Source organism: Pleurodeles waltl, chromosome 1_2, assembly GCF_031143425.1.
Source record: "Pleurodeles waltl isolate 20211129_DDA chromosome 1_2, aPleWal1.hap1.20221129, whole genome shotgun sequence".
NCBI classification, from domain to species: Eukaryota; Metazoa; Chordata; class Amphibia; order Caudata; family Salamandridae; genus Pleurodeles; species Pleurodeles waltl.
The window spans coordinates 1,220,332,186-1,220,620,543 of NC_090437.1; the positions used below are offsets into that span (position 1 = coordinate 1,220,332,186).

The 288,358-nt window shown below is 46.4% G+C and overlaps 1 protein-coding gene across 2 annotated transcripts; it reads right to left on the reverse strand.

The window, feature by feature from the left end:
* Positions 1-2,801: 2,801 nt before the first annotated feature.
* MAEA (macrophage erythroblast attacher, E3 ubiquitin ligase) lies at positions 2,802-230,883 on the reverse strand. 2 transcript variants are annotated; one of them, XM_069204052.1, is made up of 9 exons: positions 230,689-230,883; positions 147,857-148,039; positions 129,686-129,889; positions 86,652-86,774; positions 71,464-71,540; positions 40,736-40,844; positions 13,944-14,077; positions 8,294-8,489; positions 2,802-3,544 (listed from the first exon to the last, which is right to left on the reverse strand). In XM_069204052.1, the coding sequence occupies exons 1-9, from the start codon at positions 230,755-230,757 to the stop codon at positions 3,449-3,451; spliced, it is 1,191 nt and encodes a 396-aa protein (XP_069060153.1). In that variant the 5' UTR covers positions 230,758-230,883; the 3' UTR covers positions 2,802-3,448. The 2 variants fall into 2 exon arrangements, with proteins under 2 accessions (XP_069060153.1, XP_069060144.1); XM_069204043.1 differs by lacking the exon at positions 230,689-230,883 and adding an exon at positions 230,544-230,633.
* Between the last annotated feature and the right edge of the window lie 57,475 nt (positions 230,884-288,358).

Below are 288,358 nucleotides of genomic sequence, written 5' to 3' on the forward strand. Positions count from 1 at the left end.
TCATATTGCAGATATCAGTCATTCTGTGATGCACCATTATCAGGAGAGTATGAGTTATCCCCCAAAGACTGACTATTATTAATATGTGGGAAACTGTGTTAATGAACTGATTTCCAGATAATATTTCAGATTTTTGAGGAGAAAAATTCCATCATGTTGGAAGTCACTTGCAGTAAAACCAGGTGCAGTAATATCACAGGGCTAATACAGATTTAGGTGAAAACTACAATTTCCACCAAAACGATTAAAAGAACCCTCTTTGTAGCGTAGACCTAGGTCTGTAATGTAAATATGATTTACTTTAATTCAGATCAACATTTACAAGTGGCTCTATTCCTACCAATCTGCTGAACTGCAAATTAACTGCTTTTATTTGATCCCATAGATGACTCCAATTTTCAACTCTTGATGGACATAATATTGCAAACCTGCAACGCAGGGATTGATGAGCAAAAAACACATCTCATTTGCAGTGCATCACTTTATCTTCGATATTCTCATTTTTGTTCCTTCCCCTCGGGGACCACAAACAAGAGGTGAAAGAAGTGTTGAAACACCTGTCAAGAGAAACTGCACCCTGAATGGTACAACAACCTGGTTTACATGCTCACCTTCACTTGGACTAAGACGGACCTCAGAAGATCTAGATTGAACCTAAATTGGCCTGCTCCCTGGAATCTCAAGGACTACTGTGACTGTCGGGCGTAGCTTGGTCAGTATAATTGGGGGCGGCCGGCAGGGGGCGTTAGCTTCAGATTTCCAGACAATCACACTGGCACATGATGTTAAAATACATTATACGACAAGCAAGGTGCACAACAGGGGCTTAAGAGGAAGTGTGAAGGGACAGGAATGCGGAATGGTAGGTTTCGCGCATCATTTTGTGAAATAACCAACATTTTTTAAGTCTTTCCAAAGACAGAGGGAGAGAGTGTGTGTGCGTTTTTGTCTGTATGTAACTCAATTCCTGGTGATATCTAACAGACACCTCGCCATACCCGACTGGAAACACCTGCACCCAGCTATTTATCACAAAATACATTTATTAGGGGGGGTGTAACACCCTACACACACACCCTGAAGCTATGCCCCTGGTGATTCTTGCGGTTTCTCAAATACTCATTAGTCATAATGCCATTGGCAGAGCTGCTGATAAATGGACAGCCTTGCTCATGAAACAAGTCCACACAGAGATCTTTCTATGTTTAGTAGATACTGTGTTACTATGGCTTCTCTTCTCCTGTACTGACGTCCAGGCACTCTCAAAACAAGTCACACTTCACCCAAAAGAGAGACAATTATTTTGCCGCAGTGTGAAAAGGGGAGGCGGTTTGGGGCACCTGCTGTTTTGTCGTGTGCTGGGGAACTATGCAAGGTGTTGGTGACATACAGGGGATGACAAAGGCAAGAGAGTTATGTTTTTCGCACTTTAACATAAGAAAGAGATACATTAAAAAGAGGAAACCTCCTTACCATACAATGTATAAATCCATTATTTGTGTGCCACTTAATGCTCCTACTTCTGCAGCACTTATCTGACTTGTCATGGTAATAAAGTATTTTGCACTGTGCTTTGCTGTACTGCAAGGCTAGTCTTTCTATATATTGTGCCAGCAGTTACAAGCCCTAAAGCCCAGGTCCTTCAAATCAGTCTACTTACTAGTTTCATAGAAATGCTGGAGTGAAACAAGAATGGTTTTACACCATGGCCTTCCATGTATCCCAAATGTGAGTTTAAGCCTTAGCAGAGGCCTGACTGGAACAGCCAGTGAGACAGCACAGGGGAGGTCTACAGGTCAGATCACACACGACACCCTGGTGCTTCTCCTTGCCACCACTCACTCACACGATCTCCCCCTGAGTTCCACCACTTTATTTTGGTTTCCTGCTATCACATGCACCTCCACCCTTCTATAGTACGTCTTGTGCTAGCTTCCTCTCTATCAGTCACATGACTGGAAGTGGCTACTTGCAATGCACTACTACTCTTCCTGGTTTAATACTAGCATTCTGGGCATGAGGAAGAATTCTCCAGCCATAAGATATCTTCACCTCTCCTTCACTCTCTCCTGTTTTTCCACCCTTCATGACTCAATCGTAGTGCCTTAAGAATGACTTACAGTGGTTTGAAGCACTACACAAATAAGCTAGTATGACCTATTCAAACACCTAGTCATACTTAAATGTCTTCTTTTCCACGCTATGATGTTTGACTCTCCTGGAGCCCTATCAGCTTTCAGAGGCCCCAAATCTCCATTTGCCTAGTCTGCACAAGTCATTTTCTGATCTGTTGGAAGCCCAATGAGGCACAAATACACCCATTTCCCTGTAGGCCTCGTCTGTTGGTACCTGACTGCCCAGTTCTCCTTGCCGCAGGAACTCTCTCCATACATGCATAGACAGAAGAAGCTGGATGTTCCCGCTGATAGCCTTTTACTATTCTGCGGGCTCTCTTTTAGTGATGACTTAGTTCTTACATGTGCCTGCACCCTCAGGCAGCATGACCAGTGTACAGCTCTATTTAAGGGTCGCCCTCACACCTGCCCCAAACAGCCCATTCAGCATGACTTGAAACAGAAACTCCCCACCCAGCTGGAAATCCTGCCCTGCCCCATAGCACCGGTAGAAAGATGCCCTCTCTGTCATCAGTTTGTGTTGCTGGTAGTTTGTGCTCCTATTTCTCTTTGTATACGATGTATTTTCAATAACCCCGTTCCATTAATTGTTTTCAAGAAGGGAGCGCTCTGAAATGAGGAAGGGTACAACAAAGAACTGATTTGTAGACAAAGACGAAAGCAACCTTTAACCACAGATTTTACATTGATAATCCTTTATTTGCTAATCAATACCAACATGCAAAAATAATTGCTAAATACAAACCTCTACAATTTTTTTAACCTACTGCGTTTGTTGTGTAAAGATTTAAGAATGATTAAAACTGAAATATTAGTTTCATATTTTGTATAATATGTAATCTTTAAAATTTATGGCAGCTTCTTGCAAGAATGTTCCAATATTTAGGATCTTACAAAAAAAAAAAAAAGGAGAACAGCTCTTTTCATGGGAATACATTCTCAAAGCTAGAAGTAAGGCAGCGGCTCTAATGGTATATTGAGCCCTACACACATATCTAATACAACTTTAAAGAAAATGCATGTTTTTAGCATTAAACCATATTTTAGAAGCATACTTGTAAATGTTACAAAACAATTACAATCAAAATATGTTTTTCTCAAGTACAAACTTTATAGTTCATATTTCGTCTAGCGAGATTTAATTGTTGCTTGTTGATCTTTGGTCGCAAGAAACATGCTACCACCAGGAAAGGGTAACCTCTAGATAGCCAGTTATGCTTCTTTGCCACGTTACAGACCCCTCAAGCAGGGCACGGCCACTTTTACGGCGCCAGCACCCTATGGTCACTCCGTCACGCACCAGATCTATCCATCTACATGATGTACACTTTCTCAGCTTGGGAGAAGTTGAAAACTTCTTTGGTTCTTGGGCAAATAACCTTGTCATCATGGCGGATGGAGAGGAGGGACTGAAATAGAAGAAAGAATATTAGTGCTCCTCTTAGATGGCAGTATTACAGGGCTCATGAGCTTTAGTCAAATATCTGTTCCCTGCTTATATGTCAAAGATTTTAATAACGTTAGGACTTCTAAAATTACCTCTGCATTGTTATAATGTAGTTTGAAGGCGTGTAATTTAAATTTAGGTCAATCCCCATACAAATACACACTTAACACTCAAATAAGAAGTTACTTACCTAAAATTTTAAATGTCCAATCGGGTGTGTGCTTCAAAATCATATGGTGAAAAATACAACCTAAACATGGTGCTCACATAGTGGGGTATGAATTATTTTGAGGCTTCACATTTGAATGTGAGCCAAGATAAAAAGATATTTTGACATCTGCCTGGATCCAGTCATTAAATGGGAGAATAATGCACTGCAAGTGCCCCTAAAATAGGTTCACAAATAAAAATTGGACCAAAGCACAGAAACTATGGGTGGTAAGCCTCTAAAGTCTCTTCCACTCTAAGCTGACTTAAACATCGAAAACAGGCTTAAATATACACTGAACCCAACTATTTTTTTTTTAGCAGGATCACCACTTAGCATTTCTCTACACATACCGGAGTCCACTTTAAAGTATTATCTAACTGCCCTTTACACTGAGCTAACCATCAGCTCTGAATCATGAAAACCAGTTTATGTAGAGATAAGCCATCGGAACGGTGCATCAAAACTGGATTTCTACATTCCAATGGACTGTAGCACCAGGTGGCCAAAGTGATCCCAACACTGTCCTGAAATATTTGCACACTATTCCAAATTGGAGAAATACTTCTCCAGTGTTACATTATCCAACTGCAGCAAGTGACAGTTGGTCAGCAATCACAATATTTAAAAAAGGGAAGCTTTAACAAATTAAAGAAAGATCTGATCCCCTTGACAGTATGTTACTTAAGACTTCTTAAAAAGCCAATTTCTGCAAAGCAGTTTCATGACAGTGGATCCTGCCACTAAGCAGCGCTGCTAAGCACCTGGGGGATGGGGGGCAAGAGTCCAACCCTGCCCTCAGCAGTCTTTACTATGAGACAGCATACTGCAACCCTTCTTCCACTTTTCAGCACATTCCTGGTTTTCACTCTACGTAATGATGCACTCTTTTTCATGTAGTGAAAGCCTGGAGATGGAGCACTGTTTTCCTTGGTTACCCGATTTCCACAAATAACCCAAGACATACAAGTCATTCAATAACAGTCCTCTTTCTGTGTTCCGTTTCTTATGCCTTTTGGTCTCTTTAGTCTGTCCATATCCCAGACCCTGTGCAGCAGTCGCTGCTGAAGCCGGCCGATGATTTGCTGCTCCTGGCTACCGGCTCAAAACTGCCTGCACTGCGCTCCTACTCTGAGGTGCCTGATTTCTACGACTCTGCTTTAAACCCAGCTTTTGCTACTGTGCTGCCTGCACATTTCAGATTCCTTGATTCTCAGCTCTTGTCCTGGTTCTATTTGGCTTTTCCTGACTAGTTGTCATGAAATCCTATCAAGCGCGCTTTTTCCAAATTCTGTTCTGGTGCCACTGCTCCTGTTTCTGATTCTTGTCCTGGTGCTATAGTGCATGTTATGCTGATAAAGTTCAAGCTGTTTCAGTAGTCCTGCCCTGATGCTATACACAGAACTTCTGTTTTTGAATTGCTTTGCAAATTTCTACTTTGTGATTCTTTGTACTTGTGGTTGTCTAATTTCCTGTGTCTATCCTGCTTTCCCATTTATTTGATTTAGGTGTGATCTGTCTACTATTCCATTAGTCTACTGTTCTTGCTATGTTCTTGATTTCCTAAAAACCTGAACCCGTTGCTCCCCCAAGTGCAGTTCCTTTGTTTTATTCCCTGTGCTCTGGTTCCTTTGTCATTTCTGGTGCCTGTGCTAAAAGCACTTTTTCAGTGATAAGCACTTGTCAGTGAGTTCTGAGGCTAAATGTCCCAGACACAGAAAATCACATTAGCCCTCTTCTGTCACAGGGATGCTGGGGATTTTTCCAAGATCCTATAAAAAACTGTTACATACAGTGCCTTGATCTATTTTAGTTACAAAAATCATTTTCACATAACACACACGCTACAATTTATGGCATGCAGTCTGTTATGATGCTGCTTTGTAGCTATTGCTTCTTATTTTACTTTTTCATGGTTGGTTATGAGCCGCATTATTTGGTTCCAGTAATACCTTTCTTATCTAGGCTTTTTTCTCCTGCATATCCTGTCAAATTTACTCCAGCTTTCTTCTCCAATTCAGTCTTTACAGGAACTCGTTGGTACATGCTTCTCTACCCTACCAAATTCCCTTTTCTTTGTTAGCTATTTCTGTCCCAGTCTCAACAGCAGTCTTTACAAACGAGTGATAACATGGTTGAAAAAGGCCATCCGCCCAAGGTCCTCCCCAAACCTACCATGTGAAAACAAATGAATGTTTTAATAGTCAACAAGCTTTCCTGAAGAATAAATGAATGAATGTTAGTTACAAGGCTTGCGCTTGGATACTCATCAATAGCAGTTCATTACAACGAAGGGCCAAATTGTGCTGGGATCAATCATTTCCAAAAGCCAAGATGATTACTGATTAGCCACAAATGCAAAGGAGAAGACATCAAATTTGTAGGTCCAAGGACCCGAAGAGGATACCCACCACTGTTTGCTCACATAAAACGAGGTGCATGCCCGAGAAAGTATGTAGATGCTTGTATTTCCTCACCTTTCACACCAGGTAGATGGTGGAATTCTGGAAAAGCTAAAGTGTTTCAATTCCTACAAATGTAGGCTGGGATAGAAGGCATTCCTGTAGTCTAGTCAAGAGGATACACGCCGCTCTGCCATGATCGAGTGTAGAGAGGATGAGATGAGAAGCAAGTGTCCAACTGATGGAACTGACCACTCAGAAAATCGGTCCCAGGTGGACATTTGGAACATCAATTTCCTATTAGCATAGGAACAGGCACTTTAACAGCCAGTTGACCATTAGGAACACCGCATTCTAGGATTAATCTGGCGGATATTAGGTAAACTAGCCCTTTATCACCAAAAGCACAGGCACTTTATTAACTACTCAACTGTACTGAACATCGTAGCTCAGGAAAAACCCTAAAAAGAAAAAACAGGCAGGTATTCGGCATAAAAGCACTTTACTTTTGGATGTCTTATTTACTGCACAACCCTTGTTGCTAACTGGTACTTCAAACTTAGCGTAAATGTCTGTTCAGATCGGAAGGCATCACAGTGCGACCTCCTACTGAATAATTTCTAAAAGGAATAGCCAGTATGGGAGACTCCAAGACACTCTTACACTTTACAATTACTGGGCACGTTCTTGTTTCAGCTCTGCTCACAGGGGCACACAGGCCTTGCTTATTTTGATCGTATTCTGATATTATTTTTATCTGCTTTTTCTTTAAAATATTATTGTATTGTCCTAATAGCGAAATAGTTGGCTGATCTTAGTTTTAATATAAGTATCCAATTTGTACAGGTTTCTTTTTTTACACAAGTGTTGTGTGGTGACCTGAACCCGTTTGGTTAGCTCTTTGGACGGTCTATACCAATTTGTCAATTAAGCAGCAGTGGCATGAAGAGCTAATTGCTCCTCTTTGCCAGTTACCCAGGTACGGGTGTACAGATGGGCATCAGCCACTGCCAGCACTTTAGCAACATTCACTGGAAAAGCATTCTGGTCAAAAGTTAATCTGTAGATCTTTTCAACACACTCTCCGCTCTTGAATCAGAAAATGCGAGTATGCTTCGACGTCCTAAATACATCAGGGAAGAGGAAACATGCAAGTACTCATCTTCCATGGGACGAGAACTAATGTGCTGATTGAGAGAAAGCAATAGGATTGTATGTGTGGTGTTATGTGTGTACTTGTGAGAGACAAAAAGAAGAAAAATATTTAAAATGTGTTTTTGACATCGCAATCATGTGAAAGGGATTTATATGGATTTTACTTTTTCATTTTCTACTATTCCTGTTCATGGCTTATAACTTTGCAAGCAGGTCCAAAGAAGCTTCGAAAAAAGAACTGGGATAAAGCAGTGGTTCCCAACCTTTTGACTTCTGTGGACCCCTGCTTTATCATGACTGGAACCCGGAGACCCCCACTAAATCATTATTGAAATCCAGGGACACCACCCCCACTGAGCCATTACTGAAAGCTGAAGACCTAATCTGTTAATATGATTTAATATTTTAAGCTGTCGCGGACCCCCTGAGGAGGCTTCGCGGACCCCCAGTGGTCCCCGGACCACAGATTGGGAACCACTGGGATAAAGCATAGAAGGGATTGAAGGAAGTAGTTAACCTGGCCTAAATGTAAAGCTCTCTAAAATAAGCTTCCACTGCGGGAGTGTCACTGTTCCCATAACCCGGGAATAAGATAAGAATGAGAGTTAAGAAAAATACATTATAGCAGCACAGAGTGGTCTTCTCATTTCACTTCATCTGCTAGGAGCAAACCCCAACAACGTGAAGGTCTTGTGCTGCAAGATCTGAGACTACAATGGCAGAACAATGGTTTTAGAGTACAGTGAGGCACTAGAGTTTAAGAGTGTCTAAATGTATGCAGAATTTTTATAGGTAAAATCCATAACACAACTGAAACATGTTAACTATTCAAATAGAATACAATGACCAACCCACATTCAGATGTCAGTTTTTCATTTAAAAAATGTGCAATTCTTTTATTTTGGCTGAAGTTCATGTAAAGTATTTCTATTGTAGTTACACTTACATTGTAACCGTACACATATCCATTGGGTAACATCATAGGTGGATTATTCTCATTCATTACGTCTCCGGAAATCTTGCAGACTAGCCGCGAGTTGGCACAGTGTGCCATTGGCAAGGGTTGAGCCAGCTTGTTCAAGGACTTGCTGCACACAGGGCAGTCAGGGTTTTTGGAAGTCCCATCCTCTTTGTAGCATTGTCTAACAGGCAGTCAAGGAGTAAACCCGGCTCCAGTAAGAAATGTCAAATATACATCATAATAGACAAAATGTTAAGAGTGGCAATTTTCCCTTTTAAAGCTTGCACAGAAGGAATAATTTCCATAATTCATGTCACACGTAGATCTTCAGTGTCTATGATCTCACTGTGCTGATCCACCTCCCTTGGTCTAACTCAACCTTTGGTTTCATTTATTCTGCCCATAAACCTTGGCTCGGTAGATCACACCTGTCGCTGCCTAAGGATAATGCTCTGCTTCACAATTTTTCACTTATCTTTATTACTGTCTTCTTGTTTGACTTAACCTCACTGAGGGCATGATGTCTCCTTAAAATGATAATATTCCCTACTGAATGCGGATTCTGATTGTGTGTATTACGAGGTCTCCTGTGTCATGTGTAGCAAATGCCAAAAATGATCAAGATTGGTGCCAGTGTTCACCCACTGCAAAGTTTTAACTGGATTTATTTATTCCATTTAGATGCGTAATTTTTTATTCAACTAGACCAGCCAAGGGAGGATTTGTGGACAGACCTTCAGAATGCCAATCTAGCGAGTTCAGGATATGACATTACACACAGTGTGATAACCTGCCGTTCTACACCAATATAAGAGCCGGTCATCTTTATTGGTGTCCTTTCCCTGAGAGCCTCTGTTGTTCCTTGTGATGTATGAACCATTGCTTGAGTTGCCCACGTTTAGAAAATATTTCCTGTGAGACACTTTTCTTCTCTACTTATCCACTGCAGCCCATCAAGATTCAATGTTGTCTAGTGCCCACTAACCTGATAAAGTTATTCTGGAGCAAACATTCATCAGGTACTTCTAATGATTTTACTGGAAAAGGCCTACCAAGAAAAAGCACTTGCTTATCAAAAGACACAGTTGGCAACCAGGAGTTGTACTTGTATGTGTTACATGTATAGTCTGCTACCCAGTACAGGTGTTAGGTAGCGTACTATGCAATTTATCGGTCTAAGCACTTTTTGGGACAGGAATGTCCCTTGTCCAATCATGTTCCCCTGCCTTGAGTTCCCATCTGAGAGTATTTGGAATCCTGTTTTTTGATGTTCTAATCTATAGTTTGCAGAGGTGAATAAGACCATGTTGGCCTTCAGGTTCCATTTTTGAAAGTCCTGGCCTGTTCCTGGGCCCAGGATGGGGGTAAGGTTGTTTCCTGTGTCAATGGAAGTGTATTGCTGACATTTCTGAAGCTGAAAGGAGAACCTTTCTCTCTACCTGAAGTAGGGAGAGAGAAGACAAGGCTTGTTTAGAAATTCAGTTTGACCCTTTTGCTCAGAGGGGCTGCTTCCTGTACCAAAGACATCTGGTAGTTGGTGTGGGTGAAGGGTGGGGCTGCAGTCAGTTGTTCAGAATTGAGAGAGATCCTAGAGGTGAAGTCTGCCTTTTGTTTCTTACCTGCCACTGTCCAGTGACACGGTTGATAGGCTTGGTGAAGAAACCTCACATCTCTGTGTCTCTTTTGTGGAAACTGCTGTAAGAGCATTATTCTACACAAAGATGTGTCTGGAGAAATGCCAGAGCATGTACGTGAAAGAAGATCCTCTCAAAACAGTTCTGAAAGTGCAGGCAGAAAATCCACATCCTCGATCTGCTTTAACTATATAAAAGTGGAAGCCAGTGACCCACTTATTGCTCCAGTTCCTAGGTTTTTTTGACAGCAGAGTACTTTTGGGTCTGTCGTGCAACCAGTCTGCCTGACAGCCAGCTTCCCAGACATCACCTGGCATCTTGCCTAGCTCTACAGCTCACCTTATACACCTGGAAGCCAACTTGTTTGCTGGAACAGAAAAGGAGCATGCCAACCCTGCGAGAGGTGTGTCTGTACAGACAGTGCCAGAAAGAATCCACCAGACCCGGTACTGATGGCCTATCAGGCCAGGTGAGACTGCAGAGAGGGACCGATGAGCCCCAGACGTTTGGAAGCAGCCTCTCCAGTAGTGCAGTTCCAAGAGGGAATCCTGGATTGGCAGCAGCACTGTGGCTGGTCCCTCACCTTAAATCAATAACTGTGGCTGCTTTGGCTGTCATAGTCACCAAAACCCACAGCTGTGTTGTGGTGGACATCACCACCAGAAGCAAAACCTGTGCCCATGCTGGTGGTTGCACCTGAAACCAAGAGTGTGCCCATGGTGGTCAACAGTGTAACATTGCCAAAGACCACCTTGCAGCTGCCATCATACCATTCTGAGCCCCCACATCTACATAACAGCCCATCTTCTGTTTATTACTAAGTGATCCAGAAGGAGGTCCAACACCTGCTGAAGGCATCCACAGACACCAAGTGCATGCATCAGTTGAAGGACTGCAGTTGGGAATTCTTGCTATCCAAGTCTGCTGCCCTATCCTGCTGTGGCCAGCTCAGCTCAAGGGTCATGTCGGCAGCAAGCACATCTCCTCCCAGAAGCAGGGGAGACTGGAGACATGTATTGCAAGTTTCCGCCCACCCATAGTTTTCTCATGTAAGTAAAGCACTAAGTTGGACAATCAATTACTAAACTGCTGTATGGTTGTCGTTTCCTGAGTTGAAGCACCCACTCCCTGAGAAGCCCACAATTGCTTGACATCGCTACCACTGGGAGTCAAGTGCTAAGAGGGATGTACTTGGCCCAGACTGCACAACCATGGTAGGACAGATCCTGGGACATCAGATCAAATGTCCAGTCAGCCCCCCACGGCTGAAGCCCAATAGCCCCTGCTTGCCCATGGCTCTCAGGTCTGACAGCGCTATAATGATTTCAACCAGTACTGGAGGACAAAGGGGTTACAATCTGTAAAGGTAACCACTTGAACAGCAGGTTACTTGGGGTCTAGCACCTAAAACGTTGCCACCGGGAGTTACTGCTCGCTGGTGTGATATTTTCTTAACTGCTGAAGGGATTGTTTGTGACGAAAACCACACTCCTTAAAGCTGTTTTGAAAGCCTTGCAGAAAATTAGTATTGGGGACATTAAGATAGATGTGGAGATCATTAGAAAGATAACGTTGAGAAGGGAGAAGTGACTATCATATCTGGGAAAGCATTTAACTACAAAATACAGTGATCCGTTGAAACCACACTTTGTGGAGACAGGGAGTCAATTAAGTGCCTCCCTCAGTAAGGGAATGACTATAGAATGTCAGGTCCTCACGATGCATCCAGCTAGACTCCAACTAGCTTGTAGCATTTTGCAACACTCCTAAATACACATGAGCACCAGCTAAGACTTTTAAATCCAAAGTGGGACCAGACTGGCCACTAATATTAATAGCTTGTCCACATTTATATAGCACACGTTTAAGAATTGAATTACTTATGGCATCTGACAGCCAGTAAACAAATTCAAGAATTTTTAATGTGCAACTGGTTTCCTGTGAAATGATAGCAATGATTGAAACATCACTGAATGACCAGATTTGTGAGATTAGGAAATCAACTGTGTTCTAATCCTCTTAGAAAGAAGGTCAGCTACTTAAAACTAAATATACGTGGTCCAATGGAGCGTTATCAAGCTCCCAAGGCAAAAGAATAAATAGCATAAGGGATGTGCAAATCAGTCTTCAACTATAGCTTGACTGCAGAAAGGATGTTTTGCTACCTCCTCATCATTCTGCCTTCTAGGGACCCACACCGGTTTCAAGGCATATAATTAAAACTTCACTAGATGGGTTGTCTGTTGCAACAAGGACTGGCTGGTGCTTCGTAATGTGCCTAATTTTGGCCATGTTATGCTCTGCAGATTTTACCTTTATCTCTGAGCAATGCTGATACAGCCCACAATATGCCTCTAGAAAAAAAAATGGAATCTACACGACCAGAAGTAAGAGTAAGGGCATTTATTTCTATGGTACAAAGGTGTTTTTTTTATGTTAAAATGTGTTTATGTCACCTGCACAGTTTTCCTCAACTTTCCTTCCCGCCAGGACTAAGGCTGTAAATCAAATACATCATATATGTTGGTGGATTTCAATCTGATTTTTGGTGGGTCCTGAAATTCTAAGCAATTAAAAAGATGTCTTTAAATTCTGTATTTAACTTGTTGCATTTGATATGCGTCAAGAGAGAGGTCAAAAGTCAGGCTACGTCTTCTGACAAATTGCTGCCTTTTTTTTTTTTTTTAAACATGTGGATTAGTGTCAACAAACTCCTCATACATTGCAGTAAGACGAAGAAATGTAAAGTGAATTATGTGGCAATCTTGCTAGGGTACAGAGAGTGTAAGAGGAAAGGCAGTAAGCCTCAATTTTGTAGCACACAACAAAATGTAAATACCTGTTAAACTGTACACATTCAGCAGGAAGGCAAAAATTAAGCACATTTTTTGTATTGCTAAAGTGCGATGGAAGCAAAGAGTTGAATCGGATCTACGCATTGAAGACTCACTGAAACCTGATTTCCACACATTTTCATCTGTGTGCAATATAGTTTAATCAGTACAACTGTATGTATGTGCAAATGTAGTGGCCACTTCAATGGAAAATGTACAATCTCTAAATGACAAGGCGCTGCCACACGATGCTTTAGTTGCATTAAAAAACACCTGCCTCATACCTATTAAAGCTACGTGGGTCGTGAAAGTCTGTTATAGAAAGTGGTTCTTGGGTCTAAAACGTTTGGGAAGCACTGCCAAAGATATAACTATGGGAAATGAGTTGTCAGTAGGGAGCGTGTAGTTCAGTGACTGTGTGGGACACACACGTGGAGTGCCTGCCATGCTCACTATTCTTTATTCAAGAAGCAGTTTATTTCTCTCCAACTATGAGGCAGGGATCTCCAAGCAGAGTGTGGAATATGGCAACGCAACCGAGATACCTTAAAGGATAACTGTCCTTGTCTTCAAACACATAAGCAAGTTTGCTAAATACATTGTGGAAACCAGTACTCCTGCTTCCTTGAGTAACCCAACATGACCTTGACTTAGTAGCAGACCTGAAGTTTATTTACTTTCAGAAAAGGTGAAAAGAACCAAGAAAAACATAAAAAAATGCAAATAATCAGAAAAATTGAAAAAGGGAAAAGGAGAAACACTTTACAGTGGAGCATCAAAAACGCAGACAATGACATAAATATAGGCATACCAAAAATTGCAGCCTGTTGAAGTAAACAGGATCTTACAGCCACAATAGCAATGGAACACACCTTAGCAAACAATACCAAACATCTAAACTAAGACAAGTGAGCCCTAGGAGATCATTCTAAAAAATGGAAACGAAGTAATAAGCCACCCTGCAAGGCTTTTAAGTCAATTTACATAGTTTAGGTCAAAACAAAACTTAGAGATACATAATGACATGCGCAGCCACTTTCCAAACTTATTCATCTACCTTTGAGGAAAAATGAAACAAGTGTCTCTCTGGAGCTTTGCATGATTGAGAAGTAACTAATTACAATGTCTATCACTGTGTGAAAACACAAGCCGGATTCAAAAGGATACGGAGTTTTAATAGCGGAGAGGCCAGCTTGAAGCGTTATGGTGAAGACAGAGTTATTCCCCAACTGGTGTAGTCTATAGTTATCATATCGAAACTGCTGAATCAGCATTCTCCACCGCGCGGGGTCCAGAAGATCCTGTATCAGTTAGAAAAAAATCATGTCACGAAACTGAGACAAACAAAATGACCAATATGTCCATTAGGCGAAAGAGAAGGATTATATAGTATTTTGAACTTGAAGAAACAATGTGTACATTAGAGAAGATACATAGCAATTAATGAGAAACAACAAATTACAGCTTATTTCTTGTGCCGTAAATCTGCAGCACCTTGCTAAGTTGTTTTAATTATGGCAGTAAGTAAAATAAAGGAAATATTACTTACCTACAACCATAGACTTGCAATGGAGTGCTGGACTGGGAAAATTGAAGGGAGTTTTTCTCCAAGTTTTATTTTCAGGTTTCGTCTTCACCACGACTAGAATTACTCAGCCACACATCCTTGGGAAGCCTACAGTTATTGGGGTGAGCACTTCACTGCCAGTGCTTAAGTTGAGCCATGACATGTTTTCAGGGACCGGCATTTATATTTTTGCATCAGACGTTTACCAAGAGGAAATAAAAGAAAAAGCCAGAAAGACGGAGGAAGAGAAAGACTAAAACGCCACCACAGAAGAGGATGGAAGGAACCAGCAAGAGTGAGATAAAGGGGCAAAGATTGTCTGGTAGTGGATGAAAGAGGCACAGGGTGGAAAACAGACTACGCACGCGAACGTTCAATTGCATGGCCTGCAACCTACTGAGCAGAGCACCAGTACTCACTCCTTTACAAATTAATAATTGCCTAGTGCTAAGTTACTTTAAGTCCATAGTGTGTGGTGTAGTGTGTGGTGTGGTGTAGTGTGTGGTGTGGTGTGTGTGTGTGCGTGTCATATGTGCCTCTACGGAAGAAACAAGCAGCATTTTCTATTGGTGGCAGTGTTTGTTGTAGAATCACATAATACAGGCCGTTTATGAAGCAGATCCTCCCCTGTGGAACTGCACGTGGCCCAGGTGAAATGCAACAACAGGTCTCAATACCTGTTTGATTCACAAGTTTCTCTTCTCTAGCGGTAATCACCTACAAAGCAATGCTGAGGGAAATGTGACTGGAAACCATGTATCTACTGTATAAATGACAGCTCGTTCTGAGCAGCCTTAAAAACCCCACAGTGCACTCTTTCTCAAGGGGTTGAATCGGGCACATGTGTGTGATGTCCTAGGACCTAGGCCCACATATTATGTAAATGACTCACACGGATACCAGAGGGATGGTTACTAGAACTGGCCTCGGGCACGTGCGCCCAGCCTTTATTGGCAGGGTCACCTGACTGGTGACACCTCTGGTGGATGGATGTAGGGGTGAGTGTAGAAGCCAGCCCTCGCAGAGTGGTTTGTGAAAACACTAGAATGCGTCCAGCAGGACACTACAATGTGTGCCAGGAAGCTTTTGCAAAAAGGGCCTGAATTCCTGTTTTCTCGGGCAGCACTAAAGAATTCTTATCCGTCATCTGGTGTGTTGCAGCAACAGAATGCACAAGGCCATGAGATCACACAAATGTAGGATGTGCAGAACCAGGATCTGTATTAGTCTTAACAATCTGAATAATTTCCTGAATATCCATGATCCTACGAGGAGAAAAATATCCTTCATGCGGCTTGCATCTGGCACTGGTCCTGTGAAGTTTAGCATTTGCCTTGAAATTTTTGAAAAAAGTGGTGGGGAGAGTCACTGTGCACTGAAGGTGCTCATTGACCAATGCCAGGGATTCTGCATTCACCAGCTAGTAGTCCACGCATGGAAATACATGGATTTTTGACAGTGAAGCTACCACAACTGCCCATCACTTTTGTAAACATGTGGTGCAGTTGTCAGAGTGACCAGAGAATGATAGTACTGAGAACTAACTAACAGTGAATTTCCATTAAGACCTTTGGGTGAGGACGATTGGTGGATGAAAGTAGGCATCCTGGAGGTCCAAAGATACCAATCACCCACATAGAGAGCTAGCAGAACCTGGCTCAGGGACATTATCTTGAACGGGTCTTCTACAGTAATAGATTGCAGAAAGGAAGCTCATATGTGGGCCTCAGAACCTTCTTCCTTGGGACCTGGAAGTAAAAGGGGCAGGAGTGAGAGAATCTCATGCTTCTTTCTTCCAGAGGAAGAGATTTGCCTCTAAAATGGAGATGTGCTGGACAGCATGTCCTGGAGGAGGGAGGGCATCCAGGAGAGAGTAGAAAGGGCATAGAATGTAGCCATTACAGATCAGTTGGGTGACCCAATGATGCAGTGTAACAATCCGCAAAATGAGGCTAAAGTGAGACCCCCATGGCCACTGGAAGATAGTGTGCTAAAGTGGTCTGGAGAGTCAGATGGGTTTTAAGGCAGCAGAGCCAGAAGATGAGGGGGTAGTGCTGCTGTTGGTGATAGCGTTCTCCAAACCCACTGCCCAAACGAATGGTAGATTTGTTTGGTGGTCTGAACCAGATGCAAAGACTGGCATCACCAGGAGAGCTGTGTCCTGGAGTACCCTTGAAATGTTGTATACTGTATGATTGGCTTGCTAGGGAGGCCCACCTAGTGAGCAACGGCTCTACTGTTTTTGAAACATTTCAAGAAAGAATTCTCCTTCCGTCCAAATAGACTCTTGGCGTTGAAAGACATCTCCATGAGGGTTATCTGAACATCACGTGAGTGGTCAGTGGAATGCAGCCAAGTGTCGTGATTCAGATTGACGGCCATGTCCATTGACCGAAACACTGGCTGAGAAATCCAGGCTGCACTACAGGATCCTACAGGCTGCACTACAGGATCCTTTGTTGACCAGATCAGACAATGGCTTTTTTATGGGGTGTTATAGGATAATGATTTAAATTGTGCCACTTCCCACAGGGCATGGATAGAGCAGCTCAGGAGGTAGGTGGCATTCAGCAGGAAGATGCTGTCAGAGGTGAAGAATATATGAACAACAGAGTCCAGTTTTTTCAACTCTATCTGGAGGTGCTGTGGGAAAGGCAAATGGTTTCAGAACTCAGGAAGAAGCTTGAACCACCAGCTTTTCTGTTGAAGGGTACGACAACAAACTGGGGATTACCAGGCTGGTCTGTGTTGTCTGTTTATTTGTCTGTGGATTGCTGGATGCAAAAAGAGATTCTCCCATGCAGCCACAACAGGTTCCAGAAGATCCTTGCTAAATGGGAAAAATGGTTCTGTAACTGAAGAAGATGGTTGAAAAATGTTAAGATTTTGTCTCCGAAGTGTACAGGCTCAAATCTAAAGCTTCTGCTGATTTTCATCCCACCACAGTAAATGAAAAGAGTCCTCTTAAGGAGAACAGGAGGGGTAAGAGATGTCCCCTTCTGGTGCAGCAGTCAGGCTACTTGCATTTTGTGTATCAATATAAAAGTCAGGGGCAACAGTGTTATCAGCCTTCGAGTCTTTTTTATTTTTTAGTTCGAACAAAATCTTCATCAGGCATGGCAAGGGCCTAGGTTTAGGACACAAATAGAGACATGGGACAGGAAGGGGTGAACTCTTCAGGGGTGAGCTGTGAAAAGGGGCTCGACGTCGGTCACTATTTGTATTATATCTTAGAAACTTGTAAATTCGGGGTTGTGATATAGAGTAAAGCATAATTTGGGAACTGAAGGTATTTTATTCCCCATTTCCTTTTTCACAACTAGCCTGTGTGGCTACAAGTCCCGTCTATGTTACGGTGCTACTAATGGAATACTCACTACAAACTATTTATGTATTTATTTATTTTTGCCAAATTGAAAAAGCAGCGGGCAACTTTAAGTTGTCCTGTTAGCTGTGGCAAGCATATGCCGGCCATAAATCCCAGCGGGAGCGACAAATCAGCGGCCAGGATCACGGGGCCAGCATTCCATTAGGTTTATAATTAAGATACTGTTAAAGGATTGGACGGAGCACGCAGAGTAATGACCAGCAGCAGCATTATAAATAGCCCAGACAAAGTTAGAACATTCGTAGATATAAAAGGTGAAAACACAAAGTCCATTTGTAAAGGACGGCCTCGTTATCCTGCCACCGTCCGCTCCTCTCGAAACAAAGCTAACAAGATTCAGAGCTGCAGGCGACGTGGCCATGACTTATCTTTTACCGCCACCTAGTGGAGAATGGGAACATCTGTTCCACCGCAGTACATCTTGAGAAGACAAAAGACGTAGAGACACGGTAAAACAAAAAAACAAGCATTGGAAAAGCCAATGGGTTTTGCCTCTGCAAATCTTTTGGCTTTGTCAATGTGCTCAGAGTTCATAAACATCACTGCCTAAGTAGACACTCTTTCACCAGAGGAAACGACCATGCATCAAATCAAGGAGGCACGTTATGCATGTCAAGTCATGAAGCACCAACTACTATTTTGCAGGAAATGGAAGCTGCATATCTAAAAAATACCATTATGCTTTATAGTAAGGGGAGGGACCTTTTTACTTTTATTTTACCTCTCCTTTAGAAGTCTGTACCCACATAACTGCCCCCACCGCAACACCCCTCTTCCCCCGTTTAAAAGGTTCTGCCAGCCTCTCATTAAAAGGGTCTTTCACGTCCTTTTCTGCGAGAGGTGATTGTGCACTGTGTGGGCAGCTGTGTAGTAATAAAAATATTAATCATGGAAGTTTAAACAGCTCACTTAAAGCAGGATTTACATTTGCCGCTTTAAAAAGCTACGTTGTGCTGGTGTCCAGCACATTGAAATGAGAGGATTTGTGTTGTCTGGTCCCAATTTTACTTTTAAGCCTACAGTTTTTTGGGGATATTGTATGTGCCAGATTGCGTATGTTGTCTAGAACCCCTTGTACCAGCAGTGCTGGACAATATATATGACAGACATATGACCGACAGATGGGAAGCATACACCTCACCTGGGGAAACTCGCGGTCTGAGAGAATGGGACACTGAAACACACATTACAACGCGGACACTGATACCAGTTACATTATGTGACGGGGCGTCCCAGGATTTGTTGTATGTAAAAACTTTTCTATCTATTAACAAGACGATGGGTCGGAAATATGACACAGATTAGTTGTTCATACAGTGACGGGGTGAGTGACCTGTGTGCATGTGCATTTGTAAGTGTGCACTTGTGGCTGTGTGTATGTGTGCTTGCCATTGTGCGTGTGTGTGTGTGTTGTGTCCTAGTGCGTGGTCAGATTTTACATGCATTTTTTCCTGCATTGGTCTGTGTGTCTCTGTAAGAAAATGCTTGAATGGGCATCGGATTGTAGAGGAGTTTGTGTGGGTGCTTGTGGGGCCTTTGGGTGTTTACCACTTTATGCGAATGCATTAGTATATCTAGGTGTGTGTGCGCGCGCGCGCGCGCACAGGCACTCCATAGTATTCATGCACGTTTTTGTGTCTGTGTTCTATTGTGTGTGTCTGCGGTTTCCCACGTCTGTGCTTCCGTCTGTGCGTGCGTGTTTGCGCCAATGCGTGTGTTTTGAGCTATAAAACGGTTTCCTATCTCAAAGTGTGATTTTGATATTCGACTGATTACAGTGAACCCCAAGGCTGTGCCATTTAAAGCAGAAAGACTGTTGGGTGCATATTTTAACAAAGTGTTCAAAGTCCAGCTCAGTTTACAAAAAGGCAGCGTGTTATTCAGTGCTTGAAATAGAAACACAGAAGTGCAGCTACTCTGTATCAGAGTACCTGCTTGTTTCTGAGAAGTGCCGGTACTCTCCGATTAAAAATATTACGTTTATCTCGTGAAGTGCAGGTACTCTACCTTACAAAATAAACATGTGCAGGTAGTCAGTACAGGGCAGTGGAAATGTGAGATAGTGTCAAGATGGAAACAACGTTAAAATACGAAACTCAATGTGTTTTCAAAGGTGAAGCTAAGTAGGAACAAATCATAAAATGTTTAGGCCATAAAGAGAAAAATTAGAAGATTGCTGATGGGAAAAATTTATGAATTTGCAATAGAACTAAACAGGGAAGATGGCGCTGCAAAAGTGTCACAGGCACTACCACAAGCAGGAAACAAATGACTCCGACAATCTGGTTTAGTATTTAACAAACAGCTATAATTGGGGTGCATCTGTTTATGAGGTGTTTGTATGAGGTGTTTGTGTGAGTGTGTGTATGCGTGCTTGAGTGTGTGTATTTGCGACAGTTTTTCTGTGAATGGGTGGGTGCTTGTGGGTGTTTATCATCTTATGCAAGAGTGTATATGTAAATCTAGGTGTGTTTGCGTGTGTATGCGCGCGACTTTTAGTATTCACGTGCATTTGTGTGCTATTGTGTGTCTGTGTCCACGTCTGTGTTCGTGTGTTTGAACTAATGCGTGTTGAGCTATAAAATGGTTTCCTATCTCAAAGTGTTATCTCGATATTCGATTGATTATAGTGAGCCCCAAAGCTTTCCCATTTAAAGCAGAAAGACTGTTGGGTGCATATTTTAAGTATTCAAAGTCCAGCTCAGTTTACAAAAAGGCAGCTTGTTACTTAATTTTATCACCGAATTCCAGATATCTGCCAGATGAAAGACACAAACCAGACCTTGCATTATGCATTTTGTGTAACTGTATTCCTGACAATTCACAGTGCTAAATACCACCTTTTTTTTCCTTGAAAATGCTACCTTAAAAATAAAAAACCTTGCTTCTATTTCATTGGAGTCTCAGCGTCGGCTCAACATCCTGTTATTCTGGGTAAATCAATTAATCTTGCAGTGCCTTCTTAAAAACAAGCAGCAACTACGTGCTATGTGCAAGGAATGTCATGAAGGAGGGGAGACCGTTTGTAAACACAGGCACACTTATGGAGCACTAAAAGTAATAAAAAATAAATAAAAAAAGAGTACTCTGCAAAGAATGCGGCAGTGGAAGAAGACTGGCTGCCAACCACTGGCTAGCAGCAGGACACTGTACTTCGTCCAGGCTCCAAGAACAGCAGCGAAAGCGGAAGTGAACCCTAAGGGCATGACCCTGAGACTGCTGACCAATCAGAAGCCAGAAAATGTGAGTGACCAGGAAACCTAAGAATGGTAAGTATGGGGGTGGGTTCTAAGCTCCTTTCGAGATTTGTTGATTAAAAAAAAAAAAAAAGACTTCGCAAGCGTAGCGGGCAAGCATGCCCCGTGTAGATGAAATTAAAAAAATTAGCATTCATAAAACGGAGGTGAGGGAAGTTCTCTGGTTCAATAATTTTATTGAGATTTTACAACAGTTACATAAAGATAATACAAAGTATTTAAGGTTCACAAATGTCTAAGCCATGTATGCAAAGGGTAGCACTACAGAGCGTCTTCCTAATGCAACCCAGCGCATTTCACAGCAAAGTAACTAATCCTGCCACGATGCTATGCATAATAGTAGCTCAAATTCTCAGTATCACTAACGGAGAGGGATGCAATGGTGATTCAGGAAAATCCAGAGAAAAGCCCTTTTTGTTCATAAACAGAGACCGTCTTCTGACATAGAGAAGTATACAGAGGTGGCCTTCACCCGGAACAAGGCCGCAACCAGCCCTCCCTCAAATGCTCTCTTCTCACCTAGACCTTGAATGCCTGTGCTTTTTCTTTTTGACCCAAAGGTACCAAAGCGCTTTACGTGAGCACCAGTTACAGTGCACAAGGACATATTCATTCATTTTTTAAGGCACGGGGAGATAAACTGATTTGCCACAAGATGTTGAGCCAATGCTGAGACTCGAGCCTGGTTCCCCAGTTCCAAAGTCTGTAATTGTGGTCTTAAAGCCACATTCTCTCCCCACATTGTTGCCTCGTTTGTGAAGAAAAAACAGCAACCCCTCTCCTAAGAGCTCAGAGCCTCATGACATAACGCACAGGGCATGAAGATACATATCCAACACATTTTTTCTGCCTGCCTGTAGGAGGCTGGACTGGCTTGTAGTGAGTACCAAGGGGTACTTGCACCTTGCACCAGGCCCAGTTATCCCTTATTAGTGTATAGGGTGTCTAGCAGCTTAGGCTGATAGATAATGGTAGCTTAGCAGAGCAGCTTAGGCTGAACTAGGAGACGTGTGAAGCTACTACAGTACCACTTAGTGTCATATGCACAATATCATAAGAAAACACAATACACAGTTATACTAAAAATAAAGGTACTTTATTTTTATGACAATATGCCAAAGTATCTTAGAGTGTACCCTCAGTGAGAGGATAGGAAATATACCCAAGATATATATACACAATAGCAAAAATATGCAGTATAGTCTTAGAAAACAGTGCAAACAATGTATAGTTACAATAGGATGCAATGGGGAAACATAGGGATAGGGGCAACACAAACCATATACTCCAAAAGTGGAATGCGAACCACGAATGGACCCCAAACCTATGTGACCTTGTAGAGGGTCGCTGGGACTATTAGAAAATAGTGAGAGTTAGAAAAATAACCCTCCCCAAGACCCTGAAAAGTGAGTGCAAAGTGCACTAAAGTTCCCCTAAGGACACAGAAGTCGTGTTAGAGGAATAATGCAGGAAAGACACAAACCAGCAATGCAACAACCGTGGATTTCCAATCTAGGGTACCTGTGGAACAAGGGGACCAAGTCCAAAAGTCACAAGCAAGTCGGAGATGGGCAGATGCCCAGGAAATGCCAGCTGCGGGTGCAAAGAAGCTTCTACTGGACAGAAGAAGCTGAGGTTTCTGCAGGAACGAAAAGGGCTAGAGACTTCCCCTTTGGTGGACGGATCCCTCTCGCCGTGGAGAGTCATGCAGAAGTGTTTTCCCGCCGAAAGAACACCAACAAGCCTTGCTAGCTGCAAATCGTGCGGTTAGCGTTTTTGGACGCTGCTGAGGCCCAGGAGGGACCAGGAGGTCGCAAATTGGACCAGCAGAGAGGGGGGACGTCGAGCAAGACAAGGAGCCCTCTCTGAAGCCGGTAGCACCCGGAGAAGTGCCAGAAACAGGCACTACGAGGATGCGTGAAACGGTGCTCGCCGAAGTTGCACAAAGGAGTCCCACGTCGCCGGAGACAAACTTAGAAAGTCGTGCAATGCAGGTTAGAGTGCCGTGGACCCAGGCTTGGCTGTGCACAAAGGATTTCCGCCGGAAGTGCACAAGGGCCGGAGTAGCTGCAAAGTCGCGGTTCCCAGCAATGCAGCTCAGCGAGGTGAGGCAAGGACTTACCTCCACCAAACTTGGACTGAAGAGTCACTGGACTGTGGGGGTCACTTGGACAGAGTTGCTGGATTCGAGGGACCTCGCTCGTCGTGCTGAGAGGAGACCCAAGGGACCGGTAATGCAGCTTTTTGGTGCCTGCGGTTGCAGGGGGAAGATTCCGTCGACCCACGGGAGATTTCTTCGGAGCTTCTGGTGCGGAGAGGAGGCAGACTACCCCCACAGCATGCACAAGCAGGAAAACAGTCGAGAAGGCGGCAGGATCAGCGTTACAGAGTTGCAGTAGTCGTCTTTGCTACTATGTTGCAGGTTTGCAGGCTTCCAGCGCGGTCAGCAGTCGATTCCTTACCAGAAGGTGAAGAGAGAGATGCAGAGGAACTCGGATGAGCTTTTGCATTCGTTATCTGCCGTTTCCCCACAGACAGAGACCCTAAATAGCCAGAAAAGAGGGTTTGGCTACCTAGGAGAGAGGATAGGCTAGCAACACCTGAAGGAGCCTATCACAAGGAGTCTCTGACGTCACCTGGTGGCACTGGCCACTCAGAGCAGTCCAGTGTGCCAGCAGCACCTCTGTTTCAAAGATGGCAGAGGTCTGGAGCACACTGGAGGAGCTCTGGACACCTCCCAGGGGAGGTGCAGGTCAGGGGAGTGGTCACACCCCTTTCCTTTGTCCAGTTTCGCGCCAGAGCAGGGCTAAGGGGTCCCCTGAACCGGTGTAGACTGGCTTATGCAGAATTGGGCACCTCTGTGCCCAACAAAGCATTTCCAGAGGCTGGGGGAGGCTACTCCTCCCCTGCCTTCACACCATTTTCCAAAGGGAGAGGGTGTCACACCCTCTCTCAGAGGAAGTTCTTTGTTCTGCCATCCTGGGCCAGGCCTGGCTGGACCCCAGGAGGGCAGCTGCCTGTCTGAGGGGTTGGCAGCAGCAGCAGCTGCAGTGAAACCCCAGGAAGGGCAGTTTGGCAGTACCAGGGTCTGTGCTACAGACCACTGGGATCATGGGATTGTGCCAACTATGCCAGGATGGCATAGAAGGGGCAATTCCATGATCATAGACATGTTACATGGCCATATTCGGAGTTACCATTGTGAAGCTACATATAGGTAGTGACCTATATGTAGTGCACGCGTGTAATGGTGTCCCGGCACTCACAAAGTTCAGGGAATTGGCTCTGAACAATGTGGGGGCACCTTGGCTAGTGCCAGGGTGCCCTCACACTAAGTAACTTTGCACCTAACCTTTACCAGGTAATGGTTAGACATATAGGTGACTTATAAGTTACTTAAGTGCAGTGTAAAATGGCTGTGAAATAACGTGGACGTTATTTCACTCAGGCTGCAGTGGCAGGCCTGTGTAAGAATTGTCAGAGCTCCCTATGGGTGGCAAAAGAAATGCTGCAGCCCATAGGGATCTCCTGGAACCCCAATACCCTGGGTACCTCAGTACCATATACTAGGGAATTATAAGGGTGTTCCAGTAAGCCAATGTAAATTGGTAAAAATGGTCACTAGCCTGTCAGTGACAATTTGGAAAGAAATGAGAGAGCATAACCACTGAGGTTCTGATTAGCAGAGCCTCAGTGAGACAGGTAGTCACTACACAGGTAACACATTCAGGCACACTTATGAGCACTGGGGCCCTGGGTTACCAGGGTCCCAGTGACACATACAACTAAAACAACATATATACAGTAAAAAATGGGGGTAACATGCCAGGCAAGATGGTACTTTCCTACACTGCCCCAAAGGTTTAAAATGCTAACCTGGTTTTGGCGCTTGCAAGTAAGGTGCCAATACAAATATATGGACAGTAGTCCTGCCCAAATTCCATGAGGGGAATGTACTTTAGGGCAGCTGCTGATGAGAGAAGGTACGAACTGGCCATATCCCAGGGGGCTCCCTTTCTTAATTCTGTTTTCAAGATGATATGCTGTTGGCATAGTGTGATCCTGAAAAAGGACGCCCTTCCACTGAGGGGCTGACGTGCGGCCCATATTAGTTTACTCAGTCTAAAAATGCCCATGGCAGTCCTCAAGGCCTCTATTTTGTTCTTGCCTTCTGTTTCTGCCGTGAATGACTTAATCACTCCAGATTTCTCATGAAACCTCTCCAATGAGTCCCTTCAAGCCTATTCTCCTTTGGTTTGCGCCTTAATCTCAGTGGCAGAGAATGAGTAGAGAGACTTCTAGTATCATTTTCATCTAGTCCCAGCGACAGAGGCTCTGGAGTGGCATTTGCTCGCTGCTGATGTTGTTATATAATGCAGATCCCTGTCACACGAGGGCAATCTCTTGCATATGATGGCAAAGCCCAGCATACGACCCCTGATCATATCTCACCATGGCTGGATCAGCTCCACTGACGAAGCACATCAAATTAAAAACATTAACATTTGCCTTTACAGCACCTGAAGAAGAAATGTCCTCTTCAACTCGTGCTCTGCTAACAATTTCGCGCTTTCGCTGTACCTATTGGTGCGATCGTGCATTGAGATCTTGTTTCTTCTTCTCAAGTTGTGGACCATATTGAATCTCCTGTCTATCTACTTTGGTAACCTATCTGATTATCTGCTCCTCCTCTGCAAGGGTGTTATGGCCTAGCTCCACAAACAACGTCTTGACTCTGTGTACAAGAATCCAGCTTTAACACCATTTCATCACTAGCTGATGTACTTGCGGGATACAGTTACCTGATAACAACGTAAGGGTGATCCTAGTACATCATATGATATGATCACTGCATATGATGGGAAAACTTGGGATATAATGACAAAGCACGCCATAAAATGACAATACCCAATGGCACTATATAGAAAAAGTCCGCAGTGCCTATGCTATACTGTACCTTCCTCTGGGAAATGTATGAAGTAACACTGCAACATATACTGAACTAGAGCAATGTGCAAACTTGCATGGCACATATTTGAGAATAAAGGGAAACTGGCCTGGGTAACCACTGAGCGCGTGCAGAAATAGCATCGCAGTTCTTTAAGAGAAATGTGCTAAACAGGAACCACATGTCTGTTTTAGGGACTGTTTACATGTTTTATTTAATGCTTTTAGAAGTACACCAAACGTTAGTTCCAGCTTACACAAGAAAGGTCTGCAAGGGTGACAGAGGACATAGATTGGTTAAAAAAAACAAAAACCAAAAAAACCGTCAAAGACGCAAATACAGATGCAGGATATATATCAGCAGACCTCATTCTGCCAAGGAAAGTGCAAAGGTCAGGAGGTAAGTTTAAGGAATGGGGTTTATTAGAACTGAAGGGGAAGCTGAAGTCCATTGTCATCCAAAGGGCTTGTACCATCACTGACGGGACAGATCCTGGATGCTCTGGATGACGCGGTGTTAAAGGTTAAATGAGCACAAAGGTGGTTGGGGAGAAGGAATGAAAAGGAGGATCCCAGGAATCTGTTGGTTAACCGGCACTCAGGCCAAAAGAAGCAGAACTTGAAGAGCAAGAGAGAGCGAGAGAGAGGGGAAAAAGAAATGCAGATTTGTATTTCCTCTGAAAGGGCATAACTTGCCAGTACGGGCCATTTGACATGACCAAATCAGGAGTCCGAGATCAAGCCAAAAGCGTACCACGTCTTTGGAGTTACGACCGTGTGCGGTCAGGAATCCATAACCGTACCTAATGGACTACTATTTACACATTGGAGGTAGCGAGTATTGGCAAACCTGTTAGAGCAGAGTACTCCCCATACATGTGTATAGGATTACAAGCTGTCACTACTTACGCATTTGACACTCTGTGGATAAGGACGTGACCATAGGACATCTTGAATATTATTGAAATATGACCTTGATAAAGTCCCTTTGTGACGAAACACGTGTTGGCTGCCAAGTATGAACCATCTTAATTTAAGAAATGCACAGAAGGCATGAATGGAATTGGGAAGATACCATTATTAATTCAAGCAACCAACTCCACTTGTCAAGCCCTGCCCAGGACACAATCGTAGCTCCAGGTCCTCAATACTCTCGTCAAGCACGGGGATGCACAATAACTTCTGGGTCTCTCACAGCACTGTTGAGTCACTCAGGAAAACATCTTCCTTTAGAAAGTGACAGATGAGAACCTGTGGATGGTCATTCTCTAACAGCGGTGGGAATCTGAGCAATTATATTTGGGAGGTAAGACATTTATGTTCTATTCCAGGATCTGCATTTTCTTTCCCCTGCCTATTGTGACCGCCATTGCCACCTTCTTGAAGGCCTTGTTTTTAGGATGAGCCTAGGCAGTGCGCAAGGGCCTTCTCTCAACATGCTATAATCCACATCTGTGGGCTGGCACTACGCCCATCCTACGCCCATCACTTTAATTCGTTCCTTGGCCTGCATTTCATAATTTCCTTGATTTCATAGGTAAATGTGTCACGTTTGTCCCGCCTTGAGGCTGCTTTGTTTCCGCCTTGGAGACTGAACCCCGTTACATGGATTATTGCATGATTGGTCATTTACCTTAGTGTGGCGCACTACTTTTTACTTTTGCCTCGCAGCTTCGTGCTGCATGGCCATATATTGTTTCTTCCTTTTCCTTGTTTTGGGCATGCCACTGTTTCTTTATGGTGTCTGCGCACAAAGGCTGCAAAGCAGGGGAAGGGGGTTCTTTTTAATTTATTTAATCTTTTTTTTTTTCAAAAAAACAAAAGGTTTATATAGTGCAAACTCAACTGAAGGAACGCTTTACATGAGAATGTGAAGTTTCATATAGCCCAAACTCGATCGAAGGGGCGCTGTACATGACTACATGAAGTTTCATGTAGCGCTATCCACATCTGAGGAGCGCTTTACATGAGTACCACTTAACAAGATTAGCAGTTGATAAATATACAAACTGGAGCATTTAAACCAGAAACAGCCACAGCAGGAGAGCCGATACTACAACATTAACTGCACTCAGGAAACTCACCCCATAATACTTTGTGGGGCATTTCTTTTTCAAAACATTTTTGCCCATAACTTAGCCTGTTGTGGTCCTACAACGATGGGACCACCACCAAACCGTTCAACATGACACAGTCTTTCTGTCTATGTCATCCCTGGGTCCCCACACTAATATGGGGGACCCCCAAAATAGTAACCTCCCCCACCATTCAATGTCTTTTTAAGCTCTATCATTGTTGGGACTTTTGTTTTACAACTAAGAGTAGTGTTTGTAATAGTATTGCAGTAGGCCTGCTAGGACTGAAAATGTGTAAGTCACTACGCCCTCTAGGGGTTACATGTATGGTTACACTGCATTACTTTCTGCTGTTCTGTTTTCAGGTTATGCCTTCTAGGAGTTGACTATATGGTTACAAGACCAAGCTTCTTACAAATGCTTTTTTTTATGATGGTGACCTCTAGGGGATGTTCTGGGTATTTCAATCAAGATACTACAATATTCGCTGCACTCGGAAACTAGCCTGATAATGCTTTGTGGGACATTCCTTTTACAAAACATTTTTGCTCATAACTCACCTTGTGGTGGTCCTAGGACAATGGAACCACCATCAGAACATTCAGCACAACACACTCTTTCTGTCTAGATCATCTCTGGGTACTCCACTAGGATAGTGGGACCCCAAAATAGTAACCTCTCCCACCATTCAATGTCTTTTTAAGCTCTCTCATGGATGGGGGGTTTATTTTACAGCTGGGAGTAGTTTGTGCTTTAAGGGCCTTGTTGGAATAGGTCTGCTAGGCCTGAAAATGTGTAATGCAATGCGCCCTCAAGGGCTAAATATATGGTTACACTGCATTACGTTCTACCATTCTGTTTTTATGTGGTCTCTAGGGGCTGACTATATGGTTACATGACCATGTTTCTTACAAATGTTGTTTTTATAGTGGAGCCGTTTAGGAGCTGTTCTGAGTATTACAGCCAAGATAGTACAATGTTCGCTGCACTTGGGAAACTCACCCCATAATATTTTGCGGGGTATTCCTTTTACAAAACATTTTTGCCCTTAACTCACCAGGGACCCCAAAATAATAATATAATAAAATATAATAAATAATGGCAATATTTTAATTTTTTGCTATAGATAGAGGAAGAAGAAAAATTGAAGTGCTTTAGTTATATGCATGGCCATTGGAATGAATTATGTGGCAGACGACCAAATTATGTGGCAGGGTTGACCAAGTTATGTGGCAAGAAAAGTCCAGACATGCATTTACAATGCCGATAGCTCTAACTAAAGCAAATGTGAGATCTATTGCATTGCAAATGCTTGTTTTCTTTAGGAAATATGTTTCAAGTTCAGACACTCTTTTCTCAAGTCCAGTGACCCACGTTTCAGTTCCTGTCACTCTTGTGAACAAATATTACAGAAGGCCCTCCATCAAAAAATATCCAAGGACTATATTTCCTGTAGTCACATTCAGGCCTTTCAGTAAGTACATAAATAGGTTATCGCCATGGTTAAAATGACTCTATAGTGGCCATCTCTTTTTCAGGTTTTTCCGTCCAATGTCCAGAAGATGTTTTTCTCTGGTTGAATAACTGGCATTTCTTCTTTGGAGTATTTATGACTGTTACTACAACAGCACTTTGAAACTATGACCCATGACATGACCCCATCTCAATAGGAACTCAGACCTACAATATCCCTTTACATGGCAGTAGGACCAACATAAGCTACCTCTGTTCAATTACCATGATCATTCAGCAGAGGCTGCCAAGAAGGCACTGGACCCATCCTGTGTCCTCAGCCCAGGCAAAAGAAAAAACAGGCCATCCAAACCATTCACTGGAATGATCAGGGAGCAGCTTCACAGTACCCAAAAACCATGTGGATCTCCTGGTATTTTAGTCGCTGCTCTGTAGTTTCTGCCTCTAGATACTCTGTGGGACAGTTATTATCCTGCAGGCTTCACTCGTACTACAGGTAGTTCACTTCCAGCATTTTACTCTTACTTCTTGTACCCCAGCCAACATCTTAGAACATGCTGCCGATACCAGCAGTACTTAATTTGAGCCTGCAGTTTCTTGTGGGGGCCAACAGCACTCATGTCTAGGGTCTGGCACTCATTTTTCCACCTCATACATTTACCAAGAGAGGATAAACACATGATGCAGAAAGAGGGAGGAAGTGGAATACAAACAAAAGTCACAAAGGAAGAAAGTAGGAACCTGCAAGAGTAATATAAAGGGGTACAGAGTGTCTGGTGGTAAATTAAAAGGCATGGAGTGGATTTAAGACTACCAGCCTTGGTATTCAGCATGGCAACACCTACGGCGGGCTTCTAAGCAGAGTTTCTGAGCACCAATACTCATTCTTGTACAAACTAAAGCACTGGATACCGGCTACCCAGAATAATTTTCCGTTGGCCCTTGGAGGTGCAATCACACTTTTTGGCTCTCCAACTACACCCCCCTGTCTGCCAACATTAAAAGACCTTCCTTTCCCAAGTGGCTCAATCAGTTATTCCTCAATCACATCCAGCCTCTGAATGGAAGCCCAGCATCAGCCCCTGAAAGCCTCTGTCAGCTAGCTCTGCCCCTCGTACACGAAGGACACCAAAGTTAACCTATTAAATCTAAAAACCTCTGGGAAGGCCCAGTTAATGTCCACTAACAAAATGCTGGGTCTCAGACCAGATAACAGCTGGAAGAACATAAATTCTCCCTTCTCAGCACATTACATTAGTGAGTTCCTAGAACTGAGAGATGAAGCTATTGAAATTTAGACTTCATGCGATAGCTATGAAAGCTGAAATGGTTAAAACTACTGTACAGATTTACATCTAATCACAAATGGATCTCCAGATGGACCAAGTCCTTCCTTCCTATCACGATTCGTATAAATCTACTGATTTGAATGACGCCCGATTTGTCACCTGCACCCTTTTTTAGTTTTCCTCCCGGAACAATACGTTGAAGAACTTGGCAAAGGAACTCAGTGGAAACCAAACACTTGTGTTTAACTTTTCAAGCACATTTAGGGGATTCGAAGTTATTATGCAGCAGAAAATACTTTTGGTAAGGGCTAAGGAAATATTACTCCTCTGTCTCATTACATCTCTATTAATCCTGTTTTTGAGAAAGCAAACAAGATAAAGTGTGCATTTACAAGTTAAACAGGGCAGGAGAGGTCCATCCTGCTTCACCCTGTAACCAGACTGCCAAAGAATGGGCATTTTTGGGGGGTACAAAGGGGAACAAGAGCTGGACGTTGGACTTGGCCATGATTGCTCCACCGCATCAAAATGGCAGCCTCACACGCCTAATGATTTACTCACTGGAGGAAAGGAAGAGGTGGAAATGTATTGTAGGAAGCTGGCTCTGTATATACTATATCAAAATGAGTTATAGTGTGCACAGAGTCCAAGGGTTCCCCTTAGGACTATCTGAGCCTAAAGTAGATAATACTAATGTTCTCTTTTTGTGGTAGTGTGGTCTAGCAGTTAGGCTTATCAGAGGGTACTGCAAAGCATTTGTTGTACACTGACAACAAGAGAAGCACACACTCATTGACTAACTCCAGACCAATGGTTTTTATACAGCAAAAATATATTTTGTTACTTTATTTCTAAAACTGGTGACGGTGTCCAGCGGAGTCGGTGGGACCAGGGCTGCAGTGTGAAGCAGGGCGGTGCTACGTGCGGTGTCCACAGGTCACGGTTCAGGCAGCGCCGTCATTGGTGCCGAAGCGCTGTCAGCGGTAGGCCCAAGCTAGCAGTGCGGGACGGTGCTTCGTGCTCCTCATGAGCGGTGTCCACAGGGCACGGTGCAGGCAGCGGTGCCAGTGTCATCAGGAGCAGCATCGTCAGGGAGGCCCAGGCTACGGTGTGAGCAGGCGATGCCGGAGTGCAGGGCCCACAGGTCGCGGTGCGAGCAGTGGCTCAGCGAAGTTGTCTGAGGACGGCTTCGGTGAGACCAGGGTTGCGGTGCGAAGCAGGGCTATGTGGCGTTGGCAGGTCACGGTGCGGCCAGCGGCTTCGTTGGCAGCGGCGCAGTGGTTTTATCCTCTTGAACAGCACAAAACACACAGTTTCAAGTGCTGCAGGTCGAGGAAACTGAAGTCTTTGGTGTCCCTGAGACCTCCAACAGGAGGCAAGCTCTACTCCAAGCCTGTGGAGAACTTCCTCAAGCAGGTCACACAGCAAAGTTCACCCTTTGCACTCTTTTCAGGCAGAAGCAGCAACTGCAGGCCAGTCCAGCAAAGCAACACAGCAAAGGGACAGTACTCCTCCTTCAGTTGTTCAGCTCTTCTCCTGGGCAGAGGTTCCTCTTGATTCCAGAAAGATTCTAAAAGTCTGGGGATTTGGGTCTTCTTCTTATACCCCTTTCTGCCTTTGAAGTTGGCAAACTTCAAAGGAAAGTCTCAAGTGTTCGTCAGATCCTTCCTTGTCCAGGTCAGTCCCCAGACACACACCAGGGGGTCGGAGACTGCATTGTGTGAGGGCAGGCACAGTCCTTTCAGGTGTGAACGACCACTCCTCCATCCCCTCTAGCTCAGATGGCTCATCAGGATATGCAGGATACACCCCTACCCCCTTTTGTGTCACTGTCTAGAGAGGTGCAAACCAGCCCAACTGTCAAACTGACCCAGACATACAATCCACAAACAGTCACAGAATGGTTTAAGCAAGAAAATGCCTACTTTCTAAAAGTGGCATTTTCAAACAGACAATTTAAAAACCAACTTCACTAAAAATTTATTTTTAAATTGTGAGTTTAGAGACCCTAAACTCCACATTTTTATCTTCTCTCAAAGGGAATGTGCGCTTTTAGGACATTTAAAGGCATCCCCCATGTTAACCTATGAGGGAGAAAGGCATTGCACAGTGAACACCGAATTTGGCAGTATTTCACTGTTAGGACATATAAAACACACTAGTATATGTCCTACCTTAAACATACACTGCACCCTGCCCCTGGGGCTACCTAGGGCCCACCTTAGGGGTGCCTGACATAAAGCAAAAGGGAAGGTTTAGGCCTGGCAAGTGGGTATACTTGCCAAGTCGAATTGGCAGTTTAAAACTGAACACACAGACACTGCAGTGGCAGGTCTGAGCCATGGTTACAGGGCTACTTATGTGGGTGGCACAATCAGTGCTGCAGGCCCTTTAGTAACATTTGATTTACAGGCCCTGGGCACCTCTGGTGCATTTTACTAGGGGCTTACCAGTAAATCAAATATGCCAATCATGGATAAACCAATCAACAGTACAATTTACCTAGGAATCACTTGCACTTTAGTACTGATTAGCAGTGGTAAAGTGCGCAGAGACAACAAACCAGCAAAAACAGACCTGAAAAAATAGGGGGAAGAAGGCAAAAAGTTTGGGGACAACCATGCAAAAAGGGCCATTTCCAACAACAGTTGCGTGAGGACTGCCTATAAGCTATTCCGAAGTGCATTGCTGGTGTGAAGGGTTCTGAGATAAGAATAAACTCTTGATCACAAACAATGTGTTCTGCGGTGGTTGAACACAAGACTATTGGCCATGAGTTCTCTGAACCCATTTTCAGACCCACCCATTTGGAACCACCTTCAATCAAGCAAACAACCATTCAGTAAGACTATTACTATTCTTAGAGCTTCACTAGGATCTAAAGAAATTACTTGTTAAACCTTGGCGCATCCACTTTAAGAGTCGCACTGGTAACGGGAAGACCGGGTATTAAAAAAAAATAATAATAAATCTTACTGTACAGTCTTGGTCCTTTAGTGACCCTTGTAACAGTTCAGCGCAAGCCTTTGTTCAGACACATTCAAGCATATCGCACGCAAAGCACCTATGCAGCTGTTTTGGTCTCCCCACGCACTCATGTATTGCGTGCGTCATTGTACCAGCGTTGATTGCTCGAGGTTCCTCTAACACTTACTGCACGCTCAGCTTATTACATGAGCACTGTCACTCACGTACCAGTGGCCATTTTGGATCTGGAATCAAGGTCGTTCGAGAGCTAGTTACAAAGAGTGGTCACTCGCACTACTAAAGCCACTGCACCTTGCACATCCTCATGGTGATGTGCATACCATGCACTCGAATTATCCTCATTGGGTCACCACCCTGCATCTGGTTACTTGGTCATCAAGAGTCCATGTAAGCGTGTTATCTGAAATTTTACTTTCGGTGAAACGCATACCTCTTTTTTTTGGTGGCAAGTTTCTATGGAGTATTTTTTCATTATACACATAGTGCTATTTGTTTTTAAGTACGTGTTGTGTAGGAACTTAAAGTTAGAGTATGGCCAATATGAATTTATCTTCACCACAAAGCTTTATGGTAAGGGAGGATGAAGTTAACAATTTCAAATGGGAGGAGTGGAAGGAATATTTCATCAAATATATTGAAACTTTTGAAGACATGTCAACTGAAAAGAAAAAAAAATATTGTTACGTTGCTTTGGACACAGAGGGTTAAAAGTAAACAACCGTATGGAGAAGAAGCCCCGTTCGGGGGATGAAGGAAATGTTTTTACAATGGCAATAGCAGATCTGGATGTATCTTTGGCACCTACCGTTTGTAAGCAATTGACCGTTACAACTTTTACCACAGGAAACAAGGTCCCAATGAGAATATCAAGGACTATGAGGAGCATTAAGGAAACTGGCTTTATCCTGCAAATTTGAGAGTCTGGAGAGTGAATTATCACAAGATCAAGTAATTATGCACTGCAATAATCCTAACTTGCAGGACAGGTTATGGGTGCATTGGAAATACAGTTTGCAAGAGGTCACGGCCATTATTAGCAAATCTGATCTCACGTCTAGATGTGCTAAAGCAGTTGTGTCCTCTGGAAAAAAAAAAAAAAGAAGGGGTGATGGGGTTTTAAAAATTATAAAAGAAGGCTTATACAAAGGATGTTCAGAAGAACTTAAAAAAAAAACAAGAGCGAAGGAAAACAAAGGTCAAACTCAAAAATGGGGAATTTGAGGGGTAAGTGTTACAGATGTGGTAGTTCCTCACACATGGCTTACAGTAAGAAATGCCCGGCTCTGGGAGAAAAGTGTGCCAAGTGTGGCATCAAAGGCCATTATGCACGTGTGTGTCACAAATTTAAGTTAGTGAAATGTGTAGTGGAAGAATGTGTAGAAGAGGACAAATCTAGGTCAGAAGTAGACAGCCCACAGGTGTTGTGTGTAGATGGAGTAAGTAGGAAGACGTCCCTGCGTGAGTTGGTAGCTGGAGGAGTTCAATTAGCACTAATGGCAGACTCTAGTTCCCCATACGCTTTCCTCAACAAAGAAACTGAAATCAGATTGTTCTGAGACAAAATTGGTGCAGAATTAAGTGAACCGACATCCATCCAGAGAGCTTTACCAGTGAATCTATCGATCTTTTAGGATTTCGCAATCATGAGAAAAGATAAGAGGGAGCATGATGCAGAACTACAGGAAGGCCTAAGAATACTAGAAAAGTATGGCTTGACAGCCGAAGAAACTAAGTGTAAATCTGCAGTAAACACGTATGTATTTGGGACATGAGATCAACTCAAGTGGTATTAGACCCATGACGAAATTGGAGGATGCCATAAGGAAGGCTCCCGTTCCCCAGCACAAAGATGAAGAACGACCTATTTTAGCATTAGCTGAGTTTTACTCCAAAGTTGTGCACAATTTTCAGGGAAAATGTACTGTATTAGACAGTTGTTGAAAAAAGGTAGGACATTTTTTATGGACCACAGAAAGCAGAATAGCTTGAAGGCATTAAAGAAGACATTTGTACAGCTCCAGCACTCCAGGGATTTGATCCTAAGTGTAAAAACTTCATCACCACTGATGCAAGTGGTAAAGGATTAGGGGTAGTCTTATCCCAGTTACACAAGAATGGAAATAAGTGTGTAGTAACTTATGCATCTTGAGCACTAACACCTGCAGAGGAAAAATATTCAGTCATAGAGCGGGAGACCCCAGACATTTTAGACAGTATGATTGAGGCACTGAAGTGGCGGTAAGAAGTGATCACAAACCCCTTACCAAAGTGCTTACTTCACAAGGTTTTAGTAATGTTTCTTCAAGGATAAACAGGATGTCTATGCAGTTACTTGATTTGGTATATAAAGTACAGTATGTTCCAGGGGCATGCAAAAGGATAGCGTATTTTCTTAGTAGGTTACCCTTACCCATCAGAGATGTACCTAAAAACGAGTCGGATGACTACCAAGCTATGGTGTTCGCAGAGGAGTTGCAAGAGTATTGGATAGGAAGACTGGTCTAATTCACTGGCACAAGATATTATTTTGAGTGATGTTATGGCATTCGTTAAGGATGGTTGGCCACAAAAGAACCTCTTGCAAACTAAGTTAGTTACTTTTTGGGTGGTAAGAATGGAACTGTCAGTAGAAGAGGACTTTTTGTTCAGAGGAGACAGGATGTGAAGGGTTCCAAGAAAAGAAACTCTTGATCACAAACAACGTGCTCTGCGGTGACTGAACACAAGAAGTAGCAACTGGGAGACGTCCTGGCAACTCCCACTCAGTCTAGGAGAGCTTCACAATGAAAAGACAGCCAATGCCATAGGTCTAATAGACACTGGTAAGAATACCAAGCTGCCGGGGGGAGGTGGGGGAAGGGGGGTATGCAAACATTAAAGTCCAGAAAGAATAAAAGACTGCACATCCAAAGTACTACAAAACCTTCAGAGTCAAGGGCACCAGGGCCAAGCATTTACAGACTACCAAACAACGATGAAGCACACACTCAATTCACGAAGTGCAGCCCCCGCCTCCAAATGCCACTGTGAGGGAAAGGGAGTAGGTCAAGCGGGTGAACCAACCATTAATACATTCCATGGTAGAAGAAACACCCCGGTATGTGCAACGCTCAGTAAACCAACTCTGTAAAGAAGGGTCCCTCCCAGACAGATCCACCATTACCGTTCACTACACATGAACAGTTCCAAGATGGAGACAGCCCCAGCTCGTACGTCACGAAACATGCACAGCACAGAGGAGACCAGGGAAGTCTAACTGCCAAAGCAGGCAGAAATAGCAGAAAAAGGGACAATGAAGCTTGTTTCACAGAAAAGGGGAAATAAATCACAGCATTGATATAGCGACCAAGGACATAGGTCGTCATCGATGAGACCCCTGCTAAAAAAGGGAACCAACAACCCTGGTCACACCACTGTCCAAGATGAGACGGAAAGCGGTCCACAAAGCAAGGGCTGGTCCTGTGGCAATCCCACTCAACTGCCCCACACAGCAACACACCGCAACTGGCAGCGGCGATGCACAAGCAATGTTAACAGCAATGAAGCTTTACCAGCAGTATATCGAAGTGGCGTAACAAAGGCAAACCAGAAGAAGGAATGCCAACATGGCATGCAGGACTAGCAAGAAAAATACCCAAGGAAGGGTTGTTGTCCACTCTCCCAACACGGAAGGGGACTCGAACCGGGCATTCCCTGGGCACCTGTTGTACCTGATAAATTCCTTGCGGTATATTACGTGGAGAAATTATGTCGGCAAAAACCTCAAGTGCAAGTACAATTACCTTGCACCCCGTGATTTGAAACTTCTACCAACAACTTTTGAGACAGATTTAAAAGGTACCACTGCACATGTAACAAGACTTTAATAGAAGACTAGCTACAACAAAGCTGTATTTTTCTGCGTCTTTAGAAATGTGAATGGTGGAAGATAAGTTTTCTAGTTTTACAAAGATGAGTGCCAATATTGAACTTAGATTAAATTAAATCGCTCCAATTGTGAGACCCAAATCTAAGTGATGAGCTGGATAAGATCATAAGACCTCTATGGCATGCGGTTCTTAGTATTAGAAAGGTTACGTCTGTGTGTGTTATTAGGCTGGATCTCGGCATCACTTCTTGCTTAACCAATAGATGCACAGCTCCTGCTTCTTACTTAACTAAACCCTGTTAGATGCTATAAGAGCAGCGATTCTGATGGTTGATAAATTGTCACCAAATACAGTAACTTCTGAGGAAGGGCACACACATTTGGGGGACTGGCTCCAGGATTATAATGCAATCCTTAAGGAAGAAGGAGTGCTGTCCGAAAACAATGCCTTTGCAGTTCTGTGCAATAATAAAACATGCTTGGACTTCCTATTAGTCTAACTTTAGGCAACAGCAGATGTCTTCTGACAGAGGTCCCTTTGTCCAAGAAAAAGAAATGCATTTCAGAGGTTCTGATTGGCCATAATTATGACGCGGTCCGGAATGCCATGAAAGTAACAAGTGTTGACACGACGTGTGAGTTGGAAAATAGGTAGCATATCATTTTTGTTGTAGGCATCTAGGAGATGCCAGTCCAGGCTAGTAAAGCCACTATGGCTGCCTTGTAACTTATCATGCAAGGGCAATTGTTGTGAACTGCTAATGAAATGAAGGCTGTAAGTTGTGGACTGGTTCAATGTTTCACAAAGCACTGCAGCAAGTAATCTTCTGGTCACTTCGGAGCAGTTGTCTGTACATAGCCGACTGTAGGTTGGGACTGAGTATCATGATCCGGTTGCAACCTTACTTCTGTGTGAAAATCAACAAAAAGTAGATTTAAAATGTTTATGTTCCTGGTCCGCCTGTAATCTGGTTCGGCTCTAAAATCAGCGTTCGTGCATTCCACATATTTCAGCCCAGGACGTTTAGGGGCCAAGCTCCATGTTTTAGAAGATTGCAGGTAGATCTCAGAATCTTGATTGGCATATCATGAGATTTTAGTTTCTTTAGAGATCCTGACCCTTTGCACACAATTGTGAGGACTTTACACTTAATCATGGTGCCTGCCATAAGCAAATGGACTGATTATATGGCATGCTTTTTGTGGCAATGATTTTTGACTTTTAGGCACAGTCTACCAGTATTAGAGAAGTCTGCACTTGCTACTCATTTACACACTTTCTTTTCCTCAGTATCTCCTTGGATGCACCGGATCTCAATAAAACTATATGGAGGCTAATAAGAATTACTCATTTTTGGCTCGCTTTTCATCATGTGGGCTCCTTATTGGTGGGTACTAGAGCTCTGTACTTATGTTCCATCAGCCTCTGTTAAAGATCTGGGCCTCTACCTAAACCCAGGGATTCACCTCTGAGAAACAAGTGATTGCTGTTACATCGTCCTGCTTGTACTCTGAATGGTGCATAGAGTTCTCCCTCTTTTGACCAGGGAGGTCTGTCGCACAGTGATTCAGGCAACCATTTTAACCCCTTTGGATTATTGTAATGTTCTTTATTCGGGCCTGCCTTTAAAATCAAAGTCTCACCTACAGCTGATTCAAAACCTGCCAGTCAGAGTTCTTCTAGGTTTGTCTATCTTTTAATCAGTAACAGTCTCAGAGAGTCCTACATGTATTACTGGTGAGACACCATTCTACATGTTTAAGGCTACATGAATTACTCAAATAGCATTTTACAAGCAAGGCCGAGTGATGCTGCATCTGAAAATTAAGAGGTATGTACGTCAATGACTACTAGGGTTAAAGGATGCCTTTCTGCGAGACATCAGTTGTATCAACCATGATGGCAAAATCTTTTCCTATCTCACCATCAAACTGTGGGATTCCTTTCCCCTGGCTCTGAGTTTTGAAGCCTACCATGACAATTTTTATAAAAGCCTAAAAACCTGGCTATTCCAGTAAGGTCACTTTTCCATACCAGCGCCAGGACACCCTTCTCGGGGTAATAATAGCACTTTACAAATGTACATCATAGATGTCCCATAACAAGGGTGCTGGTCAAGTCCACCCAATGGTCTGGAAGGTGTTGCAAGGTTTTCCAAAGTATGCTGAGTTCCTTGTTTACACCTGACCACTGTATTAACTCAGTAAGCGAGTAAGAGCTCAGTGTCAGAGAATGGCCAGACTGAAGGCAACAAAACTACCACTAAGCCCAGTTTTAGCTGTGACCATGTAGATGGACAAGACAAGAGTTGAAACTCACTTGTCTCCCTATATTAGGAAATTCACCTGGAGGAGTGCTTAATTTGAGCCGGTGACACGTCGCTTATCTTTTTTTTTTGGGGCCCCGGCACTTATATGTCTGCATTAGATGGTTTCCGAGTGCAATAGAGGTAAAACACACAGATCGGAAGACGCAAAGACGGCAAAACCATCACGAAGGGAGAAAGCAGGGACCTGCAAGAACGAGAGAAAGGGGCAGGGAGTGATGGAGAGTAGTTTGAAGTCTACCATCCTTGGTATCTGGCACACCGACGTTTAATTACACAGGCCGCCGGAACCTTTACTTTCACAAATTAAGCACTGACCTGGAAGAATACAGAAAAGGGATGAACTATGAAGTATGGCGCAAGTTAGGGGGTGTGGACATAACTTCACTAAGTCAAACCACACCAGTAAGCGTCGACTAAACAAGAACAATAAAATCCAATTTAAGGGGAATCCTCGAGCACGAGTCCAATAACTGACCCTTCTGGGTCGTATCCTCGGTCCCCTGCATCGGAAGTGGCTGAGAGGTCGAGAAAAATCAGGGTTTAACTTCTTCATTCGGCAATTAAACTGATGAAAATATGCCATTAAAACAGTGAAAGAAAACAAATTAATTCAAAATGTTCTGACTTGCTGCATTTCAAAACGTTGTTTGAAATTCACGTGCCCAAGCCATCTTGGGGACGTCATGTACCAAAACCTTAACATAATAAAAATCAAGTCTTTAAAAAAAAGCAGCTCATGTGTATCCTAAAATATACGTATTAAAATTCACGCCAGACCTTGTATGGAGAAATGTGTGTGTCCGAAGGAAAGGCCAGCATTCCCATCACCTGCCGCACTTCTTCTAGTTGGCTTCCCTCTGCCTGACTGAAGTGCTTTCTTGCATGTCTGAAAAAACATAGTAACAGAAAACAATATATGTAATGAACGTGTAACATGTAACATTGCAAGTACTGGGAATGTACACATGGCTAATTAGTTTAGAGTAATTGTTGATACTATAAACACTTTCACTTGAGGATACGCTATTGCCCTTAGTTTAAACTCATTTACTTTAATTAAAACAGAATGTCATATGACAGAAAAGAAATGAAAACGCTCTCGCAAGAGTCTACTGCCTTGCGGCACTAGCTCCTTGGAGCACAGCGCCACCAAGTGGAAACACTATAAACTGCAGTTTAAAAAACCCATATAAAAGACGCGACACTAAAGTCTCTCTCGGGCAACTCGTCTTCTGAAAAACCGGGTTTGGAAAAGCAAGAAAGTACTTCTGGACCTTCGCTGAACCTGACATGGTGAGTGATGCTGAAAGTATCCATACGCATGTCTTTCTATAGATTCCTATATATTCTCAACTTGTGGTAACAGACACGTAAGGACGTGGAGGAGAAATGGGAGGTAAAACCAGGCTAAACAAAAGACACACAGATTACAAGGGAATGTTCTGATAATTTAAGCATCTGCGTTCAAGCTTTCATTAAGGAAAACATGATTATTTGCTTAATAAATGGGGGAATGGCCCTACACATCTTATAAGTGTACAAATGTTTCTAGGTAAGGACTTGAAGGGAGCACGAGGAGCTTAAATGCAGCTAACAGGAAAGATTATCTCCTTCCCACCACACCCTTGACTGTAATGACTCCACCTGGTTTCTGACAGTTTAGGGCATTGGTACTTTCAAACATTTTCCCAGGGGTCACAAAGTATGGTCTATGGTGTGCTAGAGGGTTGCACTGATGCCAGGATGGTGAGATTGGGGCTTGGTGTGGGGCAGGGGGCTGGGGGGCAATATGTGGGCGTCGGGAAGCAATTCATGGTGTGATCAGGAATTCATGGAGTTATTTTGAGGGTTTCAGTCATTCTGCCCTCTAAATACCGCCACTAGTCTCTAGAAGAGTCACAAGTTTGACAGTACTGTGTTATCCTGTGTAGGAAGTTGGCTCTGTATATACTATTTCAAAGTAAGAAATAGTGTGCACAGAGTCCAAGGGTTCCCCTTAGAGGTAAGATAGTGGCAAAAAGAGATAATTCTAATGCTCTATTTTGTGGTAGTGTGGTCGAGCAGTAGGCTTATCAAAGGGTAGCATTAAGCATTTGTTGTACACACACAGGCAATAAATGAGGAACACACACTCAAAGACAAATCCAGGCCAATAGGTTTTTATATAGAAAAATATATTTTCTTTGTTTATTTTAAGAACCACAGGTTCAAGATTTACAAACAATACTTTAAATGTAAGATATTTCACTCAGGTATTCTAGGAACTTTGAATTATCACAACAGCATGTACAGTTTTGGCAACAATGGCAATAAGCTATTTTAAAAGTGGACACAGTGCAAAAATCAACAGTTCCCGGCGGAGGTAAGTAAATGTTAAGTTCACAGGTAAGTAAAACACTTACAGGGTTCAAAGTTGGGTTCAAGGTAGCCCACCGTTGGGGGTTCAAGGCAACCCCAAATTTACCACACCAGCAACTCAGGGCCGGTCAGGTGCAGAGGTCAAAGTGGTGCCCAACACATAGGCTTCAATGGAAATAGGGTTGCCCCGGTTCCAGTCTGCCAGCAGGTAAGTACACGCGACTTCGGAGGGCAGACCTGGGGGGGGGGGGGGGGGGGTTTGTAGGGCCACCAGGGGGGACACAAGCAGGCACAGAAAGTACACCCTCAGCGGCACAGGTGCAGAGTGCAAACAGGCGTTGGGTTTTCTATAGGAATCAACGGGGAGAACTGGGGGTCTCTTCAACGATGCAGGCAGGCAGGCACGGGGGGGGGGCTCCTCAGGGTAGCCACCACCTGGGCGAGGCAGAGGGTCGCCTGGGGGTCGCTCCTGCACTGGAGTTCGGTTCCTTCAGGTCCTGGGGGCTGCAGGTGCAGTGTGGTTTCCAGGCGTCGGGTTCCTTGAAGCAGGCAGTCGCGGTCAGGGGGAGCCTCTGGATTTCCTCTGCAGGCGTCGATGTGGAGGTTCAGGGGGGGTCAACTCTGGCTACTCACGGGCTCGCAGTCGCCGGGGAGTCCTCCCTGTAGTGTTAGTTTTTCTGCAGGTCAAGCCGGGGGCGTCGGATGCAGAGTGGAAAGTCTCACGCTTCCAGCGGGAAACGTGTGGTCTTTAAAAGTTGCTTCTTTGTTTCCAAAAGTTGCAGTTTCTTGAACAGGGCCGCTGTTCTCGGGAGCTTCTTGGTCCTTTAGATGCAGGGTAGTCCTCTGAGGCTTCAGAGGTCGCTGGACCCTGTTGGATGTGTCGCTGTTGCAGTTTTCTTCGAAGTAGGGAGACAGGCCGGTGGGGGTGGGGCTGGGGCCAAATCAGTTGTCGTCTCCGTCTTCACTGCAGGGCTTCAGGTCAGCAGTCCTTCTTCTTTAGGTTGCAGGAATTGGGAGCCCCTAAATACTCAATTTAGGGGTGTGTTTAGGTCTGGGAGGGAGGTAGCCAATGGCTACTGGCCCTGAGGGTGGCTACACCCTCTTTGTGCCTCCTCCCTGTGGGGAGGGAGGCACATCACTAATCCTATTGGGGGAATCCTCCTTCTACGAGATGGAGGATTTCTAAAAGTAAGAGTCACCTCAGCTCAGGACACCTTAGGGGCTGTCCTGACTGGGGGGTGACTCCTCCTTGTTTTTTTCATTATCTCCTCCAGCCTTGCCGCCAAAAGTGGGGGCAGTGGCCGGAGGGGCGGGCATCTCCACTAGCTGGGATGCCCTGTGGCGCTGTAACAAAGGGGGTGAGCCTTTGAGGCTCACCGCCAGGTGTTACAGTTCCTGCAGGGGGAGGTGAGAAGCACCTCCACCCAGTACAGGCTTTGTTCCTGGCCACAGAGTGACAAAGGCACTCTCCCCATGTGGCCAGCAACATGTCTGGTGTGTGGCAGGCTGGCAAAACTAGTAAGCCCACACTGGAAGTCGGGTATGTTTTTCAGGGGGCATCTCTAAGATGCCCTCTGGGTGTATTTTTGCAATAAAGTGCACACTGGCATCAGTGTGCATTTATTGTGCTGAGAAGTTTGATACCAAACTTCACAGTTTTCAGTGTAGCCATTATGGTGCTGTGGAGTTTGTGTTTGACAGACTCCCAGACCATATACTCTTATGGCTACCCAGCACTTACAATGTCTAAGGTTTTGCTTAGACACTGTAGGGGCATAGTGCTCATGCACCTATGCCCTCACCTGTGGTATAGTTCACCCTGCCTTAGGGCTGTAAGGCCTGCTAGAGGAGTGACTTATCTATGCCATAGGCAGTGTGAGGTTGGCATGGCACTCTGAGGGGAGTGCCATGTCGACTTAGTCATTTTCTCCCCACCAGCACACACAAGCTGGCAAGCAGTGTGTATGTGCTGAGTGAGGGGTCCCCAGGGTGGCATAAGCCATGCTGCAGCCCTTAGAGACCTTCCCTGGCATCAGGGCCCTTGGTACCAGGGGTACCAGTTACAAGGGACTTACCTGGGTGCCAGGGTTATGCCAATTGTGGAGACAAAGGTACAGTTTAGGGAAAGAACACTGGTCCTGGGGCCTGGTTACCTGGGTCCCAGCACACTTTCAAATCATAACTTGGCATCAGCAAAGGCAAAAAGTCAGGAGGTAACCATGCCAAGGAGGCATTTCCTTACATGCTGCATCTGAATCTCTATTGTTCTACCCTGCTTTGTGGTAAGACTTCTCTGCTTGCTATCATTACCTTGGCAGAGTCAAGTGTAAAAACGAAGTAACTTACTGAATTGGAATTAAATAAAATTGCACAATGTGAAACCAGAAACCTGGCATCAATCCCGGCTTCCCCACTTGACTAAATTGTGTGATGCTGGGAAATTGTCTAATTTCACATTGCCGCCTTTTTCTTCATTATGACATATAAGAGTACCTTGAAATACAAGAGTTCAGGTTACACGAAAATGCTGTCTTGTGTTTGATTTAATAAACTATAAAATTGTCCCTGTGTGATATCCACCCAGAGGGTTCCACGTGACAACTGTGGTGCCTCTTAGCTCATTATTGGCATGGTTGTAAGGATGGGAGGGGGCATTAATGTTTCTACATTCATTTAACACTATGAGTTTTAAAAAATACTTCTGAGTGCGCTAATGTATTCTGATGTACTAAGCTGAAACACGTCTGCATGTTAATAGAATACATTTTTCAGAATTTTGAAGAGAGTGCATCATATTTTTACAAATTGTTGGTAGATGTCTCAAAATTAAAGTGTACCTAGAGTTAAATGGTGCAGAACACCTTCTTCTCTTTTCTTTTACTCCACTTAGGGTGTAAATAAACGCTTGCCCGTTTATTTAACTACTTTCTGAATGTTAGTGCTTTCTCAAGGAAACAGCAACCTGGTGCTGTCACTCAGCAGGGGGTGCATGTGAAGGTCAGGAGGGCTGCATGCGGCCCCCGGGCCGCACTTTGGGTATCACTGGTCTAGGTACTGCCGACCTTACTCTCCAAATGACTCGAGAGTGCAAAGCTTCCTTATTTAGGGCACGAAGGAATCCATAGACAGGTCGGAGGCAGAAATTCAGAATGTGAGGCCGGCACCTGCATTACTCCATTCAGTAAAAAATTAAAGCCATCCCTAAAACAAAAGTCTTTCGAGCACGGGTACAAGCATCAGTGTAATCAGACATTCACAGTCCCACCCTGATTGGTCTTCTAAACACGTGAAAGCAGGTCTGCGACTGACCCCCAAGGTCGCTCACATCCCCCTGCCCAGAAGGATTTTCCATCGGCTCCCGATTAAAGCAGTACTTTAAATGAACAGGTGCTGTCAGGTACTCTGTACCTGTATTTCTTTCATTTGGAAGGGATAGTACATGCACTTCATTTGGAAGGGATAGTACATGCACTTTATTTGGAAGGGACAGTACATGCACTTTATTTGGAAGGGACAGTACATGCACTTCATTTGGAAGGGACAGTACATGCACTTCATTTGGAAGGGACAGTACATGCACTTCATTTGGAAGGGACAGTACATGCACTTCATTTGGAAGGGACAGTACATGCACTTCATTTGGAAGGGACAGTACATGCACTTCTCAGCACTGTTCCAATGATTTTGAATGGGATAATACTGGCACTTAGCAGCAAACAGGTACCCTGGGACAGGACACATGCACTTCTATATTTCCACTGCAGGCGCTCGGTTGGAGTGAGAATCAGATTCACGCCGGCCTGCATCATTTTCAGAGGGCTTTACGATCAACATCCCTCCCTCCCTCCTACCTCTCACTGTCTTAGCTGGGGAGCTCAGGAGCATTAACAATCTGGGCCTGCAAACCAGGGCGTTTGATTCACAGCTCGCTTAATCACATTATTCTTAGGGGTGGCCACTCCTTATTGAAGGCTCTTCTCGAGGACCTACGAGGCCAGGAAGATGATCTACATTCAGGGTACACGGAAGGTGCCTGTTTAACTGCTATCTTTGCAGCTATCTGCTTTTTTACCCAGGCACCCAGACCTTTGTAATTACGCTCCACCCCTTAGCATCTCATCGTGGACTGTATCTATTCCCACCACCACTAACCTCAGGTTACCGTCCTATTGACTTTTCTGGCACAGCCCCAGCACCCTCCCCGTCTCTCTGCTTGGTCTTGATGATGATCATCATGTTTGTACACTGATGGTAAGTTCTTCACCGTTGTTTAACTGTAAGGTGCACCAACACCGATTATGGGTACAGCAGCTAACATAAAATGCACAATAAACAACATGAAATAAAATTAGGAAAAATGTCTATTTTAGATTATCTCCTCGTCGTGGATCAGAGTCCAGGAATGGAGAGGAATCCATGGAAGGGGGTGGTGGACCCAAACCTGGCACAGTCCAAGTGGTGACCACTGCAGAGGATAGCTTGGCGGCAGCTATTACCAGAGCAGTGGGAACAGGAGGATGAATCGGTAGACTTTGATCCTTAAGTAGCTCCTGGCATCAGTGATCGTATTATGACAAAGACGCCTCTTGGCATCCCCTAGAATGCTTAGGTCACCATAATATAATCAGGAGTATGCAGTCAAACAGGCCGAGCTAGTGATCTTCAGTGCCAAGCCAAAGAGGTCCAAGTTATCTGTGTTAAAGTCAACAAGGGAGACTGAAGCGAGTTACTGAAAGGAACCAGAAGGCTGACTTGAAACTCAAACCGGGTACAGAAGTCTCAGGAGCGTCCAAATTATAGAAATCACATGGCAAAGGCTTATAAAGAGGCTCTGGAGGTAAGCTATCCGGGCCCCTGGGAGGGGGGGGTGTCCTTGATCTGGGACTGATACTGAAATACACCCCTTTCCCTTTCACAGCTCAACAGGGTGGAAAAATGCAACAAAGAGTAAAAATATGCTCAGTCTCAAGGATGCACCTTAAAGGTATAATCTGTTTAGGGGGGTTGAGGGGGGAGGAGGGAGCCAACTCAGCCCTTCCAGCCCTTTTTGGGACACTCTGTTCAGGAGGAACAAATCCCCATGTCTCGGCCGGTGAGACCAAGATGTCACTCACTACGGCTCTTGAAGGCTTCTGCTGTTTAATGCTAGTTTTACTTCCTTGGGCCGGCAAATTATAAGGTTAAGACAAAAAAAGAGAGAAGGTGTGAGAAGACAGAAAACAGAAGATGGGAGAAGAGAGTTGATGGAAGAGGTGAGAAGAGTGAAGACGTGAGAAGACAGAAGTACGCAAGCCGTAAAGAAGACAGTGAAGACATAAGACTTTATGCAGAAAGAAACAAGCATTTGCAATGCATTAGGTCTCGCATTCGTGAAAGTTATAGGTACTGCCATTGAAAATGGCATTTTTTTAATTTTTATTATTTTTATTTTATGCAGTGAGTGGTGAAAGCTGCATAGCGCTATTGCCATTCGTATGACCATATCCACAGTAACAAGCACGGCCATCAGGATTACAATCAATCGCTCTTTACTCTTAGATGACTCAATAGTAGAAATGTTAAAGAAAGATACAAGAGATTTTTTTTTATTTAAATCGAGGAACAGCAAGTTTATGGTGTGTCTGGGATGCCTATAAGGCCTATATTAGAGGGAGGCTTGTGAGCCTGTCAATATACAAGCGTTGCGAAGAAAGGGAAGTTGGGGGGTATGGAATCATCTTTAAATACTTTTCAAGTTTTAATTCATAATGCACGAAGAGAAGGGAAGGAAGAGCTAATAGAGGAGCTGGTACGTCAAGAGGAAAAGGTTCTGACCGACTTAGATTTCTTTTTGGAGAATCGCAATAGGTTAAAGTGGGAAAGTAGTCGATATGCACATTATGAATACGGAGAAGGTTGTAGCAAACTGCTAGCTTGGAAGGTTAAGTCCGATTTTTCTAAAAGGCATATTTTATCGGTTAAATCAGATCTTACGAACCAGATTTGTGTTGAGCAAGCTGAGATTGAGGGGGCATTTGTATCTTTTTTTCAAGAAATGTATTCAGAGAGTCTGGTAAATTCAGAGGAGTCGATTAGGGCATTTTTGGAAAAAGTGCATCTCCCAGTTTTGGATGAATCAGCAAAGCAGTCAATGGGTTATGAGATAAGTGGGGCAGAGCTTGCTGAAGTTATAAAAGCTTCGAAAAAAGGGAAGGCAGTTGGGCCAGATAATTTACCAAATGAGTTATATAAGGTACTGGGGAGGAACTTACTCCGATTTTATTGGAATTATTCAACTCTATGCTTTTAGAAGGGGCACAGGTACCTAAATCCTGGAGAGAAGCTATCATTTGTTAGCTGTTAAAACCAGGCAAGGATTCAATGTTTTGTTCATCGTATAGACCCATTTCTTTGTTGAATTCGGATTATAAACTGTATACAGGAATTTTATCTAGGAGATTGGGGAAAGTTATAGGCAATTTGGTGCATTTAGATCAAAAGGGCTTTATGAAGGGTAGACAACTTCATGAGTTAACTCACGAGTTATTTGCTGCAGTAGATTTGGCGGAACAAGAAAAGGCTCCATTAGCGGTTCTGACTTTCGATGCAGCAAAAGCTTTTGATCGTGTCAATTGGTCCTTCTTGGGGGTTGCGATGGAAATAGGTGGCTTGGGAACTCCTTTTATCAGGGCTGTTAGGGAACTGTATAGATGCCCTTCTGCGAAAATTTTGGTTAATGGTCAGCTATCGCAGGAATTCAGGATTAGTCGGGGTACTCAACAGGGTTGTTCTTTGTCTCCCTTGCTCTTTAATTTATATATTGAACCTTTGGCAATTTCACTACGGGTTTGCAAGGACATTCCCCCGTTTCGGAATGGGGGTTGGGAAAAGAAAGTAGCGTTATATGCGTACGACCTTATGCTATACACTAGTGATGTGATGACTACTTTACCTATTATCAACACATTGATGGAGCAATTTGGTAGATTCTCAGGTAATAGTATAAATACAGAAAAGACGGAAATCATGTGTTGGAATATGGCTTATGTTTCTCCCTTAGTTAAACAGGAGATTAAATACTTGGGAATTCGGTTTACAACTGATCTTAATGATGTAGCTAAGTTAAATTTTGATACAGCTTACAGGGAAACTAAAAAATTGTTAAAGGCGTGGGCTGCTCTCCCACTCTCTATAATTGGAAGATCCAATATATTGAAGATGTGTATCCTTCCAAAGTTCACTTTTTTATTTAATACTATTCCTTTAGAGTTTAAGGCGAGCTGGTTAAAAAAATTACAGGGTGAATTATCCTCATTTGTTTGGGCCTCCAAGGGAGTAAGGATATCATGGAAAAAGTTGAGTAGAAAGAAGGAGTGGGGGGGCATTGCATCTCCAGATTTCTTTAGGTACTATCAGGCTTTTCAACTAAAAAATATTAGAATGTTATTGAATAAGAAGTCAGAGTACTCACTGTTCTGGAGGGCTTTGACGGCGCATCTTGAGGAAGGAGCGGATAATTTCATATATAAATTTGGTCATCCAAAGTACTTTAAGAAGGTGCGCTTGAAGTTTCCCAGACATGCTTGTAAGGTTTGGATACATTTTCGGAAGGTGCTAGGGATAGCTTATTATTGCAGTTCTGCTCCCATCTGGGACTCACCTGGTATGCCTGATTGTCTTTTGGATAAATTATCAACTCCTTTGAGAAACAGCGGGATGGTAAGATGGGGGCAGATCATGGAAGGTTCTGAATTATTATCTTGGTTTGCATTACAGGATTGTACTAGAGGGACAATTTCTAAGTTTAAGTATCTTCAGATATCTAGTTGGGTTAAGTCTCGACGAGCAGGAGAAATAGGGAGGAGCTCATGGGAGGGGAAACTAGACCAGACATGTATTAGAAAAGAAATTGCTTGTTGGTATCATGCACAGTTGGAAACAACAGAAGATGCTTTTACCCTCCCTCTGTTGAAGTGGGGGAGGATTTTTCCAACCCTAGAAGTCATATCTTTGTGGCAAAAGTCATGTTTAGAGTTATGGTTTACTATTAAATCTGCAGGTTTGAAGAAAAATAATTTGTTTACATTACACAGGGTATATTGGTCACCAGCTAGATTAACGGCTATCGGGAAATCCAATAAAAGCTGTCCACGGTGTGGGGAAACCAATGCAGATGATGTTCATATGTTTTGGCAATGCTCAATTTTGAATAAGTATTGGGAAGATATAGGAAGCATTCTTAGGGTAATTTTTGATGGAAATTTAAGAATAAATCTTCTTATGGTGGTGTTTGGGGTTTATGAACCGGGCATAAAGTATCAGAAAATGTCGGTGCAACAAGAGCATTTGTTGTTTGTACTAATGCTTTTGGCCAGACGGGAAATATGTTGTAAATGGGTGGATCCATCCCCCCCGTGTTCAGGATTGGCAACTATCAGTAAATCGGCTGTGTAAAATGGAACAATGTGGTCCTCATACTAGAAGAGATAATTTTTGGGTGGATTGGGAAAATGCATACCAGTAGTTTATAAGTTTGGAATATGTTTAGATGCGTAAATTTTGTCTTGTTTTTCTGGTTCCTCCTCCTGGTAGTTAAGTCCAATGATTAAAACCCCCTTCACCTAATTGGGTACCGCTTTGGTTATGATCATGTTTTGAAGAATATAGTAAGACATGGTTGATGGCAGTCGAGGGGAAAAAATTGCAGTAGGTAGAACAGGTGGGGTGGCCCAGTAGTGTTGTGGACCGCACACTTGGAAACATACTTTAAGGGCCTCGGCCTTTACCTGTTTTCTCTTAGCCAAAGCGAGGGTGGCGAAATGAGGACAATAAAAAAAAAAAAAAAAAAAAAAAAAAAAACAAGCACGCCCGATAAGTCTGCAAAAAAATTCAAAAGTGATTACCTTTAACATAAGGAGAACGCCTATTTTGTGAGACCAACAAAGCTGTTTTCTATGTCTATTCTTCGCCGGTCATCTTCTATTGGGAAGCTACCCTGTTCATTGCATCAGAAGCCTAATAAAACTGTGATTTCTCATAGAGTGGCCTTTTTCCTCCTGTATTTAATGTTATTTTTCAGTGTTTCCAAGCAGTACACTTTCTATACAGTTCCGTTTAAATATTTGTCGGCTTTCCACACGGAAATTACTGTCGGACCGGCTATTTTACGAAATGCAAGGGAAAACAATTTTTGATGGACGCCACACCAGCGTATTGGACCTCTGACAGATTGTCCTCTGTTTATGCCCATTGTCTGTGCCCTGTTGGAATTACCGGTGGAAGACACTATTCATAGCTCCTTTCTCTATCCCTGGACCTGGCTCTGGTGACGATCAACAAAAATGGTGGCAGGAAGCAGCAACTTTTGGGAAGGTGAGGTGGCAATGTCCGAAAAGGAGTTCAGACATTAAATAGACGAGGTATAAAGATGGGATACCAGGATGGAAATGGTTTGCTGAGTAGGAGTTAGTGGAGACAACAGATAAAAAAAGACCACAGGCATAAGGAGGAGTGATAAGATGTTGGGAAAGATGTCTGGAGGAAACACAAATTCCAAACTGTCGAAGCAGAGCTGCCGGCGAAGTCAGATGTTTACAAGGGTAATCCGATGACGATGAATGCCAAATTAAAGCTTTTTGTAGGAAAGAACCTGCGGCCATGCGCATGATGACAACACGCCCCAAACAACAAAGAAACAATATATATCCATGCAGCACGTAGCGGACATTCAAAAGTAAAAAAAACTAAACTTTTTTTTAAAAAGTGCGCCAGACGAAGATATGTGGCCGATCGTGCAATCATCCAGCTCAGCCTCCAGGGCAATAACAAAGCAGCCTGAAGGCGGGACAAATGTCAAGCATTTACCAATGAAAGCGTGTGCATTTTGAAAGGCAGGCCAAGGAACAAATTAAAGTGATCGGTGTGAGATGTGAGTGGTTGAAGCCCACATACACTTTACAACACATCAGAAAAGCAGTGCTTGCGCGCTACTATGCTCGACCTAGAAAGAAGGCGGACAGCAACGAGGAAAGAAGACAGAGAAGGCGAGATCGGAGAAAGAAGATGACAGCGAAGTAAGAAGATGGCATGCAGGAAAAGAGAAGACAACAGCAACGAAGAAAGAAAACAGATGACAGTAGCGAAGCAGGAAGACATCAGCAAAGAAAGAAGACGGCACGCAAGAAGAAACAAGCATTTGCAATGCAACTGGTCTCGCATTTCTCCGAGTTAGAGCTATTAGCAGTTGTAAACTCCCAACCAGACTTTTCTTGCCACATTAAATGGAAAAAAAGAGCGCAATCGCACTGCTACAGTTCACTCGTAGTGAAACCTATTTGCAAAAGTGCAATTATCTATGTAACCGGCAAAAGTGCAAATAACCCCTTCTGTGCCCAGGACGTAATGGTTATGTCCTGAGGCACAGTGCTCGTGTGCCCAGGACGTAACCATTACATCCTGGGGACAGAGCCCAGAGGGAGCGCTAGTGCTCCCTCTGTGGGGTTCCCGCCCACCCCCCCCAAGGCAGGGATGGAAGGGGAAGCCCTTCCACCCCCAACTCCGTGACATCAGCGCACGAGTGTGCGCTGATTGTCACAAGGCCTCCTCCCATTGCGCTGGTAGCTCAGCTTCCAGCACGATCGGAAGAGAAATGCAAAAGCATTTCTCTTCCGATCACGTGGAGGAGGCAGAGAGACTTCAAAGGGAAGGAAAGTTATTTCCTTCCCTTTGAAGTCTCTCTCAGCGTTTTCGCAGCCGGATTGCTAGACACCAGTGATGTTTGTTTTAAAATGAAACTGGCATGAGGGGAGCGACCCCTTGGGCAAGGGTCGCTCCCAGTGGGGGCATTTTTTTTTAAAGGCCTTTTCTGTCTATAATTAGGCCGATCTGCCCCCAGGGGGGGCAGAAACCTCTAGGCACCAGGGATCATTTTTTGTTTTTTTTTTGTTTTGTTTTGTATTTATGAGGTGGGGAGCGACCCCTTAGGCAAGGGTCGCTCCCCTAGGGGGCAAATTATATTTAGGCCATTTCTGCCCCCTTGGGGGAAGATTGGCCTATTTTTATGAGGCCAGTCTGCCCCCAAGGGGGACAGAAACCACTAGACACCAGGGAGTTTTTATTTTTTTCGCGAATTTCACGCAAGGGGAGCGACCCCTTAGGCAAGGGTCACTGCCCTGGAGGGCAAATTGTATTTAGACCATTTCTGCCCCCCTTTGGGCAGATCGGCGGATTTTAGGTCAATCTGCTCCCTACTGGGACCCTGGCAGACAGGATTGAACTGAAAGGGGACCTGGTGCACTTCTAAGCCACTCTTTGAAGTCTCCCCCACTTCAAAGGCACATTTGGATATAAAACAGGGCCTCTGCCCTACCACCTCAGACACTTGCTGGAGAAGAAACCTGAACCAAAACCTGCATCCGGCCAAGAAGAACTGCCTGGCTGCTCAAAGGACTCACTTGTCTGCTTTCTACAAAGGACTGCTGCCTTGCTGTTGGCCTGCTCCCTTGATGAACTCTTGTCTGGCTGTCAAAGTGCTCTCCAAGGGCTTGGATAGAGCTTGCCTCCTGTTCTCTGAAGTCTCAGGACCAAAAAGACTTCTCTTTTTCATTTTGACTCCTCGTGCGCCGAAAAATTAGACGCACAGCTTGCTCCACGGTGAGAAAATCGCTGCACGCCGACACTGCCCAACGCAACGCCTACGGGGCGACCGGAACTTCAACGCACGGCCTCGCATGGACAACGCCGCCCGGCTTCCAGAGAGGAAATCGACGTGACGCCTGCCGTGAGAAAGAAAATTCCACGCACAGCCTCCCGGAACTACGCGCAGCCGGATAGCAAGCCGAGGAATCCACGCACAGACCCTGGGACATCTGGTAATCCCGCGAACCACAGAAGGAGTCGGCCCGCGTGCCGGAAAACGACGCACGTCTTCCCTGAGTGAAAAATAACGACGCAAGTCTGTGTGTGAAGGGGCGAAACCGACGCACACACCATTTTTCTACCCGCAGAACGACGCACGTCTTCCCGCGTGAAAAATAACGACACAAGTCTGTGTGTGAAGGGGCGAAACCAATGCACACACCATTTTTCCACGCATCTCCTCCTCTGTGGCCCTCTGCAGAGATTTTCCACTCCAAACCAGGTACTTTGTGCTTGAAAGAGACTTTGTTTGCTTTTTAAAGACTTAAGACACTTTATATCACTTTTCAGTGATATTCCTACAAATTCTTATTGCATCTTTTATTGTGTTGATCTACAAATATCCAGATAAATATTCTATATTTTTCTAAACACTGTGTGGTGCATTTTTGTGGTGCTATATGGTGTTATTGTATGATTTATTGCACAAATACTTTACACATTGCCTTCTAAGTTAAGCCTGACTGCTCATGCCAAGCTACAAGAGGGTGGGCACAGGATAATTTGGATTGTGTGTGACTTACCCTGACTAGAGTGAGTGTTCTTGCTTGGACAGAGGGCAACATGACTGCCATCCAAAAACCCCATTTCTAACACATCTGAATTAGGGGTAGGGGCAGTCTTATCACAACTGAATTCTGAGGGCCAGGATCAACTAGTTGCTTTTATCAGCAGAAGGTTGACCCCTAGAGAAAAGCGTTGGTCAGCCATTGAGAGGGAGGCCTTTGCTGTGGTCTGGACACTGAAAAAGTTGAGGCCATACCTGTTTGGTACTCACTTTATTGTTCAGACAGACCGCAAACCTCTACTTTGGCTAAAACAAATGAAAGGTGAAAACCCTAAATTGTTGAGGTGGTCCATATCTCTACAGGGAATGGACTATACAGTGGAACATAGACCTGGGAGTACCTACTCCAATTCAGATGGACTCTCCATATATTTCGACTTAGACAATGAAGACTCATCAGGTCATGGCTAGTCTTATTGTCCTTCGTTTGGGGGAAGGGGTTGTGAAGGAAAGTACCATCTTGCCTGGCATGTTACCCCCATATTTCACTGTATATATGTTGTTTTAGTCTATGTGTCACTGGGACCCTCATAGGCAGGGCCCCAGTGCTCATAAGTATGTGCCCTGTATATGTTCCCTGTGTGATGCATAACTGTCTCACTGAGGCTCTGCTAACCAGAACCTTAGTGGTTATGCTCTCTCTGCTTTCCAAATTTGTCACTAAGAGGCTAGTGACTAAATTAACCAATTCACACTGGCATACTGGTACACCCATATAATTCCTTAGTATATGGTACTGAGGTACCCAGGGTATTGGGGTTCCAGGAGATCCCTATGGGCTGCAGCATTTCTTTTGCCACCCATAGGGAGCTCTGACAATTCTTACACAGGCCTGCCCCTGCAGGCTGCGTGAAATAACGTCCACGTTATTTCACACCCATTTACCACTGCACTTAAGTAACTTATAAGTCACCTATATGTCTAACCTTCACCTGGTGAAGGTTGGGTGCAAAGTTACTTATTGTGTGGGCACCCTGGCACTAGCCAAGGTGCCCCCACATCGTTCAGGGCAAATTCCCCGGACTTTGTGAGTGCGGGGACACCATTACACGCGTGCACTATACATAGGTCACTACCTATGTACAGCGTCACAATGGTAACTCCGAACATGGCCATGTAACATGTCTAAGATCATGGAACTGTCACCCCAATGCCTTTCTGCCAGTCTCTAGCACAGAACCCGGGTACTGCCAAACTGCCTTTCCGGGGTCTCCACTGCAGCTGCTGCCAACCCCTCAGACAGGTTTCTGCCCTCCTGGGGTCCAGGCAGCACTGTCCCAGGAAGGCAGAACAAAGGACTTCCTCTGAGAGAGGGTGTAACACCCTCTCCCTTTGGAAATAGGTGTGAGGGCTGGGGAGGAGTAGCCTCCCCCAGCCGCTGGAAATGCTTTGATGGGCACAGATGGTGCCCATCTCTGCATAAGCCAGTCTACACAGGTTCAGGGATCCCCCAGCCCTGCTCTGACACGAAACTGGACAAAGGAAAGGGGAGTGACCACTCCCCTGACCTGCACCACCCAGGAGAGGTGCCCAGAGCTCCTCCAGTGTGTCCCAGACCTCTGCCATCTTGGAAACAGAGGTGTTTGTGGCACACTGGACTGCTCTGAGTGGCCAGTGCCAGCAGGTGACGTCAGAGGCTCCTTCTGATAGGCTCTTACCTCTCTTGGTAGCCAATCCTCCTTCCTTGGTAGCCAAACCTCCTTTTCTGGCTATTTAGGGTCTCTGCTTTGGGGAATTCTTCAGATAACGAATGCAAGAGCTCACCAGAGTTCCTCTACATCTCCCTCTTCACCTTCTGCCAAAGGATCTACAGCTGACTGCTCAGGACGCCTGCAAAACCGGAACAAAGTAGCAAGACAACTGCTAACAACATTGTATCCCTTCATCCTGCCGGTTTTCTCGACTGTTTCCAGGTGGTGCATGCTCTGGGGGTAGCCTGCCTCCTTTCTGCACCAGGAGCTCTGAAGAAATCTCCTGTGGGTCGACGGAATCTTCCCCCTGCAACCGCAGGCACCAAAAGACTGCATCACTGGTCCTCTGGGTCCCCTTCTCAGCACGACGAGCGTGGTCCCTGGAACTCAGCAACTCTGTCCAAGTGACTCCAACAGTCCAGTGACTCTTCAGTCCAAGTTTGGTGGAGGTAAGTCCTTGCCTCCCCACGCTAGACTGCATTGCTGGGTACTGCGTGATTTGCAGCTACTCCGGCTTCTGTGCACTCTTCCAGGATTTCCTTCGTGCACAGCCAAGCCTGGGTCCCTGGCACTCCTTCCTGCAGTGCACAACCTTCTGATTTGTCCTCCGGCGTCGTGGGACTCCCTTTTGTGACTTCGCGTGGACTCCGGTTCACTTTACTTCCAAGTGCCTGTTCAGGTACTTCTGCGGGTGCTGCCTGCTTCTGTGAGGGCTCCCTGAGTTGCTGGGCGCCTCCTCTGTCTCCTCCTCCAAGTGGCGACATCCTGGTCGCTCCTGGGCCACAGCAGCACCCAAAAACCTCTACTGTGACCCTTGCAGCTAGCAAGGCTTGTTTGCGGTCTTTCTGCATGGGAACACCTCTGCAAGCTTCATCGCGATGTGGGACATCCGCCTTCCAAAGGAGAAGTCCCTAGCTCTCTTCTTTCTTGCAGAACTCCAAGCTTCTTCCACCCGGTGGCAGCTTCCTTGCACCCTCAGCTTGCATTTCCTGGGCTCCTGCCCACTCTAGGCACTGTCTCGACTATTGGACTTGGTCCCCTTGTCTTACAGGTACTCAGGTCCGGAAATCCACTGTAGTTGCATTGCTGGTGTTTGTTCTTCCTGCAGAATCCCCCATCACGACTTCTGTGCTCTCTGGGGGTAGTAGGTGTACTTTATTCCTACTTTTCAGGGTCTTGGGGTGGGCTATTTTTCTAACCCGCACTGTTTTCTTACAGTCTCAGCGACCCTCTACAAGCTCACTTAGGTTTGGGGTCCATTCGTGGTTCGCATTCCACTTTTGGAGTATATGGTTTGTGTTGCCCCTATACCTATGTGCTCCTATTGCAATCTACTGTAATTTTACACTGCTTGCATTCCTTTTCTTGCTATTACCTGCATAATTTTGGTTTGTGTATATATATCTTGTGTATATATCTTATCCTCATACTGAGGGTGCTCAATGAGATACTTTTGGCATATTGTCATAAAAATAAAGTACCTTTATTTTTAGTACTTCTCCGTACTGTGTTCTCTTATGATATTGTGCATATGACACCAGTGGTATAGTAGGAGCTTTACATGTCTCCTAGTTCAGCCTAAGCTGCTTTGCCATAGCTACCTTCTATCAGCCTAAGCTGCTAAAAACACCTCTTCTACACTAATAAGGGATAACTGGACCTGGCACAAAGTGTAAGTACCTCTGATACCCACTACAAGCCAGCCTCCTATATGTACTGACTAGTGTCAACAGACTCCTAGGCCAGAATACAGGCCTACACACAAGAGCAGATCAGCAAATTACAAATGCTGATAGCTCTGCAACTGCTGTGCAGACTAATGCCCTTGCAAGGTTCTTGTCATATAATCATCACCTATGCACGAGAGCGGACAACTAGTAGCACACTGGGATGGAGGCAAAAGGGGTCCGCCACAACCAAGCACTGATCTTCCCACTGAGCCATACACAGAGCAGATGATGAGTCGAGTTTTGGGTGGCTCGTGGACAAATGAATCCTTCAACTGGAGTCCCCAAAGCAGAGGCATACCCCAGCACCTCTTTATCCCAGTAGATTACTTTTCTCATTTCAGGGCAGAAAAAAACAGCCTTCCTTGCGGGATAGTACTCTTGCAGAACTATGGTGGCCCCCTGTTCCGGGGCAATGCAGAGTCCACAGCAGAACCCTTAAGCAGAAGATTCTGAGCCACTGGCCATACAGCATGGACACTCATGCCACCCCCTTCCTTCAGGCAGAAAACAATTGTCTCCCGAATGTGAGCCTATTGTATAGAGGGCCTTTGTTCTGTGAGCAGGGAGGACATCAATTACCTTCAATCGGGCACATCAGACAAAAGTGAATCGCATCAGGCCAGGGAGTAGGAAAATCACAATTAATGTGCAGCTATCACAGTCACTAAATGTCTCCATGGCCGTAACAGATCTGTAGTCTTGCTTGCCTCGAGTGATAACTCCACATATCTACAGAAAGAGTCCGGAGCCTCAGCACTGGCACTGTAAAATCTAATAGGTATCATGTTTGCCAAAAGGGGCACTGTCTTCTATTCCTGTGAAAGGTACACAAATCAAGGACCTTCACTAGGGCTTCCATGCATCGTCTGGGAGAGCAAGAGGACACGTATGGATTCACTCCACAGTCAGACCCTGTAGGTACATCCAGCACTGAAGAATCACTAGGCCCAGTAAATTCTGATTCCCCACAGGAGCAGGCACAAAGCCTCCATCCTTTTTTACTTTGTGCAGACACCATTAAGGGATCAAGTGGAAAATGTTCACACATGCTATCACAGCCCATCCAAGTGAGATGGAAACCACCTTGCTCAGAGAGTCATTATATCCAAAAGGTACAGTCACAGGACCCTAGTGTCCCTAAGCCTTGGACACTAACTCTTAGTACATAAGCTGGAGTCATTTGCAGCCACCACTCTTACGGTAACACTAGTTTTGCCACAATTGAAGAGCCTATTTACTGTCCTTGGTACACTCTCAACAGAGGGTTACTCCTGGGATACTGGTCTAATGCTCTGAGACATCAGGGCTCATCACTTCCACTGTCAGGTAAGGTCAACCAAAACACTTGTGGTATTATGAGGGCTGACATCTCATACCTGGAAGTAGACAGCACACTCTTCTCTGTGCCTATCTTGCACAGGGGCTAAACATTTATATTTGTGGGCAGACTGGTAGGACAATTCAGTGATATCAGTGTTGTCTCTTGATTAATTTGTCCTTTGTTTCAGAATGTTGAGGCAATTTCTAATTGAGAACTCTGTTCACGGAGTTTTCTTTGTGGAACTCCTTCTTGGGCCATCTGACAATTGTCTTTGGTTGGTGGAATGTGCTGCGTGGACTAATCAAATGATTGTATTAGAGATCCACAGTGAAGGAAATTGAGGCACATGGATAGGGAGGGAACTGGAAGCAGTAGATTTTATGATGGTTTCTGGTTTCGTTATTTAGATGACTTACATTTTAAAGGTCTGAGGTGAGTGCTAGGAGAGGCCACCATGAACGGCTGAGGTGGGAAATAAGATGGCACTTAGTGTGTATGTGGATCGCTGAAAAAGTGGGTGTATTCACCTTCAGATGTAAGCGCAGGTTTGAGGTGTTCTGTCAGACTGGAATTGCATATTTGGTAGTATCTAGAACCATGCACCTAAAACACTGCGGATGATCATACAGGAGTGGCTAAGAAGTATGGACAAGGCGACATCCATCAAGATGTCAGCGACGTGCAGTATGATGTAGGTGGTCACGGGCTGCGGAGGGCGTGAATCAAGGTAGCGTGTTGCACGACCATGTTTTCTATAAAAAAGCGATTTTTGTAGGCATCAAAAGCAATGATAACTCTACAAATACGTATAAGGTGATGCTTTGTCACTTTTTCGAGTTATACCCTTTTGATTATCTTCACATCTACAGTCACTAACGTCCTCAATTGCGCGTTCGTACACAAGTATGCTCTGCGCGTCTGTTTTCTGCCAGTTATTTGACAAAAACCTAAGAGCAGGGCTCTTCAAAATCCACAAGTGATATTTTCGAGGGCCTGAAGTTCTAATCTTGGCATTCAACAGCTGCACTTCCCTTTCTGTGAGGGGGCGGCGAGGGGAACGGAGCTGCTCACATAAAAGCAGACATTTCGCTTCAGAACTTTCTCGGCAGGCAGCGGGCAGAGCTTTCAAAATTATTTAAACACCAGCTGTGTTTCAACAAAATGTCAGCTCTCGCAGTTGCACTCGCACAGGAAGCTGCTTGGTAAACAGGCGCTTTCGGTGCTTTCTAATGGATTCCTGACCTATTTATTGCACCATGGACACGACACTGAAAGAATCCTGCCGCAGGCACTTGCCACAGCGCGCTAATCATAAAAGCGGAATATGAGGCGCCCTGCCAAGAGCTGTGAGAAATACGCCGCCACTTTATTCACAAACAGCGACTGCACCCTCCCTTTATCCCCAAAAAAACACGTCAAAGCATCTCACAAAGAGCAGGTTAACCAATGTAGTCGGATGAAAATAAATTAGGCAGCAGTTTGGAGAAAAGCGAGGCCCTGCTGCAAGGGACAGCCCAGGATAATGGCGCAGGAGAATGACAGATGCTCTACAGTGAAAGGAGCTCGGTATGTAATTTGGCAACAAAGAGGGGGTTGTCGTGCTTTCGGACCCGTGCAGAATGAGGGAACGGCTGGGGCTTGAGCGAGCGCAGAGTCAACCATCACTTGCCTAAACCCCGAGATGAACTAAAGGCGCGCTTCCTGCAGAAAACAGCTCACAGCTCCATGTGTTGTCAAACGTGGTTAGGTATCTGCCAGTATAATTATTACCTCTAGCTGTGCGGTTCTGTAGCTCTATATGGATGTTATGTTCCCATATTTAGTAAAATCAGACGCATTTCCTATATAGTTTGATCCCAAAATGCCTCACTCTTGTTTTCAGCAGCAAATCAAATCCAGTACACCCCCTGCTACTGTCCCACAGCAGCTAAATATGCATAACTCGGAAGAACAATTTTCATGAACGTTTTGTGCACTGCCTTCGCATCTATCTGTCGCTAATATGATTTGACCATCCTCATTTAATACCCGTCTTAATTAGGGGGATCTCTGTCCAAATCCATGCTAGCCTCTAAATCTGCACAAATTTAGCTACGTGACTTCATATAAGGTTTGTGATTCAAGAGTAATCATGGACATCTTCTACTTACTTAGGCTTGATACGCAGCAGGTGCAGCTTTGCACAGCAATCTAATTTGTAAATAAACACGTGCCGGTGCCCAAAGCCCTCCTCTTAAACACTCGGCTGCTGCAATTAAATGTGCGAACACGGAATACTGAGGCGGCGTATTCCTGAAGCCATCTCGGGCCTCGTCAAGCCATTTACAGCCACTCCCTGCCACTTCGGCTCACTCCTTCAGCGTTCTGCTTTCTCCCATTGTGAAGCTTTCTCATTTTTCTGTTGTTCCGTCTTTCCAATATGTGCCTTTTTCCTCGCAGTAAATGCTTTAGGCAGAAAAATAAGTGTCGGCCCTTCAAAAACAAGTGCCGGTACTCTGCACCGGAAACAACAACTATGAATTAAGCACTGAATCTAGGACCACCAAACGACCTTCTGCTTCTCTGCTGTCCAACGCGAAGGAATTCAACATTGCCTCAATAGCCAAGCACAAAATATCTCAAGAAATGAGAACCACATTCCCGGGGCTACCTTTCCTGGCATCAAAAAACCTCATAAGCGTGACCACATCGCCTCCAGGAAACCCCAATGCATGGTGTTGGGACTCCGGCATGGATGTGGAATGTATGCCCCCTGCCCTAGCTGTAGGTTTGAGTTCCACCCCCAGTGGCCCACCAATCTTGCAAGTTTACTGGGGCAGCCTCCCTTAGAATGGCAGCAGTGCTCTGAGGTCGAAGTGAGCATCCCAACTGCACCCCTCTTTAACTGAGTGGCTACTGACTTCCCCACCGGGATTTGTAGCTGACCCCGTTGCACGCAGGGCGACAATAGGGGGGACAGCTCCCTAGCGTTGTTCCCCTGTTAGGGAGGCTAATGACAGGAGGGGCCTCCGTACGTAGGGAGGGTGGTCCACCTCTCTTTTTGGCCTCCAAGGTGTGACGAGGGAGGCCAAGAGGTCTTTTTAAGGTGTGATCTCGCAGGGCTGGGCCTCTTTAAGCGAACGGCGAGCCTTTTACCTGCCTCTTTCATGGACAGGCGCCCACTGCCTTCCACGGTCTTAAAAGGGTCTGTTATTCTCTATCAACAAAGGTTTATTAGACCCATATGCAAGACTGAGGAATGGACGCTGCATGTACACTGTATGTGGTACAGGGTGGGTGTGTAGCCTGTGTGCAAGTGACAGAGTGCAGAAAGGAATCCATGTTGGCTTTCTGTGTGCACATGGCGACTGTGATAGTGGAGGACTCTGTGTATGGCTGTCCAGGGCTCTGAAGACTTCAGAGGCTGCACCTTTTTTTGTGGAAAATCTGTTTATTAACGTTTTCAGCATATTATAACATTCATTTGTACAACAAACGCAGGACATTTATTATGTGCAATTATTAGTAGACTAGATGAGCATAACTGTCCAAAAAAGACAGTGGAACAATTGGCTGCGAAGACATATTGCAGATGATTCCACCGCTCACCATAAAGCCCGTGTATAACAGGGCACGAGCGCTATCAGAGAAGACCATACACTGGAATCATGAGTCACACAGATAATTGAGGTTGCTAAAGGCACCACAGTGGCCCCTTAACCCTTTCTGGCAGGTCACTGTGTACGTACAGCAGTGTGCATTCAGGCGCAGATCTTCAGGTAGGACACAACTTAACGATAAGAACATGAACAAACTTTGGAGGACTGTCTCTACAAGCAGCAGGCCCAGGCCGGAGCATAGTCATTGGGGCACAGAGACCCCATGTTTTGCCCGTGCGCATCATCAAAGGGCAGATATGTGCACACACCACACTCCCCCGCCTCCCACATAGGTCGCACACTCAACTCAAAGGCCAAGGTCAGGTCCACTGCTCAAAATTCAACACCCAACCCATCACACTCCCGCACCATGAGGAGATACATACTCTCAGTGGCCATCAGACCGCCACCTCCACATCTGAGGTCTGCCCCAAACCCCGCAAGCATGCCAGCATCGCCTCCCAACTGATTGATAGTGGGTACTTACGCAGCCCCAGGGCATCTTCCCTCGCCAACGCCACTCCCTCCGCACCAGCTCACACCTCAAACGAGGACTTCCAGGCCCTCTCAACGGGTGGGTCAGACGACTTCCACCGGCGGGTTATCAACCTCTTGGCCATTATCAGGCCTAGGTCCAGAAATCATGCTGCAGCTCGATTCTTCGCGTCCCTAGGAAGAAGGCCCAGTATACAGGACTCCCAAGTAAACGGTACCGGTTGCGGCACGCACTCCGATAAGCAACCCACCACCGCCCCCCAGAAGCAACTCAAAGATGGAAAGGACCAGAGCATATGGATCATGTCCGCGTCATTGCAGGTGCAACGGGGATACGCCGCATCACTGCGAGCAAAGTATCTGTTTATGCGGGCTGGAGTGAGGTATGCCCTGTGTATGATGTAGAATTGAATCAAGCGGAATCTGGAGTTGCGCAGTATGTTAACATGGCCGGAAAGAGCTGACCTCCAACGCGCATCCGTGAATGAAGTAGTCGCATCCCCATCCCAGGCCGCACGCAGCGAATCACATTCAAGGGCTGTGTGTAGGCGCAACGCCTCAGTGAACCAACAAATTAGGTGCCGCCCCTGTCCCATCACCTGTATATACTGTATCAATAAATGTGTAGGAGGAGCAGCAGACAAGTCACCCCATTTAGATGCAAGCGACCTTAGCAGCAAGTTATACAGCAGAAACTGCCCCGCAGGAAGGCCTGACTCCTGTACCAGCGCAGGGAACTTTATCAGCTTACCGTCGTCATACAGATCACCAAACGTATGCAGCTCCACTGCGTGCCACGCCCGCAGCTCGGACCCAGACATAACTATAGAGCCACGGGGAGTGCCCAACAACGCCAGCGCCGGCGCAAATGGGATAGTCCCCCCAGCAAGTTGCAGGGAACTAAGATAACAGCTGAAGGCAACCCTGAGGAACAACTGATCTGGTAATGTCACTCGCGTTATTGGGTGAAACAAATGCAAGACTTGCATGAGGGACCAAGGGCCTTCCAGGGTTGCCGTACTGGAGAGATTCAGGCCCGCCAACCACTTAGACACCCATTGGAGCTGGGACACCAAATAGTAGTGCTCAGGTTAGGGACCGACAGGCCACCCCTCTCCAGCGGCAAGTACAATTTCCTGAGCGCGACTCTACACCTTCCCCCATTCCAAATAAAGTCTCTCAGTGTAGATTCCAGGCTCCTGAAAAAGCTCGGAGGGATATAATGCAGGATGTTAGTGAAGTAGTATAAAAGGTGTGGCAGAACTATCATTTTTAAGAGCGCTATCCTACCTGCCACCGACAGTGGCAGCGTCTGCCAAAAAGTAATCTGGGACTTGATTGAGGACACCGCTCTCTTGAGGTTTCTGTCTATTAGGTCATCTTCATGGTGATAGACGCGGATGCCCAGATAACGGAATGTACAAGGCTGCCAAGGAACCGCACTCCCAAAGAAGCAAAGCTCTGGATCAGGGAGCCCAGGGTCAAAGGGGAAAAGGCAGGACTTAGCCCAGTTAACCCTGAGGCCAGACAACAAGGCAAACTGCTGCAGTAAGGACCCAACACCTGGAGGGATTAGTGAAATATCCCAGAAGTATAACAAGAGGTCGTCGGCGTAGAGCGATACCTCGTGCACGCCATCCCCAAGAGGGATGCCCCAGCTCGTACCACTGTCACGCAAGGCCGCCGCCAGCGGCTCCATAGCAAGGGAGAAGAGTAGTGGGGAAAGGGGGCAACCCTGCCTCGTACCTCTGCACACATGGACTAGTTTTGATATAATACGCCCCACCTTAACCCAAGCTTGCTGCTTAGTGTATAGCAGTTTAACCATATGGACAAAAAGGGGCCCCACGCCGAACCGCTGCAAGACCCCGAAAAGATGAGGCCATTCCAAGAAATCAAAGGTTTTCTCCTGGTCAAGGACAAGGCAGCCCGCCCGCGGCCAGACTCGCCTCGCATAGCACATAACTCAGAACAGCCGAACGATGTTGTAAGACGTGTCCCTCGCCGCAAAAAACCCATTTTGGTCTGGGTGCACCAGATCCGGCGCGATTGGTGCCAAACGCATCGCTAAAATTTTGGCTAATATTTTGGAGTCCGTATTGAGCATGGCCAAAGGGCGGCATGAGCCCAACTCAACCGGATCCCTGTCGGGCTTGGGAAGAGACACTAGCATCGCCTCCCTTTGAGATGCCGACAAGTGTCCCCTCTGCACCGCCTCCTCAAAGACACGGAGAAGCCTAGGTGCAAGAAGTGGGGTAAACGCCTTATAAAAGTCGGTCGGCAGGCCATCCGGACCCGGCGTCCTACCCGACGCCAGCTCCCGAATACCAGTCTGCACCTCAGTAGGATCAAGAGGCTCCTCCAGCGCATTCCTCTGGTCCGCCATTAGACATGGGAGCTCCACCCCAGAGAGGAAGTCCTCACACAACCGCTCGGGGCCATCACAACAGAGGTATACAATGTCTCATAGTGTTGTGTTAACGCCGAATGTATTTCCTCAGGTGTATGCAGCAAACAGCCGGTCTCCGTGCGAATCTCCATGACCGGACCATGGTCACGATCACCTCTGATCAGCCAGGCCAGAAGTCTACCCGACTTATCTGCGGAGGCGTGTGTTCTCACCGAGTGAGAGGCGAAGTTCAAGCGACATAACCGTTCAGAGTTAGACGCTCAGCACGGGCCTGAGACAACAACTCCATTGTTGCGGAATCCCGAGCTACCTCCCGGTCTGGGCACAACGTTTCCCTTTCTATATGAGCAAGGTCCCGCTCAACTGAACGTCTCAAGTTCCACTGGGTCCCCATGCAATGGCCGCGGATGAAAACCTTAAAGGCATCCCACTCCAACAGGCCCGTAGAGGCCGTGCCCTCATTATGCTCAAAGAACTCCGGGATGGCTGTTTCCAGTGATGTCTTAAAGGCAGCGTCCTCCATAAGCTCAGGACTGAGCCTCCAGGTAGGGACCGCTGAAGGCAAGACATCCCAACATAAGCCCGCCATCCGCAGGTTATGATCCGAGTGCGTACGCCCCAGATAATCCACTTCCACAATCACGGAGGCCAGATTCTGCGTGCAGAATATTCGATCAAGGTGCACATGCAGGGAGTGTGGGGCAGAGTAATAGGAATAAACTCTATCATCAGGATTACGCTGCCGCCATATATCAATCAAGTGCCAGTGATGGGCCCAATGGACCAATCCGGGCGCAGCCGCCAAAGTTGGCGAAGTGGTCAGCGGGGGGAAGGAACGATCTAAATCTATATCCAACACACTATTGAAGTCTCCACCCAGCAACCAGGGGTAATCGCTCCAACCCGATAAGTGATGGGACAGAGTGTGCAGGAAAGAAGCCTGATCTACATTTGGGGCGTAGATAGAGCCCAGCACTAAGGCCCTGCCTGCTAGCCGCCCACACACCAGGGCAAACCTCCCCTGCGGGTCTATGATCTGATCTTCTGCAACAAAGGGGACACCCGGTTTAATCCAGATCAGGGCCCCTCGTGCATAGGAAGACTATCCCGTTGCATATAATTGCCCTCTCCAGCACCGCTGCAAACGAGGGAGCTCTGCCAACACTAAATGGGTCTCCTGCAAGAAGGCGCGATGGATCGAGTGCCGTCTAAGATACAAATATATGGAATACCTGCGCCTGGGCATGTGTATACCGCGCACATTCCAGGTGAGTACAGTGCACAAAGTCATGGTGGTTTTAGCTTAGCATGCGCGCATTCCACATACCCCGCCCCTAAGCACAGCGCAGCACACATCATGTCAATGACCTCACACCCAGACCAATCGCTCGCGCAGTGCCTCCAATATAAACAAAGCAAAACAAATACCATCAGAGCAGATGAACAACTGATTCCCGCCCAAACCCAACAACTTGAACTTTTGACAACACAATCACACATATTAATCCTCTGGCAGTAGGAGACTGGGGTAAGCCAGAACACACAGAGAGTCAGGAAGGCTCTAACCCAACCCGCTGGCTATACTGGATAACGGTAGGGGGAAAGGGAGGACCAACGGCAGGCCAGGCTTTCGTGCCACAATCCGAGACAACCACAGCACCAGCGGAGGCCATACAGTTTCAGTACATCAACAGGTTTGCTGACATTCAGACTAGCAGGCTGCCTGTACAGAGCTGTATGCCATCTCCGTGAACCAGGCCCACCATTTACATCATGCAGAGGGCCACAGTACGCCCCCAGCCACCCAGATGTGTCAAAGCAGGGCCTAGAAGAGGTCATCCGCAGTAACAGGAGTCATCGCCGGACAATCTGGGAAACCCAACTCCGAGAGCCGGTCCGGCGTGGCAGGACGGTCACTGGGGGGCTGCGAGATTTCAGTATCCGACTCGGACACCCTCGGGGAAGTGCGATCGCTGCTGCCGATTGCAGCGCCTCACGCCTCTCCAGTATTAACTGCTCTAGATCAGGGGCATGCGCCACGGCCTCAGCAGTACCAGCACCCCTACTTCGGCCGCGCCGCCCCCGACTGCGCTTGTTCTGCGACAGAGGCGGTCGCCTCTCCGCCTCACGGCCCGAGACGCAGCCCGTTGACTCCAGCCAGTCCCATGCAGCTTCTGGCATGGTGAAGAAGTGAGTTCTGTTGTCAGCTATGATACAGAGTTTGGCTGGAAACAATAGAGAGTACTCCAGGCGCAACTCTCTAAGCTTGCGCTTCAAAGGCATATAGGAGGCCCTGTCTCGCTGCACCGCCAGAGTATAGTCCGGGAACAACATTATTTGCGCGTCATCCACTCGGGGCGGCGGAGCGGAGCGGACCTCACCGATTTGAGGATGATGTCACGAGCCACATAATGAAACAAACGTATTATAAACGGGCGAGGGCCGCTTCCCGGAGGCCGGGACCACGTGGGGATTCGATGAGCCGGTTCCACCGAGAAAAAGGGGGTCAAGGCACCCTCCGCCACCAGCCCCCTAAGCCAGTTCTCCGAGTAAGTCACCGCGTTCCGGCTCTCTGCACCCTCCGGCAAGCCCACGACTCCTATGTTATTCCGCCGGGTGCGGCCCTCCGCGTTCTCCATGCGGCGCTCCAGCTCCGCCACTCGCGCCAGGGCATCCCCCATATTGGCCTCCAAGCGAGACGTCACCGGTGCTAGCTCATCCACTCTCACCTCCAACATACCTGTCTTGCCCGCCAGGTTGCGATGGTCAGCGTGCAGCAGAACAAGGTCACTGGCTACCTTGTCGATCTTGGCTTCCATTGAAGTGCGGGCACGTTCCAGCGAATCGCCAATGCGTTCTACCGCGGCCAACACAGCGTCCAGCTTCTGACTGTCCTGCGCCGCAGCATCCTGCGCTCTCCCGGCACCAGTGCCAGAGCGAAGACATCCCGCTTCCGCCATGGCTAAAGTCCATCCGCACTCCAAGTCAGCACCACCGCACACTCCGGGCAACTCACCACAAACGGTGCAGGTGACGCTCCCCAGCGCAGACAAACAAATCCACGGGACTGGGCCAGGGAAGCAATAGTGTAAGTGCGACAGCCCCGCGTCAGTTTAGGTCTTCTGAGCCAGCTCCTACACTCTCCTGGTAAGCCACCACAATGGCGCCATTTGCCCACCACCACGAGGCTGGAAGGATCCTCTCACCACCACCAGCTCCGCACCCAGCTTCGAAGTCCGTCGCCTCCTCGCCTCTAGCTCTCACAGGGCAGGCGCCTCACCAAACCATCCAAAGGCCGGGCCCGCTTGCCTGCGCCCCCAGTATGGCGCCGCGCAGCAGCACGTGCAGCCCGGCCTGTAAGGTACCTGCAGCCAACCTCCGTCCACTGCTCACGGGACTCCAGCCGCAAGCTCCAGCCCACAGGTAGTCCAAAGAAGTGGTCTCGCCAGGAACAGACTGCTCAATGCGAGCCACGTGGTCAGGAGGCCTGGAGCCCCCCTCCAAAGTTGGGGCTCTCCGCCCAGGAGGCCGGGGCTCGGCAACACTTGCCCCCCAGGAACACAGATTCCTCTTTTGGCTCTGTGGGGGGCGCCGGTCCTCCGGGCACCCCCCACACTCAGGCCTCGATTGGCCGACCTCGCGGCACCCAGTGCACGCGGCACCCAGTGCACGCGTCACCACCAGGCCGCGGCCGACGGTCTCCAGCACTCGGCCGGCCGCAGAACCACGTGGGCTTGGCTCCTTTCTGCCTCCCGCTCCCTCCAGAGGTCGGCGCTCGGGAGTGCCACATCCCGGGGCGCCGTGGCAGCGTCACGCCCTCACCAGCTGACTGCCGCCGGCCCTCGAGCCCCTGTTAACGGCCAGATAAGCCGGGCGGTGCGCAGAGCTCTTCTAGCTCGCATCCGCCAGCTTCAACGGCTTGGCCACGCCACCTTCAGAGGCTGCACCTTCAACGTTAAATCCCCTAAGACCTGCCCTTCCCTGCCCTACTGTGGATGGTTAGTGTCTTGATGGTGTCAATGCCAGATTACCCCTTTGCAGCTGGCCTTTCGTTACCCTGCCTGATGTCAATTAATAAAGAAAGTAGCCAGATTTGTGGGCTGATTTCCTATATATATATATATATATATATATATATATATATACACAGACACACACACAATCATGCAGACTTTTGCACAGTAGAAATATTGGCCACAGATTAACAGTGGCTGTACATCTCTGTTCTAATTACATATATAGCACCTTCTCCTAAATGCTGTAGTAGCCTAAAGACGCAATTCTCAGGCCGGGAAGATCTTAGAACAGTGGTTCTTAACCTGTGGCCCAGGGATCCCTGAGGTATGCAAAGCCTACTCAGGGGGTCTGCAACTGCTTAGAATATGAAATACTATTAGCTGATGAGTAAAGTGTATATAAATAAAGAAGCAAATTGCACAGCTGGAACACTTAAAACATTCTGTAAATGTGAAGGAATTTGAAATGGAAGGATAACAATTAAGTTAGTATCCTCAGATTGATTCGAGGAAGCAGTGCAAAAGCATCAAACAGAATTCAGTATGGACGATGGGTGAACTCAATTAAATTTAGAAATTCTCCAACCTCCCCAATACAAACACAATTTTGATTTTTTTGTTAATATATTGATTTGTGAATTAAATACAATATTGACTCATTTGTGTACTTGTTCAATGAATGCTTGTTTTTGTATTATTTTATGCTTCAAATTATCGAAAATGCTTAGGCCAGGGTTCCCAGCTTCCATTAATGACACAGTGGGGGCCCCTAGATTCCAATAGTGGCTCAGTGAGGGTCCCTTGGTTGCAGAAATTATTACGTGTGAGTCGACAGAGGTCACAAGGTTAAGGATCACTGGGCTAGAGAGACTGATTCTCGCTGTTGACCTTAATTTTAAGTGCAGTATTTCGTTTGGCACTTATTATGATACTTTTCCTTTTAGAAAGTGAAGCACTGACTGAACATTCAGTTATTAGAGGGCTAAGTGTTATTTCTGCTTGCATTAACTACTGGCTGTCTACCCCTTTCCAACAATTCTGGCCTACTCTGCCCCTTGGGTCATTAGAACTTTTTTTTGCAAGTGATTGCCAACCAGACCATGGACTGAGGGGATCAGTGGTCCCAAAGGTGGCTCCGTGCACCCACTGGAGTCATTCTTACTGGGCAGGAGGAGCTGTGGATGACAGATTGCTACTGGGCGTATGTAATCAGGCTGAAAAAAAGTTCTGGTATTTATTCTGCTAAACAGAACGCGTAGAAGCAAAGAATGTCGAGAGAAAGCTCGTAGAAACTGAATATTGAGGCAACAAGAGTATGGATTTCATAAGCTATACACTTAGCATATATTAAATATAGATAATAATTAATCGTATCACGCATACCTCACGGCATCCAGTCTCTTGTTTTGCCGAATTAGTTCGATAAACTCCTGGATTCTAAGACTGAACTCCAGACAGCTCTGAAAGATATAAAGACAAAAAGTTGCCAGTTAAAGTCGCTTGTTTTTTTTTCATTAATCGAATGCAAAGCTTAACAATTACAATGTAATTCTTTAGACATTAAGGTAAGAAAATAGTGTGAAAAATAAAGAATCCAAACAGAGCTATTATTACAATCCTATAGAGGCATGAACCCTTTTTAGGGTCGAGACTGCGAAGCATGCGCTTGCGACTGCGTTTCACTTTCGAGACGCTGTAGTAGTTAGAAAAGGGCTCGGAGCCCCGCCCATGTCACGTCAGTGCCATTCATTGGTTCGTGGCCTTGCCTTTTAAAATCTGCTTGCTTTTATTAGTGGAGGGCATGCCTACGTCATACTTTTCCGGTGGCTAGCCCTCCTCGAGCGCAGCGACCAAGTACTGAAAACATACGAGGCTTGCTGTTTTCCGTCCGGTTTGTGGACTACTTTTTCTCTTTTTTTGCAGCACTGTCTCGCTTGCACGTTTTTTTTTCCTTCCATTTAATGAGACAATAAAAGTCCGGTTGGGAGTTTACAACTGCAAATTGCTCTAACTCGGAGAAATGCAAGACTCGTTGCATTGCAAATGCTTGTTTGAACAGCTGCCCTTAAATCGAAATGCTCAAAGCACTAAACACCTGTTCCTTCTTGGCTTGGCATGAGTCTTGTGGTGCACAGAAAGAGAGCTGATGTGTGAAGTCTGTGCGACCTTTTGCCCTGGGAGTGCTGCGGCTTTGTAAAATAAACCTAGACGGACAAGTAGGAGCGGCTAAATAGAGAACTCTTGGTGGGTCATGAGGTGCACCTGCATGTAACCCAAAACATCAGATTATAAAAAAAAAAAAAATACATTTAATAAATCTACCTTCAGCAGTCAGTAGTGTAGTGAAGGAGTTTGCCTTTTATAGTTCTATGTTAACAGACAGGCTGGCACTAAATCACCACACAACGAACTGAGTTTCTTAAGCCACAACTTGAAACTTGAAACTGTCCCAGCTGCACGGCAACAGATATTCCCTCACAACACAGCCTGCTGGGGTTGAAGACAGCTCTCAAGAAGGCACTTAGCAGGTGAAACAAATCCCTTGTAATCAAATAGCGAGGATAAAGAGTCAATCTTCAATTCAAATGTGTTTTTTTTTCCATTATAAAGTTTGTAAGGCAAAAGTAAGACATTCATTAAGGTGCAAAAACATTACAGAGAGATTACACTTCACAAGTGGAGAGGTACTGGGAGAATACCGAGGAATGAAGAGAAAGATTAGGATTCTATCAGAATAAGCATTATAGATAGTAAATTACTAAGGGCCTGATTTAGAGTTTGGCGAAAGGTTTACTCCATCACATGACGGATATTCCATCCACCGTATTACAATTCTCCATAGGCTATAATAGGATTGTAATACGGCGTACAGGATATCTGCCATGTTTGTGACAGAGTAACCCCCTTCACCAAACTCTAAATCAGTCCCTAACTTTTACTGGATACTTCTTCCAATAGATTCTTCACCTTGAAAGACTCCAACAGCAATGCCCAGAACAGGACTGAAGCAGTAGAGGTTTAAATTCACACAAAAATATTGTGGTGCCACTGACCCAAAGAGAGCCTTGCCCCTTATATAAGTCAAAGAAATAATGCTTGGAGTGCCAGCAAGTTGTTTTCTACCAGATGCAAAGACAGGCATTGATTTCGGTAGTTCAGACCTAGCTGTCCTGCTTTCATCAGAGTGGGTCTTAATGTCTTAAGGAAGGTCGGTGTTAACCAGTTAAAAAAATACCGTATTGTAAAAAATGACCCCTTTTTATATTGTGTTTCACCACTGCTCTGCCTTTCCAGAAACCAAAGAATCCCATGTTCATCAATCATATTCTGTCAATCACTCCACATCAAAACCCAATGTAATTTTACGGTCAAAATAATGTGGATGCTCCTGTGCTTTGAAGGTGGAGAAGGTGAGTGAGAAGCAGTCAGACAGTGAACACAGGCTCACAACTCAACAAACTTCCAAAAGCAGCAATAAATGATTCTCCATACAAATGCTTTCTTTTATGACGAAAGTAGTATTTATATTAGAACATAAACTGAAATACAGCTACGCAAATAATAGCTAGTCTCCCTGAGGTAAGAGCTCTAGTGTTTAATGCAGGCCCTCTCGTTAGCAGCAGTGGATATTTCTCATTCACTATATGCAAAATTCAAATTAAGCCCCACTAGCAGCCTGAGCCTCGAGAGTCCCACTCCAACTCGGTTAGAAAAGTCAAAAAATGTTCCAGGGCTGAAACGCTATCTGGCAGACAAGTTCTTCCAGCCTGTAGCTCAGTCCACCTGCACCAGGAAAGATCATCCAACCAAAGTCTCTGAGAGTGTCTTTCTCGTGGCCGCAGTGGCTGCATCGGCTACCTTGTGTTAGTATCACACACGCAGTTTTGTAGGGGCCGTGGCTGGGTGTCCTCGGTTCTCCGTTGATGTCATGGTAGGTCTCCATCGGTCTTTCGCTAAAGGGGAGGAGGGTGGACAGCGGGTTCTGGTATTGATCCACAGTCGGGGCTCAGGCCCCCACTGTTCACCACGGCGGCCACGCCTCACGACAATGGCATCCACCCAGCTGCACTTCTCGTCTTCCTTGGTGGCCCTCTCTGGTATACAGAGTCACCACACCTGCTCTTCACTTGGCCAACGGTCCATTTAACACAGCAGCATGCTCCTCTTCATAGTGGCCCCTTGCGGCACTGAGGGCAGCCAATTTAACCCTGCACATCGGCAAGGACCTGATCGGTGCAACTAAGTTCATGGCAGCCTTTCTATGGCACATGGGGGTTGCCAACTAAACCCTGCACACAAGAAACTATCAAGTTGTGTAGCAGCCATCTCTTACCACCTCGCTACAGGGATGCACTCACCAGGATCTTCCCCTGGACCTCACTTCTCCAGCTCTTCTCTTTCTCACAGGGATCACTGGTCTTGACAAGCACCACCAGGGCTAGGTAGTCTTGGATGAACCTGGGCGATGTCCCCTCACCAAGCTGAGACTGGCAGGCCTTAGCATCCAGCCCTGGTCACAGCCAGAAGTCTTACAGAGCCTCCTCTCCTCACACAGCCCATCTGGTTGCTTGACAGCTGACAATGTTTGGGTCCTGGAGCTCCCCTTCTTCTAATCCATTTCCAGACACCAAATGCATCTGGAAATGGATTAGTAGGTCGTTGGGAGAAGAAAGAGGGGGGGGTTCGGATTCTTTAAAGTTTGTGTTGTGGGGCCTGCTTCCCCTTGAAGTGCCCTCTCCTCTGTCTTGCTCTTCCTGCAGAAAGCACCCTGGCACAGGAGGAGGGACTTCAAATCGGATAGCCCCACACCACAGGCTCTGGGAGTAACTAGATATTCACGGCTGGGTGTCAGCCATAGTGATATGTGCAGCCTCAGCCCCACTCTCTATGATTCTGGTATTAGTCCCATTTCCTTCCCAAGAGAGTGCTCTCTCTCTAAATCAAAGAGAACCTGTAAGGAAATGCCTCCTTGGCATGGTTACCCCCTGACGTTTTGCCTTTTGTTGATGCCAGTTATGACTGATAGTGTGCTGGGACCCTGCTAACCAGGCCCCAGCACCAGTGTTCTTTCCCTAAACTGTACCTTTGTTCCCACAACTGGCACAGCCCTGGCACCCAGATAAGTCTCTTGTAAATGGTACCAAGGGCCCTGATGCCACGGAAGGTCTGTAAGGGCTGCAGCATGTTTTATGCCACCCTGGGGACCCCTCACTCAGCACATGCACACTGCCTCACAGCTTGTGTGTGTTGGTGGGGAGAAAAAGGCAAAGTCGACATGGCATCCCCCTCAGGATGGCATGCCCACCTCACACTGCCTGTGGCATAGGTAAGTCACCCCTCTAGCAGGCCTTACAGCCCTAAGGCAGGGTGCACTATACAACAGGTGAGGGCATATGTGCAGGAACACTATGCCCCTACAGTGTCTAAGCAAAACCTTAGACACTGCAAGTGCAGGGTAGCCATGAAGAGTATATGGTCTGGGAGTTTGTCAAACTCGAACTCTACAGTTCCATAATGGCAACACTGAAATCTGAGAAGTTTGGTATCAAACTTCTCAGCACAATAAATGCACACTGATGCCAGTGTGGGATTTATTGTAAAATGCACCTAGATGGCCTCTTAGAGATGCCCCCTGAATACCAGTCTGAGTCCTAGTGCTAGGCCGACCAGTTTCTGCCAGCCTGCCACAACCAGACGAGTTTCTGGCCACAGGGGGAGAGTGCCTTTGTCACTCTGTGGCCAGGAACAAAGCCTGTACTGGGTGGAGGTGCTTCTCACCTCCCCCTGCAGGAAACTGTAACACCTGGCGGTGAGCCTCAAAGGCTCACGCCTTTTGTTACAGCACCCCAGGGCATCCAAGCTAGTGGAGATGCCCGCCCCTCCTGCTCCTGCCCCCACTTTTGGCGGCAAGGTTGGAGGAGATAATGAGAAAAACTAGGAGGAGTCACCCACCAGTCAGGACTACCTCTAATGTGCCCTGAGCTGAGGTGACCCCTGCCTTTAGAAATCCTCCATCTTCAGATTGGAGGCTTCCCCCAATAAGATTAGGGATGTGCCCCCCCACTCAGGGAGGAGGCACAAAGAGGGTGTAGCCAACCTCCAGGACAGTAGCCATTGGCTACTGCCCTCCTGACCTAAACACACCCCTAAATCTAGAAATTTAGGGGCGACCCAGAACCCAAGAAATAACATTCCTGCAACCTACAACAAGAAGGACTGCTGACCTGAAAGCCCTGCAGAGACGACGGAGACGACAACTGACTTTGCCCCAGCCCTACCGGCCTGTCTCCAGACTCAAAGAACCTGCACAGCGACGCAGCCGACAGGGACCAGCAACCTCTGAAGTCTCAGAGGACTGCCCTGAACCCAGAGGACCAAGAAACTCCAGAGAACAGCGGCACTGTTCAAAAATAGAAACAACTTTGCAACTTTTGATCAACTTCTAAAGAACTCACTCTTCTTGCCGGAAGCGTGAGACTTCACACTCTGCACCCGACGCCCCCGGCTCAAGCTTCAGAGAACCAAACACCGCAGGGAGGACTCCCAGGCGACTGCAACTACGTGAGTAACCTGAGACGATCCCCCTGCACCCCCACAGCGACGCATGCAGAGAGGATCCACAGGCTTCCCCTGACCGCAACTGCCTGGAACAAAGAACCCGATGCCTGGACCAAGCACTGCACCCGCAGCCCCCAGGACCAAAAGGAACCGAACTTCAGTGCAGGAGTAACCATCAGGCGACCCTCTGGCTAGCCCAGTCGGTGGCTTGCCTGAGAAGCTCCCCTGTGCCCTGCCTGCACCGCTAGAGTGACCCCAGGTCCCTCCATTGACTTCTATTGAAAACCCAACGCCTGCTAAGCACACTGCACCCGGCCGCCCCTGTGCCGCTGAGGGTGTGTTTTGTGTGCCTACCAGTATCCCCCCCCCACCCCCCCCCCTCCCCAGTGCTCTAAAAAAAAAAAAAAAAAAGACAGAGGTACTTACCTGTTGGCAGACTGGAACCGGAGCACCCCTGTTCTCCATAGGCACTTTTGTGTTTTGGGCCCTCCTTTGACCTCTGCACCTGACCAGCCCTGTGTTGCTGGTGCGGTGACTTTGGGGTAGCCTTGAACCCCCAACGGTGGGCTGCCTATGCCCAGGAAACTTAACTTGTAAGTGCTTTAATTACCTGAGAAACATAACAATACTTACCTCCCCAGGAACTGTTGATTTTTGCACTGTGTCCACTTTTAAAATAGCTAATTGTCATTTTAGCCAATACTGTGTATGTTACTGCTCTAATTCAAAGTTCCTTACTTATATGTGTGGAGCACCTTGCATTTTATGTATTTACTTCAAATCTTTAATCTTGTGTTTCAAAAATAAATTAAGAATACATATTTTTCTATATAAAACCTATTGGCCTGGAGTTGAGTCTTTGAGTGTGTTCCTCATTTATTGCCTCTGTGTGTACAACAAATGCTTAACACCACCCTCTGATAAGCCTACTGCTCGACCACACTACCACAAAATAGAGCATTAGAATTATCTAATTTTGCCACTATCAACATCTAGGGGGAACCCTTGGACTCTCTGAACACTATATCTCACTTTGAGATAGTATAAAAAGAGCCAACTTCCTACAGAACCCTTTCAAGTATGATGGAGGGCCTGGTTCTCCTTCCTCCAGTGTGTGCCACCCAGCTCAGAGAAATACAGCAATTCACAAATCTATCTGGGGGACGCCTCCTCATTCTTTTTCAGTCAAAATAGAACCCAGTTTCTTCCTTGTACTGTACCATTCAGAGCGCTGCATACACTCAGCACATACACTACCTACTAATTTGATGTGTGGTGAATAAAGAATGAAGCAGTGGAACTTTACATAAGTGAGCTTGTAGGCCTCACTCCAGTGAAGCAGGTATAAAGACCGGTTCGCTCTTACTGATCACTAAACAGTACGCTGTCACCATGGCGCTCATGCAACTTAACTCCTGGCAAACGCAGTCGCCTTTTACCAATCTCAGGACAATGCACTGGTCACTCCTCATGGTCCAACAATACTGCAATCCGTGAGAGGGCCCTATGTCAAGGCACACACACATGATCCGTATTCAACCATGCAACAAAAATCAGCATCAGGGATCCAGAGATCTTTGCAGCTGGGTCACTCAGGGCATGGAACATGCCCATCACCAAGCAATGGAATTTTCCATCCCAACAGGGGCATAAGGATTACTGCTATACTGTGAAATTTGATCTCCCGGATCATAGTGGATCATCATGGATCAATTAAACAAGCATTGGCAAAGTCAACAGATTGTGCCTATGAATGGGTTATTGGCTTTGACAATCGTGTGGAGGTGAAGAATGGGAGAGCGGGAAAATGTGGAGAATGGGACGGTTGGAAAAAGTGCTATTATATTGTCAGCACTTTTTATTCCCTTTTCTGTTGGGAGGGAGGGGGAAATGAAAGACGGATGGGGTGGGTGGGAGTGGGAGAGGAAAGATGGACGGAGTGGGCGGGAGTGGGAGAGGAAAGACTGAGGGTGCGGGCAGGAGGGGGAGATGAAAAAGGGATGGGGCGGGAGGGGCAGATGAAAAAGGGACCGGGCGGGAGGGGGAGATGAAAAAGGGACGGGGCGGGAGGGGGAAGATGAAAAAGGGACGGGGCGGGCGGGAGGGGAAGATGAAAAAGGGACCGGGCGGGAGGGGGAGATGAAAAAGGGACAGGGCAGGCGGGAGGGGGAGATGAAAAAGGGACGGGGCGGGCGGGAGGGGGAGATGAAAAGGGGACGGGGCGGGCGGGAGGGGGAGATGAAAAAGGGACGGGGCGGGCGAGATGAAAAAGGGACGGGGCGGGCGAGATGAAAAAGGGACGGGGCGGGCGAGATGAAAAAGGGACGGGGCGGGCGAGATGAAAAAGGGACGGGGCGGGCGAGATGAAAAAGGGACGGGGCGGGCGAGATGAAATAGGGACGGGGCGGGCGAGATGAAATAGGGACGGGGCGGGCGAGATGAAATAGGGACGGGGTGGGCGAGATGAAAAAGGGACGGGGCGGGCGAGATGAAAAAGGGACGGGGCGGGCGAGATGAAAAAGGGACGGGGCGGGCGAGATGAAAAAGGGACGGGGCGGGCGAGATGAAAAAGGGACGGGGCGGGCGAGATGAAAAAGGGACGGGGCGGGCGAGATGAAAAAGGGACGGGGCGGGCGAGATGAAAAAGGGACGGGGCGGGCGAGATGAAAAAGGGACGGGGCGGGCGAGATGAAAAAGGGACGGGGCGGGCGAGATGAAAAAGGGATGGGGCGGGAGGGCGGGCGAGATGAAAAAGGGACGGGCGGGAGGGCGGGCGAGATGAAAAAGGGACGGGCGGGAGGGTGGGCGAGATGAAAAAGGGACGGGGCGGGAGGGTGGGCGAGATGAAAAAGGGACGGGTGGGAGGGTGGGCGAGATGAAAAAGGGACGGGGCGAGATGAAAATGGGACAGGGCGGGCGGTCGGGGAGATGAAAAGGGGACAGGGCGGGCGGTCGGGGAGATGAAAAGGGGACGGGGCGGGTGGTCGGGGGAGATGAAAAGGGGACGGGGCAGCGGGCGGGGGAGATGAAAAGGGGACGGGCGGGAGGGAGGGGGAGATGAAAAAGGGACAGGGCGGGTGGGAGGGGGGGAGATGAAAAAGGGACAGGGCAGGCGGGAAGAAAGGGGAAAAGGGCGGGAGGGGGGAGAAGAAAGGGGAAAAGGGAGGGCGGGAGAGGGGAGAAGAAAGGGGAAAAGGGCGGGCGGGAGGGGGGAGAAGAAAAGGGAAAAGGGCGGGCGAGAGGGGGGAGAAGAAAAGGGAAAAGGGCGGGCGGGAGGGGGGAGAAGAAAGGAGAAAAGGGCGGGCGGGAGGGGGGAGAAGAAAGGAGAAAAGGGCGGGCGGGAGGGGGGAGAAGAAAGGAGAAAAGGGCGGGCGGGAGGGGGGAGAAGAAAGGGGAAAAGGGCGGGCGGGAGGGGGGAGAAGAAAGGGGAAAAGGGCGGGCGGGAGGGGGGAGAAGAAAGGGGAAAAGGGCGGGCGGGAGGGGGGAGAAGAAAGGGGAAAAGGGCGGGCGGGAGGGGGGAGAAGAAAGGGGAAAAGGGCGGGCGGGAGGGGGGAGAAGAAAGGGGAAAAGGGCGGGCGGGAGGGGGGAGAAGAAAGGGGAAAAGGGCGGGCGGGAGGGGGGAGAAGAAAGGGGAAAAGGGCGGGCGGGAGGGGGGAGAAGAAAGGAGAAAAGGGCGGGCGGGAGGGGGGAGAAGAAAGGGGAAAAGGGCGGGCGGGAGGGGGGAGAAGAAAGGGGAAAAGGGCGGGCGGGAGGGGGGAGAAGAAAGGGGAAAAGGGCGGGCGGGAGGGGGGAGAAGAAAGGGGAAAAGGGCGGGCGGGAGGGGGGAGAAGAAAGGGGAAAAGGGCGGGCGGGAGGGGGGAGAAGAAAGGGGAAAAGGGCGGGCGGGAGGGGGGAGAAGAAAGGGGAAAAGGGCGGGCGGGATAGGGGAGAAGAAAGGGGAAAAGGGCGGGAGGGAGAGGGGAGAAGAAAGGGGAAAAGGGCAGGAGGGAGGGGGCAAAAGAAGAAATGGGCCGGGAGGGAGGGGACAAAAGAAGGAAAGGGGCGGGAGGGAGGGGACAAAAGAAGGAAAGGGGCGGGAGGGAGGGGACAAAAGAAGGAAAGGGGCGGGAGGGAGGGGACAAAAGAAGGAAAAGGGCGGGAGGGAGGGGACAAAAGAAGGAAAAGGGCGGGAGGGAGGGGACAAAAGAAGGAAAAGGGCGGGAGGGAGGGGACAAAAGAAGGAAAGGGGTGGGCGGGAGGGAGGGGACTAAAGAAGGAAAGGGGTGGGCGGGAGGGAGGGGACTAAAGAAGGAAAGGGGTGGGCGGGAGGGAGGGGACTAAAGAAGGAAAGGGGTGGGCGGGAGGGAGGGGACAAAAGAAGGAAAGGGGTGGGCAGGAGGGAGGGGACAAAAGAAGGAAAGGGGCGGGCGGGAGGGGGTGACAAAAGAAGGAAAGGGGCGGGCGGGAGGGGGTGACAAAAGAAGGAAAGGGGCGGGCGGGAGGGGGTGACAAAAGAAGGAAAGGGGCGGGCGGGAGGGGGTGACAAAAGAAGGAAAGGGGTGGGCGGGAGGGGGTGACAAAAGAAGGAAAGGGGTGGGCGGGAGGGGGTGACAAAAGAAGGAAAGGGGTGGGCGGGAGGGGGTGACAAAAGAAGGAAAGGGGTGGGCGGGAGGGGGTGACAAAAGAAGGAAAGGTGTGGGCGGGAGGGGGTGACAAAAGAAGGAAAGGGGTGGGCGGATGGTAAAGATGAAGGAAGGGAAGGGGCAGGGAGGGGAGATGTAAGAAGGGAAGAGGCAAGCGGAAGGGGAGGTGAAAAGGGAGGTGAAAGAAGGGGTGGGCGGGAGGGGAGGTGAAAGAAGGGAAGGGGTGGGCGGGAGGGGAGGTGAAAGAAGGGAAGGGGTGGGCGGGAGGGGATAGACTAAAAAAGGAAAGGGGCAGGAAGGGGAAATGAAAGCAGGGAAAAGGCGGTGGAAAGGATTAGCAGCAATATCGCTGAAAATGAGTAAAAGAAAAAAAAATTGCTAGGACGTATCTGCATCAGTGCTTTTTTTGTTGTTGTGTTATTCAACTTGGAAAACAGCGGCAAGGTGGGTGGGGGCAGCCATGGGGTGGGGCAACACCAACGATGAAACAGAGGGCGGACAGGGTGAGGCTGAATAAAGTGCTATGACATGGTCAGTGGTGTCCGCATCATAATACTTTTTTGTTATGGTGGGTGGCGGGGAAAGGCAACACCATAACGAAATGGAGGGGCGACACTGAAAACAAGTGGGAGAAAACATGCAAGATAGGACAAAGAGAGGGCGGGAGGAAGCAGATAGTCAGGGGGGATATACAGGACAGAGTGAGGTACAAAAGAGGCACTTTGTAGAGCGCTTCAACATAAAGAAAAAATATAGCTCCCAAAACCACGAGCAGACGAAGGACACAAATACTTGAGCTGTGGCCACACACTAGAAGAGGAAGTGGTGATCACAGCATTGAGCAGAGACGTTTAAGTCAATCAATGGAAAGTAATGAGCAGCCTCCAAGCCTACTGGTAGTAGACAAAATATCTCGAAGAGACAGTGTATGCTCTGTTTAGACGAGACCTTAACATTTTGGAGAGACACAATTGTATTCTTTATTTATGTACATATTTATACAATGCAAGCCTTAGTAACAGCGCAGAACAAGTAAAAATAAATTGTTTTATATCAGCAACAGACAGCACAAATATAAACGAAAATCTGTGGCATCATAAATGCAAGACATGATTGTCAGCCAAATTAAGGCCCATACATTTCAAACAGGAGTGTTTAGAGATCCTTTTAGAAAGCGAGACATGTCAGAGCATGTCCAAGGGAAGAGTATTCTAAAGAGCGGGAGAGGCAATGGAGAAAGCTTGACTGGATGTGAAACAAATAATGTATAGGCCACTGGTAGTCGTACGATGAAGGCCTTATGAGTGGATAGGACCTCTTAAAATGAAGAGAAACTATAATGTGCAGCCAATGTAGGATCTGAGTGGCGGTACTGCATCATCAAAGGTCCTGGTGCCCGCATATGCCCGACGGTAAGGGCAGCACTGAATATGAGCACATTCTAAGAGCCCTAGGAGTAGCAGATGGCCACAGTCAATGTGAGATACCACTAAAGGCTGGCCAGCAGTCAAGAAAGCAGATGCAGGTAGAACATGTTTACAAGCCAGACAAAAAGCAGCTGGAATTAAGCAGCCTAGACTTTTTTGCAATATGTGCTTGCATTGCTAATTTATAATCAGGGCCAATGGAATTATGTGGCAAGGGAGGGCCAAATTACGTAGCAGGGTTGATTAAATTATGCGGCAAGAAAAGACAAATTATGCAGCGTAATGCGGCACATTTTCTGTTATTATTTCTTAATTATTTTCTCACTTTTACACTTGTTAACACTGTCTGGGGATACACTGCACCGCATTAGTACCAGTTTAACAGCCACAGATGGCAAAAAACAACAGAAAGGTGACCAGTCAGCCTTTGCAATGGTCCTTCCACTGCGCTGCAACGTGTGGCTGCGTTTTTAGTAACTTTTGAACCATCTGAGCTAGAAACATTTTTTTTTTTTCAAAATATGCAGACTATGCAGCAGATAATGGATTATGTGGCAAATCCATAATTATGCGGAAGAAAGTTGCAGGCGTACAATAGCATAATTTCATCAGCCCTGCTTATTATGAAACACAAACCCCAATGGCATATCAGAGTCAACCAATACACGAAGAACTGAATCAGAAAGTTGGTGTTACTAGAAGAATAAAACAAACTCTGTGTTATTACTTGGACACAGCGGTTTCAGGCTTAAATTCACCATCCAGGTATCGACTGCAAAGAGACAGGTCTGCAAACATAAGATGTTACCTTGTGACAACACCATTAGATAGATGTAGGTGTGGTCATCACCCTGATGGGTTGATATGACCTAGCCACAAAACTCCCAGGAGATCCATAAAAAGGTTAAACAGCCAGCGAAAGGATCAAGCTATGAGGCACTTCGCAATGATACTGTCAATGTCAACTTAACTGGGCATATTGGAAGTGAACAACAGGTAATGACAAACTTCTCCAGGCCCTTCTTCCCACCTTCCCCTGTATAAGGTGAAAGAATAAAAGAACAGAAGACAGTGCCCTATTTTCTATTGCATGAAAAGCACTTGAGAGATCCAGCAGCATGAGCAGGACAATATGCACAGCCTTCATCAGACGGCTTAACATTTCGTCAAGCACTTGCAGAGTGACTGTCTCAAAGCTCTGGCAAAGGGAAGAAAGCAGGACTAGCAGGATGTGAAGAGGTTAGAGCTTTTGATGTGGTTTGCACCTTGTTGAAATGAGCCATCTCGATGATTTTTCCAAAAGGAAGAAAGATGATAGGGCAAGCATCACTAGGCAGTGCTGTCCAGGATAGGATGGGAGAAGTAGTTTTAAAAGCAGTGTGGAAACGGTCTTGTTTTAAGGAGGTCTTCACTAGTGAAGTGAGCAGCATAGTGGCTTCAGTTGAAACACTGGAGAAACATCGGCTTAGAAAGCGGGCTTGCATGATCACAGTAGTGGGAAATGGTGTGATTTCAGAGAATTTGGCCAAGCTGAAACAGTATGGGTGGTGGATACATATTTTAGGAGAGATGAGTTTTGAGAGTTTATGTTGTCCTGAAATGCTAACATCTAATTAATTAAATATTGTCAAAACCTGGGATCCACTGGGCATCTATGGTCCGGGATATCTCCTACTATGGCTCCATCTGCTGAGCCAAGTACAGCACTTTCAGTACTTCACTTTATGTGGTAGCAATGGTGAGCAGTCAACGGCTTGCCAGGGGGGTCGTGTGGTGGTGCTAGAGCTCTGCACTCAAACCATACACACACATTAGTGTAATAAACGACTGGCAACTTCAGTGTTTTACTTTCAAGAAGAAAAGTACTAGAATGCACACTGGAATTAAATGCTACACATGACATGAGCAAATGCAACTTCGTGTCCTAGGTGCTTGAGGTTATCTGAGCCATTTCCTGCTGTTGGCCACTGTGTCCCTTTTAAAGCTCAGGCAATTCCCTTCCAAGTCAAATGTCAAAAATGATTAGCCTCAGGTGCAGATTACAGTCATACTCTCTCAATGGGTGTGTCAATCTGTGTTCGGGTTGGCGCACTCAGGTGGCCACCCAGATCCTCCTCCACTCATCCACTCTCGAGCTTCTGGGAGATTGTCAGCCGGAGTTATTTTCCAAGAAGTTAGCTGCTTCAGTCCTCCGATGACTATGGCAGCTTCTCTCCAGCAAGGAAGGCTGTCTGTTCTGCAGGCCCTGGATCACATATGTGCTGGATAAGCAAGTGCTCGAAAATTGAGCCAGTCTCAGTTAGGCCCATCAGGTCTGGGACAGAACAGCCATGCACAGACTAGTCTCAGGATAATGTGGCCTCTCAATGGTTTGTCTCGGTTGCATGGTAAGTCTCAGCACAGGATTCACTCTCTGGCAAATGCGGCTCAGGCCAGGCTGTGATTTTGTTTTTGGGCCAGCAGCTCAGATCATGCTGCCGAGGATCATAGCCTCTAACTGGGCTCTGTGACCTTCAGATATTCTGCATGGTTGATGCCAGGAATCTTAAGTGGAGAGAGAGCTGCTTGCCAGCACTGGGGTAGGAAATGGCTCTCCACAGACTTCCTCTTCTGGGAGGCCCCACCACGGCAGGGTTTTGCTGTAGCTTGATTCTCCTGGATAGTCACACTTCATGCAGAGTTGGCATGCTTCTTCCCTTTCTCAGCAGGCAAGCTAGCTTCTAGGTGCTTCAAGACATGTGAACAGTCATTACAACAAGAGACAGACTCCAGTGATCTCTCCTTGCCTCTGGGAAGCTGGCTGCAACTCTTGTTCCATAGCAGTAAACTGCAGAGCACTGCTTTGCTGGGCAGTGGAGAACTTGGAACAACTGGGGACTACTTTTTAATAGTCAAAACAAAGAGGAAATGTGGCTCCACTACCTGCACTTTTAGAACTGATTTGAGGTGGTTCTCTTTTCAAGTGTCCTTTTCAAACTGCTCGCCCAGACATAGCCTTTGTGTGAAGTGATGATTTGTCATCAGTGGAGAATGTTTTCAGACCAGAAGGACAACCTTCAATGTAAACTATAAAGCCTACATGTCTGTATATCACAGAATAATTTCTAGAACCAAATAGAATAGACACAGGTCGCATCTTGGCTGTTCTTAATCAAACCAACACACTCTTAAAAATCTTCCTTCAGATCATAAATCAAGATTCCAACAAAAGTGCTACAATTGCCACTCCTGGCCACTGTGATGAGATCCAATTTTTTTTTATATCAAGTTTCACAAAATTTGGGATATCGGAGCCACACGCCCATTCATGCCAGAAGGATACTCCTCTTGTTTAACTGAACCAGCAACAAGCCTACAAGTATTTAAGAAAAATACCTAACTTGCCAGCAGTGCTCCTCAAGCCTTGACAGGGACCCCTACCTGTACTGATATACTAAATGCTTCAATCAGGAAGAGTATATTGCCAACGGCTTTACATCAATTCATCCTTACCAGCTCTACTAAAAAAGCTGATGGCTAACCCCAAATCTCCAGCATCAAAACGCTCACTTCCCCATAAAAATCCAAGAAAATGAAATTACATACCAACTCAGCAACTTAATGAAAATAAACAACATTGTTTATGACCAACAATGTGGTTTCAGATCAGGTAGGGGCACACTATATGTTGTGGTCCGTAAGGCTTTGTTTTCCCTGTTGCCACTATCAATGTTTACATGCAGACGTAAACAAACAAAGTTACGCAGATATCATCTATAATTCCCAACGTATGTTGACAACATATTAATTCCCATCCAATTAATAAATAATCAAACGCAACATGGCGGAATCCGGAAATGCCTAGGACACATCAAATTAACAATAAAAATAAATAAATAAAATTAACAAATAATTAGGGCAGTGATCATTCTAAAAATTATCACTGATTAATTTCATGAAAAAAAATGTAAAGCTGAGAATATACCTTCATTTTCCTGAGCCTTGACTTGTTATCATGACACCATGCCAAGCAAGTCATAGTTTCTTGTCTTTCCAATGATTCTTCCACTTCTTTAGCTGTTAGGAACATCTCTATGTTGACCAAGTCCTTACAAAAGAAAAGAAAGCAAAACCTGTCAAAATACATACATTTGCATAATCTCTAAAAACATGTATTAATTAGCATTACAATCAGTGGCATTGGCAGGCGGAAAAAAAAGCATCTGCCTCTGATCACAGGTCAGCACAAAAGACGAAGTAACAAAATGTTGCGTTGCAATATCTCAAGATTTAGCCAGTTCCATTTACTTAAAGGTGACTGTTGTTTCTAGATCACATTACCCTTTAGAGATAATAATTGTCTATTAAACTTATTTTCAATTACCTGCCATAACTGTGAATACCAGACTAGGTGTGGATTAATCTGCTTTATCTTTTTAATGATAACACATTAAAAATATTATACTTTTACTTGTGCATCTTACCCTCTGCTATTTGAAGGCGTTTGCAGGATAATTCAGAACCTAATTTACATATGTTTAAAAATGTTAAATGGACCCAAGGGTAAAGCATGCAAACGGATACGGGTACCCACTAATGGAAATTATTCCAGCTTTGTACCACCAGAAGCAGCCAGGAAAACAATATCTGGAAAAGTGAAGCCATACCAAAATGACATGTAAAATCATATACACATGAGCTGAAAGCAGAAGATCATACAACTATAATTAACGTAATCGAATTAACCTAGCAGCAACACACATCATTATGGCAGTATTCACTTCTATTACTTAATATGCAAGATCACCAAGTAATATTTATTATATTTATTTTTATAAGGCTTATTGTGCACCAAAACACAACAAAATTGATTGATTCAAGAGACAGAGCGACGAGTGTAGTACGACAACAGTCACTTTTTCTAAATTACCAGAGACAAGGGATTTGAAATGCTAGCTAAGACGCTATCTGGTGGTACGGTTAAGAAGGTATAAAGTTGCCAAATGATCTTAAACTCTACTTTAAATGGTGGCTGAGATTAGACTGCATGTATTTCTAGTTTAGGTAGTAGCTTTAGTAAACCAGGCAGTTTTATGTAGATGGGGTTAAGGGTAACATTCAACTTGGATATTACATGTGGGGGAGAAAAGGACATATCAGTCTGGGTGGTGGATGGGTGGTAAGGAATCACACCTTTACTATGCAGTAAAATATGTCCCGATTAGAATAAGTGCTGTCAGAGCAGCACATGGTAATAATAATCATAATGTCAGTTGCAAACAATCTATGATACAAATCTTACAAATAAAAATGACAGGCAAAGTTAATTGCTCCATATTTTTGTTACCTGGAATGTGATAGGTCACAAAACTTCTTGTAAAGTCCAACAAGCTACCTCCTACCTGGACGGACATGATAGAATTCTGGCCTTTTTGCGAGGAACACATCAGTCATCTATGCAGAATGCAAATGGTGTGTGTACAGATGCAGGATTACGTCCTCCATATGTTCTCAAGAAGTGGCCATATCAGTCAAAAAAGGTACATCATTTCGGTATCTATATTGACCTAGAAAGATATGTGGCTGTACACAGCGCATTCAACATATTACTCGAATTAACTCTCATACTCCTACCTTTGATGATTCGTAGTTCTTCCTAAACCTAATGGCGGCCCAATAGTGCCTTTTTTACGCAAACAGTTGTATGGGGAGGAGATTTTAACACTATTTTGGAACCATCCTATCTCACAGATGACCAAGCAAAACTTTGAACACAAGATGCTTTACACTGTGCTAACAAAGATCCCTTGACCCAAGTACTCAGCTCTTAACAACATAACCTCCAGATTTCAAACTTGTCACTGGAGACCTCCTTAATGGTCGGGTTGGTTAAATAAATGACTAGCGAATACACTGCCTGTTTATTCCAGCACTTGCCCTACTTAAACCGAATGACTCACCACAGGTCCCATTGCTGCCCCTAATGAGGGCGGTGGAGTCTAAAACTCCACCACATGTTTTAGAAGTAGCTGGGATAAATCTATCATTTTGTAAAATTTTCTACACAAACGCTCACATGGGATCTACGCAGAGAGCTGTCTTACCAGAGAAACATTTTTGAAATTCTGGAAAACAAAACAATTACATTTCAACCACTATGGCCCTCATTATGAGTTTGGCAGGCGACGGAGGCCGCCTGCCCAACTTAAACCACTGAGAGACCGCCCGTGCGTCCAAACACCGATGGTCATATTTGGAGTGGACCGCAGGGCCGGCCGGTAGAGACAGCATTTCCACCAACCGGTCCTCCTGTGAACAGGGCCTTAACACTGCAGACAGCTCGTAATCAAGCCTGTGGCAATGTGGCGGTGTGGCGGTGCAGCGGTTGAAGCAGAACCTGTCGCTCATTCCACTGCCCGTAATTCAGGCAGTGGAATGCACGATGGGCCTGTGCATGGGGGCCCCTGCACTACCCATGCCAAGAGCCTGGGCAGTGAAGGGCCCCCCCGACACACTTATTCCGCCAGCTTTTCCATGGCGGTTGAACCTTCAAGAAAACGCTCACTGTAACCTAGCGGTGTCAGCAGTCCAACCGCGGAGGCTCTGCCACGGTCATAATGTGGTGGTCGAACCGCGGCAGTCCGACCGCCACGGTGAGTCTGGCGGTCTCAAGACCGCCAGACTCATAATGCAGGCCTAAGTGACTGGGCCTCATCCGTAAACTGTAACCACAGCATAGGTCCAATACAGCATTGCTGCCATACACCTGGTGCACCACCGCAGTACATCATAACACTGCACACACAATATACATAACCAGGGCAGATCATTTAAAAAGAAAAAACTATTTAAAAAAAAAAAAAAAGACACCTTAAACATAGTAAATAATGAAATAGACAAAGAAAATGAAAATCTAATTCAACCTTTTGTTTTAGTTCTCTTTTCCAGATAGAAAAAAACTTTACAGTTCCCTCTAGAAGTTAAAACATTCGAACAGCCAACCTGGCTCAACTTTTAAGGACTTACTTTCTCAACGACAAACTCTTGAAGAAGACTTGTGATGAAAAGGGGTGTTGGTAAACTAATAATGAACTGGATGCATTCCGATTTGGAATCCGCAGAGAGTGTTCAAGGGCGTATACATATTTTGCATCATGATATCTCATGTTACAGTGTGGGGAACTGTACAATTCAATACACCACAACCACAGTAACAGAGACCAGGAACTCTTCTAACAAAATAAGAATTAACCAGCACATTTGAAATGCATGTATTTTCTAAGGCAAACCACACGACTGAGCCAAGCTGCAGAGAAGAAAAAACTCAAACAGCAACAGAGGCTATTGTGTACCTTTGACAGGTCCTTTTTAACAGCCCAAACAATAGCAGTTCACATTTAGGGTAGCATTTCAATGAGGCAGTTCTGGAAATGTTCTCAAAATAGCAAGAGAGAAACTGCTTTTGACTGAGAAATCTTCGAATTCATGTACTGCTGTATATTCTAAACGTCAATAAGTGTGAGAATTTACACTGTGACCACATATGACAACTGCTGCCAGGATGGGGTTTGGGTCTAAACATAGGTTTACTCCATCGGCATTATGGGGAACTCAATAAAAGAGTTTATGTGGGATCTCAGCAGGTCAGCGCCTAGAGTTCAGCTACTGACAGCCGGCCAGTCACCTGTCTACTACGTTATATTTTATATAGTGGTGTGTCAGTAGTGGTGTGTCACTATTATGGTCTCATGACACTGAAATAACTTCACCAGATGAGATCGTACATTTTATCAACTAACATAATTTCACATTTTTTAATGGTTGTGTAACATTTGCCGAGTAAATTGAAAGTTGTTCAACAATAAAGGCAGAGCATCTAGTCTGTGGCCATCAGTTTCAGTTTTCTTCAACCAACTTTGCTGAATCTAATGTGTCTGATTAGATGGTGTGTCCTAGGGGTTGGTATGATTGTGACCTGCCATAAAGAGGGAGAGATCCTTACTCTGAGGAGCACAGGGACAACTCTGACCCTAGCCATGTGCTTCTTGACAACCCTGGATGAACCTTTGAGTGGTGATTGGTCTAGTTTCAGCAATGACATGCAGTATACACAGTGGGAGCCTTCACTGGGACTTCTTCGGCCCATTTCCTGGGGTTATAAAACAAATGATAAATATTCCACATTGGTGGTTTGTTTGATGTACTTGCCAAAAGTGTTCTACTTTATGCTTTTGAACCCTGTTTGGATCAAGTGTTTCTATGGGATTTGTCCATCACTTTGGTTGTTGAGGGAAAGTGCCCTGGTTGTCTTTTTTCTTACCGGTTTCAGTCTTCTTCCTCTAATAGCTCTGGGGGTTGTTCAGTGAAAGATGAGAGATGTTTATTGGGTCATATGTGTTTTACTTTTACTTATACAATGTAAGGTTTTGTCTTTGGCATACTGACTGCAACTCACTGATTTTATGGGCAAACGTTAAACCAAATAATCTGTACTGCCCCGCTAGTTACAGGAACACCCAGTGGTCATCCTGGTCAATACTGCCTGATAGTTGGAACAGAAATACTAACTTGTTGTCCTCCAGAAAATGAATTTTGGGCCTTTTTATGAAATAGTTGAGACTCCTACACAAAAAACAATTGGCCACAATGAGGGTCAACAGAGTGCTATCTAAGCAGTTTTCTACTAGGCAGGGGTGTCACATACCCATGCCCTCCCTGTTCTTTTTTTTTTTTTGTTTTACAATTGATTGAGACATTTATAGTGTGCACAAATATCCAGGGAGAGTATGCCCCAAGACTGAGTAGGGAGGAGGGGGTTGGGTAAGTGAAGAAGAAATCATGTTAAGAAGAAAATAGATGTGTTTTCAACATTTTACAAAACTTGACAAGAAAACCTCTAGATTGAAGATTGAGAGGGAGTCTGTTCCAGGCTTTGGCAGCAGTGAGCAAGAATGAGCAGCCACCCAAAAGAAAGCTCCTAAGCCTAGGGACTTTCAGGAGACAGGCAGAACTTGAATGAAGGGTCCTAGTAACTTATACCAAGTAAAATTTAAGCTCATGTGGGTAGGACCATCATATGCAGTTTAATGGCACAGAGGCAGAGCCTTAACAAGCATTTGCAATGCAAAAGGTATCGCATTTTGTTGAGTTAGAGCTATTGGCATTGTAAATTCAAAACTGGACTTTTCTTGCCACACAAACTGGTCAGCCTTGTTGCATAATTTTTATCTTTTCCTGCCATGTTTTGGTAACCACTGGCAGCTACTGGCCACCGAAATCACAAGCCCTTGAGGAGAGAAGATGACTGCACTACCTCACGTTGTGTAAATGTCTGAACAGAAATTGGAAAATAAGGCTGAAAAAGCATTTTCTTTTTATTTTAAAAGAATAAAGAGTCTTGCAAGCATTCTTGACTCATATTTCAACTAGTAGAACAGCCTGAGAAAATGTATTGCCCCAATAAAGGAGATAAGCAATGTTCCTGAGTGTGTGAGGTTGTGACTGCTGGAACGGGGTCCCTGGAGAGACAGATTCAAAGATGCCATGCGAGGATAAGCAAGTGTCACATCATTGTTTCTAGGTTTAGCTACATTCTACCAGAAAGTACATATTGTGGCTTTGTAACCAGTAAGCTAAACAACCAGGTGTTTCTTTTGTAAAATAAGATTATTTTAGGAGCCAGAGGTAAACTAGGACAGCAGTGGAATAAAGTCAGAACAAATGTCAGCTATATGGGAGGAACGGAATGCTACAATAAAACACAGGCAGCTACAAGCCTAAAACAGCCACAGTGAAAAGGCAGCAACAAAGAAATGCAAAAGTAGTCCGTCCCAGCAACAGATAAAGAAACCAAAGTGGAATAATACAGTAGTTGGTCAGTGCTCCGAAACAGGAAAAGGTATACAAGAGGTTGAACGCTTACGCTCAACCTAAAAATGACAACAACTTGGCACTGGTAGGCAATCTTAGATCCAGGAGAGAGGCATTCAGATCACTTGTGGGTACATTGTAGTTTAGTCACAGTATAGTGGCAGTTGGTGTTGGACCTGGCCCTTTTTGCAGGGTCATTCCCAAATCTATTGCCTTTCTCCTTTTAGTTTTCTGACCCTTGTTTTATTGGCTTTAGGACTCTGAGCACTTTATCACTGCTGATCGGTGCTAAAGTGCATGTAATCTCCCTTCTAAACTAAGTATGATTGGTTTACACCTGTTTGGCTTATTTCATTTACCTGTAAGTCCCTTGTAAAGTGTGATACCATATACCCAGGGCCTGTAAATGAAGTGCTACTAGTGGGACTGCAGGGCAGATTGCGCCACCCACCGAAGTAGCATTTCAAACATGTCCCAGGCCTGTCACTGCAGGGCCCGAGTATGCAGTTTACTACCACACTGACTACTTGCTAAGGCCTAAACTCCTTCTTTGCTACACCTAAGTCACCCCTAAGGTAGGCCCTAGCTAGCCCTAAGGGCAGGGTGCTGTGTATGTTAAACGTAGGACATATGTCTTTATGGACTACATGTCCTACTAGTGACAAACAGCCAATTTAGTTTCTCACTACTGTGAGTGCTGCTCCTCTCACAGGACTGCATAGGAAATGCCCTGACATCTGTCTAAGTGGTATCCTCTGATCAATAAGGAATAGCGTGGACATGTTTAATATGTTTGGAACGGTAGTGGGAAATTCTGCTTATTGGTGTAGGTGGATTTTTTATTACCATTGTAGAAATGTCACTTTTAGAAAGAGGGCATTTCTCTGTGTCTATAACTCTAGTGCTTTTGCAGCCTGACTCCAATTCAGGTCTGGGGCAGTGTGACAGCTTCACTTGGTGCATACTTTCCAGACAGCCATCACATAGGAAGGTCTGGGTGTGACAGAAGAGGCATCTGCATACTGACAATCTCCCTAGGCTGGATAGAGGGAGGGTTTGATTAGAAGTAGAAGGGTCTTGCCCCCTGATTCTTAGAGCACTTTTAGAACAGGGACTGAACCTTTGCCAGAGGAACTGCTGAGCAGCATAAGGACCCATCTGGACTGCTCTTCTGTTTGTTGCCCTGCTGTCTACTGGGTGGCATAAAGGACTCATCTGTATTCCTTTTCTGCATGTGGCCCTGCTGCCAGCTGCTCCCTACTTATGTTCTGCCAAGACCCTGGGGTACCGCCAGAAGTAACCAGTAGTGGGATTATCGGTTTGCTCTGTTGGCCTGCTGTCCACTGACTACTGAGGGGGCTGGAAGGGCCAACACCTTGCACTGCTCTGTCTGCTGTTTGCCTGCCCTATTCGTGCCCCCTAGAGCTGTCCAGAGGTGTGGGAGCTCACTCCCCCCCTGCAGCTTACTGAAATAACCACAAAAGGAACTCTCCGGTCTTCTTGCTAAAGCGCTTTAGTAGCACTGAAAGGGCGCTCCCGCTTGTCCTGCAGGGTTCCCAGCACATGAGGAAAGCTGCCCTCTGGGTTGCCCGAGAACACGTGGAGCGTGCGCTATCCCCTATAGCCTCAGGAACAGGGCAGCGATGGTCCCAACCCTCTGAGGAGGGGATGAGGGAGAAGGAGGAACCGCGCAGCGGCTCCAGGGGGGCTTCCGCTGAGCGCAGATGAAGCGCCTTCCATCATTGTCCATGGGGCACAAACAGGCACTGCTCTTCAAAGTCGGGGCTAGAGAGACTGCTGCGCTCTGCTCCGCTGACCCCTTTCACTGTGAGAGCCCGGTGAGTAGCATGCATTCTTCCCCTCTGTCGGGGATTCCTCTGAGTGGGGAGGACAGCAGAGGTCCTGCAGTCAGAGACCCTATCTTGGAGGATCTCCCCAAAGACTGTCTGTAATACAGCCACCTCACCAGAATTTAGAGTAGCGTGTGGGCCACAACATAAATACTGCTGCACCGCATTCCCTCGCGGCCGGACCGGCAGTTGAGAAAGGTTGCGGCATTCTGAAACACAGCCGCTGCACATCCTTGCGGCAGCTTCACCTATTTTCCCTGCATATGAGGGGAACCATCAGGATCCCCCTACCGACTCCTGCGGAAGCTGGAGACAGACAACACACATCTTCAACTGAAATGTCCATTACAGACATAGCATAGACATCTAACTCCCCCTCTCCCTGGGATACACATACCAATGCGGGGGCATTACTGGCACGGCTCACAAAGCAGGAGGGAAACCTTGACAGAGGTCCGTCTCTTACGAGCCCTCATCTTTTGACCACACTTAGGGTAATAGCAGCACAAGAGCTCCTGTGGGGACAGAGTGTGCCCCAATCACCACATTCTTCGTAGAAGAAACACAGGAGTGCTGTGAGCCTCATAAGTGTTGCTGGTGATTCTTACAGTAAAGGCCTTTCAACAAGATATTTCTCCATTTCTCCCCTCATCATGTATGGGGCATTCTTCATGACCGGACAAAACAATATATGTTATACTTGCCTTGTTAGAGGCGGGCGGGGGGACACATATATACTCTCAGGACCAATGATATCTTCAGGGGGGGAATGTTTTCCTGCTATGTACATTTATTCTATTAGTAATGTTTACCCGACTACTGCTTGTGTGGCAGAGTGCTAGTACATATGTGTTCACCTGACTACTGCTTGCTTTTGCAGAGCACAGGCTACCTGTGTGATTTTCTGGCAACTGCTTGTCCAGGTGGGTATTACTGATACATGTTTTTAGTCTAATGGTGTTTTGTGCAATACAGTTTAATTTAATATAACTTGTTGTGGAGTTTTGTTTGTGGTATATTTATTGCGTCACATGTGTTGTGCAAACGCTTTACACATTACCTCTGGGATAAGCCTGACTGCTCTTGCCAAGCTACCAAGGGGGTGAGCAGGGATGTAGGTAGCTGGATCTGTATATACTATATCTAAATGAGCGATAGTGTGAACAGAGTCCAGGGGTTCCCCAGAGGCTTGACAGAGGCAAAAATAGATAATACTAATGCTCTATTTGTGGTAGTGTGGTCGAGCAGTTAGGCTTATCAGAGGGTAGTGTTAAGCATTTGTTGTACACACACAAGCATTAGAAGAAACACATACTCAATGACAACTCTAGACCAATCAGATTTTATACTGAAAAATATGTTTTGGTAATTTGTTTCTAGAACTACAAGATTCAGTTTGCAGGTAAGTACATAAAATGTAAGGTACTTTGCATAGTTATAATCAGAACTTTGAATGGAATCAACAATGTATACAGTTTTCTTTAAAATGGCAAAAAGCTATTTAAAAAGTGGACTCGTTGCAATTTTCAGCAGTTCCCGGGGGAAGAAAAGATTGGACAGTTTTTACAGGTAAGTATTCAACTTACAGTTCCTATCTCCGGGTTTTAGGTAGTCCATCTTTGGGGGTTCAAGTTAACCCCGAACCAACACCACCAGCAACACGGGCCAGGCGAGTGTAGAGGTCAAAGGAGAGCCAAGTTAACATGGGTTCCTATGGAGATAGGGGGTATTCTGAATCCGGTCAGCCAGCAGGTAAGTACATGCGACTTGGAGGGCATAACGGGGGGTGAGGGAGGGAGATTGGAAGAGCACTGTGGGGCCACAAATAGGCACCAAACACAGGGGCGGCTGGCTGCAGGGTGCCAACAGGACATCAGGTTTCCAATGCAGGTCCATGGGGGGGGACCCCAGGAATCACTCAGAGGCTGCAGGAGAGGTCCCGGGGGGTGTCTCAGACAAACCACTGGTCGGACAGGGAAGCAAGCCGTGTGCTGGTCAGTTTCTCCAAGGACTGGGGGCTGCGGGTGCAGTGGTTCTTCAGGCGTCTGTTATCTTTGTCCGGAGCTCACGGTCAGGGGGGTCCTCAGGATTCCCTCTGCAGGCATCGTCGTGGAGGGGTCAACCCAGGGTGAGCACTTGCTCACAATCGCCTGGGGTCCCTCTCTGGTTGGGTGGACCACCTGGACATGGGCCGTGTGCGTCAGGTACACAGGGGTCGGGACTCACGCATCCGGAGTGAGGTGGGAGTCCTTTAGAAGAGGTTTCTTCTTTGGACAGGGCCGCTGTCCACAGGAGTTCTTGATCCCCTGTGATGCAGGCAGTCCTATGGAGGTTTTTCAGAGGTCGCTGGACCTGTGGGATGCGTCGCCTTTCTTCTGCAGGTTGTTTGAAGCAGGAGGTAGGCCGGTAGGGCTGGGGCCAAGTCAGTTGTTGTTTCCTTTCCTTCTCTGCTGGGGTTTCAGCTAAGCAGTCCTTCTTGTGAGGTCATCAGGAATCTGGTGAGATGGGTTCAGGGAGGCCCCTAAATCCTAGATTTAGGGGCGTGTTAGGGGTCAGAGGGCAGTAGCCAATGGCTACTGTCCCCAAGGGTGGCTACACCCTCCTTCTGCCCACTCCCTGTGGGGAAGAGGGCACATTCCTATCCCTATTGGTCCCTGTCCTCCAAATCAAGATGGAGGATTCTGCATGGGGGGGGCTAGTCACAGCTCTGGACACCTTAGGGGTGGTCCTGGCTGCGGTGGTCACTCCTACCTGTTTTCCCTAATCTTCCCACCGGACTTGCTGTCAAAAGTGGGGCTTTGTCCGGGAGGCAGGCATCTCCACTACCTGGAGTGCCCTTGGGCACTGTAACCCGAGGCTTAAGCCTTTGAGGCTCACCAGCCCAACCAGCGTTTTTTTCTGAAGTGTACAGTCAGAACTGGAATGATGTTTTTGAAAATAAGCATGAGGTAAAGACAACAACAGGGCAGTTTGTCAATGAGTATTAAAATAAAGTAAACTGTAAAAGGCAATGCCTAATTTGAGAGTAGAAGAAACTGGTGTTAGGGGAGGAGGAGCCCAACACCATGGTCCACCATGAAGTGGACCAGATGGAGGGATTGCCACAGACTACAATCTCAATTTTATTTGTACTGAGTTGAAGATAACGCTGGGTCATTCAAGTGGAGAATGCACGCTTACAGTTGAGATTACAACTGTGAATTCGCTTAGTGTCATCACCATATGCATAAAATTTAGACCAAAGGCTTGGATGATGGTTGCATAAGGACAGACAGATACAGAATAAAGTCAGGCTGAGGTCCGTGCCCTTTTGGGCTTTGCAGTGGACACTTCTGAAGGAGAAGCAAAATGGAGCTAATGTTGGACTGCGAAAGCCAGACAATCCATTATCGAGAACGTTATCTATCAGAATGTTGTCTGACTTCTTGTCAAAAGCAGCAGAAAGGTCTAAAAAGATCAGGAGAACTTCACCCCCAGTGTTCAGCAGTCTATTAGTATCATTAACTATTGAGACTGGAACAGTTTACATATTAGGGTGCATAGCCGGCACCTCATTGAATGAGAGGCACAATTTAGTGCTCTCTGCCGGCCGCCACAACTAACAAGAATTCAGATTTTTTCTTTCTCAGCAAGGACCTGAACCTATAGGCACGACTTGCTTTCATGCCATTTCTTGATTAAAAATCAAGAGGTCATTACTGTTGATAACTGTAGCAGAGAGAAGAAGTGGCTGGGTACTGCGATCCAAAATGGTGGTATTGCACAAAAATATATGGCTTGAACTGGAGATTGATGTGAGGTTCGCCAGGGCTGCATAGAGACCTGAGGGAGCAGCAGACTAGATCAGCACAGGCCTGAAGCTGCTAATGTGAAAGAGGGTGAAGAGTGCCCTGAAAATAGCACCTGGTGAAATGGGCAGCTGCGTGGGCCTGGGAGCTTGTGTGTTCCTGAGACCCTTGGCCTGCATGGAGTGACATGAACACACACCTGAAATATCCATGAGCCCAAGGGAGATGTGCTGCTGCCGGAGGGGCAGCTCCAACACCATCAGGTTTAAGTGGGTCACGATGGTGGTCTCCACGATCCTGGTTTATTGGCAGGGTACCAAGGGCATCCCAGCAGCAGAATGTGTGAGGTGCATAGCAAAACAAGCTGCAAAGGCTGTGAGGTCTGCCTTAGCTGGTGATGCCTGTGGGTAGCTGGACGAGAAGACCTGAAATTCCTCTCAGCTTGAGGGGTGCCTGATGCATATGGCTGCCACTCAGGCAGAAAGATAATAATATAATTCTCCTGAATTCTCAAACAACGTCTACTATTGGAAAGACATTTTATGGCTTGCACCTTAAAATTGCTTTATTTAAAAAACCTGTGAAAAAACAGTGAATTTGCAACACCCCACAGTCATAATCGGAGCAGGGTATGTTGCATCCCAATGCTTTCACCAGTGCTGTGACTTATAACTTTGTAAACTCAGGAGAGCCCTTGTTCATAATAAACAGCAAGGACACAAGTCAACCCACTCCACATACTGCCTATTGCTAGTAAGAAGGTAACACCGGATGCTACCTTCAGAATGAGGAAATGGAGGTCTGCTAAGGAATAAGAGACTGCAGTGTGACAAAAACCCGAGATACTGCACTTGATTCCCCATCAGCAGCAGCCCTCACAACCAACAAACCAGACTTAAGGGCCTAATTTAGATATTGGCAGACAGGTTACTTCGTCACAACAGTAATGGACAGCCTGTCTGCTGAAATCTAAATCTCATACTATATAATGGAATTTAGCTTTCGGCGGGCAGGCTATCCGTCACCGTTGTGACAGAGTAGCTTGTCTGCCATTATCTAAATCAGGCCCTTAACAGTCAAAGCTATTACAGTCACCAGAGAAGTCAACACAAAAATATACTGGACTACTCTGTGAAGACCAGAGGAAACTCGTAGAGCATATAAAACACAATGAATATGTACTCCGAGATTTACAAATGGAAATGACTGCTTTGCGAACACTATTCTTTAAATCATTGACAGCTTCAGGTTCTTGTAGGTCGAGCAGGAGATGCCAAGGGAAGAAATAGTCACAACAATATTAGGGTCATGGGACTGCACAAGGGTTTTGAAGGAGATGACACAGTGGGGTTCTTGGAAACAGGGAATCCACTGTTGGTCCGTAACTCTCTAAGCTATACACTATGGAGAGAGCTTTGGGGGTACTGGGATGGTTCGCTACTCCCAGGCTATTCCCTCTGACTGGTGGTGACACGTCTATTGCACTACTGAGGCACAGATGCGACACTGAGGAGAACCAGAGCATTAGGATAACGCAAAATACTTCGTGAATCATTTGCGTAGCTATAGCAAACCATGCCAACTGAACTTATTTCAATTGTGGATCCTGGTGCACATATGACAAAATGGGAGCAGACAAACTCTAAGAAGAATACACAGCTACCTATGTGGAAGAAGAGAGACTATTGATGACAGTTGCAGTTTGTAGGTGTTGCAGCAGAACATCATGGTTTATCCCTGCCAGTCAAGAAGGACGAAAGCTCTAACAATGTCCCTATCTGCTAGAGCAGAAATGTGGTAATAGATTCAACCCCCAAAAAATCAGTTAGTTAAGTGCAGACATCTCCACAAATGAATCAACAAATTGGTCAATGAACAAAAGCATTACTGATTGGCTGGGGCCTACCAATCAGCAAAAAATCTAAAGAAGTGTGGACGAGTGTCAGCCTACAGACTTGCCGAGAATTAAATTAGAGCTTGATGGCTGTCATAAAGCATCTTACAATGGTGCACAGTGTGTAATTACAGGACTGTCTACTTGGTTCATTATCACTGTCTTTATATGTAATAAGGAGTTACCCACTTTATCCTTCCAATTACTTTTTGCAATGAATTTTAGCCTGGTGAGACTCTTACCTAGTGCAGTCCCAATGGATATCAATGGGTATTAATCCAATGCTAAAGAAAATGAAGTGTCTAGCGTGTTCTAACAATACAAGTTGATTGGGGCCGTATCTGACCCATAAGTTGCTTACAACTTCTAGTCTTCTCTGAAGATCAAGATTTTAAGTATTATATTAGAAAAGTTATAAATAAACGTCCATTTGTCTTGAAAGTCACAGCCCTGACTAGACATTGAAACTACTGAGGGTTATTTATCCAAGTTACTTCTGCTATCTTCTACCGTACGCCATCACTGCATGGCCTCAATACTTCATGAGATTCAAAAAGGAGTACCTTGGAGCATCCACCCCTCCAATTTAGAAAATAACTTAATACACATCTATTTAAGGAAAATTATATCATGATGAAGTAACAAATCACTCCACTCAGAACCCATCTACCCTCCACTCACTTGTGAACTGCATCTCTATCTTTGACCCTTACAGCGCAATACTGCAATTCGCCTAGGTTTGATTTATACAAATACTACACAAATACCTAAAAACAATTGGATTGTCATCGTATTGTGTAATGAATAACAGAACCCAAACAGGATGTTGCCCGGTGAACCATGACAGACATAGGAGCAATAGAAAAAAAAAACACTTGCTTGTAAAATCATGCAGTACTGTTCTAAACTTAACAAAATGAAGTTGGTATACAACTTGTCTGGTTCATAGGAAAGGGCAGTTAATTTTATGTATGGATTTGATAGAACACTATGGAAACAGCTGGCAAAACAGATAAGATAGCATTTGGATTCGATGGCGGGAAAGGGACTTGATCTAAGGACCACCTTCTACACAACAAAAATACCTTGTTATGAAGATGCATTTCTGCAGAAACAATTCAGGCACAGGCGGACACACATAGGCCCTCATTTCAACCTCGCCGCCGAAGACCGCCAACCATATTATGACTGCTGGAGGCCTCTGCCCTTTTTTGGACGGAGAGCCGCCAGCAGCCAGACTGGCGGTGAAGTGGAGGCTGCTCCTCCGTCACCGCCACATCATCAGAGCACCGCCCACCGTAATACGACCCACTATTCGGTGTGGCGGTGTTCTGGTGATGGGGTGCTGGCATCGGAGCAGTCACCATGGATACCGTTCCCTCCCGGAGGATCACCAGAACAGGTAAGGTGATTGTCCGTTAGGGGGAGGGGGTGGGGCGTATTGTGTGCTGTGTGCGTGCAATGGGGTGTGAGTGTGTAGAGGGGTTGTGTGAGTGCGTGTATGCATGCGGGGTGTAATGTGTGTGTGGGAAATATAACGTGTGCATGTATGTGCGCGTGTATGTGTGTGTGGTGTGAGCGTGCGTGTAGGGAGATGTGGGGGGTATGTGTGTGGGTTTCCATGGGGGTGTGGGGGTCCTACCACCTTTGGGGAGTGGTAGGGAGGTCGTGGGTGTTGGGGAGGACTCAGGGGAGGGGAAAGGGGTGACCCCAATCAGTGCCAGGGAACGAATTCCCTGGCACTGATAGTACCTACAGCCATGGACTTCGTGGCAGTACAAAACCCCACAAAATCCATGGCGGTATGCGGGGTCCTGATATCGCCGTTGTCTCCAGCCTGGAGGTCGTTACCGCCGTGACCACTGACCGCCAATGTCATAATGGGGCGGTAATGACCGCCGGCCTGTTTGCGGTCTTACCGCCCTTTTTCCGCCGTCCGCAAGGGTTGTAATGAGTGCCATAATTAGTTTTCAGTTGTCCAGAGTCTAAATAACTTCCAACAAAAATCATCAAGGCAAGCAGGCCTTTCTTCCTTCAAATACAGAACTAACAATAGTCAATGCGGCATAGTAATGTTAGGTTTAACATGAGAGGAATTATCCCTTGGAGTAAAAGGAGAACCTCTCAAATGTTGAAGGACAAGCATCGGAATATGGATGTTACCTGTACTAAGTAGTACATTATGGTGGTTGTTGATACAATACAGATCATTAGTAAGAACCATTATGATATTCCAAAAATCACCAATGCAATTAAATTAAAGCTGAAACCATTGCAATTGAAACTCTGATCATCAATTGCTAGAAAACATGAAGTCTGCATTTGTCACACATGCTGCAGTTTAATCCATGAACCTGTTTCTTGCTTGAAAACATTACAGTTAGAGTAGCTGAATTATTGTTGTTCCAAAACACTTAATAAAAAACGACTGAAAAACACAGAGGAACAACAAAGTCCTTGCCTTTCCCTTTTGTGTTCATTCATCTCAATTTTATTCTGTCATTTCTGTACTTGAATCATGCAGTGATCCATTTGCCTCCTACTATTCAGGACTTTCAACACTTGCCGGTTAACCTCTAAAACGTCTTTCAAATTTACTTAGACCTACCATTGTAGCGAGAACAAAAAAAGATTTCCTAATGGTAGCCACTTTGTTAAAAAATGTAAGGCTATTTGCGGATTAAAGCTGAAAACAGAGCTGAAACAATTTTTCCTATGAAAGGAGCACTTCCCTATGAGGGGGGCTGCTCTAAAGCGCAAAGGCAAGATGGCTGCCAGATAATAAGGTTCTGCCAATCCCCTGCATATCTGTCAAATTTATCCAGGTTACGAGCTTAGCCATCACGGAGCAGCTGCTCCCTTATACTTTACTGAGGGTGTGATTCCATATGAGTGATTTTAAGGCAGCGCACTCACCTACCTGAACCATTTTCCACTGACCAATGGGAAGGAGGCCGAGCTGGGCCAGCAAACTTAGATGATTATGCCCCATGCCGGCCCACTGCACAGCTGTGACTCTACATCTTACCCGCACCAGGTAGTCCGAGGTGAGCGGTGGTGCTCAGGGGCCTCCGATATGATCAGAGACTTGTGGCTTGGGTGCATGGACAATCAGTGGAACCTCCAGCACTACCCCTCAGTGGCCCCTACCGCAGCATGGCCTGATGCCATCGCTTTCCACTGGGAGTCAAAAGCCTCGCTGAGATGTGCACCTGAAGCTACTTGGTAGCTGGTGACCACTGCTAGGAGATCTTAGGTTGGGTGCAGCCTCATCCTGTTGTCAAGCTTTTTCATTGGGCTCTCAGGTCCCGGATTAGACTTATAGGCTTGCTTCTGCTATTGAGGATAAAAGAGCAGGCACTGTGGCCTGTTGTTCCCCAGAGCTGGGTGGAGAGGACCACGTAGCCTGCTGATGGAAAGAAATGGAGGGCACACAACGCTTTGGCAGGCGCTGGACTCGCACACTGAAAGACTGATTACGGTTTGGGTGCAACCCTACTCTTGCCAACTCACAGCTCATCATGTGGCTGGTACTGACCCCTTTGACATCATACCACATTGAAACGATACAGCTTATTAGTCAAGCCACGGTCAGGATGGTGACCAATCTGCCTTTCCCTCTGCTGGATTCCAGACTACTGAGCCTCAACTCGCTCACTGCATTGCTATGGACATTTACATATCACTCTGCCACAAAGTATGAAAATTGTCAAAAAGGACAATATAAGATCTCCTTTAAGGCCAAGCAAATGGCATTGAGAAGCACACATTCAGCGACTGACCCCATTGCTCCACTTCTGGGAGAGCTCACTGGATGTTAGCACATTACTCCTGAACACGCAGATAAGTTTACACTCCAGTGGTACTAAAATTGACTCTCTCACATCTCAAGTTATCTAACACATCATCGCATGGACAGGGTAGCTGAAAGTATGGATGGCACAGAATGTCATACCTGACAGGCCAAACCCATGAAAATCTAATTGAAAAAACTCAAGCCAAAAATGAATATCTTGAGGCACAATCGCTCCGCAATCTATGCATTCTGAGAATCCTGCAGTCTACAAACAACGGGAAAATGGAACTCTTCATGGAGAAACTGCTCACATCCCGGGTTGGTACGGACAATCTCTCCTATGTTCCTAGTTCAGCAGGCTCTTTGTTGGCTCTCCTCCAGGAGCACCACCCAGACACATTACAACACTTGTACTCAATCATAGGGACCCTACTGCTGTCCTCCCACTCTCCCATGATCTTAAAGAACTCGGATTTGAAGGCTCTAGAAGATCCATATATCCCAGCTTCACCTGCATGTTCAGGATGCGCAGTGGGCCTTCCTCCCAGCAAAAAAGTATCTACATCAGCTGGATATGAATTAGGTGATGGTATATTCTGCTAAGCTGCGAACTGTGCACAAAGGGACACTAATGTTTTTCACTATCCCAAAGTGAAAACTTAATTTTTCAACAAGAAAAGAAGTGGTTCAACCCCAAGATCTCCAGCCTCCACAAACGCTGCATCCCACAACATGTATGACAATGCCTGAAAGATAATATAATTGCCCCCTTTTTCCCCTCCACCTGTTCTATATACCATTCGCCCTTCGTTTTTTTAAACAGAGGTGTGGCTCTAGGGCAGCACTTCACACATCAAGAAGGTGGTGGGATTCTCTTTGGCCGCGTTTGCTGCCATGTTAATTTACAAGAGGTCATTATTCCTATATCCCCTACATATTTCTCTTGCCAAAGTAGGTACAAGAAGAAGGTTCATTCAAGTGACTCACTAGAAGGGGACGCGCGTTGCTTTTGCCGGAGGAGGAGGGGCAGGAGCCCTTTGACTGCTTGTTGCGCTCCCGCTTCACGGGACACGCGCCGTGTTTTTTTTTTTTAAGGAAGAGTGGCAGGAGCCCTTTAAATCGCCCATCGCGCTCCCGCCTCGTGGGACGCGCGTTGCTTTTGCAGGAGCCCTTTGACTGCTTGTTGCGCTCCCGCTTTGCACCCACACAAAATATTTGTGAGTGCAAGCAAAACATTCTGAAATTCAAATAGCCACTTTTCACTCAGATTTCACTAACACTCCAATTCTAGAAAAACAAAATGGTGGAAAGTCCAACATGCTTCATTTTACACTTACGTAAATGCATTCCACAATTCCATGAACCAGGATGTTGTATTTGGACTCTCAAACGCTTTTTGGGCTCCTAAGTTACATTTCGCTACCCAAAAAACTCAGATTTAGGCCCACAACTCCCATTTTCAATGGAACTGGTCTGGGATTCTTCTGATTGACACCTGCCCCAGGAGCAGAGTTGGTGCATTTCTTTAATTATTTGTGAATCTGCCTGACTATGCTGCTGTTCATTTTATGGATTAAGCCCTTGTGGAGAAATAATGTACCAGCCAACAAGTGAGGAAGACAGAGATGGGATATAAGTGGTCGGACACTGCACTGAAGAACTCAAGAAGCGCGCAAATTTTCAGAAACTAACAAGCACTTATTTCCACCCAAAGCTCCAAATGAAAATAAGTATAGACTCTAAAGAAAAGGGTACAGTTTTAAGGGTGGTGTGAGAAGATGGCATTGGGTCGTAGGAGTCAAGAAGTAAATGCAGGTGTAGACACACCAACAAATAAGTAGGAATGAGATGGGAGAGAAATATTTAGGCACATAGACAGAGTAACACAACTCCTGACTTCAACATGGCCATCACAAGGGCAAAATGCCTCCGCCCCGACTCTCATTAAATGAGAATCTGCTGAAAAAATTAAGTTATAGATTTTAGTGCACGCTTGTCTATTTTTATTAACGCATGCAGGGCTGGCTTTAAGGCATTGTGACTGGTGCAACGGTACTGGGCGCCGACCTGGAGAAGAGGGCGCTGACCTAACTTACAATTTAAAAACACATGCTGCAGAGTTCATTGTGCATCCAGCCTTCCAGGCAGCAATAAAAATGTCAAGATAACTCTTGTGATTAATGTTAATATGGAAATAGAAAGGTCTACAGTAACTCCATCTTGCGAACAGAGTCCATCTTGTACTAAAAATCTACATGAGACAGAAAGACTCACCAGTAAAATCTGTGCTGAAACTAGAGTTTCAGTACATGTGCTACTCACACACAGCATCTTGTACAAAAAAACATATGTGAGTCAGAAATAGACAGACCAGTAGAATGTGCTGAAATTGAAGTTTCAGTACATGTGATAAGTCACAGGGTGGGGGCGTGACGTTTGGTACAAAAAACACAAACTGGTCCAAGAAATACCCTACTGACCTTTGTACTCAGCTGAGCATATATGGCCTAGAGGAAAATTAGTGATTAGCCCAGGCATGAATAACTGACACTCTCCGTACAAACAGGATGGTTTGACTTTGATGATCAGCAGATGTGCTTGTGGTGAGAAATGGAATGTGGCAGGGAGCAAACCATGCAAATCATTGTCTTTGAAATCTATGTAAGTTATGTGCAGTCAGCTATGCCTTGAGACTTGCTGAATGTGGCTTTGCAAGCGATACTTCAGCAGGGTTCCTGGCCGTAAATAAAAGTGATCCTAGGAAACCAAGATGGAAGACTGGAGTGATTTTCGATGGGCAGAGGGAAATAAAAGTACACATTTTGACATTGGCGAGCCTTAGCCAGGAGAATTCTGGTGGTCAGCCTGCTGGACCTCGGGGGTCAAACCCACCACCTCCCCTTCGCTGATTAAGGAATGCTCAAACAGGTAAGCAGATACCAGTGTTTGTACAAAATCTGCCATCAAGAGGTGGGAGGAAGAGGGTCCTTGTAGTTCGGGAAGATAGGTAAGCCCAAGACATTCTCTGAATAAATTTATGTCCTTAAAAAGTCTTTCCCTCTTTAGCTTCTTAGAAGATGCATAAGGCACAATATGGATATTGTTGTAGGGTGGACTACTAATTAGTCAGACGTGACTAAGAACGTCAAAGTGTCTGCATTAAGTAAATAGTTTAGTAATGGTGTATCCATCCTGGGTCCTGCAGACGAAACAGGAATGAAGTGTCACTAAATACAGGAAAGTGACACTAGTATAATAGTTTATGATATTGTTTTGTCAGATTATGAGATGAGTTGATTATATATGTACATCGTTTGTACGGTGTTATACATTAAAAAAGTGGTTACTGTAAAATATCCATATTGTGTGAACATTTGATCAAAGTAATATGTCTAATAGTCCTTTGCAACATGTTATCAAAGGGTTTCAGGGTGATCAAAATAGGATCACTCGGGTAGGTCGCTCCCCTGCTCACGCAGCGCCTCCAGTCCCTGACTGCCTTCCTCTCCTGTGAGTGTGCTCCCCCCCTTCTTGCCCGTGTACCCCGAGTGCTTGTGCTGGTGCTGTCTGAAATTCCCTTTTCTCTCCTTGTATCCCGTGCGTGTGCCCCCGAGTGACTGAAATTCCCTTTTCTCTCCTTGTATCCCGTGCGTGTGCCCCCGAGTGCTGTGCGCCGTCCTCCCCTCTCAGCCCCTCCTTTTTAGTAGATTTTAGTAGGCTCTTGTTCCCTTTTCGCCGTCTTGCCGCTTTTTCCCGCCGCTCCTACCGCGCTTTTTCCGCCGTTTTTTGCCGCTCTTTTTTACCGCTTCCAGCTCCCCTGCCCGCCCACCTCCCGCCTCCCAGCTGACCCCACCTCCCCACCTACCCCTTAAATGGCGGCCGCTGCAAGGCAGAGGTAGCGACCACTGACCCTCGGGTAGGTCGCTCCCCTGCTCACGCAGCGCCTCCAGTCCCTGACTGCCTTCCTCTCCTGTGAGTGTGCTCCCCCCCTTCTTGCCCGTGTACCCCGAGTGCTTGTGCTTGTGCTGTCTGAAATTCCCTTTTCTCTCCTTGTATCCCGTGCGTGTGCCCCGAGTGACTGAAATTCCCTTTTCTCTCCTTGTATCCCGTGCGTGTGCCCCCGAGTGCCGTGCGCCGTCCTCCCCTCTCAGCCCCTCCTTTTTAGTAGTTTTTAGTAGGCTCTTGTTCCCTTTTCGCCGCCTTGCCGCTTTTTCCCGCCGCTCCTACCGCGCTTTTTCCGCCGTTTTTTGCCGCTCTTTTTTGCCGCTCTTTTTTACCGCTTCCAGCTCCCCTGCCCGCCCACCTCCCGCCTCCCAGCTGACCCCGCCTCCCCACCTACCCCTTAAATGGCGGCCGCTGTGAGGCCGCGCAGCGGACGTGCGCAGCGGGCGCGCCAAAGGCGCGCCTAAGGCAAGCCCGTCTGTGCCCGTCCGCGCCTGGACCGCGCCCAGCGCCCGAACCCCTGGCCCCCGCGCCCCCCGTCTGACCTATGATTTCGCCACCCTTGCCAACCTCAACCCCGGCCGCGTGGGGGTACCGCGCCACCCCCAAACGAACCCACGGACCCTTCACCTGCAGCAACTGCCGCTTCACCTGCCTACGGACCCACACCGCCACCACCAAGAACGACGCCCCCCGGAAGCAACCTCGAATGCATCCTGGTCAACACCCGCTCCGTCCACAGGCACGCCATCGAACTGTGGAACCTCATCAACTCAACGAACCCAGACATCGCCTTCCTCACCGAGACCTGGATGAACCCCTCTTCGGCACCCGACATCGCCATAGCCATCCCCGACGGCTACAAAATCATCCGGAGAGACCGCTTCAACCGCACCGGAGGAGGCATCGCCATCGCACACAAAAGCTCCATCAGCATCTCGACCCACACTGACAACTCACTTCCCGACGCCGAACACCTCCACTTCGCGATCCACATCGACCCCAAGACAACCCTAAGAGGCACCCTCATGTACAGACCACCAGGACCCCGCACCAAGTTCAGCGAAGACATCGCAGACTTCGTCAACCCCCACGCACTCTCATCCACCGACTACATCCTCCTAGGAGACCTCAACTTTCACCTGGAGAACCACACCGACAACAACACCACCGCCGTTCTAGACAACCTCGCCAACCTGGGACTGAAACAACTGGTCAACACCCCCACCCACTACGCCGGACACACGCTCGACCCCATCTTCTCCTCAAGCAAACACATCACCTTCAGCCACACCACCGAACTCACATGGTCGGACCACAGCTGCGTCCACTTCAACTTCAAGAAAACCACCGTGCATCACCACACCCGGCAACCACCAAAAAGACACTGGAACCGAATCACCACAGAACAACTCGCAGCAACGCTCTCCCTGAACCAACCCACCAGCACCAGCAACCCCAACGAGGCCGCCAACAACCTCACCAACTGGATCTCCGACTGCGCCAACCTCCTGGCCCCTCTGAAGACCCAAACCAACACCAACAACCACAAGAAAAACTCCTGGTTCACCACCGAACTCCAAGAAAGAATGCCGCCTCCGCGAGAAGACATGGCGCCTCAACCCGACAGAGGAAAATCTGACAGCTCTCAAGGACACCACCCGCTAACACCACCAACGCCTCCGCACCGCACGAAAAACAGCCTACCAGAACAGACTTGACAACAACGCCCACAACAGCAAGGAACTATTTGGCATCGTCAAAGAGCTCTCCAACCCGGACGCAGAAACCAACCCCATCCCTCCCTCACAGGACCTCTGCGACTCCCTCGCGACCTTCTTCCACCGTAAGATCGCCGACATCTACAACAGCTTCACGACCACCAACATGAACCCGCCCCCGGAAGCCGCAAACGACATCTCCACCATCCTCGCCTGGAACCCTACCACCACCGAGGAAAACACCCGCGTCATGAACTCGATCCACTCGGGATCACCCTCCGACCCCTGTCCTCTCCACATTTACAACAAGGCCGACAACATCATCGCACCCCACCTCCGAGACGTCATCAACGCCTCCCTCACCACTGCTACCTTCCCTGAAAGCTGGAAACACGCAGAACTCAACGCCCTCTTAAAGAAACCTACAGCAGACCCCACCGAACTCAAAAACTTCCGGCCTATCTCCCTCCTACCGTTCCCCGCCAAAGTGATTGAGAAAATCGTCAACGCTCAACTCACCGCCGCCCTGGAATCCTCAGACTCCCTCGACTCCACTCAGTTCGGATTCAGGGCCAACCACAGCACCGAAACCGCCCGCATCGCAGCCACGGACGACATCCGAGCCCTGACCGACAAGGGTGAAACCGTGGCCCTCATTCTCCTGGATCTCTCTGCAGCCTTCGACACGGTCTGCCACCGCACCCTGATAGACCGCCTCGGCAGCGCCGGCATCAGAGGCAAGGCCCTGGAATGGGTCATCTCCTTCCTCTCCGGAAGGACCCAGAGAGTCCGCCTCCCCCCCTTCAGATCCGCAGCCACGGAGATCATCTGCGGCGTACCCCAAGGATCCTCCCTCAGCCCCACCCTATTCAACGTCTACATGACCCCCCTGGCAAACATCGCACGCAAACACGGACTCGACATCATATCCTACGCCGACGACACCCAGCTCATCTTATCCCTCACCAACAACCCCACATCAGCAAGGACCAGACTACACGACGGCATGAAGGAAGTAGCGACCTGGATGACAGACAGCAGACTGAAACTGAACACAGATAAAACGGAGTTCCTCATCCTCGGCCCTACCCCCTCCGCATGGGACGACTCCTGGTGGCCCCCCGCCCTAGGCAGCACTCCCCAACCGACCAACCACGCACGCAACCTCGGCTTCATCCTGGACTCCTCCCTCTCGATGACCAGACAGGTCAACTCGGTGACCTCAGCGTGCTTCAACACCCTCCGCATGCTCCGCAAGATCTTCCGCTGGATCCCCATCGACACCAGGAAGACCGTCACCCACGCCCTCGTCACCAGCCGCCTGGACTACGGGAACACTCTGTACGCCGGCATCACCACCAAGCTGCAGAGGAAACTTCAACGGATTCAGAACGCCGCAGCACGACTCATCCTGGACATACCTCGCCACCACCACATCTCCGGACACCTGAGAAAACTCCATTGGCTCCCGGTCAACAAGAGGATCACCTTCAGACTCCTCACCCACGCACACAAAGCCCTCTACAACCTCGGACCCAAACTCATCAACTCCCGCGTCTCCTTCTACACTCCTCCGCGCACTCTGCGCTCCACCGGTCAGGCCTTGGCAGCCGTTCCCCGCATCCGCAAAACCACAGCCGGAGGAAAATCCTTCTCTTTATGGCAGCGAAGACCTGGAACTCCCTGCCCAGTCACCTTCGCGCCATACCCGAACACCTCCCCTTCAGAAGGCAGCTCAAGACCTGGCTCTTCAAGCACTGACCCCCTCCCCCCCAGCGCCTTGAGACCCTTATGGGTGAGTAGCGCGCTTTATAAATGTGATTGATTGACCCATACAGGAGTGGTGTATGGGTACAAAACATAGTCCTCGTTCTTGGCCAGAAGAGGGATCATTTGGCCCATATCAATTGGAGCATTTACAAACATATTTATTGGGCATATAAAGGTGAGAAATTAAAAAAGACAATAGTGACCTTACACATGTGGCAAGCATTTGAACCTGACAAGGTAGAGGAACCTTCTGAATGCAGTTGGCATCCCCCTTCTCCTCTCTATAAGAAGATAAAGTAAGTCCCTATCAGGAAGCCAAAAGACTACTTAAACAAGCAATAGGAATGCATCCATTAGGAGAGAGTAACATTGTTCCAGATACAACACATAGAAAATACTCATTGAATACTAAAAAGTAAACACATGGGACAAGTCACAGCTAACTTCACACTGAAACTAGATGAAAGCCAAAAGGTGACACCAACTGATAGCCAGGAAACTGTGTCCTACACAAAACGAGATGACCCTATGATTTCAGGTAAAACAACAAGATTTGCACAAGACTTCTTCCAACACTCTCCAGACCAAAGTTCCAGAAGTAGCAGGGAGATTAGCCTACCACCACAACAGTTAACATTTAACATTTAACCTTCAGACCATCACATAATGAACAGATAAATGAAGGACTATATAAAAAACACCTGTTAAAAATAGGAGAGAAAGTAAACGCATGTTGAGAGGAAGAGGAACGTAGAATGATGATAGAGGAAGAAAGGAATACATTAGAGGCTATTACAAGACACACTGATAATGCTAATGAATTTTCTCAAGAAAAATATGATACAGCTACTGCAGAACATAAAGGGTACTAACAGAGGTTACCAACTGTGAGTGAAGGGTTGAGTGACGCTTTTAAATACACCAAGAAAAATAAAAAGATGACAGAAGTAGAACAGTTAAAAATATATGGGAACCATGGAAATCCAGGTGTAATTAAGGAAAAAATGCAAGGGCAAATAACAGTTGAACAGAGTGACAGTGACAGCGAGAAAGTAGGAGAATGCGATGATGATGATTTAGATGTGCAATATTTGGACGCCGCTAAGCAGGTTAATATGAATGTATGTTGCAAAATGACAAATAGGAGAGATCTGACACCTAATGAGAGAGTAATTATAGGAGAACAAGACTCGTTTACAGTCTACCCTTTCTCAAATGATTTGGCAGATTACACAGAGAGTAGACTTAGGAAGTTTCCTTCACCATGCCCTAGAGAAGGTTCCTTCCACCCCCAAAACTTAGCAACTGCCCAAGATTGTATTGAGAGGGGGGATGGACCTGTAGTTTGGGATTATGAATACATGAGGGACTCTTTATGTGTATGGCAACAGCATGTTGAGAGAGAAAATGGTAGGTACCCCAGAATGAGACAACAATGGGTATGGAGAAGAAGACCACAATTCAGGCAGCTTCCACTGATACAAAGGGTCCAGGAACACAAAATTTGACCTATGCGCCATGGCAACACATGGATAAGGAGAACTTCAAGAAACAATTACCAAACCTTTCTTTAAGAGATTCTAAATTGATAGCTGCCCTCGATAGGCACAAAGCAGGAATACAATTAGCAATAAGGGACATGAAGAGCTTCCTTGCAAGTATATTGGGAGATGAGACAGACAATATTTTTCAAGTTGTACCACGTACCAATGCAGGACTAATAACTTTGATTAATGGTGACACGGACACAGAAACACTTAAAGCATACCTGCACTTGTCTGGGCAGAATTGAGAAGGAGATATCCAGATGTGCCAGATATAGGTGGCATGATGAGCCAAGTAATGGGGAAGGCTGAGTCAGTGTTGGAATATGTTGAACGCATAAGAAAACTGTGCACCACAGAGATGGGTCCCCTAGATGCACAAGGGACCAGACTGTTCTTTCATATTGTGAAAAACGGGCTGCCAGAGGATCTACAGCAGCCATTAGACACAGTAGTGGTAATAGATAGTAAACCTTGAGCGGAAATAAAGTGCACAGTACAGCACCATGCTAGAAAAAGGTTGGAAAAGGTACGAAAAACAAAAGAACATTTGGACCGTGTCGCAGCCAAGTTGGCTAGTGAAAAATTTGAGAAAAACACAGAAAGAGAGCACAATAGGAGTAAATGTATTCACTTAAGCACCCCTAGTTCAAGTTATAGTACAACTACCACAAGATACAGTGACAACAGAAATGGTATCAAGGTTCCACAGGCCAGCTGCCCCAGTAAATGATGCAAGGATTCCAGCAACAGCAGCAATAGGGGGGAGATAGAGGTAGAGGAAATAAAACAAATATGACATGTTATCATTGCAACAGGAAAGGGTACTTAATAGCAGGTTGTCGTTTTAGAAAGGCACAACTGGGACAAGGAAGACATTTTTCCACTGCAGACAATGTTTCTCCTGTGCAACAGTACCAGCAACAGCCACAAGGTTTTGTGTACAATGCACCACAAATGGCTCCACAACAGCCAATCAGAATGATACAACCACAACAGAATTACCAGACAGGGATGTTAACATTCACCCCAGGGCAACAGTCGGCACCACAGTATAATCAGCAGACACCACAGCAAAGAGAACCTGTACCACAGCCAATGATGGGGGGGGGAGCACAATTTTTTAAGCAGGGATTAATCCATTCTTCACATCATGACAGTCTGCACCTGAGAAGCCTGTTGTGCCCTGTGATAGCAAAAACATTGAATTACAAAAAAGAGCCTATGGCATCCATTAGTATATTGCGAAGCAAATATACATTCTTGATTGATACATGGGCAACCAAAGCGTGCATTAGACATGGAGGTTTACCACTGTCAAATAAAACAATGGCAGCACAAGGGTTCTCAGGTGAAATAACAACAGTACCATACACCTGTGAGATTCCAGTTCAGGTAGGAGATACTGTAATTTCAGGGTCAGTGCTATATGCACCCCAAGCTCCTACAAATGTATTGGGAAGAAATTTGTTACAAAAACTGAAGATGTCCATTACATTAAGCGATGATGGGACAATGCTTTGTTCCACACCAGGGATATCATCCATGTATATGGTCTTATGAACCGACCCAGACAATAAAGAAGTACAAATGAGAGGCGTGCCCCTAAATGTAACCCAGCTACAGAAAGGCATAATTAAATTCATAATGACAGAACCAACCTTGCAGGGCAAGTGGATAGAGAGACCACCTAAATTGCAGTTTAGACAAGAATTTTCAGACCCGGAGACAGAAGAAATATTAGTGCTATCCCTAAACAGTATCAGGTTAACAAAAACATTTGGGATTCTAGAAGCAGAAGACCACAAGCGAAATATGTGGGCAACAGTGATAGTCACAATTCCAGGAGTCAAGGGTTCTGAAATTTCAGATAAAGACCTGCTAAAAGAAAAAGCACAGGATACTAGGACAGTGTTTCACAAAGCAGCAGAGACTGAAAGAAGAGTAGAAGTGTGCCCACCACGTATATCCAGGAAAACAATAGGGTAACCTGGTCAATTACTTGCACAGTACCTCCACAGCTATGGTGTAAAGAAATGGCTCCCTGTTGCAGTTACCCATCACTTTTTGCCTGATACTGATGCTGACTTGACTGAGAAGTGTGCTGGGACCCTGCTAACCAGGCCCCAGCACCAGTGTTCTTTCACCTAAAATGTACTTTTGATTCCACAATTGGCACACCCTGGCATCCAGGTAGGTCCCTTGTAACTGGTACCCCCGGTAAAGGGCCCTGATGCCAGGGAAGGTCTCTAAGGGCTGCAGCATATCTTATGCCACCCTGGGGACCCCTCACTCAGCACAGACACACTGCTTGCCAGCTTGTGTGTGCTGATGAGAACAAAACGAGTAAGTCGACATGGCACTCCCCTCAGGGTGCCATGCCAACCTCACACTGCCTATGCAGTATAGATAAGTCACCCCTCTAGTAGGCCTTACAGCCCTAAGGCAGGGTGCACTATACCATAGGTGAGGGCACCAGTGCATGAGCACTATGCCCCTACAGTGTCTAAGCAAAACCTTAGACATTGTAAGTGCAGGGTAGCCATAAGAGTATATGGTCTGGGAGTCTGTCAAAAATGAACTCCACAGCTCCATAATGGCTACACTGAATACTGGGAAGTTTGGTATCAAACTTCTCAGAATAATAAACCTACACTGATGCCAGTGTTGGATTTATTAAAAAATGCACACAGAGGGCATCTTAGAGATACCCCCTGTATTTTACCCAATTGTTCAGTGCAGGACTGACTGGTCTGTGCCAGCCTGCTGCTGAGAGACGAGTGTCTGACCTCATGCGGTGAGAGCCTTTGTGCTCTCTGAGGACAGAAACAAAGCCTGCTCTGGGTGGAGGTGCTTCACACCTCCCCCCTGCAGGAACTGTAACACCTAGCAGTGAGCTTCAAAGGCTCAAGCTTCGTGTTACAATGCCCCAGGGCACTCCAGCTAGTGGAGATGCCCGCCCCCTGGACACAGCCCCCACTTTTGGTGGCAAGTCCAGGAGAAATAATGAGAATAACAAGGAGGAGTCACTGGCCAGTCAGGACAGCCCCTAAGGTGTCCTGAGCTGAGGTGACTCTGACTTTTAGAAATCCTCCATCTTGTAGAAGGAGGATTCCCCCAATAGGGATAGGAATGTGACCCCCTCCCATTGGGAGGAGGCACAAAGAGGGTGTACCCACCCTCAGGGCTAGTAGCCATTGGCTACTAACCCCCCAGACCTAAACACGCCCTTAAATTTAGTATTTAAGGGCTCCCCTGAACCTAAGAATTTAGATTCCTGAAACTACAAGAAGAAGAAGACTGCTGAGCTGAAAAACCCCTGCAGAGGAAGAACAGAAGACACCAACTGCTTTGGCCCCAGTCCTACCGGCCTGTCTCCTACCTTCCAAAGAACCCTGCTCCTGCGACACTTTCCAAGGGACCAGCGACCTCTGAATCCTCTGAGGACTGCCCTGCTTCAAGAAAGACAAGAAACTCCCGAGGACAGCGGCACTGCTCCAAAAGAACTGCAACTTTGTTTCAAGGAGCAGACTTAAAGACCCCTGCAACTCCCCGCAAGAAGCGTGAGACTTGCAACACTGCACCCGGCGACCCCGACTCGACTGGTGGAGAACCAACACCTCAGGGAGGACCCTCCGGCGACTCCGAGACCGTGAGTAACCAAAGTTGTCCCCCCTGAGCCCCCACAGCGACGCCTGCAGAGGGAATTCCGAGGCTCCCCCTGACCGCGACTGCCTGAACTCCATTTCCCGACGGCTGGAAAAGACCCTGCACCCGCAGCCCCCAGCACCTAAAGGAACGGAACTCCTGTGCAGGAGTGACCCCCAGGAGGCCCTCTCCCTTGCCCAGGTGGTGGCTACCCCGAGGAGCCCCGCCCTTGCCTGCGACGCTGAAGAGATCCCTTGATCTCTCATTGAAAACCATTGTAAACCCGACGCGTGTTTGCGCACTGCACCCGGCCGCCCCCGCGCTGCTGAGGGTGTACTTTTTGTGCTGACTTGTGTCCCCCCCGGTGCCCTACAAAACCCCCCTGGTCTGCCCTCCGAAGACGCGGGTACTTACCTGCTGGCAGACCGGAACCGGGGCACCCCCTTCTCTCCATTGAAGCCTATGTGTTTTGGGCACCTCTTTGACCTCTGCACCTGACCGGCCCTGAGCTGCTGGTGTGGTAACTTTGGGGTTGCTCTGAACCCCCAACGGTGGGCTACCTTGGACCCAAACCTGAGACTTGTAAGTGATTTACTTACCTGACAAAACTAACAATAACTTACCTCCCCCAGGAACTGTGAAAATTGCACTGTGTCCACTTTTAAAACAGCTTATTGTGTTTTATGTAAAAAGTATACATGCTAATGTAATGATTCAAAGTTCCTAAAGTACTTACCTGCAATACCTTTCAAATGAGATATTACATGTAGAATTTGAACCTGTGGTTCTTAAAATAAACTAAGAAGAGATATTTTTCTATAACAAAACCTATTGGCTGGATTTCTCTCTGAGTGTGTGTTCCTCATTTATTGCCTGTGTGTATGTACAACAAATGCTTAACACTACTCCTTTGATAAGCCTACTGCTCGACCACACTACCACAAAATAGAGCATTAGTATTATCTCTTTTTGCCACTATCTTACCTCTAAGGGGAACCCTTGGACTCTGTGCATACTATTCCTTACTTTGAAATAGTGCATACAGAGCCAACTTCCTACATATGGTCACAAGATTCAAACGATGTTGGATTAATACTGAGCGCTGAACCTTTTAAGATAACACTAAAGGAAAATGCACTATTACCTACAGTTAGACAGCACCCTATTTCACGTGAAGCAAATGAAGGAATAGCAATTACCATGCAAGCCTTAATGATGCAGGGAGTTTTAAACCCCTCACCCTCACCATGCAAAACTCCGATTTTTCCACTGTGCAAATCGCAGGGAAATAATTGAAGGATGGAACAGGATTTTCGCCCCTTGAATGCTATTGTGATAGAGTTTCCTGTAGAACCCGACCTCTCAGTGATATTAACCAATATCCCAAACACAGCAAAGTGGTTCACAGTGATTGATTTAAAGAATGCATTTTATGGTGTACCTTTACACCGAGAGAGTCATTATTTGACAGCATTTACATTATTTGGAATTGAATATTTGTATTCTCACTTGCCTCAAGGGTATTGTGACTCACCCTCAGTTTTTAACAGAGCTTTAAGGAATGATTTGATGAATTTTCAAAGTGAAAGTACAGTGTTACAATATGTGGATGATTTGCTGATTTGCGGTGGCACTAAGACAAAGTCTGAAGAGGACACTCTGGAATTACTGTTAGCATACAAAGGTTACAAAGTTGAAAAACAGAAACTGCAAATTGATTAACAGCAAGTACAAAACCTAGGACAGGTAGTGTCTGCTGAGGGCGGTCGCATTACTCAAAACAGAGTGGAAGTGGTTAAAAATCAATCACTACCCTAGACAGTGAAGGCATTACAGAATTGTTTAGGGTTATGCAACTTTGTGAGACAGTGGATTTTTGATTACAGCTCTAAGACTGCACCCTTGTACCAGATGATCAAGGGCACACCTTCAGAGACCATGACACTGCACTGGACACCACCACTGCAACAAATATTCCAAGAATTAAAGAACTGCATAGCCACCGCCCCAATGTTAGCAACACCGGATTATAACAGAGTTTTTTCTGTTCTCCCATACTAATGGAGATACGATGACAGCAGTACTAACACAAAAGTATCCTATTCAGAGGAAAATTAGATAAGATAACGAAAGGACAGTTTCCATGCGAACAAGGACTTGCTGCTGCAGCATTCGGGGTGAAAAAGCATCTATGACAACAGCAGGGAGTCCCACAACACTATACGTAGAACATGCCCGTTTTGCAGTTCTGCAAAAAGTACCTTAGCTACACAGAGCATCTGGATATGACGTAATACTTTCTAATGCCGCTATTAAAATTGGCCGTATTCACACAGTGAACCCAGCTCAATTTCTAGTGGAACCATTGACAGAAGTTGAGCATGATTGTGCAACACATCAGGAAGACACAGAAATATACGCTTCAGAATTACCCTTACCACACAGCAGAATGTTATATATTGATGGTTCGTCCCTAATAGATCAGCAAACAGGGATAGGGCACACAGGTGTGGCAGTAGTAGAACAGACAGGAGTTCCATGAATGTCATATATTCAGTATTACAGTGTATACCACTGCCATCACATTTTTCAGCACAAGCTGCAGAATTGAAAGCTCTGATACAGGGCTTATAGATAGTGCATCCAAATTATGTTACTGTTTATTCTGATTCGGCATATGTCACTTCAACTGTATACTCAGGTCTCAGCAAATGGGAGAGACGGAGTTTCAAGAAAAGTGATGGTACGCCTGTAGCACATGGTCTCCTCCTACAGGAACCGATTTCAGAATTAAAGAAAGGGGGGACAAAAGCAATAGTGAAATGTCAAGCACATACTGGTTTGTTAGATACCATTTCCCAAGATAATGGCATAGCAGACATAGCAGTTAAAGAAGCAGAACAGACTTATGTCCTCTAGCACATGTACTGTGACAGTAGGGCACTTTGAAAACACTGACTTATCTTATCTCACATTAGCAGCACATCATTTACAGGATATACAGGGAACAGCTCCCATGGAAGAGAAAGAAGTTTGGGAAAATAGACTATGTATGGTTTCAAGTGATTTTCTTTATCGACATACAGACACAGGAAAGCTAGTAATGCCACAGAGGTTGTTGCACTTAGCACTGACTCAATTACATTTGCAATCACATGTACCAAAAAAAAACTATTGGATATACTTTCAGCAGATTGGTTTGTCCCAGATCTTCCTAAGTTAATAGACATATTTTTACATCGGTGTCTCATTTGCAAACAGTTTGGTACCACAAGACCATCATCCTCCATTCCAAGGCCCGAAGGACCTTTTCAAGAGTTACACATAGATTATGACGACATGATTCACAGATGTCATAACATGAGATATTTGATGGTAGTTGTCTGTCCGTTCTCTAGATGTAAAGAGCTGGGACCTTGCCACAGCCAAGAAGCAAAAAGTGCATCCACATTTTTAGTTAAAGAAGTTATCCCAAGATATGGAATTCAAAAAGGGATTCTCTCTGATAATGGGAAACATTTTGTCAACAAAATATTTGAGCACATTACCAAATTATTAGGCATACAACACTCTTTAGTATCAGCCGATCACCCACAAAGTATAGAAATTGTTGAGCGCCTTAATGGTGCTCTGAAGGATAAAGTATCTACATTATCAGTCACCCTTAATGCAAATTGGAATTATTGTTGCCATTAGCTCCATTTGCCCTAAGGAATGCTCCCTCTTCGGACTATCATTTGACACCGCATCAAATAGTCACACGCAGGTTAATGCCCATGGGCTATGTGTCCCATAGAAAAAATACTGATGCACATAAAACAACTGATTTAGTATGGCAAGTGATGTCAGTATATATGAGTGCATTAACACATGCTGTGCAAGTTTTCTCAAAGCAGGTTCAGCTGCAACAAGTGAGCTCCACTGCCCCACCAGTGGTACCACAGAAGAACAGCTATCTCGGATGCCAGGTCTTCATGAAGAACTTTGTGCGCCAGTGGAACGATCCACATTTTCTTGGCCCTAACAAAGTGATTCAAGTAACACTAACAGCAGTAAAGGTTGAGTAACTGAAGCACTGGATTCACTTATCAGATGTACGACTTACCCAATACCACAGCCTTTCTCCTCAGGAGTAAGGTGAGGGGGACTGAGAGACTGAGCAGATGTTGGACTGCATTTATTCTTTGTTGCTCTTTGTTTTTGTTTGTGATGCTGTCTCATACTCATAAAGGGTGAGAGCCCGCTAGGTAGTCATTTTCAGATGTTGCTGACCCCCTCCTTACGAGATAAGGGTCTGCCAGGTAACAACGCAATTTTAACACCACAAGCACCTATGGATTATAGACATGTATCTGCCCGATCACCTTAGCAAAAAAGACAACTTACTGACCACTCACTACACCCATTGTGGATGAGGAAAACTTGGTTTAGAAGTTTACACAATACTGTCAGGGAACACTCAGATAAGACATGTTTTGTTTGCTCATTAATACCACATGCAGCAGATAGTACTGAAATAAAGAGAGTGAAGGAGAGAACAGACCCTACATGTCTTTTAGCATTAATGTCCTGCTCCTTTAGGAGGCCGAAAACAGTATTCTAAATATTATTTCAGGGCAGTAAAGATGAATACCACAGCAGTATTAGAAAGAAGAGCGGAGCGACATTGTACCAATGGGAGTAAAATAGATGTGAATAGCACAGCAAAAGAATGTGAAAAATGGCCTACCCTTAGCTTTAATTGAGCAGCATGTGAGAATAGGCAGTGGGTTTTCAATACTAGAGCTATTTGTCCGTCCAAAGTGTTAAAGGAAGTAGCTTTCAATGCTACAGATAACAGGGAAACAAAAACAGGATGCAGTCCCATATGGGACCAGGAAATAACAAGTATGACATATTTTGACCCAATACCTGCACCAATACATATTTTTCCAGCCTTGAGTTATACTATATGTTTTAGGTAATGGGACACAACTGGTAGGTAAGAACAAAAAGTGTCAAATTACATTAGATCTTCAAAGCCTACAAGAAGGAACATCAGAATTAATGGATACGTACTGGGCATGTGGTACACAAGCACATTATCAACTGCCCAAAAGTTGGCAGGGTATTTGTTCCTTTGTTATGCCAATGCCACAGTTATGCACACGCTAGTGGTGCCATTACATGAAAATGTCAAAGTGGAAGACATTTATGCACATGAACAAGAGAGAAAGCATGCCCTAACACACAGGTGGAAGAGGAGCATCCGTCAACAATTTGCTCTGGACATAAAACGTGTGCCAGAACAGTTTCTACTATTGTCCGAACGTGAGGTTTGGGGTGCGAGTATGTCCCCCGGAGGACGGATTCCAGTGTTCCAAGCAGTTGCTAATGTCAGATGGCTGCAGCAAACGAGATACGAAATTATGTTATTAGTGAATGGCACAGATGATGGTTTTAATTATATCAAAGAAGAATCAAGAGCAATGAGAATAATGGTGATGCAGCATTGTGTTGTACTGGATTTACTAACGGCCATGGAAGGAGGAGTGTGTGCCAAGATTGGCTCCTCCTACTGTATGTACATTCCAGGAAATGAGGACAACGGTACCCTATCCAAAGCAGAGCTAGCTTTGCACACTAAGAGAAAACATGGCAATGAAACAAATCAAACCTACGGATTGGTATTCAGGGTGGTTCCCATGGTTACCATCCTGGATGTGAAGGTTATTTAAAGCCCTCCTGCCCATCATAATAGTACTACTGCTATGTTGCTGTTGCTTCCAAATAATACTACAATGCTGCCAGAGAGAGATGGCAAGCATGGGCAGAATAGGAATTAATTTGGGTAGAACAAAAATTAGGCTACTGGACAATTGGGGACAGCCACAAGATCACCAGCATCAAATAGATGTCAATCAATTGACAAGAGGGGGGAAATGTGGAAATGGAAACGTCTACAATAACTCCATCTTGTGAACAGAGTCCACCTTGTACAAAAATATACATGAGGCAGAAATAGACTCACCAGTAAAATATGTGCTGAAACTAGAGTTTCAGTACATGTGCTAGTCACATACTCCATCTTGTACACAAAACATATACATGAGAATAGACACACCAGTAAAATGTGCTGGAACCGAAGTTTCAGTACATCATGTGATAGTCACAGGGTGAGGGCCTTGACTTTTGGTACAAAGAACACAAACTGGTCGAAGAAATAACCTACTGACCTTTGTACTCAGCTGGGCATATATGGCCTAGAGGGAAGTTAATGATTAGCCCAGGCATGAATAACTGACACTCTCAGTACAAACAGGATGGTGTGACTTTGATGATCAGCAGATGTGCTTGTAGCGAGCAATGGAATGTGGCAGGGAGCAAACCATGCAAATCATTGTGTTTGAAATCTTTATAAGTTATGTGCAGTCAGATATGCCTTGAGACTTGAACAGAAAGTGACCACAGCACTCAAATAGCGTACAACTTGGAAGAATATAGGTAAATGCTCAAATGTAGCACTTCAGTAAGTAGATCATTCAGAGTTCTTCTTTATGTTCCAGTAGGTCTTTTATTCTGATTGTTATACGCGAATCCCAAAGTATGGTCATACAGGCACAGCCAACACGTGTTTCGTCACAAATGTGACTTCATCAAGGCTGTAAAGATACATACAGTAACGGGTTTGAGAGATGTACATGTGTACTGGAACATAGATGTTTTGAGAGAGCTAATATACATGTATGGACATGGCAAACCGAATTAGTGTACAAACGTGATGTAACAAAAAATACAAACATGGTTGTGTAATTTGTGTCCATATTATAAACAGAACGTGGAGCCCAATGAAGGCACTTGTAAGTAATAAGAATAACTCAACTCCAAATGTTCGTTTACAGGTAAACTGTGCATAACTTTTCATTCAAACATAGTCCCAATGTTAAGTGGCTAATAATTATATAATCAAGCAACTAAGATGAGATCAGTAACAATGTGCAAAAGACATGGTATAAACGCCTACATGAAAGGCAGTGCGGGGAAGCAGTACCTTCTCGAAGCAAGTGAAGGAGGTACCTGAGGAAAGTGAGAAAAGTCGAGAGACAAGGAAAGTGGAGGCGGAAAAAAGAAGAAACAAAAAAAAAAAAAGTGTACAAAGGGGTAAGTGACTAACCGGAAGAAGGGTTGAATATAGTGTAGAAAGTATGTGGGGATTGGGACTACCTGTGTATAAAAAGATGTAGTCCGTATCCTTCCGTTGGTCCGTTGGTTGTAGAACGTATTATCGGAGGTGGAGTCATCTACAGAAGTTAGGTGTGTAAGGCCTAAATATTTCAAGAGATGGAGTGGAACCTGGTAAGTCCTGTGAAAAGTTAAAGGTAAGTATGTAGAGGTTGCTACACAGAAGAGTACTGAGGTCTGAGCAACTAGAGGCAGAAAACCTCTGGTGATTGTAAAAGGAACTGCCACAGGTATAGTATATATACGGGAGATGGAACAACGAGGAGTAGTTAAGCTGTAGCGCGATTAAAGTATTGTGCCTTGAGACTTGGGGAATGTGTCTTTGCATGCAATACTTCAGCAGGGTTACCGGCCATAAATAAAAGTGATCCTAAGAAACCATGATGGAAGACTGAAGTGATTTTTGATGGGCAGAGGGAAATAAAAGTACGCATTTTGACATTCCTGCTCCAAGATCAGCGTTTTGACTCGCCATGAAGTAGCACAAAGGGTTAATATGCCTGCGCACAGAAACGTCTAAGGGCATATCACAGATCTGTATTTTAGGTGGATAACTGAGTGGATAACCGCTTATGTCACAGAGATTCTTTTATTACTGCAGTTCATAAGCTACAAACAGAACACTGACTGTTACAAACTGTCAAAGAACTGCATGCAAACTCCAGGAAATAGGCTAGAAAGTTATGTGTTTTTTCTCCAATCTTTCATTATCTATTCCTAATGTTGCTCAAAAAGGGTTTGTTTGGGTATATATACTTTCTTATTAGTAAAGCCAGCCTTTACTGCCGTTTAAAAAAAAATTAAACGTATGTGAGAGAGGGGCTGTGGAGACCTGAGGGATACTTTTGCCCGGTGATAGTGAGGGAATTAAGGAGGCGGTGGTCGTGGGAGAGAGGGGAGGACGCCAAAAATGATTGTTGCACTGAGCACCACCAGCAATAGTCGGACCTGTCCAACTGTCCCAGCCCCCTGCAGAAATGGCCAATGGAAAGACTGGCCCCGCCCACAACTTCTCCCAAAAAACTTCTGTTAAAGGAGGCAAAACCCCAACCTCCACACGACATTTGCTAATACGAGCCTACCCAGCTAAATCTAGACGGCGAGCCCTTGTTATTCTCAATATATTTCTCCTGCAGTGCGTCATTTCTCAGCCACGCAGGTCACTCGGTTAAGTTTGATTTATCAAAATTGGATGGCACTGTTGATGTACGACATCGAAATGTGATTACAATATGTAATGTTGCTGAACATAAAAATACCAAGTCGCCATTAGCAAACACCTCTGGCGGAAGATTGGAGCTGGATTTAAATTTGCAAAGAAAATGAGGCATTCCTGATGCTGGTGTTTCCTTCCAAGGTCACCGTAGAATCAAAATAAGATCATTACTCAGTCTAACAAGCTAATACTGATGAGCCTCATTTAAAGGTCATTATATCAAAATCATTTTTGAAGGTGTTGTTTTTTATTCCTGTGGCCAAACTTTGTTTATCACCTAATTAGGAGGCAGGAAACCATTAACAAATGATCCGAAGAGGCAGCGTTGAGCACGCCATGTTTGTCAGCAGCCTGTATTTTAATCTGCAAAGAAATCAGTACAAGTCACTTTCCCTTTTCTATTAACATTTGACAGCTCGCGACAAGCTAACCCGCTGCCGGTTTGCACGTAGCTGAAAGTTAATAAAAACGCATTATCATTTTGGCTCCTTATAAAGCCTGCTGCATTCAGTCTTTTAGACTGGTGCGTTGATGAAGACAGTTAGTTGTCAAATTGTTCCGGTTCCACAAGCAAGGAATAAACTGTAACCTCAGAGGAGGACGATTCTCACATGTTGGCAGGAGACTACGTCTCCACTCATGGGCGTTCCCTCAAAAAGGCATTCAGGGAGATGTAGTCCGAATTTGTTTTTGATGACACTACTATGTCATCCTGGATTTAGGAAACAAGCAGACAAATCCACTGGGGTCGTAGAGGGGTCGACTGGTGCCCCAGTGTCTGTATGCAGCAAAAGTAAGCAATAACACTGATGTGGGATAAAACGAAGCCCGGTTTCATCGTATTTAGTGATGGATGGATGGAAGAAAGGGCGGGGGATGGGAGACTGTGGATGGCCTGCATAGCTTTCCTCGGGAAGTTGACATGGCACATGTACCTTAGAGATTTGAGAAGCATGAGGCAGACGCTTACAAACTCACCAGCACCATCACACCAGGCACTGTACTGAGGGCAGGGAGCATTAGGCACTGTACTCTGGGGGCACGGAGCTCCTTTCCGCAGCTGGGCAGAGCCCGGCAGTACAGCTCGGTGCCTATGGGAACAAGGGTTGCCAAAATATTAATTTATTTGTAAATGGCGGGTTGAGTACCACCCTCCACTCATTTGGATGTAGGCGAGTCTGTGTCCAGCAGAATAGCACAATAAAAAAAAATATATCCGGAAATGAAACTAATTTGACAAATGCTCTTTGGAAAACAATACTGTGATTGCATTAATATAGTGCTTACTAACCCCGACAAGGCGTTGAAGCGCTTAACTGAATCGTCCCCGGGAGCAGTGCTTAATTTGTAAATAAAAACGAGGCGTTGCCCAAAGCCCTCCTCTTAAACACGCGGCCGCTGCAACTAAATATGGGAACACGGAATACTGAGGCAGCGTAATCCTGAAACCATCTCGGGCCTCTTCAATCTATTTAAAGCTACTCCCTGGCCCCTCAGCTCACTCTTGCAGCTTTCTCCCATGGTGAGCTTTTTCGTTTTAGTCTTCCTCAGTCTTTCCCATATGGGTCTTTTGCTCGCAGCAAATGCTTGATGCACAAGAATAAACGCCGGCCCTCAAAAATAAGTGCCGATGCTCAGCACCGGAAACAACGAGCACAAATTAAGCACTGCCCGGGAGTACAAAAAATGTCAGCATCGAATTTTGCACTGCTAATGCATTTTGGTATTTAAAACGGGACCATTGATGACTGAGCGCCCTCTAACTCTAGTCCAGTTCAGTGTTACTCACGTGTACAAAGTCTGCGCCTGTGCAAGGAAAAATGGGCATTCACTCATTTGCATGCAACACAGCCCGATGCAAAAAAGGCATGACTGTACGCAGGAAAGACATTACGATGGAAATGTATGAAAAAACATCCTGTACACCTGTGACAAAATACTTATAGATCCGGGCAAAAACATTCCTGTATATCCCTGACAAAAGACCTGTACATTCGAGAAAAAGTCCTCTACATCCGGGGCTGTATGCACCATCATGACCCTTCAATGGCTCCTCAGGGGTAAAAGGTCACCTGTATAGAAACACGGGGGGTGGATGACTTCAGTTGTGTTTTTTTGTTCATACAGTGCTTACTTTTTTGATTTCTTAACCTGTTATTAAAGAAAAAACACGAAATCGAACCACGAATTGCCCTTGAACGTTCATTTGCTTTGCTTTGCTGTCATTATAACATATTGCTGGATATGCAGCTTAATTTAAAATGACAAAGTAAAGAAGCGCCTGCATATGCTTTTTAAAAGACGCAAAAAAGAAAATTCTTGTCCCATGCCAAAGGTATCGGCTGGACAATTTTTGGTTATAACTGCCTTTTATGTTCACTGGTTGCAATGGCATTTCATCTTCTGATTCCTCTCAGTAAGTCTTCCTTCTTGGGGCATGACCCGTTGACCCTACTCCCAGTCTTCCGACTGTTCCAGCCCCACATGGTATATTATTTCTAGGGCAGCTGACTGCAATAAACAAAGTCTCCCTAATACAGAGCACGCTCCCCAACACAAAGCAAGGCCTATCAGCTTTGCTAAGGCTTGATTAAATGGGATGCAGTCACGGTGTGTGGGGGCACTGTGCACCCCAGGGGTAGCCGGCTCCTGGTGATATGTGCACCTGGCAAGCAAGGGAGGTGAGAAGGCCCAGCCAGTAAACCAAAGGCACATGACCAGAGGGGGCATTTAAAGGGCACTGAATGTCCACTCGTGCCACAGCACATCAACTGAAGGAACCAACGTCAACTATGATAAAGAACAAAGGGACATATGTATGACCATATTTTCCCATGGACACAGAACGGGCAAAACCCTTTGATACATCTGGCCCAAAATAACTTAATATTGCTGACCCACAAAGAGGCTTTGTAATTCATAAACCCAGACTGGACTTCAGGAGCTCCAGAAAAGACATGGAGGATAGGTAGGTCCACAGAAGCACTAGACTGGCAGAAGACATCAAAGCGACAGACTGGGGGTGGCAGAGTCAGGAGCAGGTAGAGGGTAGCCTGGAACCGACGTCCCCTCCACATCCCATCAACACACCTCCCGAGCACTCCTGAAGTAGTGTTAGTAATTGTATACCTCAGGATAACAAAAGGAATAACAGCCATCTACATTGGAGGGAATCAAGCCAGGTGATGGACCTGAGATGATAACAGCCCCCGTGGTTGCAAACTACACCGCCTAACCAGTTTAACCATCACCCTTCCACACAGAGAAACTGGGCAGCTTACCAAATTGGGATACACAAGCCAGTTTTAATTTCAATCGGTTAGTATTTTCAGTGAGCACTACATAACTATTTTGTGTATTTCATATACAGCACGACCGGGAAATGAAGTCACAAAGCCATCCTAGAAGGAGTTAAACTCAGAGACTCGCACTACCCAGCTGGGTTGCATTATCCCAATTCTCAAATCAAGAACGGGTTAGTTCGGATTATACTTCTCGCGGGGCGTAACTCGGGATACTAGCAGTCCACACCCCGTGTCGTCAACGAGCAGATATGGGCTCGCTCTTATTCCACAAGAGGTTTTCAAGCAGCGTCCACGAGGATGTGCAGTGCGGTGTGCCACGGAACTGGCAGCTGGAATGTTTCTGCTCGGAGTTTCCAAACCACCCACATCCTGTTTGCATGAGGATCATAAGAATTTTAGGAATTTTAATTGAAACCAGAAGGTCGTTTGTTCATTGCGCTGTGGAGATTCCCATCCGATGAGGGTGTTCACCTGCTACAGCTCCCGGGTGGTACAAAGCCAGGACTGCTCGGGGTACGTCATCAAGATGCTTCCGGAAGTTTAAACCTACACCCAGTATCATGGACGGCCCCTTCTCTCAAATTCTTATTAGGAAAATAGCTGCGAAATATCACAGTTGGTATTAACTTGATAAACAATATAAGCTCTGGCTCACTGCACTAAATGTCTGTAGGACAAAGCAAACGCTGCACTTAACAACTCCTGGGATGGGTGGCCGTGCGCTGTGGTTTCAGGCACAGGCCTAGAAGTCTGTCCTGCACAGAGAGCCTGCACGGCGCTGCTTAAGGCCATGCCCTGGGGTTTCCCCACCCCCCTCTTCCTTAAAAGCCAGCAAGACATTGCCTTGTATCCCGCCCTCCAATACGTGATGTGGATGTAGGAACTGGGGGGCTGCCAGAGACAGGGATTGTTGGATGGGAGGGCCGCTTAGGCGGAGACTTCCTCAACTGGGTTAGGTCCCCTTTAATGGTGGTACAGATTATATGAAAAACAGAGGTTCAGTGCTCAAACTGACGATGGTCATCACCTGCCAATGAGCCCATCTAATAAGGTTGTAGATGAACACATTCTTCAGTTCATTAAGTTAAAGACCATGTGCATTTTCGTGCAGCATCACGAGGAGAAAAGACAACTGGCTTCAGCAAAATCCACCCAAATCTCACAGACGAGTAGTGATCGATCTCTAATATCCAGCAGTCAATTAAACAGTTGTCCTTAAATCAGCATTCCTTCAAAATTCAGCTATGTTTAATTATCTCCGAGGCACACTCACAATCATTGGTCTATAAATAGAAGTACATTGAAAAGGCAGCAAATCCGGTGGTCAACACTACTAGCCAATAAAGGGAGCGTTTACAAATAATACCAACATTATTGCAGTTATAAAATACTAGTCTAACATCCAAGACAAGAATATAGTCGGATTGTCATAGTAATATGCCATCCTTGCCTACCTCAATGCCACTTTGCCTAGCTAGTTTTACAGCAGTGTTGTAATAGCCACAGCGCAGGAGGTGTTCCACCATCATGCGGTCCATGCGTTTCTTCTTCCACATATTTGCAGCTGCTGGCTGGTCACTGCTGTGCTCTTTAAGATGCTCAATCCGGCGCTTGCAAAGTTTGGCGCTTTCATCTTCAGCCTGAATCGATTCAACTGCCTTTTCAAGAGAAGTGAAAGAATATGTTTAGGGTGATCCACTATCTTCTAAGCAAGGCAACGCATATTCTAATTTGCAAAAGATGTTTAATGAACAAGTCACTTACCATCGGCAATGCTCTTTCTGGAGACCTAATTGAACCCAGATTCCTCATTTTTTAAAAATATTCCCCAGGCACCAGGCTGGATCCGGAAACTTTTCAGCAGTACTTCAGTATGCCATCAGGTGGCGCCGTGCGGCTCTGCACTGACACCTTTGCACTCCGGAAATGCCATGCAGAGTCCATATAGGCTCCACCCCTGTGTGCTGATGATGTCAGTTGCTGTCGAGGCTGTCCGCAACTCACAAATGCACAGCCCCAAGAGCAAATCGACCCGAGCAGTGTACAGATTCCTAGATTTGGGATCTTATTAATGAGCAGAGTTCAATCACACAACAGAAAGGGTTAGAGGGTCAGTGAGGAATCTGCAGCTACATAGAAGCTCTACCATAAAGAGCGTTACGGAAGGTAAGTAACGCCCTTCTGATAGTGAGTTCTAGATGCCAATTCCTCACTTGCTTAACAGATACAAAGAAGTACCTCTTGGAGGTGGGGCTGTGATAGGCTCAAATCAGAAAGTCCTGCAGGACTGAACGGGAAAACTGCCTCTCTCAGCGAACCTGGCTATCCAGACAATTGTGGCTTGTGAACGTGTGGAGGAACACCCATGTAGCTACCAGGCATTTCTCCAGTACAGGGACTGTGTCTGCTAACGCAGTGGGAGTAGCTTTGGGACTGGTAGAATGAGCACTCAGTCCTTCCAGAGGCTGCTTTTTAGCCAGTGCGTAGCAGATCTTAATGCACAACACAATCCAGTGGGAGCTGGTCCCCTTCTTCACAGCCTTGCCTTTTTTGTGCCAGTGAACCCCACAAAGAGCTGGTCATCCAACCGGTGTCCTTTGGTACGATCTATATAGATAATCAGTGCCCTCTTAGGGTGCAAGCAATGGAGCCTCTCATTCTACTTTAAGAGGAGAGGAGCACAGAATGCCGGCAGAGTGATGGTTTGGGCGACGTGGAATGGTGTAACAACTTCAGGGAGAAAGGAGTCTGCAGAATCAGTTCATCTGGGAAGGTCGTGGTGTATGGTGGATTATCACAAAAAGCCTTACGCTCACTGACATGCAATGCTGAGGTGATGGCAATATGGAACCTCGTTTTGATAGTAAGGAGCCGTAGGTGACAACTGTGAAGGGTCTTAAATGCACACATCAAATAATTAAGGACCAGATTTGAGGTCCCATGAGTGTATCAGAAAAGGAGAAGGGGAGAACATATGTTGGCGCTCTTTCAAAAATCTCATCACTAATGGTGACAAACAAGAAGGGCTGATCTGGCAACTGCAAGAAGGTTGAAAGGGCAAAAAATAGCGTTTAACCATGCCCAATGCAAAGCCTTGCAGGGCAAGAGACAAAATAATAGATCATCAGAGAACTTGGCCTGTAGAGCCTGGCCCGTGTGCCTCACCAAACCACAAATTTGTCCCAACGCTAGGCATATACAGTTTTCATTGAGGAAGGCTTGGGTGCCAAAATGGCATCAACCACCTCCAGAGGAAGGTTGAAAGTGGTCAGCTATCACTACTAAACCTCCAAGCATGAAGGTGGAGATTGCGAAGGCCTGGGTGCAGAGTCCTGCCTGTTACTGCAATAGCAGGTCTTCCCAGAAGGGCAGCCTGACCAGAGGACAGATGCTCAAACCTAGAAATACTGGCTACTATACTCTCTATACCCAATGTGGAGACATTAGGATGACTTGGGCTCAGTTAGTCATGGTCTTCTTGAGAACTCAGAATAGGAGTGGTATCGGTGGAAAGACATAAAGGAGTCCTGAGTTCCTCCCAAGGCGGAACATGTCTCAGAGCAAGATACGCCTTGGAAACTCCAACATGCAGAAGTGCTGACATTGCGCATTCTCAGTGGTGGTGAACAGATCCAGCCAAGGTTCTCCACATTTGTGGAAGAGACATTGCCCCACCTCTGGGTGCAACCAGTATTTGTGATCTGCTAGGCGTCAGCAGCTAAGCTCATCCACCCTGGCATTCAAAGATCCAACCAAGCTTTCGCTATCAGAAAAATTCTCTGGCGGTCCAACCATGTCCAGAGGCACAAGGCCTCCAGGCACAGGTTCCATGACCCCCTCCCCTCCTTGTTTGTTGCAGTACCACATGGCAGTGGTGTTGTCCATGACCATCTGCACCAGTCTGCACCAGGTGGAGGGCAGGAAGGCTTTCAATGCCACATGGATGGCATTCAGGTCCAACAGGCTGGTATAGAGCTGGGTCTCTGCCGGAGACCAGAGGTTACTGATAACCACCTTTCTTAAGTGGCTTCCTAACCTAGAAGTGATGCATCAGTTACTACTGTCAGCTCACTGTGGTGAAGTGAGTGGGGTCTGTCGCTGACTCAATGTGATCCAGCACTGCAGATCTTATGCAGTCTTTTCTGAAATCTAAATGTGGTCTAAAGGGTCCCCTTGATGTTGGGTCCACTATGACTTCAACTCCCACTGCATAACCCTCATATGCCATCTGGCATGCTCGACCAGCAGGATGCAAGAGGCCATTAGTCCCAGTAGCCTCAAAGTTGACCTCACTGAAATCCAGGTTCGAGGCTGAAAGATCAGAGTCATAGCCTAAATGTCCTGGACTCTTCCGGAGGAAAAAGCACAAAACTGAACCACATCTAGAATGGTTATGATGAAGGGCAGTGTCTGAGAAGGAGTCAGGTGTGACTTTGGCACATTGATAGTGAACCCCAAAGAGGACAAGAGGTTTGCATATCCCAGAAGGGGTTGACAACTGCCTGGGGCAAGCCTGCCTTCAACAGTTAGTATGAGGTGGAGTAAGACTGGCATCCTGAACTTTGAAGGTGAGCTTCCACCAGTGCCTTCACTTTTGTGAACACCCTAGAGGCACTGGTGAGATCAAAGGGGAGCACCGCAAACCGAAAAGGCTCCTGTCCCACCACAAACCTCAGGTAGTGCCGCTGAGCCAGCCAGAAGGATATATGGAAATAGCCACCCGGCAGCTCAGACTCCACCATCCAGTTAATAGGAATGAGAGCAGACAACACCTGAGCTAAAGTGAGCATTTTGAATTTCTCCTTCTTGAGGAAGACATTGAGAGGGTGCAGGTCTAAAACAGTCTGCAGGCCGCCATCTTCTGCACCAGAAAGTAGCAGAAATAAGAATCACAACCTACTTCTGATGTAGTTACCCTCTAAATAGCCCTTCGGCAAGAATGGTTTGCACTTCCTGCAGCAAAATGGAGAGACAGTCCTTAGTCAGTCGCTGGAGAGATGGTGGAAGGTGCAGCGGGCATGAAAAGAAGTGTAAAGAGTAAACCCTGCGGGCAATCTGTAGAACCCACCTTTCCAAAGTTACTGCCTGCCAACTCAAGTAGAATCAGTGGATTCTGTCTCCCACTGGATGGCTGTGCTCCTGTAAGGGCATGTTAAGGGGTTTGGTCAGGTGAGGCTGCAGGGGGAGTGGAAGAAAATGCAGACCATTGACATTGGCCATAGGGTGGGCAGGTACCTCTGCTTCAAAACAAAACTGCAGGGTTCCCTGAGGAGGCTGGACAGGCTGGTGGCATGGGGCACCTCTGCCAAAGCCGCAAAAGGAGTGGTGGAACTGTTGCAGCAGGTGAGGGGGGGAGGGGGCAAAAGGCCCAGAGAGTGAGAGGAAGCCCTTCTCTCCTTAAAGCGCTCTAATGCGGAACTAGCCTTGTCCTCGAGGAGTCCCATCGAAGGGCAGGTCCATCAGGGAGGACTGGAAATTACCTGAGAATCCAATCAATGGCAGCCATGCATGGCAGTGAATGGCTACACTGGGGCCTATTGCCCACCTAATGGAATTGGTGATGTCCAATCCACAACGAATCGTAAACTTGACCACATTGCGACCATTTTGAATCACTTGAGCAAGAACAGGTCAGGCACACCTGGGAGGACTTAAGCCACTGAATACCAAGCGGCGTGGGAGTAGCGTGCCAACAAGCAGCTGGCATTAACATAGTGGAGGGCCAGACTGGTGGAGGAAAATCATGTCTGCCTAATGTTTACACTTGAATTCCCTGTGAGGGTGAGTGATAGGAAATGTACTGGGATTAGATCGGCATGTGGAAGCTTGCACGACTAGGCTCTAGGACGAAGGGTGCTGCAAGAGTCATAATCACTGTCAGAGTCAGTTCTAAAAAGCGAATGCAGAGCATGTTGCCTCCCTCATGGAGGACTCAAATCAAGTGGTGGGGAAGAGGTGCCTCAAGCGTAATCGGACGCAACTTGGTGGAGGCCGGACCAACGTGGAACAGAACAATCAGGTCCTCCTCTACCTATAGTGTAGATAGTGTTGGCATCTGCGTCATAGTATCTGGGGCTAGAGCAGGTTCTGGAGTCAGAGGCAAGATGGGCTCAGAGGGTCCAACTGGCATGAGGGGGAACCTGCTGGTGGTACTCTAGATGGAAGGCCTCTCAGCTCCTAGGAGCCCAAAGACATGTCAGACGGAGCCCGTAAGGTTCCAGAGAGCAGAAGCATGGGTACGCAGAACTCTTGAATCTGACTTTGCATGGTCGTCAACCCCAGAAACTCGTGCTGTGTTGACACTAGTAGCAGGAGAGGTTCCGAAGTCAGCCGACTTGGGAGCAAGATTTAAATGAGTGGTGCTGCCCCTGCGCCTGCTCAGGTGACTGAGTGGTGCGAGAGAGCAGAATCTCGCTTAGAATTCTTATCCTCCTTTTTCAATTTGCATGAGAATTTGGAATGCGATGAAGACCAGCCTCTCAAACTCTGGGAGTGGGACTAGACTTTGGTCGTGAACTGTGACTTGGAGCAGCCCACACAAGGGCTCTTTTTGTGCTTGGTAACAAAGATTCGCCTCACAGTCTGACGGCCTGCGGATTCATCGACCCATAGTCACTCTAGGCCTTGGAGTCATGGCCCAACCTGAGACACCACAGACATACCTGGTGGGGACCTGTCACAGATATTTGTTTATGGAAGTCTATACAGGGCTTGAAACCTGTCATTTTAGGGGATGACATCTCTTGCCCACTGAAGGAATTTCGAGCTAAATGTCTGAGACAGAGAGCGCTTCAGATCCCCGTTTGTTCGTGTGGAAAGAAATCAACTGATGTGAACACCCAGGGGTGAGGCCAATATAGTCCTTGCATGTCATTTTTGGAGTGGAATGGCATCAGTGCTATTTGACCGTGCTGAAAAGTTTTCAGATCCAGGCTGATGCCTGGGGAATATTCAAAAGATGAGGACTGTCCAGTTATAAGCCTCTATCAGAAAGTATTATACAGTCTACTAAAAACAAATCTTACATTTCTATTCATGTCTTGCAATAATGCATCTCTGTTATTGTCTTGCTGGCATCTTTTTAAGCCTTTAGGACATACTGATGGAACATACTGATGGAAGTCTGTTGCTTAGAACTCCATATGATTTTAGTAGCAAATAAAGCTGTACTTATAGAGCTTTAAATTGTATGTTATTTAATAACTAAACATCTATGATGACAGAAATTTAGAATAAATAAACGCAATGTTGTGAACATCCCAGTTACCGGTAGGGTACACCCAGATAGAGACCCAAGAGGATATTGTGTTTCGCATCTCTTTCAAAGAACAGATGCACAAACAGGTGTCATTATTCAATCTTTACTATTAGGCACATAGAGGTGTCATTCACCCTGGACTCATCCAGATTCAATGTTATGCGTCAGACTACCTTGCCAGAGAAACAGTATATGCATGAGTCAACCCTCAGCCCAGCCACTGAAAACAGACACAGCTGTTGTTTTTTTTTTTTTTTTTACAATAAAAGATTATTTATGATGTACGATCAGCAGATAAACCTTAGGTACCATAATGATGGAAATTATGGTGCCCTCAACAGTCACATAATAAGGTGACACATTAGAAAACCCAAAGCATTTTACATCACATATTCCTCCTACTAGTAACTAGTAAAGGATTAGTCTAACCCCCACCTATTGCATGTGTATGTGTGTGTATATATATATATATATATATATATAGAGAGAGATAGCTAGCTAGAGAGAGAGAGAGAGAGAGAGAGAGAGAGAGAGAGAGAGAGAGAGAGAGATTTGACCAGTCTCACTGGCTGAGTAATTAGTAATCTCTCGAACTATTTTATGCCAAGCAATGCAATTAACCCTGCATCAACCAGAAAGCTGTTGGGCAGCTGTCAGGTAATGGAGCTACAGAATGTCCCCCAAAGCAATCTGTCTACTCCTCTGAAATCCTAGGTTTCTCTATATCTTTCTCCCCAACAATTCCCCATGGAGAAGGTGCAGTGCAGCCTTTCGTATCTGCAATGTAAAGCACAAACAATGTCTCTTTTTGAGACTCAGTCGAAAGACGAGCAATAGTAACCAGTTAATCCTCCTTCCAAGTTTGCTCGGTGCAAGTCCAGATGACCTTGCAGTGTTAATCATTACGCATAGTTCTCTGGGCAGCAGAAGGGAAGATTTCTGCCATTTTTGTTACCATGACTAATATCAACTTACTGCTAAACTAACATGGCGATGATGCACACTGTTAGCTGGCATTACCCTTCAAAATATTAGTTTACTAGGCGTGAGCTTTACACAAACACTGCAAGGAGATAGCACCTCTCAAATAATTAGGCCTGGTTTGTATACAACATGTATTCATCATCAGAAGACCCTGCAATACACGTCAGAAACATGATGCAAATTAAAAAAATCTTTTTATAACTACATTTATGTCCAATTTATGCAGACTACATAAAAGTTCCATCGGTGAAGTAAAATGGAGATAAACCCCATGTAAAATTAATGTAAATCTATTTTTCATTACATCATCTCACTACGGGAGTTCATTACATGTGCATATAATAGATAATTTCATAAAGAATAAAAAAAACTATGGTCAAATTTAGATCTTAAAAATTGGAAATCTATGTTCTAGCTTTGCCATGCTTGTGTCCAAAAGTTCCCTGATTTGGACATTTCTGTCATTATGCCATAGCAATGTTAATTCTAAAGGAATGATTTTAATCAACAATGCGGATTCCACTCGCAAGTGTTTCACTAAAATGTCAAATCACTTTAAACACACACACCTGAGGAGGTACAATTTCTCTGCTCATTTTCCCACATTCACCAATCAAATTTATAGATTTCCCTATATTAGAAGGACCATTCATCACATTTGCCTATCTTGGCCCATGTGTTCAAACTAACATGGTGGCCAATGTGACTCGTAGATGGGTTGCTGACCTTTGTGCCTGAAGACCAGTATATAGCTCGAAATGTCAGCTACGCGAAGTGAACATTAGAAATATGTTCAATTCCTCTATCCCACCCATCCCTCCCCATCACATATTAGCTCTTGAAATTTGGTCTGATGCAACGCTACCTATACACCACACTTATGGCACCTCATGTCCCTGCTAAAATAAAATGTTCTCAACATACAGCTTTGTTGATTCTTGTAGTATATATACTTCACTTTATGCACATATAGTGATGCAAATTTAGAGGTCTTAATCCCTGCATCAAAATAGCCCTTGGTTGAACGTGTGGCATTTCCATTTAGTACACATACATTGCACAAAATTAACATGCACAGAGAAGTTGGAAGGAAAGCCAAGCTCCACAGAATCCAATCAAGACTGGCAATAAGGGAAATACTTTTATATACGCCATGGCATCATCAATGATGTAGAAATATGTGCCAAGCCACCTTTTCCGCTAAATATATATTTTTTTTAGCTAGTTGTTGCAAGTGCACAGATGCACGTTGTCCCATCCTTGCTGTAAATAAAAGTTTAAATTGCAACAGAAGGCAGTCGAAAAGTCTAACTAGAAACATTTTTCACCCCAAGAAATTGAATATGTGAAAAAACACATATTATTAATAACTTCTAAATTTCACGTAACTCCTAACAAACAATGTGTAAAGAAACGGCTCCCTGTTGCAGTTACCCCCCCACTTTTTGCCTGATACTGATGCCGACTTGACTGAGAAGTGTGCTGGGACCCTGCTAACCAGGCCCCAGCACCAGTGTTCCTTCACCTAAAATGTACCATTGTATCCACAATTGGCACACCCTGGCATTCAGATAAGTCCCTTGTAACTGGTACTTCTAGTACCAAGGGCCCTGATGCCAAGGAAGGTCTCTAAGGGCTGCAGCATGTATTATGCCACCCTGGAGACCTCTCACTCAGCACAGACACACTGCTTGCCAGCTTGTGTGTGCTAGTGAGGACAAAACAAGTAAGTCGACATGGCACTCCCCTCAGGGTGCCATGCCAGCCTCTCACTGCCTATGCAGTATAGGTAAGACACCCCTCTAGCAGGCCTTACAGCCCTAAGGCAGGGTGCACTATACCATAGGTGAGGGTACCAGTGCATGAGCATGGTACCCCTACAGTGTCTAAACAAAACCTTAGACATTGTAAGTGCAGGGTAGCCATAAGAGTATATGGTCTGGGAGTCTGTCAAACACGAACTCCACAGCACCATAATGGCTACACTGAAAACTGGGAAGTTTGGTATCAAACTTCTCAGCACAATAAATGCACACTGATGCCAGTGTACATTTTATTGTAAAATACACCACAGAGGGCACCTTAGAGGTGCCCCCTGAAACTTAACCGACTGTCTGTGTAGGCTGACTAGTTCCAGCAGCCTGCCACACCAGAGACATGTTGCTGGCCCCATGGGGAGAGTGCCTTTGTCACTCTGAGGCCAGTAACAAAGCCTGCACTGGGTGGAGATGCTAACACCTCCCCCAGGCAGGAGCTGTAACACCTGGCGGTGAGCCTCAAAGGCTCACCCCTTTGTCACAGCCCAGCAGGGCACTCCGGCTTAGTGGAGTTGCCCGCCCCCTCCGGCCACGGCCCCCACTTTTGGCGGCAAGGCTGGAGGGAACAACGAAAGCAACAAGGAGGAGTCACTGGCCAGTCAGGACAGCCCCTAAGGTGTCCTGAGCTGAGGTGACTCTGACTTTTAGAAATCCTCCATCTTGCAGATGGAGGATTGCCCCAATAGGGTTAGGATTGTGACCCCCTCCCCTTGGGAGGAGGCACAAAGAGGGTGTACCCACCCTCAGGGCTAGTAGCCATTGGCTACTAACCCCCCAGACCTAAACACGCCCTTAAATTTAGTATTTAAGGGCTACCCTGAACCCTAGAAAATTAGATTCCTGCAACTACAAGAAGGAGGACTGCCTAGCTGAAAACCCCTGCAGAGGAAGACCAGAAGACGACAACTGCCTTGGCTCCAGAAACTCACCGGCCTGTCTCCTGCCTTCCAAAGATCCTGCTCCAGCGACGCCTTCCAAAGGGACCAGCGACCTCGACATCCTCTGAGGACTGCCCCTGCTTCGAAAAGACAAGAAACTCCCGAGGACAGCGGACCTGCTCCAAGAAAAGCTGCAACTTTGTTTCCAGCAGCTTTAAAGAACCCTGCAAGCTCCCCGCAAGAAGCGTGAGACTTGCAACACTGCACCCGGCGACCCCGACTCGGCTGGTGGCGACCCAACACCTCAGGAGGGACCCCAGGACTACTCTGATACTGTGAGTACCAAAACCTGTCCCCCCTGAGCCCCCACAGCGCCGCCTGCAGAGGGAATCCCGAGGCTTCCCCTGACCGCGACTCTTTGAACCTAAAGTCCCGACGCCTGGGAGAGACCCTGCACCCGCAGCCCCCAGGACCTGAAGGACCGGACTTTCACTGGAGAAGTGACCCCCAGGAGTCCCTCTCCCTTGCCCAAGTGGAGGTTTCCCCGAGGAATCCCCCCCTTGCCTGCCTGCAGCGCTGAAGAGATCCCGAGATCTCTCATAGACTAACATTGCGAACCCGACGCTTGTTTCTACACTGCACCCGGCCGCCCCCGCGCCGCTGAGGGTGAAATTTCTGTGTGGGCTTGTGTCCCCCCCGGTGCCCTACAAAACCCCCCTGGTCTGCCCTCCGAAGACGCGGGTACTTACCTGCAAGCAGACCGGAACCGGGGCACCCCCTTCTCTCCATTCTAGCCTATGTGTTTTGGGCACCACTTTGAACTCTGCACCTGACCGGCCCTGAGCTGCTGGTGTGGTGACTTTGGGGTTGCTCTGAACCCCCAACGGTGGGCTACCTTGGACCAAGAACTAAGCCCTGTAAGTGTCTTACTTACCTGGTTAACCTAACAAATACTTACCTCCCCTAGGAACTGTGAAAATTGCACTAAGTGTCCACTTTTAAAACAGCTATTTGTGAATAACTTGAAAAGTATACCTGCAATTTTGATGATTTGAAGTTCCTAAAGTACTTACCTGCAATACCTTTCGAATGAGATATTACATGTAGAATTTGAACCTGTGGTTCTTAAAATAAACTAAGAAAAGATATTTTTCTATACAAAAACCTATTGGCTGGATTTGTCTCTGAGTGTGTGTACCTCATTTATTGTCTATGTGTATGTACAACAAATGCTTAACACTACTCCTTGGATAAGCCTACTGCTCGACCACACTACCACAAAATAGAGCATTAGTATTATCTATTTTTACCACTATTTTACCTCTAAGGGGAACCCTTGGACTCTGTGCATGCTATTCCTTACTTTGAAATAGCACATACAGAGCCAACTTCCTACATTGGTGGATCAGCGGTGGGGTACAAGACTTTGCATTTGCTGGACTACTCAGCCAATACCTGATCACACGACAAATTCCAAAATTGTCATTAGAAATTCATTTTTGCAATTTGAAATTTTTCTAAATTCTTAAAAGTCCTGCTAGGGCCTTGTGTGTTAAGTCCCTGTTTAGCATTGTCTTTTAGAGTTTAAAAGTTTGTTAAAGGTTTGAAATTAGATTCTAGAAACAGTTTTAGATTCTTTAAAAAGTCTTCCAACTTTTAGCAAAATAATGTCTGATACAGAGATGAATGTGGTGGAACTCGACACCACACCTTACCTCCATCTTAAGATGAGGGAGCTAAGGTCTCTCTGTAATATAAAGAAAATAACCATTGGCTCCAGACCTACCAAAATTCAGCTCCAGGAGCTGTTGGCAGAGTTTGAAAAAGCCAACCCCTCTGAGGATGACTTCACAGAGGAAGAAATTAGTGACTTGGAGGGCAATTCCCCCCTTCCAGTCCTAAATAGGGAGACCAGGGCCTCTCAAGCCCTGTCTCCAAAAATGATAGTCAGAAATGTTGCTTCCCTCACAGGAGGGTCCAGCATTTCTGAAATCACTGAGGATGCTCTCAGTGAGGATGACCCCCTGTTAGCCAGGATGGTCAAAAGATTGGCTTTGGAAAAGCAGCTCCTAGCCATAGAAAGGGAAAGAAAAGAGATGGGCCTAGGTCCCATCAATGGTGGCAGCAACTTAAATAGGGTCAGAGATTCTCCTGACATCCTAAAAATCCCCAAAGGGATTGTAACAAAATATGAAGATGGTGATGACATCACCAAATGGTTCACAGCTTTTGAGAGGGCTTGTGTAACCAGAAAAGTGAACAGATCTCACTGGGGTGCTCTCCTTTGGGAAATGTTCACTGGAAAGTGTAGGGATAGACTCCTCACACTCTCTGGAAAAGATGCAGAATCCTATGACCTCATGAAGGGTACCCTGATTGAGGGCTTTGGATTCTCCACTGAGGAGTATAGAATTAGATTCAGGGGGGCTCAAAAATCCTCGAGCCAGACCTGGGTTGATTTTGTAGACTACTCAGTAAAAACACTAGATGGTTGGTTAACTGGAAATGAAGTGTGTGACTATGTTGGGCTTTATAATTTGTTTATGAAAGAACACATTTTAAGTAACTGCTTCAATGAAAAGTTGCATCAGTATCTGGTAGACCTAGGTCCAATTTCTCCCCAAGAATTGGGAAAGAAGGCAGACCACTGGGTCAAGACTAGGGTAACCAAAACTTCCACTGGGGGTGACCAAAAGAAAGGGGTTACAAAAACTCCCCAGGAGAAAGTGGGTAACACTAGAAACAAAGAGAAAGAGTCCTCTGTAGGCCCCCAAAAACCAGAACTGGTGGGTGGGCCCCAGGACACAACCCAAAACAAAGGTGGGTACCAGGGTAAGAACTGGGATGCCACTAAGGCATGGTGCCACAACTGTAAACAGTCTGGGCACCACACCAAGGACACTTCTTGTCCCAAAAACAAACCCCAGAACAAAATTCCTGGGGTAACCAGTGTAGCCATGGGAGATGACTCCTCAGATGAGGAGGTCTTCCTAGCCTTCAACTGGAAACAGGGCCCAACAGGTGAGTTGGAGATTCCAGAGGGAAGCAGACACTTCCACCACCTACTGGTGAATGGAATCCCAACCACTGCCCTGAGAGACACTTGTGCCAGTCACACTATTGTGCATGACAGGCTGGTGCTCTCAAACCAGTACATCCCAGGTGAGACTGCCAGGGTAAGAGTTAGCCTAGACAGGGTCACTAAGAGGCCTATGGCTTTAGTACCCATAGAAGTGGGTGGCACTCTTAGCTGGAGAAGGGTAGTAGTCAGTACAGACCTCCCCCTTGATTGTCTCCTTGGAAATGACTACCCAGAGGTTAGTCAGAGCCCAAGAGAGGAACTGGTCCAGTGCCAGTCCTCTCCCAAGGATTCTGGAAGTCCTGCCTCTGCAGTAAATGCAAGCAGGCCCCAGAAGAAGAAGAAAAGAAAACAGAGTAGGAAGGGTGGACAACCTTTAGCCAAGGTTACAGCAAGCCAGGGAGATTCTGCTCCAGTAGGGGAGAACTCCAAAAATGGCCCTGATAAAGTCCAACCTGACCCACAAGAAGTCCTGGCTAGTCAGGCAACTGTTAAACCTGAGTGGGTGGCTCCTCAGCTAACAGAAGAAAGAGTGGAAGAAGGGTGTTTACTACAAAATGTGGTAACCCCCCACTCTAATACAGCAGACAGGCACCCTGAACCCAAAGAAGCCTGTAACTTAGCCCCTTCCCTTGTAGGTGAAGAGCTAAAGGTGTGGTTCTGGGCACTGACAGCTGTCAGTGGCCTCTGCTGGGTGTTAGCCTTTATGGCTGCACTATCCTTGGCATGGTGGTCAGACCCCATGCCAAATAGCAAGTTAGGCCCCCTGACCCTGTTGGTCATGGTGGGGTTACTCCAGCTCTGGGTAACCTCTTTGGGTAAGCTAGGGATGACCCTGGCTAAGATAAGATTAGCAGAGGTGGATACCTCTAAACCCAAAATAAAAAGAATGGGTGGAGACATTGAAGAGGCAGACAAGAGGCAATTCAGACTAGGTCCTATCACTGTGGAAGTGGGTCAGTTCCCCAAAGGGAATGACCTGAACAGAAGGATGTAAGGCAGAGTAGGCCCTGCAACTAACCAGCCTATTTCTCCTACTCTTCCTCGCCTGACAGACTAGGAAGACTCTCCCAGCTTGGGCTGAGTCTCCTGGCCTGTGGGCTGGGGGGGGCTTGTGTAAAGAAACGGCTCCCTGTTGCAGTTACCCCCCCACTTTTTGCCTGATACTGATGCCGACTTGACTGAGAAGTGTGCTGGGACCCTGCTAACCAGGCCCCAGCACCAGTGTTCCTTCACCTAAAATGTACCATTGTATCCACAATTGGCACACCCTGGCATTCAGATAAGTCCCTTGTAACTGGTACTTCTAGTACCAAGGGCCCTGATGCCAAGGAAGGTCTCTAAGGGCTGCAGCATGTATTATGCCACCCTGGAGACCTCTCACTCAGCACAGACACACTGCTTGCCAGCTTGTGTGTGCTAGTGAGGACAAAACAAGTAAGTCGACATGGCACTCCCCTCAGGGTGCCATGCCAGCCTCTCACTGCCTATGCAGTATAGGTAAGACACCCCTCTAGCAGGCCTTACAGCCCTAAGGCAGGGTGCACTATACCATAGGTGAGGGTACCAGTGCATGAGCATGGTACCCCTACAGTGTCTAAACAAAACCTTAGACATTGTAAGTGCAGGGTAGCCATAAGAGTATATGGTCTGGGAGTCTGTCAAACACGAACTCCACAGCACCATAATGGCTACACTGAAAACTGGGAAGTTTGGTATCAAACTTCTCAGCACAATAAATGCACACTGATGCCAGTGTACATTTTATTGTAAAATACACCACAGAGGGCACCTTAGAGGTGCCCCCTGAAACTTAACCGACTGTCTGTGTAGGCTGACTAGTTCCAGCAGCCTGCCACACCAGAGACATGTTGCTGGCCCCATGGGGAGAGTGCCTTTGTCACTCTGAGGCCAGTAACAAAGCCTGCACTGGGTGGAGATGCTAACACCTCCCCCAGGCAGGAGCTGTAACACCTGGCGGTGAGCCTCAAAGGCTCACCCCTTTGTCACAGCCCAGCAGGGCACTCCGGCTTAGTGGAGTTGCCCGCCCCCTCCGGCCACGGCCCCCACTTTTGGCGGCAAGGCTGGAGGGAACAACGAAAGCAACAAGGAGGAGTCACTGGCCAGTCAGGACAGCCCCTAAGGTGTCCTGAGCTGAGGTGACTCTGACTTTTAGAAATCCTCCATCTTGCAGATGGAGGATTCCCCCAATAGGGTTAGGATTGTGACCCCCTCCCCTTGGGAGGAGGCACAAAGAGGGTGTACCCACCCTCAGGGCTAGTAGCCATTGGCTACTAACCCCCCAGACCTAAACACGCCCTTAAATTTAGTATTTAAGGGCTACCCTGAACCCTAGAAAATTAGATTCCTGCAACTACAAGAAGAAGGACTGCCTAGCTGAAAACCCCTGCAGAGGAAGACCAGAAGACGACAACTGCCTTGGCTCCAGAAACTCACCGGCCTGCCTCCTGCCTTCCAAAGATCCTGCTCCAGCGACGCCTTCCAAAGGGACCAGCGACCTCGACATCCTCTGAGGACTGCCCCTGCTTCGAAAAGACAAGAAACTCCCGAGGACAGCGGACCTGCTCCAAGAAAAGCTGCAACTTTGTTTCCAGCAGCTTTAAAGAACCCTGCAAGCTCCCCGCAAGAAGCGTGAGACTTGCAACACTGCACCCGGCGACCCCGACTCGGCTGGTGGCGACCCAACACCTCAGGAGGGACCCCAGGACTACTCTGATACTGTGAGTACCAAAACCTGTCCCCCCTGAGCCCCCACAGCGCCGCCTGCAGAGGGAATCCCGAGGCTTCCCCTGACCGCGACTCTTTGAACCTAAAGTCCCGACGCCTGGGAGAGACCCTGCACCCGCAGCCCCCAGGACCTGAAGGACCGGACTTTCACTGGAGAAGTGACCCCCAGGAGTCCCTCTCCCTTGCCCAAGTGGAGGTTTCCCCGAGGAATCCCCCCCTTGCCTGCCTGCAGCGCTGAAGAGATCCCGAGATCTCTCATAGACTAACATTGCGAACCCGACGCTTGTTTCTACACTGCACCCGGCCGCCCCCGCGCCGCTGAGGGTGAAATTTCTGTGTGGGCTTGTGTCCCCCCCGGTGCCCTACAAAACCCCCCTGGTCTGCCCTCCGAAGACGCGGGTACTTACCTGCAAGCAGACCGGAACCGGGGCACCCCCTTCTCTCCATTCTAGCCTGTGTGTTTTGGGCACCACTTTGAACTCTGCACCTGACCGGCCCTGAGCTGCTGGTGTGGTGACTTTGGGGTTGCTCTGAACCCCCAACGGTGGGCTACCTTGGACCAAGAACTAAGCCCTGTAAGTGTCTTACTTACCTGGTTAACCTAACAAATACTTACCTCCCCTAGGAACTGTGAAAATTGCACTAAGTGTCCACTTTTAAAACAGCTATTTGTGAATAACTTGAAAAGTATACCTGCAATTTTGATGATTTGAAGTTCCTAAAGTACTTACCTGCAATACCTTTCGAATGAGATATTACATGTAGAATTTGAACCTGTGGTTCTTAAAATAAACTAAGAAAAGATATTTTTCTATACAAAAACCTATTGGCTGGATTTGTCTCTGAGTGTGTGTACCTCATTTATTGTCTATGTGTATGTACAACAAATGCTTAACACTACTCCTTGGATAAGCCTACTGCTCGACCACACTACCACAAAATAGAGCATTAGTATTATCTATTTTTACCACTATTTTACCTCTAAGGGGAACCCTTGGACTCTGTGCATGCTATTCCTTACTTTGAAATAGCACATACAGAGCCAACTTCCTACACAATGGCAAACAGTTTGAAGTCTTAATAGAATGAAAGTACAATGTTTCACCACATGCTCTTATAAAATGTATATTTCAGATCAAAAAGAGATGGGCAGAGGAAGACTAAAGTGAGCGCTCTAAAACTTATCTTTAAAACTACCTTTGAAGAAATGCTGGACCTTTGTGCCTGAATGGTTCTATGATAAATGCATCAGCTTGTAAATACAATATGTTTAGTTCAAGGGAAACCAGTGCAGTTCGATTAAGTGATGGAAAACTGCTTCCTATCTACTCCATGCTAAATCTAATCTGGAATTTTGGATGGTCTGAATCTTTCTGATTAAGTAAAAGGGAAGGCCTACATGGAGTAAATTGAAATACCCCAGTACAACGTAACTCCAGCGTGGAATATGGTGTTCCAACAATTTTCAGGAACCAGAGAGAGAATGAAGTTCAATGAGTCCAGGAAAGGAGAAAGCAGGCCAATTACAGTTTATCCATTTACAGCCATAGCATCAAAATACAAAAAAAACAAAATTAAGATTACTTAATGATTCAGGAGAGCAGTGTTGAACAAAGAGAGGATGGCCCCCAAGAATACGACCAGCTAGTAGAACTACCACCTACCACTAACAATTCCGTTTTGCTTATGTTCAGATGGAGGGCTTTTTTGCTCATTTCTTCAGCTACAGAAGCTGTGCAAGACTTAATTCACTGTCGGAATATTGGCTATTATCTGTATCCCCCCTGTTTTCACGTACACATCCCATACTCATGAGGAGGCAATGCTGTCTCTCATTTGGTTTAATGTCAACCATGTTTTTATAGATTCAAATTTTGCTTCAAAATTGGCCAATTTTTTAAAAATATTTTAAGGTTTCTTTATAGCCTCATTTTTGGGCAGATTGACAGCAACCTTTTGGCAGATGAAGTAGTGGACCTGGCCGACTTGGACGATGGATTTTTAGTCAAATTTCACAACTCTAATTAGGGTAAATTATGCTTCTCAGCACAAACTAAGTTATCCCAATTTCAGGGCAAATTTTAGGTTACCATTCAACTGTAAATTAGGATATTAGTGTGTGTAAACAGTAAAAGTGCCCCAAGCGGTATATTAGGAGGTATCAAAATACAGATAAAATGTAATTGGTAAGTGTCAAACAAGAGGCTATTTTTCATGCAGCACTGTAAGTAACTACAAGACGGAAATCATCCACTTGTTCATTCATGGTCATGTACAATTTTATGCTGTATATGTCACCAGCCACTTCTTAATTCCATCAACATAAATTCCCCTTATGGAGAAGCAAACAAAAGGGATGATGAGAGACTTCCTGGACAGCTGTATGTGAAATTGTCATACTTTTGATATTGTCAGCTCATAAACATGGATTCCTCCCACATTTCCTTGAGGGTGACCCCTTCCATCCAAGTATTTTTTTAAACAATTCAATACCTTCCCATCTTATTCAACCTCCCTCACCCCACCACAATCTCCAGAAATATATATGTATGTCTTGTGTTATGCCACCCTCTCCAGACCTCACTATGTGCTGAACGTTTATGTTCACAGACAGTAAAACAAACATCTGAGAAGCACTGATATGCTTCATCTTGACATCTACAGACCCAAGGACCAAGCATGCGTCTCTGGTCTCCTTCTCACTGGACTGTGGAGAACAAGGGAAGACAGACGATGGTAGGAGAAACCACTGCATCTATTTTTATTTAGACTAGTTTCAAAGCACATGGAGTAAAATTGACACAAGAGCAAGCTAGAAGCTGGTGACAATTTATGAGTCAAAGAATCAAAAAAAATATTACCTTTCTTTTCAAGACACTTAGCTTTTCCACAACGCCATCAAGAAGACTAACAACAGAGTCCACAGCTGGACAGCTGCTTAAGGTCTTCTCCAGTTCAGCTACAACCATGGTAACGTGGCTCGTCTCCCGGTCAATATTCTTTTGCGCTGCTCTGAAGCGTTTGTTCAGGGTTTCATACGGCACCTAAAATAATTGAACACAATCAGTTATGATGCAGCACACAAACTAGATCTATAAATTGTGAATCACCCTCAACCATACGGAACACAAATTCAGTACAGAAGCAGAAATGCAATAATAGCCAACGAATCTGGTAGTAAGGCCATATTTTATTCCAAAATGCTTATAGGCAGCCCACATTTAGTCGCACTGCTTTTTTGAGCTTAAGTCACCAGCTTACCCATGGACATCAGTTTGCTGTTAAATTGACGGATACACTACCCAATCACACCACTTTGTAGTGATAGGGTAGGAGTATGAAAATAAAGACCATTGGAATTTCTATAGCTGGATGCAATGGTTGTAAACTAAACAAATTACCTGATAAATACGAAACATCTGACCTGCTAAATTCTCAAACTGCAAATACTTCAATCAATTGATCTTTATTTCGGCCAATTTGGCCATAAAAGATGTACACAAAAAACACACGTATGAGCATGTAAAACCATCAAGGAAAAGTAAACAGGAAACACATCAGATAAAAGACCATACAATTAAAATAAAACTTAAAGTTAGATAGGAGCCTGCAACTTTAAAATACGGGTACGAATATGCCAGACATTGGTAAGGAATTTGGCTAGTGCAAACACAATTGGACCTGAAACATCAGTTTTTAAAATTCTGTACACCGGGAGGTACTCCCTAAAACCAAGGTTTCTAATAAGTGGTAGGAGCCAATATTTCCTGGCGGCCTTGTAAGTTGGACAAAACAAGACCACATGCAGATCGCTTTCCTCTGCTCCCACACATGTCGGACATAGCTTGGTAGATGGCAGTGTTGACCAGGAGCAGGTGTAAGATCGCAGAGGCAATGTGCCATATCTCCATTGGAGAAATAGCTTCCTGGCCAGCACAGGAGACATAGCATCCAGAACCCTCTCCAGGCGGTATGAGTCCTTGCTTTGCGCGAATACAGATGTTAATGACCCCTCATTCTTGCAGTCTAGGGCCATAGCTAATTTCTGCTCGTGGTAAGCACTGACCAAAGCTCTTCGTGGGATCCTTAGTGAGGCGTTAGCTGGATCCGACCACAGGTCAGGGAGGCCCAATCCCATACAGGACTTTTTTATATATTTTATCCACGGGATCTGTAAAGCTTTAGGGTGGGTTAAAAACTCCCTCAGTTCCGCCCTATAAGAAGAGAGTTCTTCGGTGCTCCATAGCCTTCGCCAGAAGACTATGGGTCTGAGACCTAATTCATCTGCTATTGGTCTCAGACCCAGATCCATCCTCAGGGGGAGGAGCGGAGTACTGGACGGGAGTGCTACTATCTGTCTAATGAAGTTGTTCTCAGTTATAGACAAACTGCAGGAAACTGTGTGACCCCACAGTTCCGCCCCGTACATCAGAGCTCCTCTAGCCTGTGCCTTGTATATCTGGATAAGCGGCCCCAGCGGTCGATATGTGGAGCTTCTCATCAACCGAGCAATGCCGCCAGTGGTCTGCACTAATTTAAGATTGACCCTAGTCTGGTGAGTTCCCCAGGACATGGTTTCATTCAACGTTACACCTAGATATTCAAAGGTGGAGACTCTCTCTAAACGTGAAGCTCCCAGTAAGGGGTTCGGGCGTGATCTTGGGGTTGGGTTCATAACCATAAACTTGGTTTTATTAGCATTGATTTCTAACCCCCTATCTGTGCAAAAAGCCACAAGAGAATCAAGGATCCTCTGTATCCCCATGGGGGTTTTGGACAGCAGCAGGGTGTCATCTGCAAACATGATTGCAGGCACCCTGCTGCCATTCAATTTTGGGGCATCAGTGTATTCAGTTCCATTGAGGTGGGCGATTACCCCGTTGACGAAGAGGCAGAACAGGGTCGGTGCCAAAACACAGCCCTGTCTAACCCCCCTGTCAACGGGGAATCTGTCCGTTAATTCCCCGTGTTTCCCACACCTGACCCGGGCATAGTTATTATGGTGCAATCTCTTTAAAGTTATCAGGATGTCTGGGGGGACCCCCATCTCAGCCAGAACACTCCAGAGTTTCCCTCTGGGCACGAGGTCGAACGCAGCCCTCAGGTCCACAAATATAGTGTATAAACTACCCCCTTCCAATATTGCTGCCCTCCAATAGATAACGTTCAGACGAAAAACCTGATCCACTGTAGAAACTCCCTTTCTAAATCCCGCCTGATACGGACTGAGGGCACCCGTTTCTTCCACCCAGTCCTGAAGCCGATTCAGCAGTATCCTGCCAAACAGCTTCTGTGACACGTCAATTAGACTGATTGGTCTGTAGTTGGCAGGGAGCAGGGGCGAGCCCTTTTTAAATATAGGAACCACCTCTGCCCCCAGCCAAGTACTCGGAATTTCCATGCCACACAAAACTCCATTAAACACTGCAGCCAGATAGGGGGCCCAAACACCGGGCTCCTGCTTGAACAGGTCCCCGGGCAGGCCGTCCAATCCTGGCGCCTTTCCAGCTTTAAGTCCCATTAGTGCTACCTTCACCTCCCCAACTGTTATCAAGTCCCCGCCATACTCTACCAGTCCAGTACCGAAATCAATCTTAGTTTCTCCCTGCTCGGAACTGTAGAGAGACTGGAAGTGTGCCTGCCACACCCCTGCTGCAATATTTGGTTCTATTGCCGAATGGAGGTTCCCCGACCCCCCGTTTACTACTCTCCAAAACATTCGGTGGTCTCTTGTTGCGATGGAAGAGGTAAGCTCCTCCCACTGGTTCTCCTCCCATTCGGTTTTAGCATGGATGACCAGTTTTTTATAAACCCGTCTACTTTCTCGCAGCTTCTCTCTATCTGTTCCCTCCTTGATGCATCTGAGGAGTTCTCCCTTTGTCTTCCTGCAGACTGCATTGTACCATAAGGAGTTATGTTGTTGGATCCTCTTCTGATTCTGGACCCTGGTAAAAAGCTCAGAGGCCGCTCCCTTTATAAGGTCCTCATGAGCCTGATATAATTTCTCATGGTGGACTATATTGCCCACATCGTTGGCTAGCTCTCCCACTTTTTCCAAAATGGGGATTAAACCTGCGTAGAGCTTCGAAAGTTTCACTTGGCTCGTAGCTAGTTTATCCCACCTGATTCTTCTCCTGTTATTGTCTAATAGTAGTTCAGGTTTGGACTCCCCCATGGTTGTTATGGAGGCCTTTGGCCCAGGATGGCTAAGATCGAGTTCAAGGGCGTTATGGTCACTATCCAGTCTCTCCACCACCCTAAAGTCCAGGATAGAAGACCAGTTCACTATCTGTACAAGAGCATAGTCCAAGCGGGACTCTCTTCCCACTCTGTTGTACGTGGTTTTGCTTGGTACATCAGACTTAATACGTCCATTGCAGGCTCTAATTCCATGCTTTAGGGTGAGAGCAGTAATCTGCAAAGCCACAGGCGTCCATGCCTTTGGGGAAGGTGCTACAACAGAGGGTACTGACCACCTGAACTCTTCTTCCATGGGAAATCCCTCTACGAGACCGACCAACGGCTCGAAATGGGAATTTAAATCCCCTCCCACTATGTAAGGGATATCTCTTGGCATTTCCGCTAAATATACTGAAAGCTCCTCTATAGTGGGGGATTCACGCGAAGCTCCCACTGGCCTGGAGTAAATATTTATCAGGGCAAGTTTCGCTAGGTTCGGCCAGGCTAATAAAACCACTAGGATATCATCTGATGGCACCGGTAGGCGTGAAGCCTGACATCCTAAGTGGGAAGCCACCCAAGTTGTGAGTCCACCAGAGGGGCGACCCTTACCCTCCCACCTAGCCGAGATGGAAAATGACTCGTAACCTTGATGGTTATAATCTTCCCTTGCCCAAGTCTCTTGGAACATGCAAACATCCCCGGACTCAATGTAAGTTATCCAATCTTGGGTGCCCAGTTTGCTGGCTAAACCAGCCACATTCCACCAAATTAGTCTCATGTGCGCTGGAGAAGCCACAGAACAGATTGCGGGGATGGAGTGGGGGGAAGAGCCAGTACCAAAGCCAGAAACTACACCAATTACTCTAACAGGGTCATTTTCAGAAGTGGATTCAGCCAGATCAGGCAGTTTACTGGGACCATTATCCAAGGTCACAGGATTTAAGTTCGGATTTGGAGGCAGTCAGTCCACACCATCCAGACCATTCAGACAGTTAAAACAATTATGGTCCAAAAAGGGAGTCTCCGAAGGTCGATAAACTGGACGTGGAGCATATCCCCTGTATCTAGATCTTCGTTCCACCCTTGTCCAGTTACCTTGTGACAAGTCATGGTACAAGAAAATAGGAGGGAAAAAGAAAGAAACTGGCAAAGTCTGTATGGTAGAATCCAGTGATCTATTTGACCCAGCACAAATGTATAGTACTGTTCCAGGGTCTCGAAAAGACACAATGATACAGTCCCCTGCTATTGATTTCCCCGACTTCCCCAACCATGGTACCCTTCTTACCATAATGATCTCATTGTTGAGGTGAGCTGGAAGAGGTCTGTTCCAATTCAACCATTTAATGGTTTTCCTCTTGAGTGAGTGATAGTTCTCATTTTCACCCAATTCTAGAGAGGGAACACCAGCCAACACCACCATGAGGCTGTTAGCCTCTGGTGGTAGGTCGGGTCCTCGTGGTCTAGGGGCAGGCTTACCAGGGAGTATACGTTGGAGTGCTGGGCCATCTGTTTCTGATGGTAGGATGTTAGAGTTAGTAGGTAAAATTGGAACAGGGATAGCCATAAGTGGCTGTAAAAGAGGGGCGGCAGCAGTGCCCAAGGGAGGCCCCGTGTGGATCGGTGGGTTTTGTATATTGGGGAAAGTTCCTATTGGTAGAATGGACTCAGTGGTTCTACTCTGTTTGTTGTCCAAAATTTTCAGGGTGGTTAAAGTTGCCTCCAGAGTAGTCAGCCTGCATTCTATTTTCTGCAAACTCTCGCTAATGGGCAACAAGAGTGATCTAATTAAAGATTCAATGCTCCCCAAAGAGCTACCGGGAAGTAATGTGTTAAGTGGGCTCTTCCCTTTGTCGCTAATGGAAGCAGTGGTAATAATATTAGTACCCTTGGGGGGAGTAGCCCTCTGCACATTAACTAAAGGCCTATCTAACATAGGTACGGACTTGAGTGACTTTCCAAAATCAGAGTGGGGGATCTTTTTCTTCCCCTGACCACCCCTCATCTTCATTCTGCGTTTATTTGGTGGTAGGTCATACACCTCTGCCACCACAGTTTGCTTTAGCTTATTAATCTTGATTTTGGCTCTGGAGTGTGTTTGGGTGGATAAGTCAACTGCCGAACTACTGGCAACTAATAATGGAGTGATGTCCGTAGTTTGTTTAGGAGGTGGGCCAGAAATGGGAGAACTATCCCGGAGTAATAGGGGAACGTCTTCTTGGGATGAAAGATCCGGGCTGCCATTGAGGGAACCTTCCTCTTGGGAGATAGGATAGGGAGTTATGTCACTGAGGGGCCTATTTTTCATATGTTCAATCGAGCGACGACGCTCTGTCCTACGCATCTCCAAAGAGGTTTCGATTCCCCCATCACCCTTTGCCGATTTGAAGTAATTGTCCAGAGTCCCAGTGTTGGCTCCCCCCCCTTCGCTGCTGTTCCACCTAGGACTGATGATGGCATACCCAGAACCTTTTTCGTATACCAGGTAGGATCAAGGAGATGCAGGTGGAAGAGAGTGGGCCCAGCCCAGCCTCCTGCGTGCCCTGACGGCCACAGACGGTCCCGCCCTTGTCCCGGGCTTATCCGCGACGCGGAAGTAGCTGATTGAATTTATAAAAGGAAAGTTAAGCTATGAGTGGGGCGGGGCTTGCAGGGAGAGCGGCCAGTTGACAGAAGGCGCGGGTTAACAGGACTACTGGGAAACGTAGTCCTGTCCCGACGCTCGCAGCCCTGCACTCGCCCAGTCCCTCACTGAAACTGTCCGTAGGTTTTGCAGCGGGACGCCGCAGAAGTAGAGGAGAGACCAAAGGCAAAAGGCAAACCAGCAGCAAACAGCAAGCCCGACGGTATCCCAGGGGAGTGGAGCTCGGAGGTGGTTTTTCAGGCTGTAAGTGGCGCGGGTTAACAGGACTACTGGGAGACGTAGTCCTGTCCCGACGCGCGCAGCCCCTAGGTTTTACACAAGCCGCTCTCGCGCCGCAGCGGGACCCGCGAAGAGGAGAGTCCAAAGGCAAACCAGCAGCAATGTGAAGGTCAAGGTAAGTACATTACGTATGATTTTTTGGGGAGAAACAATAGTCATGTGGTACAGCTAGAGGTGCCTCAGAGGCCAGACCTGAAAGGGCCGTGCGAGGTCTGAAGATAGCCCCCGGTGCGGGCGTTTGCCGTGGTCTCCCATGCTGCTGCTTCAGCACCTCTGTGACATGCACCGTGCCTTGAAGAGCAGCAACGCAGGCTGCAGGGGCTCCCCGGAAGTCCGCCCGTACTCCTCACCCCCAGGTCTGAGATCCTATGTATCCTAGTGCAAACTTATGTTTGTGTCCAATTGCATTTAGCCCCCAGACAGTAGAAGGACCAGCACGTCCAAGGAGTCCTCACCGCAGTGATGCCTTCGTTGCTCTTGGGCTGGCCCCCGGGCCGTGTGGGCGTCCCTCACAGAGTTCACTTCATCCGCAGTCAGGCAGCCTGTGCATGACCTGCGGATCACTGAGCGACGGGGCAGTCCGCCGGTGTACCTCGCCGATCCCTCCACAGGGCCCGCAAGCACGCCGGGCCCCCTGCGCAGTCAAGTCCTGAGCCGCTGATGCGTCCCCACGTGGGCTCCTCCCGCAGCGGGGGGCGCTTCTTCTGTGCAGCTGGCACCGCGACCCGCCAGGCCTCTTGGTTCTTCCTTGTCGGCACCCGCAGCAAGCAGTCCGCAAGCAGTCCGCACTCCAGCGGCTTGCTCCCCAGGAACGGGGATCGCCCGGTTCACGATGGCAGTTACTGGGGCAGTCTGGGCGGGGAGTACAACAAGAATGTTTTCAGGCCGCGAGCGGAGCTCTCTAGCTAGCATACGCTCCGGCCGCCATCTTCAAAATCAGCAGCAGCTCCAGTGAATCTCTTGGAATCACGAAAAAAACTCCAAATCGCTACTCGCTGATTGACTGCGCTGCAGTAAGCCATCCAAATACTTAGTGTCACTGGGGTGCAATTATTACCCAGGATAAAAATGTGTACTTGGTAGTAGTGAGTGAAATATTTGGTCAGGTTAAAGGTGACATGTAATATCACCAAGTGGATCCAATGTAGACAGAAACAAAAGAAAGAGGAGTACAGACATTTGAGGACTTCAGAAAAGGGCATGATGGTCTGCAAACCAGGGTATCGTGCCCAAAAAATATTCTAATGTGTCTTTATTCCATGAAAAGTGAAAATTTGAATGTTCTACATGCTGCTATCAAAAACATAACCTACAGCTCTACTCTAGAGGTATTCCAAGGGAATCTAAACTCGTATATAATAGGTCTGACATTTTTCTTTTTACGACCCAGCACATTACATACAAGGCAAGACTAACCAGAGCACACACTTACCACAGCCTACAGAAAACATAACGTAATTATTTTCCCTAATATGTGTACAAAAAGCTGTTTATTGAAAAATACTGAATATAAGTCAGGAGCCATGAAAATAAATCTGAATTAAAAAAAACATAATTCCCAAAATATTTTAAAAAGTAAGAACATATGGAAGGGAAAGTTTTATAAAACTAATGGCATTCTACAAAGAGAGGACAATCCGACAAAGCAGGTTTTTAAAATCTTGAATGAAACTCACTTCAGGGGTCAAAATATTGCATGACGTTTTAGAAAAACGCTGACAAAGATAATACACATCACATAAACACATACATACATACATTCATACTGTGACGTTGCTGAAGAGCACCTTAACCATTTGTACGAATGAAAATAAATACATCCCTGCGCACCCAACAGTATGTATGATTTGTCCCGCATCGCGCAACAAAATTCAGATGACATTGAAATTCGCAAAATACTTCATTTATTTTTCCCTCGTGAACATTTAATATTCCGGATCTTTAAATGAGTGGACTTCCTGAAAAAGATTTAGAGCACTACTACAAACACAGCAATAACTTAAAGTAAGATCATTGCACATCGATCCTTCCACACAAACTGAAGAGCTCAGTCAAGACATAAATCTTCTTTGAAACTCACTTTTGTATATTTCCTATCCCACCATCCTGCATTTTTTGCTCTTTATAGCACATCTCTATTTAACAGTGTAAGTAAATGGGATTTTTTTTTTTTTTTTTTTTAACTTACTTTGTCGGCATGTGGTGATTTCCTACACAGTCATTAAGATGTCATTATACCACATGCAATCCATTTATGACATTTATCTGCTTACTGCAATATGCTTCAAGGTTCCACAAGAGTTTCTCCAGTAACTGAGACAGTTACCGGAAAAATGTTTGCAACATAGAGGTGTGCTGGGAAATAAAAGGTAAGCACCACTGATTTTAAGGTACATAAGATGTTACTGTTTACTGAGTTAAGAACTGAACTCATCACTGTCCCATCAAACCTGGATGCTTGATTTCCCATTCCTATGCGGCCTGTGCTCTCCTGGTTGACATGGACCCCACTGGCTTCTTCTTTATCCCTTCTCCGTTTCTTTCAGTCCTCTCAAACATATTTCAGTTTTAATGACAATGCTATTTTCTTTTATACTAGTGCTTTTCCCACAGCAATACTTTCTTGTTTTATCCCCTCACCTAACTCACAGACCTCCATCACCATTTTTATTCCCAAATTAATCTCCTCAGTCTTCCCGTTTCTGGTACTACTATTGGTGCCAATTAAGTATGAACAATTTGAGCACATGTCTGGGACTACGACCTGCACCTGTGCCAAAGCATAGGGGAGCACAGCCCTTCCCACCTTCTGGCTGCTGAAGGTGAGGCGCTGTTGTCCTGGCATGATGCTTAGCTTGGTTTGAGGTTTGATGGTTCCTTAGAGTTCTCAGCTTAAGTCAAGGTTGCTTGGTTTTGTTCATGTGGGTTTCGTCTCCTCTCAACCCTCCTTGTGTATCTTCACTGCCTGTAGTTTCTTTGGGTCTTTATCTGTCAGTGTGGCTTCTCAATTCTTCTCCCTACTGCAGTTCAGCTTATCATCCCCGCTTCTTCGTGCAACCTAGAAATAACGTTTTCCTCCTATCTATGTCAACAATTGCACTTGTTTTCCGTCTTCATTAGAAGCATCTCTATTGGACATCTTGAGTGTGTTGGAAGTCTATGCAAACCACCTTCCCCGTCACAGTATGATAAATGGATACCATCTGTCCTGGATTTCTGGAAACATGTACTCCAGTCACCAAAGAGGGATATTTGAATCATTGTTACAATGATGAGCAGAAGAGAACCCCTTGCTTCACCCTTTAGTCATACCTAAAGTTCTCAGTTACAATCTAAGCTTGCCAAATAGAGAACTCCTTTCTAAATAAATATATTTCTGGTAAGTGTGATGAGACCACAACATTGATCTATGGTCAGGTATCTCACAAGGATCATCCCTGCACTCCCCAAAAAATAATGTTATCCTCCTTCCATGGCAACATACAATGTAACAGCAGCATGCTAAAAACAGTTGACTGCCACATTAGTCAAATGGTGAGTGCATGTGTCCTCTCTAAGTCAAATTAGCAGGTTCCCAAGTTTAGACCGGATTGTTAAAAGGACACTAGAACTTTGAGCCAAAGACCACATTGAACCTTGTATCTGCTTGCTCCTCTAGAATCCCCTTTCCCTAGAAGGCTGGTATCTCGTTTATATACACCAATGTAGAAAGAAGCAGCAACTCCGTTCCAACCGCCGAACTGAAATGGTTCACTGAATTCAACGCACCTCTTTTACACACTGTGCCAATATAGTTGTGCCCAAAGACGGGAGATCTCTCTCTTAACTTCAGTCTTAAACATGTTAAATTTTTACCCATAATATATTATACCAGAGAGGTGATATTGGCTGGGACTAAGAGAAAAATACAACTGTGTGAGATGTGAGGCCAAAAATGACAGATTTCTTCACTACACATGCCAATTCCCAAAGTCTGCAGAATTTTGGTTCGAAACAGGAGATTGTTGCAACAACAGGGCTCAGTGTACTTGTGGCATCAGTGACCGTTTTGTTTGGACATGGTAAAGATGTCCCAGCAGAGCGCAGGAAATTTATAGCCTTAACGTTGCTAATGGCGAACAGAAGAGTAGCCGTCCTCTGGAGACAGGAACCACCTCCCAGAATAAAAGACTGGCTACGAGATGTGATTAAGCCCAATGCAGTCCAGACCCAAGGCCGTCCACAAGCCATTCCTTCTTCAACAGCCAGTGGGGAATCCCCACACTGCAGCAAAAACCTGCCCGATAAACAATGATCTATGAATGTATTATTTTAGATAGTTCTCATTGCCAAGCGATATTGTTTATATGCTTAATACTGCTGACTGTTAACATTGCATGATAAATGTTTTTTGGGAGAGTTGGAGGCACAAATTACAGGAGGTAGGGGGCTATCCTACATTAGATTTCTAAATGAATGGGTGTGTTTGGGATGCTTGGATGATAACTCATGTGAGTAACTCCCTGTATTTGGTTGTTAATAAAATAAAATACATTTTAAAAATGTGCTGCGACTAGTAAATAATCTAAATTACAAGCAATAAGAAATCATGGATCGTACAGACTCAATGCTCATTGAGAGGGCTGCCCACTGTAAAAATGACAAGTAGTACAGATACCTTATACTGCACACAGTGGTGGGTGCAATGCGAAATCACATTGTGACATCATGGTTAGAAAAGTTGCACCTTTAAGGTGAGCCGGTGGCATTCCAACTACAGAATGTTATAACTGAGCACTCATGGTTTGAGGGCTGAGCGCCAACTGGCACTTAGTTGGTGGCGGATGAGGTGTCTAATAAAGAGGGCATAGTTGGGTCCCTCTAAATAAAAAAATAAATTAAAAAAAACTTGTATCTGTCTCCATTAGTGTGGGAGTCAACAGTTGATAGGTTGTGAGAATTACAATTCAAATCACCTTTTGTTGCAACTTTCTTGAACAAGCTACTGAAACCAAGGAACTAGTTTACCCAAGAGAGGGGAGTGGCTGGTCTTCAAAATAATGAGGTCTCTAAAGGGTAAAAGTAAGATTAAGATATGAGCGGTCCTAAATGGTCAACTCAAGGTTTTGCTGGGAGAAAAAAAGAATGGGTGCACAAAGAAAAGGATGTCATACAATAGGACTCCAACTATTTGTAAATGCAATGTACAATAGTTGATTATGTGACAAATACCACAGCAGCGTCCTGGCATTACTGGGGTAGGTGAGAGGAAATGCAGAGCTGCCGGAAAGAATACCAGAGCACGAATGGAAAATCAAGAAAATGTGAGTTTTTCAACGCTTTGCAAAAAATTAGAAGTTGTTCCAAGGATCTGAGCTTCTGCAGGAAGAAGTATCACGTTTTGGTCGCCACCATAGAAAACTAATGACCACCAGTTCTAGACCTACACAATCTGGGAATAATAAAAGGCCTTACCGCTGATGAGGAAAGCGCCTGGACGGTCGAAAGTGAAGAAATCTGTTTTGCAAGTAGATGGGGCCCTGATGATAAAAGCCTCGAAAGGCCAAACACATGGCTATAAAAATAATACATTTTGAAATAGCTAGCTAATGTAGTCTAGATAAGGCAGGCGAGGAAAAGGCTTGAGTGGATGGGGAGATGCTTGGCAAAGTGAGCCATGTAATACGAATCATCTGGAGGCGGTGGAGGATATGGGGTTTGGATCCCCGGAAACACAGAGTTGCAGTAATCACTGAGTGATGTAAGGTTAGCCAGTCAAGCTCGAGCGAAGTCATAGTGCACACCAGTTGTGACCAGGAGATGTGCTAAACTCCTCCTCAAAACCCTGTGGCTAGGAAATGAAGAAAAGAGTAAATGTGGAATGGACTGTGAGACGATGGCTTACATGAAATAGTGGCCTGACTGGGGCCAGAGATCACGTACATCTGAAGGGAAAACAGAAGAGAATTTAGCATGACACGAGACGGATGGAGGAATGGAAGTAACAGAAGATACAAGATGAAGGGGAGTTACTCGAGTCATCAGAGAAGGGTTTGATTGGAGGATGTATTGCCAGACAATATAGATGTTATTGTACAGGAAGTTAAATAGCTTGTAGTAGAGTGCTTAAGAGGGCTGTATGGAGATAGAAGTGCACTCTAGCTGAGAAAGAGTTCATGATCTTAAAGAGCTCTTTGGAAGATTTGAAATTTACATTCCTGCCTCATTTCCTAAACATCACTGTGATTCTCAGATCGGGCCTTCATACAAGGAACATGCGCAGTGTACCATTAATTGATGCATAACACAGTGGCACAGAAACACCCCACTCAGTCCTGAGTTACTTCCAAGCAAACATCACAGAACACACTAATGCTATGATATGATGTAAATCATATACAAACTTTAGTAGTAAATTATTTTAGACTTTTGGGCAGTTCAGTTTTGCCCAAGCAAAGTATCATAAGAAACTGAATTTTCAGCTTCTGCTGAACTAACTCTGGAAGACAGATTCATCTCCAAAACACACTGTCCGGTAAGTCGAGTTAGCCACACCAACACTGTAAATACTAATTCCATCTAGGTCAGAAGCTGAGGATTAATAATATAAGCAAATGTGCTTAAAGTCTACTAACAAAGGTGGCCTGACCGGACAAGATGGCAGACGAACCGGATTCCGAACCAACCACAGCACTGAAACCGCCCTCATCTCAGTCACAGACGACATCAGAACCCTGATGGACAACGGTGAAACAGTCGCCCTCATTCTCCTCGACCTCTCGGCTGCCTTTGACACCGTCTGTCACCGCACCCTAATCAACCGCCTCCGCTCCACCGGGATCCTAGGCCAGGCCCTGGACTGGATCGCCTCCTTCCTCACAAACCGTTCACAAAGAGTTTACCTCCCTCCGTTTCGCTCAGAACCCACCGAGATCATATGCGGCGTACCTCAAGGCTCATCACTCAGCCCGACACTCTTCAATGTCTACATGAGCCCCCTCGCCAACATCGTACGCAAGCACGACATCATCACCTCCTATGCCGACGACACCCAACTTATACTCTCCCTCACCAAGGACCCCGCCAGCGCCAAGACCAACCTACAAGAGGGTATGAAGGACGTCGCAGATTGAATGAGGCTCAGCCGCCTAAAGCTGAACTCTGAAAAAACGGAAGTCCTCATCCTCGGCAACACCCCGTCCGCCTGGGACGACTCCTGGTGGCCCACGGCCCTCGGCACCGCACCGACCACCACAGACCACGCCCGCAACCTCGGCTTCATCTTGGACCCTCTTCTCACCATGACTAAGCAAGTCAACACCATGTCCTCCGCCTGCTTCCTCACCCTCCGCATGCTCCGTAAGATCTTCCGCTGGGTTCCCCGCCGACACCAGAAAAACCGTGACCCACGCCCTCGTCACGAGTCGCCTGGACTACGGCAACACCCTCTACGCCGGGACCACAGCCAAACTCCAAAATCGCCTGCAACGCATTCAAAACGCCTCGGCCCGCCTCATCCTAGACGTACCCCGCAGCAGCCACATCTCCGCACACCTGAGACACCTGCATTGGCTCCCAGTCAGCAAAAGGATCACCTTCCGACTTCTCACCCACGCACACAAAGCCCTCCACGACAAGAGACCGGAATACCTCAACAGACGCCTCAGCTTCTACGTCCCCACCCGCCACCTGCGCTCCTCTGGCCTCGCACTTGCTGCTGTCCCTCGCATCCGCCGCTCCACGGCGGGTGGGAGATCTTTCTCCTTCCTGGCGGCCAAGACCTGGAACTCCCTCCCCACCAGCCTCAGGACCATCCAGGACCACTCCGCTTTCCGGAGACTCCTAAAGACCTGGCTGTTCGAGCAGCGTTAACCCCCCCTTTTTCCCCCTAGTGCCTTGAGACCCGCACGGGTGAGTAGCGCGCTTTATAAATGTTAATGATTTGATTTGATTTGAGAGTGCTCCCCAGACCTCCTCCTTCATCCTTCCTCATCCGCACTGCCGGCCATCCCTAATACCCCTGAGGCACGAAATCTGGAGTCCCCCAGTGCCTTGGGTGTCTGGTGAGGCAGGGGAGCACGTGTGGCCTTTTTCAGCCCCAGGTAGCGGAGGGGGCTGTTACGGGGCGGGTTAGGTGGTACGAAGGACTCAGACTATAATAGGTGATATTTATTTAAGAATTCTGGCAAAACGTTGTTTGATTTCTTGGTGTGCTTCTCTTCTTTAATGTCCCTCTCGTTGTTCTTTACAGGTTCCCCTCTTGACTGGTGCTGAATCGAGGTGGACTCCCCAAGCATACCGGAAAACAAAGGAGCGAAAGGGAAGGTAAGTCAGGGCGCAGGGATACCTCTATCGTAAGAGTGAGATTGGAAGAGATAGTGGGAGAGAGAGAGAGAGAGATATAGTGGGAGAGAGAGAGAGAGAGATATAGTGGGAGAGAGAGAGAGATAGTGGGAGAGAGAGAGAGAGATAGTGGGAGAGAGAGAGAGAGATAGTGGGAGAGAGAGAGAAGAGAGAGAAGAGAGAAGAGAGAAGAGAGAGAAGAGCGAGGAGAGAGAAGAGAGAGAAGAGAGAGAAGAGAGAGAAGAGAGAGAAGAGAGAGAAGAGAGAGAAGAGAGAGAAGAGAGAGAAGAGAGAGAAGAGAGAGAAGAGAGAGAAGAGAGACCCGGTTGTGTGTGGGAGTGGCAGAAACACATGTGCTTCACTCAGACACCCTCAGTGCTCCCCTGTAGGTTCTTGATAGTAATCCTGTTTAGAGATTTAAAGTATTTTCCGTGTCTCTATGTACCTGCACGGCTATTCCCTTCTAACCCCTCTCCCCTGTTCCCCTCTCAACCACTTCCCCCTCCGTCCCCACTCTCCTCTGTCCCCTGTTGCTAATTGTTTAGTTTGTCCTTGAAACAAGGACCGTACCTTGTATAGCCACGTCCCTCCTGGGACGTGGCTGTGAGCGCTCGTCTCCTGATGGCTGGACCTCTCCGAGGGCCCCGTTCTCGCTCTGGGAAGCTCCGACTTCCCAGTCTCGTCTCCTCAGAGTGCTGGAACCGCGCCCTCCGGCTCCTTGGATCTTCTGCTGGCGTCCGTCGCGTCCGAAGACTCCTCCGTCCTCCTTCGGTGTCCGTCGTCACTCTTTACTTCGTCCGGGACCCGGAAATCCGGGCTCCGGGCGTCTGGTTCCGCCCCCATGTCACCATGGGAACGGGAGACGCCTTCCTCCAACACGCGTAAACAGCGCCAGTCGGAGGAATCTGCAGGTGCGGTGGCTGACAACCGGCTGCAGGGGCCTAGACCGATGCACTGGCCCTCCTCCATATCCTGACTTGGCCACCTACGAGAGAGGGCTCTGGCCTGGTGTGTGGCTTTGAGACTGCGATTCTCAGATCGGGCCTTCATACATGGAACATGTGCAGGTGAGGTCCTGGAGCGCAATAGGGGTTCATCACTGCAGGAGAGGTCTTCAGTCTGGTCGTCGGCAGCCTCGTGGATTCAGAGGGCCGGACATGGAGCTGTTCATCTGCCCTTGGCTGGGAGCTCTGGCCCGGAGACAGTAGAGATTTAGGAAGCGGACGTGAAGAGTGGAGGGAACGGGTGCAACTGCCTACATCCGTGCTGCCATGCCTTATGGGGGGGGTTGTGGGGGATTCAACACTACCCCTCCTGCTTCACCGACGCTTCACCAGTCCAGCCTTCAGGCTGCCCTGCTCCTTCTGCTTCTCTCCCCTTCGTTGGTTGGGCAAGCATGCTGTGATGGTGGAATTTGGATGACTGCCTGGGGGAAGCACTGCTTGGGTATGAGATGGCACCGGCACCCCCCTCTCAGGCCCATACCTACAACTCTGCTGGTCTACGCCTCCTCAAACGCCTCCCCCCTTGGGTGACATGCAGGACGGCTAGAAGCACAGGTGACCGGAGGAAGCCAGCACTCAAATGATTGCCGCCATCACTGTTGCATCAGGCTATACTTTGTCTCCAGTCTAGGCAATCCTACATCTGAAGACACCGCCTATCCCTTTCCATCACCTAGCAGTTTTTCACCAGGGCCACATGGGCGGCGGAGGGGGCCACAGGAAAGACTTGGCCCCCTCGTGTCCCTGCCAAGATTGTTAGATTCATCATGGGACCAGCGGGTGAGGGTGCCCAGCAAGATGGAGTGCCACACAGCACAAAAATGTCCAACTCCTCCGAGATATCCGGCACCCTCCAAGTCATCCAAGCCTTTAGAAACATGCGGGAATCAAAAAATGGGGAGGTAAAGGTGGACATTTCCCTCCTGAGCAAAGAACTCATCAATATTGCGGGCAGGGTCACAGAAGTGGAGGGTCGGATCTTGACACTGAAGATGATGCTGCAGACAGAGCCTTGAAGAACCATGACACACTTGTTATCAGTGGTGTCTATCCTAGAACAAAGGGCTGAGGACGCCAAGAACCAGGTTGCTATGGAACAATCTTCACTTCATCAGGTTTCCTGAGGAGGCTGAATCCCCAAACCCCACTGCCTTCCTGGAGAACTGGCTAACTTCCTGTATGCCAAAGGACACATCACAATGGATAGTAATGGAGAGGGTGCACTGATCCCTGGCTCAGCGCCTTCCACCTGGGGCACCCCCACACCAACTGATTGCCCACATACACAACTACTGGGACCAAGATGCTATTCAGCGCGAGGCCCTCAAAAAAGGGTACAAGTTCTATTAGGTCTGCTGTATCATGATCTTCACCATGAACCTCAACTACATGCTGATGTTCACAGCGAAGCTCAAAGCAACCCCCAATGATCCACGACAGTCGTTTGCACTTTTTGAACACCCTGAAGGCAGCATGGGAATGGACAGCATGGGAATGGCCGTCCTCATCTCCCCACCCAAACTTTTGAGGCTCTCACAAGGATCATCTCCAACTTCTCCATGTGTGTGACAATTATTTGGGAACAGGGGTGTTCAATGCCACTCTAAACCCAGAATTGGACTCCTCGGGCCCCCTACTGCCAGTCACATTACTTGAACCACCTGCAAAGGTGGATGACCACACTACGCCTTTGTCATGTCTGGCTGGTCTGGCATCCCCTGGGCAGGGAATATACGCACACATCAGCGGTCCTCAAGACACGGTCACGCATAGATCTTCTGTTGGCTGCCAATACTCTATGGGTTACCATATTGGAGATCCTTCCCAGGAGTATCTCTGATACCTCGCCAGTCAAGATCCAACTGGGGAAAGGGGACGCCTCTACCAACCTTGATGGCGGCTCCATGCTTGGTACCTGACTGATGATGAATGTGGGGAATCTTTAACCACTGAAATACAAGCCTACTTTACAATTAAAGAGGGGTCCGTGCCCCCACCTGCCATGCTGTGGGCGCCCGGCAGGGCTACTATTTGTGGACTGGTCAACAGGTTTGTAAAGCAACGGGAGAAAGCCAAGTCGCTGGAAATAGCAACACTTGAATCTTGTATCCTCTGCCTGGAACTGCTCCAGATCAGGCAGGGCTCTGAAACCATGAGACGCCAGTTAAAGTTGGCCAAGAAGATGCTCCACCAACTCACCAGATAGCACTGGAGGGCCTTAACACAACGGGTTTATGAACACAGAGATACATCTGGGAAATTACAAAATTGGCTGGCCACCCAGGATTCCTCTAACAGAATAATCCTGAAGATCCTGGACCAAGGGGCTCTTCTAAAGAGTGACTCTGCAGGTATTGTGGCTACATTCGTGGTTGATTAGAGAGAGCTCTATGCCGGCAAGTGGCAATACCCCCTCCTGGTTGATGTTCCCATTCAACTAATCTCTCCAGCGACCAATGAAGTAAACAAGGCTATACACTGGATGAACTTCAGTAAGACATCGGGATTGGATAGGTACTATCAGACCTTCCAGGATCTCCTCACTCCCCAGCTAATGGGCCTTCATACTGAGACAGCCCAAACAGGCCACTTCCCCCTGTAAGCCAACATCCCTACTGTAGTGGTCCTCCCTAAATCGGGCAAACATGTGAAAAATTGCTCTGGGTATTGGCCCATATCCTTCATAAACAATGAAATCAAGATCTTCAAGAAAGATCCTGGCCAAAAGATTGCAATGCATCCTACACACCCTCGTTCATCCAGACTAGAGTGGACCCGTGCCCCACCGTATCATGGGACACTGTATACAGGTTGGTACAGGTGGCAATGGCAAGCCTCACGGAGCTGAGCGACTCTTGTGCCCTTTCCCTCTTACCCTACTGTCTGCGGGTACTTGAACTTTTCACTGAGGCCACCGGTCTTCGTGTGAACCGGGGCAAGTCCCTGCTGATTCCTCTTTGGTATGATGCCTCATTCACGGCGTGGCCAGACTCCATCCCCCTTCAAAAGCTTGGTTTTAAGTACAAAGCTCTTGCTAGCCCAATCTGAACTTGAGTCTCAACATGACCCATTTCCTGGCCACGCAGATGGCGGACGTTCAGCAACAGATGCAGCTACCGCTCAATATGATGGGACGCGTGGCTGTATTTAAAAAGAGGATTCTTCCCTGCTGCCTGTACATTCTTCAAAACAGCTCACTAATGATCCGGAACAGGTAGTTTCAAGACCTGCCGGCCCCCACACAGGCATTTCTGTGGGCGAACCAGCCACCCCACATCTCCTTTGTGAAATGCAGGCCATCAATATACGACAGGGAGGTGGGAGTGGCAGATCTTCAACTGTATTATAGAGTCCTTTCACCACTGTCAACAATAAAAAATGTATTCTCTTTCAGGCCCGGTCTTTCACTTATTAAATCACATAAGCAGCACAAACTGGCCTCTCACTTTTCATTACTTTTCCAACCCTAGCCGTACTAGTGCAGTAACACATATGCCAAAAGTAAGGTCAATATACAATAATACATTGTTTTTCTGCAATAAAATATAGCAGCATATTTAATTAATGCCACTACAACTCAGGGCACACAACCTCTTCCACAAATGACTTTTCATTAAGAGAGATTTGGCCTACTTGCGTTGTTGCCTGTAACCTACGCCAATTAGTTCTTTCAAAACAACAACAAATCTTCATCAGTAATATGTCTTAACACGTTACCAGGCATCTCTTTCGCCCGTCCTTACCTTTTGCACACACACACACACTAATATGTCACTCTTTCTATTTGTGCACCAGGTGTAGTCGCACAAGGACAGTCTGGCACCAAGGGCATATTAAAACAAATTACTGCTTCCATTTGAATTTACTGGACACAGGGATACCATTTCCTCTATCTCCATTCCACTGCACTCTACACCACTGCCCTCTACAACTCTACTCCTTAACACTGCACTCTCCACCAGTGAAATCTCTGCCACTCTACTCTGCGCCACTCTACTCTTCTCCACTGCACTTTATGCAGCCGCACTTTATGCCATTGGTCCACTCTATGCCACTACCCTCTATGCCGCTGTAATCTACTGTGGCCCTCTTCACTCTACACCTCTACACTCTACTCTGCACCACTGTACTCTGCCAGTGCACTCTACTTTATTGTGCACAACTGCACTCTTCATCACTGAACTTTACACCACTCCATTCTAGACCACTCTATGCCACTCCACTCTACCCTTTACCAGCCCACTTTACCCTGCAGCACTACACTCTACACCACTTCTCTACTCTGAAACAATCTACTAAACAACACTGCACTCTATGCCTCTCGTTTGTGCTTTGCCACGCTACACCATTATGCTCTAAGCCAGTTTACTCTAAACCACTGCACTCTCCCCAATGTACTGTACACTACTTTACTCAAAACCAGTGCATTCTATGGCACTGTACTTTATGCTAACCATTCTGAACCGCTTCACTTTACGTCACTATACTCTACTCTGAAACACATTATGCCACTGCATGCTATGCCACTCCACACCATTGCGCTCTACGTCGCTGCACTCTATGCCAATTTATTCTGCTCTGCACCACTGTACTGTATGTCACAGCTCTCTCCAGCACTCTGCTCTACAACACTTCGCTACTGGTGTCTACACCAATGCAATCTACACCACTCTACTGTACACCACTGCATTCCATCCTGTATCACTCCATTTTACTGTGCAGCTCTTCAATGTACTCTGAAACTATTTACTTTACGCCACTGTACTATATGCCACTGCCTTCTACGCCACTCTACTTCACCCTGTGCCACTCCACTCTACAGCACTGTACTCTATGCCACTACAATCTACGCTGCGCCGTTCCACTTTACCCTGCACCACTACTTAGTGCCAATACCCTCCACACCACTGCACTCTACACCACTTTACTCAAAACCAATGCACTCTAAGCCACTTCACCCTATGCCAATCTACTCTGCACCACTGTACTTTACGCCACTTCACTCTAGGCCACTCTACAGAACTCCACTCTATGACTCTATACTCCATTAAACTCTTCTCCACAACACTCTACTCCACTCTACAATGCTCTATGCGACTCCCTCTATGCCACTTTACGCCACACTGTTCTACGTCGCTCCGATCTACACCATTTCACTCTCCGACACTACTCCACTCTATGCCACTCTACTCTACAGCACTTTACTCCACTCTATGCAACACCCTCTACGCCACTCCGCTCTATACCACTCAACACTCTATGTCACTCTACTCCACTCAAATCTACAACACTACTTCACTCTATGCCCTTCCTCTCTGTCACTACTCCCTCCACAACTCTATGCCACTCCACTGACACTACACTCTATGGTACTCAACTCTACACCACTCCATGCCTCTCTACGCCACTCCATAACACCCCACTCTACTTTATGATGCTCTACTCTACGCCACTCTCCTTTATGCCACTTTTAGCAATGCTGAACAGCTGCCAAGCTGGTGTACAACATGGCTGTCATATTGGCAAAGCCAATTTCTCAAACAAAGGTGACACCTATTGGCTTTGCCAGTGCCTGTTTAGCTATTTGGTTCACTAATGGGGCTACCTTTATTTTGGTGCTCAGGCCTGTTTTTTGGCAGAGACACTCCGTATGCTAGAGGAGAACTAGAGGCAGGGTCGGAGTGACACTAGAACTAGGCCCTGGCACTCTCCCCAAAAAAAGTGTCTTCACTAAAAAAAAAAATAGATCAGGTAGTTGATTTTTTTTTAGAAATGTTTGGTTCGTGAAACTTTAGTGTTTTATTCTATTTTGTTCATTTTGTTAAACCATGGAGACTTTATAATTCTGTTCTGGAGACCCCTCTCCCTGCGACCTTTTAGATTGTTTTGGGCCTTGCTTTTACTCCACCTACTAGCTAAACGTTACGTTTTAGTGGACTGCTTGGGAGCAAAGGCCTTATTGTTACGTGGAGAAGCCAGTTTCTTCATGCTGTACCTGCCAAGACAAGTTGGCTGTTCTGTACCTATCAGTAATCCCTTCCAAATTTTCAATGGTGCCGTAAGCTCCACAGACTGCCTTGCCATGTGCAGCTCCATGTCCTTGGGCTAGTTCTGTCACAGCTGTATTGGCCCAGGCAGATGGGGCACCATAAAGTACACAAGAAAAAAAAAGTTCCACATCTAACCTCAGTCAGAGGCAGCTGGTAAACGTTAAAAGTGGTGGGGGTGTAAATGCCCTCCACTTATTGAAGTGAGCAAGCAAATCAAGCAAGCACTACCTCTTTTTAGGAGGTTATCTTCCCATTAACTTTTTGGGGGGGAAAAAGTGCTAAAAATCCAAAAATTCTGAAAGAACAGCCCTCGGATTTTCACACAAGGTGAGGGGTACTATCTCTCTTGTACTATCCAAACTGGATTATGCCAATGGCCTCTACCATGGATCATCTCTATCTAGTATGAAAAAACTACAACTTATTCAGGAGTCAGCTCCCAGGGTACTATTTCACGTAAAGCCACAAGCCCACATCTCCCCTGCCTTGAGAGCACTACACTGGTTTCCCATTGCCAGAAGATCCACCTTCAAGCTGCTTTGCGTCACCCACAAAGCTATATATGGAACAGGACTGCTTTTCATCAGAAATAAAATAACCAAATACATTCAACAAAGAAACATACAAGAAAAATACAATAGGTGGTACATCATTTTCTGTTCAAGCAGCCAAACTATGGAATGCATTACCCCCATATATACGATCCACAGATAACTATCTTGCCTTCAAAAGACTAAAACATCAATGGACTGCATACGCCTGTGTTGATAAATATTTATAATCTGTTTATGTGTATATTCTAGATATGTATAGTTATTTAAGAAGTATGTATTGTTACTATTTAATAATAATAAATTATACACTTTAAGCCTGTTTAACAAATGTATATTTACTCATGGTTTTATATAATATATATATATATATTATTCTATACATAACATGTTCATAGATCACTGGTAGTAAGTGCTATATAAATACAATTACATTTTAATGGGCTGTGTGAGCCAGATTATAATTTTTAAACAAATCCTCATCCCTTTTTCCCTGCCTTAAAGGGATGTACCCAGATTCCTGGGTGCTTTGACCCGTTGGCCCTGATGTAAATAATATATTTTCCCTTGACACAATTTATGACTATTCACAATCGTCATCTTCAGTGCAATGTGTGCTGGTGACTGAACTGAAAAAATAATTTAAAAAACGAACCAGGTTATAAAAAAATTCCCAAATATAAAAAAAAAAAAAATAATAACTCAGCGACTGCAGACAAAGGCCTAACCATTACAGTGACTTTCTGCTTTGCAGGGACTGAAAATCAGGCAGTGTCTACAATGGAAGGAACTGCTGCCAAAATATCTTGGATTAATGCTGCTAAATGATTGATCGTGGTTAAACAGAAAAGAATTTTAGGAAACTACTCGGGAGTATAAGATGAAATGATTTTAAAAAAATGCATCTCTGATCCATCTTTCTGGCTAGTGGCAGTATGATTTACATCAGAAGTTGAAATATTCAACTACTGTACTGTATGTATTGTAGTAATAATTATAATATGGACGTTATTAAAATCACAATAGAGCACATTAAAACGACAATTTGATGAAGGACGATCATAAAAAAACACAGATTTTATTTTCTATTTTTGAAATCTTTGCAACAGAAAATACATATGGGACGTACATTTTAAAATTACCAATAGTAATTAGGAATTCAAGGGTGAGAGGAAGACCTAAGAAAAAGAAACACGGCAATAATACATATCCTTATACTACAAAGGGATATACAACTGTAACGAATTTTACCAATGTTTTCCAAACTCTACCAAGTATCACAGCTACCCTGATTAATCTGCACTGCAATGTAAATTTTCATTTTTTGGGAGCAGTCACATCTCAAAAACTGCTTTACAAACAATTGCACTGCAACACCAAGTGGCGACAGAAAAAGAGACAATGCTAACATCTAGTATGGATGATTACAACTGAGTGGTGAACCCCATCTCAGGCTATACATTCATGAAATATATAGCTTGAACTGACTTGACAAACACTGTAAATGAAGTCCACTGTATTGAGACTCTAAGCTAAAGGAGTACACAATTCTTTCGTATTATTTCACAAGTAAATATATTTTCGCAATTGCTAGTACATGCATCATCAATGAAACTATCAAAGGAATTCTAACTAGGCCAAGATATATTTCCTGGATCAACGTATTTAAACTACATTGAAGGGCAAGAGGTTTACACTGACACATTATTTTATTAAAAAGTTAAAGTAAAACATGCAGATAAGACAAAGTGAGGAAGGGTTCCTCTGACCATTATCGGTGAAGATGAAGAAGCAATCCACTTGAAGCTTCTGGGAGTTATGCACCGCTCTGCAGCATCAAACTGTTTTATCCCCAACTAGACTGCGTTGTGTGAAAGGAAACAACGTGGAAGCCAAGAAAACCTCTATCATTCACAACACCTACAACTGCAAAACGGTGCTTGGTATTCCAATCACTGAGAATGTTCCCATTCATCCGCTTCAGGAATGTACGAATTTGGCAGCACACACTGCCGGCCATTCTCCTCTAGCAGCAGTGGGACATAAACAACGCTTGGATGGATGGGTGCGAGCTCAATATTTAAATGCCCTGAAATACTGTAATGCCGTAATACATTTCCAATGTATTAGTAATGTGACAGTGAAATTAACTTTTTATGTCCAGACTCAAGTGGGATTCATCACCTTTTGTGGTCTGTATACCCACTTATGTAGGAGATAACTAGGTCTGAGAATTTGAAAGAAAAAAGACACGCATATGTGCAGTACTTTGTAAACCAGCCTGACTCCTATGCTGTAGGCACCCTGTTAGACCACCTCTCTCCTCTCCTACGTGCCAGTCAGTAAGTGATGGAGCTTGTCAGAAGCCTTCAAAATGCACGTGCAAGTGCTTGAGCACGGCTGAGATCAGGGTCAGCACCCCCGCTTTTCTGGCTGACGAGCTCGCCAACTCCAACAGCTCATGCCACAAACACAGCCAGATCAACATCAGAATGGAAACAAACGAGAAACAAAGCAGCATGCCTTCTCACTTATGCACATAGGATCCTGAACTAACTCCCATCAAACATGGCAACCCTGCTCCAATTTAGTAAAGAGCTGAAGGCCCACCTCGTTAAAGAGCACTACATCTCATCGCCACTCTCAGAACTCAGCTTACCATCTAGTTACTAATTGATGACATCCTTGCACTTAACCCTGTACGGTGTTCTCCTGTATTTGGCCACATTGGTTTCCCACAAATAGCACATACATACCTGTTTATGTGCTCTTGATTACCAATAGTCCCCTCAAGATCGGTATGAGTAAATCTTCTGCAGAGGATTTAGATCTGGATGGTGAAGAGGGTGGCCACTGTCTTTCAAGCAATAACCTATATCAAGACGAGGTACAGTTTCTGTTGTGTCTATGGTCACCAATGGGACAGATAAAGAACAAGTCACGTCTGGCCTCATCTGCACTACTGGAACTGATGGATTAGTGCAAGGGAGCATCACAGATAATAAAGGGAAATGCAGAAGATTGAGAACACAGATACAGGATGACCAGGTACAGGAAACCAAAGTGTGTGGTGCACAACAACCCTCAACTTCAAAGAGGTGCGGCCTAGGTATCAGAAGCTATGGTTTACATTGGCTGTGGCTGTGGGGCTTGCTAAGCGTAACATAGCACAGGCCTGGAGGACAAGGGGACCCCCAAGTGTCGAAGACTGGCAAACCAACCTGGATTGGTGTCAACATGCTGAACACGTGATATATCAGAGTCAGGGCTGTCCCATGAAATGGGAGCAGGTCTGGGATAATTGACATAACTATAGAGGATATTGACTGGAAAAACAAGATGAACGACACTTTAGGGATATGGCCCGGGCTACCAATTCAATTTTGTCCAAATGTGATGTTTACACATGTACACACTGGAGACTTTCCACTTGCTCTTGGTAATTATTATGCCTGTGCTATACCTCGTTTCTTTGCAATGTCATTGTGCATACATCAGTTGTATTTGCTGTGCACTGACCAACTGTTTAATAAAAAGATATAAAAAAAATACTCAACTCAGTCCAGCCTAACACTACCAGTTTCACAAGAAGCTGCAGCAGGATTAAGAACCAGTGCAGAACCAGTGTCAAGATCAAGAGAGAACCAGGCCATCATGGGTTGGGGTTATCCTATTTAAACCCTACCAAGCAGAATACTCATGCTTCCCAATCCACAACTGGACAAAAAACCATCAGGGTCCTATTGGTCTTTTCTGGTTTTCGGCCACAGTGCCACAGATATTAAGACTGACAGTACTTTCTAGATTACAAATAAGGGCTTCTAAGCCTCTGAGCCCACATTTCAGACATTTGTTGGACAGCTGCTTTGCTAAGAGTTTGAATGAAGCATGGCAGCTTTAATCTGAGTCAAAGTCATAGATTTCAGGTATGAGGAAATACCCAAGACAGCATGACGTTCAAGTGCGAAGAATAAAATCATGGCTCAGACATTTTTATTTTTCGATTTCTCCTTCAGATATACATTTGTTGGTGAGGTTAAGTTCAATTGTGTACTACACCATGTATAGAAAATAGTAAATACTAATGGCCTGGTTGTAATTTGTACCGGAGTAAAGAGAAAGAAAGTCAAGACGCATAGTGTCACACATGAGTGTCCTAAACATAACTGAAACATAGTCACAAATGCACTACTAATATAAAGTAGCACATGACTGGATGATATGAGCCTGTTTCACTCGTCAACATGAGGAGCAGACTAAAAAGCAGAGTTGCCGAGTAGCCAGACGATGTTAACTTAATAAATACGATTTGCACACTAGACTGGCAATCCTCATCCTTTTCCCCACTCCTGGGTCACCGACTGTTAAACTGTTCGTCAGGTAGGTGGCAGAGATATTGAGGAGACAGACGGACATCCATTGAATGCTTGGCATCCCCACGGAGACTAGAGTAATGTTTCAGTTTCAATGTCCAAACTGATTTCCTCTGGACTTGTGTAGATAAATTCTGTTCAGTACGGACTTAAGTGAGTCCTCCTCTAACACATAAGTAGAACAGTCCGGGTTGGGTGTACTGATGACACCTCATTTAAAGGGCCATCTTATAATAGCTACAATCTCTTACATCCATACCCAATGCAGTACCTCTTTTGTTCTACTCAGTCCATCTTTCACATGTCATCCTTTTCAAACTTCAGCACTCTTCACCCCAAAATTTATCGCCTGATTTCCAATGCTGAAGAAGGCAAGGAAGGCTCCATAGAGTGGTCTTCAGAATAAGAGCTTTCTGCCTTCACACTTTATCATCTGCCCAAGTTTTGGACGTTCTCCATTCCCCACATCATGAATATCTGAGGGTTGGTTTGGGGGGGTGGGAAGCATGGGGTACAGTTAGCAGACGCTTGGAGGCAGGCACCGGAGGGAGGGGTTCGAAGTCAAATTTTCCAATACCTTCTGCAAAGTGCAGCTGAAACGTGAAGGGCAGGAGCCAGATGGTAATGACTTCCACTCCAGATATAAATGTGAACACAAATTGCAGTTATTGCATTATAATAACTGGTGTCATAAGCACTGACGTGAACTGTTCAGTGGGCAACTACGGGAGAGACAAAAGAACAGTTTTCAACTTCATCTCATGCTATTTCACAAGAGAACCACAATCTACACAGGTATATCAAACGATTAAAAAGAGGTGGGTGGGAGAAATTAGAGATGAGACAGAGGGGAGAGAGAAAAGACAGAAAGAGACCAGGAGAGCGAGGAGAGAAAGAGGGGAGAGATAGATAGGATAGCAGATCAAGAGGAAAGAGATAGAAAAAGAGTGACAGGGAGGGGAGAGGCACAGCAGAGAGATGTAGGAAGAAGAGACTAGTGTAGAGGGAACAGAGATGAGGGTTGAGGCAATGAGGAGAAAGCGAAGGAAGGGAGCCTTGATAAGGAGTGAAAAGAGCTGGCAGAAAATGAGAAAGGCAGTGGGTGTGGGGACACACAGCATGGGAATCAAGAGTAAGGTACAAAAATCGAAAGAGAGAAAGACACAAACGAGATGATACAAGAGCAGGAGTTGGTGATGAGGAAAGATAGGAGGAGAGAAGACAGAAAGAGGCAGAGGACAGAGGCAGTGAGAGGTTGAGATGTGGATGTAGAAGGAAAGGCTGAAAAATAGAAAATATGGGGATGAAAACAGGAAACATGTGGGAGAGGTGCATTACACTTTTGACATATGAGCTGGCAGAGATGGAGAGGTCTCCTGCATGGTAATGGACGTGCACCAGTGCTGCGAGTGCCCCAGCTGCAGCAACATATGGATCCTTAGTACCGATATTTCATCACTTGGGGTGTAGGGGGATAAAAATCGTGCATGTGTGCCATAACTTTGGCCTCTCACATAGATTGTGGTCTTGTTAGACTAGGAGGGGCACAGAAAGTGTTACTCTGGTAGTGATGAAGGGCTACTGCCTTTCCCCAGAGTTAAGTAACATGAGTGCGATTGTGGCAGTATACCGTTTTTGTGATAGTCATCAGTAAAGTGAAGAGGCCTTTACACCCTTGTCACTGGAATGAGGCCTAGTGGCCATTCATTCAAAGTCTAAGGAGGTCATGACCGCCAGGGTCAGAATGACCCCCTTAGACTTTTAAAAAGTCATTTTGAAACTTCCAGGACTTATACTTTCTAGCAAGGCCTAATCTGAATGATCACCACATGTTAATGAGAAATACCACTGTCTCTAGATAAGGGACTAGGACCCAGGAAAAACCAGACAATACTCGAGTGATTGCTTTGTGAAGCCTGTGTATTATGAACTGTGTGCCATATTTCACTGCTGGTCACATATAAATACTACTTTTTCATAAAACCAAGTATCTAGCTGGACATTAATTTATTGGGGTTAGTGAACATGTTTTGAGTCATGAGTTTGTGTACACCTTGCATTTACCTCCCCACCAAAAAGCCTTGAACTGCTCAACGTGTGCTACCATGAGAGCCAAGTACTGGAGTGATAGTTCTTGGCCCAGCTACTCAGGATCCAGAGTAGGTCAGTCCCAGGACATCAGGCGTAAAAGGACACATCCCCCACAGCTGGACCCAGTAGCTCATGATTGTCTCTTGTCCCACTGAAAGGGGTCTGACAACCGCCTACCATTCTGTCTTCCCCAGAGCCTTGGAGGGAAATAACACCTAATCCCCAGTGGTAGCACCCACATGCCAAGGCCCCACACAGTTCTTTTTGGTCTCCGATTCATGGTGTCTAGTGGGCTTTCTGCCACGCCGGTGAAGGAAGGTTGAGTGTCCAATCATGCCCTCCTAAGGGGGCTTACAGACCAGGTCTCAACAAATCTACTCATCCTCTAACTATGGTGAGTCAGATTTTATCAGGACGAGCTATTTTTAGGACCTATTGGCATTACCTGGCAAGCAAGCTTAAGCTGGCAAAGAACAGGTGTTCTGTTCATTCAGAATGCAAATGAGAAATAACGATGCATTTAAATCTGGCTTTCATCTTGTCACATTTTCAGTGCGTTCAAAAACTAAGGTCAAAGGTCAGCTTATATCTTCTTACAAATTGCAAATGACTTTACCCTGGAGATTTGGGTTTACTTTTCTTTCTCTAGCTGCAATTTTTGAGGAGTTTGTAAAGAGAACTGTGACAATTCTGCTGAGGTACAAGGAGTGTGAAATGAAATGCTGTCAGTTTTCTTTTTCTGACACACAACATCTAAATAGGTTGTAAATGAACCATACTAATATTTCAAAATATATCAGCAATTCTAAAAAAGCAGATTTTTGGTAACTCTGGTGGGAAAAAAGATTTGAATAGAAACAATACGAATCACAAAACCTTGCTTGGTGATGTGCAAATGATAAATATTTGCAGAATCCCAATTTCCACACATTTCCTTTTAGATGCTGTACAGTTTAATCAGTGAAACTGTAAGCCAGTGGGAATGTTTGTAGCCATTTCAATGGAAAATGTGTGGTCTGTAAACGATGGTGCGCTATCACATGTGAAATATTTGCCTAGAACCACACAGTTTAGACCAGTTTATGGGTCAAATGCATAACAGTTAAGTCGAGTCTATTATTCAAGTCACTTAAGACCTACAAATCTGGTCAAACGTTTATGATTTTTCGAGGCATGCAGACTATCTGGTTCCTGGGGGTAGGGATTACAGCTAAATGTAAGGAACGGCAAGCCCTACACCACATTCTTTTCCTGTGGTTAACTTTCTGTAGCAATCACACACGTTACATTTAAACACAGATACCTCACCTTTAGACTATCCCACAATGGATCTGTAAAACTGTCCATGTGAAGATTCTTGTTTGCCGATGCTCTGTGGCTCCGCGGCTAGCAGCATCACCATTATGCACTGTCATTTCTTATTTTCACACCCTGTGACACAGTGCCTGAGGCAACAGCTCAGGATCATTTGTGTTGGTAGATTAACAGAAACCAGACTTGCGGGAGGCAACTCTGCCTTTCCCACCCAGTTGCGACAGGCACGTCGTATGTGCCATGTGGGAAGTGGAGATCAGACACCTCTGGTATCCAGCAAAGCACCAGCTCCTTATCAACAGTTTGGAGCTTCATGCAATTCAGCTGGCTCGTCTTCTTATTGATCACTGGTGCTGGTCCTTATTGACAACATGACAGTCAATTGGTACTGCAGCCAGTTTGACCATGGATGCAGTGGCAGGCACCTTTCAAGATGGTTAGACTAGCAGCAGATGATGTAATACTAGACAGGGTTCTCTAACACCACTGCAGATTAACTGAGCAGGCATCAGCTGGTGGACCACTAATGGTGTCTCCAACCAAAGGTAGCACTAGGCAGCTTTGGACAGTGGGGCCTATGCTGGCAAGATCAGTTCACTAGCACAGAGAACTTGCCCTGTCAAAACCCCTGGGCGCCAGATTCCCTCCAAGATGGTCCCTAGGAGACACATTTAGATTATGATAGAATCCAGACTTCCTGTTGGCATACCTTTCATTACCTCTCCTATCTACAGTTTTGAAGAAAATCAAGAAGACTCGGCTTATGTCATCTTGATAGGTCCAGGACAGCACGGTACTTACTTGACTACTACTCTGGGAGGACCACCTTTCTCAACAACAGGGAATGGTCCTAGACCTGAATCTCTTCAAACTACACCTCCCTTTGTGGAGATTGAGTGGCAACAGCTGAGTTCCTTAAATGTGCCACCTGAGGTAGAGGATGTCATCCTTTAATTTCTTGACTGGGAGAGTTGATGTCATATTTGTAGCAAAATGTTCTTCAGTGCAACTCTGTTACGTTGGATGCTGGGATCCTAGGGGTGACTGGTCCATCCTGATCCTCTGCAGGTCAAACGTTCAGATGTATTGTGGTCAGATTTGTCATTGACACAGCAAGGTCTTGCAATAGGCGCAGTTAAGTGTTATATGTCAGCCACTTCAGGCATTTGTATGTTAGCCAGATCAGCCTTCTCTTTTTAAGTCACCTCAGTCAAGTCTGATTTACATGCTCCCTCCTAAATCTTTTGTGTTGCCACAGCCTGACCTCAATTTTGTCCTCGCATTTCTCATTTCTCATGCACACCATTTGGGCTGATGCATATTTTTTTCCCTATAGCTCCTATCAATGAAAACGGTCTTTCTCACCGCAGTCACTTTGGTGCGCTGAGTGATAGATTTCCAAGAACCATTAACATAAACCTCCCTACACCACTTTCTTCCTAAATTGGTGCTCATTACTTGGGCAGACGATCTACCAAAGGTATTGTGGGCCTTAATGTGGGAACCAGTGCATGCGTTCAGGGAGCACTACTGCCTTAACGGCGAGGACCACTGAGAGGGCCATTTTGACTGTTTGGCTGTGCAAGACCTTTTGGTTTCAATCCACTCCAGACGTCTACCTTTTGAGGGGAACGGCTATACTATCTATTCTAATGGTGAGTAATCTTAAATTAGAAGTATTCACCATAACAACAAGCGACTTACCTTTGGTAATGCTCTTTCTGATGGATACTCAGTATAACCGCAGATTCCTCACTCATCCCTATTCTGACTGAGTGGACATTTGCACAACATAATAAAATCCCAAATTAGATTTCAGAACACTGTCACCAAACAATTTGTTTACAACGATCTGTCTGGAAGGGTGCAGAAGATTTAAAAAATGTTAAAAGGAGTGGCACCTATATGCAGACCTCTCTCAATCCAGATTTCGAGCCAACCAAAGTACTGAGACAACCTTGATTGCAGCCACCAACGACATAAGAGCCCTACTGGACCGCAGTGAAAAAGCAACTCTCATCCTCCTGGGCTTATCAGCCGCCTTCGATACTGTATCCCACTACATCCTGATCAACAGACACCGCCACATCAGAATCCAGGAAGATGCCCTTAAATGGATTACCTCTTACCTCACCGGAAGAACCCAGAGAATCAGTCTTCTACTATTCACCTCAAAACCCAAGCAGATTATCCATGGGGTCCCCCAAGGATCTTCCCTCAGCCCCACCCTCTTCAACACATACATGACCCCATGCAGCATCATTAGATCACACGGACTCAACATCATCTGCTACACAGATGACACCCACCTGATCCTCTCACTCTCTGAAAGCCCCTCCAGAGCCAACTTCCACAGATGAATGGTTGACATCGCTGAATGGATGAAGGACAACTGTCTCAAGCTCAACATGGACAAGACAGACGTCCTTATCTCCGGGAACACCACCTTGCCTTGCAATGCCACAAGGTGGCCGACGGAACTCAGCCCATCCCCTGCACCGACTGACCACACCCGCAACCTTGGCATCATCCTGGATAGCAAACTCTTGATGCAGAAACAAATCAACACTATCTCATCCACCTGCTTCCACACCCTCTGCATGCTCTTCAAGAGCTTCAGGTGGCTCCAAATCAACACCAGGAGGGCCATTATGCAGGCTCTCGTAGCCAGCAGGCTGGACTAAGAGATTACTCTCTACATGGGGATCACTGCACGACTCCTGAAGAGACTATAGACCATACAAAACACCGCGGCTAGGCTCATGCTCGACCTCCCCAGACATGCCCACATCACCAGCCAACAAAAGAGGCTACCCTTGCTCCCTATCCAAAAGGGATGTCAGTTCAATATGCTGACCCACGCATACAAAACCCTGCACAACGAATGACTGGTATACATCAACAAATGCCTAACCTTCCACCAACCAACCAAACACCTGCAATCTGCCACCCTCTCCCTCGCACACACACCACCAAAGAAGCAGCGTAGGATGCTTCTTCTCACAATTGGAGGCCAAGGCTTGGAACCGCCTGCCCCTGCACCTCAGGACAGCCTCAGCAGTTCAGGGGAAGACTCAAGACATGGCTGTTAGATTTAGCAGTTCACCTACTAGCAGGGAGTTCCCCCTCAAGACCTTCACAGGTGATTTGCTGTGCTTTATTAATCCTCATTCATTAATTCTTTCAGAACGAATCCCTCACTTTCAAGGTGGTATGAGATCGGTGCAGAGCCACATGCCATCATCTGCATGCAGGAGGCATTGCTGGGAGACTTTTCTGGATCTAATCTGGCACCTAAAATATTCTAAAGCAATGGTGCTTAACATTTTGTTTCTGGGGATGCCAAATAGCAATTTCTACAATTCAAACCTCAAAACAATACACAAAACAATAGAAACAAGTACACATTAAATACATAAATTATGGAATATTTTCTTTCATATACAGACAAAAGATGTACAAAAATCAACATTTTAATTGAAAGCTTAGAGCATTACAAAGTGTTGATTTATTTCTAAAGGATAAAGCACTGTTATAGGCTCTAGCATATTGCTTAGTCTTTTTGCCAATATATGCTTTTTTCGGTGCATATCAATGCTATAATTGAAGATACCAATTGTTCATAATACTGTTCATGGTACTAGAGCTGTTCTCCTGAATCAATCTAAGGGTATCAACTTAATTTTTAGCTTTCAATTTCAAATTCCTTCACATTTATAAAATGTTTAAAAATGTTTGGTTTTACACTAATCTTTGCGTAGATATACTTTATTAATCTGCAAATATTTAATTTTTCAAACAGTCGTGGACTTCCTTAGTCAGTGTGGCAAACCTCCAGGGTCACCCCAGGTTAAGAAACATTGTTCTAAAGTTCAGGAATATGTGGCCAGATTGAGTATCCACTAGAATTAACATTAAATTATAACTATCATGCAAATGTTATAGCATTAATCAAGTTCTGGTATAGCACTAACCATAATAGGAATAATGGAATGTCAGTCCATCAGCCACACTTTGACAAAGTCAGGCTGTGGCCTTACTTAAAAACGAACAAACCTAGTACACTGTGGTTTTACAGAAAGTGAGCCACAAAAACATAAAACACAGAACAGGTAAACACTCCAAGCAGTTGAATATTAGTAATGCTTCTGTCAACTATTCATTCATAGAGACTGGCACAGGCAGAAACAGGCATCACCTTATACAACCAAAGTACTCTTGAACCGTCAGCCGTAAGATGAACCTGAACTATCTAAAAAGGTATCTTTAAAGAAGAGACTGAGATCCCACCTCAGCCCACTGGCATATACCCTCTAGATGCAGTAACAAGCGTAAAATAGCATGCAGAGCAAATGATGTACTAAAAGCCTTGTGAAACACATGGGTCATACAGATCAGTCTGGAAAAGAAGTAAATAAAAATCACATAACTTACAACAAAGGGAAAATCAATGGGAAAAGGTTATGGTGTTTTTGAAAGTTAAAAAAATAATCTTGGAATGTTATTAGGAAACCGCAACAGGCACACCTTTTCAGGATTATTCATATGAATAGATGCTGTGCATTGCTATATGTGATATGTATACATTTATATGTATTTAAATACTTTAAAAACGCACACTTAAAATCATATTACCTGTACAGGAAATATTATGTCATGCAGAAAACCCTTCAGCTATACCCCCACAAATTTTAGAGGGGCATTCTGGTCCATTCAACACCACTGAACGTAACTTAGCCCTGCTACTCATAGGAGTAAGGCTATGGCTGAATCACTGATAGTATGCACAAACTCTAAGCAGATAACTTATTACCAGACACATTTTTATTAGTTTTCGAAACCAATAAAAGAAAATAAATGTCAAACACTACTCAACAGGGTTGCGGTTTCCAGTATCTGTTCCTTCACTGGGTCTGAAATTTACCAAATTATAAAAAATAAAAAAAAACTGTAATTCTTAATTGCTGACTTGCCCTTTGGGGCACACCAGTCTGCTATATGGTTGTGAAGTAAAAGGATCAAAACTATATGATTAGTGTGAAACTCTGAGTCTGGTCAAATGTCCACTTTTGACTCACAAGTCCAAAGAACTCACGGGAGTTAACATATATTGATGCTGTCACCTAACTTTTGTGCATGTTCGTATCCAATATATGCCTTCAAGCATCTAGTATTGCCACCCTAACAAATGTCACATGTTGAAATGGATTGTGGTCAAATTACTTAAAAATCCAGCCAACCTGTGTAAGGGGACTTTTAGAATCTAAACAGGAGCACAGCGCACCAACCACTGAAACTCAACAGCACCAGATCATAGGGTACCCCCAACGGAGAGTAAAGAATTCCAAAGGAGAGCACATTAAAAATCTATTCCCGAATCTACTGTGTATATAAACTGGAGGTTGGTAAAGTCTGTGTTTGTTGACTATATGTTTTGGAGTCTTGCACGATAGCAATACTGCTAATAATACTATTGTAGAGGTCCACTGTGCATCATTAATATCAGTATCTAAATCATGGTCATCTTATACCAAATTCATGGGCAGAACTTCCCACTGTAATTTCCCATACAGTGTTAACAGCTCTATGGGTCCACCAGTGACGGTAATGTAGTGTACAGCTGCGGAGGCCTAGTGAGGCTTTGCAAAGGCTCTCAAATTTTTATTTAGTGCGTTCATGATCCTAAAGAATTGTTCCTATTAAGCAAACGAACTGATAGACAAGCAATATTAAGATAATTTAAGCAGGGATATAAGGTACTACAATATAAATTATGTCTATGTCCATATAGCTTGCAACACTTCAATGGATTTGCTGTCCAGCAAGTTAAATAACCAACAGCAATGGTTTATGTATAGAGGTAGTCAGTGTGCACAATTCATCTACCTCACAAATAATAATGTAAATGTTTAACAGTAATTAAAATTCTTAAGCCAGCATTTCATCTCTGTAAATTCAACAATGACCAATATCATGTCCCAAATGTTAGAACTGACATTGTCTTCCAGCTCTTTAGAACAATTGTCTCTTAACTTTAGGGACTTAGAGTGTGTTCTGATTACCCATCTATGCATATCATGGTTCAAACATTGCAAGCCTAGGCTCCTGAACCTAGACCCTGCTAGATTTCCAATGAAGGGCAATACAAAATTTGGCAGGGACCACTATAGTAACTCTAGCAGTTTACATTTAGGTCTTGCATTAAAACAGCACATAAGCTGTCTCTTGCTAACCTTTTGTATTCCAACAGTGGGATTAGAAAATGCCCACGCCTTACCATTGGTTTCTTTCATTACCACTCTTGTATGCTTGCGTCTTCTTGGTCAGCTGAAATAAGCTACCTTCCTTTTCATGTGTTTGCCCCTTCTCTTGGGCACAGATATGTTACTTGTGTCCTTCCACTGCTCCTTTTTTTAATGGTGCTTTTCATTTGTTTAAGCAGTCTATGAGATAGCATATTTTTCAGCTGTCTCCCTGGTGTACTTTTCCCCCTTTGTGTTCCACCTGTCCACCAACCGTCTGCTCTTTGTCTGCTTGTCTCTGCACCTCCCACCCACCCTCTGTTATCCATGTCCTTGCTCTCATCCCCCTCTGCCTCCAACCCTCTGTCGTTTGCCTGCTTGCCCCTAGTCCCTCTCGAGCACCCTCTGTTGTCCCTGTTAAACTCAAAAAGAACAAATGATGGAGGGAATGTAGAACAAATCACACATTCACCCCCAGTCACAGATCTGGGTTTAATCCATCAGTTTTTTTGCTCACCATGCCATTCCAGTTTGGACCCAGTCATATGCAAATCAGTCTTGACCCTGTTCCCCATGGGAACAGTCCAGCCCGAACTGCCAGACCAGGTCCTCCCTGGATCAGAAGCAAGCATCCTGGGACCGGTTTCGGGTATCACCCCTCTTCAGCCAGGCTAGCTTGCATCTGGTGGCATAGTGAGCACCGGACCCACGTCTGGGCATACCCTTCCCACTTGGGGCGATAAACCTACCTGCACTCCCCCAGATGTTCATGTTGTCTCTCCTTTGCCAATGGTGCTTCGCCAACTGCTGTCACTCTTTTGTCTATGTTGCCACCCACCTGCCCACGCTCTACTCTCAATGTTGTTGGGGTTGTACTGTTAAGCAATAGCTTTATGCTTTTCACCAACTTTAAAAGGAAGCTTTTGATCACATGCATTAGGAGGCACATCATGCCTTGCCAAATCTATTTGGGAGTTCGACATCAACTCTTCAAGGCATCCCATCGACAGGTCATTCCCAGCAAAGGGCGGTCACAGACAAGGGTATTGCCTGTTTGGGCCTGCCAGGAAGGGCCTTGGGCAAGAACCCTGCTCCACTGAGGCCTACAAGGTAAAATATACACATATGCTCCACCCAGTACCACATACTGCCAGTCCTCACAATCACACCTGGACCTACAAGACCCACATTCTCACATAAAACACAGACCCAACCTTGTACACATTTTACTATCACACATCCACAAATTACTGAACACACACTCCAACTCATGTGCAATAAACTCCACACCAGATATCGTAGACGTCTTCACCTTTCACAAGCTTGACGCTCTCTTCATCATAGAAACATAGTTCACCCACACATCCTAGATGCCCTTCTTTCCAAAGGCTAAAGCATCTATTGTCTGAACAGCGCTCAACAAGAAGGGGAGAGGTCTTGCTGTCATGCATAGAATCTCCTGGCACTACACCCTAAGCAAGCAAGGAACACTGAACTTCATGCAGCTGTTGACATACCATTTCCCACTCTATGCAAATCAGACCACCACAGTCCACCTCATCTATAGACCTCCTGGGCAGAACCAAAACTTTAATGATGCATTCTCAAATGTGATCACCACAAAAAAAAAAAAAAAAAAAAAAAAAAGGACAATCAGCGTGGTACAGCATGTCACACAATCAACAGACTCCAAAGACCACCTCCTTTACCTTGTCTTCCAACACCTTAGCCAACAATCCATAACAAACCACAACTATCCCCAAACTGGACAGATCACTCTGCCACCCTTATCACCCGGATTAGAGTCTTACCAAAAAACGAAATTCAACACAAAAGAGAAGAACAAACCTTCAGATCATTCAAAGTCTTCTTGATAGACAACGTAAATCTTGAACTCATCTCTTGTTTCATCAACTTTGTCAATCGACTACTTAACATATTGCCCATCATGATTCAACTGGATCAGAGTGGGGTCACACCTGGCTGCAACATTATCTCAAATATACAATTATTTCCCTTGGTATTAACACTAACACAACACCAGCACTAGTTGCTATACTTGTAGAAAGCCTTAAAAAAATTAAGGGGGTGATTCTAACCCTGGCGGTCGGTGATAAAGCGACGGCCAACCCTCCAACAGGCCGGCGGTCCAAAAAATGGAATTCTGACCCTGGCGGCAACCGCCAACACAGCCCGCCACATTAACACTCCGACCGCCACGGCGGTACAGACAAACAGCGCGGCGGTCACCGCCAACAGGCAGGCGGCAGACAATGTACCGCCCACAGTATTACAACTCACCAATCCGCCACCTTTTCCGGGGCGGGAGCCCCGCCGATAAAAACACGGCGGAAACAGACTACGGACGGGAAAACGCTCACCAAAACACACTCCACGAGTACGGAGGACAGCATGGAACCCGAATTAAACATCCTACCTGCTCTCGTCTACCTTCTCATCTACCACGAGTACGAACGCCGACGCAGACGACAACGGTGAGTACTGCACCTACGACACACGGGAGGGGGGAGGAGGAAAGGTTACGGGCACACACATATGCGACCCCCACCCCCCCAAACTATGTACACACCAATGCAGAGCAACAATGCACAGTGACACCACCCAAACCCCCCTGAAAAATGCAAAGACATAAATAAATTGTGAAGAAAAATTTACATAAAAAATAGACTCTGATATGTATCGGTCAACTATGCAAAATATCCATAACAAAATAATACTATACACACTGCCATGGAGAACCGAGGCAATTAGTCCTCTACATCAAAGTTAAATAGAACAGTCCGTGGGCTACAGTGTAGCGGCACAATGGCAAAGCCCACACAGGAGACCTGAGTCCTTTGGAGAGAACACTGCAGGGGCATCTGATGAAAAAACTACAGGCACCTCAGGGGGAAGGGAAGGGGGGGGGGGGGCACCACAGCCACATGAGTCCACGACGCCAGATCCACGAAGGGGCCACCATGCCCACTGTGCCATCCTGGGGAGTGCAAAGCCACAGTCTCTCAAGTCTCTACAGTGGGTGGGTTGCCCACTCTGCCATCCTGGGGAGTGCAAAACCACAGTCTCTCAAGTCTCTACAGTGGGTGGGTTGCCCACTCTGCCATCCTGGGGAGTGCAAAGCCACAGTCCATCAGGTGGATGACAGTCTCCACTGGTCAAGGAGGAGGCATGGTGGGCACAGTGAACCATAAACAGTGCTTGACAGGAAGGGCCCAGCGGAGCGGTGCTTGAGACGGCGGGGCCCAGCGGAGCGGTGCATGACAGGAAGGGCCCAGCGGAGCGGTGCTTGAGACGGCGGGGCGGAGCGGTGCTTGACAGGAAGGGCCCAGCGGAGCGGTGCTTGACAGGAAGGGCCCAGCGGAGCGGTGCTTGAGACGGCGGGGCCCAGCGGAGCGGTGCTTGAGACGGCGGGGCCCTGCGGAGCGGTGCTTGAGACGGCGGGGCCCAGCGGAGCGGTGCTTGAGACGGCGGGGCCCAGCGGAGCGGTGCTTGAGACGGCGGGGCCCAGCGGAGCGGTGCATGACAGGAAGGGCCCAGCGGAGCTGTGCTTGAGACGGCGGGGCCCAGCGGAGCGGTGCTCGACAGGAAGGGCCCAGCGGCGCGGTGCATGACAGGAAGGGCCCAGCGGAGCGGTGCTTGAGACGGTGGGGCCCAGCGGAGCGGTGCATGACAGGAAGGGCCCAGCGGAGCGGTGCATGACAGGAAGGGCCCAGCGGAGCGGTGCATGACAGGAAGGGCCCAGCGGAGCGGTGCATGACAGGAAGGGCCCAGCGGAGCGGTGCATGACAGGAAGGGCCCAGCGGAGCGGTGCATGACAGGAAGGGCCCAGCGGAGCGGTGCTTGACAGGAAGGGCCCAGCGGAGCGGTGCTTGACAGGAAGGGCCCAGCGGAGCGGTGCTTGAGACGGCGGGGCCCAGCGGAGCGGTGCTTGAGACGGCGGGGCCCAGCGGAGCGGTGCTTGAGACGGCGGGGCCCAGCGGAGCGGTGCTTGAGACGGCGGGGCCCAGCGGAGCGGTGCTTGAGACGGCGGGGCCCAGCGGAGCGGTGCTTGAGACGGCGGGGCCCAGCGGAGCGGTGCTTGAGACGGAGGGGCCCAGCGGAGCGGTGCATGACAGGAAGGGCCCAGCGGAGCGGTGCTTGAGACGGCGGGGCCCAGCGGAGCGGTGCTTGAGACGGCGGGGCCCAGCGGAGCGGTGCTTGACAGGAAGGGCCCAGCGGAGCGGTGCTTGAGACGGCGGGGCCCAGCGGAGCGGTGCTTGAGAGGAAGGGCCCAGCGGAGCGGTGCTTGACAGGAAGGGCCCAGCGGAGCGGTGCTTGACAGGAAGGGCCCAGCGGAGCGGTGCTTGACAGGAAGGGCCCAGCGGAGCGGTGCTTGACAGGAAGGGCCCAGCGGAGCGGTGCTTGAGACGGCGGGGCCCAGCGGAGCGGTGCTTGAGACGGCGGGGCCCAGCGGAGCGGTGCTTGACAGGAAGGGCCCAGCGGAGCGGTGCTTGACAGGAAGGGCCCAGCGGAGCGGTGCTTGACAGGAAGGGCCCAGCGGAGCGGTGCTTGACAGGAAGGGCCCAGCGGAGCGGTGCTTGAGACGGCGGGGCCCAGCGGAGCGGTGCTTGAGACGGCGGGGCCCAGCGGAGCGGTGCTTGAGACGGCGGGGCCCAGCGGAGCGGTGCTTGAGACGGCGGGGCCCAACGGAGCGGTGCTTGAGACGGCGGGGCCCAACGGTGCGGTGCTCTTCTGCACGGCGGGCCCTGTTCAGCGGTGCTCTTCTGCATGGCGGGGCCCTGTTCAGCGGTGCCTATCTTCACGGCGGGGCCCTGTTCAGCGGTGCCTATCTTCACGGCGGGGCCCTGTTCAGCGGTGCTCTTCTGCACGGCGGGCCCTGTTCAGCGGTGCTCTTCTGCACGGCGGGGCCCTGTTCAGCGGTGCTCTTCTGCACGGCGGGGCCCTGTTCAGCGGTGCCTATCTTCACGGCGGGGCCCTGTTCAGCGGGGCTCTTCTGCACGGCGGGCCCTGTTCAGCGGTGCCTATCTTCACGGCGGGGCCCTGTTCAGCGGTGCTCTTCTGCACGGCGGGGCCCTGTTCAGCGGTGCCCATCTTCACGGCGGGGCCCTGTTCAGCGGTGCTCTTCTGCACGGCGGGCCCTGTTCAGCGGTGCCTATCTGCACGGCGGGGCCCTGTTCAGCGGTGCTCTTCTGCACGGTGGGGCCCTGTTCAGCGGTGCTCTTCTGCACGGTGGGGCCCTGTTCAGCGGTGCTCTTCTGCACGGCGGGGCCCTGTTCAGCGGTGCTCTTCTGCACGGCGGGGCCCTGTTCAGCGGTGCTCTTCTGCACGGCGGGGCCCTGTTCAGCGGTGCTATTCTGCACGGCGGGGCCCTGTTCAGCGGTGCACATCCAGTAGGTTCAAGGGAGCCAGACCTGGGCTGGACTCCCTGCTCAGTCGCCCTCCGACCGTGATGTTTCTGGACCCTTCGGTGACGGAGTCCTGGGCCCTTTGGTGTCCTCCTTTACAGCTGGGATGTGGCATGTGGGGCCCACCTGCTCCGCGCTCCTGCTGGCTGACTTTTCCGCCCTGCTGCCCTTACGCTCCTTAGATGGGGCTCTCGGGCCCTTGCCTCCCCTAGATGTTGTGGCTGGTGAAGTGGGCGAACTCTGCTCCTTGGGGGCAGCCGTGTCAGTCCTCGCACGGCGGCCCTTGTGTTTCCTGGTCCTCTTGCCGGGGGGGGGGGGCTGGATGTGTCCTTGCTGGCAAAGGGTGGACTCCAGAACCCATGCACAACAGTGACACCCGAAGCTGGGCTGGTGGTGGCTGTGGTGCTCTTGGGACTCTTTGCAGATGGAGGGGATAGGTCATCGGAGGGAAAGAGGTCAAGATTAGCCAGGAAAAGTTTTTTAGGGCCAAGGTAAAGGGTAGGAGAAGTGGTGATGGGAGTGGAAGAAGAGGATGTGGTTGTAGGAGAGTCAGGTGTGCTGTCATTGGGTGAAGGTGCAGGTGCTGTAGGCTGTCGTGAGGTGGATGTCTGTTGGGTGGGTGGCTGCCTGCGTTTGTGTGTCTTGGAAGAGGTGGTGACAGACACAGTGGGAGAGGACACAAGGGACGTGTAAATGGCAGTGGGGGTGGTGACTGCACGCGTGCGGACTGTACAGGAGGGTGTGGTGGTGATGGAAGCACTGGCTGATGTTGGTGTGCATGCAGGTGTGAGTGTAGACGTCAAAGGGAGGGAGGAGGGAGACGAGGAGGAGGGGGACACAGGGGTGGTAGTGACTGTTGGAATGTCTGCATCTGGGTGTTGCTTGGGTGAGTGTTTGTGGGATCTGTGGTGCTTGTGTCTGGATGAGCTGCCCTTGGGTGTTGAGGTGTGTGCAGGCTGGTCAGATGGTGTGGATGGGATAGGCTGAGGAACAGGAGACAGAGACAGGGTGGAGGCAGTCAGAAGAGGGAGGCTGGAAACAGGGAAAATGGCTGCCGTCAGTGCTGAGGCCAGAGAAGTGAACGATCGTTGATGGGCAGCCTGACCCGAATGAATGCCCTCCAGGTAGGCATTGCTCCGATGCACCTCCCTTTCTACCCCCTGGATGGCATTCAAAAGGGTAGTCTGCCCAACAATGAGCGTCCTCACAAGGTCATTGAGCTCCGCACTGATGGCAGCAGGGGTGACAGGGGCAGGGGCTGAGGTGCCTGGGGCGAAGGAGACGCCCGCCTTCCTGGGCGAGCGGGCACGGAGCGTAGGCTGAGGGGCTGCAGGGAGGGCGGGGCTGGTGCGCTGGGTGGCGGCTGTACCTGTAGAGGCGGGGGGCACGGATGTTGCCGCCACCGCTAGGGAGCACCCATCCGAGGACGTGTCTGTGTCGCTGCTCTCACCACCGGTCCCCGTTGTGGTGCTCCCCTCGCCCTCCGGCTCACTGGTGCCCTCGGTGTCTGTTCCTGGGCCCACCGGGGCCTTGTGGCTTGCAGCTCCCTCGTGCTCAGATGCCAAATCTCCTCCGCCTGATGATACTAATGCACACATGCACAAGAAGATGAAGAAGAAGGGTGGGGGGAGAAAAAGAAGACCTGGTTGAGTGCATGCAATGTCAACACCGTTGGCGGAGAGGACAGACACAGGAGCCGCATGCACTAAGCCGCGCATTCGGGGTACACTACTCAGTACTTCTGACTCGGACAACAGGTCAAGAGACGACAAACGCGCACATGTGTGAGGCTGGACCATCAATAGCTGTACTTGTCACCCTACAGAGGTGGGGGCCGGGAGCACAGGGCCATGCCTAAGGGAGAGGACTACACTACAGAAAGCGCCCTGGCCTAATGTCACCCACAACCCTCCTCCCCCACCCAGACGCCTCCACTGCGCAGAAAGATAGCAGAATGTGCTGATACTCACCCCCTTGTGTCTGCTGTGATGCTCTCAAGCGCCCATCCAAATCAGGGTAGGCCACCGCCAGGATCCGGGACATCAGGGGGGTCAGGGTACGACTGGCACCCCTCCTAGGTTGGGAGGCCATCCCCAGCAGTGACTCGGCGGTCTTCCTGGTTCCGCGGCGGATGTCCTCCCACCTCTTGCGGCAGTGGGTGCCCCGTCTGACGTGGACCCCCAGGGCCCGGACTTCCTTGGCGATGGCACGCCAAATCTCGACTTTCTGATGGGCGCTGACCTATGTGACATGTACAGGGTGGGAAGGAAACATTAATCAACTTACTGCATGTTAGATGTGATTGGCCCCCCTCCCCAACCTTGCAATATAGCACATGCTCTCATCTGTCGTGCGTTGCACTCCTCATTCGCCCCCCACCCCACCAACTTACATCCACCCCACTCCACACAGGCATCGCCCATTCCATGTGCACCCGGTGTACTCACCTGTTGGTCTGGAGGACCGTAGAGTAACGCATACTGGGGGAGGACCCCATCCACGAGCTTCTCCAACTCTTCAGACGTGAAGGCAGGGGCCCTTTCCCCAGTCGCAGCAGCCATTGTCTCTTCCAGACCGAGTTCACAGCAGCACTTGCAGTATAGGTCCTCTCCTGTGGATGATCAGGTCTCGAGTGATTAAGCAGATATAAAATGGTGGTCACGCCCGCGGCGGTGCGTACCGCGGCGGTGCATACCGCGACCGCCGGCGAACATCGTCATTGGCTCCTGAAACCCATAGGCTTCAATGTTATCCAATGCAGCTCCGTATAGCGGTCTTCGACCGCCTACCGCCACGGTGTGCTCCGCCAGCGCAGTGACCTCACATCCCATTGTCCCACTTCACAGGTCAGGCAGCCGCCATTTCAAGGGCCCACATGGCATAATTTCTACTGCGACACACAGGCCTAGGCCTTGCATTGCATTGCCACACATACACGCCTTTCAATACACAGATAACCGTGTGCTATGCAAGCTGTGGTGAACGTACCAGTGATTAGCTTGACTCTGTGCTCCATGTTGTCATTCCTAGGCACCGTCCGCTGGGACTTGCGAGGAGAAGGATGAATCCTCGCGTGTACCGACCGCTGGTGGACCTGTCGACAATGGAAGAACGCCACATCATACTACAATACCGACTTGACCGTGCCACTATCCATGAACTGTGTGCCCAGCTGGAGCCAGCCCTGATGTCCCCCATCCGCCAACCCACAGGAATTCCCCCTCTGGTGCAGGTGCTGTCAGTCCTCCATTTTCTTGCAAGTGGCCATGTCATCTGGAATGTCTCAGCCAATGTTTTCTAAAGTTTTGTCTAGAGTGTTGTCTGCCCTGACGAAACACATGCGGAGTTACATTATTTTCCCTGAGGAGGTTGATTTGCCCACTGTGAAGGGTGATTTTTATGCCCTTGGACATATTCCCAACATAATTGGTGCCATTGATGGGACCCATGTAGCCTTAGTCCCCCCAAAAGACGATGAGCAGGTGTACAGAAACAGGAAAAGTTACCATTCTATGAACGTCCAGGTGGTCTGTTTGGCTGACCAGTACATCTCCCATGTGAATGCCATGTTCCCTGGTTCAGTGCATGACACGTATGTGATGCGTAATAGCAGCATCCCTTATGTGATGGAACAGCTACAGAGACAACGTGTGTGGCTAATAGGTGACTCTGGTTACCCCAACCTGCCTTGGCTATTGACCCCAGTGAGGAATCCCCGGACCAGGGCTGAGGAACGGTACAATGAGGCCCATGGGCGAACTAGGAGGATCATAGAAAGGACCTTTGGCCTCCTGAAGGCCAGGTTTAGGTGCCTGCATATGACAGGGGGATCCCTGATGTACTCACCAAAGAAGGTGTGCCAGATCATCGTGGCCTGCTGTATGCTTCACAATCTGGCATTGCGACGTCAGGTGCCTTTCCTGCAGGAGGATGGTCCAGATGGTGGTGTTGAAGCAGCTGTGGAGAGTGAAGAGGAGGAAGACTCAGAGGACGACACAGACAACAGGGACAGAGTTATCCAACAGTATTTTCAGTAGCACACAGGTAAGAATCACACACGCCATTTTAATTTTCCTGAAAGCCTCCAGCTTCTCAACTTTGTCTATGACCCCCCAGTTCTTTAAAACTGATGTTTGATTTTCCCTTCCCTTTTCAGTGCTGTATGACCCACTGCGTGACTTCTGCTTGGTTAGCCCATGGACTAATGCTTATTGATCTCGGTATGTGTTCAGCACAAAGTTAACAGAACATAATTGATCGGTAATGTGTTATACATTTGTAAATAATACAGCCTGACTCCAGCATGATTTCAGTGCATTGAGTGATTTATTTTTGGTGCTAGATAATGGTACATGATATTAACACGGTGATGGGTGGGGGTGGAGTAATGTCCATGGCAGAGTCCAGTTCTCAGTCTCACAGGTGCATTGTCCATATGCCTGTGGAAGGATGGAGCAGGGGCAGTTCAAGGTTGGACAGGGTGGCAATGTGGGACAGTGGGATGACTTCAGGGGGTATCTCATGCTGGCGGGGGTCTTGACATCCTACTCTGTCTTTTTTTTGGATCTCAGGCTCCTCTTGCGGGGTGGTTGTTCTTCAGCAGGAGGTGGGGTTCTGGTGGCCTGTCGTTGTGGTGGGGCCTCCTGTACACTAGCGCCGGCGGAGGTGGTAGGCTGTTCCTGGTCCGGGCTAGTGACAGGGGCCCTGTGTGGTGCCACATGGTCCCGCAACGTGTCTTCTATCCGGTTGAGGGCCTGGACTATGCTCCCCATAGCGGTAGAGATGTTGGTGAGATGATTGGTGAACCCCATGTAGCATTCCTCCTGCTGTGCCTGGATCTCCTGGAACCTGGCCAGTACCGTCGCCATCGTCTCTTGGGAGTGGTGGTAGGCTGCCATGATGGTGGTGAGGGCCTCTTGGAGAGTCGGTTCCCTGGGCCTCTCCTCCCCCCCCTGTCGCACAGCAGCCCTCCGAGTTGCCCTGTTTCCCCCGGCCTCTGTCCCCTGGACAGTGTGCCCACTACCACTGCCCCCAGGTCCCTGTTGTTGTTGGGGTGGTGGGTTAGCCTGGGTGCCCTGTAGTGGCAGACACACCGCTGATTGACCTGTCCTAGAGACAGAGGCATGGGCCCGCTGGGTGGGAGCTGTGCTGTTGTTCCCAGAGGGGGTTGGGTCTGCTGTGGCCTGTGTGTGGGGAACCGACTGTCCAGAGGTCCCCGATGGTCCGGGCTGGTCATCAGGTTCCAGGTCGACAGACCTGCTGTCATCAATGGGGGCCTCTTCCGGCGGGGGATGGACATTTCTGGACCCTCCTGGCCGGTGTGTTGGCGTTCGGGTCCTGCATGGGGTAAGAGAGTATGGTTATTGTTTCTGTGTGTGCTATTGTGTGCGATTTATGGGTGCCCTTGTCCCCCAGTGCTGTCATTCCCTTGGGGGAGGTGTTGTGGGGGTGTTTGGGGGGGGGGGGATGTGCAGTGGTCATGCTTAGGTGATGGGTGTCCATAGTTTGTGGTGGCATGCAGGGGTTGGTGTTGGGTGGGTTGTGCTGGAGAGACATTCTCAGGGAGGATGTGTGATGGGGGGTTGGGGGTGAGGGTGGTGGTGGGGGTTAGCATGCTGGGGGGGGGAAGTAGTTGAGATTGTACTTACCAGAGTCCATTCCTCCGTGTACTCCAGCGAGGCCATCAGGATGCAGGATGTTTAGTACCTCTTGCTCCCATGCTGTGAATTCGGGTGGAGTGGGTGGGGGTCCCCCGCCAGTCTTCCGCACTGCGATGTTGTGTCGCGAGACCATCGAGCGCACCTTTCCCCGTAAGTCGTTCCAGCGTTTGTGGATGTCGTCTCGATTTCTGGGATGCTGTCCCACCGCGTTTACCCTGTCCACGATCCGCTGCCATAGCTCCGCCTTCCTGGCTATAGTGGTGTGCTGCACCTGTGAGCCGAAGAGCTGGGGTTCAACTCTTATGATTTCCTCCACCATGACCCGGAGTTCTTGGTCCGAAAAGCGTGGGTGCCTTTGGGGTGCCATGGGGTGGTGTGGATGAGGTGTAGGGTGGTGTATATGGTGAAGAGTGTGTTGGTGTGTGGTGCTTTGTGCTTCTATGTGGTGTGTGTGATGGTGTAGTGTGCCTCTGTGTGATGTAGCTCTCTATTCTGTGATGTGTCTCTCTCTCCTTCGTCTCTGATCTTCGGTCGTAGGGGTTTGTGGGTGATGTGGGTGTGTGTTTTATAGTTGATTGGATGTGTGGGAGTGTTGTTTGTATGTGTGTCAGGTGTGTGTATTTCAAATTGTCCAATGTGGCTGTGTTTTGGAGCTGTGTGTGTATTTTGACCGCGGCGGTGTGTACCGCCAATGGAATACCGCGGTTGAAAGACCGCCGCGTGGATTGGTGGGTCAGAATGGCATGGGCGTGTTGGCGTGGCGGTGGAGGTTTGGACATCTCCAGTTTTCCGCGGCCCGCTGATGAGGCGGCCTTCCTTGGATGTCGGGTTTTTGGCGGATTCACAGTTGGTGGTCAGAATGACCGTGGCGATTTACCGCGGCCGTAGTATGGCGGAGTTCTGACCGGCGGTAAGGGCCTTTTACCGCCGAGGTCAGAATGACCCCCTAAGTGTCCTAAATGTTTGCGGCAATTGGTGTTTGTGGAAGCCATGTTGTAGTATATACTTAGAATATTCTGCATTCTGTGTTGTGTGATGTATGTTAGAACGCGATTCCAAGCGTTCGACGGGCTCCGTATTCCACAAGAGTCAGTTACTTGTGGACTCGGAACTGATCGGTCGCTGGAGTCGTGAGTTCGTATTTTACCTTGAATTCATCTAATAAACTCGCTTTCATTGGAAATTTATGAACCGGAGTTCCCTTCCTTTCTGTTCTACTACATCTGTCAAAAAGGTTCAAGGTATTCTATGCCAGACCAACTAGAATATGAACAGGGCACCTAATAGGAGACCAATATCAAACAGGCAATGGTACACCATAAGGATGCCCTTTATCAATATTAATATTTGCAGTGCTCATGGAACCTTTAGAGAATGTAATACGTTCTATTGACAGAGATCGTGGTAACATCATACAAATAACCCTGCACATCACATCATTAAATACTAAACTAATATATTAAACTAAAGACAGACAAAAGACAGGCATCATGTATAGCTTTCAGAGAATATTAGGGTTTGGACTAAATTGGTCCAGATCCTGTGTAGTTCCAACAAGGCAGAATACTGAGGAGAGCACTTCACCTCAAAGCAATCACATACTTAAGTGGGAAGAACGTACATTTATGTATTTTGGGCATGCAGAGGTACTGTAAACCACCTGTCATTAATATGGATGAAATTAGAGGCAGGGCAACCCTCAGGTGTAATGTGACCATTTGGAGGACACGTGGTCAATTATGGGGATAATAACTCAATACTATCAAGATTATGATATTTTTCCACTAATTCACTTTAAATTTACCTCACTAAATATTCAGAGAGATAGATGCCACTTCAATATCCTTCACCAGGAATAATGACAGACGTAGTGTTGTTTTAGAAGTATTGTTGTTTTGCCTAGGCTCAGATTGACAGCATAGGAGGGGGATCTTAAGGGTACTGGATTATGAGCTGTATTATACAGCAGCTGAATTACAGTCAGTGGTTTCTCTGACTCACCCTTTCCAAAAATTGCGGCTGTCTTGGCTGAATCCACTAAAGATGAGTTACTCCAGTAGTTCCTAAGACTGAAGTTGCCATACAGAAAATAAACTTTATTAGTAAATACATTCCATTACTGCTGTGGCGGATGTCTGTCACAGTGAAAGTGATTTCAGAAAGTGGAACCTGGGGGGTGCATAAGGGGCAACGAGTATTTCTGGTGTACATTTAAATAACAAAAATGACCAGAATTGCACTATCCAAAATGATAGTGCTGTTGAGGATATTATCTTACTTTGTTAATGTACCTACTGAGCTCCACAGACAGAGTTAGAGCACTAAATACAGTGCTACTAAAATTAATCTGGGATAGTGGCAGGCAGCGAACGTCCCTCCACCAAATACAGACCCTATCAGAGAATGAGTCTTGGGGTGCCCAATTACAAGCTCTCCTTTTTTTGATGAACAGTAGCAGAGGCTAGCATAATGGTGAGATGTGCTTCATTTAGAAGAGATGAGGGACAGAGTGTGAAGCACAGCTAGAAGGAGTGGCAATGGTAATGATGATTGGGTCTCTTAAGGGCCCGGCAAACAAAAACAAGCTCTTCTGCATAGCAATACAAAACTGAAGAGTTCTAAAAAAAAACCAATGGTTAATCTGACATATGACCCGGCCCTGCCATTGAACAGAATACCAACTGTCAGGAGAGGGTTCTTCACAGTGCACAAAATGTAAAATGGAGGAGGAAGGGATAATACCTAAAGAGAAGTGCTAGGGGCACAGGGTCCTCAAGGCTTAGATACTGTGAGGGCAAGACAGGGCTACCAGAGTCCCATTTCTTGATAATTTGTCCATAACAATGTCTCTATAGAACACTGGCAGGCAAAAGAAAATGTACACACAAAAAACACCTGCAGGTACCCCCGACGTCTGGAGCAGGATGCAAATTGTTCTCCAAGCTCTAGAGAAGCCTTGCATCAAAAGACTGAAAATGGCTTTTCAGGACTAAAGGGGGTTTGAAAAATAAAAATTGATACACTCCTGCAGGCTAAGGACTTGGGGACAATTTTGGAACACTCAGACCAAGTCTCCTGAAGTACTAGAGTCAAATACACACTGCAAGCAATAGGAGTATTAGTTAAAAGGGGCGAGAACCCACTTTATATAATAATCACAACCCTTGTCAGGGTTAACCACAAAAGTCACTAAATAGCCCTGTGCTCAACGCCCCCACCACCCCTGAAGCTATGGCTCTGTCAAGCTTAACTTTAGAGGCTATGTGTAACATATTTATGCAGTACTCAAACAGTAATAAACTGAAAATACAGCACAATGAAAATCATAAACCAATTTAGAAAAAGAGAGAATATTTTTACAACAAAATAACAACAACAAAAATCCAATGAAAAGAATCCGAGATATCGCTTTTGAAAGTTTTAATTAAAAATATCACCAAAAAGCACAAATACCATCTGTGGGAACCTGTTTGTGCTACATCAGGTCAAAGCCAAAACCTATGGCCAAATGCGAGCAAGCACTGATCGCATTTAGGGCCCAGGTTCGTCCCGGTGGATAGTTTACATTCGGACTTAAAACATTTATGGTGAAAAGCTTTTATGGTGAAAAAGTGGTCGGTAACAAGTCGGCGGCAGCACAAGCTTCAAAATGGATCCAAAGTGGGCCCCGACTTTGAGGGATTGTTTAACAGCAGGGTCCCGGTGCAGTCTTCGATGAAGGCGAGAAAGCTCAGCAAGTGAAAGCTAAAGTCCGTGCCCCAGAAGGCCTCAATATCGATCATATGCTGCTCAGTGTTGGTCCTGGGGAAGCCCTCCACATTTAGACGTAGAAAATGTTCTGGAAGTTAGATCTCCTTTGGTAGGACAAGCCTACAAGTTGAGGCCGACCGATGATTCAAGGTCTTCAAAGGCAACCCCGTTTTCTATCAGTTTTCTAAGCACCTTAACTCTGGTTAGCAGGGGTAAAGTGCACCGAGTTCTACAGCCACAAAGAATAGGGATCAATTAAAAGGCAAAAAATCCTGGGCGGCCCTGCAAGAAGGGCAAATTTCCAACACATGCAATTAATTATCTACATTCCACATACCTGAACCCCCACAGGCTGAATACAATCATGGGATCAGGTGATAAAAGCTGCTCTAAATGTGCATTAAATGACACTGGCTTTCTTCATATGCCACTTTGGTGCCTTTTTGGCAGGGGATCACAAGCTAAATAATGCTGAACGAATCTAGCATTTATAAGATGGAAGGCACTGGCGCTAACCTGAGGATCACCCACACAATGGATGGGAAAATGAGGTAATGGCTGAAAGTTCTGAGCTGCATGAGGAAGAGAAACAGAGAGTCTCTTGTAACTCTCCCTCTGTTATCAACAGCTAAATTATAAAATAGTCAGCAACACCATCTCAAAGATCAACATATGCTTACATTCAACCAATTGTAATTCTACTACAGGTTAAGTGCTGTAAGGTGACAAACTGTTTATAGCAAACACAAGTTCACAGAGCCTGATGCCTTAACTTGTCAACACCCTTTGATGTTCTCACCCATATCAATTTCAAAGCACATTGTTAAATCTTCAGAAGCATCCCAAACTATTCTGTAATGGTTCATGTCTTTCCTCACCAAATGGTACAAGTAAACTAGATTCCTCCTCATCCTAACCAACTTCGAGGGTCAATACCCCAATGACAATAACATCGCACACCACCTCAACAGTACGAGCAACCTAGGATTGACCCAGATCGTCCATGACCTTACGCACACAACAGGACACTAATTGGACCCCTTCTTTTACTCCAGCAACTGCTTCAAATACAGCCATGTCACAGAACTCACATGGACCGACCACTCCATCCTTCACTTCAGCATCTCCAACCCCACCACCCCCCACGATGACCAGCGCCCCCATTGCAAGTGGAACACAATCTCAACATCCAGCTGGATAAATGCCCTCAATGCCTCTAAACCCGCTACCTCCACCAACCTCAAACAGGGAGTTGAGAACTTCAATGCCTAAATCACAAATTGTGCCAACAGCATCATTCCCATTGAAAGTAACAGCCAGAGAAAATCCTGCAAAAAGGCCAATTGGTACACCAAAGAACTCAGAACAGTGGAACAAGACGGCAAACAGCTGGAGAGGAAATGGTGCACCAGCAAGGATATCTCCGGCACTGCAGCTTCCAAGACCTCCCTAAACCTCCACCACTGCCTGCTGAGGGCAACGAAGAAGACAGCCCTAGCCGCAGGAATCAATATTAGTGCCAACAACACTAAGGAACCTTTCAACATCGTTAAGGAACTCTCAAACCCAGCTACCAGCAAAAGAATATCACACCCTCACAAGGGCTGTGCGACAACCTCACTGGTATTTTCCTCAACAAGATTGCAACCATTTACAGAAACTTTGAACCCCAACCTATACTTACGGACTTCCTCAACAGATATGACTGACCACCTGGAACCTCCTCTCCACCCAAGACACCACATCCATCATGAAATCAACCGGCTTGGGAGTAATCACAGACCCCTGCCCGCACCGCACCTTCAACCTCAGGAACCAAAGGATCGGCCTGGAACCGACTACCGTGCTCAACACCTTGATCATCACCACAAGATTTCCTGATTTCTGGAAACATGCAGAGGTCAGAACACTACTTACAAAACGCTACAAAATCCAACAAACTCAATAACTACTGACCAATCTCCCGCCTCTCATTCCCATCGAAGGTTCTAGAAAAAATCATCAACAAGCAACTCATGACATACCTGGAGCAAAACTGGCGACTCAACGCTTCCCAATCAGACTTCCTCAGCAATCACAGCACTGAGACCACCCTAATCGTAGCCACCTACGACATCCAAACCCTTCTCTACAGAGGAGAAACAACAGCCCTGATCCTCCTTGACCTCTCAGAAGCCTTCAGTACTGTATCCCACCACATTATGATCAAAAGAATCCACCACATCAGCATCCAAAGGGATGGGTCACTTCCTTCCTCACCATCAGAACCCAGAGGATCCAACTCTCACCTTTCACCCCTGAACCCAAGAATATTACCTGCAGGGTACCAGGGGTGTGGAATTTATTAAAATATCTACTTGTCCAGGGGACAGGTTGCTTCTCAAATCTACTTGTCCTGTAAAAAGATCTACTTGTCCCTTTGGTGCCATGTAGTGTGGCGACAAATTATGGCAGCAATCTCATTATGTAAGGGCTCTGATAATAGCCTCTCTGATTATGCCAGGGCTACTACCTTAGTAGGGCTTGAATACTTGCAGTTTCAATCCCTACTGTAGCAATTTCCTTATTTTGCCACCTTTCTGCAGATCTGCATACTGGGGCTGGAGGAAGCAGTAAGCAATAGTTCCAGGGCTGGAATGCCTTTGAATCTGCAAACCTACTAACCTGCATGTTTTAAAGATTTTCACCAGCTTCTCTCTAATATTTTCCCATAATAAGAAAGGTTGGACATTTACTCCTGACAATGGCAGAATTAGAACTTCTTCCAGGGTTGGGAAGAAAGTGGCTGGAGGGAAAATGAACTTCCAAATGCTCAATAGATTTTCACATGAGCAAATCTACACATCGTATTTACCCATGCTAAAATACAGTTCACAAATATTTTATAGGGGTACGACATATACCATGGGTGCACTTTTGTGACTTTCTTTAAGAATTTGGGGCCACATCAGGTTCAGATTTGCGACCCACAAATTGCTAGTCAGAGCGACTCGCAATTTGCGAGTCGCAAATCCGAATGTAGGATGGTGTCCCTGACACCATCTGTGATTCGCAAGGGCTTCGCAAATGCCCACCTCATGAATAATCATGAGGTGGGTCGCAATTTGCGACCCCCTTGTGAATGGCGGCCTGCTGGAGACAGCTGACCACCATGTCTGTGACTGCTTTTCACTAAAGCAGTTTTTTTTCTTTTTTTTTGTAATGCAGTCCGTTTTCCTTAAAGGAAAACGAAATGCATTACAAAAACGAAAAATGAAACGTTTTCGTTTCATTTTTTCAGAGCAGGCAGTGGTCCACAAAAAAATGTTTACAGTGACATTCACAATGGGGAAGGGGTCCCCTCGGGACCCCTTCCCTTTAGCGAAAGTGTTAGCACCCATTTGAAATGGGTGCAAACTGCGATTGGTTTGCGCCTGCGTTCGCGGTCACAAAACAATCCTACATTGCACTGCGAGTCGCAATTAGGAAGGGAACACCCCTTCCTAATTGCGAGTCGCAAACCCGTTTTGTGATTCGGTAACCAGGTTACCGAATCGCAAAACTGGGTTTGTGCATCGCAATGTGCTTTTTGCACGCCGCAAACAGCGAAAGTCGCTGTTTGCGACATGCAAAAAGCTACCTACATGTGGGTCTTGGTCCCTAATTAGGTCTGGTGTTAACAAAGACATTTTGTTTTTATTAAACTTCTATTTCTCTCTCTTTCGGCTGGCTTTACTGTGAGCGATCGCATTCTGCTCTTCCACAAGGAGCATATTGGCACACAAAGTAGTTTTGTTCAGTGTCAGGAACTACAGTGGCAATCAGTGACGTAACAAAACTGGAGGGTGCCCCTTTGCAAAGAACATGGAGGAGCCCCCTCTCCAGACTCACTCAGGCCAGGTGCTGTGCTGAAGGGTTGTGAGAAGGTAGCCTCTTTCTAGCCTTGTTACCCCCACTTTTGGCCTGTTTGTGAGTGTATGTCAGGGTGTTTGTCACTGTTTTCACTGTCTCACTGGGATCCTGATAGCCAGGCCTCAGTGCTCATAGTGAAAACACTATGTTTTCAGTATGTTTGTTATGTGTCACTGGGATCCTGCTGGTCAGGACCCCAGTGCTCATAGGTTTGTGGCCTATATGTATGTGTCACTGGGACCCTGTCACCCAGGGCCCCAGTGCTCATAGGTGTGCATGTATATGTTCCCTGTGTGGTGCCTAACTGTCTCACTGAGGCTCTGCTAACCAGAACCTCAGTGGTTATGCTCTCTCATTACTTTTAAATTGTCACTAACAGGCTAGTGACCAATTTTACCAATTCACATTGGCTTACTGGAACACCCTTATAATTCCCTAGTATATGGTACTGAGGAACCCAGGGTATTGGGGTTCCAGGAGATCCCTATGGGCTGCAGCATTTCTTTTGCCACCCATAGGGAGCTCTGACAATTCTTACACAGGCCTGCCACTGCAGCCTGAGTGAAATAACGTCCACGTTATTTCACAGCCATTTTACACTGCACTTAAGTAACTTATAAGTCACCTATATGTCTAACCTTTACCTAGTAAAGGTTAGGTGCAAAGTTACTTAGTGTGAGGGCACCCTGGCACTAGCCAAGGTGCCCCCACATTGTTCAGAGCCAATTCACTGAACTTTGTGAGTGCGGGGACACCATTACACGCGTGCACTACATATAGGTCACTACCTATATGTAGCTTCACCATGGTAACTCCGAATATGGCCATGTAACATGTCTATGATCATGGAATTGCCCCCTCTATGCCATCCTGGCATTGTTGGTACAATTCCATGATCCCAGTGGTCTGTAGCACAGACCCTGGTACTGCCAGACTGCCCTTCCTGGGGTTTCACTGCAGCTGCTGCTGCTGCCAACCCCTCAGACAGGCAGCTGCCCTCCTGGGGTCCAGCCAGGCCTGGCCCAGGATGGCAGAACAAAGAACTTCCTCTGAGAGAGGGTGTGACACCCTCTCCCTTTGGAAAATGGTGTGAAGGCAGGGGAGGAGTAGCCTCCCCCAGCCTCTGGAAATGCTTTGTTGGGCACAGATGTGCCCAATTCTGCATAAGCCAGTCTACACCGGTTCAGGGACCCCTTAGCCCCTGCTCTGGCGCGAAACTGGACAAAGGAAAGGGGAGTGACCACTCCCCTGACCTGCACCTCCCCTGGGAGGTGTCCAGAGCTCCTCCAGTGTGCTCCAGACCTCTGCCATCTTGGAAACAGAGGTGCTGCTGGCACACTGGACTGCTCTGAGTGGCCAGTGCCACCAGGTGACGTCAGAGACTCCTGCTGATAGGCTCCTTCAGGTGTTAGTAGCCTTTCCTCTCTCCTAGGTAGCCAAACCCTCTTTTCTGGCTATTTAGGGTCTCTGTCTCTGGGGAAACTTTAGATAACGAATGCATGAGCTCAGCCGAGTTCCTCTGCATCTCCCTCTTCACCTTCTGATAAGGAATCGACCGCTGACCGCGCTGGAAGCCTGCAAACCTGCAACATAGTAGCAAAGACGACTACTGCAACTCTGTAACGCTGATCCTGCCGCCTTCTCGACTGTTTTCCTGCTTGTGCATGCTGTGGGGGTAGTCTGCCTCCTCTCTGCACCAGAAGCTCCGAAGAAATCTCCCGTGGGTCGACGGAATCTTCCCCCTGCAACCGCAGGCACCAAAAAGCTGCATTACCGGTCCCTTGGGTCTCCTCTCAGCACGACGAGCGAGGTCCCTCGAATCCAGCGACACCGTCCAAGTGACCCCCACAGTCCAGTGACTCTTCAGCCCAAGTTTGGTGGAGGTAAGTCCTTGCCTCACCTCGCTGGGCTGCATTGCTGGGAACCGCGACTTTGCAAGCTACTCCGGCCCCTGTGCACTTCCGGCGGAAATCCTTCGTGCACAGCCAAGCCTGGGTCCACGGCACTCAAACCTGCATTGCACGACTTTCTAAGTTGGTCTCCGGCGACGTGGGACTCCTTTGTGCAACTTCGGCGAGCACCGTTTCACGCATCCTCGTAGTGCCTGTTTCTGGCACTTCTCCGGGTGCTACCTGCTTCAGTGAGGGCTCTTTGTCTTGCTCGACGTCCCTTCTCTCTGCAGGTCCAATTTGCGACCTCCTGGTCCCTCCTGGGCCCCAGCAGCGTCCAAAAACGCCAAACGCACGATTTGCGTGTAGCAAGGCTTGTTGGCGTCCATCCGGCGGGAAAACACTTCTGCACGACTCTCCAAGGCGTGGGGGATCCATCCTCCAAAGGGGAAGTCTCTAGCCCTTGTCGTTCCTGCAGTATTCACAGTTCTTCAGCCTAGTAAGAGCTTCTTTGCACCAACCGCTGGCATTTCTTGGGCATCTGCCCATCTCCGAGTTGCTTGTGACTTTTGGACTTGGTCCCCTTGCTCCACAGGTACCCTCAGTCAGGAATCCATCGTTGTTGCATTGCTGATTTGTGTTTTCCTTGCATTTTCCCTCTAACACGACTATTTTGTCCTTAGGGGAACTTTAGTGCACTTTGCACTCACTTTTGAGGGTCCTGGGGAGGGTTATTTTTCTAACTCTCACTATTTTCTAATAGTCCCAGCGACCCTCTACAAGGTCACATAGGTTTGGGGTCCATTCGTGGTTCGCATTCCACTTTTGGAGTATATGGTTTGTGTTGCCCCTATCCCTATGTTTCCCCATTGCATCCTATTGTAACTATACATTGTTTGCACTGTTTTCTAAGACTATACTGCATATTTTTGCTATTGTGTATATATATCTTGTGTATATTTCCTATCCTCTCACTGAGGGTACACTCTAAGATACTTTGGCATATTGTCATAAAAATAAAGTACCTTTATTTTTAGTATAACTGTGTATTGTGTTTTCTTATGATATTGTGCATATGACACTAAGTGGTACTGTAGTAGCTTCACACGTCTCCTAGTTCAGCCTAAGCTGCTCTGCTAAGCTACCATTATCTATCAGCCTAAGCTGCTAGACACCCTATACACTAATAAGGGATAACTGGGCCTGGTGCAAGGTGCAAGTACCCCTTGGTACTCACTACAAGCCAGTCCAGCCTCCTACAAGGGTCCCCCTGGAGGGCGGCTGCGGGGCCTTTGTTATGCCACTGGTGGCAACGTGTGCTTTTAGAGTTCAAAAACTTTTTGGTTCTTTTTTTTGCCAGTGTTTGTTACAGTGTTGAGGGCCTGATAGCTCCCACAACAATGAAGTGTTACAAAAGCCATGTCAAAACAAGACACGCATTGATGAAACTAAAAGACTTATAAAAATATGTCAGATCAGTTGGCTTTGTCAGTGTTTGTTTATTTTCATGCTTCCCATAATCGTGTTGAAAATGGTTACACTGATTTTCCATTAGAAATATTTTTGGGAAATACTAGCATGCACCAACACATTTTACTAAATGACACTTCATTTGCATCTAATCAGAGAGCATTCTGGGAGCATTATACTTAACCTCATAGCCTAAACTTTTCAAACATGTGTATACACGTTTTTTTTTTGTACTGGAACCAACGTCAGTAGTGAAGTGTGACCTTAAAACATTTATTTACAGCACTCACCCTAATAATGAGGGCTTTCAAATAATGAACCATAAATACAAGTTCGAACAGCATTATCTTTTGGAAACACATTACCTCAACTGCAGAGAGTTAAACTCTCTGTAAACAGGCAGCCAAAGGGTTTGTGCTGCAGAGGGTTGGGCCTACTTGTCTCAAGGACAAAGTAAACATAAAAGCTTGTTGCCTTTGACCCCAAACAAAATGTCCTGGGCGTCGGGCGATAGGAATTCCACATCCCTGGGTACCCTAGAACTCATTCCTCAGCCCCATGCTCTTCAACACATATATGACCCTGCTGACCAACATCGTCAGATCCTACAGTTTCAAAATAATCTGTTACACAGATGACACCCAACTCATCCTCTCACTCATTGGCAACCCCACCACCAAAACCAACTTCCACAGATGCATGACAAGCACCGATTGGATGAACAACTGCCTTTAGATGAACACACACAAGACAGAAGTACTGATCTTCTGTAACAACAGCAACACATGGAACGGCTCCTGGTGGCCATCAGAACTAAGACCCTCACCCACTCCCTTCGCCCATGCCAGAAACCTCAGAATCATCATTGACAACAAGCTCACCATAAAAACACAGATCAACTCCGTCTTTTCCGTGTGCTTCCTCACCCTGTGTATGCTACGTAAAATCTTCAAGAGGCTCATCCAACACACAAAACGCACCATGACAGCTCCTCAGCTGGACTACGGCTACGGCCTCTCTATGTAAGAATCACCACACACATCCTAAAAAGACATCAGACCATACATACCACCTCAGCCATACTCATCCTTAGCCTTCCCCAATGAACCCACATCACACCACACCTTTGTCAACTCCACTGGCAGAAGTGGAGGATGCTCCTTTTCCCACATCGCAGCAAAGACCTGGAACAGCCTTCCCACGCAACACCAGACCATTACCTCACTTCGGGAATTCGTAGGGGCCCTCAAGATCTGGTTGTTCCCGGGACCAGCAAGCGCCTGGATATCCTTTCAGCTGATTAGCTGCACTTTATAAATCCTGATTAATTGATTAACTGAGTTAAACAGGGGGGGCCACATGTTCACCCCCACTTGATGCAATTTTGACTCAAAGTGAACTGGATTCCTGCAAACAAGGTCCCTACTGTCAGATCTCTTTCCCTAAAACTGTGCAACTATTCCTCAATTGGCAATAACTTTGGCCCCTTTTAAGTCCCTAGTAAATCGTACCCCTGGTACCTAGGGCATGGGTACTAAAGAGGGTCCCCAAGGACTGCAGCATGTACTGTGCCATCCTTAGGGACCCCTTACCCAGAACATACAATCTGCCATTGCAGTCTGTGTGTCTTGGGGCAGCTAAAGTGCCACAGAGCCTGTGTGCCATGTCCCCTAACACTGCATGCAATATTTGCAAGTCACCCCTACAGCAGTCCTTACAGCCCTAATGCAGGGTGCATTATATTATATGTGAGGGCATATCTGCAAGAGCAGATATGCCCCTGCTATGTCTTTGTTGATTCTTAGACATAATGAGTGAACAGGGAAGTCATTTTAAATAAATGAGCTGGACACTGGTCAAGTTCCCTAGCTACATGATGGCTTCACTGTAGATAGGGATGTTTGGTATCCAACATCTCATATAAATAATAAATCCATCGCTGGCCTTAGTGAGGGTTTAATACATGCACCTAGATGGCACCTTAGAAGTGCCACCTGAAAAACCTACCATTTACCCGTGGCTGACTAGTTCTAACTAGCCTGTCACTACCAGACATCTTCTGACCCCCAAGGGTGAGGCCCTTTGCTCTCAGGCAGACAGGAACAAAACCCTACTCTGGCAGGGGTGTTAGCACACCTTTCCCAAGAGGATGACCTGCAAATCTGCATTCCGAAGCAGGGAGCTTCAAAGAAGTCCATCGTCCTTGGCATGCACATCTGGCTTCATTCAAAGGAGAGATGATCACCCTTTCTGCCCAAGGGCCCATTTGGCACCTGGGCAGGTGGGACATTTAGTATTCAGAGAGGTATGTCCACCTCCCAGGTCAGTCCCATCCCTAAGGTGAGCTGCCTGATGTGAAAACAACACTTACAAATCTGCCATCTTGGTGTTGGGACAGGGTTATACCCATTTCCCTAAGGAAGTGGTCATATAGGGGGCGTAGTGACCCCAGGGGTAAGTAGCCTATTGGTTACTGCCCTACACTCCCCTTACGCCCCTAACTTCAGTATTTAGGGGAGCACCTGGCACCAGGAAATCAGTTTCTTACTGACCTACAAAGAAGAGCTGCAAAAGCAAAAATTGAGGAAGAAGCACCTGACTTGACCTCAACCCTGCTGGCGTGTCTACTGTTCCCGCCGTTGGCTCAACCTGCAAGCTGTTGAGCCTCCAAAAGCCTGGGAGGACTGCCTGTCTACAACAAAGTCCCAGGAACTCCAGTGGAGCAGCAGCTCCTGCACCTGGCCACCCAAGTGCCACCTGGTGAGACCTGGCCTTGGACCTTGCCCAATACTCATCTTAAGTTTAAGAGATTGGTCCTGTAAGTCGCTGTACTCTAACTGAATGCAGTACTTGTTTTTCCTCCATAGGATAACATTGAAGCTTCTTAAAAACGCACTGTCGACTTTTGAAACCTAAAGTATTTTTCTTGAAAAACGACCTTACCTGATCGAACTGATTCTGGTGCCTAAATATATATAAAGATACTTGTTATTTTTGTAAATTGGTGTGGATCTCCTTATTGGGTGGTGTGTCTCATTCATTTACTGTGTGTGTATTTGCAGATGTCTAACACTCCTCTCTGATAAGCATAAGGCTGCTCAACTACACTACCTCTTAAAAGGGCACCTTGGGATTGCTAGAATAAGCCCCTGGCTACTAATAAGGGAATTCCTGGACTCTTTGCACGCTATGTCTCATTTTGATATATCATATAGCGAGACAGCTTCCTACAAACATGTCTGCATTCACTCACAAATGTTCACTAATTTCTTGGCCGTTTGTCTCTTTAACGTTCTTGAGATTTGATAACTGCAATTTATGGAGTATTCAAAGAGCAACTGAATGAGATTGGGGGAGGTGTGTGGCGATTATCATCAATCTTCCACTGGCTCAAGCAGATGTGGGTCATGTGATTTGTAGGGTTAAGGTTATCTATACTGTATAATAATGATCCATAAAGGAAGAAGAGCAAATCTTTTAACATCTCAACCTAACATATGTGAATAAATGAATTAGATAATTATCATCATCATTAGTTATTCCTGGGGGGGAGCTCAGGTTTTATGGCCACCCAGAACAATAGTTCATTTTCTGAAGACCCAACAGAATTCCTATGGGTCTTGGGTTTAGTGGTATTCTTGAAGAACTGTGTACCAAATCATAGCGCAGTATAGATGTATAGGGATTTATATAACAAACACAGCGGGTTAACAACAGAGCGCTATACATGTGCATGTCAATTTGTGACTTACGTGTTTGAACCTCATAATTACATTATACTTCAGATATCTACAATTGAACTACATTTTAAAAATATTTGTAGTTCAGGCCCAGAATCCCACAATATTCAGACAAATGCAAGAGCGATAATTAGAACTCACATCTCAAATTCTAAAATCAGCAACTTCATCACTAGATCAACGTTTGTGACTGATCCAGTATTGACATATATATCTATATATATATATGTATATATGGATGAAACTTGTGTTATCTGGGACACTTAATTCCTGAACTACAGTATAATAGAGCTGAACCTGCCCAAACAAATGGTTTTCCATCCCCTTTCTACTTGAGAATGTAATGTCACAAGTATAGAAATCAAGAAAGCTTTCCATTGAACTGCAGGCTGATGGAGGTCTGATGGCATGAAAAACCGATGCAAACATTTCTTTCATAATTAGCAATATGTATATTTATTTAGAAGAAACATGTAAAATGCTAATAGCATTACACACATACACTCAAGGCATCAACACATTCAACAGCCACAATGCCACTTACCTCATTCTTCAACACATGGACACACATCAACACAAATTCAATCATACAGGCCACACATTCATGCCTACAATTTGGCAACAAATGACAAAAATGTACAAACAAGAATTTATCTGACAATACATATTCCAAATTCTTTCATCCTTCAATTTCACTGCCCTTGACTAAATCTTACCAACCTGGTCTAGCCACAAAGCACAGGTTTTTTCTTCAACAAAGCCAGGAGTGTGGAATTCAATAAAATATCTACCTGTCCATAAGACAGGTCGCGTCATAAATCTACTTGCCCAGTAGAAAAATCCACTTACCCCTTTGGTGCCACATAGTGTGGCAATAAACTATGGCAGTGTAATAGGATGGCAACGCACAACCCAGACCAGAGTGATGATTTTGCGTAAAGTATTTTTATGAGAGATATCAATGTTATGTTATGGACTTTTATAAAGCGCATGGCTACCCGAAGGCCTCCCAGCCCTGATAGCAGACTTCTAAGAGATACTCTGAGGGCTATACTATAGATAGCTAGGTTTTAAGTGCTCACCGAAAGGAAAGGGCATGGCTAGTAAGGCGAAGGCTAGAAGGCAGTGAATTCCATCACTTGGCTCCAAGGTAAGCCATGGAACTTCCGCCCCATCTGGATGTTTTTACTCTGGGGATTGAGGATAAAGCTGCCTGAGCTGTCTAACGGGCCTATGGAAATAAGCTAATGTCCTTAGCAAAGGAGGCCCTCTATTGTGTAAGGACCTATGGACCCCACACAAGATTTTAAACTTTATGCGTTGTTCCACTGGGAGCCAATGGAGGGAAGAAACAGCTGATTTGACTGAAACATGTCTCAGTATATTTGAAAAAAGACGGGCAGAGGCATTCTGCACCACCTGCAGTTTTCTAATCACGTATTTCGGGGAGCTAAGGTACACTGTATTGCCATAATCTAACCGGGAAATGATAAGGGCCTCTAAAATGAGTCTTTTCGTAACAAATGGAAGAATTTTAAAAACCTTCCTCAAAAGCCTAAGCAAACCAAAACATGTGGAAGAAATCTTAACATGATGATCCATGGACAGCCGCAGATCCAACCAGACTCCTAAAGCTCTTAATGTTTTCCTTGGGGGGTGGGAGGGGGTCAGGTTTTCCAAGGATTCCAAAATTGAAGGATTAAACCCCAATCGAGGGCTGTGTCCTAGTATCATTACTTTGGTCTTGTCTCCATTAAGCTTAAGCTTACATTCAGACATCCATCCAGACACCCCCTCCAGTCAATGAGCAAGTGACGAACAATTAGAGCTGGAGTTGGTAGACAATAAAACTACCAGCTGGGTGTCATCTGCACAAGACATCAACAAGAGACCAAAGGCTTTCACTATCTCTGCCAGAGGGGCTATATAAATGTTGAATAGTGTCGGACTAAGCAACAAGCCCTGTGGCAATCCACAGCTGCTCTTAATATGACTGGAAAGAAAAGACTGGTCCAGTACCTGAAACGATATCCCCTCCAAAAAAAGAGGACAGCCATCCCAAGGAACTACCAGAGATTCCGACCTCCCTCATTCTGAGAAGTAATGTATCATGATAGCCAGTGTCGAGGCAGCACTAAGGTCAAGAGGAATAATAGCTATCAGAATCCCCTGATCAAGACGCCTTTTGGCCTCTTCCATGACTGCAATCAGAGCAGATTCTGTGCTGTGACAGGGTCTGAAGCCCATCTGAGTGAGATGAAGGACATTATTATCTTCAAGAAAACTTGAGAGTTGGGCATTGACATGCTTTACAATTATTTTAGATAGGGCAAGCAGCAAAGAAATAGGCCTGTAGTTAGTCAGCAGAGATGCATAAAGGATAGGATTTTTCAGCAGAGGTTTAACTATGGCACGTTTCCACTGGTCCGGGACAAAACTCCTAGAAAGTGAGGCATTCAGAAGATCGGTAAGAACTGGAATTATGACAGAGGCACCTAGGGCCAGCACATAAGGGGGAGCTGGGTCGAGCGGGGAGCCAGACTTGAGAGCAACAAGTAATTTAGATACCAGGTCCTTGGAGAGGGGGGAAAATTGCAAAAATGAAGTGGGAGGTGAAATATGCTGACCTATAAAATCAGAAGCCGGAGGAGACTTTACCGGAAAAGCTGAATAACTATCTGATATTTTTTGTTGAAAAAACAATGCCAGGTTATTACTATGCTCTTGGGAGGTATTCATAAGTTCACTGTGAGTGTGTGGCTGTGAAATTTCTTTAAGTATTCGGAAGATCTCTTTTGGAGAGTTTGATGCCTGCACAATTCTAGTAGCATAGTAGATTGAATTGATTTAATTTCCTAGTGGAAACATCTGATGGCTTTCCTATACTCCTGCTTTAGTCAAACTTCATACGATTTTCTCAATCTCCTTTCCAGACGCCTACATTCCCTTTTTAGGTGGTGAAGGTGGGAAGAGAACCAAGGGGCGCATTTTGTACGACGTCCCCCAGGTTTGATAGAGTAAGGGAGCACTTTGTCTAAGCTTTTGGAGATCCAACCATTAAATTACTCTAAATGGCAAGCCTCATTGTCCATAGGACAAGGTTTCAGCCTTTCCAGGGTATTGATCCATTCACTAGCCTTGGGCTTATGCCAGCGCCGGTAGGGTAAGATATAGTCTGAGAGGATCTACCAATAGTGGAAATAGCTTAGTTAAGCCTAATGAGGTAATGGTTGGACCAAGCCAGAGGGCGAGGAGGCATGGAGGTTAAGCCAACTATGTTGCTAAAAACTAAATCAATGGTGTGACCTTAACATGTGTATGGCCCCTAACTAATTAGGCCAACTCTAATGCGGCCATATCTGTAAGTAGAGTTTTAGCAGCAGAACTTTCTAAGTCTTCAGCATGAATATTAAAATCACCCAAAACCATAAAAAAAATTTTTACATATTAGTTCAGAGATATGATCTGGGAGTGATTGTAGGAGAGTTTATGAAGGGCCAGGAGGACGATACACCAGGGCTCCTGAAAATGTGAACTAGTGTAATAGAAAAATACATACTATCACAACCAGGTAACTGAAGAGGCAGGGAAATGAGCTTTACTGATTCCCTATAGATAATAGCAATTCCCCACCTCTTGAGGCGTCTCTATCTAGCCTACTCATCAAGTAGCCTTGAGGTAATGCCAAGGCTACATCCAGGGATGACCCCTCATGAAGCCAGGTCTCAGTAAAAAGCAAGGCTGTCGGTGCGAGATCACTCAGAGGTTTATGGGCTGCCAAGGAGCGACAGCTAGCCAATAGAAAAACACTGATAGTGCAGTCTTCATGCACTTTCCTGCCAAGAATTCCTCTTAGGTTCCCGGTCAGTGGTTGCACAGTACCTTCACGAAAAACAAAAGTATGGAGTCTTTAAAAATGAGCATATGAGACTGACTGAAACCAGTCCCCGACATCACCAAAGTGAGTGGTATAGCATGTGATCCCTTTTCCACCTATGCCGTGAGATCCTGCTCTCATCGGTCTTTTGGAATCAGGGAAAGGAGATGGGTACGACTTTTCTCAGCACCACACCAGTGGCGTGTGTTCAGAAGGCGTGTATAACATTCAGGTTCTTCACCACCGTGTTCCTTAGTGATGGAAAAATGAGGTATTGTGCACACCAATGATTAATAACTGTGCCCAACGACATCCAAAGATTGTGCTCAATGAATGTACCTTGTTTTATGCACAAGTCACCAAAATGTGTGTCATAATCCCACCAAATACGCCCATGCACTCATCCACCAAACCAATGTGAATGCCCCTTCCCTGGTCACTTGCCTGATACAGAGATTCTCTTGAAGAGTAGTGGCAGCCTCGTCCTGCTCGCCGACTCCCCCATTCTGCTCCTCCACCTATTACTGCATCGCAGTCTTTCTCAGAGTCCATGCGGAATGGACTGATGCCATCGTTGGTGATTTCAGGTTGCCCACACAGGCTCCTTGGGTGGCTCTGTCTGTCCTGCGGCTCCTTTTGGGCACTTCAATGTCTGTCCTCTATTCTCTGTCCTCCCTCCGGCCTTCCAGGAACTTCGTGCCACACTGCATCCTTTCGTAGCAATGTCCTATGAGGCCCCTGCTGATAATCAGTAAGTAGGTGGGTCCTCCATCACGACCAGTACCCTAGCGAGGTCCTGCCCATGCCCCCAGGATCCCCGCTATGATACGCCGTGCCAACTTCATCAAAGGCAGTAACATCATTATACAAGAGCTCTGATAATAGCTTTTCTGATTATGCCAGGGTTCATACTATAGTAGGGTTTGCACCTTAGGGATTCTTGCATTTTTTCACTTTTCTGCAGATCTACATGCTGGGGCCAGAGGCAGCATTAAGCAATAGTTCTAGGGTTGGAATGCAGTTTGGGGTCCAGGGGTGTGGAATTTATTAAAATATCTACTTCTCCACAGAACAAGTTGCTTCATAAATTTACTGGCCCTGTGTAAAAAAAAAAAAAACTCTACTTGTCCCTTTGGTGCCACGTAGTGCGGCAATAAACTATGACAGCAATCTCATTACATAAGAGCTCTGATAATAGCCTCTCCGGTTATGCCAGGGCTCATACTGTAGTAAGGTTTGAATTCTAGCAATTCCTGCATGTTGCCACCTTTCCAAAGATCTACATACTGGGGCTAGAGGTAGCATTACGCAACAGTTCCAGGGTTGGAATGTGTTTAGCAATCTGTGTAAACCTACTAATGTGCATGTTTTAGGGGTTTTCACCAGCTCTTGTCTAATCTTTTCCCAAACTGATAAAGATTAGAAATTTACTCCCGACATGGCAAGAAATACAACTTCTGCCACTTTTGTGAAAAAATTGATTGGAGGGAAAGTGAACTTGCAAACCTTCAACAGATTTTTGCATGGTGCACATCTACACATGCATATTTGCTCGTGCTAAAAAGAGTAGGATTTTCTGGCCCACTTCTGTAAATTGGGAGTTCATTAAAGCAGTGCATCTGCATTAATGCAAGAGGTTATACCACGGGTGCACTTTTGTGACTTAAAGAATTGGGCCCCAAATTAGATCTTAAGTTAACTAAAACGTTTTGTTTTTATTAAACTTCGGTCTATCTATAGGCTGGCTTCACAGTGAATGACAGCATTCTGCACTCTCACAAGAGCATATTGGCCGACAAAGTAATTTTGTTCAGTGCCAAAGACTATTGTTGCAATGTGAGCTCTTTCAGACCAAAAAATAGTTACTTTTCGCCAGTGTTTGTTATAATGATGAAGGCCTGGCAGCTCCCGCAACAAAGTTTTACAAAAACCATGTCAAAACCAGGCATGTATTGACAAAACAAAAAGGCTGACCATCAATGTCAGAACTATTGGCTTTGCCAACGATTGTTTATATCCATTTCTCCCCATAATATTGTTCATACTGGTTGCACCAATTTTCCATTATCAATGTTGTTTTGGGAATACTAGCATGCTTTACAACATTTTACTAGATGATGCTTAAAAGAAATGCTACCTAAAATTTCACAGTACTTTTTTGCATTTTTGCTAACATTGAATTGGAAAGCAAAGACTCTTCAATCTTGCTCCAAAGCTTCTGCAAATATTTGCATCTAATCAGAAAGCATTCCGGGAGCATTATTATAGCTTCATATTATTAAACTTTGCAAACGTGTGTACACATTTTTATACTGGGACCACTGTCAGTAGGGCAGTCTGAGCATACAACATTTCCTTTCAGCGCTCAGCCTAATAATAAAGGCTGTTCATTAATGAGTCATAAATATAAGTTTGAACAGCATTCATATGAGTACACCAATATTACCTTCACTGCAAACAATACCCTTCTCTGATCCATAATGTGGTACTGTAAACTGACAGCTAAAGGGGCTGTGCTGCAGGGGGTTGGGCCTACTTGTGCCAAGGACAAAAAACAACATCAAAACGTGTTGCCCTCTAATCAGGTTACAGGAATTCCACGGCTCCTGGGAGTCTGTGCAAACCTACTAACTTGCATGTTTTTGGGGTTTTTACCAGATCTTCTCTAATCTTTTCACATACTGAAAGGCTGGGAATTTACTCCTAACATGGCCAGAAATAAAACGTTTTTCACAGTTGGGGAAAAAAGTGATTGGAGGGAAAGTGAACTTGTAAACGCTCAACAGATTTGCACATGAGCAAATCTACACATGCACATTTGCTCTTGATAAAACACAGTTCACAAAAAAAATTTTAAAGTACAATATCCTAGTCTACTTATGTAAATTCTTGTAAATTCATGAAATACGTAAATCTACACAAATGCAAAGACATATACCATGGGTGCACTTTTGTGACTTTCTGTAAGAATCATTCCCTTAGTTAGGTCTAGTGTTAACCAAGACATTTTGCTTGCATTAAAATTCTCTCTCTCTCTCTTTATTTCTCTCTATATCCACCTACCAGCTGGCTTTACTGTGAATGATCGCAATCTGCCCATTCACTAGGAGCATATCAGCACACAAAGTAGTTTTGTTCAGTGCCAGGAACTACTATGGCAACCTGTGCTTTTTGAGACCAACAAATATGTTTTGCTTTTTTCCAATGTTTGTTACAATAGTGATGGGCCAGCAGCTCCCACAACAAAAAGGTTTAACAAAAGCCATGTCAAAACAAGACACGCATTGACAAAACCAAAAGACTGTCCACCAATGTCAGACCTATTAGATTTGCCAATGCTTGTTTATTTTCGTGTTTCCCATAATCTTGTTTAAACTTGTTGCACTGATTTCCTATTATTAATATTTTTAGTAACATGTTTCTGTAGATGATGCTTTGAAGAAATGGTACCTAAAATTTCTCAGTAGTTTAGCAAAACATTTTTTTCCTAGTTGCATTTTCTGGTGAACATTTAATTTGAAAGCAAAGACTCATCAATATTTTTTTCAAGCTTCTGCAAATATTTGCATCTGATCAGAGAGCATTCTGGGACCATTACACGTAGCCTCATATTGCTAAAACTTTGCAAACGCGTGTACACATTTTTAAAGTGGGACATTAGTCAGCAGCGCAATCTGAGCTTATGATTTCCTTAGAGGGCTCACCCTAACAATAAAGGCTCTGCATTAATGAACCATAAATACAAGTTTGAACAGCATGAACATTTATATACAAATCTTACCTTAACTGCAAGCAATGCTCTGTCACAGATCCATAATGTCATAGTTAAATGGCAGCCAAAGGGACCGTGTTTCAGGGGATTGGACCTACTTGTCAAAAGGACAAAAACACCAACACTTGTTGTCCTTGACCCCAAACAATATATGTGTCACACACCAGGATGTGACAGGTTTCTCAGAGTCCTCTTCTTAGTTAGAACTGAAGAATACGGGCAAAAAGCAACGCGCTTTACACTGGAAGTATACACTTCTGTTAATGTACAATTTCAATTTCATTTGAATAGTGAATGTGATTACACTGAACAAGAATTGTTAAGCAAACTAACTCATCCTACATTCTGCTATATGATTCATACACCTATTGTAAGTACAAAAGGTATACAGGAAGCTGCATTCTTCATCATGATGTTTCATAATTTATAGTTAACTAATATAGCCAGAAGATGTTAAAGAGTATAATATTGAATGTTAGTTTGCACAACCAGAAGTCAACCATAGTGACCTGAAGAGGCAGTGTATATCCACAAAAATCTAATTTCAACAGATAACAAATTAGACAGATTTTGTGATAGTCTTAAGCACACACCTCAGCACCAAAGTCATATAATTAGCAAAGACACGCCACCCCAGCAGCACCTTACTATTTGCACCCAGGAGACATTTGAATACACTTACGGTTCTCTAAAAAGTATCTGCAAGGGTCGTATGCAGGCGACACACAGCTGTTGTAAAGCTTTAATCACCCCGTCAAAGAACTTCAGCACTCCATTAGGCCCTGCCTTTCTGCCATTCAGTCATGGATGAGTTATAATACCCTTAAAATGAACTCAGAGAAAACTGTATTTCTTGTGTGTTAATCAGTATCCCCCTCCTTGGACTGCTGATCTCTAGTTTTAGCCCAGCCCATAAAACCCTAATTATAATCAAGAGTCTGGGTTTTCCCTGACCAAAGATCCATCTTTAGAAGTGTAGGTCAATTGTGGTATCTTTCAATCAATCTATCAGGATTTATAAAGCGCGGCTAATCACCCGGTAACGTATCCAGGATCTTACAGGTCCTGTAGGCTTCTTCGTACAGCCAGGTCTTGAGGGTCATTCGGAATTCCCGAAGTGAGGTGATGGTCTGGAGGTGCATGGGGAGGCTGTTCCAGGTTTTTGCTAAGATGCGAGAGAAAGAGTGTCCTCCACTTCTGCTTCAGTAGATGAGGGAGTATGGGCAAGATAATGGAAGGCAGAGCATTGTCTTCTCGACGTTGGTGTAAGTTCAGGCGGTGGTTAATGTATGTGGGTCCTTAGTTGTGTATAACCTTGTGTGCATGGGTCAGCAGCTCGAATTGGCATCTCTTCTGTTCGGGAAACCAGTGGAGTTGCCTGAGGTGGGGTATGATATAGGTTTGTCTGGGAAGGCAGAGGGCGAGTCTGACTGCTGTGTTCTGTATGGTCTGAAGTCTCTGTAGGAGGTGTGTGGCAATTCAGACATAGAGGACGTTGCCTTAGTTGAGTCGGCTGGTCACTAGGTTCTGTGTCATGGTGCGTCTCGTGTGTAGGGGTAGTCACTTAAAGATATTACATAGCATGCGCAAAGTGAGGAAGCAAGCGGAGGAGACAGTGTTGATCTGTGATTTCATGGTGAGCTTGTTGTCAATGATGACTGCAATGTGTCTGGCATGGTCAGAGGGAGTGGGTGTGGATCCTAGGTCTGAAGGCCACCAGGAGTCGTTCCATGTGTTGCTGCTATTGCCAAAGATCAGTATTTCCATCTTGTCTGTGTTCAGCTGCAGGCAGTTGTTCTTAATCCAGTCAGTGACGTTTGTCATGCATCTATGAAAGTTGGTTCTGGTGGTGGAGGGGTTGTTGGTGAGTGAGAGGGTGAGTTAGGGTGTCATCTGTATAGGTAATTATGTTGAAACCCTGGGATCTGACTATGTTGGCTAGCACAGTTATATATGCGTTGAAAAGCCTTGGGCTGAGGGATGAGCCCTGGTGGACACAACAGGTGATCTCCTTGGGTTCAGAGTTGAAAGGTGGGACGTGGATCCTCTTAACTTTTCTGGTGAGGAAGGAGGTGATCCGTCTGAGCAAATCCCCTTGGATACCAATGTGGTGGAGTCTTTTGATCAGCATGTGGTGGGATACGGTGTTGAAGGCAGCTGAAAGATCGAGGAGGGTTTCAATGTCATTCGTGTCCGTAATCAGGGTAGTTTCGGTGCTGTGATTGCTGAGCAAGCCAGATTGGGAGGCGTTGAGTAGCTGATTCTGCTCCAGGAATGTCATGCGTTGCTTCTTGATCATCTTTTCCAGTACCTTCGCTGGAAACGGGAGCAGGGATATTGGCCAGTAGTTTTTGGGCTCAATGGGATCGGTGGAGGGTTTTTTGAGTAGTGGTCTGACTTTGGCGTGTTTCCAGGCGTCAGGAAATGTTGCAGTGGTGATAAAGGTGTTGAGCAGGTGGCAGGTTCCTGTCCGATCCTTTAGTTTCCAAATTTGAAGATGTGGTGCGCGCTGTCAACACCAGGACAGTGCGCGCTCTACGGGCATCTAGAATGCAAAAACCCAACACTCGCAAGATAAACTAATTTATGCATTGTGATGATATGTTATTGTTTAACCTTTTGCATTGCAGAATTCCATCCAAAAGATTCATTTTTAAGGTGCTTATAAATACTGTACATTTACAATGTATTGCTGCAGACATTCAGAGTGTGTTAGGGTGTGGTCCCTTTCCAGGGCCTTCTGGAGACTTTCCCTGCAACATGCCTGGGCGTGGTTCTAGGCTGGGCCAAAGACTCTATAAAACAGAGTCAGCCCAACTTCCAGTGCTCACTATTCAGAGGTCCCGGTGCAGAGCAGCAGCTTCTTCCTGAGCTCCTGTCCCGGCGGCCTATTTGGATTTTCCAGTCTTCTGCACTCATCTCTCATTGGTGATCACTGTTTCCAGGCGGTAAGATGGTGTTTGGACATTTCCCAACAACGTAATTGAGAATCTTCATATTCTTGATTTTAATTCTTAAATGAATAACGGATTACTTGTGCGCTGCCATTTTTTGACATTTGTATGGTGGTTTGCAAATAGGGAGGACGCGCAATTTATTCCATAAAGATTTGACTTAGTTATTACATTATTGTTCATTGCGCGCTGATATTTCTTGACATTTACATGATGTTTTACGAGTTGGCAAGACGTGCAACTCGTTTCATGAGCATTTAACTTTGTTGTTCATTGCGCGCTACCTTTTCTTGACATTTACATGGTAGCATTCGAATCGACGAAACGCGCGATTCACTTCTCGTGTGTAATTCATGCTGTTCATTGTGCGCTACCATTTTCTGGCATTTACATGGTGGCATTCGAATCGGCAACACGCGCGATTCTTTCCTGGAGTGTTTTTTCATGTTATTCATTGTGCGCTACCATTTCTTGGCTTTTGTATGGTGGCATTTGAATCGGCAAGACGCGCAATTCTTTCCTTGTGTATAAATAATGTAGTTACTGTGCGCTACCCTTCTAAGACATTTTCTTGGTAGCATTTCAAGTTGACACGTCGCGTGATTTATTCCTTGAATCTACGTTGTGTGATTTCATGGTGCACAAACCTTTATGGTGTTTAATACTCATATAAAAATCTGCAATGTGCGCAATTTACTTCCCAATGTATTTTTTTTAGATGAACACAACAATACCAGAGTTCTAGATCTAATGCTGTGTGTTCTGGATATGTATTCCTAAAAGGAGATTCATATGGTTGTTTAGAAATTGCTCAGAGTGTTTCCTGATTCTCATGCTAAAGAAAGTACTTGAATCTGAAAGTCCTATTTAACTTTTCCTGTTTCCTCCTCAGGTATTCGGTCATCTAAAGCCTAGTCAGTTTTAGGATTATTCTAGGGTTGTTCATGTTTTTCGGAAAAGACTAAGCTTAGAGTTGTAGCATGGTACTGATTTCATGAGATGTAATTTTGATGTTGTGTTTTAACCTTTTGCTTCCTACAGGTCTCCTTCCCAGCTGTTCCCGTCCTAATCCCCTTTTCCCCACTTGGACTCTCTTAGACTCTGTGATAAATCTAATCAGAGTATTGGAGCTGTCTTGTGGTGGAAGTGTTGGGAACGTGCACCGACCCCGAGGATCTGGTGACTGACACGTGCATGGGTCTGTGGGAGCTCTAGAGTGATGGATTTCATGGTGGAGGTAATGTCCTGGGTGGAGAGGATGTTCGCAGTGGTCAGTGTGTGGTTCCTGTCGATTATGGTGGTGGCGTATCTACTAAGAAGTTCGTAGGTGCGGATTGGGGGTTCGAAGTTTCTGTATATGGTTACGATCTTGTGGAAGAAGTTGGCAAGGTTGTCGCACAGCTCCTGTGAGGGTGTGATGTTTTCGCTGGCAGCAGGGTTGGAGCATTCCTTAACAATGTTGAAAAGTTCCTTGGTGTTGTTGCCGCTGTTTTTGATGTGTGCCGCAAGGGCTGGCTTCTTTGTTGCCGTCAGCAGGTGGTGGTAGAGGTTGAGGGCAGTCATGAAGGCTGCTCTGTCGTAGGCATCCCTGCTGCTGCGTCCTCTCCTCTCCAGCTGTTTGTTGTCCCATTTTGCTTTTCTGAGTTCTTGGGTGTACCAGCAGATCTTTTTGGAGGATTTTCTCTGGTTGTTGCTCTTGATGGGAAGGATTCTGTCAGGCCAATTGGTGATCTAGGCATTGAGGTTTTTCACTCCCTGTTTGAGGATGGTGGCGGAAGCGGGGTTGGAGGTGCTGAGGACATCTGCCCAGCTGGTCTCTGAGATTTTACTCTACCTCCAGTGGAGGCTCTGGTCATCTTGGGATGGAGGTGGGGGGATGGAGATGCTGAAGTGGACGATGGAGTGATCAGTCCATGTGGGTTCTGTGACATGGCAGTATTTGATGAGGTTGCTGGAGGTGAAAATGGGGTCCAGCGTGTGTCCTGCAGTGTGTGTGTGTAGGGTTGTGGACGATCTGGGTCAATCTGAGGCTGCTCATACTGTCAAGGAGGTGTGCAGTGCTGTTGTTGTTGGGGATGATGTGGAAATTTAGGTCACAGAGGAAGATGTAGTTCATGGAGTCTAAGGCTAGGGGAGCACTGAAGTATGTGATGGTGTAGCAGAAGCTGGAGCATGGGCCTGGGGGTCGGTATGGGAGGGTGCCTCTGATGGTTGTTTTTTTGTCCATGCGGAGGTTGAACTTGAGATGCTCCATGAGGGTAGTGGTGTTGTCGGTGGTGGTGCACTGTATGGTCTCTTTGTGGAGGATGGCTGTTCCTCCTCCCGGCTTGTTGGTGGGGTCCTGGTGATGATTTGCCATCTGTCAGGGATCGCTGTGGCAACGTCTGGGGCAGATGTGGGGTTAAGGCACGTCTCGGCGAGGAAGACTATGTCAGGTACAAGGATGGAGATGAGGTCCTATGATTTGGTGGAATGCTTGCAGAGGGAGCTTGTGTTAAGAAAGGGTGCACGTGAGTTGGTGTTTTTGTTCAGGGGATGTCTGTGGTGTGTTTATGGTGGAGCTGGTCGGTAGGCTGGTGCACACACTGTGGCAGGTGAAGTGGCTGTGGGTGCACGTGAAAGGTCCTAACGAGGAGCATGGGTCAGTATGGTGGCAGTGTTTGTTGGGGCATCTGGGGTTCAGGGTGTAGAGCTAGCCGATAATGTACCTTGAGGTGGAGGGAGTACCAGCTGTAGTGTCGTTCGGCGCACTCCAGAGGCAGACAGGCTTGCCTTTGGCACGGCCGCACTAGGGCCTGCTTTAAGAAGGTCCTGGGGTGGGCAGGGCTTCAGTTGGTGGGAAGAATGGTGACTGGGAAAAGTCAGTAGGAAAAACCCCGCTGGGAAAACCAGTGCAGCTGCAGTGTCACTGGATAAGCCTGAACAAGCAGGAACTGGAAGTCACAAGCCAACGGTAGAATAGGTGTCCAGGTGCCTCTTTCATGCTCCTATCAACTCAAATGTTTGGGGAAAGGTTTGTAGATTATTTCATTTAAACATAGGCCCACAGAAGCTGCATCAAGGCTTTCAAGGATTGACTATGCCAGAGCCTGCTACATGGATGGACTATCTAAGCTACTGAATCAATAGCAACTCATACAGCTGTTAGTCTGCCTGTGGACTGCGCAGGTTCGGCCATGTTACAGAAGCCAAACATAAGTAACATCTGGCTTCTGCTGCACTGGAAAATACTATTCAAATCACTCTGCCTGGTGTACAAGGCCCTTCAGGAGCTGTTGGCAAGGGTGAGATGAGTGGCAACACATGTTCTAAGCTAACTTTGGCTCAGGTATAACAAAATACATTTTTATAAAGTTACTTTTCCACTACGGTTATCAAAAATCTAATTTGACCACGATTCACTTTAATGTTTCAGCTTACAGATGTTCACCATACATTACACAACCTTTAATTATTATAAAAAGACATGAAGGCAACCTGTACAAATTAGTACAATGCCATAAGAATATATTGCTTCGATAAAGTTACTAGGCCTGCCATATGCGTCTCGCAAGTTGAATGACAATTCTTAGATTACGATCCAAATAGAAACTTGATAAAGTTCAAGTACTTCCAAATACCCATAATAGTGCAAACAAGCCAGATAAAATGCTTAAGACAGGAGCTACAAACTAATGAAGAACACTTAGTTCTATGAATGAGCTGAAAAGCTGATAATTCTATTTAGAAAATGTACCTATCCAATAAAAACATACATTTTAAAATACAACACATGCTTCAAGCCACTTGTACAACTGGCTCATTAAGAGGTAAAATCTAGAAATGGAAAAAAGAAGAACTGCACACGTGATCCCATCTAAGGCCGGGAATAAGAGTTGACTTAATGCCCAGCGTGACCTCTTGCAGCAAATTCCACCAGTGGAAAGTTGCAAATGACTCATGGAGCCCTTGTATTGGAAAAAGTTTAAGAATGGGGATAATGTGCATTGTTTGTCATATATAAAATAATAAGATTAAGTTAATGATAGGCACAACATCTCCACCCTTGTTCCATAGTAAGTTGTGCCTGACCCAGCTCCTTGCACCAGATTTAATAAATAATAATGCAGCATGGAGTTTCAAATGACACATAACTTCTATTCACTTTCAGTCATCTTTTTCAAAACTGCTTCAGTAGCTTGGTTTTGCCAATTAAACTCTACACCTATTTAAAATAACATTCCACAGCTACAAAAAAAGAATACTGTTCTCCGGTTGATGGCACTAAAGATATAACAGTCTTCAGGAACTTTATAATTCTCTTCCTTGGAAGTTACCCAATGGGTCTTCAGTACCCCCAAACCGTGCCACAATGTTTCTACCACCAAAATGTTTCCATTTATACTTACAACACTACAGAAGCCTCTTGTTATCCTCACAACGAGGAAGCCCACTCAGGATAGTATCCTTAGATTCCTCCATGCAAACCACATTACATGTTTTTCTTTCCTTCTTTTCACAAAAACCCTTACTAAAACACTGTCGATGGTCAACCACCTCTCCCTGTGTCAGAACTGCCAAAGGCAACTCAATAACACACCTATAAAAAGTGTTCTTTTTCACTCTCTACCTTAGTCTTTCTCAACCTGGATCATTTATTCCCTTTACCTATTTTTAGCTGTACACAGCTATTCTCTAGAACAGCATTCACATCAGGCTTTCTCTGTCAAATTAGCTCTAGGACACCCTTTTCAAGTTTATCAGTAGCTCTGGCAATATATGACGTTTTCTTCACACTGACTCACAACCTTTTTCATGTTCTTTTCATCAGAATGTAATTTTTCAAAACCTGCCATAAATCATAAATTCAAAACCAAACAAACACATTCACCAATTACTGGAGGTTTTTAAACTATTTTAACCGTTCCACCAGATGCTGTGTTTCAATAATGCCACCATGCATTTAGGAGAATAATTACCAACATCAAGTGCATCGAATATTTTTCTCAAATAAATCACTATGGGGGAATCTGCAAATTCCTGCAGAGAATTTAAAAGTTAGAAAACATCCTGAACATTGGTAAAAGTGGAAATACAAATATTACAATGAATGGTAATAAAACTGAAAATAACCAGCTAAAGGTCCCTAGGCGAAAAAAGAGGGAAAATAAAACAAAAAAAATAGGCTAACCCTGCAGTACTGGTGTGCCACTTAAGTTGTAATACATGGTTACTTTCATCTTTGGCTCAAAAACACAAGTTCCACATCTACAGTCATTAGTAGTATGAGGAAATTATATGCAACACGTTTAACCTGTGAGTACCTCAGGATCTAGAGATGTTCTGTTGATCCTCCAGCACATAACAAACACCCTTTTCCCAATTAACAGCGAAAGGGCATAATAAGATCTAAATCTGAACTGGTGCAGACATGTATAAAAGATGTATGAACTCTTACCAGCGTTAACAGTGAAAAACCAGCAGGCAAATAGATTATGATATTACTAGATCATAAATAAACTAGACATTGACACCAATCTCTCCATTACTTGTGCTGCTTCAACTGCGGTCAAGGCTTTCAAAACCGAGTTCTACAATTGGGTACTTTCCAGAGCCAAAATCACAGTGTATCATAGTCTTCCTGTGTCAGTGTGAATTCCTGGTCCCTGACAACCCTCGCCTTTTTCCATCTCTTCCCTAATACCAGACTACACATTTCTCAAGATTCACTGGCCTCAAGTCTATATTTAGGAGCAGCGCTTTCTTTTCAGCCCTCTAATTTTGAAAGTTTACTTTCTCCCATCGCCCCACCCCTCTCCCATGTCCAATGTTTAGAAAGGTTCATTGCAATATCACTGACCTAATAAGGCCGGCCATTGGGTAGTGAAGCAAGTGACACTGAAAAAGTCAAGCACATGCTGATTAGTAGAGATATGATAAAGCCTCAAGTGAATTCTATGTATTACTGGGCTGCCTTTAAAGTGGTATGGCACCACGTGGACTGATCTGTGGCCTGTCATTAGGAAGGACAAGTCTTCATGGATGCTAATGCCTGAATCCATCAGTGCTGCCGCCTGGAGAAAAGGGTGCACAAAGGTCTATGGAGATGGGAATTCATTTCTTTTTATTTATTATGGTATGGTGTTACGAATAACTACTCCAAGATGCGTGTAGATTTAGTTCCCCCAATTAGGCAGAATAAAAAGTGTGCTAAGTCGAGGAATGTGGGTTATTCAAGCATGTGAGTTAATTTAGAACAAGATAGCCAAGATGTTTTAACAGGCAAGAGATCCTGGAGATGGGCTTACAACTGGCATTTTCAACTGAGTTGCTGGCTTGACGTGTGTGTTGCAATTATTCCTGGACTCACTCTACCTGCAATGAGAAGTTGAAGAAGGTACAGAGACCATTCAAAGTAAGGAACATGGTAACAATGTCTCAGGATCGTTGACAAGTAGGGCTTTGGTAGCTATCCTGTCAATCTGATGGCTCTGTAATAATTGTGAAGGTAAAATAATGTTCAATTGGCTCAGAGTATGTTTCCATACTGAATCTGATGCTGGATTGTGATGTGGATTTTTGATATGCGTGTTGTTTGAGCTTGGGGAGAGTAGAAGGTTTCAGCATACATGCTTTGGATGAGATCCTTCAGTAATCTGATGCTTTATATACATCAGTGAGGCTATATTGTATTGTAGTGTCTATTTGCAGCATTTATTTTTAAGAATAAGAACTTTCTACTATCAAGATGTGCTTATTGTGTCTAAATGGGGAACTAGAAAACAACAGAGACTTAAAGGGGTGCCAAGAAAGAAAGTACTTGGAGGGTTTTAGTAAACAGAAGTCTTGAAACAATGGTGCCGGTCAATCTTAGCTAAAACTAGGAATGTCTAATTGATAATGAGCCCTTAATTCCGGGAAGGGTCAAAGAAGTAAAGATGGTTATTCCATCCCAATATAAAAGATCTTTTGTGAAGATTGCCACTCCATATTCCAATATCTGCTGTAAGGAGATGAAAAACTCTGGAAAGTCCTTCAAATGGGCAGAAAGAATACCACACGCAGGCCAAATTATTCACAGCCTCCATGTCAGAGGACCTGCAGTGACCCAGCCTGGAACTTTCCAACCTAATTAATGTATTTATCACCACTTCACCCTGCTCTCCCACTTTGGGCCAGGCATCAGAGGGAGTACAATGGCAACCTTGTGGGTGCGTAAATCCTTTACTGAAAGAAAAAACTGCTCAATGGGTAAGTAAACACACCTAACTACAGTAGCGATTATAGAGTCCTTGGAAAATAAGTTGATTTTTTACACACAGATGCCCCATTTAGGCATAAAGTGAATCTACAAATTGGCAAAGTCCTATTCCACGAGTTAGAGTGGTCTTCACCTTAGAGAGGCGTTGTGGAAACTTTTGCAGAACCACGCTTAAAATATCACGTCACACTCTTGGGTCTTTTATTATAAACAGTTGATATTCTGTAAAAACCAGACTGGACTACCTCTTTAATTACCTCCTCGCCTATCTACACCTACATCAAGTGGGGAGTAGAAAAAGGAGTATTAAAAGGACTTTTCCAACATTTTAATAACTGATCTTTTCTGAAATAAAACAGAAACTGAGACATGGAAGCACTGGCAAGAGCTTCTAGTGCATGAATACTCGAAGGTTGAATGGTCCTCTTGGTTGCTTGCACAATCGCTAAATGGAATCCCGACTCAAATTCATATATTTTAAAGTACTGTACAATTGGTACCAGACCTATTCAGGTTCAAGAAAGCAGAACTATATCAAAATGCCTCACGCCGGATACCAGGGCAACAGACTGTGGACTCTTACTCATACTATGAGAATGTGCTAAATAGGGAAATTACTGGTCAGAGATATGGACCTTAACAGCTTATAGCAGATTTTCTACCCTCTTGTAGGCAGGCTATGCTACGTGATATTACCAATATAGAAGGGGGCACACCACACTAGCATAGATGGCTAGCCACTTGCTTGATGATTGCCAAAATCAGTCCCTGTGGCTTTGGAGCTACAGTACCCACGGTAGGTGAATTACTAAAAGCTATAGAAAAGTTTCCCATGAACACGTCATATGTAAACAGCCAGACCGTTTGGCAGCTCTCCATCACAAATTAATGAGCTAATTTTCTCTATGTGGGTTATTTAATTCTGTTATATAATAAATGGCCTTCTAGTCATTGGGGTCTTTTACTTTCCCACGCAGTACACCATCAGTCCTGGGTCGTTTAACATCAAGCATTAATTGATTAAGGTTCATGTATTCCCTTTCTTGCATGACAATGTAAGTGTTTGAAAAGCACTATTAAAATAAAGCAGAAGAAAACAAACATTTGAAAATACAGGAGAAAAAGCAAACAGCTTAACATCTTGAAACTGACCACTGAATTCAATATATTAAATTGTTATATTTAGCATTGTTTATTTTTCCAGTTTCATGCAGGAAACTCTGAACAGAATTTTAAAAGACTGTTGCACGTGGGCCAGCTTAAAAATAACACAGGGGATGAGTCGCACGTAGTAAAAAGAACATAATATTCTGAGGAACTGTCAAAGTTGAAAGCAAAACACTTGCCATGTACTCTCCACATGACTCAGAAATGGAACAAATGCTTCAGATATTTGGCAGTATCCCGGGGGGGAATATTTATAGGCCTACAAGACAAGATACTTCATCCCAATCATACTAAGTACACCTTCTGCTTAAAAAGGCGGCTGCTTGAGTGGAGCAGCATGCCAAGCCTCTGGCTCCATTAATGCTGCCTGTTTGTGCCCAGGTTTGGGCTCTCATGTAACATGTGAAAACAGAAGAAATAAAGAAAGCCAAGCTAATAAAGTCTACTCTTTAGTGAAACATTACAAACAAAAGTGTAATTATGCTTTTAGAGATAAGCTGTGAGGGATAGCGAGTAATACAACGAGTGCATGGATGCGAGGAAGGATGCAGCACTTGGTGTAGACAGAAAGAACATATGCACTCCCACAGAGTGTTCAGAGAAAAAGAAAATAGTAGTTCCCTGGTGTGAGCTGTGGCTGGATACAAGTCACCCACTTAAAAGGATGATAGAAAAGATATGTTCCAGGGGAGAGGCAAACACAAAAAGAGGAAGGAAAGCCATCGAAGGTGAAGCTAATCAGGAGTGATAAAAACGACGACAAATAATAAGCAAAGGGTTGACCCAAAACCCGCTCTAGGCATTGCACTGTATGCAAGACCGTTTTTTTTTTTCCAACAAGCAACGACTGAAGGCGAGACCTAATAAGGTACAGCAACAAGAGAACATGTGCTATTCAGGGTTAAAGTCTGTAGGCCTGCAATCGAGGTCACAGAGGCAACACCGCTCCCAAGAAACATACAAACCAATAGCTCAGTGACAAGGTATCCATTGGACAGATCGGCATGTAATCTTCGGGTATACTCAACTCCAGTTGCAGCAGATGTACCCTTTCATTGCGAAATATCCAGATTAGCCACCAAAAACTAAGCCATGCAACCAGAAAGGAGTGTCATCCACGCAATCCGAAAATAAAAATAAAAACAATTCAATGGGTTGATAACAATTCTTGTCACTGAGATTGTGGGCACGGGCGAATGAGACAATTTCATAGCCAGATAGGCTGCAGCACCCCAGAATTAGTGCAACACCCCAGAATTAAAACCAAGACGGCGTCGCAGTCTAAAGGCCTAAAATCCAATCCCACAAAACACGTTTGGATTGTCACCGAGAGACAAGCCACGCCACTGTTGCCCTTGTTTACTGTTAAAGCCTGCATTACTGCGTGTGAAGCCGCTATTTGCTTAAAAATGACAGACACACAAACTGACAGCTACCCATACAGTCACAGAAAGAAGACAGCCTCTGTCAGAGCTGGATAGACCATCATCTGACGGGGGTGTATGGGCGACACCGAAGAATGTGATGGAATTACGATCGCCATACGATGCCGGAGTGAACTACCTATCGGCTATGAACGGTGAACAGTCACCATTTCTAATTTTCGGCTCCCCCATGGACGAAGTGCAAAGTATCAAATGAAGGCATTTTGTTACCAACCATGAACCCCTCATTTGGAAACAGTTTCAACAGAAAATGATGTCGTTTACCGACTTGTGTCGGTGGTGCGTCCATGCCCAGTACTAAGAGGAGAACTATGCGGAAGGGGGCCTTAGACCCGCAGGGGAGAGCACACATGACACACCTTAAGAGTAGGGTACTCCTGCACCTTCAGAGCCATTGAAAGCTGAGCAGCTGATTCCTGAACCGCCATCTTGGAATGGGAACAGAAGCCCGGCTGTGGCTAGTCTCCAACACAGGAAACGTCCCGACGATGCCTCGCACGTCACGTGACGGGCACGTTTGAACAGAAAAGGCACCTGCGCACTTCACTCTGTGTAGCATCCGCCTCTCTTTCCCACTCTAAGCCTACCGAACGGACCGGTTTGGATACCTTCTATCTCCCATTGGTGAATGGATCGTTAAGGGGCGGGGTCACAATACCGGGAACAATAGAGAGTAGAAAAGTACGGTAGAAGTGCGTTCCACACTAAGCTTCTGATGCTGACGTTAGGGAGTGCACCGCCGGTGTGAGGGCTGAAGAGAGTTGGTTAAGCAGGGTACGAGTCTGCTTACCGAAAATAACTGGCATAGGCAGAGAAACATTGAAGTACAGTTCCTTAATGATAAGCGTCACAGCAAGTAACATAAATTGACTTTCAAAGAGCAAAGAAATTCATTCGCTGAGGAGAGGCGTAGTTACTGGATAACGCGATAAGCAGATCAGTGCTTTTGTAAAACAACCTGGTGCTTTATTGGCATTTGTAGTTTTTCCTTCAGCGTTACTAATTGGACTACCCCACAGGAAATTACATTGTTATTGGAAAACTGGAACCTTGTATCGCGATAACATGGATTTATTTGGTAACGTAGAGAAATAATTTAATTGAACAATGGAGTGGTGTCTAAAATATATACGTTAAGGGGCGATACATATCGGTTCAGGAGGGAAACTGCCCATTTTTTAATACCCCAAAATGATTTGTGACAAATTCCCGCCTGAAATCTCCCCTATGAGGTGTGCATAAAATGTACTAATCGCCCCTCTCGCTTCAAAGAACCCTTTCACTAACTTTATGGCATAATATTTAGCTACGCTATTCAAATCTATGATAGGCACATAAGAAAACACCAGGTCGTAGTTGGAATAGAAATATTGCACCTCTTCTTGGTTATAGAAACGTGTTAGTAACAAACTACAGCTTATCCCATAGGTTAGGGGCAAACTATTATAGATAACTCCCTCTTGTACGGAAACAGGAATTTGCGTACACACATCAAGCTTTCGCATCCATGGTGTCAACATACTCAGCAAGCGATAGAAAACATTAGTAGACAGTTCTCCCTTTGTGTTAGTATCTTCGTGCAAATACTTCGTATCTTGCTCAAACCTCTCCCAAGGTGTTAGTGTAGCAGTTTCAGAAATTGTAGCATTGTTAGTCTCATTCTCATCCACCAATCACATTTCCACAAACAAAGCTATAATAAATATCACACATACAACGCCCAAAGCAACACCCAAATATTTACATCGCCTACTTCCCCCATGATCATCTCCCGTGCTAGGCATGATCTGTAAAGAATCAGAAAGCAGAATGCTATAAGTGTAAACAACCAATTGAGGATGGGTTAAAACTTTTTTTTTTCTCCTCTCTCTTTTTTTTCCCCCCGCACTTTACATTCTCTCCCAGGATCCTTGTCAATTCGGTTAGCAGCTTGTCACAATCAATTTAACAGGTTTAACAGGTTAACAGTGTCACATCCGGTAACTTATCAGTCTCTTTTCTCAGCTTCTTTTAGCTCAATTTCAACTTAACACAATCTCTTTTCTTTGTAGCCAAACTCAGGTACCATAGTATTGACCTGGGACTTCTCGATCAAAACAGAATGCCAAGAATTCTTGTTGCTACTCAGCTGATGTTGTGTATGCCCATTCAGGACCTGCGTACCTTCTATTTGCTACTCTCTTTCTTTTCAACTTGCGGTCCCCCTGTAATTCTCCTTCGCTTAGGTCTTCTTTCCTCGTTCTATCGACCTCTTCTTCGATTGTCTCATTAAAGATCACCTTTCCTTTTGTCACTTGCGATTCTGGCCACTTATCTCCTTTCAGTGTCTCCTGGGACTTTGATCTTCCTGGTGGCAGCTCGTTGCCCTCCTCTGTTTCTATGGTGTTTTCTCTTGATGGACCTGCAAGCGGCTCTGGAGGAGTCTGGGCACTTTGACTCTCTTCTACCGCAACTCCCTCGCCTTCTGGGTCTGTCAGTGGCTCTACTTCAAATCCATGTCCGTCTGCTTCTGGGAGAACCTCTCTCTCTGGGTCGGTCCTCCTGGCGCCCCAGTTGAGATAGGCTCACCGTCACTCCTCTGGGTCCCGTTTACTATTTGAGTGACCAAGCCGTCCTCAACGGGCTCTCCTTCTGTCTCAGTTCCCCTTTGATTACTCTCCGGCCCTGAGACTTCCTTTTCTGCTGTTGTTATTTTTGACAATTCAAGTTCCTCGTCATTGACACGTCCCCTTCTTTGTGTGACTGGCATGGATCCAGTTTGGAATTCCAGCACACTTCACAGCAGTAGTAGTTGTCAGTATTACTTGATATGGCCCCTTCCAACGTGGCTCCAAACACGACTTCCTCACGTGTTTCTTGATGACAACCCAGTCATCAGCTTTCAGGTTGTGACCTGGATCACTTATCTGTGGTAATGTGGTGGCTTCCACCTGGTGAGAGAAAGAGCAGACCACGTCAGCCAGACCCTTGCAGTAGTCCAACACCATATCATCCGTGATATTCACAAGAGCATTTTCAGGCACCGCGGGCAGTCTCATAGCTCGCCCCATGAGAATTTCATGAGGAGACAGTCCTGTTTTCTTGCTGGGTGTGTTTCTCATTGACATTAGCACTAAGGGCAACGCATCAGGCCATTTCAAATTTGTAGCTGCACACATTTTTGCCATTCTCGACTTCAGGGTACCATTCATCTGCTCCACTAGTCCTGAGGCTTCAGGGCGGTAACTACAATGCAACTTCTGTTAAATGCTTAATGCTGCACTCAAGAGCTTAACCACCTCATTGTTAAAGTGACTTCCCCTATCTGATTCTAAAGAGATCGGAAACCCGAAACGCGGAATCAATTCCCTAAGCAGCAGCTTTGCTACTGTGAAACTGTCATTTCTGCGTGTAGGGTAAGCTTCAATCCAGTGACTAAAGATGCACACAATCACCAACACGTATCTCAGATCTCCACACACAGGCATCTCAATAAAGTCCAATTGCATTCTGCTAAATGGACCTCCTGTTCTCCTGAAGTTGCTCAATTTCACCACTCTCCCTTTCCCCGCATTCATCTATTGACAGATGATGCACCTGTGACACTCACTTCTGCGGCTTGTCTGAACTTCGGGTTGAACCAATCAATCTTGAACAAGCTGATCAGGGCATCTCTCCCAATATGTGCCTGTCCGTGGTAAAACCTTGCAAACTGTGACAGAAGACTGTTCGGCAAAACCATTTTCCCCTCATCTGAAACCCACAAATCATCTGGTCTTTGTGCACATTGCACCTTAAGCCAAGAGCGTTTCTCCTCTCTGCTGGCACGACCCTGCAACAATTTTAATTCCTCCAACGTGTCAACCACTCTTAATGCGAACCTGTGCATGTCTCATTTTCTGTTTCAGGTAACAATTCCCACTGATCCTTGAACGATATACAGTTCAATGTACAAAACCTTGTGACTTGATCTGCATATCCATTTCCATTGACACAAAGTCTTATGATTTCACATGAGCACTGCATTTCACCACGGCAATTTCAAGAGGTAACTGAATTGCGTGCAACAACTCCATAATTCTCTCACTATTTTTCAACGGAGAACCAGAAGAGGTCAGGAAACCCCTCTGGGACCATAGCTGGCCAAAATCATGGACAATTCCAAATCCATATCTGCTGTCGGTATAGATAGTAACTTTCAGTTTGTCAGCGGCATAACATGCCCTGGTAAGAGCAACCAATTCAGCCACTTGAGCAGAGTATACTCTTTCAAGCCAAGAGGTTTCTAGGATACCAGTGATTGTACACACAGCGTATCCGTCTCTCAGTACTCCTACTGAGTCTCTCAAGCACGAGCCATCAACAAAGATAATGTAATCATTTTCTTCCAATTGGGTATCTCAAATGTCAGGTCTCGGTTTGGTGCACAGTTCGGTTACCTCAAGACAATCATGTTCTACCTCATCAGCATCCTCAACTTCTGTATTTTCATTTGGAAGCAAAGTTGGCGGGTTCAACACAGTACATCTTTTCAATGACACATTTGGTGACCCCAATATGATCGTTTCATATTTCGTCAATCTGGCATTTGTCATGTGCTGAGTTTTGGTCCGGGTCAGTAAAATCTCGACTGAATGTGGGACCATAACTGTTAAAGGGTGTCCCATCACTATGCCTTCACACTGTGTGAGGCTTTGACCAACTGCTGCTACTGCGCGCAGACAACCTGGTAAGGCTGCTGCGCCTGGGTCCAAAGTAGCTGAAAAATATGCTACTGGTCGGTTTGCACCTCCATGGACCTGAGTCAGGACAGACAAGGAACAAGCATCACATTCATGACAAAACAGGACAAAAGGCTTAGTGTAATCAGGCATACCTAATGCTGGAGCCCTGCACATACACTCCCTCAACTCAATGAACGCCTTCATCTCTTTCTCGGACATAGTAACAGCATCTGGGCTATCCTTAACTTCCTTAACCGTCAGTCTCACCAGCGGCTTGGAGATAATTGAGAAATCTGGGATCCACTGACGACAGTAGCCCACCATTCCCAAAAACATCCCAACGTTTCTCCGTGTCGTTGGGGGACTCATCTGTAATATGGCAGTCACTCTTTCCTTAGATATTTTCCTCAACCCTTTCTCAATCAGGTGACCTACATATTTCACCTCTTTCTGACAGTATTGCAGCTTCTTTGGGGACACCTTGTGCCCATTCTTCCCCAAGTGGTTCAGTAAGGCAATAGTATCGTACTTGCAATCATCTCTTGTTTTAGATGCAATCAACAAGTCATCAATGTACTGCACTAGTGTCGATTGGAAAGGCAATTCCAATGACTCCAAATCTTTCTTCAGGATTTGATTAAAGATGGAAGGTGACTCCGAAAACCCTTGAGGGATTTGACACCAACTGTAAACCTTGTCCAAGAATTTAAAACTGAAGAGAAATTGGCTATCCTCATGAAGAGGCACAGAAAAGAATGCTTGGGACAAATCAACTATAGTAAACCACTCTGTATCGCATGGAACCTGGAACATAAGCACAGCTGGATTTGGCACCACTGGGCAATACTTCACCACTATGTCATTGATCTTTCTCAAGTCTTGAACAATTTGAACTTTCCCACAAGGCTTCCTCAGTCCCATTATAGGTGAATTACATGGGCTGCTCATCACTTCCTTCAGGACCCCTTGCTTCACAAAGTCTGCAATTATCTGTGTTACCTGTATGAGGTCATCCTGTGCCATGTGGTACTGCGGTACCCGGGGGAACATGGCACTTGGCTTCACATCGACTTTGACTGGGTCTACTCCTTTTATCCGTCCCACTTCCTTTCCTGTCAAGTCCCATACTTTCTCTGTGACTGTCCCCTGCAGGTCTGCAGGCAAATCAGTCATTGTGAACATCGGGAAGAAGCTTATCAGGGGGTATTCCTCATCTGTTGTCTCCATCTCAGGCTCTGAGCTATGGCCATCATCCCCTTCATCATCAGTGTTTGTCTGCACCTCTATCCTTTCATTGGAACATGTGATAGAACACCTCGTCTTGCACAGTAAGTCTCTTCCCAGTAGGGACATCGGACTTGAGTCGCAAACCACAAATCTGTGCAATCCCTGGAAGGTACCAATCTCAACCTGAACCAGATCTGTAATCGGGTTAGTCAGAAGCTGGTTTGCCACTCCTACTACCTTTATTGTACGTCCCGAAAGGGGCAATTTCGGAACCTCTGCACTTCTGACTGTAGAACGCGTAGCTCCTGTGTCAACCAAGAACGAAACCTTGTGACCCATCATTTTCCCTTGCACATAGGGCCCCTTCTGATCTACTTTTAGGGACGCTGCGGGTCTACACTCCTCACTATCTGAACTGTCATCCGACCATTCATAGTTTATTTCATTTTCGCCACGCAAAGGGAACTGTTGTACTGTGTTACTTTGACTCATCCCTTGACCTGCGACCTGATGAGGAAGCATCACCTGTTGCTGTCCCATTGGTGCTAAGGGCAACTGCATTTGCTGTCTAGGTACCATGGGAATCTGCTGTTGCATTTGCTGCATCTGCACTGGTTGTACATGTGGCATCTGCACTTGTTGCATGGGTTGAAGACCCTGCATCTGAACCATATTATTCTGGAAGTTCAGATTTGGACCCCTCATTCTTGGTCCTTTAACATTTTGAAATGCATTGACATCATTGCTTTGTTGAACAACACCCTCCTGCACCATCATCGGGCACTCCTGCTTCCAGTGTCTGACACCCCCGCACACATAACATGGTAACACCTTCTTCATCCCTGTACATCATTTTGAACTGTAATGGTATTTAAATCTGGACCACGGTTCACAAAACCTCCTCAACCTCTGCCTCTCGCTTGCGCCTGAAACATCCTGTTTCCTTGTGGCTGTTGCACCATCTGTTGTACTCCATTTCCCTGCATCCCTGCTTGCACTGCCTTAATTTGCATCACCATCACTTTCTCTTTTAACTTTCTCTGCTTCAACTCAATCTCGTCACTACAGTATTTCGCATACTGCAACACCTCATCAATCGGCTTCGCTTGCTAACAGATCAAATGATTCTTAATCATCTGGCTAATCTCTGGCCTCAGCCCTTCAACAGACCTGAACACAAGGTGATTCATGTCTTTCGGCTCTATGACCTCTGTACCGCTGTAATGCTTGAACGCTTTCAACAACCTCTCGTAGTAGGCATGTATCGACTCTTTAGCTTCCTGTACCGTTCGATCAATTTTTTGCCAGTCAATATTCTGCGGCGACACCTTCTGATTCAAAAACTCCATCACCTTATAGTAATACTTCATTACCTCCGGAGATGGTGCTCCGGTAACCCGGTCCCTTGCCGGTTCTGCGGTTGGCCAGTCAACACTTCTCTTGCACTCGAGCCACAAATCAGCAGGAACAATGATCTCAAACAGGGTATTCAGGTCTTCCTAGAGACACTTCGCAAGCTTCACAAACCTGTCTGTCTGCTGATACCATTCTATTGGCTTCTCCCTCAACCTGGGAAAGTCATTTGTGAATGACAGAATGTCACCTCTAGACCATGGTACATGGTCAAGAACCCCTCCAGCTGTTTCTCTCACGGGTAGCATTTTTATTGTACCGGTATCCGGTGCTGGCTTCGCCTGCTGCTGCTCCGAGCAATCACTCTTTCTTTTAACTCTTTTCTTTGCCCATCTGCCTTCCCACTTTTCTAACGCTCCCCAAACTTGGGCGTTCTGCAGTATCTCTTTGAGGTGGGCCTTCATCCCAGTAGACCTCATGTGATCAAAATCCTTCGGCTCGAAGTCTAACCCGTAGCTCCTCTTCAGATGCTTAGTATTGTCTAAGTCTATGCCATATTTGTCTGCTAAGTTTGCTAACCTCTGATGCACCTTGCTCACTTCTTTAGTTATTTTGGGGCACAAGTACCTCAATTCTGCCTCAGTATAAGACTCTAGTCTGTTCACTCCCATGCTTCCTTCAACTAGTTCAGCTGCTTCCATGCCCAACCTCCCAAAATTTTGGTACTATTCTCTTTCTGACCGATCTGCTGTTGCTGGGGTAATCTGCGGTAAATTTAACTTGTCTAACCATTCATTCAGTTGTTGCGCATTTAGACCTTGCAGAGAGATATTCCCAGCCTGCATCACTAATGTTTGCGGCAAATTTGCACTTGAGATCTGCAGAGTTAGCAGTCCCAAACCTGAGTGTCTCATGGCATCTGGAGGAACCCCTATCGGACTGAAGTCTAACAGGGACCTCGACCTCTCTACCATCTGTTCCACTGGAGTCATCCCTTGCGAGCTCCTTACGAACCCTCCTCTTGTCATGTCCTGGGCCATTACTCCCTGATCACACACGCTAGGCTTGTCCTGCCCATACAGGGGTACCGGTGGACCAACTGTGATGGGTAAGGATATGGCGCTGGTGTTGGCTTATTTCCCACAACCTGTGGAACACTGGCTCCCATATTCTGATTCATTATCAGTGCCGTAGCTAACTGCAGTCCTGTGACCGAAGTGTAACTCGGAACCATCTGTTGCTGCGGCTGGGGCAGTAAAAGTGGAGTTGGCTCAATCTGCACTAACTTTGGTCTCATATATGCCTGATCAGGCGGCACCATCAAACTCGTAGTTGTTTCTAATATTGGGACATCAGGGTAGAGCCTCTGAACCGGTGGTGGCTGCAACTGCGTCTGCATCTCTTGAGCAGTGGACACACTGACACTATTCTGTACTGGAGCTGGTGTCGCAACTGTATTTACCTGTGCTGTATTCGCTGTTCCCTGGCTCTGTGTTGAGTTTATAGGACCTGCACTAGTACTTGGTCTATTGTCATCCATGGCATATGGCGGTGGACGATCATGTAACAACTGACTGAGAAACTCATCATCATCTGAGTCATCTGCATCTGCCCAAGACCTTTTAGTCTCCTTTTCCTTGCTAGAACTCTTATCCGTTTTACAAGTGGCCTTTCTTCCTTGCGTGTCGGCTTCCTGAGTTATTGCCGGGAACATCCTGACTCTGTCTATTATCTCCCTGCTCCACATTCTGTGTTCACTATCCCATCTAGCCTCCGCTAGTGTCTTTTCTGCTTTACTCATTCTCCTCTCAAATTTTTGTTGCCGTTGTTGTATGGCCATCAGTTCCCAAATTGCTAAGGCCTCAAACTGTGCTGGTCTCGGAGGCGGCTTTTGCTCATTTAACGCCTTAGGCAAATTCTCTAAGATCATTATATTAAATGACCCGTTATCTGGAAACGCTAAGTTCCCATCCTTTTCTGTTAATTTGCACCATTGCTTTAGCCAAAGACATGACGCGACTCCCTTCTCCTCCATTACGGTATAAGCCGGAGTATCCTCTAGCGGTGTAGGCTCCCCCACACTCGCGGTAATGTATACATCTCCCCTCAAAGCGCTCCTTAGAGCCTTGAAGAACTTCATTTTTGTGTCTTTTATTTTGTTTATAACTGAATCAGGAAGTGACTTTAATTCCCAGAACACCCTTCACCTACCTTCTCAACCAATTGCCTCTCACGGACGGCTGCCAATCCGTGCGCGACCCTTCTCACTGATCGACCTATCCCAGCGCGGCTCCAATGACGTCTCACACACACACACACTGCGGCTGACAAAGTCTTGCGGCTTGTCTCCTTCACTCGTCATCCGCACAAAACGAATGCAATCTATCGCGAGCACCAAAACTCAAATTTGCCGGTTTACTACAGGAAGGGTAACACAATTGCTTCAGAACTTTACAGAGATTTCACTTTAAGCCTCAGCCGCTACTCTCTCCTTCTCAGATCCCATACTCGCAAGCAGAATTTGACCCGCAAATTCTACTCTCGACTTGTCAATGGTTTGTCCTAGTGCACTTTAGAACTCACCAAATCTCCATCGAAGTTTTCATTCCCTCACATTGACTCAAACTTGACTTGTCAACCACGCCCGATTGACCTATTAACCGCGCAAATTACAACATAAAACAAGTGTCTCATACACTTATCAATATACTCCGGAGTCTTAGATCATGCAGGGTCCGTACATCACCAACAACCACGTGGACAATTTTTTAGCACAAAGCGCCACACTCACATGAAGTTCGCTGACTTCCCTACTCTCATACTGCGGAGTACGCACACTCCTACTAGAACATTACCTGGACTACAAATCCTCACAAACCTCACAATTCACCTGTGGTATGCATAAGCTGCGCAAGCGCAAACCCTACGCCACTCACTCTATCACTAGAATGCCAAGAACAGACCCAACTCACTTCGGCAGGCTCCGGCGTCCCGGGAAAGTCATTTGGGACTTAGGGAAACATCATCTTTCCAATTTGCATTATCGCAAAAACAACTCTAAAACAATGGTCCCTCGTCTTAGGGCCCCAAAGGGCCAAAACCGTCCTCTGCTACCAGAACTGATAACATGTCCCGACCTAGCTAATTTATTTATACGGGGACTCGTTTTAGGCCAATGAATCTTTTTACCCTAATTGGGGACTCCTTAAGACGAGAAAGCTATTTGGCATTTCAATCAACAGATCAATCACTTCATCAATATACACAATAACTAATCGATTCGCTTTACCGATACCTTCCCATAAGACTAAAACACCATGACTTTCCAGCCAGTAAATGATCACGCAAAGCTAATAAAGGTTAAGATATTTATTCCCTATTAGTTACAATTCTAAGGTCAATCTTATTAGTCTCAATATCAATAAGCACATCAAAAGCATTATAATATGGCAACTTGAATAGGACTTTATCAAAGCAAAAATCTGAAACATCAGAACAAAGCACGACGTCAACATGAATCAAATTTAGCAGAGTATCATTAACGCAGTATTCAACAAAGCAAAGATTCAGTCATTTGTCTATTTGCACCAAATATTAGTGAATTCCTCCACTAACCTCTAATTAGCATCAGCATGTTGTGCTTCAAGCAAAACATTTAGTAACATAAATTTAGAAAACATCTAACTATGGTCCTTATCAAAAGAGCAGTTGGTACCTAGAAAGAAAAGGCAAACAGACAATTACAATTCATTATCATATAGTTACCCTCCATAATGGGTCAGCATACAGAGTCAGTCTTCGTCCTCAGGACAGCAGTCGATTCGCCATCAGCCAGGATAAGCAGCAAAGTCTCAGCAAGATAGGGTGAGAAGGAATGCTTCCCTCATAAGGAGGAGAAGTGCGTTCTAGGACAAAGAGAGGATGAGGATGGTTTTAGGGTATCAGAACAACAAAGTCCTAAAGCAGGGTACCACAGCAAGAGTGTCCCCAGTAAAAGGCACGTAATGGGTAGGTAATGGCATCAAAGTGGCGAGGAAGACTGCCAAGAATGGCTGATTTCTCCTTGTGTCACGTCGTTATATTGAACCTGTCGAACAAGTCTCTAATTTCCAATTGGGCAATATTTGGTGCATAGTTATCTCTGTCCAATAATCCGTTGATCACCTTATTAGAATTTTCACCTAAGACAGTTCTCATGCAGTTTATTGGTTCCTGTGATTGACGTCTTCAGCGGGTAGAATGTCAGGTAAGAAAAGTTACACTCCTCGCTCCAGTCAGTAGTTCCATTGTCTTTACCAGTTTAGGCCACCTTGTACCTGTTGCGAATTACACTGTTGCATTCAGCAAGAATGTCTCCTTGAGCAAGTCGGGTCTCATGAGAAAGAATTTACTACGGTTACACACACATCTCTAGCTTTTGGAAAAGTACAGTTTCACGTCCTTTAGGAAGACAGCACATTGACATTAGAAAAACACATTTAATATGAGACCAGGCCACTAGGTCCAGACTCTTGCTAACTAAGGCCTAGTGATTAATTCAGCAAAACCTTAATATAAAATTCATAATGCAAATACAGAAGCATACATGAGTACATTATTAATTCATTATTAGTCAGTGTCATTAATCATCGTATACGTTGGTGGCCACTCCCCGTGGGCACATTTCAAATGTGTGCATTAATAATTATTCTCCCATGTTTTCTATTCAGCATCATTTATACATTATTTTGCAAACTTTTCATGTTAATATTGAATATAAAAAACTACACTCCAACAGCACCATGGAGGGGTAAAGCCAGGAAGGACGAATTCAAGAGGAGTCCAGCACGGTTGTACGACAGAACACCGACTTCCAAAACAACTAGTGCCTTAACAACGAGGTCGGAACACCGACCTCGTTGTTACTACTAATGATTTTACCACGAATGCCTTAACAACGATTTTCGTTGTAAAGGCATTCCTGATAAAAGCATTACTAATAGGCACCATTGACCCTACATCCCTCACCCCACCCCCCAACCCCGCCCCAAAACCTAAAACCCCCTGACCCCCCACCACCTTCCCAAAACCAAAAACGACACACACCCCCAACCCCACCCCAAAACCTAAAACCCCCTGACCCCCCACCCCCTCCTCAAAACCAAAAATGCCCCACCCCCCCAACCCCGTCCCAAAACCTAAAACCCCCTGACCCCCCACCCCTCCCCAAAACCCCCCCACCCCCCCAACCCCCCCAAAACCTAAAACCCCCTGACCCCACACCCCCTCCCCCTCCCCAAAACCAAAAATGCCCCACCCTCCCAACCCCGCCCCAAAACCTAAAACCCCCTGACCCCCACCGCCTCCCCAAAACCAAAAACGCCCCAACCCGGCCCCAAAACCTAAAACCCCCTGACCCCCCCATCCCCCCCCTAAAACCAAAAACGCCCCACCACCCCCAACCCCGCCCCAAAACCTAAAACCCCCCACCCCCTCCCCAAAACCAAAAACGCCCCACCCCAAAACCCCCTGACCCCCCACCCCCTCCCCAAAACCAAAAACGCCCCACCCCCCCAACCCCGCCCCAAAACCTAAAACCCCCTGCCCCCACCGCCTCCCCAAAACCAAAAACGCCCCACCCCCCCAACCCCGCCCCAAAACCGCCCCAAAACCTAAAACCCCCTGCCCCCCCACCGCCTCCCCAAAACCAAAAACGCCCCACCCCCCCAACCCCGCCCCAAAACCTGAAACCCCCTGACCCCCCACTGCCTCCCCAAAACCAAAAACCCCCCACCCCCCCAACCCCGCCCCAAAACTTAAAACCTCCTGACCCCCCACCCCCTCCCCAAAACCAAAAACGCCCCACCCCCCCAACCCCGCCCCAAAACCTAAAACCCCCTGACCCCCCACCCCCTCCCCAAAACCAAAAACGTCCCACCCCCCCAACCCCGCCCCAAAACCTAACACCCCCTGACCCCCCTCCCCAAAACCAAAAACGCCGCACCCCCCCAACCCTGCCCCAAAACCTAAAACCCCCTGACCCCCACCGCCTCCCCAAAACCAAAAACGCCCCACCCCCCAACCCTACCCCAAAACCTAAAACCCCCTGAACCCCCACCCCCTCCCCAAAACCAAAAAACCCCCAACCCCGCCCCAAAACCTAAAACCCCCTGACCCCCACCGCCTCCCCAAAACAAAAAAAACCCACCCCCCCACCCCACCCCAAAAACTAAAACCCCCTGACCCCCCACCCCCTCCCCAAAACCTAAAACCCCCCACTTACCTTAGTCGACCCCTTGTCACCTGCGTCGTCCTCCTTCGCCAACTCCCTTCTTTGTACCTTAACCACACATGTTTGTTGTTCAGAACATACGTAGTTAAGGCACAAAATAACGGAGTCGTGGTTAAAAAAAGCGTTGTTGCGCTTTCGTTAACCACGACTTCGTTAATAAAACGTCGTAATAAAGGATGTTTCCCGTCCAGTACATTTGTGTGTGTGTGTTTTTTTTGTTACTTTGCTATCAAACTGGCAACAAGGATAAACGGGATAGTATATCTCTTCTGGCTTACTTAATTTGTCACATACAGGAGGCATTTTAAAATATCTTGCGGCACGTGCTGCAAAGCAGCGGTCGAAGTGCATTAAAAAAGTATGGGAAATGTGATACTGCTTGCAGTTGGCCTTGGCAAAGGTATGGCTAAAAAAGTAACTTATTAAGTACGTATTTGTGGTCTTTCACTTTCAGGTAACTACTTATAAAACAACACTCGGCTTTAGTGAAAAATAATTACAAGTTAAGTTAATCATTTGCAAATGCAGTATTGTACATTATTAAATCTCTGTTAGTTATTGCAGTGCCAGAGGCCTGTGTAACCAAAGAACCACAGATTTGAATCTTGGTTTGTACAACAGGTAATAGTGATGTGTGTATTTTTCGTGCTATGAGGTCCCAGTCTGTGACAAAAAGCATTGTGAATATGTACATCATTAAGTTGCTTTACACAGAATAAGATGGGCTGCTACAAAATGCGCAAAAGGGTTTAAGATAAAGAAAGTTGCTTTCAAAATATAGATTTTTGTATCAACCAAACTATACATAGCGCAATTGTTTAGTATGACTGTCCTTTAACCCCTTCTGTGCCCAGGACGTAATGGTTACGTCCTGAGGCACAGTGCTGCTGTGCCCAGGACGTAACCATTACGTCCTGTGCACAGAGCCCAGAGGGAGCGCTAGCGCTCCCTCTGGGGGGTTCCCCCCCACCCCCCCAAGTCAGGGATGGAAGGGGAAGCCCTTCCCCTTCCACCCCCGGCCCCCCCAACCCCCCCTGTGACGTCAGCGCGCGCTGATTAGTCACAGGGTCTCCCCCATCGCGCTGGAAGCAGAGCTTCCAGCGCGATTGAAAAAGAAATGCTATTGCATTTCTTTTTCAATCCCATGGGGGAGGCCCCAAGAGGCTTCAAAGGGAAGGAAATGTATTTCCTTCCCTTTGAAGTCTCTCACAGGTTTCAAAAGCCGGATTGCTTGCAATCCGGCTTTTGAAACCCCACTAGACACCAGGGATTTTTTTTTTTTTCAGTGAAATTGGCAAAAGGGAGCGACCCCTTGGGCAAGGGTCGCTCCCGGGGGGGCATTTTTTTAGGAAGGCCTTTTCTGCCCCCCCTGGGGCCGATTGGCCTATTATTAGGCCGATCTGCCCCCGGGGGGGCAGAAACCTCTAGGCACCAGGGACCTTTTTTTTTTTTTTTTTTTTTTGTGATGATTTCTTTTTTTTTTTAGGTGGGGAGCGATCCCTTAGGCAAGGGTCGCTCCCCTACGGGGCAATATATATTTAGGCCATTTCTGCCCCCCTTGGGGGCAGATTGGCCTATTTTGATGAGGCCAATCTGCCCCCAAGGGGGGCAGAAACCATTAGACACCAGGGAGTTTGTTTTTGCGCGCGAATTTCACGCAACGGGAGCGACCCCTTTGGCAAGGGTCGCTCCCAGGGGGGGCATTTTTTTGGGAAGGCCTTTTCTGCCCCCCCTGGGGACAGATCGGCCTATTATTAGGCCGATCTGCCCCCAGGGGGGGCAGAAAGCTCTAGGCACCAGGGATCTTTTTTTTTTTTTTTCTTTTTGTTATGTTTTCTTTTTTTTTAGGTGGGGAGCGACCCCTTAGGCAAGGGTCGCTCCCCTAGGGGGCAAATTATATTTAGGCCATTTCTGCCCCCCTTGGGGGCAGATTGGCCTATTTTGATGAGGCCAATCTGCTCCCAAGGGGGGCAGAAACCATTAGACACCAGGGAGTTTTTTTTTTGCGTGAATTTCACGCAAGGGGAGCGACCCCTTAGCCAAGGGTCGCTCCCTGAGGGGGGGGGAATTATTTTAGGCCATTTCTGCCCCCCTGGGGGGGGTAGATCAGCATATTTTGATTCGGCTGATCTGCCCCCAAGGGGGGCAGAAACCACTAGGCACCAGGGATTTTTTTGTTTTTCTGTTTTACAGATGGGGAGCGACCCCCTTGGACAAGGGTCGCTCCCCTGGAGGGGCAAAATGTATTTAGGCCATTTCTGCCCGCTTTGGGGGCAGATCGGCCGATTTCAGGTCAATCTGCCCCCAAGGGGGGCAGAAACCACTAGGCACCAGGGATCTTTTTTTTGCGCCGTCACACAAGGGGAGCGACCTTGTAGTCAAGGGTCTCTCCCCGGGGGGGTGGGGGGTGGGGGGGGCAAAATTATTATTAGGCCGATCTGCCCCCAGGGGGGGCAGAAACCTGTAGGCGCCAGGGCAATTTTTTTTTTTTTTTGTTTGTTTGTTTTTTTAGAGATGGGGCGCGACCCATCAGACAAGGGTCGCTCCCCTGGGGGGCAAACTGTGTTTAGACCATTTCTGCCCCCCTTGGGGGCAGATTGGTCGATTTTAGGTCAATCTGCCCCAAGGGGGCAGAAACCACTAGGCACCGGGATTTGTTTTTTGGCGCCAATGTCACGCAGCGGGAGCGACCCCGTAGGCAAGGGTCGCTCCTGGGCAGGGGGGGTTTGGAGGGGTGGGGGGTCAAATTTATTTTAGGGCATTTCCCCCCCCCCCCCTGGGGCCGGCTGAGCTAGAGGCCAAAATCCACATGTAGGCACTTTGCAAAAAACACCTCTGTTTTCTGTGAAAAAATATGTTGTGTCCACGTTGTGTTTTGGGCCATTTCCTTTCGTGGGCGCTAGGCCTACCCACACAAGTGAGGTACCATTTTTATGGAGAGACTTAGGGGAACGCTGGGTGGAAGGAAATTTGTGGCTCCTCTCAGATTCCAGAACTTTCTGTCACCGAAATGAGAGGAAAAAGTGTTTTTTGGCCAGATTTTGATGTTTGCAAAGGATTCTGGGTAACAGAAGCTGGTCAGAGCCCCGCAAATCACCCCATCTTGGATTCCCCTAGGTCTCTAGTTTTCAAAAATGCGCTGGTTTGCTAGGTTTCCCCAGGTGCCGGCTGAGCTAGAGGCCAAAATCCACACGTAGGCACTGTTTTCTATGAAAAAATGTGATGTGTCCACGTTGTGTTTTGGGCCATTTCCTGTCGCGAGCGCTAGGCCTACCCACACAAGTGCACAGGTTTGGTAGGTTTCCCTAGGTGGCGGCTGAGCTACAGGCCAAAATCCACAGGTAGGCACTTTGCTAAAAACAGGTCTATTTTCTGTGATGTGTCCACGTTGCGCTTTGGGGCGTTTCCTGTCGCGGGCGCTTGGCCTACCCACACAAGTGAGGTATCATTTTTATCGGGAGACGTGGGGGAACGCTGGGTGGAAAGAAATTTGTGGCTCCTCTCAGATTCCAGAACTTTCTGCCACAGAAATGTGAGGAACATGTGTTTTTTTAGCCAAATTTTGAGGTTTGCAAAGGATTCTGGGTAACAGAACCTGGTCCCAGCCACACAAGTCACCCCATCTTGGATTCCCCTAGGTCTCTAGTTTTCAGAAATGCACAGGTTTGGTAGGTTTCCCTAGGTGGCGGCTGAGCTACAGGCCAAAATCCACAGGTAGGCACTTTGCTAAAAACAGGTCTGTTTTCTGTGATGTGTCCACGTTGCGCTTTGGGGCGTTTCCTGTCGCGGGCGCTAGGCCTACCCACACAAGTGAGGTATTATTTTTATCGGGAGACGTGGGGGAACGCTGGGTGGAAGGAAATTTGTGGCTCCTCTCAGATTCCAGAACTTTCTGCCACAGAAATGTGAGGAACATGTGTTTTTTTAGCCACATTTTGAGGTTTGCAAAGGATTCTGGGTAACAGAACCTGGTCCCAGCCACACAAGTCACCCTATCTTGGATTCCCCTAGGTCTCTAGTTTTCAGAAATGCACAGGTTTGGTAGGTTTCCCTAGGTGGCGGCTGAGCTACAAGCCAAAATCTACAGGTAGGCACTTTGCAAAAAACACCTCTGTTTTCCTTCAAAAATTTGGTTGTGTCCACGTTGCGCTTTGGGGCGTTTCCTGTCGTGGGCCCTAGGCCTACCCACACAAGTGAGGTATCATTTTTATCGGGAGACGTGGGGGAACGCTGGGTGGAAGGAAATTTGTGGCTCCTCTCAGATTCCAGAACTTTCTGCCACAGAAATGTGAGGAACATGTGTTTTTTTAGCCAAATTTTGAGGTTTGCAAAGGATTCTGGGTAACAGAACCTGGTCCCAGCCACACAAGTCACCCCATCTTGGATTCCCCTAGGTTTCTAGTTTTCAGAAATGCACAGGTTTGGTAGGTTTCCCTAGGTGGCGGCTGAGCTACAGGCCAAAATCCACAGGTAGGCACTTTGCTAAAAACAGGTCTATTTTCTGTGATGTGTCCACGTTGCGCTTTGGGGCGTTTCCTGTCGCGGGCGCTAGGCCTACCCACACAAGTGAGGTATCATTTTTATCGGGAGACGTGGGGGAACGCTGGGTGGAAGGAAATTTGTGGCTCCTCTCAGATTCCAGAACTTTCTGCCACAGAAATGTGAGGAACATGTGTTTTTTTAGCCACATTTTGAGGTTTGCAAAGGATTCTGGGTAACAGAACCTGGTCCCAGCCACACAAGTCACCCCATCTTGGATTCCCCTAGGTCTCTAGTTTTCAGAAATGCACAGGTTTGGTAGGTTTCCCTAGGTGGCGGCTGAGCTACAGGCCAAAATCCACAGGTAGGCACTTTGCTAAAAACAGGTCTGTTTTCTGTGATGTGTCCACGTTGCGCTTTGGGGCGTTTCCTGTCGCGGACGCTAGGTCTACCCACACAAGTGAGGTATTATTTTTATCGGGAGACGTGGGGGAACGCTGGGTGGAAGGAAATTTGTGGCTCCTCTCAGATTCCAGAACTTTCTGCCACAGAAATGTGAGGAACATGTGTTTTTTTTAGCCACATTTTGAGGTTTGCAAAGGATTCTGGGTAACAGAACCTGGTCCCAGCCACACAAGTCACCCCATCTTGGATTCCCCTAGGTCTCTAGTTTTCAGAAATGCACAGGTTTGGTAGGTTTCCCTAGGTGGCGGCTGAGCTACAGGCCAAAATCCACAGGTAGGCACTTTGCTAAAAACAGGTCTGTTTTCTGTGATGTGTCCACGTTGCGCTTTGGGGCGTTTCCTGTCGCGGACGCTAGGTCTACCCACACAAGTGAGGTATTATTTTTATCGGGAGACGTGGGGGAACGCTGGGTGGAAGGAAATTTGTGGCTCCTCTCAGATTCCAGAACTTTCTGCCACAGAAATGTGAGGAACATGTGTTTTTTTAGCCACATTTTGAGGTTTGCAAAGGATTCTGGGTAACAGAACCTGGTCCCAGCCACACAAGTCACCCCATCTTGGATTCCCCTAGGTCTCTAGTTTTCAGAAATGCACAGGTTTGGTAGGTTTCCCTAGGTGGCGGCTGAGCTACAGGCCAAAATCTACAGGTAGGCACTTTGCAAAAAACACCTCTGTTTTCCTTCAAAAATTTGGTTGTGTCCACGTTGCGCTTTGGGGCGTTTCCTGTCGTGGGCCCTAGGCCTACCCACACAAGTGAGGTATCATTTTTATCGGGAGACGTGGGGGAACGCTGGGTGGAAGGAAATTTGTGGCTCCTCTCAGATTCCAGAACTTTTTGCCACAGAAATGTGAGGAACATGTGTTTTTTTAGCCACATTTTGAGGTTTGCAAAGGATTCTGGGTAACAGAACCTGGTCCCAGACACACAAGTCACCCCATCATGGATTCCCCCAGGTCTCTAGTTTTCAGAAATGCACAGGTTTGGTAGGTTTCCCTAGGTGGCGGCTGAGCTACAGGCCAAAATCTACAGGTAGGCACTTTGCAAAAAACACCTCTGTTTTCCTTCAAAAATTTGGTTGTGTCCACGTTGCGCTTTGGGGCGTTTCCTGTCGTGGGCGCTAGGCCTACCCACACAAGTGAGGTATCATTTTTATCGGGAGACGTGGGGGAACGCTGGGTGGAAGGAAATTTGTGGCTCCTCTCAGATTCCAGAACTTTCTGCCACAGAAATGTGAGGAACATGTGTTTTTTTAGCCAAATTTTGAGGTTTGCAAAGGATTCTGGGTAACAGAACCTGGTCCCAGCCACACAAGTCACCCCATCCTGGATTCCGCTAGGTCTCTAGTTTTCAGAAATGCACAGGTTTGGTAGGTTTCCCTAGGTGGCGGCTGAGCTACAGACCAAAATCCACAGGTAGGCACTTTGCTAAAAACAGGTCTGTTTTCTGTGATGTGTCCACGTTGCGCTTTGGGGCGTTTCCTGTCGCGGGCGCTAGGCCTACCCACACAAGTGAGGTATCATTTTTATCGGGAAACGTGGGGGAACGCTGGGTGGAAGGAAATTTGTGGCTCCTCTCAGATTCCAGAACTTTCTGCCACAGAAATGTGAGGAACATGTGTTTTTTTAGCCAAATTTTGAGGTTTGCAAAGGATTCTGGGTAACAGAACCTGGTCCCAGCCACACAAGTCACCCCATCTTGGATTCCCCTAGGTCTCTAGTTTTCAGAAATGCACAGGTTTGGTAGGTTTCCCTAGGTGGCGGCTGAGCTACAGGCCAAAATCCACAGGTAGGGACTTTGCTAAAAACAGGTCTGTTTTCTGTGATGTGTCCACGTTGCGCTTTGGGGCGTTTCCTGTCACGGGCGCTAGGCCTACCCACACAAGTGAGGTATCATTTTTATCGGGAGACGTGGGGGAACGCTGGGTGGAAGGAAATTTGTGGCTCCTCTCAGATTCCAGAACTTTCTGCCACAGAAATGTGAGGAACATGTGTTTTTTTAGCCACATTTTGAGGTTTGCAAAGGATTCTGGGTAACAGAACCTGGTCCCAGCCACACAAGTCACCCCATCTTGGATTCCCCCAGGTCTCTAGTTTTCAGAAATGCACAGGTTTGGTAGGTTTCCCTAGGTGGCGGCTGAGCTACAGGCCAAAATCTACAGGTAGGCACTTTGCAAAAAACACCTCTGTTTTCCTTCAAAAATTTGGCTGTGTCCACGTTGCGCTTTGGGGCGTTTCCTGTCGCGGGCGCTAGGCCTACCCACACAAGTGAGGTATCATTTTTATAGGGAGATGTGGGGGAACGCTGGGTGGAAGGAAATTTGTGGCTCCTCTCAGATTCTAGAACTTTCTGCCACAGAAATGTGAGGAACATGTGTTTTTTTAGCCAAATTTTGAGGTTTGCAAAGGATTCTGGGTAACAGAACCTGGTCCGAGCCACACAAGTCACCCCATCTTGGATTCCCCTAGGTCTCTAGTTTTCAGAAATGCACAGGTTTGGTAGGTTTCCCTAGGTGGCGGCTGAGCTACAGGCCAAAATCTACAGGTAGGCACTTTGCTAAAAACAGGTCTGTTTTCTGTGATGTGTCCATGTTGCGCTTTGGGGCGTTTCCTGTCGCGGGCGCTAGGCCTACCCACACAAGTGAGGTATCATTTTTATCGGGAGACGTGGGGGAACGCTGGGTGGAAGGAAATGTGTGGCTCCTCTCAGATTCTCGAACTTTCTGCCACAGAAATGTGAGGAACATGTGTTTTTTTAGCCAAATTTTGAGGTTTGCAAAGGATTCTGGGTAACAGAACCTGGTCCCAGCCACACAAGTCACCCCATCTTGGATTCCCCTAGGTCTCTAGTTTTCAGAAATGCACAGGTTTGGTAGGTTTCCCTAGGTGGCGGCTGAGCTAAAGGCCAAAATCGACAGGTAGGCACTTTGCTAAAAACAGGTCTGTTTTCTGTGATGTGTCCACGTTGTGTTTTGGGGCGTATCCTGTCGCGGGCGCTAGGCCTACCCACACAAGTGAGGTATCATTTTTATCGGGAGACTTGGGGGAACATAGAATAGCAAAACAAGTGTTATTGCCCCTTGTCTTTCTCTACATTTTTCCCTTCCAAATGTAAGACAGTGTGTAAAAAAGACATCTATTTGAGAAATGCCCTGTAATTCACATGCTAGTATGGCTACCCTGGAATTCAGAGATGTGCAAATAACCACTGCTTCTCAACACCTTATCTTGTGCCCATTTTGGAAATACAAAGGTTTTCTTGATAGCTATTTTTTACTCTTTATATTTCAGCAAATGAATTGCTGTATACCCGGCATAGAATGAAAACCCACTGCAGGGTGCAGGTCATTTATTGGCTCTGGGTACCTAGAGTTCTTGATGAACCTACAAGCCCTATATATCCCCGCAACCAGAAGAGTCCAGCAGACGTAACGGTATATTGCTTTTGAAAATCTGACATTGCAGGAAACAATTACAGAGTAAAACTTAGAGAAAAATGGATGTTTTTTTCACCTCAATTTCAATATTTTTCTTTTTCAGTTGTTATTTTCTGTAGGAAACCCTTGTAGGATCTACACAAATTACCCCTTGCTGAATTCAGAATTTTGTCTACTTTTCAGAAATGTTGCGGTTTCTGGGATCCAGCATTGGTTTCATGCCCATTTCTGTCACTGACTGGAAGGAGGCTGAAAGCACAAACAATCGTAAAAATGGGGTATGTCCCAGTAAAATGCCAAAATTGTGTTGAAAAATTGGGTTTTCTGATTCAAGTCTGCCTGTTCCTGAAAGCTGGGAAGCTGGTGATTTTATCGCCGCAAACCCTTTGTTGATGCCCTTTTCAGGGAAAAAATCACAAGCCTTCTTCTGCAGCCCATTTTTCCAATTTTTTTAAAAAAAACGAAATTTTCACTGTTTTTTGGCTAATTTCTTGGCCTCCTTCTGGGGAACCCACAAAGTCTGGGTACCTCTAGAATCCCTAGGATGTTGGAAAAAAAGGACGCAAATTTGGCGTGGGTAGCTTACCTGAACAAAAAGTTATGAGGGCCTAAGCGCGAACTTCTCCAAATAGCCAAAAAAATGCTCGGCACAGGAGGGGGAAAAGGCCTGGCAGCGAAGGGGTTAAAAGCACACACTCAACAGCTCAGATGGTAACTCCCTCGCACTACCACTTAATAAGAATAAATCTGTGTCATCGGGAAGTTTACAGTGAAGCCATCATTTAAAGCCAATAACGTCTTCCAAGCATCCTTTACATTTGTAGATTAACCAGTTGCTCACATTTACATTTCCTTAGGACAAGCAGGCACACCGGCAAGAAGGCTTGTTTCTTGTTTAACTGTCTGCCCGCCTTCGGTTTCACAACACAGGAGACTCCCTGCCTTAGACTTCAGCTGAAGCATTTAAAGTATGTGTGTGATGCCACTCCAGTCCCACCCACTTTTGCTGCCGAGATCTGTGTGTGCTAAGCAAGGTTTCTGGTATAAAAGCAATAAGATATCTCCAGTAGCTGCTTCAATTGCTGGAGAGATGTATGTCTTGTATAAACACAGTTTGATTGATTATAGCTTAGAGCAGTGGTTCCCAAACTTTATAGAAACACGAGGCACTTTTTAAAAGAACACACTTTCGTGACCGTCCTACTTTTAATGGATGTGGTGGGGTAATTTTGAATGTTACTAAAGCATTGTGTTATAGTGTATTGTCATTTACAAACAGCACATTTTCCAAGGAAATGGACACTTTATTTGCACAGACGTACAGTTTTACGATAAAACAGTATAGCACAAAACCCATAGGCCCTCATTATAACCCTGGCGGTCGGTGTTAAAGCGGCGGTAAAACCACCAACAGGCCAGTGGTAAAAAAAAATGGAATAACGACCGTGGTGGCAACCACCAACATAGACAGCCACTTTAACACTCCGACCCCCATGGCGGTACAAACAAACAGCATGGCGGTCACCGCCAACAGACAGGCGGAAGACAATGTACCGCCCACAGTATCATGAGAGGCCAACCCGCCACCTTTTCCGGGGCGGATTCACCGCAAACAAAAACACGGCGGAAACAGGACTTGGAAGGGGAAACGCTCACCTCTACACACCCCACGAAGAACCAGGACGTCATGGAGCCGGAACTCCATATTCTACCTGCCATTGTCTTCCTGCTCCTCTACCAGGAGCACGAACGCCGGCAGCGAAGACCAGGGTGAGTATTGCACCTACGACACAGGGGAGGGGGGGAGGGAAAAGAGAGTGACACACACACGAAACATGCAAAATCCCCACCCTCACCCACTATAACACACACACAAGTACATGTTGATACATTACATTTACACCTCCCAACCCCCCCTGGAAGAATGCAAGGACAAAAGGAAATGAGTTGAACGATTGTAATCAATACAAATCCAGTACTCATAAAATTTATATACACTATTAACAAATATATACACCAAGAATTCAAGTCCATGTACTGCACATACATAGTCCGTGGACCGCTGGGCCCAAAATGCATGGGCGAGGCCCACACAAGATACCCAACCAAAATGGAGAGAACACTGCAGGGGCATCAGATCGAAATAAAACAGGCACCTCAGGGGGAAGGGTAGGGTGGGGCACCTCAGCCGGATGAGTGCATGACTCCAGATCCACGAGGGGGCTCCATTCCCATTGATGTATCCTGGGAGTGCAAAGCGACAGTCTCACAAGTCTTTACAGTGGGTGGTTTGCCCTCTGCTGCATCCTGGGGAGTGCAAAGCCACAGTCTCACAAGTCTTTACAGTGGGTGGTTTGCCCACTGCTGCATCCTGGGGAGTGCAAAGCCACAGTCTCACAAGTCTTTACAGTGGGTGGTTTGCCCACTGCTGCATCCTGGGGAGTGCAAAGCCACAGTCTCTCAAGTGGATGCTTTCCTCCACTGGTTCTGGAGGGGGCTTTGTGCCCAGAGTGCTTCATCCTGCCAAAAACAGAGGTAGTGGATGCCTTTCTCCACTGGTTCTGGAGGGGGCTTTGTGCCCATAGTGCTTCCTCCTGCCAAGGACAGAGGTAGTGGATGCCTTTCTCCACTGGTTATGGAGGGGGCTTTGTGCCCAGAGTGCTTCATCCTGCCAAGGACAGAGGCAGTGGATGTAACTCTCTGCTGGTTCTGGAGGGGGCTTTGTGCCCAGAGTGCTTCATCCTGCCAGGGACTGAGGTAGTGGATGCCTTTCTCCACTGGTTCTGGAGGGGGCTTTGTGCCCAGAGTGCTTCATCCTGCCAAGGACAGAGGTAGTGGATGTCTTTCTCCACTGACGGTGGGCCTCCATGGAAGCTGACCAGGCCCCTGAAACTGACCACCAGCTTCGTACGACTGACCACTGGGGATGGCAGCCATGTCTGCGGTGGTGCCACTGGCACATGATGTGACGTGGCCGCTGGCGGTCCTTGCGGCGGCCTCAGTAGCGGCGGTGCTTGCGGCACTCATGGGCCTGCGGTGCTGGTGGGTGGCTCAGTGAGCGTGCTGGTGGCGGCGGTGTCCTTGGCAGCGGTGCTGGTGGCCGCGGGGTCCTGGGAAGCGGTGCTGGTGGTGGTCTTCTCCGCCGTGCAGGTTGACGGCGACTTCCCTTTCTTTCTCTGCCCCTTCCCCACCTTGGATGGTGGCACAGCTATCTTGCCACTTCCAGCTGTAGACCTGGGAGAGCCCTTGGTGGCAGGTGTTTTGCCCTTCTCCCTCCGGGCTGTGGCCAACTTCTTATGTTTCTGAGGTGGGGGACTGTCCGTGGTCTGGCTCCGTGGCACTCTGGCTGCCCTGCTGCTTGGCGCACTCCAGAAGCTGGTTACTGCTGGCACCACTGTTCCCGGTGATGTGGTGGCTGAGGTGCTGGGTTGGGACCTGGAAAGGCGGGCCTTAGGGGACGGAAGGGGTGGGGGAAGTGTAGGGAAGAGGTCAACATTTAAGAGGAAAAGGTTTTTAGACACACTGGGACGGGTAGATGGAGGGGGTTTGGGAGTGAAGGAAGAGGTAGTGGTTGTAGGAGGTGTATGTTTGCTGACTTTGGGTGAAGTGCATGGGCTGGAGGCTGTCGTGAGGTGGATGGCTGTTTGGTGGGTGTGTGACTGCGTTTGTGTACTTTGGGAGGTGGGCTCACAGACACACTGGGAGAGGACACGGGATGTGTGAATGGTAGTGGGGGTGGTGAGTGCACGTGAGCGGTGTGTGGTGATGGGCGTGCTGGTGATGGACGTAGTGGCTGAAGATGTAGTGCATGCAGGTGTGAGTGGAGACGTGACAGGGTATGATGCTTGTGTGAGTGCCTGTGGGATGTGTGGTGCTTATGTTTGCGAGAGCTACCCTTGTGTGTTGAGGTGTGTGCATGCTGGTCTGATGGTGTGCTTGGGATAGGCTGAGGTACAGGGGATTGGGTCTGGGTGGAGGAAGTTGGAGGGGGGAGGCTGGACACAGGGACAATGGCTGCTATCAGTGCTGACGCCAGAGTCTGAAAAGCTCGCTGTTCGGCTGCGTGACCAGAATGAATGCCCTCCACGTATGCATTCGTCTGTTGCAACTATCTCTCTACACCCTGGATGGCATTCAGAATGGTAGACTGCCCAACAGTGAGGGATCTGAGGAGGTCAATGGCCTCCTCACTGAGGGCAGCAGGGCTGACAGGGGCTGAGGTGCCTGGGGCAAAGGAGATGCCCAAGCTCCTGGGTGAGCGGCCACGGGGCACACTCTGAGGGGCTGCTGGGAGGGCAGTGCTGGTAGGGAGGGTGGCGGCTGTACCTGTAGATGCGGGGGGCACAGAGGGGGCCACCACCGCAAGCGAGCTCCCATCAGAGGAGGAGTCTGTGTCGCTGGTCTCAGCTCCTGTCCCCGCCGTGGCGCTCCCCTCGCCCTGTCCCACTGGAGAATTCGGAGTCCGTTGTCTCGCCCTCCAGGGCCATGTGGGATGCAGCTCCCTCCTTCTCCGGTGCCACTGCTACTCCGCCTGATGATGCTACTGCACACAAGAACAGGGAGACCACATAAAGGGGGGGAGGGGGAGACAGAAGAAAGACATGTTCAGTGCATGCAATACCGCTACTGTTGGCGGACACTACAGACACAGCAGCCCTCTGCACTACGCCATGCACTTAGAGTTCCCTCATTAATCACAGGCCCATGGAGTACAAGGCCTATGCCCGATTGCTGCACACATGGACGTCACAGGATCCTGACTAGGTGTAGTTGGCTCTTAACACTGGTGGAGTGGGGTGCCACATGGCCTGCCTTACGAAGGGACCTTGCCTACAAAACTCGCCCTGGCCTAGGGGTACCCACAGCCCACCTCCCCCACCCAGACACCTCCAATGCACGCTGATTCAGCTGAATGAGAGTGTACTCAGCTCCTTGTGGCTGCTGTGATGCTCTGAAGCGCCCATCCAACTCCGGGTACGCAACCGCCAGGATCCGGAACATCATGGGGGTCATGGTGCGACGGGCACCCCTCCCACGTTGGGAGGCCATCCCCAGCTGGGCATCTGCTGTCTTCTTGCTCCAGCGGCGAATGTCCTCCCATCTTTTACGGCAGTGGGTGCTCCGTCTGTGGTGGACCCCCAGGGTCCGGACTTCCTTGGCGATGGCACACCAAATATCCTTCTTCTGGTGGGCGCTGACCTACAGGAATAGTACAGGGGAAAAGGAGAAGATGTAACCGCCCGGACCGTCACAGTCATTGGCCCGCGTTCTTACCCTTGCCATGACGCACATACACTCACCGTTGTTTCATGCATCCCTCATTCTCCCCCCGTATCTTACATCCACACCACTCCACACAGGCAGTGCCCATACAGCATGCTCACAGTGTACTTACCTGTTTGTCTGGAGGACCGTAGAGTAGCGTGTACTGGGGGTGGACCCCATCCACTAATTTCTCCAACTCCTCCGTGGTGAAGGCAGGGGCCCTTTCCCCAGATACATGAGCCATTGTCGCTTCCAGACTGAGGTCACAGCAGCACTTGCAGTGTAGGTCCTCTCCTGTCGAAGATCAGGTATAAAGTGAGTGAATAGATAGAAAATAGCGGTCACGTCTGCGGCGGTGCGTACCGTCACCGCCGGCGTACATTGTCATTGGCTCCTGGGACCCATAGGCCTCAATGTTAACCAATGCAGGATTGCGCCGCGGTCTTCGATCGCCTACCGCGACGGTGTAAAACGCCAGTGCAGTTACCTCATATCCCATTGTCCCACCTTACAGGTCAGGCAGTCGCCATTTCAAGGGGCCACATGGCATAATTTTTATTTGCGTCACACATATCTAGGCCTTGCATACACACTAAGACAGGCCAATAGCGGATTTAAAAATTTGTGCAATGAAGTTGTGTTTTCGTACCTCAGTGTTGGCTGACCCTCTGCTCGCTGTTCTCCTCCATAGAGCACATCCGCTGGGGCAGATGAGGAGATGGCGGCATCCTCCGTGTACAGACCACTGTTGGACCTGTTGACAATGGAAGAGCGACATGTAATTGTCACCTACAGACTGGACCGTGCCACAATCCATGAACTGTGTGCCCAGTTGGAGCCGGACCTGATGTCAGCTATCCACCATCCCACAGGGATACTCCCTCTAGTGCAGGTGCTGTCAGTACTCCATTTCCTAGCAAGGGGCTCTTTTCAGACGACAGTGGCCATAGCATCAGGTATGTCCCAGCCTATGTTCTCCAACGTGTTGTCCAGAGTGTTGTCTGCCCTGCTGAGACACATGCGCAACTACATCGTGTTCCCTCAGGTGGAGGACTTGCCAACAGTGAAAGGTGACTTCTATGCTTTGAGACATATCCCCAACATCATAGGTGCCATTGATGGGACACATGTGGCCTTGCCCCCCCGCAGGAGTGAACAGGTGTACAGAAACCGGAAGAGTTACCATTCTATGAATGTGCAGATGGTGTGTTTGGCCGACCAGTACATCTCCCATGTGAATGCCAAATTTCCTGGCTCAGTGCATGACGCTTACATTCTGAGGAATAGCAGCATCCCTTATGTGATGGGGCAACCGCAGAGGCACCGTTTGTGGCTATTAGGTGAGGACATGGACCCTATACAGTGTGAATAGTTGTCTGGGTCTGGGGTTGTCCCTAAGGGTTAGTGTGTGTCTAACAGTTGTCCCTCAACATTTGCAGGTGACTCTGGCTACCCCAACCTGTCATGGCTACTGACCCCAGTGAGGAATCCCAGGACAAGGGCAGAGGGAACGCTACAATGAGGTACATGGGCGAACTAGGAGGGTTATAGAGAGGACCTTCGGCCTTCTGAAGGCCAGGTTCAGGTGCCTCCAAATGACGGGTGGTTCCCTATTCTACTCACCAAAGAAGGTGTGCCAGATCATCGTGGCCTGCTGTATGCTGCACAACTTGGCTTTGCGACAACAGTTGCTTTTTCTGCAGGGGGATGGTCCTGAAGGAGGTGTTGTGGCAGCTGTGGAGCCTGTGGACAGTGAAGAAGAGGAAGCAGAAGAAGAGGATATCGACAATAGAAACACCGTGATTCATCAATACTTCCAGTGAGACACAGGTAAGAAGACATCACTGCCTGCTACATCTGATACACTTGTTCTACCTCTCATCTGTCTGTCACTTCCACCCAGTGTATGGACCCTGATTTGTCACTTTCCCTTTCGATTTCACAGATGTGGGTCCCACTGTGTGACCTCTGCTATGTTTCCTCATTGACTAGAGCTGTGTGACATAGGTATGTTGACAATACAATGGATATTGCTATTTCCCTCAGTTATTGCAAATACACATTTGTGAAAGCACAGACTGACTCCAGATAGTTTTGTGATTTAACGGTGTTTATTTAAGTGCTAAATAGTGGAGGGGGTTGTAAAATGGGCAGGGGTGATGGTGGAGGAATGCCCATGGCAGAGTCCAGTCTATTTGTCTCACAGGTGCATTGTCCAAAGGGGCATAGGAAGTGGAGCTGGGGCAGTTGATGGATGGACAGGGTGACAAAGTGGGACAGAAGGATGACAATCAGGGTGGTCTCATTTCTTGGCGGGGGTCTTGGCATTGTTCTCTGTCTTTGTCCTGGATCTCAGGAACCGCTTGCAGGGTGGTTCTCCATCTGCAGGGGGTGGGGTGCTGGTGTTGTGATCCTATGGCGGTGCCTCCTGCCCACTAGCGCCAGCGGAGGTGGTGGGCAGTTCATCGTCCAGGCTAGTGTCAGGGGCCCCTTGTGGTGCCACAGTGTCCCTCCTGGTGTTCACGAGTTCCGTCAACACCCCTACATTGGTGCCCAGGGTGGTATTGATGGATTTGAGTTCCTCCCTGAAACCCAGATACTGTTCCTCCTGCAGCCGCTGGGTCTCCTGAAACTTGGCCAGTACCGTTGCCATAGTCTCCTTCGAATGGTGGTAGGCTCCCATGATGTTGGAGAGGGCCTTGTGGAGAGTGGGTTTGCTGGGCCTGTCTTCCCCCTGTCGCACAGCAGCCCTCCCAGTTCCCCTGTGTTCCTGGGCCTCTGTCCCCTGAACCTACTACCACTGCCCCCAGGTCCCTGCTGTTCTTGGGGTGGTGGGCTAGCTTGGGTTCCTTGTAGTGGTGGACACACTGCTGCTTGACGTGTCCTGGGGACAGAGGTATGGTCCCGCTGGGTGGGTGCTGTGCTGGTGTTTCCAGAGGGGGGAGGCTCTGTTGTGGCTTCTGCCAGTGTGAGGGGAACTGTTAGACTTTTCATCCTTGGCGTGGTCTCCCTTAACTTTTTGCCTCTGTTCCCCAGGTTGTTGATGTGTGCTGGACTCTGATTTTATTGTTACTGTTACTCTGGGCACTTTACCACTGCTAACCAGTGCTAAAGTGCAAGTGCTCCTGTTTAAAATGTGTACGTAATTGGTTCTCCATGATTGGCATATTTGTTTTACTGTTAAGTCCCTAGTAAAGTGCACTAGAGGTGCCCAGGGCCTGTAAATCAAATGCTACTAGTGGGCCTGCAGCACTGGTTGTGCCACCCACATAAGTAGCTCTGTAATCATGTCTCAGACCTGCCACTGCAGTGTCTGTGTGTGTATTTTTACACTGTAAATTCGACTTGGCAAGTGTACCCACTTGCCAGGCCTAAACCTTCCCTTTTCTTTCATGTAAGGCACCCCTAAGGTAGGCCTTAGGGAGCCCCAAGGGCAGGGTGCAGTGTATGGATAAGGTAGGACATATAGTAATGTGGTTTATATGTCCTGACAGTGAAATACTGCTAAATTAGTTTTTCACTGTTGCAAGGACTGTCTCTCTCATAGTATAATATGGGGGCTACCTTTAAATATGATTAAAGCGTAGATTCCCCTAGAGAGTAGATGGACATGTGGAGTTTGGGGTCCCTGAACTCACAATTTAAAAATACATCTTTTAGTAAAGTTGATTTTAAGATTGTGCGTTTGAAAATGCCACTTTTAGAAAGTGAGCATTTTCTTGCTTAAACCATTCTGTGACTCTGCCTTGTTTGTGGATTCCCTGTCTGGGTCAGTTTGACAGTTGGGTTGTTTTTCACCTCACCCCAGACAGTGACACAAAGGGAGCTGGGGTGTAACCTGCATTTCCTGATTAGCCATCTCTGCTAGGAGGGAGGGGTGGAGTGGTCACTCTCATCTGAAAGGACTGTGCCTGCCTCTAACAATGCCGGCTCCAACCCCCTGGTGTGTGTCTGAGGCCTTGCCTGGGCAAGGCAGGATTTCACAAGTAGGTGTGAGTCCCCTTTGAAGAAAGGTGACTTCAAAGACTAAAATGGGTATAAGAAGGGCACCCAAATCTACAGACTGGAGAAACACTTCTGGAACCAAGAGGAACCTCTGCCTGGAGAAGAGCTGAATAGCTGAGGAAGAAAAGCTGCCCTGCCTGTGACTGTGCTTTGTGGAACTATCCTGCAGTTGCTGCTTCTGCCAGAGTAAGAGGGCAAAGACTGGACTTTGTGTGCTTTCCATCTTGAGAAGAAATCTCCAAGGGCTTGATCTAGAGCTTGCCTCCTGTTGTTTGAAGTCTCAGGGACAGCAAAGACTTCTCTCTGCCAGCACCTGGAGTCTCTGGAGAGCCTCCTACTCTGCCCTGTGGTGCCCATCCAGTTCCTGGGACCCTGAAAGGAGAAGCTGGCAGCCTAAGGACAAGAAAATCCACGCACAGAGCGCCGTGCGGGGAAAAGATCGACGCGAATTCGATCTGCGGCTGAAAAACGACGCGCCGCCAGCTCCGCAGCTGAGAAACGACGCTCGCAGGAAACGCGACCGAAGAATCGACACACGGAGCAGGAGAAACGACGCGCAGCATCGCTGACGGAGGCTGGGAGATCGCAACCTGCGCGGCGGGATCTTCAACTCATCGTGCGGCTGGATTTTTGACTCGAGTACCGCCGTGCGGAGTTTTTTACGACGCACACCCGCCCGTGCGGGGTTATTTTTGACGCACACCAGGTACATTTTCACTCTAGCAGCGCTAGTGTGTTTTTAAAACTACTTAAAGACTCTTTTTGATTTTTAATTAATAACTTGACTTGTGTATGGTGGATTTTTGTCGTTTTGGTCTTGTTTTGTTTAGATAAATATTTCCTATTTTTCTAAACCTGTGTTGTGTCATTTTGTAGTGTTTTCATTAAGTTACTGTGTGTGTTGGTACAAATACTTTACACCTAGCACTCTAAGGTTAAGCCTACTGCTCTGCCAAGCTACCAAGGGGGTAAGCAGGGGTTAGCTGAGGGTGATTCTCTTTTACCCTGACTAGAGTGAGGGTCCTTGCTTGAACAGGGGGTAACCTGACTGTCAACCAAAGACCCCATTTCTAACATTGGTGATCAGCGGTTGGGATTTGGACTTGTATTTGTACTTGACATACAGTGATTAAGTGTACACTACTGTTTTGAGTTCAGACCACTACGTGACCACATACTACTAGTCTTGTGATTTTTGTTTTTCTCTATTTGGACTGTTTTTGCTCTGCATTCAGTTTCCTTTTTCGCTGATCCGGTGATTGACTTTTCTGGAACTTCATTTGAGAAATTGCTTTTCTGCATTTGGAACTTTGCACTCTTTTAACCTTTTATCATGTCTCTACTTGGAGATGCACCAGTTGAAGCTGTTTTTGACCTGAAGCAATTGGATAGTTATAACAAGGCTCAGCTAAAGCAGTTTTGTAAAAATTTTGGTTGTCCCATTAAGAGCTCTTCCAAGAAGGATGAGCTGAAAAAGGCGCTGAGGGCCTGGGTGACAACCAGAAGCACTGGAGGGCACACTGAGGATGAGGAGGAGGATGAGGATGAGGATGAGGAGGGAGAGCAATCAGTACATAATGGTATAGTGGGGGGGCCTGTTATTTCCAGGGAAAGAGTCTCTAGGGCAAGTAGCAGTGTATCCTCCAAGGGTCTGACACCTGAAGAGTTACAGGACAGACAGGCAGAAAGGGAGTACCAGTTGGAGCAGAGAAAGCTAGCCCTTGAGGAGAAGAAGATAACAATGGCTCATGAGCTTAGCTTGAAAGAGATAGATCATAGAAGCCAGTCCAGTAGAGATGGTGGCAGCAATCCTACAATGCAGCCTGAGAGAAGGGTACACATCCCAAAAGACCTTGTGAGGGATTATAAGAGGGAGGATGATATCTACTTGTGGTTCAAGGGTTATGAGTCAGCTCTCCACATGAACCTGGTCCCTGAAGCTCATTGGGGGGCAGCCCTGTGGAAGCATTTTGAGGCAGAGGGGAGGGACACACTGACAGCCTTAGGGGATGTTCAGGATCTCACCTACCCTGTCATGAAGGAGGCCTTACTTACCAGGTATGGTCTCACCCCTGAGCAGTACAAGGAGAAGTTTAGATCCTACAAGAGAAAGGAATCCCAAACATGGTTGGAATGTGTTGATTCTTTTTGCAGGTCACTGGATGGTTGGGTGAAGGGCAGTAAGGTAAACACGTATGAGGGGCTTTACAATTTAATTGCTTGGAAGCACTTGTACAGTTTATGTTTTCCAGAGCTGCGCCAGCACCTCATTGACAGCAAGCTGACTGACCCCAGGAAGCTTGCACAGGAAGCGGACCGCTGGGAGAGCACCAGGGTCCAAAAGAGGTATGGGGGAGACCACGCCAAGGGTGGGCAGGGTCCCTCTCAGAAGAAAGGGGGGGGTAAGGGCAAACAGGGGGAGTTCTCTAAAGGGCCCCAAACTGATTCCCAGGGTAAGGATTCCCAACCCCCCAGTGAAAAGAAGCCATGGTTGTCCAAAGGGAAGCCAGTGGCAGGTGGTCCCCCACGTAAGTGCTATGCATGTGACCAGGTGGGTCATGTGAGTGGGGACCCCAAATGCCCCAGAAGTACACCGGCACCCACTGGTGCACCATCCCAGGGTTTGGCCAGTGTAGCGCTTGGGGAGGAGTTGGTTTCAGGTGGGTGGGAACCAGCAGAAATGACCCTTGTCTCACTAGGGGACAGTGAGATGGTCCAGAGAAACCTAGTGCCTGATAACACTAAGAAGTACAGGCAATGGGTGACCATCAATGGACAGAGGGTGGAGGCTCTGAGAGACACAGGAGCCAGTGTGACTACAGTGAGGAGTCACCTGGTGTCTGAAGAGCAGATTGATCCCCGGGTACTTCACCAAGTAGTTGCGGTAGACAATTCTGAGCGCCTCTGCAGGGTGGCGCAGGTTCCCTTTGAATGGGGGGGGGTCTCAGGTTCCTGGAAAGTAGCTGTGAGTCCAACCATGCCTATTGATTGTTTGCTAGGTAACGACCTGGAGGATTCCCCTTGGAAGGAGGTGGAACACAGGTCTCACTTGGAGATGTTGGGTCTGCCTGGGTGGGTATGCGTATCCACCCGGTCTATGGCAGCCAATCAGGGTAGTCAAGAGCCCCTGGAGCCTGAAACAGTGGCCCAAGGGACCACCAAGAAGAGGAAGGGCAGGGGGCGCGGGAAACCGGCCCCCGAGGTTCCCACGGTCCGGGAGGAGGCGGAGCCTGAGGGTGACGCCCCGGAACCTACAGGGGAGCAGGTGGCTGAACTGGGGGAGGTCCCTGAGCTGTCGCAGTGGCAGCAGGAAGGGGGACCCACCAGGGAAGCATTCTGCACAGCGCAGAAGGAGTGCCCATTCTCTTGAGGGGCTGCGGCAGCAGGCTGCAGCCCAGGCGGCTGGCGAGGCGCCAGGTACTCACCTGATTTATTGGGAGGATGGCCTCCTGTATAGTGAGCCTAAGGTTCCTGAGCCTGGGTCAGCTCGTATGCTGGTGGTACCCCAGTGCTTCAGGGCCTTCCTACTTGGTTTGGCTCATGATGTGCCTTTGGCAGGACATCTAGGGCAGGACAAGACCTATAAGAGGCTTGTCTCCCACTTTTACTGGCCCTTGATGCACAAGCAGTCAGCTGCTTATTGTAGGTCTTGTCAGACTTGTCAGGCAAGTGGCAAGAGTGGGGGGAAATGCAAAGCTCCCCTCCAACCTTTACCTGTAGTCAGCACTCCCTTTGAAAGGGTAGGAATTGACATTGTGGGGCCTCTGGATCCCAAGATAGCCATGGGCAACAGGTTCATCCTGGTCTTGGTGGACCATGCCACACGGTACCCAGAAGCCATTCCTCTAAGGACGGTCACTGCCCCCGTGGTGGGACGTGCCTTGATGGGGGTTTTTACCCGCATGGGGTTCCCCAAGGAGGTGGTATCTGATAGAGGTACAAACTTCATATCCACTTATATGAAGTCTCTGTGGAAGGTGTGTGGGGTAACCTACAAGTTCACCACCCCTTACCACCCCCAAAGTAATGGTCTGGTTGAGAGATTCAACCGCACCTTGAAAGGCATGATTCAGGGCCTGTCAGAGCCCTTGAGGCGTAAGTGGGACGTCCTCTTGCCATGCCTTCTGTTCGCTTACAGGGAGGTGCCTCAAAAGGGACTTGGCTTTAGCCCCTTTGAGCTCATCTATGGCCACCCTGTGAGGGGACCACTTAGTCTGGTGAAGGAGGCTTTGGAGAAAGCCCCTAGTAAACCACCCCAGGATGTATTTAGCTACATGCTGGCACTAAGAAACCAGACTGCCCGCTTCAGGAGTCTCGCTCAGGAGAACCTGGAAGCAAGCCAGGAGGATATGAAACGGTGGTACGACCAGAATGCCACTCTGGTTGAGTTTCAGCCTGGACAAAAAGTGTGGGTCATGGCACCAGTGGAGCCTAGGGCTCTCCAAGATAAGTGGACTGGGCCTTTTGAGGTGGTGGAAAGAAAGAGCGAGGTCACCTATCTGGTAGACTTGCAATCCCCCAGGAACCCTTTCAGGGTCCTCCATGTCAACCGCCTCAAACCACACTTTGAGCGAACTGAGCTATCCATGCTCCTAGCGACAGATGACGGGGTGGAGGAAGAGAGTGAGCCTCTTCCTGACCTCCTGTCTGCAGGAGAGAAAGATGGGTCTGTGGAGGGAGTGATCCTCTCCCCCTCCCTGACTGAGGAACAGCAGAGGGACTGTCGCCACGTGCTGGGACAGTTCGCCTCGGTGTTTTCCCTGATCCCAGGAGTCACACACCTGTGCACACATGATGTGGACACTGGGGATAGTACACCTGTTAAACATAAGGTTTACAGGGTGACTGACAGGGTCAGGGCTTGCATTAAGGAGGAAGTCTCCAAAATGTTAACCCTAGGGGTTATTGAGCACTCCAGCAGTCCTTGGGCCAGCCCAGTGGTCTTGGTCCCAAAGGCTGCTGCTCCTGGTGCCACTCCAGAACTTAGGTTCTGTGTGGACTACCGGGGTCTCAATGCGGTCAGCAAGACTGACGCACACCCCATCCCCCGAGCTGATGAGCTCATTGATCGGTTAGGAGCTGCCAAGTACCTCAGTACGTTTGATTTAACATCTGGGTACTGGCAGATTGCCTTAACTGAGGGGGCAAAGGAGAGGTCAGCATTCTCTACCCCAGATGGGCACTTCCACTTCAATGTGATGCCCTTTGGGATGAAGAACGCCCCTGCCACCTTTCAGAGGTTGGTCAACCAGGTGTTGGCAGGACTGGATGAGTTCAGTGCCGCCTACCTGGATGACATTGCTGTGTTTAGTTCCACATGGGAGGAACACCTGCAACACCTCTGGAGAGTGTTAGAGGCCCTGCAGAAGGCAGGCCTCACTATTAAGGCGAGCAAGTGCCAAATAGGGCAGGGTTCTGTGGTGTACTTAGGACACCAGGTGGGGAGTGGCCAGGTGGCACCCCTACAGCCTAAGATTGACACGATTCTGGCTTGGGAGCCCCCCAAGACCCAGACTGAAGTGAGAGCCTTTTTAGGTCTCACAGGATATTACCGGAGGTTTGTTAAGGGATATGGTACCATTGTTACCCCCTTAACTGAGTTGACTTCCAAGAAGCAACCCAAGAAAGTGATCTGGACAGAGGCTTGCCAGAACGCTTTTGATGCCCTGAAGGCTGCCATGTGCCCAGCACCTGTGCTGCAGGCACCTGACTACTCCAAGGAGTTTGTTGTGCAAACAGACGCCTCAGAGCATGGTATTGGAGCAGTACTCTCACAGCTTAATGAAGAGGGCCTAGATCAACCCGTAGCCTTCATTAGCAGGAGGTTACTACCCAGGGAACGTAGGTGGAGTGCCATAGAACGCGAAGCGTTTGCTGTGGTCTGGGAACTGAAGAAGCTAAGGGCCAGATGTAGCATTATAACATTTTGCGACTTGCTAATTGCGAGTACTAGCGACTCGCAATTAGCAAGTCGCAAAATGTTATGCAGAAAGGTGTCTCAGACACCTTCTGCGAGTCGGTATGGGGTCGCAAAGACCCACCTCATTAATATTAATGAGGTGGGTCGCATTTTGCGACCCCATACCGACTATGGGCACTCGCTAACATGGAGGCCTGCTGTAGTCAGCAGACCTCCATGTTAGTGACTGCTTTTAAATAAAGCAGTTTTTTTTTTTTTTAAGTGTAGCCAGTTTTCCTTAAAGGAAAACGAGCTGCACTTAAAAAAAAATCCGAAACCTTTTGTTTCGGTTTTTTTTCAGGGCAGGTAGTGGTCCCTTGGACCACTACCTGCCCTGAAAAAATTTTTTGGGGTCCATTCACAAAGGGGAAGGGGTCCCATGGGGACCCCTTCCCGTTTGCGAATGGGTTACCATCCACTTCAAGTGGATGGTAACTGCGACTCCATTTGCGACCGCATAAGCGGTCACAAATGGAATTGCATACCATTGCGAATCGCAAATAGGAAGGGAACACCCCTTCCTATTTGCGATTCGGAAATGCATTTTGCGAGTCGGTAACGACTCGCAAAATGCATTTCTGCATAGGAAACACGCATTTGCGAGTCGCAAACGGCAAATTTTGCCGTTTGCGACTCGCAAAGTGCTTCCTACATCTGGCCCTAAGACCCTACTTGTTTGGGACTCACTTCCGAGTTCAGACCGACCACCGGCCCCTCAGATGGTTAATGCAGATGAGGGGTGAGAATCCAAAACTGTTGAGGTGGTCCATTTCCCTACAGGGGATGGACTTTACGGTGGAACATCGTCCTGGTACAGAGCACGCCAATGCTGATGGTCTGTCCAGGTTCTTCCGCCTTAGTGATGAGAACTCCCATGAGGTTGGGTAGTTGCTCCCCACTTTTAGCTGGGGGGGACACGTGTTAGACTTTTCATCCTTGGCGTGGTCTCCCTTAACTTTTTGCCTCTGTTCCCCAGGTTGTTGATTTGTGCTGGACTCTGATTTTATTGTTACTGTTACTCTGGGCACTTTACCACTGCTAACCAGTGCTAAAGTGCAAGTGCTCCTGTTTAAAATGTGTACGTAATTGGTTCTCCATGATTGGCATATTTGTTTGACTGTTAAGTCCCTAGTAAAGTGCACTAGAGGTGCCCAGGGCCTGTAAATCAAATGCTACTAGTGGCCCTGCAGCACTGGTTGTGCCACCCACATAAGTAGCTCTGTAATCATGTCTCAGACCTGCCACTGCAGTGTCTGTGTGTGTATTTTTACACTGTAAATTCGACTTGGCAAGTGTACCCACTTGCCAGGCCTAAACCTTCCCTTTTCTTTCATGTAAGGCACCCTTAAGGTAGGCCTTAGGGAGCCCCAAGGGCAGGGTGCAGTGTATGGATAAGGTAGGCCATATAGTAATGTGGTTTATATGTCCTGACAGTGAAATACTGCTAAATTTGTTTTTCACTGTTGCAAGGACTGTCTCTCTCATAGGATAATATGGGGGCTACCTTTAAATATGATTAAAGCGTAGATTCCCCTAGAGAGTAGATGGACATGTGGAGTTTGGGGTCCCTGAACTCACAATTTAAAAATACATCTTTTAGTAAAGTTGATTTTAAGATTGTGCGTTTGAAAATGCCACTTTTAGAAAGTGAGCATTTTCTTGCTTAAACCATTCTGTGACTCTGCCTTGTTTGTGGATTCCCTGTCTGGGTCAGTTTGACAGTTGGGTTGTTTTTCACCTCACCCCAGACAGTGACACAAAGGGAGCTGGGGTGTAACCTGCATTTCCTGATTAGCCATCTCTGCTAGGAGGGAGGGGTGGAGTGGTCACTCTCATCTGAAAGGACTGTGCCTGCCTCTAACAATGCCGGCTCCAACCCCCTGGTGTGTGTCTGAGGCCTTGCCTGGGCAAGGCAGGATTTCGCAAGTAGGTGTGAGTCCCCTTTGAAGAAAGGTGACTTCAAAGACTAAAATGGGTATAAGAAGGGCACCCAAATCTACAGACTGGAGAAACACTTCTGGAACCAAGAGGAACCTCTGCCTGGAGAAGAGCTGAATAGCTGAGGAAGAAAAGCTGCCCTGCCTGTGACTGTGCTTTGTGGAGCTATCCTGCAGTTGCTGCTTCTGCCAGAGTAAGAGGGCAAAGACTGGACTTTGTGTGCCTTCCATCTTGAGAAGAAATCTCCAAGGGCTTGATCTAGAGCTTGCCTCCTGTTGTTTGAAGTCTCAGGGACAGCAAAGACTTCTCTCTGCCAGCACCTGGAGTCTCTGGAGAGCCTCCTACTCTGCCCTGTGGTGCCCATCCAGTTCCTGGGACCCTGAAAGGAGAAGCTGGCAGCCTAAGGACAAGAAAATCCACGCACAGAGCTCCGTGCGGGGAAAAGATCGACGCAAATCCGATCTGCGGCTGAAAAACGACGCGCCGCCAGCTCCGCAGCTGAGAAACGACGCTCGCAGGAAACGCGACCGAAGAATCGACGCACGGAGCAGGAGAAACGACGCGCAGCATCGCTGACGGAGGCTGGGAGATCGCAACCTGCGCGGCGGGATCTTCAACTCATCGTGCGGCTGGATTTTTTACTCGAGTACCGCCGTGCGGAGTTATTTTCGACGCACACCCGCCCGTGCGGGGTTATTTTTGACGCACACCAGGTACATTTTCACTCTAGCAGCGCTAGTGTGTTTTTAAAACTACTTAAAGACTCTTTTTGATTTTTAATTAATAACTTGACTTGTGTATGGTGGATTTTTGTCGTTTTGGTCTTGTTTTGTTTAGATAAATATTTCCTATTTTTCCAAACCTGTGTTGTGTCATTTTGTAGTGTTTTCATTAAGTTACTGTGTGTGTTGGTACAAATACTTTACGCCTAGCACTCTGAGGTTAAGCCTACTGCTCTGCCAAGCTACCAAGGGGGTAAGCAGGGGTTAGCTGAGGGTGATTCTCTTTTACCCTGACTAGAGTGAGGGTCCTTGCTTGAACAGGGGGTAACCTGACTGTCAACCAAAGACCCCATTTCTAACAGGAACCGACTGTCCCGAGGTCCCAGATGGACCGGGCTGGTCATCTAGATCCATTTGGACAGAGCTGCTGTCATCACTGTGGGCCTCTTCTGTGGGGGGAGTGGACATGTCTGGAACCTCCTGTCCGGTGACGTTGGGTAGGGGGTCCTGCAGGGGTGTAAAGGCATAGTTTTAGTATCTGTGTGTGCCATGGTGTGCAATGGGTGGGTGACCCCGTATCCCAGTGGTTGCATTCCTGTGTAGGACCTTCTGTGCTATTGTTTATGGCTCTGTGTGGGTATGTGCAGTGGACATGCATTGGTGATGGGTGTCCATGCATTGGTGTTGCATGCAGGGCTTGGTGTTGGGATGTGTAGTTTGTGATAGTGGGACATATGTGAGGAGTTCGAGTGATGGGGTGAGGGTAAGGGTGGGGGTATGTGTTAGCATGAGGGTAGGGTGGGGGATGTAATAGTTAAGATTTGACTTACCAGAGTCCATTCCTCCTGCTACTCCTGCGAGGCCCTCAGGATGCAGTATAGCCAAGACCTGCTCCTCCCATGTTGTTAGTTGTGGGGGAGGAGGTGGGGATCCGCCGCCAGTCCTCTGAACCGCTATGTGGTGTCTGGATACCACGGAACGCACCTTCCCCCGTAGGTCGTTCCACCTCTTCCTGATGTCATCCCGTGTTCTTGGGTGCTGTCCTACTGCGTTGACCCTGTCCACAATTCTGCGGCATAGCTCCATCTTCCTAGCTATGGTGGTGTGCTGCACCTGTGATCCGAATAGCTTGTGGCTCTACCCGGATGATTTCCTCCACCATGACCCTGAGCTCCTCCTCAGAAAACCTGGGGTGTCTTTGCGGCGCCATGGGGTGGTGTGTGCGATGTGTGAGGTGGTGTGTGTTGTGATGTGTGGGGTGATGTTTAGGGGTGTGTGGTGTTTTGTGCGTGGATGTGTATGTGTGATGGTGTTGTGTGCCTCTGTATGGTGGTGTTGTCTTTGCTGTGCTGTCTCTCTGGCCTTCGTCAATATTTTTGGTAGTAAGGGTTTGTGGGTCTTGTGGGCAGTGTTTTATAGTGGTGTGGGTGTGTGGGAGTGGTGTGTGTATGTGTATCAGGTGTGTGTATTTGGAATTGTCCAATGTGGTAGTGTTTTGTAAGAGTGTGTGTATTTTGAGCGCAGCGGTGTGTACCGCCAATGGTTTACCGCGGTTGAAAGACCGCCGCGTGGATTCGTGGGTCGTGATAGCGTGGGCGTATTCCTGTTGGCGTGACGGTGGAGGTTTCTTTCTCGCCAGTTTATCACTGACCTTTGGTGTGGCGGACTTGTGTGGGTGTCTAAATTTTGGCGGATTCCGAGCTGTGGGTCGTAATAGCTGTGGCGGAATGCCGCGGCGGTGTGTTGGCGGTCTTCTGCACGGCGGTAAGCGGGATTTACCGCCAATGTTGTAATGACCCCCATAATGTGTGGAAATCCGGTTTCTGCAAATATTTATAATTTGTGCATCACCAAGTAAGTATCTTGATTTGTTTTCGTCCTTTTAAAATCTGTTTCCAGCACACATTAGAATTACAAAATAATGCTTAATTTCTGCCTCCAGTACATTTACATTTTTGATGTGGATTGAAAAAAATAACAGGGGCCACAATGGGGGAGTTGAGGGGGGAAACCATATACTAAAAAAAATGGAATGCAAAAATCACTAACAACCCAAACTACCACCCAAGGACCCTTAGGACTGGGTAAGCACTAAAACACCAATTATAAGTAGTTAGGTTTCCCCAGGCGCCTGTGTGCAGAGTTGTAACCCTGGGTCATTGTCAATAGGATAACATGGGGAAATTGCAATTGGAGTTTTTGAGTTTTAGGACCCTTCCCAGTTGACCCTGAGGAAACCCGTTGAGACAAGGGAGGTTCAAGAGTTCCCCCAGAAGCAGAGTACCTACACCAGGGAGCCAAGGTGCATAGTGGGGAAGTCGTGTTGGGACCTCCCATTAAAGACATGAGATTGCTTCTCAGGGCAACTAGGGATTCTGTTCTGCCTTTCTTTTACTAGTCTCTTGAGTAGCAAATCCATCTCCACTTTCACTGTAAGGAATTGTGTGATGTGGCGTTTTTTAGCCCCATAATTTTAGTTTTCAAATTATGAAATTGAACCTTGGACCCCACACCCCCGTAAGTTGAGGCATGTATGGACTTGTGTGGGTATCAGATGGATTGTCAGTATGCAAGGGGACATCTAGCTTCACATCATTCTCCAATTCCCTCGGGGTTGGAATCTATTTGTGCACTCCACCATTATCTCATCAGAGGCAGTTTCTCTATCTACCATACCCCCCTAAAGTTTCTGGGCTAGCTAGTTTGTTACAAGATACCTTGGGACTATCTTGATACACCATGGCTCACGCTGTTTTGTCTCCCCTCACTTTCCCATATGGGTTTATCAGATAAGACTTGATGTTACCCTATCCCCCTTTATTTGTTGTCGGGCCTTTGTTCTTTCATTGGTTTTCGGTAAGCCTTCCACTTCCTCTATTGATGCATCGATTTCACTTAGGGTACAGTAAGCACATGCATGTTGTGCCTGTTTCATGGCTTTCCCTCTCTCTGCTAAATTGTCTGCTGCTTTCCTCTTCCCCATTTTGATGATAAAATGGCAGCCCCCTTACTAAATCTAAACATTTAGAAGTTTATGGGCAACGTTCGTACAATGCAATTGCGTGCCAAATTCACAACGGCAAGGCTTTGGACAAATATTGATCAATGCTGCAGTTTAAGCCAATGATCATTACCCATTGGCTATCAACATTGTCAGTTAAAAGAACATGAAAAGGTGCAAATTATCTAGGATCTCATCAGACAGTAATTTAAAAAAAGTAATAATAAAATAGGTTAAATCTAAATGTCCATTTGATATATCAGTCAAGTAAATAAAACAAATCAAGTCTGGCACTAGAAAGGGTGTTCTGTATCCCAGTCGAGTGAGGAGCAAATCCCAGAGTACACTGAAAAACAATGTGAGCCCTGGGTTTCAGGAACCATCACAGTCAGACACTATAAGTCAAAGGGGAACAGTAAAACACAACAGTATCTTTGTGGGGAAACCAAGGGAGGTGGCCCAGCCCAGCTTCATCCAGGCTCTAACGGGAGCAGACCGCCTCGCTCTTGGCTTGATCTTCACCCTGGCCACACCCATACACGCCCTGCAAGCATGGGGTCAAAATGTGCTTAATAGCGCCTCACACTATCGCAGCCCCTCCTTCTGGAAAGCACAGGGCACTCTGGGGTTGTAGTCCTTCCGCCAACTCCTATATGTCTCAATACAGGCATCCCCCGGGTGCTGAGTCATTATGCGCAATATAGCGCTTCACAATCTCTGTATCGTCCTCCTGGCAAGCACAGGCCACTCTGGGGGCTGTAGTCCCTCCACCAACTCCTTGAAGTCTCAATATAGGGTTTTTGTGGAACACAGAATCACAACTGTCTATACAGCGCTTCACGCTATCTGGTCTCTACTCCTGGCAAGCACAGGCTACTCTGGGGCTTGTAGTCCCTCCACCGGCTCCTCAATGTCTCAGTGCTGGCGTCTCACAATGTATAGGGGAAATTAAAATTGTTTATTAGCCTCATTTTTATGTTCATTATTAATTTAAAGTAAATGTTTTTATTTCAGTGGTAGAACAAAATAAAAAATGTTACAGTACTATTAGCTTAATTTTGAATTGCATCTTTGATTAATTTGAATAAATTAAATTGTTAAAATGATTTTTTCTAAAGTTTAAATGAAAAGTGAATTCCTAAATAAAGTATAAAATATTTTTATTAGGCATTAATGATTATTAAAATAGATGTTTAGAATTAGAAGTCATTTAATTACATGTTAATTAAAAAATAACATTACATTAATTTATGCATCCACAACATTTTTCTAAAGTATTTTATGATTAAATAAGATTTGTATTTTTAAAATGTATTATCCAAATATACCTGTATGTTTTTTAACACCTTTATTTAGCATTTTGGTAGATAAAAACATGACACGCATTTCAGGATCATTATTATTGTTAGAGAAGACAAGAAAACAGGAAGATTTGGCACACACTTCTTCCCAAAATTGTACTAGGTGGTTAAGTAGGGGGAAGTCCGACATCGCCCTTAAAGACACAACAGCCCCATGCCTCCACCCCCAAGTCAGACTTATTTAAAAAAAGAACTTATGCCATTTAGCAATACTAGTGAAAAGTATTCTACAATGGAGTAGTGTTGCATTATAATGAGTATAGGCCAAAGAGAAATTTAGGTCATGGTGGGCCACTCTCAGAGTCAGTAGCCATAAGACTGAGGCCGCAGCGTTTTAGACATGGTAAGGTGTATTCCTCATGCTCTGTTTTGTTGTTGTATTGGCGTGGTATTTAGCCACTCTGTCCCTGAGTATAGCTGTAAGCTTCTCTATGGCGTATAGGTTTCATACTTTTCCCCACCGTAAGTTATTACGTAGGGGTTTGAGGATGTTTCCAAGTTTGGGGTACATCCAGCCATGCTGCCAATATTAGTTGGGAAAGGAATTGCCCGTGTGTGGTCGATAAAGGAAGAGTTCTATCTGCGCCAGGATTGCCCAAGAGAATCATCAGTGGATTGCATGGTAAGTTGATATTAGTAATGGTATGAATCGTGAGGATGACCTTGTCCCTGAATGTTTGCATACTCGTGCATGCCCACCATGTGTGCAAGAATGTACCCTGCTCCCCACATCCCTTCCAACAGGATTCTGAGCTTCCAAACATTTTGTGGAACTGTGCAAGTGTCAAGTACCACTGTGTAAGGAGTTTTCCTTATAATGGAGGCGCATAGAGGATTTAGAGGCTGTTGGAACTGACCCCCTCTAAGGGGTCACCCCCAAACGTTTTACCATCATCCTCCTACATTTTTGTTGGAATTTTGCTTCTGGCCTTAGGACTTGTGAATTTACCACTGCTAACTAGTGCTTAAGTGCATGTGCTTACTCCCTAAAACATGGCTAGATTGGCATATACCTGATTGTCATACTTCATTTACATGTACGTCCCTTGAGAGTGGTATAACATATACACAGGGCCTGTAAATTAAATTCTACCAATGGGCCTGCATCACTTATTGTTCCACCCACTTAAGTAGCACCTTAAAACTTGTCCCAGGCCTGCCATCGCAGCCTGAAGGCAGTGGCCCACTGCCATATTGACTTGGCATTTAAAACCCCTTGCCAAGCCTTAAACTCCCCTTTTATTACATAGAAGTCACCCTAAGGGAGGTCCTAAGTAGCCCATAGGGCAGGGTGCTGTGTAATTAAAAGGTAGGACATGTACTTGTTAATTTTACATGTCCTAGTAGTGATAAACAACTAAATTGGGGTTCACACTACTGAGAGGCCTACCCCTCCCATAAGGTAACATTGGGATTCCTTATTAAACTTAATACTTTGTTATTCCTAAACCAGAGGTGGTAGATATGTCATGTTTGGTACCCTTGAACTTGTAATGATAAACCCTCTTTAATGGTGAAGTTGGATTTATCATCACAAGTTTGAAAATGCCACTTTTAGAAAGTTGGCATTTTCCTGCCCTTAGCCTTCTATGCCTGCAGCGTGCCTTGTGCCTTAGGTCATATGACTGGGTGTAACTGACAGGTGAGACTTTGTGAATTCACCCCAGACAGTCACCCAGTAGAGGGATTAGCAGAGCCTGAAAGGACCATTAACTGATTTGGTGGGGGGAATGGGGTGGAGATAAGCACAGCCCGCTTGCAACTGAGTTGGCTGGGCTCAGCTGCCACACTATAGGCTCAACAGCCCAGTTTTGTCAGTGCAGTCAGCTAGGAGCCAGGGCAGGGGAAGCAGGAAATTCCTGGAACTTCAGAGAATCTTTCTGAAAGTTTCACCCAACCTCTGGGAGCAGGGCACCAGAGTATAAAAATAGGTCTCTCTGACCTGCTCTTCGGTTCACTACTGGACCTGCAGAAGGACTATCATAGTACTGCCTGCTGCTGTGTACTCTGCCAGGCTGCTGCTGTACCTGAAATGACTGCTGTGCTGCCTGTAGCCTGCATCAAACTTTCAGAGGCCAGCCCTGCTTTAGAGCCATGCATTACCACCTGCAACCAGGACTTCAGAAGTGACTACAAGGGCTAGTCTAGCTGGTGTCCTGTTCTGAGCCAGAGGAACATAACAGGCTTACATCATGTTAAACCTGTACCTGGACCCTGCCTAAGTGAGTCTTGGTTGTCGTGCTAAAGGTGCCCTGGTGGCCATTTTCTAAAACTGAGGACTTGCTTTTGTGAACCTTAATTATAGCTCTGGTTCTGTTAATTGGATTTTTATGGTTTTTGTGACAATTTAGTAAATTATACTCTATTTTTCTAAATTGGTTTGGTATTTTTATTGTGTTGTGTTGCTGTCTGTGCACTGCATAAATACTCAACACATTGCCTCTCAGTTTAGCCTGACTTCTTCTTGTGTCAAGCTACCCAGTGTTAAGCACATTTTAAATTAGTGATTTATTTGTGGTTCACTCTGCAAGGGATTGTGGCTGTTGCTTGACCAGGGCTCACACCCCAATCAACCAATTACCCAATTTCCCACAGAGGTCCTTTTATCATATCACTCTCTAGATTTCGCCTGTGATGTCAGTATTCAATTCCCTTTCCCATTGTTTCATATAAGCGCACTTCTTTGGCGGGGGAAATAGAATATGTGCCGATTATAGCTTTGATATGCCTTTGCGCCTGACATTTGGAAGTTACAAAGATTCCATGTGTGTCTCCTCTCATTGCATAACCATGCGAGCAGAGGGTCGTCCGGCCCACTGTAATGCTTGCTCTATTTGTATTGTTCTCACCCAGTCAGGACAAATTTCTCCCTCAGTTTCTCATTGGTTCTTAGATCCCCGTCATCGTAGAAATCCCTCAACTTCGGGGACGGCCCATGATCCCAACAGAAGGAACCAGGGTGAACCACACCTGGTGGAAAATCTAGTTGGGTGTGAGAGGATTGAGGGTGAAAGAATATGAGGGGAATTGTCACCTTCCTCAGACTTCTCAGCAATAGACTAGTAGTTAAGGGGCTTAGGGGGAAGGGGGTCTTAAATACTTGTTGACATTGGGAGCCATAAAAGGCCACCCAGGAGGGTCAGGGAAAAGGCCTGTTTGACCTGCACCTAGGGTTTGTTGTCAGGATCATGATTCCAATCCAAAGAGGGTCACATTTTCACTGCTAGGATGTAAGTAGAGATGTTTGGGAATCCCAGGCTTTTAAAAATATTTTTAATAATTTAACAATATTTCCTATGGGGTTCTATTTTAAGTACCTAGTGTTGTTATTTTCTATTGGAGGGTGTTGTAGTACCAGTGGTTGTCTTGGCTTGCATGGTGATGAACATACTTCATCTCTGAGCTGCAGTATGTTACTACTGTTTTGGGTCCTTCTTTGGTTGCAGTAACTTTAGAAATGAGAAATAGGCTTACTGTTTTGTGGGTTGGTGCACGTACCTCCCTAAATTCCTCCCTAATCTTCCCTTTACCCCCTTCACTTCTCCCTAAACCCCGCACGTTTTGTAATAGGTATGCCCCATTGTTCAACAAATTCTCTCGGTTCCTCCCATATTTATTATTAAGTAGTAAACTTACATGTGTGAGGATCTTCCCATAGAAAAGATAGGAGAAGTTGAGGTTTACACTCATAGGTTTGTGAATAGCATTTTGTAGTACCTTAATACTACTTTTGTAGTACTGCTAAAGTACTGCAAAATGCAGTTTGTGAATAGACCCCTATGCTTTGGCATATACGTATGAACATGCCTCATGCATAGGAGATAACTTGGCTGCCTGGGTGAAGTTAAACCTTATGGTGGTAGGAAGCAAGTAAGCAGTGCTGTTATTGGATGACTGCTCTGTAGATAGGCATTATCTGTGTACTAATGGTGTGTGATCCAGTAACTTTTGTATTGGCCTTATTTGCTCACTCTTTTTGACACCACCCAGTTCCCTACTGTTATATTTATCAACTTTATGTCATTATCTCCAGCATGTCATGTGAAAGGGCACCTTTTGCTGTGAGCGATGAGTGTTTAACCGAAGGAGGAACGTGCAGTGGTAAAACAAGGAAAATGAAAGTGAAGAGCAGAATAGTAAAGATGGCCAAGTCTTACCAAGCGGAGCGAGGAAGCAGGTGTAAAGTCCAGGGTAATACAAATCTAAAACTAGGCTTGATGGCTTGATGATACATTCGTGAGACAGAAACATTGAAGGGATTTTGGGATGCCACAGGAAAAGAAAGGTGAGGTGCTGAGGGAAGGGTTGGAGACTGACACTAACAGTTTTGCTACATGCAGCTTCTGCAGTAAAAAATAAATAATTGTATTATGTATTAATAAATATTAAACGCGATGTATATAGCTAATTAAAAGTAATGTAATTATATTTTAATAAAATATTAATGTTATATTAGTTTTTACATTCAAAACAGCTATTAAATAATTTTAGAATGAATTGATATGTACTATTTATAGATATCCTTTTAATTTTATATCATTTATATATACGTCAATTATTTTAAATATTTAAATTTAACATAATTTCAATGGGGTTTTATTTTAAGTCCCTACCTCCATTATTTTCTGTGGAAGGGTGTTGCAGTATCAGTTGATTGGCCATGTGTGGGGCTGACCATACTACTGTTTCTGTTTTTTTGGCAGTAGTGGCTTACACTCATATATTTGACCCCACACCCTTTTTCAGGGAGTGGAGACATGTATATCTTCACTTTTGAGTAACTTTATATTGAGATTTGTAAGTAGCCAAAAGTAGTAAAGGTACACATAAGAGTAATTTATACTTGTGAATTGCTCACAAGTGTAAGGTCCTGTTTGTGTCCCACTGAATATTCTTGAACATAGAATTGTAATTCATGTTTCCTAGACATGTGAAATGCAGTTTATCAGTATTTTCTTGATTCTGCATCATAAAAATCGAATTTCACAACCAATCAGATGACCCACATATTACTAAGATCTCTGCAAAATCTGTAACGCTGGTGGTTATTGTGGCCTGGAAGGTCTTAGTTCTTTGGGGTATGGAAAAAAATCCCCTCCTCCCCCCCCAGGGATCCTCTGTATATGGCATCTTCCTCACTTTAATGTTGGTTTCTTTGGCCCTTTTTGGAGTGTGTGGTGCCTCTTCAGCCGCTCAGGCCCCCAGCCATAATCTCTGTTGTTTCATTGTGCATTGCTGTCATGGATTCACCTAGTGCCTCACCACCATCTTTCTGCTCCTGACTCCTATCTGGATGTTATAAGTATTCCCAAGTAGAGTCTTCTCTGTGTAGGTGTTTTCCAGCTTTTCTTATCTGAGTTTGATCATCACTATCTACTAAGCACTACCCAGAAAGCTCATAGCATTTTTAAGTTCCCTTGTTCTCTTGCAGTATCCTCAGATTCAGGGAAAAGAGTTGCGCTGCCTTTGTATATTAGCCTCAAAATGTTTTTTTTTAGTGGCAGAAAGGCTGTTTCTCCCTTTCACAATGCTGGCATATCGAAAATGAGGATTCATTAGTTTTTATGGAATATCACACTCTTTTTCACTTAAAGGTTTTCAGTTATGTAGTATTAATTTGGAGTTAGACAGTCAGCCGTGAAGCTGCTGGTTTCTCTTACGGAAACTCAATTCTGGCTACTTCATTGACAGTGAAAGATTTCCATTACAGTATGAAACTGCAAGAAACCCATTTGATTTAGAACTTTCACACCCAGATGTAGAAAAGCAGATTCACCTTTGCCTTCAAACTCCTAACCCTATATTATTAATCTGGGGGCCGAGCTCTTAAGTGCATTAATATCTGTAATCGGGGCTGCAAGTTTCAGGGTACTTTGTTATGTGACCGTGTTAGACTTGGCATCCTTTGCGTGGTCTCCCCTAACCTTTTGCCTCTGTTTCCTAGGTTGTTGATGTGTGCTGCACTCTGTTTTTGCTGTTTTTGTTACTCTGGACATTTTACCACTGCTATCCAGTGCTAAAGTGCAAGTGCTCCTATGTAAAAAGTATATGTAATTGGCTTTCCATGATTGGCACATTTGATTTACTAGTAAGTCCCTAGTATAGTGCACTAGAGGTGCCCAGGACCTGTAAATCAAATGCTACTAGTGGGCCTGCAGCACTGATTGTGCCACTCACATAAGTAGCCCTGTAAACATGTCTCAGACCTTCCCCTGCAGTGTCTGTGTGTGCAGTCTTGCACTGCCAACTTGGCAAGTGTACTCACTTGCCAGGCCTAAACCTTCCCTTTTTATACATGTAAGGCACCCCTGCGGTAGGCCCTAGGTAGGGTGCAGCGTATGTTAAAGTTGGGACATGTACCTATGTGTTTTACATGTCCTGACAGTGAAATACTGCCAGATTCGGTTTTTACTGTTGCAAGGCCTATCTCTTTCATGGGTTGACATGGGGGCTGCCTTTAAATGTTTTTAAAGCATAGATTCCCTTTGGGAGTAGATACAAATGTGGAGTTTAGGGTCTCTGAGTTCACAATTTAAAATACAATACATCTTTTAGTGAAGTTGTTTTTTAGATTTTGTGTTTGAAAATGCCAGTTTTAGAAAGTAGGCATTTTCTTGCTTAAACCATTCTGTGACAGTGCCTGTTTGTGGATTCCCTGTCTGGGTCAGTTTGACAGTTGGGCTGTTTGCACCTCTCTTTAGACAGTGAAACAAAGGGGGCTAGGGTATAGCCCGCATATCCTGATGAGCCATCTGTGCTGGAAGAGAGGGGAGGAGTGGTCACTCACACCTGAATGGGCTGTGCTGCCCTCACACAATGCAGTCTCCAACCTCCTGGTTTGTGGCTGGGGCCTGGCCTGGACAAGAAAGGATCTTACAGACACTTGAGACTTTACTTTGAAGTTTGCCAACTTCAAAGGCAGAAAAGGGTATAAGTATTGGACCCAAAACCCCAAACTATCGATTCCTTCAAGGATTCAAGAGGAACCTCTGCCTGGAGAACAGCTGAGGAGAAGTGCTGCCCTGGCCTATGACTGTGCTGTGTTGGGCTAGCCTGAAGGTGCTGCTTCTGCCTGTGCAAGGGCACAGAGACTGGACTTTGTTGCATTCCTGCTTGAGAAGTGACTCCAAGGGCTTGGAGTAGAGCTTGCCTCCTGTTTTGAAACCTCAGAGACAGCAAAGGCTTCACCAACCAGACCTAAGTCTCCTTGCTGTGGACATTAGCTTGCCAGAGGGTCTCCTTCCAGTTCCTGGACCCCTGGAAGTGAATCCTTGGAGAAAAAAACAGTCTAACGATGCCGGTCAACACCGTGCGACTTCGTAAAGGACTCCACTGCCCGGAACTGCACCACCGCTTGCCCGAGGCCATGGACCTCGCTGAGTGCGATGAATCAGACGACCCTGTGAGCTGACATCACTACCCCGGAACCGCGACGCTGCCTGCCCCGAGGCCGTGGAAACTATAAAAAATATGGCACACAATAAAACGCCGGGATCAGATGGTCTCCCAGCTGAATTTTATTCACTGTACAGTGCACAACTTGCTCCACACTTAGAGCGATTATATCAGACGTCCTTAGAGATGAGGAGCCTACCAGACACTACTAGACAAGCATTAGTAACATCCCTTTTGAAGCCGGGTAAAGACACAACTGATATCTCATCTTACAGACCATTATCTTTACTAAACATGGAATATAAAATATTAGCAAACATTTTAGCACAAAGACTCCTCCCATACATAGCTAATCTCATACATACGGATCAGTGCGGATTTATTCCGGCTAGGAACACCTCCCTAAATGTGCGTAGATTGTACCAGGTGATGGATGCAACAATGGGGAGGTTCCCGCATGCGGGGTGCCTCTCGCTAGACCTCCGCCAGGTCTTTGACTCCCTAAGTTGGCTATATATGATAATGGTCTTGGAGAAATTCCGAGCCCCTCAGGCCTAAACTCAATGGGTCCGCCTATTGTATGCGGCACCAACGGCCAGAGCACGCACAGGGCAAAATATATCAGACACTCACCATGTGTATAGAGGCACCAGGCAGGGCTGTCCTTTGTCCCCCTTGCTGTTTGTCCTAGCAATAGAGCCCCTGGCACAACTGCTGAGACAGGAGGGCAGGGCGTGGGGCATTGAAATAGGTCGTATGCAACATGTAGTTTCACTATATGCAGACGACATTATATTATACATAAAAGATCTTAAACAGAACCCTGTCGCAGCCGCATGTATCTTTGAAGAATTCATGCCCCTGTCCAGATTAGCCATAAATTTTAATAAATCCATAGCGTTCTCCTTCTATGGATCATATAGAGATACCACACTACCATTTGGAGACCACCAACTTCAGGTAGCAATAGACATTTTCCGATATCTTGGTATTCAGATATATCGCACATCAGAGGATCTCCTGGAAGGTAACCTGAAAAGAGCCCTTTCCTCACTTAAAACACAGATCCAGTTTTGGATAACGCTGCCAATTTCAATTGTGGGTAGACTGGCATTAGCCAAGATGGTGGTGCTACCTCGCCTGCTATACTATTTCACTGATCTACCGGTGAAAGTGCCGGAGTCCTATTTCAAACTACTTAACTCTATGATACTGGAACTCATATGGGGAAAAGGAAGACGCAGAATAAGCCTGGCCAAGTTGCAGATGCCGGTGGAGCAAGGAGGCATGAGTGCACCAGACTTTAAATCTTATTGCATAGCGAGTCAGCTTCAGTGGCTGGCATGCTGGCTAAGTGGACTGAATCTACAAGAAATAGAATAGAACCAACATATGCTAGATAAAGGCAGCCTGCACTCCTTGTTGTGCCCCGGAGCCCCAGTCCCGGAACGGACTCCTCTTTTATTAAAAATAGCACTACAATACTGGCAGATGGCACTCCGACATACCTCTGATGCGATCCCCTACTCTCCCAATATTCCGCTGTTATGCCTTCCAGTAACCATGGGCAGTTTAACTTCTGCACAACTGCAAAAATGGACGCAGGAAGGAGTTGACTCCATAGGCTCATTGTTTAAAGACCAACGTTTACTTACACATACTGACTATATTCATGAACACAACTTATCATCCTCACTTTTCCTCTTGCATGCTAATATTACCCATTATGTTACAAAACACTGGGCCCCGAATAACAAAGAACCACCTACACATGCACTGGTGCATTCTATATACACTATAGGTCAAGGTACGCACCTGATCAAATGGCTATACAAGGGGTTGAAAGCCCACTTGTCACGACCTCTGACAGCGCTACAAATTAAATGGGAAACAGACATAGGAAGAGAGATGTCAGATGAGGAGTGGACTACCATGCTAAACTATCTAAGTCAAATATCTCGTAATACGAGATTTAAATTCATCCAATATGCTATACTACACAGAGCATATCTCACCCCACACAGGTTACATATACTATATCCGGGACTTCCCTCAGCATGTCCCAGATGTAGGGAAGAGGAAGCAGGGCTCACACATATGCTCTGGAGTTGTCCGGGTATTACTGAATACTGGGAAAATATAACCAGCATACTGAACAACCTAGCAGGGAAGGCTATATATTGTAAAATGGAAGTGTGTATACTGGGAATGCTCCCACGCCCCAAGAAAAATAAAGTGCTCCCTAGATTAATAAACCTGGCACTTCTATTAGCTAAACCCCTATTGACTAAAAGATGGAAGACCACAACAGCACCTACAGTGAATCAGTGGAAGGCGGAGGTGATAGAGTGGGGAAATGCAGAGGGAGTCGCCCTCATAAGGGAAGAAAATACTGGAATTAGGAACTACCCCATAGCCCAAGAATGGAATGTATTAATAGATACGTTCACATCATTGAACAAGGAAGACAATAATGAGGGCGAACGCCATTAAACCAATAAAACCAGAACTAAGCACTTCACAATAGAGCCCTTGCCATACATAATAGAACTAGTCAATTATCCCCAACCGCATAGATACATTTATACGCACTAACAAGCAGATACAATAGATAATAACCAGTGACGCAGTAATAGAACACACTACCAGAACACAAAGATGTCTAGTTAATAGTTCGCAGTTACAAATACTGTTAGTTGTAAAGAATATGAGATGTCATACCAATTGTAAGTACCATCAGTGATGGTATAAAATGTTTATTACCCATAGCGTGCAGATCCGAACAATTTCCTGACAATATTGACGATGTGGAAGGATATAGACGGTGTACCTTCATGCCTCGATGAAACAACGCTCATGTACAACCACTGTATGACTTGTTTTTGAAAACAATAAAAATATGTAAAAAAAAAAAAAAAGTGGTACCAGTTCGGAGTCTGGCAGGTCACGGAGCAGGGCATTACCACTATCTCGATGCAACAGTCTGAGGGCTTGAACAGCAGTTCTGGAGTAGCTTTCTGGAAGAAACAGTTACACTTTCTTTAGAAGAAAATGTTGCTAGCAGGCCTTCTTAGTTTCTTTTTACAATGTGTTCCTTGAGGGTGAGGTTGGTGTTGAGTGAATCCAGGTGGCATTGCATTCAATGAAAGTTAGATTTGAAGCAGTCAAGGTTCTTGTCATTAGGCTCAGTTTTACTGTTTTCTTGTTTGTTATTCTTGGTAAGTAGCAGGCATTCTGTCATTGGGTTTTAAACATAATTTAGCCATATGAACACTGGTTCTTATTACATAATCATACTTAGGCCCATGTGTACTAACACTTTTTCCCTTTGACACAGAATAAGTAAAACTCTTGGTTCTTCAGGCCCAATATCTCTTAAAGAGCACAGTTCAACATACTGAAAATTGTGATAAAGTCTATGGGTTAGTCTGTTATTAATAATAATCATTAGTATGGGTCAATATGCAGAATATTACAGAAGTGTCATCACCTGCGTTCTGACACATGCCATCACTTTATAGGCACCTGTATTCAGTGATTATCTGTTAATCTAGTCTTAAACTATTTGTATCCAGAGAGGAGGTGGGATTAGCTTTCCCGTACCTCAACAAAGTTTACTGTGGGGCCCATGTCCACCCAGCTCAGGGTTAGATCAATCTACATTGTTGTTTTGTCATTGCTCGACCATTCAAGTAACAGAGACCCCAAGCATAAATTGTGTCTCTTTTTCTATTCTGATGGATTTCCTGTGTGATTAGTGCCTTGCTCGCTACCTCTACATATTTGGTTACACCAGTTATCCAGACTGCGGGGTCTGGAGCTGTAGTAGACTCCAGGCAAATGCTATTTGTAATACATTAATCACCTGTGCCAAGCCGTTGAACCTGTATTTAATGTTATCCTAGGTCTTGGCATGACACCTACCCGGCAAGTAAAAGGCCTACATATATTAGTTCTACTTGTCATTTATATTATGTTATCAGTCACAGCCCTCAAGTAAGACTGAGTTCCTGATCATTCCCAGGTCATGTGCTAACAATTGGCAGGACCATTAGCTGGGCACTCTAACATACATATTACTAAGGTGCTCTGGAGTTAGATGAACCGTAAGTGGAGGTTCCAAGATACCACAAATTTAGTATATCATGTTGTTTGATCAACTGTTTAACCCAACCACACTTGATTCAAATTTCAAGACATCTCATTACGTTTGGAATCTATGCAAGCTCTGCACAAATTCTTTGATTAAAAAATCTGTGTAGTTGAAAAGGCAGTGAAACTATTTGAGGCAAAACTGGATTGATCTAGAGTGGTGTCAAGGAAAAAGAAAAAAGTCCAAAAAACAAAGGCTAATTTCAGTGGGGTTCCATTGAAAATATCTTGTGGATTGATGCTGTTGGCGTGCAAATCTGTCTTAATTTCTAGCTCATCCGGCATACCAACTGCTAGGACCCGGAGCAGTGTAGTCCTGATATGGACTTTGGTGCTTCCCGACAGGAACGTCACTTTTCTAGTTAAGGGAATCCATGTAATGAGACATTCTTATAAGAATGACAGACAAGTATTCTCGTTTCAGTGCTTTATATAAACAATTAATTTGCAAATTACAATAAAGATGCTATGAGAAAATTAGTAGCAAAGCATATAAAATGTAAATACAAATAACTTAGCACAGTTCTAAATTAAATCTGGCATAGATTTGTCTTCTACGGTGAGGAAAAGAGGGTCTCTCTAGTTCTAGTCTAGTACTTTTATAGGGCTTTAGACAAAGACATACATTCAGTGGGAATACATGGTTCTCAGGGTTTGTACAAATACAGGACAAGCTAGAAGAAACATTTTACTACAGAATATTCGAGGATTCTTTCAGAATAGTAATACATTGCGGTTTTGACTGTTCTTATAGTCTTGGCTGTACAGTTAAGTTGGTGCATTGTTTTAACATAAACCTGGGACAGTGAGAACCACCCTTGATTACATAAAACGAGGAAACTTAGCTGAGAACACTTTCTGCTTACTCCAGGAAAAGCTAGACTAGTTATTCAAAGCAGGAATCATCAGCAGTTATGCCTTGATTTATTGTGACGTAGTGGCAAGATGGAGGTCAGTATAAACACCATATGATGTTAACATAAGCTCATTTCGTAATGCTCTATTAATTGACAGAAAATCGACTCTCACAATGCCAAGTTGGAAATCTTGGAAAATCTGCTGAGACCAGCTGAGGATCTTTGAAGTTCTGTCCAAAATGTCTGATAAAAAAAATACCTACAGAAATTAAGTGGTGCTCGTGTCCCTGTGTGTTGGTGATGCTGGGAAAGATGAGCCTTTAAATTATAGAGTCTATTTCCCTACAATGCACCTGAGATCCACTGTAAAAAGTATGGGACTGTAACTGCAACTCTTGCGATTCCATGAACTATGGAAAAGAGTGGACCTGATGGCAATTATTATAAATGAAGTGCCATAAAGTTGACTATCTTTAGTCATACGACCCTGAAGTATACGTGGTTCGGACAATCTGCAGATTTTAATGTCTTTGGTTACCCCGTGAAGCTCAGCCCCTCATCTGGAGAGGAAATATTCTTTCAGAAATGGGAGGTTAGTCAAAGTATTCATAGCTAGCAATATTAGGGAGTTAAACCAGTCTGTGGACTCTCGATTAATCTGAATCATCTGTGCTGGAGGGGTAGTTCCTTAGATAGCACCTACATTGTGAACATTGAGTATTTATCGCCTGCGGAAAAACAGTGAGTAGCTGGTTCCTCTGTGAAGCCAAGTTGAAGTGTTTGTTTTTGTCTTATGTTGCTCCTTTTGGCTCTCATCCTTCCGTATGAGTTCTCTACTGCACAGTAGTGTTTTTTTCGTTCTGCTTCAAATTACATTAGGAGGTGGTTGGGCCTTTGTGTGGGTGCAGTGATTTTGGTTTGGCTCATCATTGGGAATTGACAAGAGTCTGTGTCATGGCAGGCCTTCTACAAATATTTTGGTATCGTGCACTCTGGCTTATAATTTAACCAAATACTTTCAGAAACAAAAATTGACCAATTGAGACGATACAGTGTGCAGTGCTGGAACGGCTACTGCCCATTTCATGAACAATTTCACAATAAAGCTAGTACACCAGAACAGGTGTACTAGTCCCAGAATGCTCTACAATGGTGCCCGAAGGTCCATAAATTGAGAAATCTGGTCCCACCTGTTTGGCAGTATTCACAATTTCTCGTATCTTTAAACACTTCTTTTTATTCTCAAAGAGAAAGTACAGTAGCTCAAAGAATGTACAATGCAAATGTTGCCTCACACTTGAGCTTGTGCTAATGCAAAAATCACTTGTGATGTCACATGTAGTACAAAAGAATTAGAGCTGAGACCCAGTGCATTTCGGGCACGAACCCTTCGTCTAGACTTCTGTAATATCATCTCCACAGGTCTTGCTAAGAAACTCATTG

What these genes read in the sequence shown, in the direction of transcription:
- MAEA (XM_069204043.1), bottom strand. Translation starts at nt 230,618, where the DNA reads ATGGACGCACCACCGACACAAGTCGGTAAACGACATCATTTTCTGTTG. An exon ending in TAAGTGTCTTGAAAAGAAAG is followed by an intron (nt 129,890 to 147,856) that starts GTAATATTTTTT and finishes TCTCTTGAAAAG; the next exon opens with GCAGTTGAATCGATTCAGGC. An exon ending in GATATGTGTACGGTTACAAT is followed by an intron (nt 3,545 to 8,293) that starts GTAAGTGTAACT and finishes CTTCTATTTCAG; the next exon opens with TCCCTCCTCTCCATCCGCCA.